Here is a 261,772-nt window from a genome sequence, read left to right as displayed (position 1 = left end):
ATAAAAAATTAAGTATTTTAAATGCTTTTTGAGTTTTGTTACAAATCAATCAACTGTGTGAGAAACAGCACGTTATATAAAGGAGGTGAAACAGAACATGTAAATGATGCCCCAGAGTTAAAAGGAATGAGACACACAACACTGAAGTGATAAGGTGATAGTGAAAAGGTGATACAGTGATGGAGTAATAAATACAGTAAAGAACCAGACAGACTTTAGGGTGGACCTAGGCCAAAATAACAGAAACACTCTGGGATTAGAGATAAGTGACCTCCACAAAAACAAAAACAAAGAGACAATTACCTTCTCTAAACACCCCCCCCCTCTACACACACAGTGAGACACACACACACACTCACACAACCCCACCCCCACCTCCCAGTCAAGGCATTCAAAGACCGAAACCAAAATATCAGAAGCAAAACATGAAAGAGTGTATCCCAAAAACATAATCACAAACACACCATGTGAGCATTGCTGTTGCTGGTACTGGCTTCTATATACACATGACAGAATATATGACACAACCCGTATCTTACAGGTTGTAACAGTTTGCATATCAGATGGAATTTTCTTTTAATATCACAGGGCCAGTTGTTCAAAGGTAAGCTGATCGGATTTTGGTTATCGGTTTGGATCAAATCTTGAAAATGGGTTGTTCAAAAGGGAAAGAAGGAATCTGAAATCCGATTAGATTACAAAATCCAATACTAGTTTTAATCTGGATCAAACCTTCAGTTTGTGTTGTTCAAAACTTGTCAGTAGGATTTGGATAACTTTGATCCAAAAAAACAGGATTATCCTGATCCCAACAGGGGGTAGGATTTCAAGGTGGATTCCAGGAGGAAAATGTAGTAAAACTTTAAAATGGGTCAAATAATACATTTGTATAATTTAGTGTAGTGTATAAGACGTTTTCAATATATCCACAATGTATTTGTTAATGTATATTTATTTTTTATGACTCAGATGAGGGGTCATAAAAGAAATTATGAATGGAAGTGGATGTTTTTTATTTTTGGGTTTCAAAATAAAAAACTTTTACAGTGACCCCATGTTGGCTCTTCTACCTGTTCTTTACATAGCTGGTAGCCCATTTTGTGATATGTTGTCCCATTTATAGCACAGGTAATCCGGATTTGGTAATCTTGAAAATGGTGTATGTGGATAAGGGTGATCCAATCCAATGTTGCTTTGAAAAACCGGAGTAAAAGTAAGACGGATTACCTGATCCTGCACTGTAAACCCTAATAAGTTCACAGAACTCAAAAATTATTTTGTAACAGATTACACAAAAATATTTTAGTGATGTTTTTAAATGTTTGAAGTTTAGATAAAACAAAAATTACATGTTCAGTTGGCTTAAATTATCTCAATGTTCTCTTATAAATATTAATATTCCTCAATTTATAATTAGGAGGTAATTCACTCAAAATTTTAAATATTCCTCAACTCATATAATGTGGGAAATTCACTCAAAATTTTAAATATTCTTCAACTCAATGTGGGACATGCACTCAAAATTAATTCTAAACTGAAATACTGATGTCGGCCCACTACACAGTTATAATCATCTAGTAATGTTAGAAAACACTAAAGTGACAATTTAACAATTTTTTATTAAACACAATGTGCTTTTTAATCAAGAATCAAAATGGATTATTCAAAACAAAGTGCTTGAGAGAAATTAAAACAAATGTATTAAATCTGAGCTAGAACAGGCAAACAGTCACATTTTACTGTAAATCTGAGCTAGAACAGGTAAACAGTGTCACATTTTACTGTACTGTAAATCTGAGCTAGAACAGGTAAACAGTGTCACATTTTACTGTAAATCTGAACTAGAACAGGCAAACAGTGTCAAATTGTATAGGAAAAAATGGGATTTCCAAATATGGATTATTTTGATCCAGATTAAATTTTTTGAACAACTGGCCCACAGTGATTTAAAAAAGAAAATTCTTTACAAAAGAAGACTTTTTTGTATTTTGCTGGTTTTCAGTTTCTCAGCAACAAACAAAAAGGCATGTTTTTTGTCCCATTAACTAAAGGCTTAGGAGATAAAACTGGATAGATCCTAGTGAGAGAAAGACTGCATATAGCTCCTTTATAGCTTCGTAGCTTATGTTAGAAAAGTTGTACTTTTGCGCAGGAAACCTGGACATCTACAGCTTCAGTCTTACAATTTCAATGATGGATAATGAATTTCTGTAATTCACTGTATAACCAGGAACAGTACATCTTGTAATGAACTTTGCCACATGTTTACATTTTAAGGCTAACCAATTTGTTTTGAAATGTTAATGTTGAACACATCTTGTGGTCAAAAAAAAGAGCACCAAAGTGACAAAGCAGTATCTTAAACTGAAGGACAATTCCTTTAATGACTAACCACCAGCTAAGCTTCTGTAGACTTTTACTCAGGTCCAGTTATTTCTTATGCTTCTTATGCTACTGTAAAATTCAGCAGACCAGCTGTCCACCTGGAGAGTTATCACTCTGTAATACACATCTTTATTTTAATTCCTTTACCTCGTTGGCATTTTGGAAGCTAAGCTTACATTTGGGAATCTTTTCCTGAATGATCTTTTTTAAACAATGTCAGGCAAGCAAATTATAGCATTTCTAGCTGGATTAGGGGGATTGGGTGCGACCATCAGCGCCACTGTGTCTAACGAATGGAAAAGCACAAGCAGGGCTTCATCTGTCATTACAGCCACCTGGGTGTTTCAGGGACTTTGGATGAACTGTGCTGGGAATGCAATTGGAGCTGTGCACTGCAGGCAGCACCACACCATCTTCAAACTAGAGGGTAATTCAATTTTCCCTTGAATATCTTTGAAAATTAATAATATTTAAGAAAACAGATTATAACAGAATGTGTGGGGGTTGTCATACAGTATGACCGTATTATATAAAATTATAAACAATAACATTTTTAGCCGAACTTTCTATTCCCAGTGATGAATTAAAGTCAAGACTGGACTTTTGGAAGTGCAGATTTACTTATATAAACATTGTAGGTGTCAATTGAACCTTGAGGGTTTTGATGTGTATCCTGACCAATGACTGTATATATGAGTGGACAACATGGTGCAACTGACTCCCATTGTGTGGCCTTTTTTGTTGGTTGTACTGTAATGTCATTTGATAAATGATAAAGCAAGCCTTGGTGCCAGAGCATGCACAAAACTGCTAGTCAGAGATTCTGCATGTCATTATTCCATATTGGCAATAGACCAATGAATGGATACAGTATATGGGTGGATGACAGGAAAGTGACAGACCGCTGGCCCTGATCAAAAACATGTGAGGAGGACTGCACATCCAAAAACCCCCAAAAATGTTAGGGTACAGGTGCTGGGCAACAAATAATAAACGAATAAACAATAGAAGCCCACACACTGATAAACTGCTCCAATAAATTTAATGGTGCAACGTTTCGACCATCAGGTCTTCGTCAGGCACAATATAAAAATGTGATCACCTCACCTCCATAAATAGGAAACAGGTGTATGCCTTAATTACACTCGCTTTCAAAATAAGGCACACTATACACAAAGCATTTATCAACTCACATGTTAAAAAGATCTCAAATATACACAGAAAACTAAAAAATAAAATATAAAAAATATACAGTTCATATCAACAATACAAAGATAACCATTTAAAGATCTATAAAAATGGCTTAATGTCAAACTCATCATTGAGCCCTAGTGGTGCCAAAGTATTCAAAGTATAAATCCAATAACTCTCTTTGCAATAATTTTCCCTCATATTCGCCTCCTCTTGAGGGATTTTTTACCTTCTCAATACCAATATATTGTAAAGCACTGATATTGTGACCAGCTTGTTTGAAATGAAGCGCTATCGGACTATGTGTATCCCCCGTTCTGATGTGCTCCGGTGCTCACAGATACGGGTACGCAAGGATCTAGACGTTTTGCCGACATATGCCAAACCACAGGGACAACAAATAAGATAAACAACATGAGTCAAAATGCACGTAATAGTACCACGTATTGGAATACTCTGGCCTGTTCTCTGGTGATTGAAAGACATACATTTATATGTAAAAGAACACGAGTACAACTGCCACATTTATAATTACCTGCGCGAAGAGAAGGCATCCCCTGCTTTTTTTGTGATGGCAACTCTGATTTCACAAGCAAGTAACGAAGATTGTTTTGACGTTTAAAAACCACTACCGGGCATCTTGTAAAGACTGGAGATAACTTAGGATCACTGGAAACGATATGCCAAAGTCTATTTAAAATGTTACAAAACTCACTACCAAGTGCTGAATAATGCAACGTGGAGCATCAAACTGGTGCTTTTGCTTATTCACATTAGCACGTAAACACTGTATTTGCGATACGTTATCAAATTTCTCTTTGGCACTTTTAATCCACTCTCATAAAATCTGCACCACAATAAAGCATTGAGACTTTTTGGCTTCATCTGTTAAAATGAACTTATATACTGTACACAATTATAGATCATGACATGCTATATTAATATAGATCAGTAAAATAGACAATAACATGGACAAATCTTCCCACCCATCCATATTGCTATCGAGCTACAGTATATGCAGCACATGATGGTGGAGAATAGAGTTCAATTCAATTCAAGTTTATTTGTATAGCGCTTTTTACAATAGACATCTCAAAGCAGCTTTACAGAACATAAACATAGAGCAGAAGGTAAACATAAGGAATAATAAAAGAAATAAGGAATAATAAAGAAAAATAATTAACAGAATAAAAATTTGAGATTATTATTAGATATATAGAGTTCACAATCTGTATGTATTTATCCCCCTATGAGCAAGTCTGAGGTGACTCAGGCAGCAGTGGCAAGGAAAAACTCCCTTAAATTGGCAAAGGAAGAAACCTTGAGAGGAACCGGACTCAAGGGGGACCTCATCCTCATATGGGTGACACTGGGCGTGTGATTGTAATATACAGTCAAACAAATGTTGTATTGGTGTAAGGATCATGGACTTCAGATCTCCTTAGTATCACAGAGTCTAACTGGAGATGTCTCAGGATTCTTAGAGTCGGCCTCGGCTCAGTGGACGTCCAAAGGCTTCGTCCCACAGAGGACGTTGGGAGCTGGTACAGTGTCTGGATGCCTCGGGATGGGTATAAAGAGAGAAGCAGTGGAGAGGGATTAACATATCTGCTGTTCATAAAAATGTGCAGGTCTGATGTACTGGTGCATGATATTATAGGATGTATTATGTGTATGCCTGACTAAAGAGATGAGTTTTTAATCTACATTTAAACTGGGAAAGTGTGTCTGAGCCCCGAACACTATCAGGAAGACTATTCCAAAGTTTGGGAGCTAAATAAGAAAACGCTCTACCACCTTTAGTAGACTTAGATATTCTGGGAACTACTAGAAGTCCTGAGTTTTGTGATCTCAGAGAGCGTGAAGGATTGTAACGTGTTAGAAGACTAGTTAGATACATGGGAGCTAAACCATTAAGAGTCTTGTACGTAAGTAGCAGCAGTTTGTAATCAATTCTAAACTTAACAGGTAGCCAGTGTAGGGATGATAAAATGGGGGTTTCTCAGCTTGGCAATATTTCTAAGGTGGAAGAAGGCTGTTTTGGTAGTATGGGCGATATGATTTTCAAAAGACAATTTGCTGTCTTACATAACACCCAGGTCTTTCACTGTCGAGCTACTAGTAACAGTACATCCCTCTAAATGGAAGTTAACTTGTGAGAGTTTCTGTGCACTGGTTTTTGGACCTATAAGTAGTATTTCTGCCTTATCAGAGTTTAACAACTGAAAATTGCAGTTCATCCAGTCTTTTATTTTTCTAAGGCATTGAGTTAATCTGGACACTGTGGCTATTTCATCTGGTTTTGTTGAGATACTGTATATAACTGTGTGTCGTCAGCATAACAATGGAAACTAATCCCATGTCTTCTAATAATGTTCCCTAATGGAAGCATGTATATTGAGAAAAGCAGAGGTCCTAGAACTGATCCTTGAGGGACCCCATAATTAACTGGCAATAAACTGGAGGATTCACCATTTAATTCTACAAAACGGTATCGGTCTGACAGGTAGGATCTAAACCAACTTAAAGCCTGTCCATGAATACCTGTGTAATTTTGTAAGCCATCTTGAAGAATGTTGTGGTCTATAGTGTCGAATGCAGCACTAAGGTCAAGTAGAACTAATAAGGACATACAGTCTTGATCCAAAGCTAAGAACAAGTCGTTTGTAACTTTAACAAGTGCAGTTTCTGTGCTGTGGTGGGGCCTGAAACCTGACTGAAACTCTTCAAGGATGTTGTTCTCCTGTAAGAAGGAGCTCAGTTGAACAGACACAACCTTTTCAAGTATTTAGACATAAACGGAAGGTGTGATATAGGTCTGTAATTTGATAGTTCATTTGGATCTAAATTAGGTTTTTTGATGAGTGGCCTAATAACTGCCAACTCGAAAGACTTCGGGATATAACCTAAAGATAATGAGGAGTTAATGATATTAAGAAGAGGCTCACCAGCTTTATGTAACACTTCTTTCAGTAGTTTAGTTGGGATGGGGTCTAGTGAAGCTGTAGTAATAAGTTTATCTAACTCTTCCTGTCCTGTACTTGTAAAGCTCTGTAAAGCCTTAGGTGAGATTGTGTCACTAGTTGCTCTCATATGTTGAGCGTCACCTATTTTATTCCTGATACTCATAAAAGAATCTCTTAAAATCCTCACTACTGAACTGTGATGGAATAGTGTGTTCAGAGTTTTTAAACTTGGACTCTAGCTCCAATTCTAGTTCTCATGTCAGCATTTTGGTAAATAGTGACATTTAGGTTCTTGAATTTTAAATATTCAAATGTAGCTTGCAAAATTGTTGGAAGATGAGGCTCAACAATGATTTACTGACAATTGCACTGTGTTTGCCTTCAGCAGTGATCAGTAACCAATAACAGAATGATCCAGAAACCTGATACTATATCCACCATACTTCACTGTGTTCGCAGGGTGATGTCCAGAGAGTTAACTTCATTTTGTCTCTTCATACAAGAAAACCTTTTTTCCCCACATGTTTGCTGAGGCACCAATAATGCCTTTTGGATAACTCATATGTAGAGCTGCAACATCTAATCAACAAAACCATCAAAAATGTAATTGTAAAAATATTTTGCAATGAATTTCATTATCAGTTAGCATTTCAGCATCATGTTCAAGGATTGTACATACCTTGTTAATTCCAAAGGTTACTCAACTGAGTTATGCAATATTTTGCCACAATATTTTGAATTGAAAATCATTGATTTGTGGGAATGTGAGAAACAATGTATGTGTGATGTCTTTTGTCCAACCTTGTCTGCATTTCTGTATGACACTAATTTGTTTAAATTTTTTTTATTTATTTGTTTGTTTGTTTGTTTGTTTTCCCCTCTCTTAAAATAAAGAAGATATTACAACCCAAATTCCAAAAAAGTTGGAATGTTTTTTAGATTTGAAAAAAAAGAAAACTAAAAGGCTTTCAAATCACATGAGCCAATATTTTATTTACAAATGAACATAGATAACATAAAAAATGTTTAAACAAAGAAATTTTGCACTCTCATCTGCTAAATGAGCAAATTTTATGCCATTTTATGCCTGCTACAGGTCTCAAAAAAGTTGGAATGGGGCAATAAATGGCTGAAAAAGCAAGACATCTTGAAAAGATTCAGATGAGAGAACATCTAGCAACTAATTAAATAAACTGATATCAGGTCTGTAACACGATTAGCTATAAAAGGGATGTCTTAGAGAGTCTTTCAGAAGTGTAGATGGACAGAGGCTCTCCAATCTGTGAAAAAGTGTGTTAAAAGGTTGTGAAATATTTAAAACAATGTTCCTCAATGTCAAATTGCAAAGGATTTGCAAATCTCATCATCTACAGTGCATAACTTCATCAAAAGATTCTGGAGAGAGAAACTGCAGATGCCAACTAAAGCTTTTTATGGTGCGACTCACAGCTTGCATGCTGACAGGGAATGCACAAACAAAAAGTTTAAAGTTCATTTTTTTCATGTAAGCCAAAATTCACAATAAAGGTTTTAACACAAATACGTCTTAACACAATAAAATAGTAAAAGCATGCAGGGATGTTCAATTAAACTTGAGCCTGTACAGTACACTATCACATTCAGCAAAATTACTATATTTAAAAATTCAATCACTGTCAGTTCCAACATGGAATATCATTATGTGATCAAAATATGAGTATATGTGTTTTTAATTTATTTTTAATTTATTTATTTTGAAAGCATTTTTAAAGTATTACATCAAGCTGTCGGACGTAGACTGATGTATTTGCAATGTGCAGACTTTTGTCTGGGGATTCAGTAAGTTATCATTCACCCAATGAATCGCTTTTTCCAATATTAAAGGAGCTAATCTATAAAAAGAGTAAGCACAACTACAAGCTAGTTATGCTTTGAATACTTTTCTTAAGTATATATTGATGAAAAGTTTAAGCCAAATATACACAAGTATAATTTTGTGTATATAATAATCACTGATAACTATATTAAAAGTAGACAGTAGACTCTAGTAAACTAAGTACTCTTAGTTTAAAACAAGTTTACCAGGACACTTTAATAAAGCTAAAACTTTTTTGTGCTTTATATTTTGCAAAAGAATGATTAGTCTAAAACACTAAAAATGCACCTCATGAAGCGTATTATGCATTACAACATTATTATGTTGAACAGTAGCGAAACATTTTTAAACTGCTAGCTGATATTTATTTTGCCTTTATTTGTCTAAGGGCTTAGCATAAGAAAACAAAAACAAAAACAAATGTGCAGATCCAGTAGAAATTATACAGAAAATACAGTATCACTTTTTGTTAGTTTGGTAACAGCTGATCTAATACCTGATAAAACTTTCGGGTTCTGAAAGATTATCTGATTAATGTCATGATGTATTGCGCGTAGTGGATTTCTCCAGCAGCCTTGAGTTCCTCTTGATTGATTCTTTGTCTAACGCTTTCTTTATTCAGATACTGACTTTTATAAGCTACTGACGTTCTATACATCTTCAGGTAGACTGATGTTTTTTAAACTTGCTACTTACATAATAGTCTTTGCAGGTAGATGCTGAGGCAACCTTAGGAAACAATGCATGTGCTTAATACAATGCTATTTATTATGAAAACCCTGTTTGACAATAGCATAACTCAATTCTCATTACTGAAACTGTAGTCTTACGTATAAATAGGGTTGTAAGGATAAGTGTAAATACTTTATCATTAATAAATCAAATTTAGAAACCAATCTGTTTTTAAAATGATCATAAGGTTGTGTATTGAGTCAGATGGGTCAAAAACTCAACTGGTATCAATTTTGAAGTCTGAAACAATATTTAATTCATTATTTAACACAAATGTGGACAATAATGAGATATGAATTATTATTATTATTATTATTATTATTATTATTATTATTATTATTATTATTATTATTATTATTATTATTACACATTCATATTCATGTGACAATCGTAAAGAAGTAGGGCATTCAATTAGATTTATAAATGTGTTATTTTAGACCATAAAAATGACAGCATAATACTTTTCTTAAGTATATATTGATGAAAAGTTTAAGCCAAATATACACAAGTATAATTTTGTGTATATAATAATCACTGATAACTATATTAAAAGTAGACAGTAGACTCTAGTAAACTAAGTACTCTTAGTTTAAAACAAGTTTACCAGGACACTTTAATAAAGCTAAAACTTTTTTTGTGCTTTATATTTTGCAAAAGAATGATTGGAAAAAGAAAATTGGATTTTAATGCAAATTATTTGACATTATTTTCCATTGTTTTTGAAAAAATTATTTTTAATTATTTTTTTTCGGAACTGTGTATCTTTTGTTTTCAATATGTTTTTGAATTGAAGTTTAGTTTAATCAGTGTTTAAATCCACAATACTATCCTGAGCTCAGGTCTATGTTGGATCTGATTTGTTTTAGTCTTCTTCAGGAAGATAAATAAGCTTATTTTTTTAGGTCAGCCTCAGAAACATGTCTCTGGGTGGTTGCTTCACAATACTGTATCTTGGAAACTTTTTTATCCTTTATTTTAACAGGAAATAAAGCTCATTGAGATTAAAAATGTTTTTGCAAGAGCATTCTCACCAACCATTCTGGGGCTATCTGTACACTTGGGTGGCACAACAAATTAGATGGTGAGCAAACCCAAGCATCTCACTGTAATTAAGAGCTGTGCAAGTATCTGAAGCCAGTTAGTACAACCAACAGAACCAACAGAATATCTTCTACACAACCTTAAGCTATGCAAATCTTTGGTTTTGGATCAGGAAGAACTGGAGTATAACACAACTCACCATAATAATAGTCTATTATTGCATCTTCCAGTTATACCCATGACTATTATTTCTATACCACCATCTCAAGTTCAGTGTCCCTTTTCTCTTTTTTCCCCCCTCAGTCTGTTTCCACCAAGTTCATTATGCATTCATTTGTACAACTGTTAATGTTATCCAGGTGGGGATGGCAATGATGCGTACATCTTCTGTTTGTATGCATGTTCACTTATGTGCAGTATATTCTATTAAATAAATAATTATGGAAATTGATTTTAATTGGTTATATGCACAAGGTCTACATTTTTTGATTTTTATTTCCACAGTTATTAATGAACCACACAATAGCCTAGAAAAAAGCTCTGGTGTTTCAGTTTCCTGTATACAATTTATTCACTACTGTTCCTAAAATGGAAAAAATCCCAAAAATATTCCTTACCAATCACATTTGTTTTTGCATGGTAAAATCTGTGTATCTTAAGTGTGACATGCTATAAGCAAAAAAAAACCTTGAGTTGTACAATCTACATACTATGATCACATAATGCCGTAAGGGGGCAGAAGGAGCCATTTACTGGAAGAGAGGTGAGGCCAAAACCCTCCCTAAAGTGTAGCAAATGTATGACTCATGTACACTTACAAATTTAACCTGGACTAACTTTGCAAGGACCCTCTGAAGCACTCCTGCATCAAACAGACTTTTGACTCAACAAGCATCATAAAGAAACAATGGGTACAATGGCAATAGAAATAGCAGCATTTCTTGTAGCTATTGTAGGCTGGGTGCTGGTGTCTTCTACTTTACCAACTGATTACTGGAAAGTTTCTTCAAATGATGGCACAGTAATTACTACAGCCACCTTCTGGTGCAACCTTTGGAAGATCTGTGTGACCGATTCTACTGGAGTCTCCAACTGCAAAGACTTTCCCTCCATGCTCGCCTTAGACGGTCAGCCTGCTCCTTTTGCCCTGAAATACTGCCTTGTATGAGTGTGTGTATGTGTGTTAATGAAAGTATATTGATAATATTTGCTAAATGCCTATAAAATGCCAATCATATCAAAAAATCATATCAGTGCATAAAAATAGCAAAATTAAGATAAAAAATGATGCAGATGTATGGTTGCAGTTAAGAAGAGGATACATGTATCAGCTATTTTGTCACAGCTCTACAATGCACTGATTGTCAAAAGTCCATTAATGAAGAGTCAAGACCTCATGGAAAATTTTTATTAAATTTCCTACTCCTGACAAATGACTCTATTTATTATTACCATCCTGAGTTTGGAAGAACTTTCCCTTAAGCAGGCCTCTAAATTATACCAATTCATCAGTAGCCAAACACATAAATGTTCGAAGAGGTAATCATTCAGGGGTAGGAAAAACAAAGAGTGTAAAACCCAGTGGCCCAAAACAAATGTGGCTTTGTTTGTGATTAACTTTCAAGATTTAATTGCTCAGAAAGTAGCTGTCAATTTTTAAGAAATAGCTAAGAACCACATATAATGATACATGCAATCTTAACATTATTCACTACTGTATAATGTGTGTATTTTATCTATTGTGTCTTTACAGTATAATACAGACTGCTAGATGTCAGATACAAATGTAAGAACTTTGGCTTATTATGCCCTGTATCTAAATCCATTGTCACATGTCAGTAAAGTGTCATTGAAAATCTGGTGCTCACTGCATGCCCCATACTTACTTTTTTTTAACCTAAAATGATGTTCAAGGATTTAGTAAGTTTATGTTTAACAAGTGGCGCATGATAAGTAAAGGGGTTCTCTAAAAAGTCACTGAGAAGTCGTACATACCACATACATACCATGACATACATACCACATTAAATTCATTAAATGTTTCTCTATCAAAATTCTAGGACTAAAATATAAAAAAGAGATAATTGGCTGTCTCTCTTTTTTCTCCATTATTGTTGGTTAACATTTACCTTTATATAGCAACCTTTATGACCTGGAGGAAACCCATGTGGTCACTAATGGCTGATTAATGGTTGAAATGCTAAAAAAAAAAGTTTTGTAGATCAGTTAGTTATGTTAGCCTAGCTCGGTAGTGGTTAAGGCTTTAAGGACTGCTGTTTGGAATGCCATGAGTTCAAATCACAGGTCCACCAAGGTGCCACTGCTGGGCCCCTGAGCAAGGCTCTTAACCCTCAATTGATCAGTTGTATAAATTGAAATAAAAAAATTTAAGCCATTCTATATAAAGGTGTCTGCTAAATTCTGTAAATGTAGATCAATGTAACATTTAGTGCAGAAATGTTTTTGGGTTATTATTTCATCCGTGCATCTGCAAGTAGAGATTTTTCCAATCTGTCTGCCCATCTGTCCAAGATTTTTATTAGTATGATATCAACATAACATATGGCTGGATGATTGTAGGACTATATGGAATTACTAATTATTTATTTATTTTATTTCATTTTTATAGCAATTTTAAGAGTTCACATTGTCTCAAAGCAGCTTTATATAAGTAGTGAAACAGACATTACATTTTTGCAAAACAAGCTGCTAGTTTACACTGGATGACTGTTACAGAAAAAAACACTATTCTCTCAACTTAATAAAATATATGGTCCAGAGCTGCTGCTTCCTTGGCAACCAGTTTCAAATGATGTATTACATGTATATGTATGATTATGAATGACAGAGTATTTTAAGTGGATTTCATGTTGAAGAGGAAAAAATGCGCCAAAGACGCGCTGGACCCCAGAGGGTGAATTGTGAATTAAAGTCAGTGATAATGTCACTGATGCAATTGATACATAACACAAAACATATTATTAGAAATACCAGCCATTTGTGTGTCAGGAGCCACTTGTAGGAATTCTACCAAAAGAGATTTTGCTGTTTAATTGGATTTTAAACAAATAAAGACAAAAAAAAAGAATGAATCTCTATCTAAATCTAACCTTAAAGCATTCTAAACCTATACCAAAGGAATGCAATGGCAGACAGTCAAGTTTATATTAAGACTGGAACTATGGACATTAGGGTAGGACATCACAAGGTTACCATCCAGCTAGCATATAAGGCAACATGACTAATGCAGGTGTATTGTACAGTCTGAGGAAACCAAAGGAAACCCATGCAAACAGAATAAGAACAAAGACTGAGTACTACTCACCGTTCCACCATTATCATTCTTTGCTTTGAGTAATATATATATATATATATATATATATATATATATATATATATATATATATATATATATATATATATATATATTGCTTACATTAACTATAAATAAGAGTTCTATTTAAATATTTTGTGATAGGTTACATCCAGGTGTGCAGAGGCCTGATGATCTCAGCTGTGTGTCTTGGTTTCTTTGCGACTGCCTGTGCTCTGGTGGGGATGAAGTGCACCAAAATTGGAGGAAGTGATCAACTAAAAGCACGAATTGCAGGCTTTTCTGGACTTCAGTATTTTATTGCTGGTGTGTAAGTTTTTCTTTTCAGTTTCCTGTACCTGTACTGTATGTTGATGAGTTCAAACTCCTCTCAGGTAACCCTCTGTAATTGCAGGTCTCTGTTCTTTGACTGCCTGCTCGCTGTATGCCCACAGGATTATGTCTGAATTTTTTGACCCCATGTTTGTGGACCAAAAGTATGTTCCTGATCTTTTGGCATGTAGTGATATGAGATCATTTAAGGTAAAACACAAGTCATGAGAATAAACAATTGGTTTCTTCTCAGGTATGAACTGGGGGCAGCCCTGTTCATTGGTTGGTCAGGATCTGCTCTGTGCATTCTGGGAGGGATTGTGTTCTTGATGTCTCTGTTTGATGGCTTCAACAAAAGGTAATATATAGAGGAAACAAGCAAATGTCACCTCAGTAAACATGCACTAAACATCTAGATTCAATAAACAATGCACCTCTGGTGGCAGACCACCTAATTTTTAGTTGAGAAATGTATAGGAAAATTTCATCTTAAAGTAGATAACAGTTAATATTTGGTTGAATATCCTTTTCTTGTGATAACTGCCTAAAGTTGGTGACCCACTGACATCAGCAATTCTTAATGTATTCTTCTTTTGTGAATTTTTACCACAGCTTCTTTTAGTTTTTCATCATTAAAGATTAGTGATTCTGTTTTGGAAGCAGCCATGCAACCCAAGCCATGACACAACATGTGTGTTTTGGATAATAAGCAGATCCTTTCTTTCTCCACACTTTGATCTTTCCATCACTTTTGTAGAGGGTTGTCATGGTTCTTCGTGGATAATCTATATATTTCTTCTATATTGTACATTGTGATTATAGTCTCTATATTTCTGTTCTTGAAGTCTTCTGAGAATGGTGGATTGTGATATATGTGATGCCCTGTGGAGATTGTTGTTAATGTCACTGACTGTTGATTTGGGTTTTTCTTCACATCTCTGGCCAAGATTCTGTCCTCGGATGTTGTTTTCCATGGCTGACCTGTTCCATATATGATTGTTAGTACTACAGTGGTTTCTGTCTTTCTCTGAATATTCCAATTTTTTTTTACTGTCTATGCCTAATACTACTGCAATATCTTAATTGATCTCTTCTCTTCTCTCAGCTTTATAATGGCTTGATCTTTTCTCATAGACAGCTCTATGTTTGCATTATGTTTTATTCTTCGTAAGAGAACAAGAAAAAAAATTCATCTTGATTAATTAAATAGTTTATAAATCCAATATTTTAAATTTCTTGAAAATGAGAGGGTTCAAACAAAAGATGCTATGTTCTAAGGTGTTTAGCACATCTAGATGTAAATATCATGAAATGAAAGTAAAAATTCTGATCAATCATCTCTTATTCATAATATTCATAATTTTTTGGTTTATTCATAGTTACATTTGTTATTATTTTAAACCAATCAAGAGATTTACTTTAAGTGTTGCTTTCCTTCACAGCTCAACTAATATGGACAGGAGACGATATGTCTATAGCGCATCCACTTATGTTTCTAGTCCCGAGAAGACACAAAATCATTCAACCAACATCAGAAGACCCCTGACAGAATACAGTACCACCTCGAAAAACTTTGATAAAAATGCCTATGTATGAAATACACAAAAGATGGAAAGAAGCAGCGGGTTATAGTACATTACCTGCAATACCAACCTGTTTAAGTTTTTTCTATCTGACCTGAAACATTCTCTAATGTCAGTGTCCTGGACAGCATCACAATTGCATACAGCAATGGAATTTATACCACATAATAAGTTAAATAAAATTGCCTAGATAGCTTAGAAATGTTCAAATAGAAAATTAAATATTAAAGATTTCTCCCCACATTTTCGAACTCTAATAATTTACTTCTGATAATAAGTATTATTTTTTGCAAAGCATAGATTAAATTCACAGAATAAACTCTACAGTATGTACAGTATTTATAGAGTTGCCTATACTTGTTCATTGTCCATGAACCTACACATTTATCTGAAAAAACTAGCTTCAGTTTAAAGATCTTGAAGTTAGCCTATAATTCCTCATCTGAGGAGCTTTTATAGAACACATTGACTATAATATTTCCTTCATTGCTGTACTTTCAGGTTTATCATTTGTCAAATATCCTGCCAGAAATGACTGATATGTAAAATTCTTTTGGTAAGCCTTTGTGTAGGAAGCCTGAGAGTAGTGATTTTGCATATATTTGATATACATTAGCATGATAAGTTCCATTTGCCAGACTACTAACACTACAAATCTGTTTATGGGTTATTAGTGTTTAATTTTCCATTTTCAAATTGTACCCTACAATTTTGCTGATTCTGTTTTTATTACTTTATTAATGTCATGATCCATTTAAATTAAACATAGCAGTAGCACTTTGTGTGAAAGGCTCTGCTTCAATTAAGCTATTATTATGCTGTTAATGAGTAAACATTCACGAATAATTTATATATTTAGTCAACGATTCATCACACTTTATTGTTACTTAGTAGATTAAACATTTCCTCATAGGTTACTGAGTACCTGAAATTTAAGTATGGCAAAACTTTTCATTGTATTGAAATAGTCTTTTCTGAATTAGATCTTTTTTTATGAGTTACATTTTTTTTAATGAGTTACAATACTTTTGGCATAAGTATTTATTTTTAAAAGAAATGTATGTGTGAATATTTGATTCACTATTATGTCCATTAATATAATCCGACAGAACTCAATGACTGAAGTGGATTCAATATTAATCATTTATGATGTTTTTAAAATGATCATATGATTAGTCATACATAGCAATATTGATATACAGCTCTATACACGTCTTAGCCTTAGAAGAATTATCTTATAAATGATTACTAATATCATTGTAATTAGTAAGCCTGGAAGTCTTATGGAGTGATAGAAATTCTTAAGTGTATCAATGTGTCCAACAACACAGCAGTGATGCAGATAAATCCATGATCTCTACAGAAATGAAACTTGTGAAGCATGTGTAAAAGCTGTTCTTCATTGTGTTGAGAATTTTGGCCTACAACTACAGTTTTGCCTTTTATTATTATTGGATGATTAATGAATTCTGTTTTTTTTTCTAATGATACTACACTGTATATTTGTAATAAAAACAAAAGATCCAACAAAGCAGTCAACGTATGTTTGAGGGGAACCATATAAAACACTAGACCACTGTCAGTATGCATAACAATTCAAAAACCCTCTGTCTCGTCTGTGAATGATTTGTGAACTGCTTCCGACATGTCATAAAAAAACCCACCTAAAAAAAATAGAACTTAAAACTTATTTTAAACTGATTTTATATATTCAGTTCATTTCTTTTCCATGTGTTGTTTATTTACTTTTCTTATTATTCTTATTATGCATTTTATAATGTCAAATTGGCATACACTATGAAAATAAATGAAAGTTTCAAGTTATTCCCCAAAAACACATTTACTGATACTGTAGTATAAATTATGCTTATATTATAATAACATATTACATATTAGAATTATATGATTTATACCGACATATAATGTCTCAGACAAATAACATCACTTATGTAATCTGATGCCAGTTTTTTAGAAATTATTATCTATAATTAAACATTTAAAAGGTTATGGAATTTCAATGTAGCACTATATGTTTGAATTTCGCTCTCAAGGTCAATTGAAGGAAATGATCTGGTGTCAAGTAGCTTGCAAGAGAAAACATTTGCCAACTTTAAACTCTGACAACATGCTCACTCGAGTTAATGATCAGCAAAAGAGAAGATATTTGTTCCATTACTTGGAAAAAGCTGCCCATTAGGTAACACTTCATCTTAAAATAGAATTTGCTGACATTTAAAGGGCTATATAGAGCTACAGTGTAGCAGTAGCAATTATTTTTATCCTTGTTTTTAATGAAAAAAAAAAGCGTATAGTAAGTGTATGTTTGAAGCATTCTTATATAGAGGTGAGTGCGATCAGTAATCTGATGTGCATCTGTAAAAGGTGCAGGCTATTTGTAGTACCTCAAGTAGTAAAGGCTACAGCGGTACAGACCCTAAAGTTATAGAACAACCTTCCAATTAGTTTTTGAGACTCCGACACAGTTTTAGAGTTTAAGTCCAGACTAAAACACGTTTCGATGTATAATTATTCTTAGATAAAGGAGCATATCTGGACAGTTCATGGGCATAGAGCAGGGCTATTGAATTGGCTTGTCATGTGGGTCAGTTAATGAAAAGCATCTCAAATGATGGGCTGAAGACATATGGCTTGCAATATGAGCGATGAAACAACAGCAATATAGAAGCCCCTATGTTGTATTTTTGCAAAAGACTACCAAGTAGGCTTTTTTCCTACATTTAAACATGCGCATGTTGTATTTTGAAACTGCATTACAACAACATCAGTGTATTGTAAGATGCCATGTAGACTTTTTCTACATTCAAATGGGTGAATCAGAGAGCCATATCACACTCATTTAGTTCCCAATATGGAGAATATTATTGTTTTATGGTATTTTTTGTCAAAATAAATATTAATATGCCTATTAAAACTACAACAGCCATCTCAGTAATTGGTTAACATTTAGACTGTCTTCTAGTGAGAGAAATATGAAGTGGTTGGATTCTTTATGTCCCAGGAAGCCCTCATGTCTGTGTCACCTTCTGACTTCCCCTTTAATAATGCTGTCATAGCTGGTCTTGCCGGAAACACTACATGCACTTTGCACACGATGTACATTGTCTTTATATATAAACATTAGATTATTGTAAACATGTGTAACACATCTCTCTCTCTCTCTCTCTCTCTCTCTCTCTCTCTCTCTCTCTCTCTCTCTCTCTATATATATATATATATATATATATATATATATATATATATATATATATAAATGCCACTTGCGAGCTCCTAGTGTTCTGTCTTCCCAGTGTGACTGCTCCTTCTTTCCGGACCCGCCTGATCCATCTTGATGCCCTATTAAAAGATTATATATGTATATATATATATATATATATATATATATATATATATATATATACATATATATATATATAGAGAGAGAGAGAGAGAGAGAGATTCTATATGTTTGTTATTAAACAGCTGCTTTTGTCAGGATTCTGTTTGGACATTTTTTGTCGGAACATTAGCACCGTGTTGTGTCACGTGCTTGTTGTCTGTACTCACCTGTTCCTGACTGACTGTTAATTACCATGCCTATTTATTTTCTCCATGTTGCATGTGGCTTCATGGAGTCCTTGTCTTTTTGTCATCTGTGTTGTGTTATGTAACCTGTCACATGGTTGTTATTTCTGTGCTTGTTTTTGCTGTTATGTTCCATGTTACTGTGATTTTTTCCCTGTTTATGTTTTTGTTAATAAATCGTGTTTGTTTTGTTATCCATGCACACTGGTTTTAATCCTCACTGTGACCTGTCCCATTCCAGACACCATTAGTCCTTTATATGAGAAGAAAGTAGCAAGGTTGTAGAAAGATGTATAAAACAACTAGTCACTGAACAGTTCACAGGTAATTTCAGTGCAAACACAGAGCATTAAGGGAATTAAGAACATTCCCTATTGGTCCTTTAACATCCAGGGAACCAAAAATATTCGGTCTAGAATGGGCTACAACAGGGGGACCTGAGAATTCATGAATATGAACATTGGGTCATATACACTATAAATTGCGTATGTTGACTATATCACTCATATATGGTTTCAACAAACTGTTGGCACAAAGTTGGAAACACAGTTGTTTGAGTGTCTAGATTAAAATTTCCCTTTACTGCAATTGGAACAAAAAGAAGACAATGCCTGAATTCATCATGATGTCCTATTTCTGGTTGAAGCCTCTCTCCAACTGGTGCACACTAATGCTGGGGATGTCTCCATGTGGATATCCCGTGACCCACGGGTCTGCTGTGGATAGAACCGCTTGGAGACTATTTGGATGTCTCTGAACTACTGCTTTGTACTTAAGTCTTCATCAGTGACAATTTGAAGACTTTGACAGGAAGGAATTAGTGTTAAGTCTATATAATGAACTATAAGTTGCTCAGGAGCTCTTGGTTGCAATTCCACTGGACTATAAATAGTTGTAGAAAGGATAGTATTTACTTTTACATTATTTACAGTACTGTCTGGTGTTTTTCATTAGGATACATTTCTAAATATAATGCTCACGCTGGAAGGGGCATCCCTTCCAGGGTGTATTCCTGTATAAAATTTTCAACAAATAATACATCTTTTTATTTTTAAATTGTCTTACAGTATTGGCTTCATCATATTTCAGAGAAAAGGGACAATTGTAAGGCTAGCCTCATTTTATTTTGGGCGCATGCTCCTTTGAATTTACAGTAAACATACCTTGTGATTCTCATGATAATAAACCACATATTGCGCTCACACATTTTCTTTCCTTACACGAGTTTAGTAAACACACACACAATCAAGCCCGAATATTCTCAGGTTTAAACCTGTTACTCTACACAGTACTAGACATACTTTTTAAAAAAGGATCAGAACCTTGAAGAAGACAACAATGAATAGGATGGTTATAGAAGTGCTTGGCTTCGTGATATCTACTCTTGGTTGGGCTTTTGTTTCCTGCACAGTGGGAATGGATTATTGGAGAGTTAGCTACATAGGTGGTCAAGGAGGCTCATGGATCATTAAAGCTGCATGGTACTGGTCGACGCTTTGGAGAGACTGCTATATAGACTCCAGCGATGTGGCCAACTGCAGGAACTTGGACATCATGTGGGTTGTGAGGCCTGGAAATACTTCAGAACAGGGTAAGTTGACCTACAATCCACAGCTATGTGAAACAAACTGTGTTTGATAAAAGGCACTGATAATGTGAGATCTCTTATATAGTCCCGAGTGTGTCCTTTTGCACATACACCATAATGTGAAAGTTGATCTTAATATGAAACCTTAATATGAAAGTCATGATTCTTAAATAATCCTTACATCTGGTGAAACTGCAGTATTTTTTATCCTTCAGATTTACAAGAATACCCAGGAAAAATCATTTTGTTGGCTATAAACAATAAGAAATAGTAATAGAATAATTCAATCATTCTTATAATTCCCCTTATATAACACTCACCAACAGGAAGCAGGTAAATGAAACCCATTTATTATCCTTCATTGTTTCATGACACTTAATAGCATTATATTATTTAATTACTATTAAATACAGTTTAAATACAGTATAATGTTTCATTGTTTTGGTTTTCCTCTTAATGTTGCACATTAAAATAGCTCATTGAATGTAACTTTGGCTTGTAGCAGTACAGCATATCTTATTAAAAAACTCAGTGTCATTAACTTGAAGCGTACTGTATGATGAGATGAAACACAAAAGTGACTCATGAAGACTGATTAGCAACACACAAAAAAGATTATATTTGCATTCCCCAGCTTTATTTAAAAGCTTTTTCATTTTCATTTTGCTCTTTAATATGTGTAACCTTCGACAGGCCCTTCCATAATTCAGCCATTATAGATAATGTGACATATGTATAATAATACAGATTTATCATTATAGAAGAGACATCTGTCTTTGTCTAAGTAAAAAGGATCATGATTCACACTCTTAATCTAGTTGGCACCAGTGTCACCCCCCTTCTTCTGAACAGGAGCAATACGAGCTGTACGGGCATTGTTGCTTATTGGCATGTTTCTGGGATTATTCGCTGCCATATTCTGCTTCTTTGGGATGGACTGTACATATATCGGTGGACGGGAGAAAACCAAGCGCAAAATATTACTACTAGGAACTGTTCTACATTTTACTGGAGGTATGAAAGTTAATATAAAAAAAAATGCTTTTTGTGTGTGCATTTTGTGTTGTGACTCTGTATTTTTCTCCCTGAAGGTGTGTCTTGCCTTGCTGCTTATTGCTTATTCACAGGTAGACTGGGCACTACAACCTTTTCACGCATGCCTGATGCACGCCTCCTAAGGTAGTCACCTCTGTTTATATTTTTCCACGTTTTTAAATTTTATTTAATTATTACTCCTTTTCCATTACAAGTGTAAGCTTAAAGCAGCCATTATATACTAACTGGATATTAATGAGGTTAATAAAGACTGATAAGAGAAAATACATTTACCAATTCTTTTTTTGTTCTTTTATAGGTATTATATAGGTGTGCCAGTATTCTTTGGATTGGTAGGCAGTGCTGGCATACTTCTGGGCTCTGTTCTGTATGCTGTGACTCTCTATAGTGTCCTCACACCAAATAGGTAAAACATACATACATATTTGATGAAGGTTTTTATTAATAAAATAATTAAACCAACAGGCACAGGAAAACACTAGTCATCAAAAAAAGCAACAAAAATACTCAACACGGTCCAGGGAAACAGAAAACAAACAAACAAAATTACACAAAGACCATAACCGTAACAAGAAGAAAGGACACACACAAAAAACACACACAAGACAGCATGAATAAATAGGGTATGAAATTATTGGAACATAAGTAACAGGTGTGCAGAGGCAGGAATGGGATATGGATTGTGTGGGGAAAACATGTGAGAACACAAGACATAAACAGTACATAAACAAACCAGTTGGCATTCCGGCAGGGTTGTTTTATGTCCAAGCCATCCATGCCCACTACATTGTTTAACAGTACTCTGTTAGCTAACACTAATATAGGTGCTCCCCTGCCTTATAGCACAAGTCCCCTGGGATTCTCTTCATTCACATGGTACCACATTTATGCTTACATTTAGATATAACATTTCACATACAACTGAATTAGGAAATAAATGATATTTGAGAGAATGATTATTCCTACCTGGAACTCTTGCCTAAGCTCTAAGATTTCTGCTGATACTTGTTATCTTAATAAATGTAACCCAACTATTGCACACATTCATGCATGCAACACATTTTTGAATTTCATTTGATGAATCTATAATGAGAAATCTAATTGTATTAGTGTTAGATAATCAATTAAAAACATATTTGTTGAGATACGGTGATGCTCACTCAAGTTTGTTTTTGTATCTTTGTATTGTAGAGAAATGGACATTTCTGCTTCAAGAAAATACACTGTTCCTAAGACATACAAGAGCCAGAAGAATGGTCAAACATTATACATCATAGATGATGCAGCATCAACTCAATCTGGGTTCTCCAGCGAACTGAGTAACCAAGCATCAAGAAGTTCTATCATTCTGGCTGACAGAGATTCATTTGTTTGAATTTGAAGTGTCCATGACTCCAACATTCTAAATAATATACTGTATGTTAACATTGGAAGCAGAAAATTAAAAGCAATGTGTTCTGTTTATACCTAAATCAATCTTGTATAAAAGTCTACACACCCCTGGTAACATAATATGACATCTGATGATAAAGAACAAAATGTTCTTGCCTGCACGATATTGACCCAAAGACAAGAAATACCTTGATCAGTTTTGGAATAGACCATTCAGTGTCCAGCAAGCTTACTGCAGATCTATGAAAAGACTGGGAACAGAAAAGACTGTGATAGATCTGGGGTGTTATAAAGAAGGAAGATTAGAATAAAATTAAAAAAAAATTAAAATAATATTTAGAATGAATGTGCAGACATCTGGTAATATGTAGTTTTCTAGACTCTTGGCTAAAATAGCCGAGTACGGTGATGCAAGAAAAAGGTACTTATATAAAGTATTAATTAAAAGGTGAAAGATTTTATTTCTGTTAAAAATCATCTGCTAAATTTTCTTGCTTTCACACAGTCTTGCATACTGGTGTGTGTTACATTTCAATTTCATTTTTAATGTATACAAGCTATGTAAAGGAATAAAAACTACACAAGGTTACTTTGGTTACCCTTTGGGATATTTAAAAGGGAAAGAGATGCTGCCTCATGGCTGATGTTGAAATATTATTATATTATATATCATTTATATATTATAAATATAATTGAAATAATCCTGTACCCATGCACCCTGGAATGTAAATTGCTCTCTGTGAGAGATATCTGGTCTCTGCCTAGGGCAAGACCTGGAGCACCAACTTGAAAAGAGGGCAAGAACACATAACCCCTTATGGTTAATGTAGGGGACCAACAAACGTAGAACTTGAGGTTCAAGAGGAAGGGTTTCAGCACTAGAAACACCCATCTATAGCTTGGAATGCAGTCTAGTGAGTGAAGAAGAAGCTGAAGTAATGTAATGTAGATGCACTGACACGGTCTTGCTGGCATGCTCCACTTCATTGCATTATGTCCTTAGCCAGAAGAGTGGCATGATTTCAAATTCAATTTATTTGTATAGTGCTTTTAAGAAATCCCATTGTCTCAAAGCAGTTTTACAGAAGTATAGAAACAGAAGAGGAAAAAAAATATATATATATATATTTCTTATTTAAGCAATATTTCTGAGATGAGATGATTGATATTATCTTCAAATAAATCAATCTTCTTTAATAAATCTTCATTAATCACAACAATATTACTACTGAATATGATAAAACAGAACAACCATCCAGAGGTACATTATATATAATAAGAAAGCTTCCGTCTGACTGCACAGGGTTCTACTACAAGAAGAAAGTGAAATTAGGAAGAACACAAAGAAGTCTCTCGAAGGGGAGTAAAACTATCTAAGTGCTGATCACAAATAGTAATATTCTGGGAGACTATTTCTAAATCTTTCTATCAGAGAGAGGAGCAGACACAAAGTTATCTTTAACACTGTGATGTGGCAAAGTACATATATCGTCTCTAAGATGCATTTCAAATGAAACAAGAAATGGTCTGAGATAGCTTCCGACTGTGGAAGTGTGATTGTATATATTAAATCCGAATGTTAGAATGAGATCAAAAATGTCCAACAATTAATGCTTGGGTTAAAGAAACAATTAGGTTTGAAATGAAATCTGTTTAAAACATGGAAGAATTCAGAATATGGCCCTAGCTTTCTTTTGTGGCTATATACAGTTGTGCTCAAAGATTTGCACACCCTAAAAGAAATTGTTAAACAGACCTGCGTAATATGGTAGTTAAACTTTATAAAGCAGGAAAAGGATATAAAAAGATATCTCACCACTTGAAAATACCAGCCAGTACTGTTCAAACTCCGATAAAGAGATGGAAAATAAGAGGGTCTGTTGATACTAAGTCACAAATAGGTAGACCAAGAAAGCTTTCACCCACTAAAGAAGAAGAATTGTTCAGGACTCAAAGAAAAGCCCACAAACAACTTCGAGATCAATACAGGCTGCTCTGGAAAAAAGTGATGGTGTTGTTTTAAGGAGTACCATAAGGATGGAATTGGACAAAAATGACCTGCATGGTCTAGTTGCCGAAAGAAAGCCATTACTGCACCCAAGCCATAAAAAACCCACCATCACTATGCCAGACAGCACCTAGACAAGCCTTAAAGCTTCTAGAGCAGAGTCATTTGGAGTAATGAGACCAAAATTTTAAATTATTTTTAGAACCATAAAAGCTATGTCAACATAGCCTCTGGTGAAAAGTACACCATCCCCACCGTAAAGCATGGTGGTAGATGTCTTAATTTTTTGGGTCTGTTTAAGCTACAGGGGCACAGTAAAGTTAGTAAAAATTGATGGAAAGATGAATGCAGCATGTTATCAGAAAATACTGGCAGACAATTTGCATTCTACAGCACAAAAGCAGAACATAGGACATTCTTGGATGTTCCTACATGACAATGATACAAAGCCATTTGACTTGGCCATTTCAGAATTCTCAGTTTTTTGCTTTTCAGCAAGTCCTTGGAGAATTTACTGGTATGTTTTTGTCATGTTACAAGGTTGACAGCTCATCTCACATTTGCCTCAATCAACTTTTGTTACCAAGAGGAATTTATAGTGGATAATGATGATCTGCCCAGGTTCTGCTGCAGCGAAGCATTCAAAACCCCATAACATTCCACCTCCATGTTTCACAGTTGGTATAAGAATCTTTTGTTGAAATGCTGTAATTGGGTTATGCCAAACATGCCCTCTGTTCTCCAAACAATTACATAAATTTATATACACTGCTAAAATAATTATATATACACTGCTAAATACACTACTTTTAAGATTCTTCTAAAAGATTTTTTCATCTAAGGACCTGATACAGCATAATAGCATTGCCAGTATATGGGCAGTGCTAGTAATGGTACACTCAAGTAATGCAGGTGTTTTATAAAAAAAAAAGTGTGTCCATTATAAACAATCTTTATTGTCATTCTGCCCTTGAAATCCTAGATGACAGAAACCAAAACACTTCCTCCCTTCTTAACGTGAAGACAAGGTATGACAAGTGTACACAATCACCTCACCTGAAGGGAGTCTTTCAGCTGACGTGGTACAGTATATGATCTCTCTTCTAGTGGAAGAAAAGGCCGAGAAATTGTGACTACCACCTCCTAGCTTGGTATTCAGCACATTAAAAATATGAATAAAAGGACATTTGTAATGTATCTGGAAATTGGTTCCTTTGTATCATCTGTGGTTGGATGGATATTGGTTTGTTCCACCATGCCGATGGAATACTGGACATTTTCAGAGGTTGTATCTTCAGTCATTACTACCAATTACTTCCATTCCAACCTGTGGAAAGACTGTACCACTGATTCAACTGGGATGGTTGACTGTAAGGCGTTTCCAACATTGCTTGCTTTGAAATGTAAGTCTGCTTATTCAGCTATTATGTATTTATTATCTTAACATACTAAGGTGGAGTATGTGGTAGCTCAGTGGAACCTCCACTCTGTGTACTTGGAGATTGCATGTTGCCTATATTGCATATTTCCAGTAGATGTTGACATGTTGTTGTGGTACTTTGTACATTCATTGAAAACTTAGGTCAGACCTGGCACATAACTGGCATTTCTGTACAGTGGCATTGTTATTCTGGGGGGCGAATCAATGCTACAGCATAGCAAACTCCATATAATTTATGAGACTTGGCAATAGTTACGGAAGGGCATATGGTTATGGCTGTGATGGTCAGGTGGTTGTGTAATTTATATTAAGAAAATATGATTTCCAGTCTTTCTTTATTTTTTTGTTTTTCAATTTTTTTTGTTGTGTGTCCTGGGCTGTTTTTTGTTTTATTTGGGGTGAGAGCAACTTAACTATACAACTAAACATAACCAGCAAACATATGACAACATAGTGTAAATACAGGACTGCACACCACACAATACCTGCCCATATTTAGCAATGAAAGTGGTGTAAATGGAGCGCTCATGCCATTCTAAAAGACAAACACAGATTAAGTACTTGTGACAACAGTACTGGTTTCTCCTTCAATATAAGTTAACCATAAGTTAAGTTAATAGTTCTCCATGCAAAGAAGATAAACAACAACAAATGTGTCCCTGCCTACCTGACACGGTGTGGGGTTAAATTTATTTAATTAATTATCAATGAGGACATCAATCTGACAATCAGGGACAGAAAGAGGCAGATCCTTTTGCATGGCAATTCTTCACAATTGGGCAAGGAGATGGTTTTATGGCCAAATGATAATGATGCATATTTACCAGACTATACAAAAAAGCGTTGCTTATGGCTCCACTTATAGATGGAAAAGAGGGAATAGTTAGATGTTGTTTTGTACCACATTTGAATCAGGAATTGGTACTAATCAGCTGGCTCAAATTTTCTTTCTTTCTTTCTTTCTTTCTTTCTTTCTTTCTTTCTTTCTTTCTTTCTTTCTTTCTTTCTTTCTTTTAACAAAAAAAATCCACATGAACTCTATTATATGAGCTTGCAGTTTCATCAATTATTTAATTTTTGTATGCTCTACTGTCAATTTATTGTATACTTCTTTTTTTTTACTGCTAAACAGCTTATATCCATGCGTGTCGAGCTTTAATTATCATCTCTATTCTACTGGGATTATTTGGAGCCATTCTAGCCCTGGTAGGGATGAAGTGCACCAAACTCGGGGGGTCAGAAATCATAAATGCAAAGGTTACCTTTGCTGCAGGGCTTAATTATATGACATCAGGTAAATTTCATCATAGTTTCAATAAAATCTGGAATGAAATGTGGATGGTTATTTCTCTGTGATTATATCAGGATCAATTCTCTCTTCTCTTTAGGTTTTTGTTCTGCTTTAGCTTACAGCTGGTATGGATATAGGGTTGTTTCAGAGTTTCTTGATCCCAACTACCAGGGACAAAAGTAAGTACCATTCTTAAAAATATTTCCATCATTTTAATAGAATTTCAGCTGGACCAAAAGGCAACACTGCAATAAAACTTCCTTAATATAGTCACAATGATGTAGAATTTCCTGTAAAAAAAAAAAAAAAAAAGACTACAGTAAAACAAAAATGATAACAAAACTTTTTCAGAATGTTTTTTTATACATTTTTTTTTACTTATTTCCAGATGAGTTCAGATATAAAAACAGCTTAAAAAATTATAATTATCAATAATTACCAACAGAACAAGACTGAAATTAGTAACAATGTTGAGAAATTAGATTAATAATCTTAATATTTAAACAAGAAATATTAGGTAATAATCAATTACATATAAACCTGATTCTGATTCTAATATCAATTAAATCAATTAGTTATCAAGTAAATATTATATTTATACATAAAAGTTCTTCAGGAATAATGTTCTAGATGTTTAAAATACTTATGTGACACAAACATGCACTCTCAGGTAATAAATTGCAATAAGACTATTAAATACATTGTCATCTTTATTTACTTCTACAGGTTTACGGTTAAGTTGCATACAGAAGGGTTATTAAGATTTTTATTCTCATTTGTTTGTACAGGTGTATGTTAAAAATTTAATAATGTTTTAGATGTTTAAAAGTCTTAGGTGATAAATGACCATAACACTATATGTTAATTACTTCCCCATATACATGCAGACACAGGTGTGTAAAAAAAAAAGTTTCCCAGGAAATAAATTCCAACAAATCTATATGTTGCATATTCCTCCACATACACACAGACACATTAAGAAAAGTGTTCTCTTTATTTGTTTGTACTGATTTTGATTAAGTTGCATATGTTTTGGTCATAAAAAAGTAATGGTCTCATTTATTTATACAGGTGTATGATAAAAGTTAAAGAATGTTCTAGTCTTAGGTGACACAAACACACACATTCTTAGGAAATAAATGGGAAAAAAAACATATGTTAATTACTCCCACAGACACACACAGAAACTCAATTTTCGAACTAATGATAATATTCACAAATCGATGACTGCAGAGAGAGGAAAACACGAATAAGCAAATTTGTGTATGTTAATATGAAACAATTCCTTATTTATCAATTTTAAAGAAAGAATCATTTCACCTTGTTTATGTCCGTTTCCTTTGTTAAATCACTTAATAAAAGATACCTATTTTGGAAAATACTATTTTGGAAAAAAAGAAAAAAGGTGAATTTAATTTTCATTTTTATCTTTACTCTTTTAGTTTTATTGATTACCTTTAGCCAGGACAAATGCAGAGGAGCCCACAGATAGGGAATGCCCTTGGTTAACTACATTAGTAAACGCTTTACTGTACTTTAGTAGCAGGTATAAAGGTAGGACTGTTTTCTGGATGACTGTGGCTTTTTGAATCCTTGTCACCACAGTACTTAATCAATATTTCAGATGCATAGGAAAAACACAACTCCTGAATTAGATCAACATATTATAAAATGAATAAATGATTGTAGTAATAGTTTTATAATAGTGACATAGATATAGAACAGAATCATATCATAAGAATTATATATCGCATGTACCATAAGAGTATCATTCTGATTTTGAGATAAATTAAATTGAGCTAAATGTGATAGCCGAGATACACCTCCAGAACCCAGTGTTTATAAGAGGAACTGAATAATGTTCAGGATAATTAGGATTTTTACTCACCATACATCACTGACATGTATACAAAACCGTATATTTGCAAGTTTATTGTGATTATAAAAGCCAGGCAGGGAAAATAGGGGGAGTGCTATTAATCTGTTTAAAATAAACAAAAAATAAGTCTATGTTTTATTTCATCCAGTTGGGTTGTAGTAATATTTTATTGGGTAAACAAGGGTGAATTAAAATGACAGTTACTACTGAGATGATCAAATAAGACCTTCAGTTCCTTTCCTCAGTTACAAAGAGTTTACCAGTTACCAGTTTACCTGTAGAAAAGGCAATTAATGTCTTTACTAACATGTAGACCAATTTGATACACAAAACAGTATACAGTTATAAATATTTTGTAAATGTATTTAGTTAATTTATACGGAGAGTGTAGTAAAGGGTATGTCCTGTACCAATAACCTGTTTGAATGCAGATGAAATGAAATTTAATAATTTATTTTCAATCTGTATAGGTTTGAGCTTGGACCAGCAATCTATATTGGATGGGGTGGGTCTATTCTTCTCACAGCTGGTGGAGTGATTTTCACCATTTTTGGAGGAAAGGAAGGCTGTCATTCAAGGTATAACTATTTTTTCTTATTCAAATATTATAATCATAGAGTATTTTTGCGCCCATATACATACAATAAATTATGAATTATTATCTTTTGGATTTTTGTAGACATTTACCGTAATTCACATTCACATACATCTTTTGGCAAGGACAAGATACAAGGACAGGATACAAGAAGAACATCCATTAGATACAAGGGTGTAGCTTTTGGGGTGGGGATATAACCCTCTAATAATCAGAACCGGCATTTACATTCCCCAGCTGCAACACCCAGTAACACACCAATAGTTATTAATTATTGCCTCACAGCACAATGCTTGAGACTACTGTATGAGTGGAAGAGCAGAGCACAGGTAGCTGTGGAGATGAAGAGAAGCACTGCTTCTTCATCACTGGTCAAAGAGGAAGAGTTAAAAAATCAAAGCATATATTCAGAAGGAGGTAAGATAATATGTTGTAATACAGATAGCAATCAAGCTATACAACATTGTTGTATTGTTGCTAGAAAATTTATTGCAATTTACCCATAACTATCAAAATAACAAGTATAACGACAAATATCACCAACACAGTACCGCACCACAGCCCCCCAGTGTTCAAACCATATCAGAGCCAATGATAAAATCACACCTAAAACATCTATTCACTTGTACAATTGTACAATTATATAAGGTTCATATAGTACCTAGAGCTAATAATATTTGATCGGTTTACTTTAGTAATTCATTATTAATAAAAATTACTTTCATTTTCTTTTTTCTTAGCTTCTTTTTAACAATTTTATTATATTTTTTACTACATCTAATATCAAACCTAAAGAATTGAATGAAAAATAACATTATATAATATCCTGCTCATAACCAAATGGGTTTTTATATTTAATATACAGCCTGTTAAGATAAACATGTTATTATGTAAGTATGAAATTCATCCAAATATTTTTGTTATTGCAGAACAGTGACTAAAAAGAAAAGCTTGACATATTCAACATATGGCCCTGAAGTAACAGAGCCAAGCAAACCAGCAAGGAAATATTCACCTTTACGTCAACCTCACATTCAAAGCAAGAGGACTGGGCACATTACAAGAACTAAAGAGTCTAAGAAGGAATACGTTTAGCTTTTTGCTTTGTTATTAACAAACTTGGGGCACTGCAGCAAATGTTGCATTGGAGATCAAAAGCATGTACTTTACTACATTTACTTTACTTGATCATATCTTGATATTTTGGAATCCAACTGCTCTGAAAGCAAATAACCTTGCATTTGCTAATAGATATAATTTAGTTTATGTTGTTAGGCCAGAAGTGTCATTTCTGAATTTCTGTGCAGTTCATGTGTAACCATCTTCTCCATAGGTACACATGTTCACATTGAACTACTTAATGTGTGTTTTTTTTTATATTAAGTGTTACTTTTTTACATTAAGGGTAAATATTACTGATTTGGAGTCAGATTGCTTGGGTTTATTTGTGTGTTATCAAGGGAACACATCTTGAATAAAGGAAATGTTTTATAAAATGTCATCTTTTTCTTCGTTACTATTATACAGTAAAACAAATATAATACCAATACACATCTTTCTATAAATATTTAGCTTTTCCTAACAGTAAACTGGTGGTCCATTCCATTTCGAATCAGTATAAATAAATGAGTAAGTGATCTTAATCAGCACAACTTTTGGGTTTCTGTGTGTAGAGTATCATAACATCAAGCCATTGATCTAACTCTCTTTACCACCACTAGATGTCTCCACATCCCTTTAGGTCACCCACGTACCATGTGGGTTTTCTAAAACTAAAGGGCTGATATTACACCAGATCATGGCAACCTACGTCTTAGCAGTCTTCCTTATTTCTTCCATTTTAATGTAATGTTCAACACTTTTACTTCTCCTCCTTTTAAGCAATCCAGATTGTTACAAACTACCTATGTAATGCAGTACTTTGTTCCTCTTTTTTATGATAGTAATATGTATCCTATGTTCCAGGTCAGAGGAATTAAGATCCTATGATAAGATATTTGTTTTTCATTGACCTCATTTCAGTATTAATTTTTAAATCACATTGTCAATCATTATGAAATGGATAATATGCATTAGAATTGTATATTAAAATAAAACATGTATTTCTGAAATTACTCTGTTTCCAAGCATTCACCATACAGCCACTATAGACAGGGCTGCAACACACACAAACACACACACAAAAGACTCCTTGTGGCAAATTGAGGACAGGGAGTCTTTTGAAAAAAAAACTTTATTTCACAAGAAGTCCAATTAAGTCCAGGCATTAACAGTAGTCCTTTAAACAGTTACACTTACATAATATAACAATTTACAAAAGATAAAATGTACTGAGAACAAATGCATAATTAATGATACAGATGAAAATTGTACGTTTTCATGCTCTGCTTAGTAAAAAACAAATGGTAAGAAACAAAGTAAGAAATTTTAACATTAACAATAGCCATAACTAAGTTTAAGCAAACTGTACATGTCAACAGTCAAAATCAAGCAAAGTCAAGAGGATATATGTTGATATATATATGTTGACATATATTTGATGCAGTACAGTAAAACAGGGCTGTCAAGTATCACGCATTGAGAGTGACAGTTACGCATTTGGGTCTTTTGTCACACTCTCCCGCCACACATTGTATTTCTCACGCAGAAAAACTTTGACTATTTATCATATATTTAATAAGCCGCAGCACCCAAAATGTATCTGTCCTGACCACACAATCAAGCGCGTCTCCCTGGAGTTCTTAGTCGAGCCTGACACTTATCAGCCAATCAAAAAAAAAAAGAGCCTACACAATAGCCAATCAGAAAATAGCACTATCTGGGTCAGATTTAACGCAACAACCAAAAGAAAAAAAAACATTCATCATAGAGGGTATTTTTGATGGTCGGTTTGAACAAAACCTCAAAACGAAACAGCTTGTCTCTGGATGGGACATTGTCCTCAATCATGACACTAAAATTGGCCGGGCTTGAGCCGAACTGTTTTATATGGGAGCCAACATTACAAATGATAAAGGAGTCAAGGAAAAAAGGTAACAAACACTTACAATAAATACCACACACACACACACACACCCACACACACACACACAAATTAATAAATGGAAGTTAAACAAATACTTAGTATTTGGTTAAATTGCGGTCAGAAACACAACTTGCCCATTTTTATTTTATTTTATTTTTTTTTGGGAGATTGCCTGTCTTCAAAACTTGGGAGCCCTGGTAAAATGAAACTATGTTCCTCCAGGACCCTTGTGCTACATAAAAACCGAGCTACATAAAACAACACAGAACTATGGGATAAGAGTAAAAAATTAACCTATTGATACAGTATAAAGTACATGTGCAAACTTGTGCAAACGCATGACACAGAGTAAACAGACAACACAAGTACTTCAAGTAAAAAAAAAAATACACAAAGATAAAACTGGCCAGTATACTGTACAGTCTGGTGGTGTGCAAAACAAGTAATTAAAAAATGTAAAAAAAAAAAAAAAAAAAGTTTATCAGACATCCCAACCTGCAAAAAGTCATTTCCGGGAGGTATTCTACCGAAATATGATCTACCGAAATAATGCTACACACACACAGACACACACACACTCACACTCACACACACACACACACACACACACACACACACACACACACACACATGTTGTGTTTTCATATTCCAATCATATTTGTTTCCTCTCTCTTATTTATGAATTTAGTTGCATCAGTCAGCTTTGACCTGGGGATATTTATAATATTTCAAAATTTCTGCTTATTTTACTCAAAAACATGGCATAATTTCATAAGGTTTATTGTTTATAAATGAAATATAATAAAAAGCATAAGATGTGTAAAGGAAGTTTTATTCACAAGAAACTATGCCATGATTTTGAGGGGTGTGTGTGTGTGTGTGTGTGTGTGTGTGTGTGTGTGTGTGTGTGTGTGTGTGTGTGTGTGTGTGTGTGTGTGTGTGTGTGTGTGTGTGTGTGTGTGTGTGTGTGTGAGAGAGAGAGAGAGAGAGAGAGAGAGAGAGTGAGAGAGAGATGTGGTAGCTCAGATGTTCGACTACTGATCGGAAGGTCATTGGTTTGAATCCCAGGTCTACCAAGTTGCCACGCAGGCCCATGAGCAAGGCCCTTAACCCTCAATTGCTCAGGTGTATATACTGAAATAAAAAAAATGTAAGTCACTTTGGATAAATGTGTTTGCTAAATGCTGTAAGTGTGTGTAGCCTGTTTTTGGGTGATCAGATGGCATCTGGTAGGCAAAATAGACATTACAAGAGTAAAATGTTCACAAATGTAAACGTGGTTAATGTAAAGTGGTTTTTGAAATTAAGGATAAAAGAAAAATATAGATAAAAGAAAAATTCTGCTAAGGGGCCCTCCAACTTGACCCGTGAGCTATGTACTGTAAACCATTTGCCACACATTCACACTTGATACCCCACTGCTCCCACTACAAACCTCCTTTCTTTTAAAAAAGTTTGCTCCTAGTGAATAGCAGATATCAGAAATTATGTTTTTACTAGTGTAAAATGTAATTCCTGATGTCAAAAATATGGTTACTACCAGAGTTGGGAAGTAACGGAGGAAAAATACTTCATTACTGTACTTAAGTAAATTCTTCTGATACTTTACTCCACTATTTATTTTTCGGACAACTTTTTACTTTTACTCGTTACATTCATTTAGCGCTGTTTCCAGCCTATCATCCTATCATTGTGCGGCTTTTTCACCATGTGACTGGTGTACTGTATTATTTACTGGCTATCAGACATAGACTAAGGATAGCAGAGCTAACAATGAGCAGCACGCCTACAAAAGGAATGGGTAATGTTAATTCAGAGGGAGTCACCGATATTAAAATAACTAACAACGAGGACATTCCTGAACACCCATGGCCATATACAGTACAGACCAAAAGTTTGGACGCACCTTCCCATTCAAAGAGTTTTCTTTATTTTCATGACTATGAAAATTGTAGATTCACACTGAAGGCATCAAAACTATGAATTAACACATGTACAATTATATACATAACAAAAAGTGTGAAAAAAATTACCCCAAACACACCTCCAGGCTGTGTAAGGGCTATTTGACCATGAAGGAGAGTGATGGGGTGCTGTGCCAGATGACCTGGCCTCCACAGTCACCGGACCTGAACCCAATCGAGATGGTTTGGGGTGAGCTGGACCGCAGAAAGAAGTCAAAAGGGCCAACAAGTGCTAAGCATCTCTGGGAACTCCTTCAAGACTGTTGGAAGACCATTTCAGGTGACTACCTCTTGAAGCTCATCAACATAATGCCAAGAGTGTGCAAAGCAGTAATCAAAGCAAAATGTGGCTACTTTGAAGAACCTAGAATATGACATATTTTCAGTTGTTTTGTTTCACACTTTTTTGTTATGAACTAAATGTTCTCTCTGAATGAGAAGGTGTGTCCGAACTTTTGGTCTGTACTGTATATATATATATATATATATATATATATATATATATATATATATATATATATATATATATATATATACAGTACAGACCAAAAGTGCAGGGTCTTGTGATTTGAGACGATGCAGTTCCCAAACCAGGCAGTGATGCAGCTGCTCAAGATGCATTCAATGTCTCTTTGAATGAGAAGGTGTGTCCAAACTTTTGGACTGTACTATATATATATATATATATATATATATATATATATATATATATATATATATATATATATATATATATATATATATAGTACATTAAAGTATTGTGTATTAAAGTCACTACTTCAACTTTTACTGGAGTCTCTTAAAAAATTAGTATCTGTACTTCTACTTGAGTAAAGGATGTGTGTACTTTTGCCAACTCTGGTTACTACTTGAAATCGCACTCTTAATATTTACATTTTAAGTATTGAAAACTGAATTCTTGATATCAAAAATCCCTATCATGTGAATGTATAAAAGCTAAAATGGCTTGCCATACACTATCACTGTGGTCTATAGTTTGCATGAGAGCAATACTTGATCCCTGATTATTATTTACTGAGGGATGTGCATTCTTATTGACCTGGCATTATGTCCACTCCAATGTAAATCTATTGGTTTCCGTATTGCATTAACATTATTGTAAACTTGATTGAGTGACTATAAACATTGTCATTTAGGAGTGCTATTACGCTACTTTATGTACTGGTCCCTACACAGATGTTCGTGCACGATTGCACACGCATATGAATTCGAATATGAATTCGAATATGAATTCGTGCACGATTGCACGCACATGCAGTGATTGAGCTGCCGTTTATAAACACCCTTGGGCGTTTATTCACGCGAATATTCACGCAATAAATTGTTGTGTGACAGACAGGCCAAGAGTTGCACTGGCAGCAGTGCACAGATAATTTAGCTAGTCAGATAGAGACTAGAGACAGAATCACATCAACTTGCATGTTAGTCAAGTCACCAAGTGTTGATGACTATAGCTTGTCATCAACACTTGGGGAAGAAACTAATACACAGTCTGTTTGTGAGGGCCTGAATGCTTTGGTACCATTTTCCAGATGGCAGGAGTGTGAAGAGTGTGTGTGAAGGGAGCATGGGTTCATCCACAATGCTGTTACTTTGCAGATACAGTTCTTGTTGCAAATGTTAATAAGTTGAGCAAAAAAACACAAATTTTCTCAGCTGTCTTCGCTATGCGTATGCGTAAATAAATTAGTCTTTTTTTGCTCAACTTATTAACATTTGCACCAAGGGCTTTTTACAGTAGTCTGAGATGGAGCAATTACCCAAACCAGGCAGTGATGCAGCTGCTCAGGATGGACCCTCTGTAGAATGTTAGGGTAGGGGGACGGAAGATTGGCTTTGCTCAACCTGTAGAAAATAGCGATGCTGCTTACCTGGTCCCTGAACAAGCCTTCTTGGTGATGGAGCTGCTGTTCAGGGACCAGGTGAGGTTCTTTGCCAGATGAACACCAAGGAATTTGGTGCACTTGATGACCTCCATGGAGTATTTGTTGATGTTTAATGGAGAATGGTTGCTCCATTCCCTCATGAAGTCAACAAGCATCTATTTTTTTTTCACATTAAAGAGAGGTTCTTTGCTTTACACCAGGCTGTTAGCTGTTGCACCTCCTCTCTTTATGGTGACTCATTGTTCTTGCTGAGGGGATCCACCACGTTAATGTTATCGATGAACTTGATGATGTGGTTCTAGCTGTGCATTGCTGCACAGTCATGAGTCAGCAAAGTGAACATCAGAGATCTGAGCACACAGCACTACGGGCTACTGGGGCTCCACTGCTCAGTGTGGTGGTGTTTCAAATGTTGTTCCTGGTTCAGACTGACTGAGGTCTGACAGTCAGGAGGTCCAGGATCTATTTGGAGAGGGAAGTGTTCAGGCCCAGTTTTCAGGTATGATTGAGGGATGATTGGTTAGCCAACATTTTTTTTGAATGAGCCAACATTACTAAAGGTTTATAGAAAAACTGTGAAGTACAGTAAGAACAACAAAGAAATCTTAAATAAGGAACTGAATGTAAAGCATAATGTTTGCTAAGGTTTAAGAGTTATTGCAATAATACAATGAAGTAACAAAACATTAAGCTATTATAATTTAAGAAATGGGAAATGGGGAAAAAATATGTAAATTGGGGGAAATAAGTTTTATATTACAAAGTACATAAATAAGTACAATGTTATGTAAAGTAAACCAGCAGCTGGCGCTGTGACTGTACAGATGGATAAATATACTGTAAGCCTTATTTTGGACCTGTAGATGGAGCAATGATTTAAAATATATGTAAAATATTTACATATGATATTATAGCCAACGTTTTTTTATCATAATGTATTGCATTGTATTACCAGCATATAGCTGTTTTATTTTATATTTTATATCTTCTGTATAAATGTGTTAGCAGTTTTTGGGGTTGTTATATCCTTTACATTACTATGATACTTCTCTTAAATTCCTGTGTATTGGTTAAAATTTTGAATTGAATATATACATGTACAGTATACATGTCAGTAAGCAATAAAACACATTTATTAATGTTTGGTTATTGGATTATTGATGTTAATTGTTTGACTCAGTTATCTTCATTGAAGAAAAGTCAAGAAGCTTTTATTATTATTTCAAGCATATATAGATGACGCATCAAATGGTGAAATGAAACAACAATTCTTCAGGACCATCGTACTAAGAACACCAAAGAGCTATATAAAAAAAAAACAGAGAGCTACATAAGACAACACAGAGCTATGGCTAAGGTAGCCTAGCCATATAAAGTACATAGTGTGCAACCTACAGTAAACTGAGCAAGACAAAGACAGTGCAGACAGACAATACAATACAATACAGCACAGATACATAAAATAGCCGACTGAATAAACCATTGCATAAAAAAGGTGATCTTACATACCACATTATACAGTAGTTACAAATGATAGCAGCAGTGTAAACATATCTGTTTGTAACACTTCAGTTATTAACATCATTAAAGTGAGATCTGCAAAAGATATCATATGATCTGTTTTTATATTGGTTGTACTGAATAGGAGTGTATGTTTGATGGCTTGGGGTAAGAAACTGTTACAGTTATGTTTAGAGTCTGTGATTGAGGGAAGAGAGATTCAGGTAATCTTCTCAGTTGTTCTGATTATCCACTGCAGGGTCTTGTGATCTGAGACGATGCAGTTCCCAAACCAGGCAGTGATGCAGCTGCTCAGGATGCTTTCAATGTTCCTTCTGTTAAACATGATCAGGATGGGTGTTGGGATATGGGCTTTTCTTCGGCAGTAGAGATTCTGCTGGGTTTTCTTGCCAATGTAGCTTCAGCATGTTGTCACCAGATGAAGATCCTTGTGAACACCAAGGACTTTAGTGGTCTTGATGATCTTGAACTTCAATGTGCAGCAGAGAATGGTCACTTTTGTACTCTCCTGAAGTCAAAAAACACTGTTTTTTCAATGTTCAGAGATAGGTAGTTGGCTCTACACCAGGCTGTTAGATTTAGCATCTCTGCTCTGTACGCTGACTCATTGTTCTTGCTGATGAGACCCACCACGGTTGTGTCATTGACAAAGTGCTTTGTGCTGCGAGTGTGTAAGTGATTTTCCTTGTAGATTGAATGTTTCTGTAGATTTTTCATCATGACTTACATCATTAATAAAATTTGTCAATCTGTTAAAAAAAATCAGCCATGCAAGTTCAAACCATGACACTACCACCACTGTGCTGACCAGATGTATGTTTTGGATCATCAGCATATCCTTTCTTTCACCACACTTTGTCCTTTCCATCACTTTGGATGTCCTGTCTATGTCAGGTTGTTGGTACACTAGTAATTTCTTTTTTCAGGACCTTCCCAATTGTCCTATGGGCTATATTCCATGCTTGTGCCATGGCTTTGATCGTTTCCCCTTTTTTCATAAGCTTTTTTACATATACTGCACAGCACTTTAATGTTGGACATTCAGTGCTATTAGTGATTTAAACATTCAATCAAATATGGCACAAATAAGCAACAAGAAACACCAATCTGTTCCATTACCCCAATGGTATGAAGATTTAGAAGGGCCACAGCAAAAGTTGTTGAAAAAATGAAAAGCCCAACCACAGAAAGAGTGATAAATGGAAACCCTTTTCTGACAAATCATTTTGCACCACAGGAGGGTTGGAAAAGGCCATGCAGAATCTCTGCTGAGCAAGTGTGGTGGTTTGTTTAACACTACTGGGGATATTGTTAACCCAGTGACGTGTTACCTTAAGAAAACAGAGTCGAAAATCTCTGGTTTCCTCTATCAGGCAGGTCTGATTGGACGAAAGACACTGGGCACACCCAGGACCAGATGGAAAGGTTACATGTTACAGTTGGATTGGTAATATCTGGGGATCCCCTAGGATGAGCTCTGGTTAGTGATAGAGAAGTCTAGGCTTGTCATTTTCAGCCTGTAGCAACAGCAGATTATAGATATAGATTTAACAGTCAGCTTTGATAGCAGAGAACATCACTATCATGCAATGAAGACAGAACATCAATTTGCTTTTTGTATCCCCATAGCAATTTCTTTGTGATTTAATTATGCTAAATCAGGGTAGTCCTAAATTTGTCATTTTAAATGACTCTATCTTTACTGATAAATGAATAAATTTGATAATATTACATTGACTACATCGCTACATTTATTAAAATAATTGACCTTTTGTTAGACACCAGAGTAAAAACGTTATTTCACACATACAGTATAGGTAGACCTAAATGGTAGAAGTTCATTAAGCACTGTATAGCCAAAAGATTGTGTGCACCTGGCAAACACACACATGTTGTGTCATTGTGTTTAGCTTACCTTATTATCTGTTTCATCTGGAGTTTCTGGATCTGTGTTAATAGTATGACAATTGTTTGAACAAATGAGGGAAGAAACAATTCCTGAGCAAACAAAATAATAAATAAATAATTATCATCATCATGGGAAAAATTGTTTTTAGAAGAAATTAAGGAATGGTTTTGGCTGTGACATAACTCTCCTCTCTGAGGATATCTGTTTCTCATTTGTAAGTCTTCATTGAGTTGTTTTTTTTCTCTTTGCATTTGTTTCCTTCTCTTTCCCTCCAGAAAGTGGGAGGAGCAGAATTATATGGCAAGTTTACAAGTTTTATGGGAATGTGTCCTGTCTAAGGGTTGGAGTCTGCACCACTTCTTTTTTAGAGAATAGAACTGGTTGTACTGATGAGCAACTTTGTGTCATACTCTGGTTTCTCTCAGTAACACCACAGGACCCAGCCTAATTATCACTGCTTTGGAGTTAATAATTCATCACACTCACTGATGGGACATAGGAAGAAGATATATTAGAAGTGACGCAGAAATTTTATATCTTCTGCAGAATACACCATTTTCACTCAGGGTAAGTGAAAATGACAGCATGTGGCAAATAAGGCATGGTTCGCTGGGCACGATTGTATACTTACAGTATGTGTAAGTGCATTGTTTTGTGCTTATTTGTAATTAAACCATTGTTGTATTGCTTAATATTTCAAGTCTTAAAAGTGAGATAATAAAGTGAGCATGAAAGTGTAAAAGATAGTATATTTGTGTGTGCAGCAAGAATCAGAGCAGAGTAGGATGCTTAAGAGAACTTTTTGGCCAAGACTGAAGCTATTTGCTGGCAACAGTCAGTGCAACATTTGTGTGAAATAAATAAAAATGGCTTTATGTTTGTGCCTGGATGATTATTTAAATTCGCAAGACAAGGTCAGTGTTAAACAGCCACAGCTAGTGTAATTTAGGTGTTAGATAGTAAAGATAATTGTTTTCTTTCTGATGCACTGCATAATGTGTAGCACTATGTATGCTGGTTAAATAATCCTCTGGGCTGTAAAGACAGTGCCATGAGATATTTTTTTCCATTGCCTCAGCCAGATGGTCAAGGAAACCTCGGCAAGCTAAGAGGGAAGCAAAAAAAGCCAAAGTAAATAGAAACAGATGTTTGTTATCTTTCCTCCACATATATGTACTTGTATAAAGGAATATTGAAATTCCTGACCATATTTTACTTAAACAAGACTTATGTACTAAGTCCTTCCTTTACTACTGCTAATCATTTACATGTTTCAGAAATATGAATATATAATTGAACCATATGGACTTTTTGCTAACAGCAACAGGGAAGCTTAAAGTTTAGTGTTCGATATTTCTCCTTCATTGGACAGACTATTTTTAAAATATTAAATTAAATCTATATTTTATTCAATTATATTTTTAGAACCTAGAGAATGATTAGAATTTTTTAGGCTACAAAATATTCTAGTTAATAATAATAATAATAATAATAATAATAATAATAATAATAATAATAATAATAATAATAATAAATGCTTGCTTACTTGCAATTTTAAAAAGTTAAAAGTACTCTTTACTCAATCACCGACTTTTGGTCAGTGTTCAGTATAAAAATGGGTTATTTTTTTAATAAACCTTATTTTTTTTATAGCCACTTGGTCTACATCTATTTACCTGTGGGTTCTTCCTGAAACCAGTATTTCTGTGGAGTTCACATCATGCACCCTTACACACATTGTTTGTGATTGTGTGAGTGTCAAATTGAACCAAACATGTAAAATGAGAAAATTATGTAAATACTTATACATTATGAATTGACAGATATTAATTCCTATTAACTCCCAAATGACCAAGTCCCAAATTTCCTAACCAGCTGGAGGTGCTATGAGTCACACCAATGGTATAGCTAATATAATTTGATGAATGCTGTTTAATTTATTAGAATTTAACAAAAATAAACATTTTATTGATTTATTTATTACTAATTGAACACATTAATTGAATTATTATAAATATGTGTAGAACCCTATGCCTAAATTTTAATTACTTTAAATGTAATCAAATGCAAGTGCAAAAAAAAAATAAAAAGAAGTATTGTTTATTTGAACCATTTTCTACTTTTCTACTAATGGGAAACGTGATTACTTAATTTGTGTTTCCAGAAAATTATTTTTTTGGTATGGATGAGTTTCAAATTTTCTTTTCAATATTGAATGTTTTGTACAATGAACATTTGTTTTTGTCTTCAATGTCTAATGCTATCTAGGGAAGATGGAGCTGAAAACAAGACAGAATCCATTTTCAGAGTATATTGAAAAAAATATAGCAATAAATACAAAATGAATACAAATAAATACAAATAAAAGAAACATGCAAAATCCAATGAACCAGAGAAACCATACAATGAGGCAAACAAACCAAAAATACTATAACGTAGAAAAAAGAGAATACTTTGCATAATGGTGCATGAGAAACCAGTTTAAATATACAATAAATGGGAATAAATCTTCACCCGGACGTGGTCAATATTCCGGTGCTGGCTCTCTCTGGTGGTTTGGAGGTGAAGTGTACAGGTAGTATAATTACAGAATCCCCTCCTTCAAAGAACACCTCCTACCCCCTCCTAGAAATACCTCCTGTTCTTCTAGGTTGTCCCCTGTGTCTTGGAGCTGGAAGTTTTGGGTGGGAAATGTGGAATTCTGGTGTAAGGAAGAGTTTACCTTTGGTCTGTGTTGTACCACTTCCAATCTAACAAAATCTCCCATACTTCTCAGTGGAACCACTTGTCCACTGCAGTCTGGATGTTGGAGGTTAAACCGGGTTTAGGTTTTATCCATGTCTGTGGGGAGCTCCTTGAGTGTCTCTAACCTCCAGACCTTGATAAAATTATCCACTATGACCGATAAAGCAGTCTAGCTCTTGGAGTTCAGGAGGACAGTGATACAATCAACCACTAGATGGGACAAGGGCTGTTGTGCATCCGCATTGCTATATATTGTACCTGGTCTATACATGACTTAAAATGAAATCTGTTGAAGAACAGCGCCTACTGGACCTTCCTCAGGTTTAGGCATTAAGCACTTTTAATATGTTTGAGATCTTTGCGGTTTATTATCACTTGGAATGTGTACTTGGCTCCCTTTATCCAGTGTCATCATACTTTCAATGCTGCCTTGATAGCTAACACTTCTTTGTTTCCTAAATCATAGTTAGCTTCAGCACAGGTTAGCTTCTGCAAAAAGAAAGCACATGGGGAAAATGTGCTTGGGTTGCCATGTGTCTGTAAAAGTAAAACTCCTATTCCATAGCTTCCTTAACAGGATCTAGGTGATGCAGGATGGGAGGAGTGATAAAACACGTTGAAGGTGGCTTGTGCAGGTCCAGTCGAGTTTCTTAGGTCTACCCCAAAGGAGAGTGGTAAGAGGGGTGGCCACAGTGCTGTAATTTCAAATTTAAAATGCTGGTAGAACTTGGCAAAGGAAAAGGAATTTTTGCAGGTCCTTGATGTTATTCAAAATAGGACATTCAGTGATGTCCATCTCCCTGTCCCTCTGATGCCTAATGATGTATCCCAGGAAAGATTTGGTAATACGAGAAAATTAACAGTTCCAACCTTGACCTAGAGCTGATGTTATTGCAGCCTTGTCAGCATGGTACACACTTGGGTAATGTAAGTCTCAGGTTTCTTGGAGTACACCAGGATGCCAATATGCATTTTTATTTATGACATTTGGCCAGAGCAAGATATTTTTCAGTTTTAGTTACAAGCTTTATCAGTAAATACATCAATACACCATCACCCCTAAGTACCATCAGCCCTTAACTCTGTTAGGAGGAAATATTGCATTTTTTTAAAAATTACATACAGTACAACAAAGAGGGGAACCAAGAGCTAGTTTAAGTGTTTGAAGAAAAGATAGGTCTTTACTTATCATTTGAAGACTGTTCAGCTGTTCTGTTCTGTAAGGAAAGTTCATCCCACCAAATTGGTGCCAGAAGAGGAAGAGTGTTAATGTATACATGCATAAGAGGTAGTGGGACCAGTCATACAGAGCAAGTAGATCAGAGGAAGTGAGTAGTGGAAGAAATGACACTAGCTTTGAGGGTGCTGGTTCATTTTTGACTATGTAGGAAAGCATCAGTGTTTTGAATCAAGTGCATACAGCTATTGAATGACAGAGGAGAGAAAACAGCAGTGGGTTGTTGTGTGAGAACCTAAGCATGTTGAAAGCAAAACTGGCCACTGCATTTTGTATCATTTTCAGAGCAAAAATTGTGTTCTGAGGTAGACATAGCAGCAGAGTTGTCTCATCTTGAAATGACAAGAGTCTTAACAAACACATGAGCAGCCTGCATGAATTAAAATGGATGAATACTTTTGATGTTGTACAGAAGAAACCAACATGAGTGTGTCACATTAGCAACAATAGAGCCATGGTTACCCCAAGGTTGTGAGCAGAAGCAGAAGGGGAGATCAGAGAGTTGTGTATGGATATCACAATATCCCAGCCTGGGGATGGATCACTTCGGATGATGAGCAGTTCAGTTTTGCTGGGATTGAGTTTCAGCTGATGAGCCATTATATATGATAGTATGCCAGCCAGACATATTGAGATCTTAGCAGAAGCTTTGGTAACTGAGTGAGAAAGGAAGAAGATAAGTTGAGTATCATCAGCATAGCAGTAGTAAGATAACTCAGGTGAGGATATAACATTGCCAAGAGAGTGAGCATATGGGGAGAAAAGGAGAGGACCAAGTACTGAACCTTGTGGGAAACCAGTGGAGGGTCTTCATGGAGTAGATGTTGATCCCTTCCATGCTATCTGATATGAGTGGCCATTCAGGCAGGAAGCAAACCATTCCCATGATGCTCCACAATTTTCCAAGACTCCTGAGTGTGCACAAGTTTCTTGTGGTTGACTGTGACAAAGGCTGGAAGGTTGAGGAGGAAGGGGACAAATGACAGCTTGGCTTATCTAGCAGCATGTAGTTTCTCAGTGACAGCCAATAAGACAGGCTCTATGGAATGTGCTGCTTTGAAGATAGACTCATTGGGATCATGCTGGTTAAAAATTAGGTGTCCAAGAATTTTAGTAAGAAAAGAGAGAATTGAAACCTACAGTTGGTGATGTTTGCCGGATTTAAAGCAGGGTTCTGCAGGATGATAATAAATCTTGCTCTCTTGAAGGTAGTTCAATAGCAATGAACAAATTCTATGGTCTGGATAGTGCTTCCAAATTTTCTTGGGTTGGAACCAGTGGGCAGATGAAAGGTTTGCAAGACTAGTTGCCATGAAGAATCTCTTTTAGAGAAAGAGAGAATACATAGAAGCCTTTATTATCACCACATATATAATACAGTGGAATACTTTTCTTCACATAACCCAACTGAGGAGGTTGGGGTCAGAGTGCAGGGGCAGCTATGATACAGGACCCCTGGAGCAGGGAGGGTTGACGGCCTTGCTCAGGGGCCCAGCAATATCCTTGAACCCTGATCCTCCGATCAACAACGCAGAGCTTCAACCAGTTGAGCCACCACTTTTGCTGCTACAGTTGAGTGGACAGAGAACAGAAGAGGTTCACGGTTGTGTAAAAAGAGGAGAAGAAAGCATCTGAGTCCAAGGGTAGGGAGAAAAAGGAGTCAGGGTCATGAAGAGATGAAAAGATGCAGTAAGCTACAGAGGAAGGGAAGATAGAGTGAAGGTTTTGACAAGAAATTGAGAAATGCTGAAATTTGGTTTTAGGATGACAGGGAGAATGATTGTGAAGGATACCAGGAGATGATTTGGGATATAAAGTGGGATAGCAGTCTTGTCAATAGCTGAAGTAAGATGGGTGAAAACCAGATCCAGGACATTCAATTACACACAAGGGAGGTGACACCGCATACTTCATGAGTCTGTACTAGTTCCATACAAGTTCCTCAATGTTTAAGAGTCCCTTTGAGCATCAGTGGGACTGTCTGATGGGTGATATAACCATCCCTGATGGGCTGGTTGTTGACAGCTGTACATCTTAAGGGGGCAGCAAAGGTACAGTAGGAAGGTGTAGCTCTTCCACAAGGTGGTTCTGGATAAAATGAATGGCAGGAACCCAAGTCCACTAGGTGTTCACAGGACCTCGAAGGCCTGTCAATTCAGCACTGTGGTAAAGAAGTCTCGGCAGTGTCTTTTCAACTTCGGATGCTTAAGGGACTTTAAACTCTCCTCTAAGGTGCTAAGGACCTTCTACACTTGCACCATTAAGAGCATCCTGACGGGAAGCATCACAGCCTGTTTTGGGAACAGTGCCAAGTAGTACAGACAAGCTCTCCAGAGGGTGGTTCACTCACCCTAATTTACCATCCACACAGAGCTTCCTGACCTGGAGTCTACAGTATCTACAGCAAGTGGTGCTGGACCAAAGCCAGGAAGATTGTGAATGACCTCAGCCAGCCCAACAATGGACTCTTTTCTCTGTTGAAGTTGGGAAAGCGTTTCTATTCCCTGAAGGCAAACACAGAGAGAATGAGAAGGAGCTTCTTTCTACAGGCCATGTGAGCCTTCAACCAACAGAACACCTAGAACCAGGTCTCTATAGACTCACTACTCACACACTACCACAGATGGACCTTTTTACTCACTACACATTGCACGTTCCACTGTAAGGAACAGTTATAAAACTCATTTCACTACATGTACTGTACTACTTTGTATGTTTATGTATGTGACAAGTAAATTTGAATTTGAATTTGAGTCCTTTAAGGCAAATACGTGAAGGACCTTGTTTGCCATGCAGAACCGGGCAGGCTATTACAAACTGTAAGGACATTCGTAAAGGTTTACCTGTGAGGCACTGGAGAGAGAATTGACATTCTTCCTCTGACCCATGTGTCTGGCCAAGATGCTTTGAGGAGTAGTGTCAGAGCCATGACATAAACATGATGTAACCCAGTGGGATACACAAACTCATCCCTGAAAGGATAGACATACTGTATGTAAATGAACCTCATAACCTGCACCTCACTATTTCAAACTGCTGAAGCCCAATCCAGAGCCCTCCCAGCATCACCAAGAGAGCACATTTAATCACCTTGTTCCGGTAAATTTATGGTTGGTATGCAAAGATTATTTCACACTGATGGAGCAACCTGCAAAAACAAATGATGGACCATCAAATTTCACCAGAAGCGCCATCTTGACAGGCTCTGCACTTCTTGCAGTGGCAGGTGGAATTATTACAGGCTATTTTTTTGGTTTTTTGTCTTTCTTCTAGTAAGGTGTGCTGTTTGTGTGTGTGTGTGTGTGTGTGTGTGTGTGTGTGTGTGTGTGTGTGTGTGTGTGTGTGTGTGTGTGTGCACGCATGCTTGTACATTTGTATACAGTATATGTGCAAGTTAGTTAATTAATTATCTTGGGTTTTGCCAGTGCAGCCAGGTATGCCTATACAAAAATATGTGACCATGCCATGCTTTGAAAAAGTTTAATTACAATTAAATAAGTAAAACCAGAATGAATAGTAAATGGCTTATTTTTATTACTTGTGTTGAAGTTGGATTTGGAATTAGTATCTTTGCTAATGAACAAGTTTAGAAGTGCAGTCTGTAAAAACCCTAAAAAATGTTTAATGAATCAACATAACGAGTTAAGTAAATATATTTTACGCAATATTTACATTAACCAACTCCACAGATCTGTATATAATGCTAGTCAACTCCTGTGTAGCTATAACACAAAATATAAGGTTCCACTTATGAGAGCTTTTTAGAGATAGATAGATAGATAGATAGATAGATAGATAGATAGATAGATAGATAGATAGATAGATAGATAGATAAATAAATAAATAAATATTGTCCCTGGTTGCTTTGAACTGGATGAAGAATTAACAGTATATACTCTGAATTATCCATCTTAGTCTGTTGTCCATCCCATGGTGAAGTACAATGGCTAAGTTCTTGCTTAATTTTTCATCTTTTCAGCATGGCTACTAAGCAGAAGATTTGCAGAACACTTTAAATCTAAGTTATAGTCTTCCTTTTTTCAGGTGTGTTTTTGGCGTTTGTGTGGAGAATGGGGACAAATTGGCTGCTGCTATGCAGCCTTATGGGAGTCCTTTTTTTTGGCAGCCTCCCAAAACTTAATGCTCAGGATGGTAAGTCTATCCACATCTACTTTTTTCAAATAAGGGTTTGTAGAAATTTGGTTCATGGACTTGTGGTGAAATGTGGTAGGGCACAAAGGATGGTGGTGACAGTATAGATTTGGGATCCTCGAAAGGTCTGATATTTTACTTATAAGTAAATAAATAAGAGGTGCAAAAAAAGAGAAAATGGTGACATTTCCTGCTAAATTTTAACAGTGTTATATTCTTTGACAGCAAACCAGTAAGCAAGTTTTAATAATGCCTTTTGGAAATACATGCAAGTAGCCTTTTCTCTGCACTGTTAACATCTTTTATCATTTTTTTCACTCAAGATGACAATCTCACATTTTTTGCATGACAATTAATAACTAATGATCTAGAATTCCTATTTATTGAAGCTTTATTTTAATGGTATTTTAACTGTAACATTTTATTGCCAATATTTTCTATGGCCATAAAAAACATTTTCTATTGCCATAAAAAAATTAAAAAAGCCAGGTAGCTTCTCAACCATTTACCTAGTCTTAATTTGTTCACTGTCTCTGTTTCTTTTCTAATCTTTCCCTGTCCATCTAACCATTCACTTTCTACCACAGCAAAACACATTATAAGACTCCATATAGAACTCCATATTCACATGAATCCAATTTAACCTTACAAACAGGATACTGGAAATGGCTAACTACCCACCACAGCTTTTGTCTTCTAAGCTCAATGTCTTATTCTGTATGTGTGTATGGTAAAAGCATATATGTTGTAATTGTAATAAAATGTCTTCTACAGCTGAATACAGTGATGAACCTTCTTTCATCTTTCCAAAAGTATCAGTTATAAAAGTTAAACATTTGTTTTGTTTGTTAATTTAATTAAAAAAAAGGAAAATTAAAAATATTTTATTGAAAAAAATATGCATTTTCCCTGTAAATAACATACAGTAACGGATTGGGCTATTGGAATTTTAAGCAGCATATGTACAGTATGATGTAATGTCTATATACTGTGCAGTATAATTAGCACTTGAAGCTGCAGTTACAGTTAAAGGAATCCTGAAACTCATGAATGCTGCAGTGCAAATTGGCACAAAAAATGTCTTGTCTGTGTTGATGAAGGTACAAAGTGTAGTACTGCATGCTACAATCAAACATTATGTTTGACAAAACTTCCCAAAAAAAAAAGGATGCAGGTGTGGTTATTAAAAAGATCACATTGCAATCAGTGCATCCTTAGATATTGCATCCATACTTCATTTGCCATGGCATCACTTGGTTTGTAAAGATGAAAGAAATCGTCATGACTGGTAAATATATGACTGAATTCTGTAACATGAGTCTGCATGATGGGACTGAATACAAAATGAAGATGGTCAAATTATCAAAGTAAGTTCTTGCTCATAGTTACCTAGACTGCATACTGTAATTTAATTTAACATGAAATCATGCTAATACAGAGATCAGAACAAATAAACAACAGCAAAAACAACCTCAACAACATTAACATTATTATTATTATTATTATTATTATTATTATTATTATTATTATTATTATTATTATTATTATTATAAAACATGCACATGAATGAGATCAGCAGCTGCATACATAAATCATGTTGTACCTCTCTCCATCTCCTGATGCCTATTTCAGAATTTTAAATACTGTGTGTTTGTTTTTAAATGTTATATATATATACTCTCATCCAACAACCTCAACCTCTTTTTATATATCACAAAATTGTCTATAATCTTAAGTTTAGTAATGGTAAATGTTTTAATTGAAATTCCTGGTTAATTCCTAAATTAAAATAAAATTTGTGTATATATGTATACAGTATATATACGTATATATATATATATATATATATATATATATATATATATATATATATATATATATATATATACGTATATATATATATATATATATATATATATATATATATATATATATATACGTATATATATATATATATCTACGTATATATATATATATATATACGTATATATATATATATATATATATATATATATATAGTGTACATTCATCTAAACAAGATATTTTGTTATAATTGGCTGTTGTCAAATAATTTTGATTATAATCATTCGTTATTGTCTTCATTGATTCAGTCCACATGCAGCATGATGTGTTTTTGTAAAGCTTTGTAATGTAAAATCCATGACTATTTAGTCATGTGCTTGCAATTGATCTTTTCTTCCTCACTTCCATTTTAACACTCACATTTTGCATTATTCTTAGTTTGTTTCTTTCTGTTATTGTCTTCTTTCAAAGCCCAAGATTCAGCTGACATTGTACTCTTAATTGATGGATCAGAGAACATGGGAGCTGCCAACTTCGCTATCATCCGTGATTTGGCTTTCACAGTGATCGAAAGGCTTGAAGTGGGCAGGGACATGATCCGCATAGCCCTGGTGGTGTATGGTGCTGAACCCGTGATAGAGTTTGATCTCAGTAACAATTACAACAAAGAGTCAATGCAGAATATTGTGCAAAATCTTAAATTCAGTGGTGGATATGAGTCTAATCTGGGGGCAGCCTTGGAGTTGGTGAATGAGAGCCTGTTGGGCCCAGAGTCAGGAGGCAGGGCAGAGGAGGGAGTGCCACAGGCCTTGGTAGTTATCAGTGCTGGGCAGTCCACTGATGATGTCAGTGAGGGTGAGAGAGCACTAAAGCAGGCCAGAGTATTAATCTTTGGTGTTGCATTGGGTGATTCAGCTAGTGCCCAGCTGCAGGCTATCGCAAGCGATGGAAGCTTTGTTCTTTCTGCCCCTGATGTCAGATCACTGGCAGATATGGGTGATCAGCTACTTCCATATATTAATGGGGTGGTCCGACGCGCCATTGTGATACACACTGAGATCACAGGTATGTCATTATTCTAAGGGGGATTTCAAATAATGGCAATAAATAATCATTTATATTTTGGGAATTTTTTTGCAACAAAATACATTTAACAGAAACAATAATGTTTTTATTATTTTAACACAGCCATTCCTGTTTAAAAAGCAGTCACATTTTGTGATGCAGAATTAAATTTGCATTCATTAAAAATTTAAAATAAAAACAAATTTCACATTATATAATTTTACAATTGAGTACAGTCTTTTCATATCAGTCACTTTCAGTATTTTCCTATTTCATACATATACTCTGAAACCCCTAAATTATTTGAATGTTATTTGTGTCATAAGAGATAAAATGCTGTGAAATCAGTGTTTTGGAAGACAAACAGATTTATGCAAACCTTAATTTGTCCACTTATAGATCATTTAAAAGGGAACTGAAATTGTAACTTTGGCAATAATATGAATAGTGAGTATTTCTTTGTATATAATAACTACACTTGTGGGGAAAAAATAACATTCTTGCATTTTTTCATTTCAGAATTACCTGTTTCGGAAAGAGACATAATATTTCTCATTGACAGCAGTGTGGGCCCCACAATAGTCAATGCAATTCGTGAATTCATCAAAAATTTTATTGACACAGTGCCAATTGGGCCTGATCAGGTTCAAATTGGAGTGACTATGTTTTCAAACACACCAAGACTTGAAATTGACTTGAATTCACACAGCTCAAAGGAATCCCTAATCTCTGCCCTTTCCCGAATTAAACCTAAACAATCAGCTGAGGTCAACATTGGTGCCGCTCTCGACTTTGTAAGAATCAACATGCTTATACCGGAAAAAGGAAGCCGCATTCAGAAAGGTGTGCCCCAGCTTCTGTTGCTGATCTCAAGCAAAAAGTCCAAAGACAGTGTCCAGCAACCAGCTGAAGCCTTGAAACAAATGGGTGTCTTGACTATAGCTGCTGGCTCTCGGGCTGCCGAAGAAGCCGAACTTCAGCAGATAGCTATTGATAAAAACCTTGTCTTCATGTTTAAGGACTTCCGTCTGTTACAACGCAATCCCAAACGGGTTGCGTCTGCACTATCAACACTTTCAGGTTTTGTTTTGCCAACTGAGAACACAGGTAATTTTTTATATATACATATAAATATTTTACATATACATATACATATACATTTTATATATCTAACTAACATGTGTAACATTTATATATCTAACTAACATGTGTAACATGATATGTACATGTGATATTTTTTGTTTTTCATACATTTCTAGAATTGTGAGTGTAATTTTCTAGACAAATGAGTGTAGATTAAAGAGAGAAATATATATATATATATATATATATATATATATATATATATATATATATATATATATATATATCTTTTGAAATATCACATCTAATTCTAATTAGAATTTATTTTCACACAGAAACAAACGTAACCACCATAGAGGTCCCACGTATAATTAGGGACATTGTATTCATGGTTGATGGATCTAACTATGTTGGAAATGCAAATCTGCCTGCTGTACGAGACTTCATCCTCAGAATTGTTAACCAGCTGGATGTTCGACCTGAAAGAGTGCGCATTGGCCTGATCCAGTTTGCTGAGGGACAAAGGACAGAGTTCTATCTAAATTCTCATAACAACAAACAAGACGTGCTTGATAACATTGCTAAGTTAAGATTAATTGGAGGAAATGCAGTGAATACGGGGGCAGCCCTTCGTTATGCTCTAGAAAACCATTTTCAAGAATCAGCTGGCTCTCGAAGGAGAGAAGGAGTCCAGCAGGTCTTGGTAATTATCACTGGTGGTCCATCTCAAGATGAGGTCAGCAGCATTGCAGACCGAGTAGCACTGTCTGGAGTTTTGTCCTTTGCTGTTGGAGTTAGCCAAGTGGATGAGAGTGAACTGAAGAAAATTGCTTTTGTTGAAACCCTTGCATACTATGAAAACAACTTTGCAGATTTGCCAACGGTTGCTGAAAAAATAATGACACCACTCATCACTGTAATTGGAGAGCCTGGTAAGTTACAGCTTTGGTTGAGAAATATTTTATGAGACCTGAAAATATGCTGCAAATTTTGTTTTTTGATTCTTTTTTCTATTTAACAGTTACGGCTACTCGAAGTATTGATCAAGATGAAAGGGATGTTGCATTTTTGATTGATGGTTCTGATGCTGTTAGAGGAGATTTTGCATACATTCGTAACTTCCTAATCAAAGTGATTGAGCCCCTTGATGTTTCTGTTGATAAAGTAAGAATTGCTGTTGTCCAACACAGTGAGAAACCAACTACTAATTTCTATCTAAACACCTATAAAACAAAAGATGAAGTCTTGAGAGCTCTAAGTCAGCTTAGCCCAGCTGGTGGCAGAAGTCTGAATACTGGAGCTGCATTAACATACATGAAAGACAAAATTTTATCGCCAAATTCTGGGGGCAGGGCAGCCCAAAATGTTCCCCAGTTTCTAATTTTTTTGACTGGTGGAAAATCAAGGGATAGCGTAAAGGAACCTGCCGGTGCCTTAAAGACTGAAGGAGTGGTACCATTTGGTATTGGGGTGAGAAATGCAGATTCCAAACAGATTGCAGCTATTTCTCACAATCCATCATTTGCCTTCAATGTGAAAGAATTCAGCCAGCTTAACACTGTCGAGCAAAGACTGAATAGCTATGTTAGTCTACCAAAGACACAACTAGACGTTATTCTTGAGCAAGGTAAGGAAAATGTATTTTTCTGTTTTCTGTTCAACTGTCTTTTAGTTTAATCCAGTAAAACTGCACATCATAATAGAAAATGTCACCAGAAAAAAAATATTCTTATCAATTATTTCTATGCAGTTTGAACGTTTGGAAAAGAAAACTGTTTTGTTGTTTAATACAGTAGCAATACAGTAGCTACCTTTCATGGGTTACTTATTTATAATTTCAATGCATATTCAAGAAAAAATATTTTGTAAATTCTATGAGTTCTGTAACACAAGGATGGGGATGAGCAAACATTAATGCCGCACTGCATCTGATGTGGATTTCCTTTTTTGGAAGTAAACCGTGTCAGAGTGTTCTTCAGTTATTTTATTAAATCATGAAGGTGATGAAATAACAAGCCCTGCAATCTTTGAGCATCAATGACAATGTTGCTATCATATTATGGCTGGTTTCATCTGCAAACTCCTAATCTTACACAGTTTTCACAACTGCAGCCCAACATAGCCAAATTTAACTCATTGTTCAGTATGCTGTCTTTATATCTTGTATGTTTGTGTTGATAGTTAGTCCTGTCTGTCCTGATTAGGGAAAAAGGAAAACATATAAAAGATTAGGAATGATGGCAAGCAGGCATTAATGCAATTTCCTGCATCTGTGACCCTGCTACATTAGTTGGGGTGACTTGCACTTCATCTGCATTGATTGTTGGTAGAGGAACGTACACATGTGGATCTTGAGGGATCTGGCTGTGTTGATGAAACTTCCTGTCTGTAAGCTCTGAGGTGATTACACATGCTGTTGCTAAGCTTAGATTAGATTGGCCTGATGAAAAGGTTTGTGTTGTCTGCTCCAAGCTTGGCTGCTACATAACCTTCCACCTTCATGCAGATATCTCCTATTTTGCCCAGATCTCCACACTAAAATGAAGAATGGAATAATCCTGCTAAACAAATCTGTCACTGCTATTGTGGGCTTCGATAAACATGGGTGTGCGGCGATGCCTAGGGATGGAGATGCTTATGAGCTATCTCTCCTCTTCATTGGCTGCATGGAGAAAGTCTGCACTCCCATTGCAGCCCTGTTGGGCCATGTTTGCTGTTATAGGAAAATTTTACATGGCCGCAGGTCAAGCCAGTGCTCATCAATGAGATCTAAACTCGGACAAGCTATAGATAGACAGCACTATGTCCAAAGACAGTTGCTGGACACTGTCTTTGGACTTTTTGCTCCATGCCCCAAAGTAGACAGCACATGCCATCAGCCATTCTATGGCTGCATTGATTGCCACACAGTTGCTTTCAATGCTTTCTTTTTGCCCTCTCCAAGGGCTTGTTCTTCCCCCATCACAGCATGGAGCTAGGGCTATCAACCAGTAGTCACCGGCTCCAGAAAGTCCTTTAGGGTCATCTCCATGGCTGCTTACCTTGCTGTTTCAGGGCACCAGGTGGGTTGAGAAGAGCAAGTGGCTAACACATCTGCTAGACCAACTGGCACCCTGGAAGCTTCTGCCAGGTTTGTCATAGTGGGTTCTGGATACTGTGGGAAAAGGCTAGAAAATCCATTTTGCCTCCTATCCTGTATTCAGGTTGTGCTGCCCACTGTTTTGGCACAGACCAAACTTTATTCCTCCAGGAGGAACTTCTTTTGCATCTGAGAAAGGGGCTATAGAGCATATTCCCCTCACAGATGAAACATTATTCTGTAACATACAATTTTTGAGATGTTAACCCTCAAGTTCATTGCATCACAAATCAGGTCTATGGACTGAAGGATGCCTATGTATACATAGGTGTCTTGCCAGAGCACAGGAAACTCTCCAGGATTGCTTTCGGGCGTGAAGCATACCGGTGATGGCTTCTCCTTTTTGGCCTAGTCTTATTGCTCACTCTTACAAAGTTCTCGGAGGCTGCTCTCACATAAGTGCACCCCAGGATATCCATGTACTCAATTATCCAGACAATTGACTCATCTTGGCTCAGTCAAGGGACATTGAGCATTAAGATACATTGAGGTGCTTGACCACATAAGGCCTCAGGCTTAACCCAAGGAAGTGTGTGCTTTCTTCCTCAAGAACTACATTCTTGGGGTTAGTGTGGTATTCATCCATGATGCTATCATGTCTATCTTCTGCTTGGGGACGGATTCCACCGCTTGGCTCATGGAGGGAGTAGCCGAAGCTAATACTTTTAGTATGCTACATCTCTGGCTCAGCAAGCAGAGGCTTTTACCCCTGCAGACCTTCTTTTCAGGTTCACAAGGGTTACACTTCAGGAGCTATGTACCCTTTTTATGTAGACCTACCCGGTATCTCACCTTGGGTCTACTCTTGGGGCGTGCCATACTCACAAGACTCTTTCAACAAATGCCTCCGTCTTGAGTTGAGGATTGAGATTTTTTCAGAGATGTTAGTGTTTTACTAAATACTGTAGTAGCACAATACATATATACATATTTATATATACATATATTTATGGCATTTCACTTGTTGGAGATGTTTTCTCTAATAGGATTTGTCACATAAATAATACCAACATGATCAAATCTGTATCATCTTTTTAACTCACTATCATTATTAAATAATTTAGCCAATACATTTCTTCTTCCTCTTCATCTGTTGGCCATTTCATCCTCTATCAAAGAAATTCTTAAGCCTCATAAATTGCTTCTTTCTTCTCCTAATAATTTTGATCTTAAGAGCTCTTTTAAGGGTTAAGATGCGTTACGAATAACTTCTATCTTTACTCTTAAATTTTAAAAGGAAACTCCCAAATTTGTAAGAATGCCTCGTTCTAAGAATTTTCATCAATATGGGCCCAGATTTCTTTCTCTGAGATTTTTACAATTACACCTCACCGACTCAACATAGGGAGCCCTCACCCGAGTATTGACCTTCCCTGTACAGTTCTACAGTTGATATTTATATGCAACATCTAAGCTACGTTGTTCACGAAGTATCATCAGCCCACTGTGTTACTGAGCAATGTATTTCTGCTTTCCATTCTGTTTATTAACATTTGTTTCTGTTTCCTGTTTCCCATTTTTTGTCTTTTCCCTTTTTGGATTTGGTTGTTAACACTGAAGGCCTTTTTAGATTGTGACCTGTGCCTGCATTTCTGTCCTTGATTCTGCTTAAATGTTTGGATTTTCTTTTCCCATTTATTTACTATTTAACAAGAGTTGGTCTGCAAATGGATCCTGTCTTTCAATCGTTACAGCGATTTACACTCCAGACAGCATGATCGAGAAGCTGGCTTCCAGCTAAGGCAGGGCAGAGGCCTGAGGAATGGCATCTCCAGGTGGGGATATGCATATGGAAATTTTTGGCCAGGTGGAAGTGGCTTTGTTCACCTCTGAGGAGTTAATCCACTGTCTCCTGTGGCTTTCTCTTTTCACTGGTCCATCTGGGGCTAGATGTTATAATGCAAATGTAGCCAAAGTTCAGTCTGTATGCTTTCTGATGATAGCTCTGCTCACAGGGGTCCTAACTAGGGTAATCCAAATGGTTCACCTGTGTCTGGCTTGCAGACCAAATTTCCCTTCTGGACTGTGCTCCTTGGCAGATTCCCTTCAGTAGGTACATCCTCTATCAGGCACAGAGGGTGATTCTTCACTCCCACCTCAATATTTGGAGCCCTTTGGTCTGAGCAGACCAGCTCCTATACTCCATTCTCGCAACTGAGGTTGCGGAGAATATGTTGAACATTTGCCTTTAGTGTGCCTTGGCCTCTATGGATTTAGGCTTACTCCACTAGGTGTATCTCCTTGTACAGCACTCTGGCTAGGGGTGTGCCCCTCCTGGATAGTTGTGCTGTGTCGAGTTAGTCCTCTCTGCACAACCATATCAGGTTCTATAACCTGGAGCTGGACCTCACTTTTGGGCTAGTGGCTCCCAGCTCACTCATTCACTTTCATGACCTCTGTGACAGACATCTTCCTGTCTGTGGTGGTGTTGGTATGTGGAGCATGATCATGTGGAGCATGATTTCTTTGTGTTTTTTTGTTTGTGGTGGACTCCCCTCTACTTCTAAATCTTGGATGTTTGCTCTACAGACTAAATTGTAAGTCAGTGGATTCCTAAACATTGTTTCTTTTTCATCAACAGAGGCACTCAAACTCTGCTTTCCTCAATAGCCTTGAGTTGCACTGCATATTTATAAACTCCAGGGTCTCCAAGTTTTTGGTGTCATCTATAAGGAGTTTTACCTACACATCATTTATGTTGGTTCCAAGTTCTCCTTCAACTGTCCAAAATCCATATAGGGGAATTGTGGATGAAATCTACCTTGCACCTGGGATTATTATGATTGGCTTGAAATGGCTTACTATGATTGGGTAGAGCAGATACTGAATATAAATGAATGATTTTTTTTATATATAAATAAATTTGAATAATGAATAAATTAATCTTTTGCATAAGTCTAAACACACAGAAATTGATTTAATATGTGTATCAGTTTGTGAAGAGAGGTTAAAAACAAGTGTAGGACAACATAGCAAGCTGTGACTGTGGTTCAGTACAGCAAATAAGTAAAGGCTCATTTCTAGGGCCAGTTGTACACACTCATCAAAGCAAGTCCCCAAAAAACAAAAACTGGAGCAGATTTTTTCTCAGATTTTTATTCTGGTAACTGGTTAGAGATCTCCGAATTATGTTAGTGGTCTATCAGCAGCAGCAGCACAAAATTATTGAATACTGTGAGTTAAATATCGTGTCTCTCAGCACTGGAAAGCATAACATTACATTACTTAATTCAACATTACATTACATTATTCAATGACAATCTTACCCACATGCAGTCTACATGTGCTACTAGCACATCACACTTCATTTTAACTTCCAAATAGACAGCCTTGTCAATGAAACAGGAAAGAGAACAATACTGAAATTAGAGTGCAGCTCAAGAAAGACATGACAAGACAATTGTGCAATATATAAACTGTCCTTTTTTCCTGTTCATTCATTAGCATCACTGCCAAACAATTTTCTATGAAATTACAGGTTTCACAACCATATAAGTTAACCAACAGTTAACAATGAATAGAAAGCATGATTGTTTTCTTTCAACTGATGGAAATGTTGTGGATTAAATTGTTTGATAAAATGGAACTGTAAAATGCTGCATATAATGCTTCAGAAACATGTCTAGTGTGAATTGACTTACTTTTTTTTTCTTTTACAGAATTTTTCTTTTATGCTGGAAAAAAGGATGTTGTTTTTTTAATTGATGGTTCTGACAGCACTAAGGAAAGTTTCTCAAGTATACAAAAGTTTATCTTGCTTTTGGCAGAAAGGTTAAACTTGGGGCAGAACAGAGATCAAATTTCTGTGGTCCAGTACAGTGAAAATGCAACTGTTGATTTCTTTTTAAACACACATTTCTCAAGGCAAGATAAAATTATTGACAGTATCAAACACCTGCACCACAAAGGTGGAGAGCTACCTTACACTGGGGCAGCTTTACAATATGTAAAGGATCATGTCTTTTCAGTCCGCTCAGGGAGCAGATATTTAGATGGTGTACCACAGATTTTGATTCTGCTAAGTGCAGGAAGGTCTAGAGATGATGTTAGAGGCCCAGTTAAAGATCTGAAGGAACTTGGAGTCTTTCCATTAAGTATCGGTACACCAAATGCAGACACTCTTGAACTACAAACAATATCTTATCAACCAAATTATTTTTTTACTGTCCCCTTTGATAACCTTTTCAAAATCAAGGAGGATGTTTTGTTGTTAATAAAAGAAATCTCAAACAAAAAAGTGACAAACAGCATTCCTTCAGTTTTTGGTAAGATGGTGTATAAATATTTATTTCATTTAAATATTTCTACATTACTTTGCAATTGCTTATAATGTGAGACCAAATATTTTGCCACTCCTTACCCTAGAATCTATAAAAAGGGATGTTGTATTTCTTGTGGATGGATCTGATGACGCTAAAAATGGCTTTGAGGCAATCCGTGCCTTTGTCCAAAAGATTATTGAAAATCTCAATGTAGGTGAAACTGGTGACAGGGTTGCCCTAGTCCAGTACAGTCGAGATGCCACAGCCAATTTTTATCTCAACTCATATTTAACCAGGAATGAAGTGCAGAATTCAATACGATTTGTTAAACACAAAGCAGGAAGGCCACTGAATAGTGGTGCCGCACTCCAGTTTATTAAAGATTATATATTCACGCCATCTTCTGGAGGCAGACCCTTTGAAGGAACACGTCAAATACTGAATATATTTTCTGGTGGACGATCAAATGATGATATCAGAGGTGCTTCTCAAGTATTAAGAGACAATAAAATAACAGTCTTTACCTTTGGAACAAAAAATGCTGATGCTTTGGAGTTACAGACAATGTCCACTTTACCAGCATATGCCTTTTCAATCCAAGACTTTAACTTAATTGACAGCATTTATGAAGAAGTTGCCTCTATTATTGGTGTTGAAGAAAGTTCAGCGAAGTTTACAACATATGAGGGTAAGAACTATATATGTTCTATATTTGTGTTTTTAGGCATCTGCTTATTTCGCATCTGCCCTGAAGTGCTCCATCTTAGTTCCTTATTTGGGAGTAAAAAAAAAAAGTGTGAGTTTAAGTGACTCTCCCTATAAACCTCCAGTGCACTAAAGATTGGTGTGGTATTGATTTACAACATTACCCATTCACTCACATATACAGTACACATATACACATATGTTGTCGCTAATTTTTATAATTTAGAATAGCCAACAAAATCTGAAAAGAAACTTACATAAGTCTGAGATGTAAAAATCTGTGTATATGTATGTGTGCATGGTAGCCTGTAATGGTGTATTTTAGTCTCACGCCCTCACTCTGACAATGAATGAAATGAAAGAGAGTGAACGAGTGAGTGAGTATGTGAGTGGGTGAGTGAATGAGTGAGTAAGTGAGTGTATATGTACATTGTAATGTAACTTTTTTTTTCTTACATTTTTTCTTCTTTTGTTTTCAATTCCTCAGAAAATCAATTTCAAAGTAAACATCTGAAAAGAGATATTGCTTTTCTTGTGGATGGCTCAGACAATACTAGAGGAAGATTTGAAGCATTACGAGTTTTTTTGTACAATATTATTGCAAATCTCTCAATTGGAGAAAATGAGAACAGAGTTGCAGTAATTCAGTATAGCAATGTGGCAGTTGCAAATTTTCACCTCAATTCATTTCTGAGAAAGAAAGATGTATTAAATGCTGTTAAGGGTCTTACACATAAAGGGGGAAGGCCCCTTAAAACAGGCTCTGCTCTTTGGTATGTTAATAATAATATATTTGCGGCAAATTCTGGAAGTAGAAAGCATGAAGGGGTCCCTCAAATACTAATACTCGTGTCTGGGGGAAAATCAAAAGACAACATTAATGATCCAATTACTGCACTCAACCAAGGAGGAGTCTCAATAATTGGAATAAGCACACAAAACTCAGATGCTAAGGAGTTACAAAAAATTTCAGCTGAAATAAAATCGTTCTTTGTGGATGACTATCATCAACTAACAAATATTGAAGAAAAAGTGTTAGAAGCAGTTAAAAAAGATTTTACAAAAGGCACAACAAAAAATGAATCTCTCATAGGTGAGTCATTTCTTTGAAAAAAAAATATTAAATTATTTAAATTATGTAGCATAAAGCAAAAGTTACAAAAACATAAGACAGTTGAACTGTTGTTAATTTTTTTTAATTGTTTAGGCAAAACACATGAAAGGCGTGATATAACAATTCTACTGGACGGTTCAGATGGCACTAGGAATTCTTTCCCAGCAATGCGTAATTTCGTTCAAAGCATTGTGGAGAGATTAAGTGTGTCAGAAGAGAGAGACCATATATCTGTAGTCCAATTTAGCAGAGATACAGAGGTGCATTTCTATCTCAACACATACAAAACAAAGGAGAGCATTCTAAACACCGTTAGAGATCTGAGGCACAAAGGAGGAACACCCCTGAACACAGGAATGGCTCTCCAGTATGTAAAAGACAATGTTTTCACTGCCTCTTCTGGAAGCAGACGATTGCAGGGTGTTCCTCAGGTATTAATTTTGTTAAGTGGAGGGCAGTCGTTCGATAATGTTGACGCGCCAGCCTCTTCCTTGAAAGAGCTTGGAGTCTCGATCTTTTCTGTGGGAGCAGGAGGCTCAGATAGCAATGAATTGCGGAAGATCTCAAATGATCCTGGTTCCAACCTCTATGTGGCAGACTTCACTTACCTGCCCAATGTACAAGAGCAGCTTGTCTCCATGATTAACACTGCACCTATGGGAACAACAAGTATCTCTCCAAGAAAAATAGGTAAGATGATCATTCTCATACAGCATCGTTCTTGCCGCAAATTTAGTCTAACTGTTACTAGAGATGTACACTTGTCAGTAAAATGTGCCTAGCAAATGTCAGGCTGTTCCTTAGCACAAGAGGTCTTTTATGACCTTCTTTACAATCTTCTGTATTTTTCATCCTTCATTATCCCTAGCTGAGGCTCATGTACAAAGGAGAGATGTTGTTTTCTTGCTGGATGGGTCAGACGGCAATAGAAATGGGTTCCCGGCAATGATAGACTTTGTTCAACGAGTGGTAGAGAGGTTGAATGTCGCAAAGAACAAAGACCATGTTTCTGTAGTCCAGTTCAGCAGAGACGCTGATGTCCATTTCTATCTTAAGACATACACAACAAAGGAGGACGTTCTTGGCACAGTCAGAGCTTTGAAGTACAAAGGAGGAAGAGCCCGAAACATAGGGGCAGCACTACAGTATGTCAGAAACAACATATTTACTGCCTCCTCGGGTAGCAGACAACTGGAGGGTGTACCACAGATGCTGATCCTATTGAGTGCCGGAAGGTCGTTGGACAATGTTGATGTCCCAGCATCGGCACTGAAGGATATGGGAGTCTTGATTTTTGGAATAGGATCAAGGGATTCTGATAGCAACGAACTTCAAAGAATTTCATTTGATCCCAGTTTTGCTCTGACTGTGTCAGATTTCACCGAACTACCAAACGTGGAAGAGCAACTTCTGACTTCTGTAGATGCTGTGACAGTTCCAGTGACGAAACCCTCACCACCATCTCTTGGTATGACCGTCTGAAAGTGATAGATTCATTTGATTAACAAGAATGTGCCTTTCATTAAATTGTGTGTCTTCGTCACAAACAGAACTGACATTAGAAATATTGATGATTTATTCGCTATGATTTGGCCAATTATTATAAAAATATTTCAATGGGGTTTTTTTTTCAAACCACTGAATTTTACCAAAACGTCTTGGTGTTAATGGATTTGTTTCTTTCTTAGTTGATTATGAGCTTCCCAGAAAAGATGTTGTCTTTCTGCTGGAGGGTTCAGATGGGTCTAGGACTGGATTCCCTGCCATGCTTGACTTTGTGCAAAGTCTAGTGGAAAATTTTAATTTTGAGGACAGCATGGACCATGTTTCAGTGGTGCAGTACAGTACTAATACTGAGGTGCATTTCTATCTGAATACCTATTCAGCAAAAGATGAAATCCTCAATGCCATCAGCACTGTAAAGCACAAAGGCGGGAGACATGTCAACACAGGGTCAGCTCTCCAATATGTGAGAGAAAATGTCTTCACTGCCTCTGCTGGCAGTAGACATCAACAGGGTGTGCAAAATATTCTCATTCTACTAAGGGGATCAAGGTCAACAGATAATGTTGATCAACCGGCCTCTGCCCTGAAAGAGAGTGGAGTCTTAATTTTCGCTGTTGGCCCTAGGAATTTGAGCAGTGAAATTCAGAGAATTGCAAATGGGCCGTCCTATGCTCAGACTGTTTCTGAGCTCTCTGACCTAGCCAGTGTCCAGCAGCAATTTTACACCACATTCAGCAGTGTACTTCTAGATGTAACACCAGTGAAACCTGCTGTGATAGGTAAGGTATATTTTTAAAGAACAGTGATCAAATTGAGAGAACAAACTGTTTTGGAATTCCATTATACCGATTGATTGATTGATTGATTGATTGATTGATTGATTGATTGATTGATTGATTGATTGATTGATTGATTGATTGATTGATTGATTGATTGATCATGCATATACAGTACTCATTTTACAGATAATATTCCATGGTTTTAAATCATTTTAGGCCATTTTCTGATTATTGCTGTTACTTTTTACAAAGTTTCTGTCAGTCATGGCCTAGATGACAGAGGCCATCTGTACAATTCTAGCAAAAATTTACTTGTGTAGTTACGAGTGTTGTCACGTCTTAGTTACTTTGCAGGGTCACCACTGTGCTACTGCCAAATTGGGTAAAAAAAAAAAAAAAAAAGACAAAACAAATAATGCAAGTAGTGTACAATAGAGACAATGAATGGGAGAGAGGTTACTTCATAAATTGTCAGTGGAAGGTTATATGACATTATTTTTATATGCCTATAATTTACATTCTGTAGTTGATCAAGGATTTGAACGGAGAGATGTCGTATTCCTCCTGGACGGTTCAGATGGCACTAGGAATTCTTTCCCAGCAATGCGTGATTTCGTTCAAAACATTGTGGAGAGAATAAAAGTGTCAGAGGACAGAGACCATGTTTCTGTAGTCCAATTCAGCAGAGCTCCAGAAGTATATTTCTATCTAAACTCATACACAACAAAGGAGAGCATTCTAAACACCGTTAGAGATCTGAGGCACAAAGGAGGAACAGCCCTGAACACAGGAATGGCTCTCCAGTATGTAAAAGACAATGTTTTCACTGCCTCTTCTGGAAGCAGACGATTGCAGGGTGTTCCTCAGGTATTAATTTTGTTAAGTGGAGGGCAGTCGTTCGATAATGTTGACGCGCCAGCCTCTTCCTTGAAAGAGCTTGGAGTCTCGATCTTTTCTGTGGGAGCAGGAGGCTCAGATAGCAATGAATTGCGGAAGATCTCAAATGATCCTGGTTCCAACCTCTATGTGGCAGACTTCACTTACCTGCCCAATGTACAAGAGCAGCTTGTCTCCATGATTAACACTGCACCTATGGGAACAACAAGTATCTCTCCAAGAAAAATAGGTAAGATGATCATTCTCATACAGCATCGTTCTTGCCGCAAATTTAGTCTAACTGTTACTAGAGATGTACACTTGTCAGTAAAATGTGCCTAGCAAATGTCAGGCTGTTCCTTAGCACAAGAGGTCTTTTATGACCTTCTTTACAATCTTCTGTATTTTTCATCCTTCATTATCCCTAGCTGAGGCTCATGTACAAAGGAGAGATGTTGTTTTCTTGCTGGATGGGTCAGACGGCAATAGAAATGGGTTCCCGGCAATGATAGACTTTGTTCAACGAGTGGTAGAGAGGTTGAATGTCGCAAAGAACAAAGACCATGTTTCTGTAGTCCAGTTCAGCAGAGACGCTGATGTCCATTTCTATCTTAAGACATACACAACAAAGGAGGACGTTCTTGGCACAGTCAGAGCTTTGAAGTACAAAGGAGGAAGAGCCCGAAACATAGGGGCAGCACTACAGTATGTCAGAAACAACATATTTACTGCCTCCTCGGGTAGCAGACAACTGGAGGGTGTACCACAGATGCTGATCCTATTGAGTGCCGGAAGGTCGTTGGACAATGTTGATGTCCCAGCATCGGCACTGAAGGATATGGGAGTCTTGATTTTTGGAATAGGATCAAGGGATTCTGATAGCAACGAACTTCAAAGAATTTCATTTGATCCCAGTTTTGCTCTGACTGTGTCAGATTTCACCGAACTACCAAACGTGGAAGAGCAACTTCTGACTTCTGTAGATGCTGTGACAGTTCCAGTGACGAAACCCTCACCACCATCTCTTGGTATGACCGTCTGAAAGTGATAGATTCATTTGATTAACAAGAATGTGCCTTTCATTAAATTGTGTGTCTTCGTCACAAACAGAACTGACATTAGAAATATTGATGATTTATTCGCTATGATTTGGCCAATTATTATAAAAATATTTCAATGGGGTTTTTTTTTCAAACCACTGAATTTTACCAAAACGTCTTGGTGTTAATGGATTTGTTTCTTTCTTAGTTGATTATGAGCTTCCCAGAAAAGATGTTGTCTTTCTGCTGGAGGGTTCAGATGGGTCTAGGACTGGATTCCCTGCCATGCTTGACTTTGTGCAAAGTCTAGTGGAAAATTTTAATTTTGAGGACAGCATGGACCATGTTTCAGTGGTGCAGTACAGTACTAATACTGAGGTGCATTTCTATCTGAATACCTATTCAGCAAAAGATGAAATCCTCAATGCCATCAGCACTGTAAAGCACAAAGGCGGGAGACATGTCAACACAGGGTCAGCTCTCCAATATGTGAGAGAAAATGTCTTCACTGCCTCTGCTGGCAGTAGACATCAACAGGGTGTGCAAAATATTCTCATTCTACTAAGGGGATCAAGGTCAACAGATAATGTTGATCAACCGGCCTCTGCCCTGAAAGAGAGTGGAGTCTTAATTTTCGCTGTTGGCCCTAGGAATTTGAGCAGTGAAATTCAGAGAATTGCAAATGGGCCGTCCTATGCTCAGACTGTTTCTGAGCTCTCTGACCTAGCCAGTGTCCAGCAGCAATTTTACACCACATTCAGCAGTGTACTTCTAGATGTAACACCAGTGAAACCTGCTGTGATAGGTAAGGTATATTTTTAAAGAACAGTGATCAAATTGAGAGAACAAACTGTTTTGGAATTCCATTATACCGATTGATTGATTGATTGATTGATTGATTGATTGATTGATTGATTGATTGATCATGCATATACAGTACTCATTTTACAGATAATATTCCATGGTTTTAAATCATTTTAGGCCATTTTCTGATTATTGCTGTTACTTTTTACAAAGTTTCTGTCAGTCATGGCCTAGATGACAGAGGCCATCTGTACAATTCTAGCAAAAATTTACTTGTGTAGTTACGAGTGTTGTCACGTCTTAGTTACTTTGCACGGTCACCACTGTGCTACTGCCAAATTGGGTAAAAAAAAAAAAAAAAAAAAGACAAAACAAATAATGCAAGTAGTGTACAATAGAGACAATGAATGGGAGAGAGGTTACTTCATAAATTGTCAGTGGAAGGTTATATGACATTATTTTTATATGCCTATAATTTACATTCTGTAGTTGATCAAGGATTTGAACGGAGAGATGTCGTATTCCTCCTGGACGGTTCAGATGGCACTAGGAATTCTTTCCCAGCAATGCGTGATTTCGTTCAAAACATTGTGGAGAGATTAAAAGTGTCAGAGGACAGAGATCATGTTTCTGTAGTCCAATTCAGCAGAGCTCCAGAAGTATATTTCTATCTAAACTCATACACAACAAAGGAGAGCATTCTAAACACCGTTAGAGATCTGAGGCACAAAGGAGGAACAGCCCTGAACACAGGAATGGCTCTCCAGTATGTAAAAGACAATGTTTTCACTGCCTCTTCTGGAAGCAGACGATTGCAGGGTGTTCCTCAGGTATTAATTTTGTTAAGTGGAGGGCAGTCGTTCGATAATGTTGACGCGCCAGCCTCTTCCTTGAAAGAGCTTGGAGTCTCGATCTTTTCTGTGGGAGCAGGAGGCTCAGATAGCAATGAATTGCGGAAGATCTCAAATGATCCTGGTTCCAACCTCTATGTGGCAGACTTCACTTACCTGCCCAATGTACAAGAGCAGCTTGTCTCCATGATTAACACTGCACCTATGGGAACAACAAGTATCTCTCCAAGAAAAATAGGTAAGATGATCATTCTCATACAGCATCGTTCTTGCCGCAAATTTAGTCTAACTGTTACTAGAGATGTACACTTGTCAGTAAAATGTGCCTAGCAAATGTCAGGCTGTTCCTTAGCACAAGAGGTCTTTTATGACCTTCTTTACAATCTTCTGTATTTTTCATCCTTCATTATCCCTAGCTGAGGCTCATGTACAAAGGAGAGATGTTGTTTTCTTGCTGGATGGGTCAGACGGCAATAGAAATGGGTTCCCGGCAATGATAGACTTTGTTCAACGAGTGGTAGAGAGGTTGAATGTCGCAAAGAACAAAGACCATGTTTCTGTAGTCCAGTTCAGCAGAGACGCTGATGTCCATTTCTATCTTAAGACATACACAACAAAGGAGGACGTTCTTGGCACAGTCAGAGCTTTGAAGTACAAAGGAGGAAGAGCCCGAAACATAGGGGCAGCACTACAGTATGTCAGAAACAACATATTTACTGCCTCCTCGGGTAGCAGACAACTGGAGGGTGTACCACAGATGCTGATCCTATTGAGTGCCGGAAGGTCGTTGGACAATGTTGATGTCCCAGCATCGGCACTGAAGGATATGGGAGTCTTGATTTTTGGAATAGGATCAAGGGATTCTGATAGCAACGAACTTCAAAGAATTTCATTTGATCCCAGTTTTGCTCTGACTGTGTCAGATTTCACCGAACTACCAAACGTGGAAGAGCAACTTCTGACTTCTGTAGATGCTGTGACAGTTCCAGTGACGAAACCCTCACCACCATCTCTTGGTATGACCGTCTGAAAGTGATAGATTCATTTGATTAACAAGAATGTGCCTTTCATTAAGTTGTGTGTCTTCGTCACAAACAGAACTGACATTAGAAATATTGATGATTTATTCGCTATGATTTGGCCAATTATTATAAAAATATTTCAATGGGGTTTTTTTTTCAAACCACTGAATTTTACCAAAACGTCTTGGTGTTAATGGATTTGTTTCTTTCTTAGTTGATTATGAGCTTCCCAGAAAAGATGTTGTCTTTCTGCTGGAGGGTTCAGATGGGTCTAGGACTGGATTCCCTGCCATGCTTGACTTTGTGCAAAGTCTAGTGGAAAATTTTAATTTTGAGGACAGCATGGACCATGTTTCAGTGGTGCAGTACAGTACTAATACTGAGGTGCATTTCTATCTGAATACCTATTCAGCAAAAGATGAAATCCTCAATGCCATCAGCACTGTAAAGCACAAAGGCGGGAGACATGTCAACACAGGGTCAGCTCTCCAATATGTGAGAGAAAATGTCTTCACTGCCTCTGCTGGCAGTAGACATCAACAGGGTGTGCAAAATATTCTCATTCTACTAAGGGGATCAAGGTCAACAGATAATGTTGATCAACCGGCCTCTGCCCTGAAAGAGAGTGGAGTCTTAATTTTCGCTGTTGGCCCTAGGAATTTGAGCAGTGAAATTCAGAGAATTGCAAATGGGCCGTCCTATGCTCAGACTGTTTCTGAGCTCTCTGACCTAGCCAGTGTCCAGCAGCAATTTTACACCACATTCAGCAGTGTACTTCTAGATGTAACACCAGTGAAACCTGCTGTGATAGGTAAGGTATATTTTTAAAGAACAGTGATCAAATTGAGAGAACAAACTGTTTTGGAATTCCATTATACCGATTGATTGATTGATTGATTGATTGATTGATTGATTGATTGATTGATTGATTGATTGATTGATTGATTGATTGATTGATTGATCATGCATATACAGTACTCATTTTACAGATAATATTCCATGGTTTTAAATCATTTTAGGCCATTTTCTGATTATTGCTGTTACTTTTTACAAAGTTTCTGTCAGTCATGGCCTAGATGACAGAGGCCATCTGTACAATTCTAGCAAAAATTTACTTGTGTAGTTACGAGTGTTGTCACGTCTTAGTTACTTTGCACGGTCACCACTGTGCTACTGCCAAATTGGGTAAAAAAAAAAAAAAAAAAAGACAAAACAAATAATGCAAGTAGTGTACAATAGAGACAATGAATGGGAGAGAGGTTACTTCATAAATTGTCAGTGGAAGGTTATATGACATTATTTTTATATGCCTATAATTTACATTCTGTAGTTGATCAAGGATTTGAACGGAGAGATGTCGTATTCCTCCTGGACGGTTCAGATGGCACTAGGAATTCTTTCCCAGCAATGCGTGATTTCGTTCAAAACATTGTGGAGAGATTAAAAGTGTCAGAGGACAGAGACCATGTTTCTGTAGTCCAATTCAGCAGAGCTCCAGAAGTATATTTCTATCTAAACTCATACACAACAAAGGAGAGCATTCTAAACACCGTTAGAGATCTGAGGCACAAAGGAGGAACAGCCCTGAACACAGGAATGGCTCTCCAGTATGTAAAAGACAATGTTTTCACTGCCTCTTCTGGAAGCAGACGATTGCAGGGTGTTCCTCAGGTATTAATTTTGTTAAGTGGAGGGCAGTCGTTCGATAATGTTGACGCGCCAGCCTCTTCCTTGAAAGAGCTTGGAGTCTCGATCTTTTCTGTGGGAGCAGGAGGCTCAGATAGCAATGAATTGCGGAAGATCTCAAATGATCCTGGTTCCAACCTCTATGTGGCAGACTTCACTTACCTGCCCAATGTACAAGAGCAGCTTGTCTCCATGATTAACACTGCACCTATGGGAACAACAAGTATCTCTCCAAGAAAAATAGGTAAGATGATCATTCTCATACAGCATCGTTCTTGCCGCAAATTTAGTCTAACTGTTACTAGAGATGTACACTTGTCAGTAAAATGTGCCTAGCAAATGTCAGGCTGTTCCTTAGCACAAGAGGTCTTTTATGACCTTCTTTACAATCTTCTGTATTTTTCATCCTTCATTATCCCTAGCTGAGGCTCATGTACAAAGGAGAGATGTTGTTTTCTTGCTGGATGGGTCAGACGGCAATAGAAATGGGTTCCCGGCAATGATAGACTTTGTTCAACGAGTGGTAGAGAGGTTGAATGTCGCAAAGAACAAAGACCATGTTTCTGTAGTCCAGTTCAGCAGAGACGCTGATGTCCATTTCTATCTTAAGACATACACAACAAAGGAGGACGTTCTTGGCACAGTCAGAGCTTTGAAGTACAAAGGAGGAAGAGCCCGAAACATAGGGGCAGCACTACAGTATGTCAGAAACAACATATTTACTGCCTCCTCGGGTAGCAGACAACTGGAGGGTGTACCACAGATGCTGATCCTATTGAGTGCCGGAACGTCGTTGGACAATGTTGATGTCCCAGCATCGGCACTGAAGGATATGGGAGTCTTGATTTTTGGAATAGGATCAAGGGATTCTGATAGCAACGAACTTCAAAGAATTTCATTTGATCCCAGTTTTGCTCTGACTGTGTCAGATTTCACCGAACTACCAAACGTGGAAGAGCAACTTCTGACTTCTGTAGATGCTGTGACAGTTCCAGTGACGAAACCCTCACCACCATCTCTTGGTATGACCGTCTGAAAGTGATAGATTCATTTGATTAACAAGAATGTGCCTTTCATTAAATTGTGTGTCTTCGTCACAAACAGAACTGACATTAGAAATATTGATGATTTATTCGCTATGATTTGGCCAATTATTATAAAAATATTTCAATGGGGTTTTTTTTTTCAAACCACTGAATTTTACCAAAACGTCTTGGTGTTAATGGATTTGTTTCTTTCTTAGTTGATTATGAGCTTCCCAGAAAAGATGTTGTCTTTCTGCTGGAGGGTTCAGATGGGTCTAGGACTGGATTCCCTGGCATGCTTGACTTTGTGCAAAGTCTAGTGGAAAATTTTAATTTTGAGGACAGCATGGACCATGTTTCAGTGGTGCAGTACAGTACTAATACTGAGGTGCATTTCTATCTGAATACCTATTCAGCAAAAGATGAAATCCTCAATGCCATCAGCACTGTAAAGCACAAAGGCGGGAGACATGTCAACACAGGGTCAGCTCTCCAATATGTGAGAGAAAATGTCTTCACTGCCTCTGCTGGCAGTAGACATCAACAGGGTGTGCAAAATATTCTCATTCTACTAAGGGGATCAAGGTCAACAGATAATGTTGATCAACCGGCCTCTGCCCTGAAAGAGAGTGGAGTCTTAATTTTCGCTGTTGGCCCTAGGAATTTGAGCAGTGAAATTCAGAGAATTGCAAATGGGCCGTCCTATGCTCAGACTGTTTCTGAGCTCTCTGACCTAGCCAGTGTCCAGCAGCAATTTTACACCACATTCAGCAGTGTACTTCTAGATGTAACACCAGTGAAACCTGCTGTGATAGGTAAGGTATATTTTTAAAGAACAGTGATCAAATTGAGAGAACAAACTGTTTTGGAGATCCATTATACCGATTGATTGATTGATTGATTGATTGATTGATTGATTGATTGATTGATTGATCATGCATATACAGTACTCATTTTACAGATAATATTCCATGGTTTTAAATCATTTTAGGCCATTTTCTGATTATTGCTGTTACTTTTTACAAAGTTTCTGTCAGTCATGGCCTAGATGACAGAGGCCATCTGTACAATTCTAGCAAAAATTTACTTGTGTAGTTACGAGTGTTGTCACGTCTTAGTTACTTTGCACGGTCACCACTGTGCTACTGCCAAATTGGGTAAAAAAAAAAAAAAAAAAAAGACAAAACAAATAATGCAAGTAGTGTACAATAGAGACAATGAATGGGAGAGAGGTTACTTCATAAATTGTCAGTGGAAGGTTATATGACATTATTTTTATATGCCTATAATTTACATTCTGTAGTTGATCAAGGATTTGAACGGAGAGATGTCGTATTCCTCCTGGACGGTTCAGATGGCACTAGGAATTCTTTCCCAGCAATGCGTGATTTCGTTCAAAACATTGTGGAGAGATTAAAAGTGTCAGAGGACAGAGACCATGTTTCTGTAGTCCAATTCAGCAGAGCTCCAGAAGTATATTTCTATCTAAACTCATACACAACAAAGGAGAGCATTCTAAACACCGTTAGAGATCTGAGGCACAAAGGAGGAACAGCCCTGAACACAGGAATGGCTCTCCAGTATGTAAAAGACAATGTTTTCACTGCCTCTTCTGGAAGCAGACGATTGCAGGGTGTTCCTCAGGTATTAATTTTGTTAAGTGGAGGGCAGTCGTTCGATAATGTTGACGCGCCAGCCTCTTCCTTGAAAGAGCTTGGAGTCTCGATCTTTTCTGTGGGAGCAGGAGGCTCAGATAGCAATGAATTGCGGAAGATCTCAAATGATCCTGGTTCCAACCTCTATGTGGCAGACTTCACTTACCTGCCCAATGTACAAGAGCAGCTTGTCTCCATGATTAACACTGCACCTATGGGAACAACAAGTATCTCTCCAAGAAAAATAGGTAAGATGATCATTCTCATACAGCATCGTTCTTGCCGCAAATTTAGTCTAACTGTTACTAGAGATGTACACTTGTCAGTAAAATGTGCCTAGCAAATGTCAGGCTGTTCCTTAGCACAAGAGGTCTTTTATGACCTTCTTTACAATCTTCTGTATTTTTCATCCTTCATTATCCCTAGCTGAGGCTCATGTACAAAGGAGAGATGTTGTTTTCTTGCTGGATGGGTCAGACGGCAATAGAAATGGGTTCCCGGCAATGATAGACTTTGTTCAACGAGTGGTAGAGAGGTTGAATGTCGCAAAGAACAAAGACCATGTTTCTGTAGTCCAGTTCAGCAGAGACGCTGATGTCCATTTCTATCTTAAGACATACACAACAAAGGAGGACGTTCTTGGCACAGTCAGAGCTTTGAAGTACAAAGGAGGAAGAGCCCGAAACATAGGGGCAGCACTACAGTATGTCAGAAACAACATATTTACTGCCTCCTCGGGTAGCAGACAACTGGAGGGTGTACCACAGATGCTGATCCTATTGAGTGCCGGAAGGTCGTTGGACAATGTTGATGTCCCAGCATCGGCACTGAAGGATATGGGAGTCTTGATTTTTGGAATAGGATCAAGGGATTCTGATAGCAACGAACTTCAAAGAATTTCATTTGATCCCAGTTTTGCTCTGACTGTGTCAGATTTCACCGAACTACCAAACGTGGAAGAGCAACTTCTGACTTCTGTAGATGCTGTGACAGTTCCAGTGACGAAACCCTCACCACCATCTCTTGGTATGACCGTCTGAAAGTGATAGATTCATTTGATTAACAAGAATGTGCCTTTCATTAAATTGTGTGTCTTCGTCACAAACAGAACTGACATTAGAAATATTGATGATTTATTCGCTATGATTTGGCCAATTATTATAAAAATATTTCAATGGGGGTTTTTTTCAAACCACTGAATTTTACCAAAACGTCTTGGTGTTAATGGATTTGTTTCTTTCTTAGTTGATTATGAGCTTCCCAGAAAAGATGTTGTCTTTCTGCTGGAGGGTTCAGATGGGTCTAGGACTGGATTCCCTGCCATGCTTGACTTTGTGCAAAGTCTAGTGGAAAATTTTAATTTTGAGGACAGCATGGACCATGTTTCAGTGGTGCAGTACAGTACTAATACTGAGGTGCATTTCTATCTGAATACCTATTCAGCAAAAGATGAAATCCTCAATGCCATCAGCACTGTAAAGCACAAAGGCGGGAGACATGTCAACACAGGGTCAGCTCTCCAATATGTGAGAGAAAATGTCTTCACTGCCTCTGCTGGCAGTAGACATCAACAGGGTGTGCAAAATATTCTCATTCTACTAAGGGGATCAAGGTCAACAGATAATGTTGATCAACCGGCCTCTGCCCTGAAAGAGAGTGGAGTCTTAATTTTCGCTGTTGGCCCTAGGAATTTGAGCAGTGAAATTCAGAGAATTGCAAATGGGCCGTCCTATGCTCAGACTGTTTCTGAGCTCTCTGACCTAGCCAGTGTCCAGCAGCAATTTTACACCACATTCAGCAGTGTACTTCTAGATGTAACACCAGTGAAACCTGCTGTGATAGGTAAGGTATATTTTTAAAGAACAGTGATCAAATTGAGAGAACAAACTGTTTTGGAGATCCATTATACCGATTGATTGATTGATTGATTGATTGATTGATTGATTGATTGATCATGCATATACAGTACTCATTTTACAGATAATATTCCATGGTTTTAAATCATTTTAGGCCATTTTCTGATTATTGCTGTTACTTTTTACAAAGTTTCTGTCAGTCATGGCCTAGATGACAGAGGCCATCTGTACAATTCTAGCAAAAATTTACTTGTGTAGTTACGAGTGTTGTCACGTCTTAGTTACTTTGCACGGTCACCACTGTGCTACTGCCAAATTGGGTAAAAAAAAAAAAAAAAAAAAAGACAAAACAAATAATGCAAGTAGTGTACAATAGAGACAATGAATGGGAGAGAGGTTACTTCATAAATTGTCAGTGGAAGGTTATATGACATTATTTTTATATGCCTATAATTTACATTCTGTAGTTGATCAAGGATTTGAACGGAGAGATGTCGTATTCCTCCTGGACGGTTCAGATGGCACTAGGAATTCTTTCCCAGCAATGCGTGATTTCGTTCAAAACATTGTGGAGAGATTAAAAGTGTCAGAGGACAGAGACCATGTTTCTGTAGTCCAATTCAGCAGAGCTCCAGAAGTATATTTCTATCTAAACTCATACACAACAAAGGAGAGCATTCTAAACACCGTTAGAGATCTGAGGCACAAAGGAGGAACAGCCCTGAACACAGGAATGGCTCTCCAGTATGTAAAAGACAATGTTTTCACTGCCTCTTCTGGAAGCAGACGATTGCAGGGTGTTCCTCAGGTATTAATTTTGTTAAGTGGAGGGCAGTCGTTCGATAATGTTGACGCGCCAGCCTCTTCCTTGAAAGAGCTTGGAGTCTCGATCTTTTCTGTGGGAGCAGGAGGCTCAGATAGCAATGAATTGCGGAAGATCTCAAATGATCCTGGTTCCAACCTCTATGTGGCAGACTTCACTTACCTGCCCAATGTACAAGAGCAGCTTGTCTCCATGATTAACACTGCACCTATGGGAACAACAAGTATCTCTCCAAGAAAAATAGGTAAGATGATCATTCTCATACAGCATCGTTCTTGCCGCAAATTTAGTCTAACTGTTACTAGAGATGTACACTTGTCAGTAAAATGTGCCTAGCAAATGTCAGGCTGTTCCTTAGCACAAGAGGTCTTTTATGACCTTCTTTACAATCTTCTGTATTTTTCATCCTTCATTATCCCTAGCTGAGGCTCATGTACAAAGGAGAGATGTTGTTTTCTTGCTGGATGGGTCAGACGGCAATAGAAATGGGTTCCCGGCAATGATAGACTTTGTTCAACGAGTGGTAGAGAGGTTGAATGTCGCAAAGAACAAAGACCATGTTTCTGTAGTCCAGTTCAGCAGAGACGCTGATGTCCATTTTTATCTTAAGACATACACAACAAAGGAGGACGTTCTTGGCACAGTCAGAGCTTTGAAGTACAAAGGAGGAAGAGCCCGAAACATAGGGGCAGCACTACAGTATGTCAGAAACAACATATTTACTGCCTCCTCGGGTAGCAGACAACTGGAGGGTGTACCACAGATGCTGATCCTATTGAGTGCCGGAAGGTCGTTGGACAATGTTGATGTCCCAGCATCGGCACTGAAGGATATGGGAGTCTTGATTTTTGGAATAGGATCAAGGGATTCTGATAGCAACGAACTTCAAAGAATTTCATTTGATCCCAGTTTTGCTCTGACTGTGTCAGATTTCACCGAACTACCAAACGTGGAAGAGCAACTTCTGACTTCTGTAGATGCTGTGACAGTTCCAGTGACGAAACCCTCACCACCATCTCTTGGTATGACCGTCTGAAAGTGATAGATTCATTTGATTAACAAGAATGTGCCTTTCATTAAATTGTGTGTCTTCGTCACAAACAGAACTGACATTAGAAATATTGATGATTTATTCGCTATGATTTGGCCAATTATTATAAAAATATTTCAATGGGGGTTTTTTTCAAACCACTGAATTTTACCAAAACGTCTTGGTGTTAATGGATTTGTTTCTTTCTTAGTTGATTATGAGCTTCCCAGAAAAGATGTTGTCTTTCTGCTGGAGGGTTCAGATGGGTCTAGGACTGGATTCCCTGGCATGCTTGACTTTGTGCAAAGTCTAGTGGAAAATTTTAATTTTGAGGACAGCATGGACCATGTTTCAGTGGTGCAGTACAGTACTAATACTGAGGTGCATTTCTATCTGAATACCTATTCAGCAAAAGATGAAATCCTCAATGCCATCAGCACTGTAAAGCACAAAGGCGGGAGACATGTCAACACAGGGTCAGCTCTCCAATATGTGAGAGAAAATGTCTTCACTGCCTCTGCTGGCAGTAGACATCAACAGGGTGTGCAAAATATTCTCATTCTACTAAGGGGATCAAGGTCAACAGATAATGTTGATCAACCGGCCTCTGCCCTGAAAGAGAGTGGAGTCTTAATTTTCGCTGTTGGCCCTAGGAATTTGAGCAGTGAAATTCAGAGAATTGCAAATGGGCCGTCCTATGCTCAGACTGTTTCTGAGCTCTCTGACCTAGCCAGTGTCCAGCAGCAATTTTACACCACATTCAGCAGTGTACTTCTAGATGTAACACCAGTGAAACCTGCTGTGATAGGTAAGGTATATTTTTAAAGAACAGTGATCAAATTGAGAGAACAAACTGTTTTGGAGATTCATTATACCGATTGATTGATTGATTGATTGATTGATTGATTGATTGATTGATTGATTGATTGATTGATCATGCATATACAGTACTCATTTTACAGATAATATTCCATGGTTTTAAATCATTTTAGGCCATTTTCTGATTATTGCTGTTACTTTTTACAAAGTTTCTGTCAGTCATGGCCTAGATGACAGAGGCCATCTGTACAATTCTAGCAAAAATTTACTTGTGTAGTTACGAGTGTTGTCACGTCTTAGTTACTTTGCAGGGTCACCACTGTGCTACTGCCAAATTGGGTAAAAAAAAAAAAAAAAAAAGACAAAACAAATAATGCAAGTAGTGTACAATAGAGACAATGAATGGGAGAGAGGTTACTTCATAAATTGTCAGTGGAAGGTTATATGACATTATTTTTATATGCCTATAATTTACATTCTGTAGTTGATCAAGGATTTGAACGGAGAGATGTCGTATTCCTCCTGGACGGTTCAGATGGCACTAGGAATTCTTTCCCAGCAATGCGTGATTTCGTTCAAAACATTGTGGAGAGATTAAAAGTGTCAGAGGACAGAGACCATGTTTCTGTAGTCCAATTCAGCAGAGCTCCAGAAGTATATTTCTATCTAAACTCATACACAACAAAGGAGAGCATTCTAAACACCGTTAGAGATCTGAGGCACAAAGGAGGAACAGCCCTGAACACAGGAATGGCTCTCCAGTATGTAAAAGACAATGTTTTCACTGCCTCTTCTGGAAGCAGACGATTGCAGGGTGTTCCTCAGGTATTAATTTTGTTAAGTGGAGGGCAGTCGTTCGATAATGTTGACGCGCCAGCCTCTTCCTTGAAAGAGCTTGGAGTCTCGATCTTTTCTGTGGGAGCAGGAGGCTCAGATAGCAATGAATTGCGGAAGATCTCAAATGATCCTGGTTCCAACCTCTATGTGGCAGACTTCACTTACCTGCCCAATGTACAAGAGCAGCTTGTCTCCATGATTAACACTGCACCTATGGGAACAACAAGTATCTCTCCAAGAAAAATAGGTAAGATGATCATTCTCATACAGCATCGTTCTTGCCGCAAATTTAGTCTAACTGTTACTAGAGATGTACACTTGTCAGTAAAATGTGCCTAGCAAATGTCAGGTTGTTCCTTAGCACAAGAGGTCTTTTATGACCTTCTTTACAATCTTCTGTATTTTTCATCCTTCATTATCCCTAGCTGAGGCTCATGTACAAAGGAGAGATGTGGTTTTCTTGCTGGATGGGTCAGACGGCAATAGAAATGGGTTCCCGGCAATGATAGACTTTGTTCAACGAGTGGTAGAGAGGTTGAATGTCGCAAAGAACAAAGACCATGTTTCTGTAGTCCAGTTCAGCAGAGACGCTGATGTCCATTTCTATCTTAAGACATACACAACAAAGGAGGACGTTCTTGGCACAGTCAGAGCTTTGAAGTACAAAGGAGGAAGAGCCCGAAACATAGGGGCAGCACTACAGTATGTCAGAAACAACATATTTACTGCCTCCTCGGGTAGCAGACAACTGGAGGGTGTACCACAGATGCTGATCCTATTGAGTGCCGGAAGGTCGTTGGACAATGTTGATGTCCCAGCATCGGCACTGAAGGATATGGGAGTCTTGATTTTTGGAATAGGATCAAGGGATTCTGATAGCAACGAACTTCAAAGAATTTCATTTGATCCCAGTTTTGCTCTGACTGTGTCAGATTTCACCGAACTACCAAACGTGGAAGAGCAACTTCTGACTTCTGTAGATGCTGTGACAGTTCCAGTGACGAAACCCTCACCACCATCTCTTGGTATGACCGTCTGAAAGTGATAGATTCATTTGATTAACAAGAATGTGCCTTTCATTAAATTGTGTGTCTTCGTCACAAACAGAACTGACATTAGAAATATTGATGATTTATTCGCTATGATTTGGCCAATTATTATAAAAATATTTCAATGGGGTTTTTTTTTCAAACCACTGAATTTTACCAAAACGTCTTGGTGTTAATGGATTTGTTTCTTTCTTAGTTGATTATGAGCTTCCCAGAAAAGATGTTGTCTTTCTGCTGGAGGGTTCAGATGGGTCTAGGACTGGATTCCCTGCCATGCTTGACTTTGTGCAAAGTCTAGTGGAAAATTTTAATTTTGAGGACAGCATGGACCATGTTTCAGTGGTGCAGTACAGTACTAATACTGAGGTGCATTTCTATCTGAATACCTATTCAGCAAAAGATGAAATCCTCAATGCCATCAGCACTGTAAAGCACAAAGGCGGGAGACATGTCAACACAGGGTCAGCTCTCCAATATGTGAGAGAAAATGTCTTCACTGCCTCTGCTGGCAGTAGACATCAACAGGGTGTGCAAAATATTCTCATTCTACTAAGGGGATCAAGGTCAACAGATAATGTTGATCAACCGGCCTCTGCCCTGAAAGAGAGTGGAGTCTTAATTTTCGCTGTTGGCCCTAGGAATTTGAGCAGTGAAATTCGGAGAATTGCAAATGGGCCATCCTATGCTCAGACTGTTTCTGAGCTCTCTGACCTAGCCAGTGTCCAGCAGCAATTTTACACCACATTCAGCAGTGTACTTCTAGATGTAACACCAGTGAAGCCTGCTGTGATAGGTAAGGTATATTTTTAAAGAACAGTGATCAAATTGAGAGAACAAACTGTTTTGGAATTCCATTATACCGATTGATTGATTGATTGATTGATTGATTGATTGATTGATTGATTGATTGATTGATCATGCATATACAGTACTCATTTTACAGATAATATTCCATGGTTTTAAATCATTTTAGGCCATTTTCTGATTATTGTTGTTACTTTTTACAAAGTTTCTGTCAGTCATGGCCTAGATGACAGAGGCCATCTGTACAATTCTAGCAAAAATTTAATTGTGTAGTTACGAGTGTTGTCACGTCTTAGTTACTTTGCAGGGTCACCACTGTGCTACTGCCAAATTGGGTAAAAAAAAAAAAAAAGACAAAACAAATAATGCAAGTAGTGTACAATAGAGACAATGAATGGGAGAGAGGTTACTTCATAAATTGTCAGTGGAAGGTTATATGACATTATTTTTATATGCCTATAATTTACATTCTGTAGTTGATCAAGGATTTGAACGGAGAGATGTCGTATTCCTCCTGGACGGTTCAGATGGCACTAGGAATTCTTTCCCAGCAATGCGTGATTTCGTTCAAAACATTGTGGAGAGATTAAAAGTGTCAGAGGACAGAGACCATGTTTCTGTAGTCCAATTCAGCAGAGCTCCAGAAGTATATTTCTATCTAAACTCATACACAACAAAGGAGAGCATTCTAAACACCGTTAGAGATCTGAGGCACAAAGGAGGAACAGCCCTGAACACAGGAATGGCTCTCCAGTATGTAAAAGACAATGTTTTCACTGCCTCTTCTGGAAGCAGACGATTGCAGGGTGTTCCTCAGGTATTAATTTTGTTAAGTGGAGGGCAGTCGTTCGATAATGTTGACGCGCCAGCCTCTTCCTTGAAAGAGCTTGGAGTCTCGATCTTTTCTGTGGGAGCAGGAGGCTCAGATAGCAATGAATTGCGGAAGATCTCAAATGATCCTGGTTCCAACCTCTATGTGGCAGACTTCACTTACCTGCCCAATGTACAAGAGCAGCTTGTCTCCATGATTAACACTGCACCTATGGGAACAACAAGTATCTCTCCAAGAAAAATAGGTAAGATGATCATTCTCATACAGCATCGTTCTTGCCGCAAATTTAGTCTAACTGTTACTAGAGATGTACACTTGTCAGTAAAATGTGCCTAGCAAATGTCAGGCTGTTCCTTAGCACAAGAGGTCTTTTATGACCTTCTTTACAATCTTCTGTATTTTTCATCCTTCATTATCCCTAGCTGAGGCTCATGTACAAAGGAGAGATGTTGTTTTCTTGCTGGATGGGTCAGACGGCAATAGAAATGGGTTCCCGGCAATGATAGACTTTGTTCAACGAGTGGTAGAGAGGTTGAATGTCGCAAAGAACAAAGACCATGTTTCTGTAGTCCAGTTCAGCAGAGACGCTGATGTCCATTTCTATCTTAAGACATACACAACAAAGGAGGACGTTCTTGGCACAGTCAGAGCTTTGAAGTACAAAGGAGGAAGAGCCCGAAACATAGGGGCAGCACTACAGTATGTCAGAAACAACATATTTACTGCCTCCTCGGGTAGCAGACAACTGGAGGGTGTACCACAGATGCTGATCCTATTGAGTGCCGGAAGGTCGTTGGACAATGTTGATGTCCCAGCATCGGCACTGAAGGATATGGGAGTCTTGATTTTTGGAATAGGATCAAGGGATTCTGATAGCAACGAACTTCAAAGAATTTCATTTGATCCCAGTTTTGCTCTGACTGTGTCAGATTTCACCGAACTACCAAACGTGGAAGAGCAACTTCTGACTTCTGTAGATGCTGTGACAGTTCCAGTGACGAAACCCTCACCACCATCTCTTGGTATGACCGTCTGAAAGTGATAGATTCATTTGATTAACAAGAATGTGCCTTTCATTAAATTGTGTGTCTTCGTCACAAACAGAACTGACATTAGAAATATTGATGATTTATTCGCTATGATTTGGCCAATTATTATAAAAATATTTCAATGGGGTTTTTTTTTCAAACCACTGAATTTTACCAAAACGTCTTGGTGTTAATGGATTTGTTTCTTTCTTAGTTGATTATGAGCTTCCCAGAAAAGATGTTGTCTTTCTGCTGGAGGGTTCAGATGGGTCTAGGACTGGATTCCCTGCCATGCTTGACTTTGTGCAAAGTCTAGTGGAAAATTTTAATTTTGAGGACAGCATGGACCATGTTTCAGTGGTGCAGTACAGTACTAATACTGAGGTGCATTTCTATCTGAATACCTATTCAGCAAAAGATGAAATCCTCAATGCCATCAGCACTGTAAAGCACAAAGGCGGGAGACATGTCAACACAGGGTCAGCTCTCCAATATGTGAGAGAAAATGTCTTCACTGCCTCTGCTGGCAGTAGACATCAACAGGGTGTGCAAAATATTCTCATTCTACTAAGGGGATCAAGGTCAACAGATAATGTTGATCAACCGGCCTCTGCCCTGAAAGAGAGTGGAGTCTTAATTTTCGCTGTTGGCCCTAGGAATTTGAGCAGTGAAATTCGGAGAATTGCAAATGGGCCATCCTATGCTCAGACTGTTTCTGAGCTCTCTGACCTAGCCAGTGTCCAGCAGCAATTTTACACCACATTCAGCAGTGTACTTCTAAATGTAACACCAGTGAAACCTGCTGTGATAGGTAAGGTATATTTTTAAAGAACAGTGATCAAATTGAGAGAACAAACTGTTTTGGAATTCCATTATACCGATTGATTGATTGATTGATTGATTGATTGATTGATTGATTGATTGATTGATTGATTGATTGATTGATTGATTGATTGATCATGCATATACAGTACTCATTTTACAGATAATATTCCATGGTTTTAAATCATTTTAGGCCATTTTCTGATTATTGCTGTTACTTTTTACAAAGTTTCTGTCAGTCATGGCCTAGATGACAGAGGCCATCTGTACAATTCTAGCAAAAATTTAATTGTGTAGTTACGAGTGTTGTCACGTCTTAGTTACTTTGCAGGGTCACCACTGTGCTACTGCCAAATTGGGTAAAAAAAAAAAAAAAAAGACAAAACAAATAATGCAAGTAGTGTACAATAGAGACAATGAATGGGAGAGAGGTTACTTCATAAATTGTCAGTGGAAGGTTATATGACATTATTTTTATATGCCTATAATTTACATTCTGTAGTTGATCAAGGATTTGAACGGAGAGATGTCGTATTCCTCCTGGACGGTTCAGATGGCACTAGGAATTCTTTCCCAGCAATGCGTGATTTCGTTCAAAACATTGTGGAGAGATTAAAAGTGTCAGAGGACAGAGACCATGTTTCTGTAGTCCAATTCAGCAGAGCTCCAGAAGTATATTTCTATCTAAACTCATACACAACAAAGGAGAGCATTCTAAACACCGTTAGAGATCTGAGGCACAAAGGAGGAACAGCCCTGAACACAGGAATGGCTCTCCAGTATGTAAAAGACAATGTTTTCACTGCCTCTTCTGGAAGCAGACGATTGCAGGGTGTTCCTCAGGTATTAATTTTGTTAAGTGGAGGGCAGTCGTTCGATAATGTTGACGCGCCAGCCTCTTCCTTGAAAGAGCTTGGAGTCTCGATCTTTTCTGTGGGAGCAGGAGGCTCAGATAGCAATGAATTGCGGAAGATCTCAAATGATCCTGGTTCCAACCTCTATGTGGCAGACTTCACTTACCTGCCCAATGTACAAGAGCAGCTTGTCTCCATGATTAACACTGCACCTATGGGAACAACAAGTATCTCTCCAAGAAAAATAGGTAAGATGATCATTCTCATACAGCATCGTTCTTGCCGCAAATTTAGTCTAACTGTTACTAGAGATGTACACTTGTCAGTAAAATGTGCCTAGCAAATGTCAGGTTGTTCCTTAGCACAAGAGGTCTTTTATGACCTTCTTTACAATCTTCTGTATTTTTCATCCTTCATTATCCCTAGCTGAGGCTCATGTACAAAGGAGAGATGTGGTTTTCTTGCTGGATGGGTCAGACGGCAATAGAAATGGGTTCCCGGCAATGATAGACTTTGTTCAACGAGTGGTAGAGAAGTTGAATGTCGCAAAGAACAAAGACCATGTTTCTGTAGTCCAGTTCAGCAGAGACGCTGATGTCCATTTCTATCTTAAGACATACACAACAAAGGAGGACGTTCTTGGCACAGTCAGAGCTTTGAAGTACAAAGGAGGAAGAGCCCGAAACATAGGGGCAGCACTACAGTATGTCAGAAACAACATATTTACTGCCTCCTCGGGTAGCAGACAACTGGAGGGTGTACCACAGATGCTGATCCTATTGAGTGCCGGAAGGTCGTTGGACAATGTTGATGTCCCAGCATCGGCACTGAAGGATATGGGAGTCTTGATTTTTGGAATAGGATCAAGGGATTCTGATAGCAACGAACTTCAAAGAATTTCATTTGATCCCAGTTTTGCTCTGACTGTGTCAGATTTCACCGAACTACCAAACGTGGAAGAGCAACTTCTGACTTCTGTAGATGCTGTGACAGTTCCAGTGACGAAACCCTCACCACCTTCTCTTGGTATGACCGTCTGAAAGTGATAGATTCATTTGATTAACAAGAATGTGCCTTTCATTAAATTGTGTGTCTTCGTCACAAACAGAACTGACATTAGAAATATTGATGATTTATTCGCTATGATTTGGCCAATTATTATAAAAATATTTCAATGGGGTTTTTTTTTTCAAACCACTGAATTTTACCAAAACGTCTTGGTGTTAATGGATTTGTTTCTTTCTTAGTTGATTATGAGCTTCCCAGAAAAGATGTTGTCTTTCTGCTGGAGGGTTCAGATGGGTCTAGGACTGGATTCCCTGCCATGCTTGACTTTGTGCAAAGACTAGTGGAAAATTTTAATTTTGAGGACAGCATGGACCATGTTTCAGTGGTGCAGTACAGTACTAATACTGAGGTGCATTTCTATCTGAATACCTATTCAGCAAAAGATGAAATCCTCAATGCCATCGGCACTGTAAAGCACAAAGGCGGGAGACATGTCAACACAGGGTCAGCTCTCCAATATGTGAGAGAAAATGTCTTCACTGCCTCTGCTGGCAGTAGACATCAACAGGGTGTGCCAAATATTCTCATTCTACTAAGGGGATCAAGGTCAACAGATAATGTTGATCAACCGGCCTCTGCTCTGAAAGAGAGTGGAGTCTTAATTTTTGGCGTTGGCCCTAGGAATTTGAGCAGTGAAATTCAGAGAATTGCAAATGGCCCATCCTATGCTCAGACTGTTTCTGAGCTCTCTGACCTAGCCAGTGTCCAGCAGCAATTTTACACCACACTCAGCAGTGCACTTCTAGATGTGACACCAGTGAAACCTGCTGTGATAGGTAAGGTATATTTTTAAAGAACAGTGATCAATTTGACAGAACAAACTGTTTTGGAATTCCACCATATCCAGTTCTGTTTTATATATTTATTCATATATTTATTCATATATTTATTTATTTGTTTGTTTGTTTTATTTTTTATTTATTGATCATGTATACACTAATTTTACAGATAATATTCACAGTTTTAGAGTCCATTTTTTAGATTATTGTAGTTACTTTTTACAAAGTATCTGTGATTCATGGCAAAAATGTAATTGTGTTGTTCCATTCCACAAAAAAGCCAAATTGGGTAACAAAAAGAAAGACAGATAAATAATGCAAATAGTGTACAATACCGACAATTAATGGGACAGATGTTACTTTTACAGTTACAAATTACAAACTGGAAGTTCTATGACATTTATATAAATTTCACCTTCTGTCATTGATGAAGGATTTAAAACGAAAGATGTCGTATTCCTTCTGTACATTTCAGTTGGCGCTGAAATTAATCCCTTATTATTATTAATCCCTGTCAGAGATTATATGTTGATTTTAGCAGCCTTAATCAAATTACAGTACAATTATCAGCTTTAAACTAGTTGAATTTTACTTAGTTTTTTTTCCTTCTTCTTCTTTTATATAATTTCATTTAACTTGTGTTCACCAATTAGTCAGCCATCATATTGCATTGGCAAGAATATTATCTATTTTTTTTATATTTATCTCTAGATAATTGATTTATAACTTGGCTAGTTTACTAAATGTATATTTACCTTTAATATTCTATCGCAAATAACACAGAATAATTCAATCAACAAAAAAAAAATAGCAAGTGCATTTGAGCTGGTTTGGGGTGTTTTTTGAGGCTTTGATATTGCCACCCTACCATGAGGGAAAGGACAAGTATGTGCCAGATATTCCTGCAGCTTCTTAATTGTTGTATTAAGTTGCCAATCTCCTTGTCCTTTCATCAATTTTGGAGCAACATTTTCTCCTTGGTAATGTGGTGCCCTAATCCTTCTCCACTTCATGATGATGGCCTTCATGGTGTTCCATGCTACATTTTATGTTTCAGAATTGTTTTTTAATATTTATCTTTATCAGTGCTTTTCATCAATGAGATCCTTTACATTCTTTGGAAGCTACCTGCAGATTATGGCTTTAGCAATGAGATTAAACCAATCTTGTTGAAAAACAGACATGTCACACAGACATGATATTTACGTCATTTTGGCAGAATTGTCAGTTACATGACCATGCCGCAAATTCCCATTCTACCATATATCAAATGTGCTCTTTTGGATTCAGCATGTGCATACTGCAGCCTCAGCCTTCTGTTGTTTGCTGAGGCTGTTGTAGTTCAACCACCTCAAGGTGTGATGTGCTATCTATTCTGAGATCCCATTCTGCTTACTGCATTTCTACAGAGTGGTTACTGTAGCCTTCAGCTCTTATCAACAAGGCATATCTGTTCACCAAACGTCCACTCACTGATTAGTTTATGTTTATAGCTGACATCGGAAATAAAATTATAGAAACTGCTGTTCATGAAAATCCCAGGAGATCAGTAATTACAAATTACATAAATACTCACACCATCCCATGCTGCACCAACAATATTTTATATATTATATATATAATATATATATCATGAAACACCCATGCAAGGTTCTTCACCAAACAGTCAAACTGCATTATACTGTATGTATATATATATAAAATGTGTGTGTGTGTGTGTGTGTGTGTGTGTGTGTGTGTGTGTGTGTGTGTGTGTGTGTGTGTGTGTGCATATATTATAACTTGATCAAAAATTGGCTAGAACCTGTAAAAATATGAGATCGTTCATATTTTCCTGTATGTCACCCTGTTTTTTGTGTTTTTTTCCAGCAGAGCGTCAGGGACCAAAGAAGGATATTATTTTTTTGATTGATGGATCTGATGGAATTGGGAGAGATTTTCCCATTATCCAAGAATTTATTCGTGAAGTTGTACAGAACATGAATGTAGGTGAAAACAATATTCGTGTAAGTGTAGTGCAGTATGGAGACACTCCTCATGTCGACATGTTTCTCAATTCCCACAAGACCAAAGAGGGAGTCTTAAATGCAATCAATGAACTCAGACAACATGGTGGTAGAAAGCGTAACCTGGGTAGGGCCATAGATCTTATCCGTCGTAATGTCCTGGATTCAGTTCGTGGGAGCAGGAAGCAGGAGGGTGTCCCACAGTTTCTGATAGTAATCTCAGGAGGAAAAGCATCAGATAATTTTATAACATCAGTAAATGAACTGAAAGAGTTAGGAATAGTGCCCTTCAGTATAGGGACCAGAGACACTGGACTTCAAGAGCTGCATGCTGTCTCCTATGTGCCCAAATTTTCTTACTTAGTGGAAGATTTGCCTGGCCTTCACACTGTCAAAGATGAATTCATCACTACCATGACAGAGTTGTCCGATGAAGCACTGAGGACACTGAAACCTGTTTATACTCCTATAGGTAATTATGGCATTAATGTTCCACATACAAAAGGTTATCATTTACATTGCTTTTATTAGTCCTGTTACAATACTATACACAGTTCATGGAATTTTTGAGACGATTTTGTGTGCATAGTGTAACACATAATTGTTACAAAATAATTTACCTGTCTGTAAATGTGCTATTTTAGTAACCTATATCAGATGTAATGATTTTGCTTTCAAGTCTTTTTTCCTTTGTCTGTCACATAAAATAGAACCAACAGTATCAACTACAGAAAAGAAAGATGTTGTCTTCCTCATTGATGGAACAACTATGATGCAGAGAGATTTTCCTGCTATACAAAACATGATTCTGAACATTGTGGAGAAGCTAGATGTTGGCTTGAACAAGGTTAGGGTTTCAGTAGTACAGTACAGCGAAGACCCCAAAATGGAGTTCCTCCTTAATGAGCACTCAACCAAGGAAGAAGTTCGCCAATCAGTGAGAAATATGAGAAGTAAAGGTGGTAGAATGCTTAATACTGGCCAAGCACTTAGCTGGATCTCAAGGAACATCTACAAGAGATCAGCTGGCAGCCGAATTGAAGAGGGTGTGCCCCAGTTTCTCATCTTGGTGACTGGAGGAAAATCCAACGATGATGTATCTGGTCCTGCTAATCAGCTGAAGTTGAGTTATGTGGCTCCTATGGCAATTGGGTCAGATAATGCTGATTCTGAGGAACTGAAACTGATTTCTTTAAGGCCAGAACAGGCACACATCATTAGAGACTTCCAACTAAAACCAGACGTGGAACAGCAACTTTTGACTACAATTAACACCATGACTACAAAAGAAATTGAAGAAGTTGTAAAAACTACGGATATAGGTACATCAGTATTTTAACATTAACCATTTAATATATTTAGTAGTTATTTAATAACTCAAAAACAGAATTCTTCTGTGACATTTGCCATACTAGTTCCAAATAAGTAACCCATTTTGCTATTAATTGCTAAATGTAAGTTCTATAAAGTTTGATTATATTAAGTGTTTGTATTTTAGGACTGCAGATTGGAAGAAAGGACATTGTTTTCCTTATTGATGGTTCTGATAATGTTGGACAAATTGGAATTGCTCACATCCGTGACTTTATCTTGAAGATTGTCCAACAACTCAATGTGCACCCTGACCAAGTACGTGTGGCTGTGGTACAATATGCAGAGAGACCTAAGACTGAGTTTTCACTTATATCCCATGACAACAAAAAGGCAGTCATTTCATCCATTAAGAGACTGCGTCAGATAGGTGGTCGTGGTGGAAATTTAGCTGATGCTATTCAGTATGTGATTGATAAGGAACTAAAGGAATCTGCAGGAGCTCGTCTGGACAAGGCCTCTCAGCATTTGGTGGTACTCACTGGTGGAAAGTCTACCTCTGATGTTTCTCTTTATGGACCAGTTCTGAAAAAATCTCAGGTGAAGTGTATAGGAATTGGTGCTGGGGCAGCAGATTCAAGGCAACTCAGAGAGATTGCAACCACACCAGATGATGTCTTCCAAGTGTCAACCTTTCCAGCACTACCAGATATAGAGAACCAATTTATTGCAAGACTCAGTGGAACAGTTGTATTTGCCACCACTTTGCCACCCACACGTAAGTATAACTAATTAGTTTCTAGTAAGTTTCTACTTATGTTGAGTTCAGATATTTTATACTTATAACCCTTCCTTTTACGTCTTTCCATAGCTTCTGGTATAGAGCCTAAGACTGCTGATATTGTTTTTTTGGTTGATGGTTCAATAAACCTTGGGAAGAGCAATTTCAACGTGACTATGGAGTTTATCAGAGAACTTATTAATGACTTTGTCACAGACAGTGACAACCTTCAGTTCAGTCTGGCACACTATGCGACAGATATCACAGATGAATTCTACTTTAATACATATAAAAACAAGGAGGATATTTTGAAAGCTATCAGCAGAACTGAATACAAGGGTGGTTGGAAAATGAATACAGGCAATGCCATTAGGCATGTTCAGCAAACACACTTTGTGAAAGAGAGAGGTAGTCGGAAGGAGGAGGGAGTCCCGCAGATCCTAATGTTGGTGACAGGTGGACGTTCACAAGATGATGGTAAATCGGCAGCACTGGCACTTAAAAATACAGGTGTACGAATCTATGCCATTGGTGTGGGAAACAATGAGGAAGAACTCAATTACTTGGGCAGTGAGTCCACCACCGTGGCCCGGGCCAGTACATTCCAAGAACTTTCTGAGCTGAAGGAGCGGATTTTAGACACACTTTTAGATGATGTCACGGGAAAACTCTGTACAGTAAGCAAAGATGTAACAAAGGGTAAGACATACATTTTTTTATATTTATATAACATTTTCCACACCCTCTATTTACAGTTATTTGAAATTTTAACAAGCATTTGTTCATAAATGAATACAATATATTAGTACTATTAATAATATAAATATGCTATAATTTTTTTTCCAACAATGTTAGCTTGCAACATGGATGTTCTTGTTGGCTTCGATGTGTCTGCTCAGAACATCTTTGTAACTCAGAGATCATTGGAGTCCAAGATGGCTGCCATTCTGCAGCGAATAACTCAAATGCAGCCTATTAGTTGCTCTTCTGGTCAGGTTCCATCAATTCAGGTGGGAATATCAGCATTGGACAGTGCACTAGAGCCTGTTCATTTGGACTTTACCGATAGCCACACCCAGCTTATTGAGTCCTTCAGGTCTCTGCAAAGCCGTGGACCCTTCTTATTGAATGGCAAGACCATTGAAGTATATGGTGCACGGTTCAAGAACCGTCCTTCAGACAGAGTTAAGGTACACATGCTCTGAATATACCTTTGAATGTAATCACTGTATACTCTCAATTTGTTTTTAAAGCAAATATTATTAAAGTAAATACACTGCAACACGGGCTTGGGAAAGCATAATGATAATTGATGTAAATTTGCTTTTCTTTCACCTTATGTACATTAAGGTTGTAATTCACCTCACTGATGGTTTGGATGCCCAATATAATGTAATGAAAGAGAGAGTTGAGCAGATGCGGTCTACAGGTAAGAACAGCTAAAATTTTAGCGTATGAAAACAAACTAAAGCCTCTATCATGATTTGTTTAATCCCATAAAATAGAATAACATTTCTCAAACTCCACTGAGAAATTAGGGCATAACTTAAAGTAAATTTCAGGACATCATAGACTACATAGCCTACTAAAAATAGTGTATTACTCTCCCATCACCCAGGAAATTGGTGTTTTTATTAGATCACCAATCAATGTAAAATGTTTTACATCAATGTAAAATGTACATCAATTACAATTTGTAAACAGTTTTTAATAAAACAGGTGACATGGTCACAAACCATTTTTCTAAAATTTAGATGTAGATTTATATCCTTAATGAACGAGAATGAAGTTCAATAAATATGTTTATTTACTTATTTAAATCCAGAGATTATTACTAGTTAATATTATAATACAATTGTTAGTAGTAGTTAAAGTAATAGTAGTAGAGTACATTAACAGTTTGTGTGTGTGTAAATAGTGTATTACAGACAGTGTATTCTTTGTGTGTGTGTGTGTGTGTGTGTGTGTGTGTGTGTGTGTGTGTGTGTGTGCGTGTGTGTGTGTGTGTGTGTGTGTGTGTGGTAAATAGCATATTCTTCATCAGCTATGTACAATTTTTATATACTCTAGGAGTCAATGCTTTCATCCTGGTTGCACTGGAGAGGGTACCACAATTTGAGAATGCAGTGTTACTGGAATTTGGGCGGGGTTTTAGATCCAAACCTCTGCGTGTGAATCTGATGGACTTGGACTATGAACTGCTAGAGGAACTGGTATGTCTAATTAAAAATGTTGTCTATTAATCAAAGTAAAAATGAGTCTTAATTGCATTTTGGAGATAGTCTAATTTCTTCATCTGTCAAACCATTTTCTAGTCCTATAGAGACCACATCTAAATATACATTTCCTATTTTGTGCAGGACAATATTGCTGAAATGGAGTGTTGTTCAGTCCCATGCAAGTGCACTGGCCAGAGAGGTTACAGAGGATCCGTTGGTCTTATTGGACAAAAGGTTATTTTGTTAGAATGACAGTTCATATCTGAAATGGTTTAAACGCTCTTATTTGTTAACAAATTTATTTATTTCAGTTATGTTTGTGTGTTTTTGTTATATAAGGGACCACCTGGAAACCAGGGCTACAGAGGACATCCTGGTGATGAAGGTGGACCGGTGTGTATAAATAATGTTGATGCTTCAACCATTTTTATAACCATTTAAATGTTTGCATGATTATTTATTAGTATATTTTGTCAAAACATCATCATCCAGGGAGAAAGAGGCCCCCCGGGTGTTAATGGAACTCAAGGTTTTCAAGGATGTCCAGGTCCAAGAGGTGCAAAGGTGTGCTAATTGTGATTTTTTTTTTCACAACTGCCTAGTTGGTATTACAATAGAGTGAAAAACATATAAAAACATGTGACCCATATGTAAGACCTAGCATGTTAAGTAGTTTTGTTTTTTTTGTCTTTCAGGGTGCACATGGATATAATGGTGAAAAGGTAAGGAAGTTATTTGAAGAAGAGATAAATATAATTATGTCCTATTGTGTATAGATGATATGAACATTATTCAATGTCTAATTATCCCAGGGAGAAATTGGAGAGATTGGTTTAGATGGCATCAATGGAGAAGAGGTATGTTGTTCTGTTATATGAAAGATATAAGATTATAACATTGTTAATAAGGTTATCTATTGCATTGGTATTAATGTTTGCTTGCATTTATTAAATTATATAAACTTTTAGGGCACAAGTGGAGCTGTTGGACCACCAGGTGACAGAGGCAACCCTGGACAAAGGGTATTTTAATTTAATTTGTTTGGTTATTTAATTCGTTTTGTCATAATGACTTATTAATCTGTAACTTATAAAGAGTATAAAACTGGTCTTCTATTTCACAACCATTGTGTATCTAGGGCCCTAAAGGTGTCAAAGGGCAGGCCGGTCATTTTGGTCAGACTGGCATCCGTGGAGATCCAGTAAGTAGGATGTAATATTTTTATTCCCAGTCTATAAGTCTATAAAGCACCAATCTAATATATAACAACGTAAAGTACTCAGTACAAATGGTACTTTAATGTTTAATGTTTTTTCTCAGTCCCCCAAAAATAACATAAATTTCAGTATACAGATTTAATTTGAATGGTGTTTTATACCCAAATATTTTAAACATTCAGTTTAAAAAGGTATAGAATCAAATAAATTCAAACTACTTATACATATATAAATAGAATAGTTAGAATTTATGTGTGTGTGTGTGTGTGTGTGTGTGTGTGTGTGTGTGTGTGTGTGTGTGTGTGTGTGTGTGTGTGTGTGTGTGTGTGTGTTAATTAGGGCATTGCAGGAAAGGACAATAGCCAAAGAGGACCCAAAGGAGATCCAGGCGATACTGGGCCCCCGGTAAAATCTCTTATTGCTTACATGCAAATGAACTGGTAATCTGTACACAAAGACATACCCATACACCATCCATACTTGCACTTAATTACTTATTATGTATTGCTTGCAAATCTATTACAAAAATTACAAAACTACAAATCAAATTTAAACTCTGGGGAATATTCAGTGCTTTGTCATTATGGAGAGATTTAAGTTATATTTTACACTTATGTTAGAGTTATGTTTATCTGTTTACAGTACTGTATGTGTATCTGCACAAGAGAACGTTTGAAGTGCAAAATAACTTTACAGTTTTAATTGCTTAAATACTGATCACCATTTTGTTTGTGATAGGGTGAGCCTGGAGAAGATGGTAAGCAAGGAGGTGCAGGAGGAGCAGGGAGAAAGGTATGTTTCTCGATTTGATTCTAAAGTTTGCATTGTTTTGTTATTTCTTCTTCTTCTTTTTCTTCTTCATATTCTCTGTATTCTTTATTGTTTTTTTATATTATTAGGGCCAAAAGCATTTTGACCAAATTTGTGAGATGTACTGCCAATGCTGTAGTGTCACCATCAGCTCAAATTTGGGCCTAATTTATAAGAATGTTTGTGGTCATAATTTGTAAGCCTTGTGTTCAATATCTAAGTAGATTTTCTGCCATTTTGGATTTTGTCAAAAGCAATTTTTCACAACTGCTATAAATCTGGTCCAATCATCACCAAATCTGGCACACGTTAAGTACAGATTTGCAGATCTTCACGAAATTTGGCTAACATCATCTCAAGACTTGTCTGAACCAAACACATTTGATATTGTTAACCATTTTCCTGTCTGATTGGCATATTTAAAACAGTATATGAGGATGAATACTTCAATCAATACTTCAGATGTATCTTCAGAATCACACTCTTAATGTATCCAAGATGTTTCAAGACTTCAAGACTTTCAACTTTCACTTTTTTCTTTTGGTATTGTTTGAAGAATGAGTGCTAAATTTATGTTTTGTTCTCTATAATTCTCTAGCGTATACTGAAGTGAACCCACACCAGCATATAAAATACTGTATTTCCTGTTAACTAAATAAAAAGGAGTAAATTTTGTTACTCCGCCTGCAAATCATTTTCAGTCAGCACAGAATTTGGCATACATCATTTTCAGATCTACATAGACAAAACCTATCAAAATATTGAGTGCTCTAAATGGTTTTCTTGTAATGGGCTAACAAATCTGACAGCATAACCATCAGGATGCAAGGCTGTATCTCAGCACTGACACAAAACTTGGTAGGTATCTTCAGGACCATGCCATGGGGCTGTACAAAGATTTTCTTTATAGTAGAACCACCTGTTGGTCATTTATATTTAAAATTTTCTTTTAAAGTCTCTCAGTGAATAATATCAATAATCAACAATCAAGAATACCACTAGTCTAAAATTCAGTTTGAAGGAAAATAGCAAAAGCACATACAGGTACAAATAGTGCTAATTTAAGTGTTTCACGAAGAGGTAGGGCTTTACATATTGTTTTATGACAGGCAGTGACTCAGCTGTTCAGGCATCTAGGCGATGATTTCCTTGAAGACATGCAGTGATAGAATATCTGAGGGAGCATCATGCTATAAAGGGTGTGATAAGTGTTTTCAGGTAAGATGGTGCTGGTTAATTTTTTAAATGCTGGCAGTTACCAGAAGCCAGGACATGGGAATGGGTTGCGGTGGGAGAACTTAGGTAGGTTGAAAAACAAATATTATTAAAATATTCTTTAAATACATATAATACTCATTATTGGTACTTCTCCTCCAAGTGTTGTCTAGTATTCAACAGATTTGTCTCAATGTCAAAGTTCCAAGAGACAACATTGTATGTGAGAGCAGTGTCTGCAGAATTCTTCCACTGTCTGTGTTCAAAACATGGATACCATTGCTTGAAACTACAAATCTCTCTTGAATCACTTTGCCTAAAGTTATGATAATGTTTTTTTCATGTGATTACTTATCACAGCAACAATATCACAGTATCACTTCACACTATCATAGTATCCTTGATTTTTCTTTCTTTGCTCATATTTTGCATACTCTGGGTCTTTGCTGGTACGAGATGTATACATTATTAGTTATTAGTTAATTATATTTGTTGACTCAAATTTAAAAACCAGAGAGATAAAAAAAGTGAGAAAGAGAGCGAGTTAGTTTTCATTCACCTGTCTCCTTTTTACTGCCCTTCTTTCTTCTGTGAACTGAAACTAATTGCATAGATTATTGTGTATTATTTTTTGTATTATTCCTTTCCATTTCATTTTCTCATGGACAGTTCTTAAATTGTAGGAAAGGAATTAAATATGTTCTAAATTAATTAATTAAATTAATTAGTAATTAAATTAATCAAAAGACAATTAATGTTAGCACTGTACTGCACTGTAGCATTGTACTTTCTTTTTTCAGGGTACTGGTGGTAGAAGAGGTCCACCTGGACAAGCTGTGAGTAAATTAAAGCATATGTTGTTGTGGTTGTTGTTTTTTCTTTTATCTTTTATTATGGTGAAAAGCTTCTACAATTTTACAATGACACATTTCCTTCCTTTAGGGTCCTGTTGGAAAACCTGGGGCAGATGGTGTTGCAGGAGAGCAGGGAATTGGAGGGCCGAGAGTAAGTTTCTGTTTGCCACTTCAGCTGTGCTGCAGGTTCTTCCAGCGCCCACTTGGGTTTCCTTCTGGTTCTCTGGTTTTCTCTGACTTCAGATATTTATTATCTCATTTTCAGTGAAAAATGCTTTTTACAGTGTTTGAGATGAATTAAGATGTAAGAATGAGAATGTATTGTTCCCTTTCAAGGAACCTGAGGCTGTGTTATGGCCAGAGGTGGGAAGTAACGGAATAAAAATACTTTGTTACTGTACTTAAGTAAATTTTTCTGGTATCAGTATTTTACTCCACTATTTATTTTTTGGACAACTTTTTACTTTTACTCATTACATTTTTACACAAATATCTGTACTTTTTACTTCTTACATTTTCAAAATGGACTCGTTACTTTTAGTATTATTTCTTCGCATTGAGCGCTGTTTCCAGCCTATCATCCTATCATTGTGTGGCTTTTTTACCATGTGACTGGTGTAATACTCTCTCATTTTCTACTGCTTATCCGAACTACCTCGGGTCATGGGGAGCCTGTGCCTATCTCAGGCGTCATCGGGCATCAAGGGAGGATACACCCTGGACGGAGTGCCAACCCATCGCAGGGAACACACACTCTCTTTCACTGGTGTATTAGTTACTGGCTATCAGACATAGACTAAGGATAGCAGAGCTAACAATGAGCAGCACGCCTACAATAGGAATGACATCCATCCATTTTCTACCGCTTATCCGGGGCCGGGTCGCGGGGGCAGCAGTCTAAGCAGGGACACCCAGACTTCCCTCTCCCCAGACACTTCCTCCAGCTCTTCTGGGGGAAAACCGAGGCGTTCCCAGGCTAGCCGAGAGACAATGTCCCTCCAGAGTGTCCTAGGTCTTCCCCGGGGCCTCCTCCCAGTTGGACATGCCCGGAACACCTCCCCAGGGAGGCGTCCAGGAGGCATCCGAAACAGATGCCTGAGTCACCTCAGCTGACCCTTCTCGATGTGGAGGAGCAGCAGCCCGAGTGACTGAGCTCGTCACCCTATCTCTAAGGGAGCGCCCAGCCACCCTTTGGAGGAAACTCATTTCAGCCGCCTGTATCCAGGATCTTGTCCTTTCGGTCATGACCCAAAGCTCATGACCATAGGTGAGGGTAGGAACGTAGATCGACTGGTAAATAAAGAGCTTCGCCTTACGGCTCAGCTCTTTCTTCACGCAAACAGATCGGTATATCGATCGCATCACTGCAGAAGATACACCGATCCGCCTGTCGATCTCCCGCTCCATCCTTCCCTTACTCGTGAACAGGACCCCAAAATACTTAAACTCCTCGACTTGAGGCAGGAACGCTCCACCAACCTGAAGGGAGCAAGCCACCCTTTTCCGGCTGAGAACCATGGCCTCGGACTTGGAGGTGCTAATTCTCATCTCCACCGCTTCACACTTGGCTGCAAACCTTCCCAGTGCACGCTGAAGGTCCTGATTTTAAGAAGCCAATAGGACAACATCATCTGCAAAAAGCAGAGACGAAATCCTGTGGGCCCCAAACCGGACTCCCTCTGGCCCCCGACTGCGCCTAGAAATCCTGTCCATATAAATAATGAACAGCAACGGTGACAAAGGGCAGCCCTGTCGGACTCTAACATGTACTGGGAACAAGTCTGACTTACTGCCAGCAATGCGATAGAAAAAACTCCTGCTCCGGTCATATAGGTACCGGACAGCCCTTAGCAGAGGGACCCGGACCCCATACTCCCAGAGCACCCCCCACAGGTCACCACGAGGGACACAGTCGAATGCCTTCTCCAGATCCACAAAGCACATGTGGACTGGTTGGGCAAACTCCCATGAACCCTCCAGCAACCTGGTGAGGGTATAGAGATGGTCCAGTGTTCCACGACCAGGACGAAACCCGCATTGTTCCTCCTGAATCCGATGTTCAACTATTGGCCGAATTCTCCTCTCCAGCACCCTGGCGTAGACTTTTCCGGTGAGGCTGAGTAATGTGATCCCCCTGTAGTTGGAACACACCCTCCCCTTCTTAAACAGAGCGACCACCACCCCAGTCTGCCAGTACGGAAAACAACCACATATAGCAGGAAAGGTCAGATGACCCAATACTTTTGGAAATATAATGTATACCAAGTGTATCACCAAGGCCATAACCCAAACTGTAGGGAGATTCCAGCTCTGTCCTTGAAAGCAACTCAAAATTATTGTGATGTTTTACAAATGACAAAATTAATGTTAATTAAATTAAGCACTCCGTGTTTTTTGGGTTGACACATTTCGCAACGCATTCGCCAGGAATCCTTTTTGACGCCGATTATTTCAAACATCTCCCTCATATATGGCCATGGGTGTTCAGGAATGTCCTCGTTGTTAGTTATTTTAACATCGGTGACTCCCTCTGAATTAACATTAGCCATTCATTTTGTGTTCTGTTATTGGACTTCTTTGCTAGTCACAGTTTGTCCATAACAAACACCATGTTCAAGCATAAGGGTGTCCATCAGTACACATGGTACCAGGACACCCTAGGTCGGAAGTCAATGATCGACTTTGTGGTTGTTTCATCAGACCTCCGGCCGTATGTCTTGGACACTCGGGTAAAGAGTGGGGCGGAGCTGTCAACTGATCACCACCTGGTGGTGAGTTGGGTCCAATGGCAGGGGAGGAAGTTGGACAGACTTGGCAGACCCAAACGTACTGTGAGGGTCCGCTGGATCGTTTGGCAGAGTCTCCTGTCAGAGAGATCTTCAACTCCCACCTCTGGCAGAGCTTCAACCAGATCCCAAGAGAGGTTGGAGACATTGAGTCCGAGTGGACCATGTTCTCCACCTCCATTGTCTCCAGCCGCACGGAGCTGAGGCTGTAAGGTCTCCGTGCCTGTCGTGACGGCAATCCCCGAACCCGGTGGTGGACACCAGAAGTAAGGGATGCTGTCAAGCTGAAGAAGGAGTCCTATCGAGCCTGGTTGGCTTGAGGGACTCCGGAGGCAGCTGATAGCGACCGGAGCGCTTCAGCCTGGGTGGTTGCAGAGGCAAAAACTCAGGTCTGGGAGGAGTTCGGTGAGGCCATGGAGAAGGACTATCGGTTGGCCTCGAAGAAATCGACAAAACGTCCGACGTCTCAGGAGGGGGAAGCAGTGCCTTGCGCACACTGTTTACAGTGGGAGTGGGAATCTGCTGACTTCGACTAGTGACATCCTCGGACGGTGGAAGGAGTACTTTGAGGATCTCCTCAACTCCACCAACATGTCTTCCACTGAGGAAGCAGAGGTGGAGGGCTCGGTGATGTGACAATAAAGGTGACTTGACTTGACTTGACTTGATATATATAAAAAACATGACGTTCAGTTACCAGCATGACACTAAACAGGTAGTAGTAACTTCGACTTTTTACTTAAGTACATGTCAGAGCCCATACTTCTTTACTTTAACTTGAGTAAAAGAGTGTAGTCACTTCTTCAACTTTTACTAGAGTCTTTTAAAAAATGAGTATCTGTATTTATACTTGAGTAAAGGATGTGTGTACTTTTGCCACCTCTGGTTATGGCTGACATGATGGGAACTCTTCTTTGCAGAAGTCAGTAGCTTGTGCTGCAATTTCTCCTGACCTGAAAAAGGATATACTGTTGTCTGCATCAGGCTCTGAGGAGCTTGGTATTGGAAATGGGGAGCAGATATCAGTCAAACTTCAAACACAATTGACAAACACAATTGATTGTCATTTGAAAGCTTTTGGAGGTGGCTGAGGCCCAATCTAGCTTGCTGAGGCAGAATGGTTAGTGTAGCGGCCTGAACCCTAAATCTATGGTGGTTGGTCAGCATGCTAATTGGCAAGCCCACCAGGTGAGAGAGGAAATGAGATCAGTTATCTCCACGGGGTGGACAAGAAGGAAGCCTGACGCTTGACTTCCTGTTGAGAAAGAAGCTGAGGCTCGAGAAATGGCAACTCAACCCTAAGGTGGTTGAACGAATATGGCAAACCTTTTGCCAAGTGAAAGCAGATGTGTTCACTCAGAGGAGACGCCCTTTGGTTTTCCCTCTCTCACCAGTCCCTTTGTGGCTGGATGCCCTGGGTACAGACATGGCCAAGGCTCCATCTGTTTCCTCTGATAGTTTGCTCCCAATAGTCCTAGCCAGCACCTTGTGCACTTGGTAGTGGAAGATATCGCCCAGGCCTATAAAGCATGCAATGTGGATTCGCTTATGGGTGTTATGCCTCACTCCACTAGGAGTATAGGCTTTATAACCTGGCCCGGGGCCCCACTCCTGGGTCTGCTCATGCCCTTTTATGACTCCTGGGACAGACATCGTGTGGTGGGGTTGGTGTTGACACTCCCATAGCATGAGCCATAATGCAGCATAAGTTCCATTGAATTTAAAGACACCAAGTTGCATTTAAACTGGTTCCCTGAAAAGTGAAACAGACATGCTTTATGGTCTTGCCGGCATGCTCTGTTTCATCATGTGACCTACCTGAGCCAATAAATCAGCATGATTTTGCTGTAAATAAATCACCTGATAATCTCTAATTCTCAAATAATGTAATATATAGTGTCAGTAGTCTGTCCTAGCAGTATTGAGGGAACAGATGTAATGGTCTCTACACATTCTCCTGCTAGGACAGAGAGATTAAATTTGGTACTCATTATCCCACAAATAAAAACAGAGAACCCATGAGGAGACTGGCTGATTGTTTTGTTAGACACAGAATAAAGTACCATCTGTCAGGGACGTGGGGTAAAAACAGAACCAACTGCAGGATAGCGTAAAATAAAACAGGATTTATTAACTAAAAACATGAAACAGGGACACAGACAATACCAGACCAGACACGAGACGACATAAGACGACAACAGAAGACAAGGATTCCGCTCTGCCATAGGCAACGCGGTACAATTAAATAGAAAGGACAATGAACACATGAGGAACAGGTGTGCAGAGATGGGGATTTCTCCTTTCTAGTGGCAAGAATCTTCAATAGTGATGTACAAAACATCTTAGAAGTTTACAGTAATGACCAGAATAAGACATATATGTGTGTTTTTATCTTTATGGCAGGGTTCCAGTGGACCAGTTGGAACGCCAGGACTCAGGGGAGAGGATGGTAATCCAGGTCCAAGAGTAAGTGACTGACATACGTACGGCAGATTTTATATATCCATTTTTTGCCATCAAATATAAGTGTAGTACACAACAATGCAATGAATGTCAATATAATTTAATTATGCTAACAAAGGTCAGCATACTAGAAATGTGTAGTTTAACTTAATATTACTGAGTATAGTCTTTTTTTAACAATAAACTTTGTCACAAGTAGCTTTAAAGAGCCAAATAATACCTGAGCAAGGTGAGATACCCTGAAATAATGTTAACGAAACCTTGTGAGGACTTAATAACAAATTCTCTTTTGGGTAATACCAGATAGGAATGTTTTTGTGCTTTTACAAATGTTTCTCAAACTCAACAACAACAACAACAATAAAAATAAATAAATAAATAAATAAATAATAATAATAATAATAATAATAATAATAATAATAATAATAATAATAATAATAGAAGAACTGGGATATGGAACTGTGGTGGGCCTGGACCATGGAGCAGTGGGTCATGACAGAATGGGGGACCTGGGCAGTGGAGCAGAAGGTCCTGGTGCAATTAGTCTATCTAGTCTGTGGAGCACTGAACAGGCTTTGCATTAGCGCCTTGTTCCTTATCTGCAACACCCACAGTGAAAGTAAATCCACTTAACCTCAAAGCAAAGTCTATGTAGTGTTCTAGAGTCTAGTGTGGGGTACATAATGGTATTAACTGTGAAATTTCACTCGATAAACCATATCGGAAAATGTCCTTGAGAGCAGAGGTAATAAATTTTACCTTACAACAGTGTTCACAGAATTCCTCCAACAAATCCTCGCTTGGCTCCCCTGATGAAGGTGTAAAATCCTCACAGTATGAAAACAGTTTTTACACCTGTTCATCCATTCATTCATTGTCAAATGTCTGTAGGGTCCTGGAGGAGCCCCCGGACCACCTGGTGAAAAGGGCAGACGAGGTGCTGTTGGTCGGAAGGTATGTCATATAGCTGAAAACATGAAATGCAGTGATGATCATTAAATTCCTGAGTGATCATATATGATACTATCTAAACTAATAAAATGTTTGTTATAGAAATCTGTCTAAAAATGATACTTTAATTCTTGATTGAGCAAATCTGCTCTGTAACTCATTTTAGGGTGAACCTGGAGACCCAGGACCTATGGGCTCTACAGGACCGCCTGGCCCCCGAGGAGAACCTGTAAGTCTAACATGCCTCAAGTTTCTTTTTAAAAAGAAATGGTATGCACTGTGGAATGGTATGTGCTAATTGTACACTAATTGTGAAAGATTTGTATGATGTTGAGCACAGTGTCTAAAGTTAAATGTCTTAACAGGGAGATGATGGGCGAGATGGCGTTGGAATACCTGGTCCTAAGGGAAGAAAGGTGCGTTTTGTCTGTGTATCTGGTTTTCTGCAACACAAAGCTGTGTCTTGAGCTGACTGTGTGATATTTATCTGAGAAATGTTTTTGTGTTTGTAAGTGTATACTTGTATGAAATACTGTAAATCATATAATGAAAATTAAAATTAATGATTAATTATAAAATGTTAACAATTCTTTTTGCAGGGTGATGAAGGTTTCCCTGGATATCCAGGTCTAAAGGTAAGAGTGGCTCATTGCAATAAAGTTATAAATATGTTTGCATTGCTCCTAATGCTGACAAAAATAATTACAAAGATTATAAACAGATGATTTTTCCTTTTATTTTCATAGGGAGCTGCTGGTGATCCTGGAGCCAAGGGGGGACCTGGTCCCAAAGGAAACAGCGGCCAGAGAGTGAGCGCTATGTCTAGTGCTTATTTTATATATTTTTATATTCAGTTCAATTCAATTAATTTGTATAGCACTTGTAGTAATTCACATTGTCTCAAAACAGTGTTTCATATGTATAGAAACATAATAAAACAAATATTATTTAATGTTTAAAGTTTAAAATTAAGTTACTAGCTACTTCTATATAAATCCATGCTGTATATGTAAATGATTGTGAATTTATTTTCTAGGGTGTTGCAGGTGGTGCTGGCGAGGATGGACAGAATGGAGAGATCGGCTATCCTGGCCCTTATGTAAGTACATGACATAATTCCAAATCAAGTGAAATATATACATCAACGAAATGTTTTATCAGTAAGCATGTTCATACTGTATGTCCTAATCTAAAGTAGTTTAGGACATAAGACAGTAGTTAAATTCATGCTGAGATTGTGTCGGAGAAAAAAATACAAACAAAAATAATGTGCAATGAAAGACAATAAAAATATTTTGACCTTTGACCAGTGCCAGATGGCATTTAAACAGTCCCAATACAGATGATGAGTTTCTTCAGATATGAGTAACTTGTTATTGTTTTTTGTTCACACAGGGACCAAAGGGATCCAGAGGACCAAGAGTATCAGTAAGGGCATGTTATTGTGGCAAATCATTGTTTATTTTGGTGAAAATATGAGAAAAAATATGGGGAAAAATGGGAAAATTACATTGGGAATTCTGTGCTTACTGTACCTACGTTATCCTGTTTTTACAGACTTGTGCCCTGGTCAAGAAAATCAGAGACAACTGCCGTATGTATTAGTTTGCAGTATGACATTCAATAGGTGTTTTGTTGTTGTAATAGAATAATAACTGTACTGAATGCAATTATCTGGTTGTACCTTACTGATGGTTTTTGTTATTTTCTCTTTTAGCATGCTGTTATGGTAAGTGCAATTTTATTTTATTTAAATATAAACAGCAACTTATTTATTTATTTTGTAAGTTGAAAATGCTTAAACAATGTAACTATCTGTTCTTCAGGTGCCCAGGAATGTCCTCTGTATCCTACCGAGCTGGCCTTTGCCCTGGATGTATCGACAGGTGTATCAAAGGATAACTTTGACAGTATGAAGAACATTATACTCCATCTGGTGAATAACATTACCATCACTGAGAGCAACTGTCCACGAGGAGCTCGAGTGGCCCTGACACTCTACAACACTGAGATAACCACTGACATACGCTTTTCTGATGCATTGAAAAAACATGCATTGTCTGAACGAGTGCAGGGCTTGCAAACTCTGAGGACCAATAAAAAGCGCAATTTGGAAACAGCCATGAACTTTTTGGCCCGAAACACCTTTAAGAGGGTGCGCAGTGGCTTCCTGGTACGCAAAGCGGCTGTATTCCTTGTGAATGACCCTGTGGATGTCACAACGGAGTTCACCAATGCTGCTTTGCGACTCTATGATGCTGGAATCACCGCTGTCTTCCTCATGCCCCGTCCGCCAAGGAAGGTCCTGCAGGTGGGGGCAGTAGAATAAGACTAATTTTAATAAATCTGTTTAAAACAAATTACAGTGAATAGCTAGAAAAGATAGCATTATGCTTACTTGCAGAATACTTGAAGACTGCCTAAGCTTTAATTTCACCCTCACTCTTTCAGGTAAATAACACTATATTAGCCCATTTCAAGGACCTGCCCTCTCCAGGAAGTGCAAATTTCAACACTGTTATCAAGGAAATACTTGACTGTCACATCTGCCTAGGTAAAACCATGTCATATACATACACCATTATATACATGATTTATATATACAGTAGCTCAAAAGCAGGGAAATATGATGGAAAACTCTGATTTTTGTTTTTTTGTTTTGTTGGGGTTTTTTTTTTCAGATGTCTGCACTCCTAATCTGCTGTGTGATTATAAGCCTTCCCTGAGCACTAGAGAAAAAAGGTCCTCCACCACAGACTTAGATGTTGATATGGCTTTCATCATTGATAGCTCTGAAAGCACATGGCCGACTGTGTTTACAGAAATGAAGCGGTATATTGCTCACATGATTAATCAGTTGGAGATTACAATGGAACCAGCGACAAGCTCCCATCATGCTAGAGTTGCATTGGTTCAGCATTGCCCATATAAGTATTTGCACAACGATAGCAGTATTCCTATTAGCATGGCATTTGGCCTGACAGACCACAATTCAGTTCATAATATCCAGAGCTTTTTACTGGACAAGGTGCAGCAATTAGAAGGGGGCCGTGCTCTGGCAGCAGCTCTGGAGGGTACAGTGGAGCATGTGTTTGAGAAAGCACCACATCCACGCCAACTGAAGGTGCTCATTCTCTTTGTGACTGGGTCAGTGGAAGAGAATAAGGAGAAGCTGCTAAAGGCTGCCATTGATGTCAAATGCAAAGGATATTTCATTGTGGTGATAGGAGTGGGTAAGCAGCTCAATGCTGAAGATGCTCGTATCCTGGCCCAGGTGGCTAGTGAGCCTTCAGATGTATTCTACAAGAGTGTAGATGGACCTGAAGGCTTCTATGATGACCACCTTCAGAGGTTTGCCCAACTATTGCCAGAGTACCTTAGTTGTAAGTATAACAACTCTTTAACACAAGTATATGAATTAATCAGTAGTCATATGATATTTCATTATTATTTTCTTTATATTTTTATATCACACATCAGTGAAGGATGCCTACATATCTGCTGAAGTCTCAAAGCACTGCCAGGGGTACCAAGGTGACGAACCAGACAGGTCACAAAATACTTACATGTAAGCCTGCTGACATTACTCTTTAAGTGCATAGTTCCTCCTGCCAATAATTTTCAGGATTATAGGTTATTAATCCATATTTTTTACTTTTATACCATGTTTTATTTTAGGTCCAACAATACATACAATGAGCAGGAACTGAAGAAGGATAAGGAACAAATGCTTAAAGGTTTGGCCATTTTTAAATGAATGTTTAGTTACTGCTGGCCATATAATGGATATATAATATTAAGTTAACTTAATAATAAATAGCCTATATGTCATTACTAACAAGGCCTGCATCTAAGGAAAGATAAACTACTGATTAACAAAAAAACTGTTTTGTGTAAGTTTTCCTAGAAAGCTGAAAAACTGATGAACTGAAACATTTTTTTTTATACAGGAATATGCAAAGAAAATTACAGAGAAAATACCTCCTCATCCTTATGCATTCACACTTTTCATTAGCCACAGTTATCTTTGGTTTATTTAGGTTATTATAAAAAAACAAACAAAAAAAAAACATACTTATAATAACGTGCTTTATCATTATGCCCAGTAGCCACTTTGGTCTCAGCTAAGAAAATGCTTACTTTCTCCCCAAGAAAGGTTTTTATTTATTTAATTTTTAAATCGTGATAGTTGTTAAAAGGACTATATAAATAAAATAAAATTTAATTGAATTTGTGTGGCCAATCTTCAGTTTTTAGTACTGTCCCCAGAAATACACTAGAGTGTCACATCCATAGCAGTAGCTGTAAGAGTTTCATTATAGTTGCCTAAAGGTTTTGTAGGTTCTTGAATGTTTGCTTAATATTAAATTCTGCCAGAAACAAACCAAACAAATCTTAAGAAGCAATTCATAGCAATACATTAGCATGGTTAGTGTAGAATTTACATTATACTATAATACCTCATTTCAAAAGTTTGAACACAGGACTTTTCAGGACTTCCACCAGCTGTGCTAGGGGCATTATGCATACCAGAGCAGTAAGATCATTGTCCATGTGGATTAATGGCACATTAGCCTATCACCACTCTTTATTTTGTTTTTAATTTAACTTTGGACAATAGAAAAGCTGAGAGTTTTACAGCTTTAAACCACTAACATGTTACCAATAACCAAGAAAAATCTTTACATTTTAGGCTGCATGCTTTATATCCTCTCAGAACCCACTCGAAAACAAAAAAGTCTAATTAGTTTCAGATGGTGGGTTTGCTGCATGATGTCCACAGCTTGAGTTAGTCGATAGATTTTGTTTTGTATTTTTGAGATATTGAGATAAGCTGAAAATCAACACTCATGCAGCATTCTGTATATGCTGAAGACATTACATTCAGGTATGATATATATATATATATATATATATATATATATATATATATATATATATATATATATATATATATATATATATATTACTGTATGTATATGAGATGATAGATCAAAATTTCTAATTTTTTGTCCTGATATCCCATCAGGATGTTTTAAACAACTTGAAAATATGACACCTTTGAAGGCAGACAACATAAATTTAGGTGAGCAATAGTATAAGAACAGATAGTTGAATTAATTAAACTTTATTTTTGGTTACATATCCCTTTTTTGCAATAACAGTGTGAAGTTAGTGAACCCCTGAACATCAAACTGTTAGATTTTTCTTTTGTGATGCTTTACTAGACGTCTTTTTGTTGTTGTTTGTTTTTCGTTGAGGTGACTCTTAGTAGGTGTTCAGTTTGATCAATTCTGGTGATTGACATGGACAGTCTTTGACTCAGTTGTCTTCCTGCATGTTGAAGTTGCTTCCAATCAGATTGGATGCATTTCTCTTTAGACTTCTGATTTAGTTTTGTACTGCACTGGATTATTACTTTTTCAGGATATTTCAAATTGTTGTATTGGCTATACCCACTGCTTATGTAATGGCTCTGATAGATTTTTCCTCTTCTCTCCTTATTGTTTCCCTTTTTATCAGGCCTCTTTAACTGAGATATAATTTTTTTTTTAAAACTGTATAACACACCTTGGCAACAAGAAACAACATTCAGTTACATGTTTTAATATTTTTGGTCACATGAAAAATGGGTGAATTTAAACAAAAGGTGTCATTTTTTAAGTTGCTTAACAAATCTACATATATGAGGAAATGAATGATGAAATTTTTTCTTTCTAATTGAATCTTTCTAATAGAACCATTTCTGATGTCAATCCTATATATAAGATGGACAAACCCAGTGTATTACAGAAAGTCTGAATTATAATAATATGTTAATCTAATCTATATTACAAACCTGTTGAAGTATGTGACAGTATGTCACTCCATTACTGAACACACACCAGGTGTTCAAAGCAATAGCAAGTTACATCAAGATATCACATAGCAGGCATTTCAGCTAATCTATGTAAAACTCATTTTACCTATTCTAATATTTACTCTTAAATGTTCTTCATTTGCAAAACTCTGCTGCCATTACTAACACACTCTTTTTCATAATATAACACCTCATTTTTTGCATGTTCTAGTTAATGAGTTTGCCGACCCATGCTCACTTGACTTTGACACTGGACTACCATGCAAAGACTATGAGGCTAAGTGGTACTTTGACAAAAAGAATGGATTCTGTGCCCGGTTCTGGTATGGAGGTTGTGGAGGAAATGAAAATAGGTTTGAGACTGAGGCGCAATGCCTTAAACACTGCATCAATACAGGTATGTGTTTTTGCCCGACTGAACCAAGTGATTGAGAGGCAACCTACTGTAGGAAACCTAGATCTTGGAGCATATACAGTTAAAAGTGGAATGTGCTGTGATCATTGAATTTGGTGTCAAAGCAGCATAAGATAAGCATAAGTTTTATTAGAATGTATTATTACCTTTTTTTACTAAGCACAACAATTACCAAATAACACTGAACAACTCAAATGGGCCAGTGCAAATGCAAATATAAAAGGTTACCGAAAGATAAGAAGAAGAAAAAAGATTTTCTGGTGTTTCCCAAAGCTTTTTTGATTAAGTGAAACTTAAAATATTTAAATATGTGTTTTTTCTTGACTCCCACAGTAGAGCAGCAGCCACAACTGAGTGTCAACAAGATCCAATCAGAGGACCCCCCTGCTCCAGGTTAGTCTACCTCTGCTGAGGACATCATAAAGACTGACAGGGGCTTTTTTTTTATCTCTTTTAAAAAAACAAAAAACGTATTCATCATTTTGGCTGAGAGCAATCCTGTCCCTTTGCTTTGAAGCTCACTGCATATTTAAACAGTAATTGGATGATCATTACTCCATACATACACATGCTCATATAAGGTGGCTAAACCTACCTCAGCTCAAAAATATTTATATGAAACCTAACTTAACAATAAGCTCTCTGTGATCTCATTTATGCTTCTGGAAAAAATAATGCTTGTTCACCAAAAAGTGACATTTTTAGGGTATGGGATGTATTGTCATCAAATGTTTTAATTATTTTATTAAATGTTCTTTGTTAATAAAATCGTTGTTTACCTTGAAACAGTTAATACTTTACAGTTCCACAAAGCCAACATTGTTTACCAAGCCATCCTAATATAATTTTCAGAATCCCTATTTATTCAGCAGTAATACATGCCTGAATGTCTTATTAGTTATTCATATATATTAGTATTTTTCACTCATCTGCTGCTATCTTCAAACAGCTCCACAACTTTCAGTGGTGGACATCTGTAAAATTCCCAAAGATGAAGGCACCTGTGCTAAGTTTGTACTAAAATGGCATTTTGACTCCATTGAGAAGAGCTGTAAACGATTCTGGTATGGAGGCTGCGGTGGCAACCAAAATCGTTTTGACACGCAAAAGGAGTGTGAAATAGCATGTGGAAAAGCAGGTGAGACATACAACTGTAGACTGAGTCAAGAGGTTTTTAATTGTCATTTCAACCATATATAGCTGACAAAGTACATAGTGAAATGAAACAGCAGAGGTAAGGACTGAAAGTAAGTTGTCCTAGCCACATAATGTGAAACCTAGTGCAAGCTGTGTAAAATAGTCCCTCATAAAGCTTACAACATGACCAATAAAAGACAAGGGTGTATAAATGTATTGATTTGTATAGCACTTTTGACAATATATATTTTCACAAATAATTTATTCAGAATAAAATCTAGAAAATGCAGCCATACAAGCTATCCATGTGGTCCATTCTCAGAAAAAGTAAGTGGCCTCTAATTTATAAAACTCCAACCAGAAGTAGGGCATAGAATGGATCAGGCACATGTAGGCTGAGAACAGAACAGAAACAATCAGGTACACTTGGATTTGCATGTGCAGCTTGACAGAGAGAGTAAGAGAGAAAGAGAGACAGACAGGCTGACAGACAGACAGAGAAAGAAAGAAACATAGAATATTATGTACGTATGTGATCACCTAATGGTTAAGCATAATGTAGGTTGTGTGCAAAGTGCAGGCAGGGACTCTAAAGACTAGCTATGACAGAAAGACTAGCTATTACTAAATTAAGAGCCAGAAGGTGGCACAGACATAAGAGGTTCCTGGGACATAAGGTATCCATTGTACTGTCATCAGCAGAACAGTGGAAGCTAACACCATGTTTACAACAAATACCCAGAGGCAGCATATATAATGGTTATACACTGGGTCTAAAACAGAAACTTTCAGGATACCTGAAACACTTTACTTTGGTAAAGTTTACATTGTGTTACATATAAATCCTGAGCCAGGAGAGGTCTGTACTCTTAATTCAATTGCCTATACACCAGCAAGGAGACAACCATGATCAGAGGCCAATAATAGGTCATTTATCACTTTAACCAGTGCTTTCTCTGTTCTATGATGACACCTAAATCCTAACTGATACATTTCATGAATCTTATTCCTATGTAGGTATTATCATAACTGCATAACTATTTCTAGGCTCTGGGAGATAATGGGGAGGTGTGATGTTGACCTATAGACAGCTGACAGGGGTCAAGCTCAGGTTTGATATCTGCTTGGTTAATAGATTTAGGTACATAGCAAATGCTAAGAAAATAATTGACTATTTTTTTATAAAAGGTTCAATTGCTACTGGTATTAGAATATGTAGGTTAGGGATATAGTGTTGATGACTTTGAAGAAGAGCAGTGAGGCATTCTGAAACTGCTGATCTGATACAGTAATGCAATCTACAGGATTAGCTGGTTTAAAATTAATAGTCTGAATTCTATTACCTGATTATTATTTATTTTTTTTGCCACTGAAATAATGAATAAAGTCATTGCTGATGCATCTGATGGCTTGCTCCAATATCAAATAATAATCAAGGATCTTTGTTTAGGGTTGAGAGATATGCTTATCTAGCAGCACTAAGAATTCTATGTACAGTTCTTCCATCCCTGCTACTTGAAATACCAGCAGTTTGCTTTGACATCATATACATTATAATTTTCTGGTTGTCTGTTTTAGGGTGCATGTGTGATTGTTATACCTGGGTGCTTGTTTTTCTCAATAATTATTCTGGAGCTACATTTAGAATCTTTAAATTCTTGTAATTAAAAATAATGCAATTTATTAAAAGTCTTGTGGTAATTGTACTTTTCTTAGACTAAGGCTGTGTAACTAAAGCAGTAGTAAAACAAATAGTTCCCTACTTCTGTATAATATAGATTCAAGATTTTTATTGTCATGTAAAGTAGTGAGTGTATAGCTTGTATAACAGTGTACATTTGCTGTCCCTTCTGTGCTGAAAACACAGCCATTAATGTGAGTACACCCCTAAGTGTAAATGTCCAAATTGGGCCCAAAGTGTCAATATTTTTTTTAGCAAGGCAGAGGTCATCTTGGAGGTGTGTTTGGAGTCGTTATCATGTTGGAATACTGCCCGGTGGCCCAGTCTCTGAAGCAAGGGGATAATGCTCTGTTTCAGTATGTCACAGTACATGTTGGCATTCATGGTCCCCTTAATGTAAAGCATGGTGGTGGGAGTGTCGTGGTCTGGGGCTGCATGAGTGCTGCCGGCTCTGGGGAGCTACAGCTCCGGCAGAGAGCCGGCAGCACTCATGCAGCCACAGATCACAACACTCCCACCACCATGCTTTACTGTAGACAAGACACACTTGTCTTTGTACTCCTCACCTGGTTGCTGCCACACACGCTTAAGAAACTTATTTGGTTCATCTTGGTCTCATCCAGTAATCCATGTCATTAGTCTGCTTGTCTTCAGCAAACTGTTTACCTGCTTTCTTGTGCGTCATCTTTAGAAGAGGCTTCCTTCTGGGACGACAGCCATGCAGACCAATTTGATGCAGTGTGCGTCATATGGTCTGAGCACTGACAGGCTGATCCCCCACTCCTTCAACCTCTGCACCAATGCTGGCAGCATTTATACATCGATTTCCTAAACACAACCTCTGGATATGACGCTGACCAACAATGTTTATGTAGAGCAACAATTCTTTTTTCAGATCCTCAGAAAGTTCTTAGCCATGAAGTGCCATGTTGAACTTCCAGTGACCAGTATGAGAGCGTGAGAGTGATAACACCAAATTAAACACACCTGCTCCCCATTCACACCAGAGACCTTGTAACTAACGAGTCACATGACACCGCAGAGAGAAAATGGCTAATTGGGCCCAATTTGGACATTTACACTTAGGGGTGTACTCACTTTTGTGGCCAGCAGTTTAGACATTAATGGCTGTGTTGAGATATTTTGAGGGGACAGCAAATGTACACTGTTATACAAGCTGTACACTCACTACTTTACATTGTAGCACAGTGTCATTTCTTCAGTGTCACGAAAAGATTTTGAAAATATTTACAAAAGTGAGAGGCGTGAGATATATATACCACTCAGGAGTTAGAAGTTTCAGTTGTCATTATTCATCATTATTTCAGTTTTAAAGCTGTCTGTACCTACCAAAATTTTATTTAGTATATTTGTAGAAAAGATGCTACATGAGCAAGGGGGGCACATTGGCTTAGTGGTTAGCATGTTCGCCTCACACCTCCAGGGTTGGGGGTTCGATTCCCGCCTCCGCCTTGTGTGTGTGGAGTTTGCATGTTCTCCCCGTGCCTCGGGGGTTTCCTCCCCCGGTCCAAAGACATGCATGGTAGGTTGATTGGCATCTCTGGAAAATTGTCTGTAGTGTGTGAGTGAATGAGAGTGTGCGTGTGCCCTGTGATGGGTTGGCACTCCGTCCAGGGTGTATCCTGTCTCGATGCCCGATGACGCCTGAGATAGGCACAGGCTCCCCGTGACCCGAGAAGTTTGGATAAGCGGTAGAAAATGAATGAATGAATGCTACATGAGCAAGCAAATGACTTTTTTTTCCTTCAACAGCTGCTGTTAAGCAGGCACCTGTGATTGCTGCAGTGAGTACGTAAATGAACACTGAGGATTCAAGGGTCCCTCTGAGGAGAAATAATGAAAATCAAATTGCCTGCACTGGATTCTGCCAGAGGAAGCCTTCAACATAGTCTTTTTTTGTTTGTTTGTTTCTTTTCTTTTCTTTTTTTTTTTGCATTTGGGGGTTGGGGGGTTAGGGGGCAAGCCAAACAGGTCATTGCATGATATTTTTGTAGTGGTGCTAAATTTTTTGTTTGTTTCTTTGTTTGTTTGTCCATTTTCTCAGAATGCGATAAAATGTCTAAATAGCTGAATTCCAGGAAAAAAAATATTTTGTAATTATTTTTTTTCTTAACATGTATTAAATGCTTGATGAAACGTATTATGTCTTTTGAAGTCTATAGACATCACTTCCTTTTTTGTCTAGTTTTTAACTCACAAAGGTACTTTCAAGTGCCCTCATTATGCTTTCACTGCTTGTTTGCATTCTCTGATTCCCTGTGGAATAACACTTGTTCATAAAAGATCAAAATGTTCTCATTGAAATAATCCACTCCAGTGATTTATGATTATTGCATAAAATTTGGCAGTGTAAATCATAGATAATCATATCCATTTCTAAGGCTAATACAATTCAGATGTCACATGCTAAAACCTTTACTGTTTTTAAATACTGGAATAATTGTGCAAAACAGAAGTAAAAATGATTGTGAGCTAATCAAGCAAGACTTATTTTTGGTGTGTGTGTTTGTGTGTGTGAAAAAGAAAAAGGTAAAAAAATAAATAACTTTTGTGTTTCTCAAAAAACATAGAAGACATTCATACAGACAATACATAATAATAGGTATTTATACATTGACATAGCTTTATATATTTACCAGTGTTGAAAGCAAGGGCCAAGGAATCTATGACACAGCTTACCTCAGACAAGATGAGAGTGCTTTTTGCCATTACTGTGTATTTGCAGGTCTGTTTAAGAACTGTGGAACAAATCTGTTCCACAGCTTGTGTTGAGCTGGACTGTTCAAGCAGTGACTCATTTTAGGTGGAATATCCTTTTATGGTGCACACTTCATGGCTCTGTATTTTTTTATGACTGGATGACTTTTAGGTTTGGGGAGATTTGCTATACTAACTCAAACTGACATTTTCCAAGTCTTACTTGGAAGATTTTAGTATGCATGGACTTTTGGCCAAATAAGAAATAAATAAACTAAATTTGGCAATGATGTACTTTGTGAGGAGCAATTCACTGAGCCAAACCAAGCCCATAATATCTCAGCTTAAGTCTTACTTTTGCTTAGTATAGCAAATTGTTATTTTCTTCATCCCCTACCTACAGAATCTTGTTTGTTCATATCCAAAATTGTACTAGCATGACACAATAGTGTGCAAGACAAAAAAAAACTGTCTGTTTATAAATCTAAAGCTAATTTACTCTTAAACTTCTTACAAAATACACTTCTCATCTGAGCTGCTCAGTTTTCCCACTCTTTTTGATGTTCCCATGCCAACTGTGAAATATGATCTCTCCAACAGGTCTTGAGTCTGCACTGGGGTCTCCTTCCAGTGGGGCATGCCAGATTCAGCTCTAGCAGAAATAAACAATGGCTCTCTATGGCTGCCCTTGAATTAGAGGAGCAACATGCATACACACTTATACCTAGGGGCAAACTAGCAGTGGGGATAAAAAAGACAATGTAATCAGTGCAGTAATACAAGAACTGTGAGGCTTCAGCCCTATCAGATGCACGACCGTGCCACCCCCTTATAAAATAAACAAAAGTGGAACAAATTTAGAAAAGTGGAACAGAATATTTAGATCCTAGTTTAAATAGCTATACTTGAAGAAATGTTCACTTTCAAATTAAAGGGAATGCACAAATCTGTTGGTATTATTTTCAATTACATGTTTACTGAATCTCATTTAAAATGTGATGAAAGTCAAAAGATTTTTTGTTTTTTCGATTTGAGCTTGAAAAAGGCTCATGGGTACTTTAGAAACTGTGCCACTTGGTTTATGTGCTTTAAATTTCAAGTTACACAAATATTTGAGTTCTGATCATATACAGTATGCATGCTTTCCATCAGAAAAAGATATAATTATCCTGAGCTCATAAGAGCTACATGCAGCAATACAGAAAAAGAGAGGTACAAATGAATTTTTCTGACATGCAAAAAAATAATAATAGTCAAAAGGCAAATGAAGTTCAAATCATGTTTGCACTGAAATGGTCTTCTTTCTGCAGAACATCTGTTCACCCCACTTCCTCCAGGCCTCAGAATCATGACTCATTGCAAAGGCATTTTGGCTTTTCACAAATCCCATAAAGTCTTAAGTACTTTATTTATTTACGGTCTCCCGAGAGAGGAGAAATCTAATTTTGATTACTGACATTTTACACTGCTTTAGACTTTAGAAGGAATAAATCGACGGAAGGAATAAATGTGATCTCTCTTATGCATTCTACACTTATTTATAACATTTCTTACTCTACACTGTAGTCAGCTATTTAGGTTTATAACTTTTAAATTTGTTGTAACTTTTACAAACTTCTTAATTTAATCTAGACCATTTTTATGATAAAAATATGATTACTCATATATTTGTGCCTCAAAATTAAGAGCTTATATGACAGGTTGCTCTTTTGCCAGAATTAAAAAATAAATAAGATCAGAAATAGAATATAATCTACTTAATACATTTTAGTTTAACATTTTAAAGGAAATGGTGCTTGTTTTGTAGCCAAGATGCAGAAAAAAGTAGCAATAAATTATATCATAGTTACACAGATGTGCAGCTTGTGTAAAAAAAAAAAATAATAAACTAGACAAAACACACTACTCAATAGAATGCAGGATCCAACTTTTTGAGTGAATGCACTCTTGATTAAGTTTAAAAATGACATCTGTAACAGAATCCTTTTGTAGTCTGCTGTGGCCAAGTTTGCATGTAAAAAACAAGTTAAATCAATCTGATGTTTTGAAGCTGTGCTGAAGATGTGCATTTACAATTGGGAATTGGTCAGTCACATGCTGCATTATGGGAAAGTTTGCTGTTTTGGTAGGGTTCATTCTTTGTTAATTCAGTGCAAAAAAAAAAAAAACACATTTACACATAATGTTAGAACCTTAAAGATTCTGTGGTTTTGTTTTGTTTTTATCCACATGCTAGGTCCACATTTCCAGAAATCTGTTCTTAACTGGTGTGTGGCTTACTCAAGGTTCGGTGCGCATCTTCTTTCAAACAAACAAAAATTGGAAGCCTTTGTACAGAACATGTTTATACTGTATAGATAAATAGAACATATTTTGCATTAAATAATGAAAACATTGATATACCTGCAGAAACAGAAGCAAGAGAGCAAGTTCTTCAAACACACTACGTATACCGTGTACACATACTGTACACACACTATGTGATGTATTAGGCAAGTAAATCAGTTTTGACAAGTTGATGTGTTTGAATCAGGAAAAATGGTCAAGAAGAAGGATCTGAAGAAACTCTGAGATAAAACTGTGATGCTAAAAAGTTGGGTCAGAGTTTCTCCAGAACAACAGGTCTTCTGGAGTGTTCCCTGCATGCATTGGTTAGTAACTAGCATAAGTGGCTTAACAACAGGTAAATGGGCATAAAAAGCTCATTGATGTTCATGTAGCGCAAAGGCTGACTGGTCCAAATCCTACAGAAAGGCTACTGTATTACAAATTGCTGAAATGGTTTATGAACACAAAGAGCATTACTGCATATGGGGCTCATAGCTGCAGCGCAGTCAAAACTGACATCCAACACAGAAAGGGATTACCATGGCCAAATTAGCATCAGAACTGAACCATGGAGCAATGGATGAAGGTGGTCTGGTTGGATGAATTCTGTTTTATTTTGCATCATGTGGATGGCCAGGTCCTTTACTTGGAGAAGAGATGGCACCAGGATATGGGAAGAACGCAATTAAGCAGAGGCAGTGAGATGTCAACATGTGGGCAATGTTCTGTAGGGAAACCATGAGACTTAGCATGTATGTGAATGTTACTTTGATATGTGCCACCTACCCAAGCATTGTTGCAGACAAAGTACACCCCTGCAGGGCAATGGTACTCTCTAATGGTATTGGACTCTTTAAACAGGATAAAGTTCCCTGCCACAATGCAAAAATTGTTTATGTATAGTTTGAAGACAAAGAGTTTAATATGTTGACTTGGCTGCCGAATTCCCCATATCTCAATCTGATTGAGCATCTGTGGCATGTACTGGACAAAGACGGAAGCCCCACTTCAAACCTTACAGGACATAAAGGATCTGTCCATACCTGAAAAGGTAAAACGTGTTTGTTTGCACAAGGTAGAACTGCATAATTCTACACATGTGGTTTTAATGTTATTAACAGAATAATTAACAGCCAGGTGTTACTTAGGAAATGGTGTTCTTTAGTACATTGTCTCTAATATTATATATACATGTCAGGTATTAAGTATATATGTATATATACATGTAAGGTATAGCTAGCTCTTTAATAAAGACAGGATTGTGGGCTGGATCAGAACTAGATACTAAAATTTTCGCTCTGAATGTTTGTACTCATTTCGGTTAAAGTGTTTTCTTTTGGATCTGCTAAGGAAAAAAGCCACAAGAAAAAACTTAAGCCTCAAAGATATTTTTAATTTTTTAATTAATATAACTTCCTTTTTTTGTTATAATGTATAAAATATTATTTAGCATTATTTAAGAATAAGATATAAACAAATAATAAATAAAAAGAATGGTTTTAGCATGTTGATTATGCTCATTATGAAATATTAAAGGTTAATATCAAGTCAAGAAGCTTTTATAGTCATTTCAACCACATATATTACATATAGTTGCAGTACACAGTGAAATGAGACAGTTTCTCCAGGACTGTGGTGCTACATAGAACAAAGACAGAGCTATGGATTTAAGTAAGTTTGTCCCAGCCACATAAAGTGCATCTGTGCAACCTGGTGCAAACAGAGCAAGACAAGACAAAAGAAGGTTCAAAAATTGCAAGACATTACACAAAAGACGATATAAAAAAGACAATAAACAAAAACAGCACCGACCAGTGTAGATACTGTATGTTCAGTCAGGATAGTGTGTGCAGAAATACTGGAATGAATACAGTATTATACTGTAGCAGCAGTTGCATGAGGTAATGTAAAGTTTTGTGCAGAACAGCAATCAACTGAAATGTGAAAGCTTGTGCAAAGAGCAAAAAACAGTGTGATGATAATATAACTCTCCAAATAAGGCTGACGTCTGCACTACTGTTTATCTGACTGCTTCTTTTATTTACTTTTAGAAAGACACGACACAAATCATTTAGTTGCTGTAGCAAACATTTCCAATGCATGGACCAAATGCAGAGAGTAGTTTACACACTAAATAAAATCAGTTGACACAGCTGGAGTCAACCGGAGGTGATTCCACATGTGTAAAGTCAAACACCTCTATGAGTACAGAGATTTATACTAATGTAATGTATAAAGTACTAGACTTAAAGAAACTAAATTAAAGAATCAAGCAAGCATGACTGTTAGGGCAGGAAAAAATTATTAACTCTCTCCATAACCAAACTCATTCAATCTCTGTTTATCCTCATTACCCTGTTCCAAATGTTGCCTGTGACTCATCTTTCCACATGGAAACATGTTCCCTTCTGATGTGGTACGGGAAACATTCATTCATTCATTCATTCATTCATTCATTCATTCAGAAAGTGATTCTTAATGATTCTCTGTATACTCAAGTAACATGCAGCATCAGCACAATGACTGTAGATTTTTTGTATGATGTGAATAACATTAGAAAACTGTTAAAAGTGTTACTGTTAAAACTTGTCTTGCAAATCAAAAAGAATTACAATTAATATACAGTATCTCACAGACATAAGTACACCACTCTCATTTTTGTAAATATTTTATTATATCTTTTTATGTGACAACACTGAAGAAATGACACTTTGCTACAATGTAAAGTAGTGAGTGTACAGCTTGTATAACAGTGTAAATTTTTGTCCGCCTCAAAATAACAACACAGACATTAATGTCTAAACTGCTGGATACAAAGTGATGATGTCTAAGTGAAAATGTCCAAATTGGTACCAAAGTGTCAATATTTTGTGTGGCCACCATTATCATCCGTTTGAGGATGCCTCACAAATGCTCAATAGGAGACAAGGAGACATGCTTGGCCAGTCCATCACCTTTACCCTCAGCTTCTTTGGCAAGGCAGAGGTCGTCTTAGAGGTGTGTTTGGAGTCGTTATCATGTTGGAATACTGCCCCACGTCCCAGTCTCTGAAGTGAGAGGATCATGTTGGCATTCATGGTTCCCTCAATAAATCGTAGCTCCCCATTGCTGGCAGCACTCATACAGCCCCAGACAACAACACTCCCACGACCATACTTTACTGTAGGCAAACTTGTCTTTGTACTCCTCACCTGGTTGCTGCCACACACGCTTGACACTATCTTGTCTTCAGCAAACTGTTTACCTGCTTTCTTGTGCATTATCTTTAGAAGAGGCTTCATTCTAGGACGACAGCCATGCAGACCAATTTAATGCAGTGTACAGCGTATGGTCTGAGCACTGACAGGCTGATCCCCCACTCCTTCAATCTCTGCAGCAATGCTGGCAGCATTTATAAATCTATTTCACAAACACAACCTCTGGATATGACGCTGACCATGTGCACTCAACTTCTTTTGTTGACCATGGCGAGGCCTGTTATGAGTGGAATCTGTTAAACCTCTGTATGGCCACCGTGTTGCAGCTCAGTTTCAGGGTCTTGGCGATCTTCTTATAGCCTACGCCATCTTTATGTAGAGCAACAATTCTTTTTTTCAGGTCCTCAGAAAGTTCTTAGCCATGAGGTGCCATGTTGAACTTAAAGTGACCAGTATGAGAGAGTGAGAGTGATAACACCAAATTAAACACACCTGCTCCCCATTCACACCTGAGACCTTGTAACTAACGAGTCACATGACACCGCAGAGAGAAAATGGCTAATGGGCGCAATTTGGACATTTACACTTAGGGGTGTACTCACTACTGTGGCCAGTGGATTAGACATTAATGTCTGTGTTGAGATATTTTGAGGGGACAGCAAATGTACACTGTTATATAAGCTGTACACTCACTTTACATTGTAGCACAGTGTCATTTCTTCAGTGTCAATATGATATAAATATAATATAATATAATAAAATATTTACAAATATGTGAGGGGTGTACTTACTTCTGTGAGATACTGTAAATGTCCCTTTTTTATAAAATGCTGGGCCCAATACTACTGCTTTGCTGGATCCAGAAAAAAAAGTAATATGGAAATGAAATGTAAGTGAAATGTCATTTTAACAACATTCACAGCTAATGTAAAAGAATGTAATAAAATTAAGACAATGTAAAATGTATAGATTTTTTATAATATAAAATTTCCATTTTTTAAATGTTATTTTACATTGTCTTAATTAATACTATTACATAGTGTTGATTGTTCTTTAGTTGTTAAAATGCTCATAATGCTTATCCTCCCCCTGTCCCTTTGTTACAAAAGAGCATCTTGCAATATGCTTTAGTCTTCAATAAACAATGCCATACTGGACAAATTTAACAAACACCACTTTTCCATAACACCCTGCAGACTTTGGCATAGCATCCTTTGCCTACACATGTGTACCAGATGCTTCAGCTGTCTATGACCCCTGACATCTTTGGAGTTCAAAGTTTTTGTCAGCTGCTCTCTTCTTTGATCAGTGTAAGATTTGCAGGACATTTCATTGGCACTGACTCAACAGTTAAAGACACTAATGCAGCAAGATCTTTTTTTACTGACATGCTGAAGTTATGTTATAGCTTAAACTCTTGCTGTTAAAAGTGTTTCTAAGGTTACAAACACTGGAGTCTTTGAGTTTATATTAGCAGTGTACAGATATGTGTGGATAACAATAGACATGCTCCAGGTGTATAGGAGAAAACAGAGGAGAACTCAGCTGTGAGTTCTTAATGTGAATTTTATATCAGGAACAGATACAGATAACTAGATATGAGTGAAATTAATTAATTTATTATTTGCTTTAGTTGAAACTGCAAATAATACACTTCAACAATATAAATGCATTTGCTATCACATGAAAACAGATCTAGATTTTGCGTGGTAATAGCCTATGCCTGCCAAAGCCAGATGTCCAAGCCACCTCCAGCCCCCTTCAGAAAAGAGCAATACAATCCAACAGCCTGATGTAGTACAATTTTCATTCTACAGTAAGTATACATCAACGGTTCATTTTATCTTCATGTTTATGTGCTTTTTCCCACTGGGAAAAAAAACTATCAACAGAGATAAACAAGAAACATGACAATCGCATACATGTAACATAAAAAAAAAAGTATTCTGAAGTGTTCTATGAATTCTGGCCAAACATTAAACCTTATTTCAATACAGCACTGAACAGCTTTAGCTTCAGTGTTAATATTCTAAGGTTGCATGTATGACATATTTCACCCGCATGGTTTGGCTTTTCCAACTGTTCACTCTCATCATCCTTTATAATGAACTTTCAGTATTAAGTAAAAACATGTAGAGTTTTTGCTCCCTGTGTACATAATAGAATGAGAGAACTCTTCATTGTGCAACTGCAAAAGCAAATCCATCTTCAACAAACACATGCATAGTGAAAGATTAGCATCTGGGAGAGTCCTGTAAGTCACTCTCAGTCAAAAACAGGAAGAACATACTTAAGACCTTTGAAATCACACGGTTTAGCTGAGAAGATGGAAAAGGGGGTGGTTAAGGGTAGGGGGATCAGTTCTCAAGGAAAGCCACGTAGTCAGTGAGTCTGGCCAGCTGCTGCTCGTTTGGAACCAGAGAGACAGGGGGAGGATCTGGAAAGAAAGAACAGCAAAGAAGGGAGTATGAGTCTGACACGAGAATATAAATCTCATAAAACATCCCCATTCTCTACACAAGTACTGCAAAGAATCCTGTAAGGAGAATGTGACTAAACTCATTGAGCTGCACAATGTGTAAAAAAAAAAAAAGTGTTAAAATGTGCATAACACAGCAGCACATGTATAAAATTAAACAAGCTGGCAGGGAAAAAGTGGGTGAAATGTGTGAGCAGTACTTCATGTGGTCACCATGGAGAACAGTGTGTTTTTCTAAATAAGAGGGGAGAATAACTGACGCATAACAGACAGATGATTCAGACCTACACAAGAAGCAAAATGGAAAACAAAATTTTTTAAACAAGAAAGAAAGAGTGCCCCCACCTGGTTTCTGTGGTAATATCATCCGGGCGTTGGGATCTGCCTGCCATCCGTGACTGATTACACCTTATGAAAGAGAACAAAGTCTGAATTGGTTTCTTATGTGAAAAATCTCACCTTTTCTGTTATGGCATGCTGTGACACCATAACATAAACTGACAAGAAAACAAGAAAAAGGGGGAGTTGATGAGTTTAATATAATATATTTAATATAAAAGCTTATGAAGTTTCATAAGATTAGTTTATGGATATGATGGTATATTAATGATGAGGTAAAATGCTTTGCACATTTGTCACACTTGAATGTTTCAGATTATCAAACAAATTTAAATATTAGTCAAAATTTATTTAAAGTTAAATATTAGTCAAAGTTAACATAAGCCACGCTTACCCCAAACACTTTTTGACACAGGGCCATGTGGGATAGGATTTTGTTTTCCCTTAAGAATAAAAACCTTCATTTATAAACTGCATGTTGTGTTTACTTGTGTTATACTTGACTAGTATTTAAATTTGTTTGATGATCTGAAGCATTAAAGTGTGACAAACAAGAAAAAAAAATAAAAATCAGGAAGGGAGCAAACACTTTTTCACACCTTTTGTCTATGTTTGTCTATGTCCATATATAAGAATATGTGCATGAATATCTTGCATGACATGACCAGTGCCATGAAAGAACCAAAACACATGGCTCTTAATTATTGTTGCTTGTACAGCCATGGCCAAAAGATTTGAGAACGACACAAATGTTAATTTCCATAAAGTCCATTGCTTCAGTGTTTTAGATCTTTTTGTCAGATGTTACTATGGCACAGTGATAAGTGTCAAAGGCTTTTATTGACAATTACATTAAGTTTATTCAAAGAGTTAGTATTTGCAGTGTTGACCATAATTATTCAAGCCTTCACAGCAATTCACCCTGGCATGCTGTCAATCAACACCACCACATTCTGACTGATGGCAGCCCATTCATGCATAATCAATGCATTTTTGTTGTCTTGTTTGTCAGAATTTGTGGGTTTATGTTTGTCCAACCAGCCATTCAAGTTCCCAATGGTATTAAGGTCTGGGAATTCTCCTGTTCATGGACCCAAAACTCTGATTTTTTGTTCCCCGAGGGACTTAGTAATCACTTTTGCCTTATGGCAAGGTGCTCCATCATGCAGGAAAAGGTGCATAGTTAGAGGTGCTCCATCATGCAGGAAAAGGTGCATAGTCTTGGATAGTTAGAAGTTGTTTATGCGTGAAACATGGCTGGTGGTAGTGCTCACCTTTTCTAATCCGGAAAGGGGTTTAATTAGAGAAATTGACTTTACCCCAGTCTTTAGCAGTCCTTTTGTACCTTTTGCAAAATATCAGTCTATCCCTGATGTTTTCCTAAAGATAAGTTATTTCTTTACTGCCCTTTTAACACCAGGCCTTTCTCCAAAAGTCTTTGTCTTACTGTGAAGCGGGGATCACACTGCGATTTTTCATAATCTTACTGAAAGTTGCTTGAACTGTACAAACATGATCCCCATGTCACACTGTGGAATCTCAGTTGTCATCATGTCAAACTGTTTAAGTCAAGACACGTCAAAATTGGATGCACACAAGAAGACTTGCCTGTGGTTTTACATCATTAATCTGTGACATGTTCAGACTGTATGCTGTACTGTCCACCTCGCTTGTTTCAACATCTTCCCTGTGGTGGTGTGAAGTTGTCTCACTATCATCCAGTTCGCCGCTCCTATTGGTTCATGGTTTGAAGCTCGTTGTAGGAGAGGTCACATTGCCAGTAAGTGTCTAAAACCTTCTGACACAGCCAGAATTTAATCGGGAAAAAAAAAACTGAGCGCAACATCTATTAATCGGCTATCAGTGACCAAACCAGCGATCTGACTACAGATTTTACTCTAGGATTCTAGAAATCTATTAGGATTTTAGGATCATCTTTAGGACACAGTCCTGGCATTTGCTGGACTTTCTTGGCCACCCACAACAATTGATCCTCTCTCCTTGAAGTTCTTGATGATATGATAAATGGTTGATTTAGGTGCAATCTTTTTAGCAGCAATATCCTTGCCTGTGAGTCCCTTTTTGTGCAAAATGATGACTACACATTTCCTTGCAATTAACCATGGTTAACTGAGGAAGAACAATGATTTCAAGCACCACCCTTTTAAAGCTTCTAGTCTGTTATTCTAAATTAATCAGCATGACAGGGTGATCATCTTATCCTCATCAACACTCTCACCGGTGTTAATGAGAGAATCACTGACATGATGTCAGCTGGTCCATTCTAGGGAAAGCTGAAATGCAGTGGAAATCTATTTTGGGATTAAGTTCTTTGACATGATTGAATCATAAAAACTGAGAGACTTTATGAAAATTAATATTTGTGTCATTCTCAAAACTTTTGGTCACGGCTGTATATAATGTCCCACATGCAAGAACACATAGTATTTTCTACTATTAATAAATTAAATCTGACTGTTTTAAGGAAAAGTTTGGGTTGGGGCTCAAGGAAACATAAATCCAAAAATATTGATCAAGACATGTTCGGCAAGTAGCTAAATAAACACTTATGCTTTTTGATTTTAAATAGAATCTTACCCTTTACTGCTTCGTCCACAGAATATCCCACAAAAGAAGCAAAGTCCTCTGCACTGATTGAGGTGTATGCCTGGGCTACAAGGCCATATGCCCTCCTGCGGGTCGACTCTGATAAAATATAAAACCAGTGACTTTGGTGATCAAACTTTACAAAGTACAAATGGTGAATCTGTTTGTATATAATCTGATCCACACTTGTCAACCAACATTGAAAAAACATCTTCCCAGAGAATTTCTTCCCAAATACTTGCATTTTCTATACCCAAGAATGAAACGGCACTTTTACTCAGACAAAAAATAAAGTCACTACATGGGTCAAATGGGTCACTAAAGCAAATGAGATGGTGGGAGAAACCATTTTGATCATGATTCATAAACTTCACAAAGTGTTAGCAAAACATGACTCAAAAGAAATTGGCTGCTTAATATCCTTCACTAACTTGCAGAATGAGTTGCAGAAAAATCAGAGGTCAGAAATAGGAGATCGGTTCATCTGTCCTACATTGACATACTATTCCAAAGCCAACTAAAAATAGGCCAGGCTGTCTTTCATAAGCAAACATAGCTCAAACATGCAATTTGAAGACAGAAAAGAACAATGCTAACTTGTTTTCTTCATGTATACACTTCTAACACAAATAAAAATGTCTCTAGATCTCAATTTAATTCTTTTATTTTACATGCAGCAGAATAACCACAGTAATCACAAAAACTTACTTCTACAATGCAAAATAAGTTTGTATATGATCTGTTCATTTTACCTCCAAGTCAAGTCAAGTAGCTTTTATTGTCATTTCTATATATAGCTGATGCGGTACATAGTGAAATGAGACAACGTTTCTCCAGGACAGTGTAATGTTTTCCGTTCATTTCAGAATACACAGTGTACTCTCACATAGACACAAATATATAAACTATCATTACGAAAGTATCAAAATTGCAGTATTTTATTAGAAAGTAGCTTTGTAGTTTTCAGTATTGTTTAGCTGCACACCCTGTAAAAGCACTTAAAATCTGTTAAAAATACATTATTTCGCAATATGGTTTACATTGTCCTTCACATACACCAACTCTTCACACACCATGTGTCTAGTTCACTCCTCTTCCTCTTCCTCTGCATCTTCATACTCTTCATTATCGACTGCTCCAAAGTCCATCTTGGACAATAACGCCTCAATATGGGCTGTGAAAAGAATAAAATGGTCCATTCTCTCAAAACCAGGTTCGGGTCTTTCCTCAGCCAGGGAACTCTTGGCTGCATCCTTTGTCTGTGCAATGAGACCCTTGGAGGACTGCAGAAAGTCTGCAGCATTGCTTTGTTCAAGGGCCTGAACTGCTGTATCAGTGAGCTCTGTGCAAGCTTGTAGCCGGTCTCCGTAACGTCTAGCTAGCTTTCTTAAAACTGACACCTTTTCGTCCTGCTCTTTGCTTATACGCTCCAAGAGGGCATTCTTTCGTTCCTCTAAAGCCACATATAGAGCATCAAATCGCTCCCCAAGCTTTTGCTTAGCATGTTGGGCATTGTCCTGAACAGCTTTGCAAACTTCCTCCATCTGGTTTAGCAAGGCCTGCAGCCGTCCATTACCTGCAACCAGAGCATCAATGGCGTTGCTCATCTCTCCTTTTTGGGCCTGGTAAACACTAGCAAGAGGGGAAACTTCACAATCCTTATGCTGTCCAAACACTTTACACAGTGAGCAAGTGGGAACCTGGTGGGTCATACAGTAGATGTTGATCTTTTCATCCTTGTGCTCCACACACAGTGGTTCAGTGGAGACTTTAGGTTTTACAGGTACTGCAGTTGTTCCACAACCTTCTTGCTGCTGTTTGTAAAGATCAATAATGTTCTCTACTAGAATATTCCTTTGAAGTCCATGTACACCATGACGATCAAGAACCACTTCAAAACGGCATGTTGGACACCTGAACACCCCCCCTGAAAACCGGTAAGGGTTTCGAGAGTCGTAAAGGTCACTAGCACATCCACGGCACAGGTTATGTTGACAGGGGAGGATCACTACCGGCTTGGTGAACATATCAAGACAGATTGGACAACTAAGCTGCTTCTCCAGACTCTCCATAGAGCTAGGAGACCCCGTCAGTGAGCCAGTCCTCTGGATTTCCATTCTAGCTGGTGTCTAATGCTTGCTGGAGTATCTGCAGTAATTATAGTAACACTGCACAAACATGTCCCACCAGCTGTCAGTCCTGCAGCACAGCCGCAAAGGCTTTATACCAACCTCTTTCTGCCCGTGACACTCAATCAGACCAACCAATCAAGAGCACGGCTTGTTTTTAAGTCTCTTTTTGGAGAAACAAGACCCCAACTCCCATCAGCCTCCATATGTCACATGACTTTAAGTGTCGAGGACACAACTCTTCACCCTTTCCAGTAACAAATTCCTTCCCCGATTAAATACTTCAGCAGTAATAAACAAGGCCAATCTGCTGGGCCATGTACACAGTCATATGGCTATTTTATTAGCTATTACAAATTCCTTTTATCTGTCTATTTATCGGAATACTAATTTTGTAGAACTGTAGCCTTGGCCTTTCAAAGAAAAGGCAGCTCTAGTTAAAATGTAAAACATTACAGAATGCAGAACAAAAACTCTTTTGTTATATGCCATCTTTATTATGTTAAACTGCACAGCCTGGCCTATGTTTCTACCAGATAGTTAATATATTATCTACATCTATACTATAAAAAAAGATCATATTTCACTGAACAGTAAACAATCATTTTAGTATATACTGTAAAACAGTGCTACTTTAGCATAACCTTATCCTCACATTATGTCAGACTGACCAACATCCAATGTGTTGTTGAACAGAAAAACATTTTAATGTCTAGATATACACAGGGAACACATTGCTACATGAGCAAATGGCTATTTATAACTTCTTGCCCTGGTCTGGGTGAATCATGTGCACGCAGATGAGGATCAAATGGATAGTGTGTGTAAGTGATTCCTTCACTTGGATCAGAAGTGAATTTCAGAGAATTGTTTTGCTCTTCTACTAAAATGTGCACCATTTTTCATATTCATACATGTATGTCTATCTGTCTGTCATGTAAGTCTGAAATGAGACAACCTCACACACTTCATAACTCTAAATATTCTGCTTGTGAAATAACTGTAAAGTGCAGAAGAGCTGAATAACATAAAGAGCAGAAAGACTGAACAGCTTTAAATGGTTCCAGGAATTCAGAACATGCTTGTCCTAACTGACGGAAAACAGATATCCATATAAAAATCCCAAAGTTCAACATAAGCACAACAAACTAAAACAAATCCCAAATAAAGTAACTGATAAGCACATGGCCAAAGCCTTGAACTGAGATTACAACACAGTACAAGACTGATTGGGTTACATGACTCAGCCATACTCCCCAAAACTTCTACACAAGCTTTGTACTTTACACTAGACTTATCTTTAGTAAGCATCTAAGATTGTTTTGAGACTTTGTGATTGTTGAAGAATGCACTGAAAATCACCCAGAGGAAGCAGGAAACTGTATGTAAGGAATACATGAAGAGTTGCTTTTAACTTGATTAGCTTTGGTAAAACCACAAAACAGTGCTGACTGTAATAGCAGTTGATGACATAGTGCAGACTATATTTGCCTTAAAAATTAAGTCATAACACTAAGACATAATCATTTACACTAAAGGTTCACTTCATTAGGAACACATATATGTGTTAGACACCTATACACTCATGCACTTATCTAATAAGGCAATCATGTGGCAGCAGCACAGTGAATAAAATCATTCACATAAAGTTAATGTTCACACCAAACATCAGAATGAAGAAAAAGACTGATTTCTGTGACTTTGATTGTGCCATGGTTGTTGGCATCAGATGTCTCAGAATGTGCAGTTCTTTCAGCCTATTCAGTTGTTCTGTATACAAAAATAGCTTATGCTGTGTGGCTGTAAACCAACAAAATGTCTTTCTCTGATGCATGATCATTTCCTCCGCCAAACAGATAAAGCATTTCGAAATTTAAATATAGATATTTATAAAACTGAAATTTGTATTTATACACACGCAAACTGAAGAAGTGGTTTCAAACAGACATAAATCTCTCAGTAGGTTAGATATATCTGATATCTGATATATCTGATCTATATTCTGATGATGTGACCGTGCTTCAGCAGTATTGTTCTCCTGATCTTGAGTGTTGTTATACTGAAAACCCTATCTATTAAATGCTTAACCAGAAAGTAGAACATTTTGGATCACTGTTACACTACAAAATCAGCGCCTATCAAGCCATTCCACAAGATGTATTGGGGAACATCATGGTCCAACTGATTCCTACATGCAGGCAGAAATTAAAACTCTCTAAACCTGTTATGAAAAAAATCAAATCAGTAGACAAGGAAAACTGGAAGATCTTCAGTCACGCCTGGATTGTACTAACTGGGATGTATTAAGGACTGCTACCTGAGTACAGCTAAATAAATGTGTTTGTTAAATGTGAGACAAAATCATCACAATTAAAAGAACCAAAGACTTAAACTACAGTCTGAGTGAACTGAATTTATATAATACACTAGTTTCACTATTTGAGTTGAATTACTGAAATAAATGAACTTTTCCCATGACATTCTCATTTATTGAGATGCACCTATACATTTTGCAAAATTATATTTGCAATTGCATTTCCTACTTGTCGTTGTAAAAACCGTGACGTATTTCAAATGCAAACGCAACCCATTTGCATTTCCGTTTACACGAAATTTCAAATGGAAAAGCAAAGTCCATCTGCAATTGAATTTCCTGTCTTTCGAGTTATGACTCTGCCATATTTTATTCAAATTAGGAATTCCCCATTTACTATTTCACTTCCTCTGGCGTCACGTAGGTCACGGAGCCTGCCAAAACTCAGACGTAATCATAATTCCCTTTGCATTTGTGTTTCAAATGCCTGCACGTAAACCTGTCAATCATTATTGGGGGGTGGGATTACATTATGGGGCATGTTTGTATCTGGACATGATGTCATTCACAGTCAACCATCGGCCCAAACAGAACATGTGCAATTACGTTGGTTTTTATTTACCCTTTAACACAGTGTACTGGCAACCTTTTCTGAATTTCTGTCTAAATAAAGTTTTCCAGTTTCCCCTAAAGACTATCCGGTGGTAATGGTTGCTATTCCCTCTGGTCTAAAGATGCTTGTTAAAAATACCAGTCCTCAGCCTCCTGCATACTCCTTGATGCTGACATTGGTTGTTCTATTCGGGCTCTGTTCCAAAGGGATATTGTCTGCAGCCCTACTATTATTTTATTTTGGAATTAATGGTTTTACTGATGACCTCTTGTGGAGTAAAATGTGGAAACCTCCCCATAAATACTTAATCAATAACAAAATCAAAGAAATTTCCTTTAAGCCATCATTTTATTGTTCGTTTTTTTTGGAATGGTGTTTTGTTGTTGTTTTTCTTCCCTTCTCTTTTGCCCTCACTTTTGTTTTAACAGGTCAGGGTGTGTCTGCCAATCACCGTGATGCATGGTGATGACAATGTGCAGCTCCACCAATGGGGGCGCCCTATGTGGGATTTAAAAGGCACACCTGTGCAGGAGGCGGGAGTTCTCTGGCACGCGGCGTCTTTTGTTTGTCTGGTGGTTGACTCGTGTGGTTTTTGTTTTGTCCTGTACCATCCTTGTGTTAATTTGTTGGTTAAGTCTGTGTTCTGTGCTGTATCAGTGTTCCATGCCTCATTCTGGTCCTGTCTCTCTAATGTTTCCTAACGACTGTTATCTGGCTGATTAAATATCAAATCACACCATAAATGGGGAAAGAGATAGAACAGGTAAGACATCACGTGATGTACATATGCAACACTGAGCCACAGCTATTTGTTTAGAACACTAGGTTAGTGACACGTGCCACCCCTTGTATTTTTGTTTCTAGTAAGTGTAGTGTAGTTAGGGCGTCTTGCCCGCTGAAGATGTTTCTTTTCGTTTAACGTATGGTTTATCGTGACTGAGTTAGATTAGAAGTTTTGTTTCCGGTTTAGTAAGATTGTTTTGTTTCTTTCCCTGAGTTGGCACGGTCTTGTTCTTTTCTCTTGTCCCTGTTTTGATGTGAATTATTTTGGGTTTGTTTCTCGACTGTACATAGTTTTGTAAACATTATAATGTATATAGTTTGTATATAATGCTTGGACTGGTTGGTGATGGTATGGTTCACTAGAATAAAAGACACTATTGTGGACTTGGTGGTTTCCAGTTAGTACTTATTTCCAGTACACGTTCAGTGTTTTAATGTTGCACCCTTGACCCCTAGGCACATACAAAAAGGGTTTGTAACAGAGTTGCTTTCACTCAGTCTGATTTCTGCTCTTTCATTAAGGCTCACATCACATCTTGTCCAACATCCGGCTGTGCTTTAAAATTGTTTTATTCAGCTTTTTCTCCTTTGACAAATGTTATCAGAAATATTTCCTAATTAACTTGCAACTTCTTTTGGCTAAATTTAGTATTCATATATGTAAATTGGTGGTGAAAGCCCTTGCCTTCACATTTTTGCTTGACTTTAGCTATTTATGTAAGATTTTGCCCTTTTTAAAAATGTATATATTCTTGTTTCTGTATTTCACTTTTGTTTATTCAGTATAGCTCTGACTGATGATTTTATCCTTAAAAAGTAATAATAATAAAAAAAAAAACAGTGTAATGGCAAAGTCAATCTCCCAGCTCTGAAACAGACGTCTCAAAATACAGACATCCAGCCTTTCATTCACTTTACTGAGGTTCGCAAAAACAACCTTATTAATTTTGCTATTTGTTAAGCCCATAAACTTACTTAACTTGTCTAAAATTATATGGCTTTTCAGTAAGAGGTCATCAGTAGAGAAGGAACTGTCTTCAGCCTGTTGTGAGTCGAATTCATGTGTTCTGTTCTGTTCGCTGACCACAAGGCGCTCAACACGGCAGTCGACTGTAAATAACGTCACTTCTAAATACAAACACACCCCATAATAAAATCCCACCCCACAACAATGATTGACAGGTTTACGTGCCGGCAGGCTCCATATGCGACCCCAGAGGAAGTGAAATAGTAAATTGGGAATCCCTATTGAGATTAAAATATGGACCTCACTCTGTCTCTCCTTTCACCATGAAGTCTCCTGCCTCCTGTACGTACAGACACCTTACCTTTAATTTAGTGACGTAACATACGGCTAAGTACGTTGACCCATACTCAGAATTCGTTCTCTGCGTTTAACCCATCCATGCCTTGCTCAAAGGCACCTCAGTTGTGGCCGGCCCGAGACTTGAGCCCACAACCTTCGGGTTACGAGTCAGACTCTCTAACCATTAGGCCACGACTGCCCCAAAATATCAGAAATTATGCAGTCGAGATTCCCGCATTTGGGGAATTCGCAAAGGTCAGCACAGCCCAAGTGCAATGGCCGAGCCTCGCTTTGGGCAAACCACCTCCTTGATCATAGTATTGCCCCTGCCAGGTAAGTATCACCTAACTAGATAACTAATCTAGTTATCACCTAACTAGATAAGTAACACCTAACTAGAGGAATTTCATATGATGGACTTCCAACGATCATCCCAATCCCCCCCAAAAAAAAAACAGGATTGCAGGACTTAATGACTACAGACCATTGCTCTGGCATCTAAGGTAATGAAGTCCTTTGAGCACCTCATGCTTCCCAACCTCAAATCCACCAAGACCCTCTCCCATACACCCTGCAGTTTGCCTGTAGAGCCTATGGGTCTGTAGATGATGCAGTTAACATGGCCATACACTTCATCCTCCATCCTTGACCATCTGGTGACCTGGTGCAGTCAGAACAACCTGGAGCTTAATGTTGTGAAAACAGTGGAGATGGTCGTAGACTTTAGGAAGAACCCAGAACTACCTACACCTATGTGACTCCCCAGTCAATGGTGTGAACACCTTCCATTTCCTGGTAAACATCATATCACCCATCATGTCATATAATTGCTGCGGCAGCTAAAGAAGTTCAACCAACTGAAGACAACGATGATGCAATGCTACACCTCCATTAACGAGTCTATACTCACCTCCTCCATCACCACTTGGTACACTGCTGCTATGACCGGGGACTGCAGAATGTCATTCACTCTGCTGAGGTGATTGCTGCAATTTGTCACTTCTTCAGGACCTGTAAATGTCCAGGGCCCTGAATTGGGCAGTAAAGATAGTGGCTGACACCTCTCACCCTGGACACAATCTTATCAAGGCACTTCCCTCCTGCAGAAGACTGCGTTCCAAAACAAAACCTCATGCCACAAAAACAGTTTCTTTCCATCAGCAACTGGCCTCATTAACAATATCAACCAGGACCTGCCCTGGTCTCTTATCCAACTTCTTAGACATTAAGGCACAAACCCCCTTTGTTGTGTTCATACGTGATGCATTAACGCACACAACTCAGTCAGCCGTACTGCACCTGCACCTTTACTGTACATCTTACCTTCCTAGTCCAAACTGTGAGCAATTTAAACAAAAATACTGAAAAAATGTTAGTGGTGGTTCACATGCATGTTTTATACTGATCAACATGGCATCTAACATGTGGACGCAGAATTAACAAATGTCAGTATGTTTCACTGTCAAACTGTTATGTTACTAAGTACATTTTCTTATATTTACAGTCCTCTATATACTGCTGGCATTTTGAGTTATATAAACAAGCCACTACATACATCTATACCTGTTTATTTGCATTGCTTAGTAGTTTTGGGTGTATAGGTCTGAGTTCCAACATTCTCACATTCAACATACTCCAAATGCACATTGTCACATGGACCGAGCTTAAGTACCTCTTAGAGACTCCATTACAGGAAGAATTTGTTCTGACCACTGATGGGCAGCAATCGCACTGTAGATGCCCGGGAACTCTCGCTGCCAGATACACTGTCCTACTGTCCATATAGCTGCCAGTTCTGGGTTTGCCTGTGCAAATACAGAACAGTCGAATTTAAATGTCTAATTAGAACATTTGAATAAAAATATCTTGTTATTTAAATATCAGTGTGTATACATCATTTTTATTATTCTGTTCACCGCAGACTTTAATACTTTAGAATTTATTTAACCATTTCAGATTTATGACTGTATTGCCCAAGCTTCTGAAATACAAATTAAAATTTTTTCAAATTCATTATTGTTTTTTAATTTTCATTCCATATGTGGAATAAAGTACACAGGTACTTATTAGCACTTCCAAAACACAAGAATTGCCTAATATTTCAGAATGTCATTTTTGTTTTGTTTCTACATGCCAACACATTAGATTTTGTATTTAAAAAAAAACAACTACAGCCATGGCCAAAATTGTAGGCACCCCTGAAATTTTTGAAAAGTATTTCTCACAGAAAATTATTGCAATTACACATTTCGCTATACACATGTTTATTTCCTTTGTGTGTATTGAAACACACACACACAAAAAAAAAAGGAAAAAACAAATTTGACAAAACTCCAAAAATGGGCTGGACACAATTATTGGCACCCTTTCAAAATTGTGGATAAATAAGTTTGTTTCAAGCATGTAATGCTCCTTTAAAATCACCGGGGGCAAGTAAGAGGTGTGGGCAATATAAAAATTACACCTGAAAGCAGATATAAAGGAGAGATGTTGACTCTTTGCATTGTGTATCTGTGTGCCACACTAAGCATGGAGAACAGAAAGAGAAGAGACCTGTCTGAGGACTTGAGAACCAAAATTGTGGAAAAATATAAAAAATCTCAAGGTTACATTCCATCTCCTGAGATCTAGATGTTCCTTTGTCCACAGTGCACAACATGATCAAGAGGTTTGCAACCCATGGCACTGTATCTAGTCTCCCTGGACATGGACGGAAGAGAAAAACTGATGAAATGTTGCAACGCAGGATAGGCCGGATATTGGATAAGCAGCCCCAAACAAGTTCCAAAGAAATTTAAGCTGTCCTGCAGGCTCAGGGTGCATCAGTGTCAGCACAAACTACCCGTCTACATTTGAATGAAATGAAACGCTATGGCAGGAGACCAAGGAGAACCCCACTGCTGATGAAGAGACATAAAAAAAGCAAGACTTCATTTTGCCAAAATGTTGGTGAGTAAGCCAAAATCCTACAGTCAAATATGGTGGAGGTTCAAAAATGTTTTGGGGTTGTTTTGGTGCCTCTGGCACAGGGTGCCTTGACTGTGTGCAAGGCATCATGAAATCTGAGGATTAGCAAAAGCTTTTGGGTCGCAATGTAGGGCCGTGACAGAAAGCTGGGTTTGCATCTGAGACAATGGGACTTCCAGCAGGACAGTGACCTCAAACATACTTCAAAAAGCACCCAAAAATGGATGGCAACAAAGCGCTGGAGAGTTCTGAAGTGGCCAGCAATGAGTCCAGATCTAAATCCCATTGGAAACGCATGCAGGGATCTTAAAATTGCTGTTGGGAAAAAGCACCCTTCCAATATGAGAGACCTTGAGAAGTTTGCAAAGAAAGAGTGGTCCAAAATTTCCGGGTAAGAGGGGTCAGAAGCTTATTGATGGTTATAGGAAGCGATTAATTTCAGTTTTCCAAAGGGTGTGCAAACAAATATTAAGTTAAGGGTGCTAATAACTTTGTCAGGCCCATTTTTGGAGTTTTGTGTGAAATTATGTAAAATTAGCTTTGTCCTGTTTTTTTTTGTTTTTGTTTGTGTGTTGTTTCAATACACACAAGGGAAATAAACATGTTTATAGCAAAACGTGTAATTGCAATACTTTCCTGGAAAGATTTCAGGGGTGCCAACAATTTTGGCCCTGACTGTATGATGTGTTCTGTGACACTAAACATGGTAAAATAAAACATATGGTCCTGTAAAGGTCACCACGGCTTTAAAGAGCAATGCAAAACATTGTTGACATGACAGGACATTGTGTAAAAAAATTATGATCACATGCATACACCAAGCAGAGGGCTTTTCACTTTAATTCACACTTGTCACACAATGCCTTCATTTTTACCCCAGTTTGACTCTCTCCCAATATTTTTCATTAGGATAGAAATTAAAGTAAATATACAGGGGGTGGACAATAAAACTGAATGTTTAGCATTAACACCTATGTGTGTAGCTTGGTGGGCAATCTTCACTGATTTCACATTCCATAAAAGCAAAGTGTGATGAATTAGCCGAGCAATAACACAGTTGTACATAAAATATGTATTTTAATGCGTATCAGAGTTCAAAAGCAGACAACATGTTTGTGCACATTTCGCTGGTGCATCTGTGACCAGGGCAACTACGGTATCAGGGGTGGTGTACTAACCTGGCTTGTAACTAAAAAAGATTAAATCACAGCTGTGCAAATTACAGGAAAATTAAACACACATCTCGATTCAGTTTGGGCTGCAATCTAATGATCTCAGTAGGACAATTGTTTATTACCGTTTTAATTGCTTGTGGAATCCGCTTCCAGAGATACCTTGCATTGTTCCTGCAGAAATGTATTATTATTATTATTATTATTATTATTATTATTATTATTATTATTATTAATCAACAACAACAAAAATAATAGCACTCACATATCATTGTGCAGCAGGTAGAGGGCCAGTAACTGGGAATAGACTTGAGGAGTTGCGATGCCACCTGGAGCCTGTAACAGTTAGTTGCAGTTTATCACATTTTCCGGACAGAAATTTGGGAACAACTAAACCTATATTTTATATATTGTTTAGACCAGGGGTATTTAGTATTTACCTCTTTTACTTTACCTACGGTCTAGTGTGGGTAGGTTTTCATACCAATCAAGCAGAAGTCACACCAGGTTCCACCTGTTTAATCAGTTTATTTTGGCTTTCAGTAGACTCAGGTTTCTGCTTGATTGGAATGAAACATGCTGGCCCTTTCCAGATAAGATTGGACACCCCTGGTTTAGACAATTTAATGAGTACCATGCTGTATTATCTTTCAATCTACTGTAATATCAGTGTCAATGCAAAACAATCAAACAACAATTGATAATCCTGATGCTTTTTTATTTTAAAATTTATGAGTGTTTACTTCTTTAAGTGGGTCAATAATTCAATCGCACCAAGCTCCAATGCAATGACATGAAATTCACAGATAGATAGGCAATGAGTAGCTAACAAAATCCTGTTGGCACAACCCACAGTGTTAAATAGTGTGCTGGTCACATAATTGCATCCTTTTTCATGGAGAGCCTTAGAGCGCATCTGCACTTATGAAGTGACTAATAGCTCAAGAGACTAAAGAGCTCTTCAACTCCATCCATATGCTTCTATGAGCCTTGAGAAATGACTGCTGTTGAACTTAATATGTTTCAGTCCATCATTTTCCCAGGTAAGAGACTTTATTTATTTTAACAGATAGGGAGCAGTTATAAACCTATTTATTAATAAGATATGTGAACCTCTAGGACATTATATTAAACCTCTATTGTTAGCAATGTTTGTACTTTGTTTCATACATTGTTTTTTGCATTCTTTCTGATTCAGAAATGGCTTTAAAGGATTCTCTATACACATTTTTTCACATTCTGAGAACCAAACTGAATCAAATCATGAAGCCAATATTGTGAATCAAATCAAACTGTGTGATTTTATCATAATGCAATAACAATTAAATGATTACAGGATTTACAGAAAGTAAACAACAATTAAATTTATTTCAAAACCAAGAGATTTATTACTTCTACACAGACATAAAGCTAGAAAATTTGGGGCATTAAATAACATTCAATAAACTTTATCTTTGGTGTTTAATATAACAAGTATTTCTAATTTCTACTGCAATTAAACTTTTCTCCCTTCACTTCCAGGACACAAATATTTATGTTTAATAGACAAAGCTATATTTCATTATGAACACATTTAAGCTAGTAGAATATTAGACTGTTGAATATTTCATTATGTTTCACTACTCAACCCACCGCACTGTCTGTTTACCTCAGGAACATAATATTTACCAAATTTTCATACAACATTTTTACATTTTCATTTCTGGCATTTAGCAGATGCTGTTATCCATAGTGAATAGTGACTTACATTTATTTAAATTTATACAACTGAATTAAGGGCCTTGCTCAAAGGCCCAGCAGTGGCAGCTTGGCTGGTGGACCTGGGATTCAAACCCATGACCTTCAGGTCAGTAGTACAACAGTTTAACCACTAAGTTACAACATCCACATACACGTTAGATTTTGTAGTTACAGTACAGTTTAGTAACACAATAGTTTGTGTATGTTACTGTTAATTGTATTTATAAGGTAAGTTGTCTGTATTTAATGCTGTGCTACTGATCCTCTGACCTGTCTGTAATAAAGGTGTATTTTCTTCTCTATATTAGCAGGTTTATGGCGAGTAGCTCAAGCATCACAGTCAGCACGACACAATAGGTTTATTTATTAATAACATAAAGGGTTAATATTACACCCTGTAGCTGATGTTTACTGGTTAATTACAGCCCTGAACTCAAAGCTAATGTATTTCACTAGAAAGCGGACAGCAGTCAGCAAACACAGCGCTGTTTTACCTCCAGCTCCTGAGTTTCACATTGTTCCAGAAGCTTCTCGTAATGTTCTCCCAACATGACCGCCACTGGCATCTTCACCAAACCTCACACAAAACACAACGGCAATGTTTCTGCTAACCGGGAAGGATAAGCGAAATGCTAAAGGATGGTGTTTTTTTTTTTACTTCTTCTTCTTTGTTTTGCATACACAATCATGTCCGCGAACATCGCCACCTATTGAACCGAATCATTTAGACAGTAATTTGTACAGACTTCTTACACTTCTGATTTTTTTGCCCACTTATTGTTGGCGCATTACTGCCCTCAGCTGGACTGGAGTGTGGAGGCGTTGAGAGAATGTGTGCTGTATGTTCAAGGCGACCAAAGTGTGCAATTCATGCAAATATAATATATTACAGAATCAGAATCAGCATCAGCTTTATTGCCAGGCATGTTTTCACATGCGAGAAATTTGTTTTAGTGACATAATCTCCACAGTGTAACAGAATGACATATGTAGTATAGATGAAATTGTATGTACACATTTACAGGTGTGAAATGTGCAGTTTAAATAAGCATGAAATATACATATGCAAATAGTATACAATATATACAATTTGTATGTACACATGTGCAAATTGTGAAATGTGCAGTTGAAGTAAACAAACATTCAGAAAATATGTATGCATGTATGTACAGAGTGCAAGTTTGAAATGTGCAATTGAGGTATACATAGTGCAAATATTATGTGTTGTGTGTTCCATGGTGTTAATTGTTCATCAGGTTGATTGCTTGAGGGAAGAAACCGTTCCTATATCTGGTCCTTCTGGAGCTCAGGGCTCTGTAGCGCCGACCAGATGGCAACAGTTCAAAGAGTGAGTGTGCTGGATGTGAGGGGTCCAGGGTGATTTTCTTTGCTCTTTTGCTCACTCTGGAGGAGTACAGGTCTTGAAGAGTGGGGAGAGTTGTGCCGATGATTCGCTCAGCAGTCCGGACTACCCTCTGTAGTCTTCTGAGCTCGAATTTGGTGGCTGAGCTGAACCAAACAGTTACCGAGGTGCAGAGGATGGATTCGATGATGGCAGTGTAAAACTGTTTCAGCAAATCCTGTGGCAGGTTGAACTTCTTCAGCTGACGAAGGAAGTACAACCTCTGCTGAGCCTTTTTCACAATGGAGTCAATGTGAATGTCCCACTTCAGGTCCTGGGAGATTGTGGTTCCCAGGAATCTGAATGACTCCACTGCTGTGACAATGCTGTCCATGATGGTTAGTGAGGGAAGAGCAGGGGGTTTCTCCTGAAGTCCACTATCAACTCCACTGTCTTGAGCGTGTTCAGCTCCAGGTTGTTAAGGCTGCACCAGACAGCCAGCCGCTCAACCTCCAGTCTGTAAGCAGACTCGTCACCGTCCTGGAAGAGGCCGATCAGTGTGGTGTTGTCTGCAAACTTCAGGAGCTTGACAGATGGGTCATTAGAGGTGCAGTCATTCGTGTACAGGGAGAAGAGTAGTGGGGAGAGAACACAGCCCTGGGGGGCACCAGTGCTGACGGTGCGGGTGCTAGATTTGAGTTTTCCCTGTCGCACTAGCTGCTGCCTGTCTGTCAGAAAGCTGGTGATCCACTGGCAGACAGAGGAGGGCACGGAGAGCTGGGTAAATTTGGGCTGTAGGAGTGATGGGATGATGGTGTTGAAAGCAGAGCTGAAGTCCACAAACAGGATCCCCACATGAGTCCCTGGTCTGTCCAGATGTTGCAGAACATAATGCAGTCCCATATTGACTGCATCATTCACAGACCTGTTTGCTCTGTAGGCAAACTTCATGCAACAACTTAAAATGGTGGTGAAGACAGAAGACTACTCCTTTATCTCATGTGATACGATTCAGATACACACAGGTGGATTTTATACACAAATGCCATATTTCCTTCCAGAATGTTTCATTTTAGTTAGAAGAAGTAAATTTTGTTGCTCTATATGCTGATGAACATTATTACTATGGCACCCAGTAACAGGAGGAACACCTTATAACTACAGTTCTAGTTAGTTAGATTTGTTTGTTTATCACAAATAACCTATTAATGGGTTATTACTGGGTACAAGGCAGGACAAGTTGTTATTAATTATGCAATAAGTTGATTGTTGATGATTAGATGTAAAGATGAAAAGCAGTAAGAAAAAGAATGGTAAACGTTTATTTTAATATTCATATTTTTCTCTATTTATATTCGTGGAATGATGCTTTAAGACAATGTCCATTATTTAAACTGTAAATTATAACTGAATATTAGAGTATAGCATTTTATATAAATCTGTAAACAAAATGTTCATTAAATAAAGCATTCAGCGTCAGTTCAGACAGGCCACATAGTTAAGCTCGGCTATTAGCTGATGTCAATTTTTTAACCCCGCCCATCAGCTGATCTGATTCCTAAGCGCGCTATTGGTCCCTTTCAAACAGGGCGCCATATTTAAATGCTTTTTTCAGTCTGTCTGCTTGGCTGTTTCCTCTGCAATGCTGCAACCCACCTCCTCCCCTAGCTCCTCCTTGGAACTGTGTGTTTAACTTAATCGGTGTCATTCTGTTGTCACTGATGCAGTGTCTGTTCTAAAGTCCCCGTCGTTTTATTTTTACTTTACTGTATGACATTTAGTGTGGACAGCAAAGTAAGAATTTCATTATGCAGGGAAACATGCTTTCTGTCTGTGCATATGACAATAAACACTTTGTATTTGAATTTATGATGTGTATACCCATGGCCTTTGTCTGAATTATATAAAAACAAGTAAATGATTTAGAGCAAACTTGGTTACATAAATCAAATCCATAAATATATTCAGAAATCATATTCAAGATTTTCACTCTATTTTTTACCTAGTCATCCACACACCCTTATAGTGGCTCTAACAATGGCAGGAGCTAATGGCATGTTATAGGAGGAGTTGTTCCTCCCCTAGCCTTATAACACACTGACAAGAGAGCCGACTGCTGAGAATCACAACTGGCTGAGGGATAGACTCGGAGGCAGGTTCTCAGAAATGTTTTGGCTTCTCTTACCTAAACAAGAAGAGGAACCATACAACATGGCAACACTTTCTGTCTAAAATTGTGGAGTCAGTGGGGATTCATGGACCTGAAGCAATCCTAGCCATCATTGCCTTGTCGATCATGCAATGGAGGGCCTTAAGTTAGCAACAACTATAAGCAGACATTGGAGGCTGAGGGAAAGCAACTTTGGAGCTGTTCTTAAGTCAAATCTTATAACTGCTTTTTTGCCAGTGTGCTGGTGGGACAGTAGCAAGCAGTAAATGGTATTTTGAACAAGAGTGGGGGCATTAAGGCATTCACCACTGCAATACAGCTGCCAGACCATGAGACAGGCTTGTGTCTCTCTCCATTAGGATTGTTGGGAGCATCTCATGAGTTTGGAGGGGTATTTAGTAAACTCTAAATGGTGGATTTCCTACCTCCAAAAGCTATGTAGCTCCTTTTGCCTCTCCAGTGGACCAGTTTCATTCAGTTAATATTTTCAGGTACATCCCAGCCTTAAGCACTCTTTTTACTTTTTGATCTTACTTTCCAATTTAGACTATAAAATTACTTAACCTATAACCTTAGCGGTGAATAACACACGCACTAGTTTATATATTTATATAATGCAATTGATACGAGTCTTATATGATGTTATATTTCACCTACCCAGAGCAATGAATGTCTAATCATGTGACACTTGGTACATAGTGCACATCAAAATCAAAGTCTCCTGGTGTTAACATTTTTATTCTATGCGGTAGCCAGCTAGGTTGTTCAACTGCTTGAAAAAAGTGATACCACTAAAAACGTGATATTCTGCTCATACCAATTTATGAGAATTGTTGTCCTGTCCTGTTGTCCTATCATGTCCTGTTGTTTATTGTAATGCTCTCTTATGAGCTTTTAAGCTGACTAGCACTGTGTTAGCATCATGGCCCAGAATTTGACCATGTGAAAAGCAACTTATTAAGCAGAATTGAAGATTATATGCACCTTATATACGTTGCATTTATAATCAACACACTGTAGCACTTCTGTAGTCTAAACCAGACCAAGGATATTTTAAGACATCTGTTTAGCTGACCCTCAACTTGTTCTATTCTTAGCTGAAAGTCTAGAGAGTGAAAATATCCCTTCACAATGTTAGTCCAGTTTTATTAGTGCAATGTCAGTTGCAGTTGTATCAATTAACAACATTAATCAATTATCAGTTAATGTTTAGGCATTAACAGTACATTAAAGTATAGCTGTAAAATAATGTCATCGAGAATAAAGGTGGATTACCTGCTGAACTCAGAAATTGTACAGACATTGAAAGGTGCCCAGGACAAGAAGGACTTCAAATGTGTGGAATGCCTCCTCAAAGATCTGACCAAAGAAAACCCAGATGCTGTTATTGAGTTGTCAAATGACGACTGGCTGAAAGACCCCAGTGTTCAGCTTCCACCAGCTGTATTGGTGGGTGAGTCCTATAATACCTCCGACACACAATTTTGAAATATTATTTAAAGCAAAAAAAGTAAATGTTCAATATATTGAATATTTAATACTGATTATGATGCATTATTTTTAGATCCTTGTTTAAATAAAAGCAAGTTTGTAATATTATCGCTGTTAACATTGTCATTGTTTATTATCTATTCCATAGCTCATGTTAAGTTGATACTCCAAAGGATTTGATGGAACCATCAGGTTTCACAAAATATTATAATCCATGCCAGCTCAAATACATTGTAAATAAATATATTATCAGTTTTAGCTTGATAATAACATTGTCTATTATAGAAAGCGAGGGAAAAACCAGCTAAATTTCTTGTAAAATTATTTGAGGTTACTGCAGATAATATAATTAAATTATTATTAGAATTTTTTTTATTACATTCAGCCTCTAGTTATACAGAAACCAGACAGTTCTCTACATTTTCTGAAAGTTCTCTGACAGAATAAATAAATAAATAAATAAATAAATAAATAATGAGAAAATGTAAAATTATTAAACAATGACTGTGAGCACTTAGCCAGTGGAATATGATTTCAAATGAAGGACATAGAATAAAATGAACATTGTGAAAAAAAACATTGTACAGTCACACACATACACACACATATAAGCTATTACAGTACTCCTGAGAGAGAGAGAGAGAGAGAGAGAGAGAGAGAGAGAGAGAGAGAGAGAGAGAGAGAGAGAGAGAGAGAGAGAGAGAGAGAAAATGACTTGTACCTTTTCATCATAAAAGGCATTTTAGAGCATTGCAAAAACAAAAGTCATCTCAGGTCCTGTGGCTTGAGGACAATAAGTGCTTTATAGTTCAGTATTAGTACTTTAAAATCAAGATGTGAGATTTGACTGGGAGCCAGTATAGCATGGACCAGATGGGAGTGATGTGTTTGTACAGTATCTTTTGGAACTAGAACATCCATGCAATATATTTCTTGGGAGGAAGTTCAGAAGCATCTACTGTAGTATCTAATTTCATTTCAAATTCCTCAACTTTATTAAGCTGGTGCTTATCTGCATCTGATATCTCATCAATAAATAAGTAGTAAAAGCAGTAAAAGGCTTAAAACGTTAGTGATAGAACCTCCGAAGAGGATTAACGGATCAGTCATATAAGAAATGAGCAAGGAGAGGGCTGTTCCCTTAACTCCAATAACAAGGTCAATCAGCACCATCAAGAAAACACAACCCTTATCAGAGGCCAGTAGTATGTAATTTGCCACTTTAAAAAGTGCTGTCTCTGTGCTTAGAGAAGGGAAGGTTTTGATATTGACCAGTTGGACAGCTGACAGTGTTCAAGGTCAGTTTTTTTAGTCTGGCGTTTGATTATTTTTACATGAGGTCTGTTTTCTTCTTGTGTAATCTGTTTTAAAAACAGTTTCTGCAGATGCTTTATTTCCTGTTGCTTTTACTATAGCATTGATTAAAAATCTCTGATTATTTTTTATTATTAGACACTAAATATTGAGTATCTTCTTCCTACTTAATTCTAACAGGACAAGAAGTACAATATATGACCAAACAAATTGGACACATAACCATAAATTCCCAAAACTTTTATCCCTGAAAACAAAGCAAGGTCACAGAATCCATAGAATCGTGCCAACAAACACCACTGAGCACATGGAACGCTGACAGCATACCTGGCCTGTTTGCCTGACATGAGTTTCTGACCTCACTAATGCTCTTGAAGATAAATGGGCAAATCGCCACAGTCACTCTTCAACATGTAATGGAATATATCTGGCATGGGATGTTATAAATCACAAATGTGCCCTTATAGTATATTTTAATATACTGTAATTTGCCATATAATGTCATATTTCTATATACCATTAATAGGCAGTTTGAATTCTTGTCACTCCTACTATACAAAATGCTGCAATTGGTAAGAAAGGTCTCAAATGTTCACGTGGAAAAAAAAATTGCAGGACAAAAATAAAACATGACCGAATTTATATTTATAACCCTGTCCACTAACAGTTTGAGTAATGAATTCAACATGCAACTTCTGCCTAAAACACAACATTTGTTAGTTCATTTGTACATATTTTAAGTCCACTTAAGTCAAATATTTGATTTCACTTTTCACTGGAATGTGATTTTGACTATTTTGAGGGTTGTTAAATCAGGGGTCAGAATGTTGCATGTGTGCCAGGATCACTGTCCAGATTCTTCAATAGCTGTTTGACCAATCTGATTGGTGGACATTTCTGTCCCACTGGTATTTTTTTACTTGTCTGTTACTATTTCTAGAGGAATGCAGTGGTGATATCAGCACCAATGCACTCAACTCAACCTTAGATGTATAAAGCCCTGCCATTTTTATATTGTCTCCAATATAAAGCACTGAGGGATAAATTTGATCGCCCATGTCTGTCACTGGAATTGTTTGACCTTCCTACAATCACGTCATGTGAACTAAAAATACATGATGTAGGACAACAGTGGGAATATAAATAGCCATGTTGAAAAGCAGGTAACAATCACACAGACTGAAAAGCTTTCTCTTTAGTAATTATGATTTCACAGGATGAAGAGACGTATATTAGTCATGTAGCTGCATCTGCATGCATCAAAGACACAAAATGGTGTGCTTTAAAGCCTATAAAGACTAAAAGTAACAAAGAGAAGAGAAGCAGAAAGCAGCCAGGGATGGACTTTTTGTGTCCCCCTGTGCTGGTTGACATGCTCAGTCACCACTGGAGGGACCTACAGGATGGCTTCTCTGACCCTGCTGAGCTCAATAAGATTCTAGTGTTTCAAAGTGATGAGCTCAGGTGGACTGCACAGAAATGTGGTGAGTTTGAGCTGGAAAAGGTTGTTTATAATAATAATAATAATAATAATAATAATAATAACAATAATTAGTATTATTGTTATTATTATTGTTGTGTTTGCTTATGTTATTATAGCATTTTTTCTTTTAAGTAGAAAAAATTAATAGAACAATAATATTAGAAAAGAAAATGTATTAAAAAGGTATGAATGTTTATATGAACATGAGCAAGTATGAGTATGTCTGACAGTACACAGTGAGTCGGTGGAAAGGCAAGATTGAACAGATTAGTTTAGAAGTTGTTTTAAAATGGGAAAGGGACGCAGGTTTGGATAAAGTGTTTTAAATAGTTTTGGGGAAGGGACATTTTTTCTCTGGTGCAAGAAATAGTTCATGCTGAACAGCAATTATTTGGTACTGTAGCAAATCCCCAGTGAAGAAAATGCATTTGTGATATGCTTTAGTGATGGCACAAACCCATGCCCCATGAGATCTATTTCTTTGTCATGATTATGTTTTTATTTTTGTACATACTGTAATGCAGGGCTAAATGTTTCAGCACTGCTGCTGCGTGATTAAGCTCAGTCTAGCACAGTCCTTCATGCATCCAGATTGTTGTGCAGTGCCTGTGGAACTAAATACACTAGCATTTGGTTATCCCAAGAAAAGAAAGAACAAAAAGAAAGATAAAAGAATGAATACATCAATGAATCCATAAATAAAATAACAAAAGAATAACGTGAAAATAAACTAAAACTAAAAAAAAAAACTAAAAATGCAGGAGTCTCTTGTGACATCAATACAGTGCCTTGCAAAAGTATTCATACCCACTGAACTTTTCCATGTTTTGACACGTTACAACCAAAAAAAAGGCATTTTATTGGGATTTTATGAAATAGACCAAAAAGTGGAATGAAAATTATAAATGGTGTCCAATTTTTTTTATTTTACAAATAAATATCTGAAAAGTGTGGTGTGCATTTGTATTCAGCCCCTTTTACTCTGATACCCCTAACTAAAATCCAGTGAAACCAACTGCCTTCAGAAGTCACCTAATTAGTACATAGAGTGCACCTGTGTGTAATTTAATCTCAGTATAAATACAGCTGTTCTGTGAAGCCCTCAGAAGGGTGTTAGAGAACATTAGTGAACAAACAGCATCATGAAGACCAAAGAACACACCGGACAGGTCAGGGATAACGTTGTGGAGAATTTTAAAGCAGGGTTAGGTTATAATTTAATATCCCAAGCCTTGAACATCTCATGGAGCACTGTACAATCCATCATCCGGAAATGGAAAGAGTATGGCACAACTGCAAGCCTGGCAAGACATGGCCATCCACCTAAACTAACAGGCTGTAGAGCCTTTAGAGCATTAATTAAAAGTAGAGCATTAATCAGAGAAGTAGCCAAGAGGTATGGTAACCATGATAGCCATGGTTACTCTGGAGGATCTGCAGAGATCCACAGTTCAGGTGGAAGAATCTGTCCACAGGACAACTATTAGTCGTGCACTCCACAAATCCGGTCTTTATGGAAGAGTGGCAAGAAGAAAACCATTGTTGAAATAAAGCCATAGGAAATCCCGTTTGCATTTTGCTAACATCATGTGGAAGGTGCTCTGGTCAGATGAGATCAAAATTTAACTTTTTGGCCAAAATTCAAAAGGTTATGTGTACAGTACCTAACACTGCACATCACCCTGAACACATCATCCACTGTGAAACATGGTGGTGGCAGCAATATGTTGTGGGGATGCTTTTCTTCAGCAGGGACAGGGAAGCTGGTCAGAGTTGATGGGAAGATGGATGGAGCCAAATACAGGGCAATCTTAGATGAAAACCTGTTAGAGTCTGCAAAAGACTTGAGACTGGGGCAGAGGTTCACCTTCCAGAAAGACAATAACCCTAAACATACAGCCAGAGCTACAATGGAGTGGTTTAGATCAAAGCATATTCATGTGTTAGAACGGCCCATTCAAAGTCCAGACCTAAATCCAATTGAGAATCTGTGGTGAGACTTGAAAAACGCTGTTCACAGACGCTTGCCATCCAATCTGACTGAGCTTGAGCTATTTTGCAAAGAAGAATGGGCAAAAATTTGACTCTCTAGATGTGAAAAGCCGGTACAGACATACCCCAAAAGATGTAACTGCAGCGAAAGGTGGTTCTACAAAGTATTGACACAGTGGGGTTAAATACAAATGCACACCACACTTTTCAGATATTCATTTGTAAAAATAATTTGGACACCATTTATCATTTTCCTTCCACTTCACAATTATGTGCCAATTTGTGTTGGTCTATCACATAAAATCCTAATAAAAAAAAATTTTTGTTTGTGGTTGTAACGTGTCAAAATATGAAAATGTTCAGTGGGTATGAATGTAAAAAGAATGAATACTTTTGCAAGGTACTGTACACTAGATGGCAGTGTACACATAAAATGTGGGATAGATAGATAGTCATTAATAGATAATAGTAGATAATAGTCATTCACTCCTTTGTCTTTTCAGTAACGCATCTACTTGTAGAATGTATCTTTGTTACATCCCCAGCTAGTCTAGGGTTGGGGGAACGAGTAACAGAATAAAAATGGTGTGATGTGTGGAGGCAGCAAGGTTCAATTCCCAACCCCAGGGCTTTAAAAAAAAAAGGCCAAAACTCAATATCAAAAACAAGTTTTTTTAATGTCCAAATGTGGGTGGATTTCAAGGCTTCAAGAGGGGGCAAGGCCAAAATAAAATATAAACCCTCTAACTATTAGCAAGAAACTAACAAGATTACAAATGAAAACAAAACAAAATTTACAATAATAAATGACTAACTAGCTTAAACAAGAGAAAATGGCACCTTACCTCTCTACAAATCCCTTTCCAAAGAATTAACAATATAACTTAATAAGTAAAGAAATAAAAGTATATACAAAAGAGGTAACTTACAAAGAAAATGTGTTTTCTTATAATAGGCAACCTGTGCAACAAAATGGTGAACACAATAACACTTTGGGAGAAATTCAATCAACAATCAACCCTCGAAAATGTACATATCTAGTTACTTCATAATAGCCTCAAATATCATTACATGATTTTTGAGTGAAATTCTGAGTCTTGAGGTTAAAATTACAGTGTGAGATCTTACATCATGTGCAAGTTTGAAATCTTACATAATTCAGACATACTTTTTTTTACTCAAAATCAATCTTGGCAGGCATGACAAGCTTACCTACATCAAGTGTGTGTAATGTTCCAAAATACATAATTACCTAATTTGAGATAATGCATTTCGATGCCATCCTTTTTAATGCAATAACATCACATAACCTATTATAGGCCTCTGGTCTTTGGAATACAAGCAGGAGCTGACAAGTCCACTGTGCATTGCTGCAGCACAGGGTTTTAGTGATTGCTTACTGTACCTGCTTGAGCATGGAGCACATCCGAATCTCAGTGCAGGAGGAAAGGTGGCGCTTCATGAGGCATGCAGCAACAGCAACACTGAATGTGCAGAGCTGCTTTTAGAGCATGGAGCCGATCCCAATCAGCTGACAGAGGATGGTCAGGCACCTTTACATTTATGCAAGACACCCCAATCACTCCGGTATGAGTTTATTCATTTCTAAGCATTCAAAAATAAAAAAATAAATTACTAGTTACATGTTTTTACTAGTTACACAAATAACATACATACTTTTTTTATATACTTAGGTCACTCACCTAACAAACTGAAAGGACAAACAAAACAAAAATAATTTGGCAAATGCAGCCATGTTCCAGGTCATTGTGGCATAATATTGTACAGTGTTCTGATGCAGAGCTTCTTTATACTTCTTTATAATAAAAAGTATAAGCAAGTATTATACACCGATTAGGCATTCTGTAACATTATGATCACTGACAAGTGAAGTGAATAATAATGATTATCTCTTCATCACAGCACCTGTTATTAGGTGGAATATACAGTATTAGGCAGCATGTGAACATTTTGTCCTCAAATTTGATGCACTAAAAGCAGGAAAAATTAGGCAAGCATAAGGATTTGATTGAGTTTGGAAAGGCCAAAATTGTGATATCTAGACGACTGGGTGAGAGCTGCAAAACTGCAGCTCTTTCGGTTTATGCAGTTAAAGCTGCATAGACACAGACCAGTCAGGGTGCCACTGCCAAAAGTGCCAACAATGGGCATGTGAGCATCAGAAATGGACTATGGAACAATGGAAGATGGTGGCTTGGTCTGATGAATCACTTGTGCTCCACTCACCTAGAGAACACTTGGCGCCAGGATGCACTATGAAGAACGCAAGCCGGCAAAAGCACTATGATGCTTTGAGCAATGATCTGATGGGAACACGGGTCCTGCCATCTTTGTGGATGTTACTTTGAGACTTACCAATTACCTAAGCATTGTTGAAGACCATGTAGGGGATAGGTATATAGTATTTTAAATTTTAAATTAATATTTTAAAAAATCATTTTAAACCTTAATTATATGTATTCATTTATTTCAGGTTTAAATTTATTTTTTTAATTATTTTTTAAAATTATTTTATACCTTAATTATATGTATTCATTTATTTCTTTTTATCATATATATATATATATATATATATATATATATATATATATATATATATATATATATATATATATATATATATATACTCTCTTCTGTTTCTATAGTTCTGTAAAGCTGTTTTGAGGCAATGGGAATTGTTAAAAGCACTATACAAATAAACTTAATATATATTAGAATTTGAAATGTGCACCCATTCATGGAATATTTCCTGATGGTTGTGGCTGTTGCCAGCAGGATTATGTGCCCTGCCACTAAAGCAAAAATGGTTCAGGAATGGTTTAAGAAGCACAACAAGATTGAGGTGTTGAATTGGCCTCCAAATTCCCCAGATCTCAATCTAATCGAGCATCTGTGGGATGTGCTGAACAAACAAGTCCGATCCATGGTGGCCCCAACTCGTAACTTATAGGACTTAAAGGATCTGATGCTAACATCTTGGTAACATCAGATAGCAGAGCACAAATCTTCAGTGTTCTAGTAGAGTCCATGCCTTAACTGGTCAGGCCTGTTTTGGCAACAAAAGGGGACCAAAAACATATTAGGAAGGTGGTCATAATGTTATGCCTGTTCGGTGTAAATCTTTATTTAAGCAGCCTTAGATATTATTCTATCCATAGCACAAAGTAATAGACAAAGAAAGAAGCGTGCATCTTTTAGTTCCTAAAAATGTCTGTATTTTTTTAAAAATACATGACTGCAATATTTTTTAGCCTAGAAGAAGTTTTTGTGACTGTTACACAGTAACAGGTCAAGATCAAACAGATACAGATAGTAATCACCTGTTCAAAACAGCTGTGCCAAGGCCCTGGTGCGTCATGGTGCCAATGTTGACCTTCCTACTGAGGAAGAAGAGGACACTCCATTACTTATTGCTGCAAGGCATGGCCTGTCACGCCATGCCCAGCTGTTCCTGCGATATGGAGCAAACGTCAACCACACCAGCAGCTCAGGAGAAACGCCATTAGGTGCTGCATGTTTGGAAGCTCAGCAAAAGCTGGGAGAAGATCAGAATGAGGGACACCTTCAGGTCAGCAGTATTCTATTGAGTTATAGAGCTAACGTGAATCAAGCTGACAATGAAAAACGCACCCCTCTTCATAAGGCAGCCCGCAATGTCCAGATTAGCTTGGTGCAGCTTCTTCTGGATCATGGGGCAGATATCAATGCTATTGATTATAATGGTTGTTCACCGCTGTCGAACGTGCTACAAAACGCTATATTACGTCAGGAATGGCAGCCAGATATTGTGGTTCAGACCCTATTAAACCACGGATCCATTAAAGTCTGGCCACAGGCATTGCTCAAGGTTAGTAACCTGTAATTAAGAAGGTCATCTTTGTGAACAAAGATTCTGTTCCGTTGTCAATCTTTAAAAATAAATAGTTTGTACAATGATAGTTAAGATAAAATATAACTTAGATATGTTTTATTTCTGTTTCTGTTATCTTGATTTTGAAGGTATTGGCAGCCTGTGCAGCTGCTCCAAAAACTGTGGAGATTCTGTTCAACTCCTACACTCTTGTTCCTGTAACATATAAGTGGGTTGAAGCTATACCTGAAGACATTTTTAAGGTAGGTACTACAGGGAACTGAAAAACCCTACAGTATGCATTACAGAGCTGATTGTGTCACTACGTAAAACACTTTTATGAATTTCTCTAGCTTCACAGGTCATTTTATGACTCTCTTTTTGCTCTGGAATATAAACCACGCTCCCTGCAGCACATGTGCAGATCTGCACTAAGAAAAGTCTTCGGGAAATACTGTTACTTATTTATCCCCCAACTTCCTGTCCCAAAGATTTTACAAGACTATCTCCTTCTGAAACCTGAAGGCTACATTAACTAGAAGAGTAAAGGTTAACAGTTTACACACACTAAAAAAAATCTTTTGTATGTCGCTCTGGTTAAGGGCGTCTGCCAAATGCTAATGTTAACTTTAATCCACCAAATAAGAATCTATGATTGGTATGATTATTTCTCTTTTTTGACTATGTTTACATAATAGGTGTATGTATAATTACATGTATGGTGTTAATGTTTAAGCTGTGCTGGAGTGTCTTTTCAGAGCCATATATTGTTCACCAGTAAACAGTTTTGCTGAGATTTTGGGGGATTTTCCTGTAACACTGCATGTCATTTGTTAACAGTATTATGCAAAAAAAAAAAAAAAACGGCATCTCTGTTTTTTGCTTTTGTATTGTGTGTGTGTGTGTGTGTGTGTGTGTGTGTGTGTGTGTGTGTGTCCTTCTGTTTGTCTGTGTGTAGATCATTGCACTTTGTTCACATTTATATAGATATTATAGTCAGAAATTGTACACTTACAAAAAACCTAGATTTGCTGATAAAAGAAACAACAGTCTATTTGTGTTCTCATTAAAACTGAAATAAAGCAATTTTCCACTAGTTTTTGCCCTTTATTTCTATTCTCTCCATGTCTTAGGAATGATTATCACAAATGTTGTCATGTTTATAACACTTATAACTGCCCTAATGGTGATGTTACAACCCAGTCAATGGATGGGCTGCATAGTTATAGCTCGGGATTCCGTGATTTGATACCAGTGATTATAAATTGGAAAATGAAAAGACACAAAAAATGAATTTCTAGATAAGTTTATTGGTATATTTTCATAGATAAACAGTATATACAACCAATAGTACTATGTACATCTCTTCGGGGTGGGCCCTGGCCAAAATAATAAACAAAAAAGTCTAATAGTTAGGTAACTATTCTTACATGAAAGCAAAGAAAAGAAAAATACAGTGGGACTTCCCAGACTCCCTACCGAAACACAAAGGAGAAAAAGGAACCCATTCCCAAAGAAAAAAGGGCAGCCAAACCCCTACTGCCAGTGACACAGTGAACAATATTACAGTGATATATATGTATATATACAAAGTGCAACCACAGCAACAATTACAAGGGTAAATCAAGATCAGAGTCAGAAACAGGCAGAAGTCAAAACCGGAACAAGTACTATCACAACACCACAATAATCAGTCTCTCAAAACACTACAAAGAAGCACCACTACTGTACTAACACCCTTCACTTTCTTCTTCTGCTTCCTCTTTATATAGCAGATCAGTGATGAGGTCATCGATATGGGGGTTTGATCAGGGCAGGATCAGGGCAGGCTGGAAACTCTGGCCTGGAATCAACTTGCAAACAGACATGTACAGAACATAATACAATCACAATTTCACAGGTTGTAACAGTGACAATGTAAACCCTTTGTCTATAGCCATCGACATTTTTAATATAGCATTTAAACATTTCTATATGTGTCTTCTCTTTCATCACCAGAAATAAACCACTCTTCCGTGGTCAATGAATGCATTTGTGGTGCTATGTGCACACATATAGGACTATAAGATTCATAATGTGGTCAATCTTTTTAACAGGAAAAACTGCTCACCTCATTAATAGGTCATGCTGGTAAAATCTACACACGTACAAATCACACATAGAAAGAAAAATTTTGACACCTTCGTTTAAATATTGAGATTTTAAATCGTTGTTGTTAAAGGAACGGCACTTTTCTGGATCAGATCTTATCTGACTGATCTGTATCAGTTTTTAAATGTTAATGGTAGCTTCTTTATGCATACAAAAGTTTGGTATTCCACAGCCACCCCACTCCCCACCCCTACCCCAAATCACCCCAACTTCTCCAACATTGAATATTTAATCAGAGAAACATTATTAGGTTCCACTTTCAAGACAATGACACATTTCAGCAAAAGCTGATGACAAACAGCAGTTTACAAAGGTTGAGGAATGTGTAGACACCAAATCAAGTCAAAAGACTTTTATGGTGATTTAGACTATACTGTATATAGCTTGTGCAAAACACAGTAATATGAAACAATGTTCCTACATGATCCTGGTGCTACGTGAAGACACAGAGCTACATAAGACAACACAGAAATAAGGGCTGAAGAGTAAATAGAAAAGAAAATAATGAGTGTTTTCTTCCCACTTACTTCCAGCAATGCAGATGTACCTCTACTAGGACCGCAGGCAATAAAAATAAGCTTTCTGATTATGTAGTAACTCTGTATGGCTTTTCAGTTGCATCATGTGTAGCTTTAAAAGATCTCGGTGTCACATGTAAAAGTCACAACATTAAAAAATTAAAAACAATTTAGCAAACATTAAACAAAAATGAACGTTATACCAGAATGAAAACAAAACAGTTATTCAGTTTCAGTGTTATTCAGTGTTTCAGTGTTTCAGTGTTATACTATCCAGCACAGTATTCACAATAAAGACATGTTCCTTATAAAATAAAATAAAATGCCATGGTTACGACTTTGATCTGCAAAGAAAATAGCACCATATTTTCAATGCATGGTTAAAATTTGTGGCACATATGCAAATGTAATAAAATGTCAATAAATGTTATGAATTTCATTTATTGGCATGCATAAATCATAAATCAAGTTTTAATAAAACCAAATATGCACATTTTATATGTACCTCTAATATGCATTTAGGAATCAGGGTTGAGTGCACGGGATATCCTAATTTCAGACTTAATGAATTTACATTTTTTTCCAACAGCAGGAATGAACTTCAATGGTTCAGTTCAGAAAACAAATAAAAGAAAAAAGATGAACAAATGTATAAACTAAACTAAAACATATAATCTAATCAATAATGTTCCTTTATAACCACTTCCAGCAGAAGAAGCTATTAATCTACTTTTTCTATTTGCATCATTCAGTACTTTTTCTAAGTTGGTTAAATGACTTCATTAGTACTTTCCCCCTCGGTCCAATACATTTTTGTTTTACATTGCATTTAGAGTGAAAATATTAAAAACTTTTTTAAGTGGAAAAAATATGGGCCTATGTAATGAATTGTGAACATTCAGAAGTGCCAAAGAATTTCTCCAAAAATGAGTAGGGGTCAGAGTTCTGATTTCATCCAGAATATAAACCTAGTGTCACACACATTCACAGTGTATGACAGTGACCTTTTTGTAGACCTTTGCATTATATGATAAGAGCATTGTTAGAAAATCTTTAAAATGGCTAATTGGGCCCAATTAGCCATTTTCTCTCTGCGGTGTCATGTGACTCGTTAGTTACAAGGTCTCAGGTGTGAATGGGGAGCAGGTGTGTTAAATTTGGTGTTATCACTCTCACTCTCTCATACTGGTCACTTTAAGTTCAACATGGCACCTCATGGCTAAGAACTTTCTGAGGACCTGAAAAAAAGAATTGTTGCTATACATAAAGATGGTGTAGGCTATAAGAAGATTGCCAAGAGCCTGAAACTGACCAATGAAGTTGAGTGCACATGGTCAGTGTCATATCCAGAGGTTGTGTTTGGGAAATAGACGTATGAATGCTGCCAGCATTGCTGCAGAGTTTGAAGGGGTTGTGGATCAGCCTGTCCGATTCAAATTGGTCTGCATTGCTGTCGTCCCAGAATGAAGACTCTTCTAAAGATGACGCACAAGAAAGCCACAGTTTGCTGAAGACAAGCAGACTAAGGACATGGATTACTGGAACCATGTCCTGTGGTCTGATGAGACCAAGATGAACTTATTTGGTTGAGATAGTGTCAAGCGTGTGTGGCAGCAACCAGGTGAGGAGTACAAAGACAAGTGTGTCTTGCCTACAGTAAAGCATGGTGGTGGGAGTGTCATGGTCTGGGGCTGCATGAGTGCTGCCGGCTCTGGGGAGCTACAGTTCAAAAGGTGATGGACTGGTCAACCATGTCTCCAGACCTAAACCCTTTTGAGCATCTGTGGTCCAGAGGGTGGAGGAGCTCATGCACAATGATCTAAATAGAAAAAAATATATAATACTTATGGCGAGTGCTATAAAGCATTGTACACTTGATAGCAAGACTACTACTAACTAGCAAAGAAGAAACAAAAGACAAATGTAAAATGGAATGAAGGAAATCCGGATCATGTTTAACCTCCGGGTGGCGGCATCGGGGCGCGATCACGCCCTGTGTGTGTGTGTGTGTGTGTGAGAGAGAGAGAGAGAGAGAGAGAGAGAGAGACCCCGACCGACCATCAGCGGGCTTCATCAGTCGCAGGGTTATATATGTGTCCACACGTCAGACGCAGAGAAGGTGACGTCCATCTGAACCTGAACGTTTCGCTTATATAGGACACAAATCGCGTTATACAAGTGTAACGTTACCTGTTTCACGTGGGGAAAGCTGCGGGAAAGATTTTTTTTTTTAAGTTTTCATTTTTATACGGGATTCAGACTTGTGAGGGAAACAACTCAAGAGAATCGTGTGCATAAAGGAGATAAATGTCATTTTCATCTGAGATAAAGAGAAACTCGAGCGAACGTGAACGCGCAAAACCTTCAGAAACTGTTGGGTAAGAGTTCAGCTGCCTGGAGATCAGTGCACACAACAGATAAAGTCTGTTCATCATCAGAATTGCCATCCTTCAGAAATCTGGTGCCTCTGATCATATCACAGTGTGTGGGACATGAACCAGTGACATGGCACCAAATTACTGAAGGATGGCAGTTCTGTTTCCCTCTTGAACAGACTTTTGATCTGTTGTGTGCAGTTTGAGGTTTTGATGATAACTTGTGATGAAATGCTTTAGTGATGAAAAACGCTTGTGTTTTTCATGTTTTTTTGCTTCTCTTTATCGCTCTGTCTGTCTGACTCCAGGCAAGACTACAATCCAGAGTCACCTACAAGTAGTAAGTGAATTTCTCTCTCTCTCTCTCTCTCTCTCTCTCTCTCTCTCTCTCTCTCTCTCTCTCTCTCTCTCTCTCTCTCTCTCTTTCTCTTGGGTGTTGTACCTTTGTTAACATAACCTTCCCCTAATAATCTTATGTTTCCCAGTGGATTATATCCAATATTAGCCCTTTAATCTTTAAGTACCAGGTTGCTTATAAAGTCACACACACTCTTAGGGGAACATAAGAACAAATGTACTTTTAATTTTCTCGTATATAAAAAGTTCTGATTGAGAGAACAGAAGAAAGCAAATAATGTCATAGGAAAATTAAATTCTGTGTTTTATTTATCAGGGACTAAAACCTCAAACAACAACAACAACAATAACACAAACAACAACAACAAATAAAACACAATGAATTTTAAATGTAATTAATTAAAAAAAACAATGTATTTAATTTATTAACTAATTAATTATTAAAATTTATCAGAAACCAGGTGAGGAAAAATGAAAAAATAAAACCCTCTGTAATTCAGTAACATGATGAATCACGTTTAGCAACAATGACTGGAAGTTTATGTAGAACATTTTATGTTGGAGTTAACCAACCTCTCACAACATTTTGGAGAAATATTGCCCCACTCTTCTCTTTAAGTTCGTTGATGTTTGAGGGCATATGTAATCATAAACATTTACTTACAGAATGCCTATAGTTCACACAATGTAGCTCTTTTGGGGTTTTTCTTTATATCTCTGAGCATTAAACAGTCTGACCTTGGACAGAGTTTGCTTGGGCAATAACTCTGAGCTGTTTTAAAAGCTCTCATTTGTAAACAATCCTTCTCAGGGTAGAATGATGAATTTCACAATGTTTGGAGATGTTGAATATATTTGGCCTTATAACACTTCCCAAATTACTGAGCATGACTTGGCTGAGGTCCTTTCTCCCTGTTATTGTGTAGACATTGGAAAAAGTTTTTGATGATTGATTTTCTCTTGTGAATTTCAATAGTAACACCTGACAGTTAATTAGTCTGTGATTGATTGTGATTGTGTAAGTTTGATGGCTGCAATTATTTTCTCCCACATTTTTCTGTATGTTATTATTTTTTGGGGAGAAAATGACTACATACATATCACGATCAAGAAGCTTTTATTGTCATTTCAACCATATATATCTGTTGCAGTACACAGTGAAATGAGAACGTTTTAGACTTAAGATTTTCTCTTAACAATTTCCCATTGTCTCAATGCAGCTTTACAGAAGTATGGAAACAGAAGAGAGAGAAAAGTAAATACATATATGATAATAATGAGAAGAAGAAAAAGATAAGAAAAAATAAATAAGTGAATATATTGTATACGAGTGAATTTATAAAATGAATTTTAAAAAGATTAACTTAAAATTTAAATCTATCCCTAATGAGCCGGAGGCGACGGCAACAAGGAAAAAGTCCCTAAGATGATATGTGGAAGAAACCTTGAGAGGAACCAGGCTCAGAAGGGAACCCATCCTCATTTGGGTGACACTCTACAGTAAATAATGTAAATGTAAATAATGTCCTTCCAACAACGGTTTAGAGTCGGTGTCCTTCCTACAATGGATTAGCACAGGTCTTAAGTAAGTTACTCCTAGCCACATAAATGCATCTGTGCAACCTGGTGCAAGACAAAAGACAAAAAGACAGTGCAGGAAAAAAGACAGTGCAAACAAAAAATACAAGACATTACACAAAAGACATTTCTCAAAAGACACTACACAAAAACAGCACAGACCAGTGTAGATACTGTATGTTCAATCAATATTGCCTGTGCAGTAATACAGGAAAACAAAAAATTTGTGCAAAACAAGTAAACAGTTTTATATGGTGGTGCTGTAGACATGGATGTACATTCGAAGTCACTGCAGTCCATACAGTTTATTGTGTGTGTTGTGCTCGGTATAGTTCAGTACAATTATTGAGGAGTCTGAAGTGTGTGCAGGAGGGTGAAGTGTGTGTGTGAGGGGTGTGTGGGGTCATCCACAATGCTCTTGACTTTGTGGATGCAGCGTATTGTGTAAATGTACATGATAGAGGAAAGAGAGACTCCAATGATCTTCTCAGCTGTCCTCACTATCTGCTGCAGGGACTTGCAATCCGAGATGGTGCAGTTCCCAAACCAGACAGTGCTCAGGATGCTCTCAGTGGTCATTCTGTAGAATGTATTCAGGATGGGGGGAAGGAGATGGACTTTTCTCAGCCTTCATAAGAAGTAGAGATGCTGCTGGGCTTTCTTGGTGATGGAGCTGGTATTGAGTGACCAGGAGAAGTTCTCCGCTAGATGAGCACACTGCTGTCGTGAGTCAGCAAGGTGAACAGCGGTGTACTGAGCATACAGCCCTGAGGGGCTCCAGTACTCAGTGTGGTGATGCTGGAGATGGTATTCCAGATCTGGACTGACCGAGGTCTCCCAGTCAGGAAGTCCAGAATCCAGTTGCAGAGGGAGGTGTTCAATCCCAGCAGGCTCAGCTTCCCAATCAGGTGCTGAGGGATGATTGTGTTGAATGCTGAACTAAATTCTATGAACAGCATTCGTACGTAAGTGTCTTTATTGTCCAGGTGGGTGAGGGCTAAATGAAGGGCTGTGGCAAGGGCATCGTCCATGGAGTGATTCGGACAATACGCAAACTGTAGGTGGGCCAGTGAGAGTGGTAACTCTTGATGTGTCTCCTGACAAGCTTCTCGTTGCACTTCATTCAAATGTGTATGAGTGTGATGGGACGATAATCATTGAGGCAGGACACTGTAGACTTCTTTGGGACGGGAATAATGGTGGTTGTCTTGAGGCACGTAGGAAGAACAGCGCTGCTCAGGGAAATTTTGAAAATGTCAGTGAAAACATCCTCTAGCTGTTCTGTGTATTTCCTGAGCAACCTGTCAGGAATGTTGCCTTCAGTGGGTTAACTCTGCATAGAGTTCTCCTCAGCTCGGCTGTGGATAGACAGAATACCTGATTGTTGGAGCGAGTGTGTGTTTTTGTTGTCACTTGGGCTTATTTTTTTCCTTTTAAATTGCTGAGGGCAGCCCACACAATTGGTATTTAGGCTCTGATAAATGAAAAGATTCTATAGAATTGAAGGTGTGTGGACTCTCTTATGAAAGTAAGACATAAGAGAAGTACTGAAAATAATTTAAATGTCTCTGCAGTGAACAGTTTATTAGTTTCCAGCTTCATGTAAATGATGGTTTCTCCCTTGTAATTCATTTTCTCATCAATTGATTAGACCAACATACAAGATATAACTAGCATTTCACAAAAATAGAATGTGAAGCATTTTTCAAGTTGTTGTAAAGATGTATTTGTGGAATTCACAAAACCAGGCAGTGCAATGCAAAACAATCCGACAGATAAAAGTGTGATTTCGGTGACTTTGATTGTGGATAGGCTGGTTTCTAACTATGAAAAAAAAAGATTATTTCAAATTTATATAGAGTAATATATAAAAATTAATTGGGATAGAATAGTTCTTTAACACACAAAGCCAGTGTTTCTCAAAACTAGTAAATGTTTTTAAGGAGTTATTCTTCTAAGCCTTGGAAATATTGAATCAACTAAAAGAAAACTTCATACAAAAACATCATAAAACTTTGTTACCTTTTACTGTCATGAAGTATTGTTTATTTAAATAGTCTGCTCTGGGTTTCTGTTTACCTTCAGACTACAAAATAAAAGAAGTGGAAGTGGAAGGACCGATGCATTAGGAAGTGGAAAGTTTCATTGTGAATGTCTCTGAACTTTGTCCCATCAGACTCACATCAACCCATTTAACCTGATTTTGTCAGGAAGCCAGCTAACTATATTTTGTACTTCTTTTTCCATCCTGTAGCAAAAAGGATGCAGAGGGGGGCTGAGAAAAAGCAGAGCAACATATATTCAGTAATAATACTGAATAATTCAGTGTGATATATTCAGTAATAATTCAGTATTTGTTTAGTACTTGTTCAGCAACTATTCGGTTAATAGTTCAGATTATACTTTAAACATGTATTTTATACTTTAAATACAGATCACAAAGTAACACTGTCTGGATGTAATTTCACAATTCTAATCCCTGTTTCTGACTGGCCAGAGATTGAAAGCTTCAAATGTTTGAAGACAAAAGTAAATGTGAATACATATGTACAATATTATAGTGACTTTTATGCTTTCCTCTGAATTTCTCTTCTCTATTCACCTCTCCATGTTAAACTGGTGCAGAGGTAATTCTCTGAAAGTGTTAAATTATTTAACAATTTATAGGTAAGGTACTGTAATACAGTTGTGTCATTAACAGAGTTGAGGTCTGAGTTTGTGTATTGGGTGGGGGGTTCTGTTTGTGTGTGTAAGTTTGTAAGAGCACAGCGTTCCCTCGCCCCATCATGACCTCAACCTTAAACAACAAACAAAGTAGGACAAGTCCCCTGAGTGAGGAGGGAGCGACAGCAGAATGAGGGAGAGAAAAAGGGAATGAGGTAAAGGTCCCATGTCCCATGTACTGTATTCACTAGTGCACAAGAAATAATTTTAAGCATCTTTTCCTAATTTATATTGAAATATTGCATTATTGGGTGTTTTTTCTTTGTATTAATGCAAATAGCAAGAAACGTGACATATAGAAAAATACATTTACTTAATCAGTCACTCCTTTTTTGTTTTCATTTTATTAAAAAAGGAAAAAAGGAAGAATATTAATGCAAGTAAAGGTGGGAAAAGATAAACAGCTCTTTTCACTGCAGAAATATTTGAGTCTTTCTTTACTATTTTAAATGATTTATTACCCTTTGTGAAAACTGTTTTGGCAAGCCTGTACACTGAGATGTCTTGTGTTGTGTTCCGAGATTGTGTTCTGCTCACCATAGTTGTAAACATAGATCAAGCATCGCGTTAGTTCTGGCAGGCCACGTCGTCAAACGTGCATCAGCTGTTAATCAGCTGTCCACGAAGCGCACCAATCCGGTTATGACCTCCGTATTACCCGACCATTTAAATTCCCATTCATAGAGCCGTTCAGTGCTTCGCTGCTGCCGCGATCTAAACTCCCTCCTCCAACCCCGACTCCACCATGCCGGAACCCGTGTTCGCTGTACCAGTTTACGTCTTAAATCTCCACATACCTTTCTCTCTCTCTCTCTCTCTCTCTAATTATTTGATTATCTATCTATCCATTCATTTATTACTTTCCAAAAACGTGTAAGTGAGCTTATCAATACTATGCATGCTAGTGGTTCTGTAAGGGGGGACTATTCTATTTTCTAGTCGCTGATCTCCCCGCTCTGTCCATGCATGCGCATGGACGGGCACGTGGATTTTTGCCCAGAACAGAACCATACCGCCAACACTAATTGTATGCATATCATCAAATTCCCTTGTGACAAAGTGGTCCTGACAGAACTAGACAGCTTTCAGCAGACATTATTCCTGTCTGCTGAAAGCATTCTGTAAATTCTCTGTTGCCCTCTCTTCAACATGACATTTCTGCCCTTTAGAATTCCTGCTCTTTCTCCTTTAGAATTCCTGCTCACTGAAGGTTTTTGCACTGTACTGTGTAAACTCTATTTTTTTTTAATTAAATTCAATTCAATTTATTTGTATAGCACTTTTAACAAGTTCCCATTGTCTCAAAGCAGCTTTACAGAAGTATAGAAACAGAAGAGAGAGAATAGGAAATACATATAATAATAATAATAATAATAATAATAATAATAATAATAATGCCAAGAAGAAAAAAAAAAGAGAAATATAGAGAATAAAAATAAAGAGAATATATAAACTCTAGAATCTGATCACTCAGATTAGATTTTTCCTTATTCTGATGATTGATGTGAACATTTATTCTTATATAAAACACTCTTATACAAACTCGTCACCTGTAAACCTGATCATTTATGCATTATCTAATCAGCCACTCATGTGATAGCATCGCAATGCATAAAATAATGCAGATACAGGTCTATAGATTTTGCACCACTCTATTTAAGCTCCAGAAACTGTTGTGTGTGAAATTCTCAGGATGTCAGCAATTTCTGAAATACTTAAAAATATCATTCACACAAATGTGATCTCTGTGAATTTAACACTGAGCTGTTTGTTGCTTCCAGATGGTTGGATCAGATACCAACACAGAGATGAAATATTTCTTTCATGATTGATGTGAACATTAACAGAAGCTACTGACTTGTATCTGTATGATGTTATCCACTGTGGTGGTGCCACATAATTGGCTAATTAAATAGTTCCATAAATGAGAATGTAAAAGATTGCAGAAGGGCCTCTTGTAAAACCTCCAAATATAAAGGAAACACATGACAAAATTAAGCCATGAAACAGCTTACATTCTAATGAAGTATATCATTTTTTCATTAGCAGAATTTATGACAAAGTTTACTTCTCTAGTCCCTCATGGGATTATAACAGAGACTAGATCTTGATTTTTATTTCTGAAATCAGTTATATTGTACACAAGTTTCTACAAGGATTTTAATTCAGTGCACAAATTCTTAATTCATTTGTTAAGCCAAATCAGTACATTTCTCAGGGTGGTACTATCCTACAGGCCTTATGTTTGACAACCAAACCTAAATGAACATAGGGTTATCCCTGAAAGCATTGTTTTAATATTTGTTTTTCTAAAATTTGTTTTCAGTTATATGTTCATTGATTCCCTCACAGTCCAACTCTTTTTCATTGTCCATTTCCATGGGATTTGTCTATGGGAGACCTCCTGCAAGACCCCTTCCTCGTTTCTGTTCACATCATAACAAATCCAGGTCAGGCGAAAACACTACAATGTGCAGCTGACCGACTCCTCTCCCTCCTCCATCCACAACTGACCCTCTTCAGAGTGTCAGAGCGAGCAGAAGGGCCCCAGTGCCCCACAGACCTCCAGCTATCCCTTCGTCCATGCCTATCTGTCATTCTCTTCCTGCAAAAAGATTATGGAGGGGAAGAGAGCCATGAGCAGCAGCTGAGGCGACCTCCATGGCGTTACCACCACACAGAGGAAGTAAAAGGCTTAGCATTTTCCCCAGCAAAGCAAGATTTTTTCATGCTAGCCCCTGGCACACCACTTTGGGCTCTGCGGAAAGTACATTATGGAAAGGAGATTGTACGATTCACAATATATTGTCGATATGAGACCTACAGTGATCAGGTGCGGCTCTACAGACTGCTACTTCGTCGCCCTTTAGAACAGAGGAACCGGCTTTATAGCTTCTGTGTGGTATACTCCAACAACTATATGGAGATTCAGCTATCGGTTAAGCAATTACCAAGAGGTCAGGATCCTACCCCCACAGAATGCACTCTTATGGAGATACGTGTGAGAAATATGGGAGGGCTCATACCACTTCTGCCCCATCCCTGTAGACCAATCAGTGACATACGTTGGCAAACCAAGGATTACGATGGGAATAAGATATTGCTGCAGGTGAGAGTCTGTAAATTGTGTGCTCATAACACACCTTGAAAATTTAATTGCATAGAAAATATGAAACATTTAAATTGGTCTGTGTTCCATATGACAGCAGGACAAGTAGGGATATTAGACAAGTGAAGACATTAGGAAATGAGGGTGTAGACAGTGGCATGGTCTGTTATTAAGTGGTCTGGTTTAATTTGGCTGGAAATCTTAAATGAACATTATGTATGGTGGCTCAGATATCCTACATCATTGCACCTGAAAGAAGTATTGCCAAAGACCTGCCCAACATTTCTGTAATTACTTAACAGACCAGCAAGAAAGATGCATTTATCCTTTACGTTTTCTTTGTATATATCTCCCAAAGTCTTTAAAACCTGATTTCCAAAACCAGTTCATTGTTAATGTTTAATGTTACCTCTGTTATTACTAACTTTTCTATGAGAGAACAGAAGAGGAGGAGATTAAAAGAAGTTTAACCATAAAGGAAAGCGCAAATATGAGGTCCAATTATAATAATACATAACTGGTGATCATGAATAATACAGAGATCGAGGTACTGATGGAGAGGATGACAGTTTGATGTGAAAGCAATAGAGAAAAAACTGAGATAGAGAGATAGGTTAAAGTAGAGGTGTGTGGGGGAGTGGGGGGATGAAGGGGGGGCCTACAGAAAAAGGACAGCAAATTCCCAGCTCTCAGTGCAGCGAGGTGTGGAGTAGGAAAACAGTGGACTTTTGTCACATTCTAACTTCCCTCCCTCGCTAACTCTATCCCAACCAAACAACACAGACACAGACCCCCCCCCCATGACCTCCACATTCCATTATGACCACACCATTCGGCTTAGATTTGACCCTAACATTAATGAAGCATTATAAAATGTGTATCCTATTATTATCATTATTACTATATCGCAGTGTTTCAGGAAGTTTGTTTTGCCATAAAGTCGCAGAGGGAAACAATGGGACATTTTTAAGGGTCAGTTGAAAACACAGGTAATGGAGTTTCGTGTCCCCCAGTGTAAGTGTAAATGTTCTGTGGCTCAGGTGTAGATCATTATCGGCTCACTAGACACTACCCAAACAAACAAATTGAATTAAGCACCATGAAGCTGAGAGCCTTGTTAGACAGGCATGTTATTCAAAGACTGGTTTCTTTGAGGTTAATACAGAACTTTTTCTAACACATTTTTTTTATATATATACATTAAAAAAAAGATATATTATTCAAACAAATTTCTGTCATTCTGCCATCTCTTCATATTTCATCCTCATCCTTTTCACCAAAAATATCTTTTAAGTAGACAAATCAATACTTGTGGCCTAAAAGAAGCCTGCTTAATCGGCAGATGTTGCAAAATAAAACTGTTATTGGGCAACTTTCCTTTTAACTTTGGTGTTAGTAACCCCAGGTAAGTAACGCCACATTATCATGTTTTGTTGTTTTTGCTATTGCTTCAGTGCATATAAACCAGCGGCAGAGTTGGCAAAAGTACACACATACTTTACTCAGGTAGAAGTACAGATTCATTTTTTAAGAGACTCCAGTAAAAGTTGAAGTAGTGACTACACTCTTTTACTCAAGTTAAAGTAAAGAAGTATGGGCTCTGACATGTACTTAAGTAAAAAGTCGCCGATACTACTACCTGTCTAGTGTCATGCTGCTAACTTGACGTTGACGATGTTTTATTTATATATATATATAATGTGTGTGTGTGTGTGTGTATGTATATATAGTTTTGGAGTGTGCTGATGGATATTTGTGTTGATCAGCCACAAGAGTGTTACGAAAGGCAGGCACTGATGTAGGTGATGTAGGGTGGAGTCAGCGTTCACATTCATCCCAAAGGTGTTCAGTAGGGATGAGATCAGAAAACAACCACATATAGCAGATAAGGTCAGGTGACCCAATACTTTTGGAAATATAATGTATACCAGTGTAGCACCAAGGCCATATCCCAAACTGTAGGGAGATTCCAGCTCTGTCCTTGAAAACAACTCAAAATTATTGTGATGTTTTACAAATGACAAAATTAATGTTAATTAAATTAAGCACTTCGTGTTTTTTGGGTTGACACCAGGGGCGGTTCTATATGGCCATGTGTGTTCAGGAATGTCCTCGTTGTTAGTTATTTTAACATTGGTGACTCCGTCTGAATTAACATTAGCCATTCCTTTTGTAGGCGTGCTGCTCATCGTTAGCTCCGCTATCCTTAGTCTATGTCTGATAGCCAGTAAATAATACAGTACACCAGTCACATGGGGAAAAAGCCGCACAATGATAGGATGATAGGCTGGAAACAGCGCTCAATGAGAGTCCGTTTTGAAAATGTGAGGAAGTAAAAAGTACAGATATTTGTGTAAAAAATGTAATGAGTAAAAGTAAAAAGTTGTCCGAAAAATAAATAGTGAAGTAAAGTACTGATACCAGAAAACTTTATTTAAGTACAGTAACGAAGTATTTTTACTCCGTTACTTCCCACCTCTGGCCAGCGCACCGTTATTTGTTCCACAGTGATTCATATGTTCGAGTAAGCCAGATATGCACAGATGCTGTGCAATTAGGCTGTATTTAATATATCATCATGACTCAAGTATTTTGTTTACATTTAGTTTACAGGAACTGACCCAAGAAATGAATGAGTGAACACAATTTATGAAAAGTAACCTGACAAATTTGCTAGTGATTCGACAGCATTACCCTGCTACCATACACAGTGGAGATTGACATTGGAGAACAATCTTTATATTTTTTTCTGAAATGTTGTTAATCTCCATCACTCAAAATTTTGGTTACACAAAAAAGAGCAGGAATGTAAAGGACCTTTGTCATTCAGAAAAAGGGCCTTTACATTCCTCCTCTTTTTTGAGACCTGTATTGGTCAAATAAATGAGTTGTATGTAGCCTTTTTTGTCCTACAGTGGTTGTTGTTCTCTAATTCTAAATGAAGTGCCTTAGTTATTTGTAAAACATGCTTGTAGAGCACTAGTATACCTACAGCTAAATATTCTTTGGTTTTTTTGAAGGACAAAGATTTTTTTAATTGCTCCCAGATTTTGATCTCAACTGGATAGACTGAGATGGACATCTTAAAGGCTATTGTTACAGTATATACAGTGAGGGAAATAAGTATTGGCCCCATGCTGATTTTGTAAGTTTACCCCTTCATAAAGAAATTAACGGTATGGAATTTTTAAGAGAAAAATATCAACAAAAATTCAGGGAAAAAAAAAACTAAAAACATGTTATAAATTAATTTTGTATTTGATCGAGTGTAATACGTATTTGTAAGTCACCACAGCTTTTTACATAGTGGGAATTTTCTGTGTACTTTTTCCTTCAGGTACAGAGTTCAAAGGAAACCACGCTATCCTCTTCATCCTCAGAGACTCCCTCTGTTGCACCATCAAATGGTTATGGCCCTGAAGTCTGTCAGAAGTGTTGCTGCAGAAGTCCATCACACTCTCATACTCAGAATGCACTCATGCAGTCTTCTCAGATTCCCCTAGCAATGCAGTATAAACAGGAAGACATAAAATGTATTCAGTGTAGCCAGGAAATTGTGTGTGCTGGATGGACAGATGTCCACACTCACTCCCTAATCTCAATGGCAACAGAAGCATTTCATTCCGTAAGCACCTATCCTTCCACCTCCCATCCATGCAGGTCCTTCTCTCTCACAATGCCAAGGTTCCGAATAAATGTAGACACATTAGTGGGAGCCGAAGAGACGGATGTAGACACTGGTCAAGCAGTAATTAGCAGATCTATAGATCTTTCAGTGGTCTCAGCTTATATGCTCCCACAGAGACAAATTCTTTCAAAAGCTAGAGTCTCACAGCCTCTATCAGAGCCTCCAAAATTGTACAGCATCACATCATCTCTAAACCCCTCAAATAAAATGACATCACTTAAAAACAGTGTGCGCACCCTTCAGGCCAATTTAAAATGGAATAGAGGGGAGAATTGGATGAATGGCTCAGAAAGAAATAAAGACATGAAATTGGAGGACAAACAAGAGTTCTTCATCTGATGTACAACCACTAGATCACTTAATGCTTTATCATATTCGGAGTTATAGATCCACAGACTAATTCACTGGAGTCATAAATCATTTAATTACATTATAGTTAAGTAAAATCCAACCTAATGCAAATGAACATGTGCTAATTAAAAAAAAACTTTTGCAAGTTGCCAAAGAAAAAAAGTCAGATTTTTACTTTTTGCTGAAATTATATATACTAAAATAAACAGGATACCAGGTGACCACTGGCTGAAAGTAAAATTCCTGATGACAATTGATTCTTTTATACAATCCTAATCCAACAAATGTGGTATTGTTATTTCTAATCATCTGGAGTCATGATTTTTTTTATAAATATGTATTTGCTACATATATACAGAATATTGCATAAATAGGTATAAAAGTTATTTAACACTAATGTAGTAGCCGTCACTGGCCATGAAAAGTATTGAATATTTTTTTGTCTGTAGTCAGGAAATGAAAAATCATTGTCAGAAACATTTGTTGAAATGTTATAAAATTTGCTAACATATTTGTATTTATAACCAGAGGGTTTATGATGATTTTCATGTGGTGGTGATGTATAACAAATAAACTATTATTTGGCTAAAAGAAGAAAAAACAACAACTCTGGGCTGCCATTTTCTTTTTTGGACGTAGAAATAAACAAGAAACATTTGTGTCCCAGAAGGTATTTCATTAGAAATCATCTATCAAAACTTCAGAATAAACAAATAATGCACTATTATTTTGTCATACTAGTATAATTGAATGATAAAACAAACTAATACACAAACTAATAAATAAATTCTAAACACATACCACAAATTGAACAAGTTTCAATATCAGTGCCAGACCTCACTAATGCACTTCTAAAGGAATGGTCAAAAATTCCCCTAAACAAACTCTCCAAAGCCTTGTGGAAAGCCTTCCCATAAGAGTTATAGCTGTTATAGCTGCAAATGGTGGGCCAACTCAATATTAAAATCTACAGATTAAGAATGGGATGTCATTAAATTTCATTTTATGCAGTGCACTGCTGCCACACAACTGGCTGATTAGATGATTGGATGGATGACTACATGTAGCGGTGTTAAGGAAGTTTATTTATTTTGCAATGCAAAACCAACCACACACACTCCCAGTAACCCCAGTGAAGCAGTGTGCCCCAAACAAGAACGAACATGTCTTATTTCCTTATTTTAATAAATAATAATAAAAAAAAACCCCACTAAGACACAAACTCAGTGTTCAATCTTTAATATTGGCAAAAAGCAGAAAATGTAGAATTCACAGAAATCTATACAGAGTAAAAACACACAAAATGTTTAAGATTATCCAAAATGTTTAAGATTATCCAGATTTGTTGCTGTTTAATATACCTATGTAAATGAATCAAACCAGCAAAGCTAGCTTTTTAACATGCAACAAAATGAATCCCCTGCAGTTTGCTTGAAAAAAAACATGTGGTTAGGCTTTTAAGTCTATGTCTTTAGCATTGTCTGTATAAGAGCTTATGTAAGCAAATGTCTCGGTCACCTTAGAAACACATCATTCCCATCAGTCACTGGTTATTCTCTGTATAGGTGCCTGACCACCCTTCTCATACCTTTAGGAAGGGCTATTTTGTCATTCACTGCTGAAAGAATTTATTGGGGAGAGGGGGAAAAAAAATCAGACAACTATAGGCTTAGACTTCTGAGCTTTGATTGTGCCTCGATCACATTTATAATAAGGAGAAATTTATGACTCCAACATAAAAAAAACAAGATGAACATGAAAAACTTTCACACATGTACTTAAAGTATGAAGAATCGATCTACAGCTCTCCACATTCTTCAACTGTTATCCTTTTGCTTGGTTCACCTTTCCTGGAGCCCAGCTTTCCCATTTGCTCCACCACATCCATGCCGTCTTTGACGATGCCAAAAGCGACATGTTTGAAGTCTAAATGCTCCGCTTTTTTTAGCGTGATGAAAAACTGAGAGTTGTTTGAGTTCCTGCCACGATTGGCCATGGACACAATACCTGGTCCTGTGTGACGCACTTCAAAGTTTTCATCCTCAAACTTGTCCCCGTAGATACTCTTTCCACCTGTACCATCATGTTTAGTAATATCACCACCCTATCCAAACAAAACATGGATAAAAAGATCGTATGGATTATTCAGTTTACTCAAAAATATATAATACGAGTAAAAAATGCATACAACTCATCAGAATAGAAATATTTCCATTTTAAATAAGTTCAATAAAACAAATGTGTTACAGACTAAATTCAAAACAATTTACAAGAGATAGTATTTGTTTGTACTGGGGAAAATTAACTCCGTAATACAAATGCAGCTACTGACAGCATATGTTATGATTTTGCAATTCTGAATAAGCAAGCTAAAAATCTACAGTGAGTTTCACATGAATAGGGCATGAATACTTATGCATTAAAACATATTTCCCCCTCTTTTCTCTCCAATTTAATCCTGGCCAATTCCTAACAACCACTTCTCCCATGTCAGATGACCAGCACGGAAAAGAAGACCATCATGTGCTTCCATTGAGACGACAAAAGGGCTATCTGCTCTGCTGTGATAATAAACGGAGTTCAAAAATACTGTCAGCTTTTTGACTCCTGAAATGGCATTGCTGGAATTCAAATTCACAATTTCTGGAAAATAATGTGACTGCTTTACTGTTGTGCCACTTTAGGAGCCCTTAATTTATTTTTTTATTTCAGGTGAATGTTGGTAAATTACTACATTTAATAATCAAGCATAGTTGTTCATGTTTAACTGATCTACCAATCTGATATTTCTGTTCCTGGTCTATGTGACACTAGACTTGTGTAATGTATCCCTGAAATGATTGACCGCTCTGACCTAGACAAGTAATAAAATATAAATGAAAAGTTACCTGACACATGAAATCAGGGACGATTCTGTGAAATATGGAATTCCTGTAGCCAAATCCTTTCTCTCCAGTGCACAAAACTCTGAAGTTTTCTGCAGTTTTGGGGACAATGTTGGCAAAAAGCTCTATTGTGATCTTGCCGATTAGCTCATTGTCAGCAGCTACAGTGAGAAATACTGTTGGGTTGCTTGGTCTAGACTGGGCTGTGTCCACTTGAGATATGCACTGCTGACAATCAGTGAAGGTTTTTCTGAAGGATTCTGTGACTTCAGTCGTCTTAAATTTGGCAGCAAACTGCTCCAACTTGCAATCACCCTCTGATTTAAATAAATAAATAACAAACAAATAAAAACAAATAAATAAATGAATAACATTTTTTACAAACATTTAGTTGAATATATTCAAGTGTTCTAACCTGTATAGTCCAAAGCCGTCCAAACCAGTGCGTTATTAGAAGTGTTCAGGGGTTTCAGCTCGAGGTCCTTGGTGATGGTGTGGTTAGCACAGACCTTTAAAACCTGTTCACGCCTCATCAAGACACGGTAGTTCTTTTTCACTGGGTGGAAGAGGATCTTCAGATCACCAACTCCACGCTCTTTCCACTGTTTCAAATCACGATCCCATCTGTACAGTTTTGCTCTCTGCTTGAAAAGAATCTTCTCATCTTCTTCACCAGACTTCACCTCGACCTGAAGAAAGATCTAAATATTTAGTATTCCTTTAAATATTTAGTGATTGCTAAATTCAATCTTCTCAAACTTTCCACATTTCGAATGGGTTTGGTGTTTTTATTAGACTTAAGCAAAACAATTTTGATTTACTATTATGTTAAAAGACCTTCCAGATTCTTCCTGAATCTAAGCATGTTGACCTTGTTGAACATTTCTGGAAAAAACACATCCAAATGCATTCGCTCCTACTAAAAACTGCATATAAACATACAGGACTTGTGCTAATTACGCCATTGTCTGAGCTTAAAAACACTTAAGGAAATATATTCATGCAGCTTATCTGTTTGTTACATTTTAGCTGATCCAGAATACACATAATTTTGAGGTTTAATCCATGAAACTACATAAATATTAACATACCTCAGGTAAGGAAACAATGGGCTCAAAGTGAATGTCATTGTTAGACACATCTTCATCGCTTCCATCCTCATCCTCATTTCGAGAAGCAGCTGCAGTGGTGGTAAAGACTGCTGCCCCAGCATTGGCCCAGGAGAAGTTTGAGTCTTAAAAGTAAATAAGAGTTTCTGAGTTAAAGATTTGCTTAATTTTATTCCGCTGAGTGGAAATTTGAATTTATTCAAATGTTACAATTACCCAGGACCAGAAGATCAATTGAGATTTTAGAGGCATTAAAACAGCCAAAATTAATCAAATTCAAGACTTGGAATATAACTATATTCAATTTCTTTCTGAATATCATTTGGGAGATGATTTATGCCGTCAACAAGCAGCTTATTTCAAACATGCTTTAATACAAATTAATAAATGATTAAGATTTATGCTCTCATTTTTTTCTTTAATTTTGTGAAAATTTCTCAAAATTTCTAATAATCAAAAAGGTAAGGAAATTAGTCAAAGCCAACCTTTTTTTGCAAAGAGAAATTCCCCAGAATTCTTTGCCAAGTCTGCAAATGTAGATGTACTTTGAGAACCAAAAATAAAAGATAAAGGGGGATCTGTGGGTAGAGGAAGAGAGACACTAGTTTAAATAAAGATGCACAGCAATACTGGTGAAATTTCCACACACCTTCAATCCTAAATCTGTATCTCCCTAAAATCTCAGTGACTGGAACAGGATTCCTGAGTAAAACTAATGCCATACCAAAACAAGCATGGACACAAGAACTACTGATTGGATAAAAATCATTCAAGCAAACATTTAGAAGTCCTATGTTGGACTCTTGATTCCTTTTCATAAGGTCAATAAAAGAAGCCAATAATAACTAGTAGAATTGCTATGTGTGAAGAACGCAAGACCTCTAATCTTCCAGAATGTTTTAACGGTCATATGTATGTGCGAGACATTTCATAGCTTAATTAGATGGGATGATGCAAACATTATGACATCACAGTACATACTGTTAAGGTGTTATTTAAAAAAAATATATATATAATAAAATTATGGTCAATACTTAGATTCCTAATAAAAGTTTACCTTGAGTGGTACTTGAATCAGGTGGTGTTTCATTTTCCTGGGTCTTTGTAGAGAGGTCAATAGGACGACCAGTATCAACTGTAGTAGGCTGTTCAGAGCAGAGCTCACTGGTTTTTTCTTGCCTGATTATTTCACACTGAAACAAAAGATTTTTATAATGCCTGCTGAGAAACACTGAGTGAAGAGCTTTTTAGAATTGATGCAGGATAAAGACTTTTTTATTAAATAAGAATAAGGTGAAAATTACAAGATTATTTTTTTTCTATATTTTAACATTATACTTTACAGTACAGTATATGGCCAAAGGTTTGTGGACACACACGTGGTTTTTCCCCAACAGTTAACACAAACATTTTATTTACAATTATGTGTTTGTGTGCTGTAGGAATTGCTATTTTCCATTCGAAATGAACTGAAAATATTTTTTACACTTCTCTAATAACATAAGATATTTGTTTTGCACCTTTGGTTGGCAAAGCATCTCTCACTCAAAGTGAGTCAGACCCTCTCCTATTCTCAAGTTATAGTAATTAACTTTGTCAGCTTTATTTTGCAAACCGTATCTACTTTTCCAAACAAGTTTAGAAGTTTCTCAAAGAGCAAGAAAATGAATGTGTTTATGATTAAATTACAACTAGAATACAAAATAGTTTACAAGAGCACAACATTACAGTACAGAACAGTAAAGGGGAAATAAATACAGCTCATATGAATGAAGATCAAAACATGCTTTTGGCAATACAGTTTAGTTATAAACCTTCAAACTTGTTTTTTGTTTATAATCGATTAAATAGTAATACATAAAAAAAAACATTTAAAACTATAAACAGGCATTTAAATAGTTACATTAGGCACAGTTTATAAAAGATGATGATTACTATTATTGTTATTAAAAAAAGAGAAACACAAGATCTGTTTTACAGTTGTGTTTAACACTTGCATGACATTTACCTGAGCTTGCTGGACCTTTCGTAGTTCCGTTCCAAAGTCATCTGCCCGGTCAGGCTCGGAGTCTGCATCACTACTAGTACCACAGAAGAATGTAAGAGGCAGCTGGAGGCTCTTGGCCTTTCTCTCCTCCTCCAGTGTTGGTTTCTTCTCCCAGACAAGCACACACTCTGGTTCCTCTGCAGCTCTACTGGCTTGAGCTATCCAAGACATCCAAGACTCATTAAACACTCAACCCAGTACTGTATATAAATCCTACTTTGCTCTGTAACAATACACTTCATTGTTGAATCTCTGCCTTCAGTGGGTGCAGAAAGCATAGAGACCTTTTTGCTTACACTTTATAGTAGTATAGAGTTATATATAAAAAACTGTTAGTGACTTTGGCCATTAATAAAAAAAGTTATGTATAAATAATTTAGATACATATTCACTCCTAAACTGAGCTCAGACGCATCAAGTTTGCTTTGATTTTCTGGAACTTGTTTAGAGTCCAAAAGTGGGAAATTCACTAGAAAGAAAGGCACCTGCCTGTGCATTTAAGGCCCTGCATTTTACACTGCTAGTCATGACTGACCATGCCATTCAGTCAGGGGAACTCTCTGTAGACCATACTGTGAAGCATGCTGGCAGGATTTAATCATTCTGGCACCAAATTGAAGTAAACACGTTAGACTGCTGCGAAAGTGTTAAAATAAGTATAATTATAATATATATATATATATATATATATATATATATATATATATATATATATATATATATATATATATATATATATATGTAGAGTCAGAATAGGGGAAGGTGGACAAAAGCAAACCTTCCACCTGACAATATTTTACAATTTTAGAAAGTATATCTGAGCTCATTCAAACGAATAGTAACAAGAGATTGCATTCTCATATACAAATTTTATATAAAATAAAATAGCTGAGTAAAAGGTGAAGAAACACAGCAAAAATAAAAAAATAAATAAATCTTTCACCTGAAACTTAAAGGTTACATCCCTTTGAGTTCATTCAAACAAAGCCTAAAAACTCAATATCTCTATTTTAAAACATCCGACCATTAACTTTCATTTTTGATTTATCTATTGTGCATCAGAGGTATTATAGAGAGGTTTCTGTAGAGAAGTGCCATGTGGGCACACATCTGTATCGGAGTTCTCTCAGCTACCAAACTACAAAACTTAATTTAATTAAAAATTGTGTCACTATAGGTTTTCATTCCATCCAAATATAACTATTTAGGGTTTGTTTTGGAATCTCTTCAGCACTATATACATTAATTACAGTTATCTGAACTATAAAGTGTGCTCCAATTGTAAAATGGCACTCCCGCAAATAAAAACAGTGGTAACTTTGGGAAAAAATAAAACATTTAAATCCCATTGTTTATCGACAAACCTATAGAAAGGTTTAAACTAATAGAATTGAATGGAAAGCCTTAAATTCACGTCACTCGAAACAAAATCCAATAGTAAGGCAGAAAATGTAGTGTGAGGGCTGAGGGCCATTCAAATTAATTTATTTATTTATGTTTGTTTATTTAGCGCAAAGTGCTGATCCTTATACTGTTGTAATTTGTAGAATCTCAGCTTCTGATTAAATTCTGTGAACCGTGTATTGGCCAATTTCTTGGGTCAGTTTTGTGCATAAGCATTGTTTATGTATTTATTCTTCCGGTTCATTTAGCTGCTTTTTGTTGGAATTATGTTTTATTTAAGTGGAATTGGCCTATGTAGTCATATAGTGGACACAGATTGGATGAAGTAGTTTCCTCCTGTTTTTCTAGTATGCTGCATGTGTAGATAAATTCAGGTTTTATTTATTTTTGAAGATGATGTATATTTTTGGCCCTGCCACCAGTATTAGAGGTGGAAGAAATCAAGTTAATTAAACACCACATGCCTGGGATCATGATGTTTTACTGTTTTTTTCTGCTTTGGTGTTATTGGCCTACTTATTGCGTCACTGTGTGGTATGGTGCAGTGCGACCCAAGAAACCCAGAAAGACCAGAACTGTACAGAATAATTTGCAGTGAATTTAACTTTTAACCTACATGTTAAATGAATTTATTTCATCAGTTGATAAATATAACTTACCAGGTTCATGTGTGGCAGAATCAGGATATAGCTTTCCCTTTAGATTTCTTACAGCCATCTCATAATCTTCATCTGCATGACATATATATGTAGCAGTCCTTAAAATGTAGTTATAACTGATGCAATAATAAACACTGAATTATAAGGCAGATCTTTGACTTCAGTAGCTTTTACATACGCAGTGTCTTTAAAGGTAAATCATGACTTCCAAAAATACTGCAACAGATTGGTTTCTGCTGCAAATTTAAGCAGTCTAAAGATAACAGGAACCATCAGAATGTAGTAATGAGTCAATGGAAAAAATTGGCCCCATGCCAATTTGGTACCTAAAACTTAAAAGCTTATTGATGTGCCCACTGTGAAGGTTTGAGCATTTTATCCAGGTAGCAAAATAGCAATAGGCTAAAAGGCAGTCTAAAAGTAATGCACGTTACTGTATTTCATCTTGATACTATAATTTTTTAAATGAATTGTTAGTCCATACCATGAACAACCTTGTTGTTTTTCCACTTAAGTGATAGTTTTCGATAGATTTCGATAGAACACAAATAAGAAAAAAGACAAATAAATAAATAAGCTCTTACCATCTGTATCATCACTCACATATCCAGTATTATTTTTGTAAATAAAAAATGTTGGCGGCAGCATTAGCTTTCGGGCGAGTTCTGCCTGCTCCTTAGTGGGCTGTTGTTCAAACACAATTTCAATATCATCGTCACAACTATTGGCAGCACTCCTTAGATCACCATGTGTCTCAGAGGAAACTAAAATGGGACACAAAAAAGAATTAAACCTTATACACTCTATGATAAAGACAAATAAATGCATTAAAGCAGCTTATAGCCAAAGAACATAACATAAAACAAAATGTTAAATTGTACATTTTCAGCCATGCAAAATAGAATGTTTTTTTCCATAAGAATCAGCTTCTTCATGAATTACTTAAACTAGCACATGGGAGGGTTTGCTGTATGTGTGAATTCACCAAAAAAAAAAAAAACCCAAAAAGGAACAGTGTTTTAGGCACATGGTATCTTATGTCTGTAACCTAGCAAAACAGAGTTAATGCATTCAATTATAGAGAATTAAAAGCACTTTTGTACATTGCACTGCATAAGGGCATCTGCCAAATGCTGTATATGTAATAAAAATATTTAGGTACTATACAAAAAAAAGTTCCTGCACACTAAGTTGATTGATTTTGTGATGTTCCAAGAGTACCTACATGTTCTATAATGTACACACAGTGAGACACACGCCCACACCCCCGCACAGAGATACCACCCACCCACACACAAAGACACCCCCCACACACACACCACCAGAGAGACTTCCAGATTTAAATGGGTGTTATTTAAATGGGTACCCATTGATTAAATACATGCAGGAAAATCATTTAAAAATCAGTCAAAACAAAAAATCATTTAGCTACTTAGGCCTCTTTACATTACATTGTTTGTGTATATATATATTATGTTTATATATATATATATATATATATATATATATATATATATATATATATATATATATATATATATATATATAAGTAAACTATGCTAGGAGCTTTTGTTAATGTGTTTTAATGCATTTTATAGGTGTCTTGTTTTAACAAATATGAAACTCACTAAATCTGAATGCTGCAAACACTAAGAGAAGTTAAAACATGAAACCAGCAGCATAATTAGTATGTTTGTCAAATCAGTCAGACATCAAACACATGCAGGCTATTTTAAACACGCTTTCTGGTTATTATTATTATTCATCCAGGGTTCAGTAGGTCAAGACAGACTCTGTGACAGCACTGTCCCATGTATCAAAGAACACAACGTGCGATGACAAAATACCTTGAGGTTCAAACTGGGTAGCTGATGTGCACGCCCAAAAAGCCATAGGGTTATCTTTATAAAGCCTAAAATCCAATCCTAAAAGAGTGGGTAGTAGGTAAGATGCTTTAAGTAAGTAAACAAGATATCTGGGACACACAGATTTTGGTAGCTCAACCACCATTTTTTGTCAATAACCATGGGGTTGACTACACAGTTGAAGAAACTTTTTAACGTAACAGTAAATGACCAAAAATGTCATATTCTCAAAATGTAAAGAGAATATATACATGGGAACTTCTCTCAGGTCACCAATAACTCACGTGAAGCTATTTCACTTAGGTCATCATGGACAAATAAGCACCTCACACAGAGAAACTGCACTGGTTTTAATCAAAGTGAATAAATACACGCGGTGTCCAGGGAAAATGAATGGTCTGCATCGCACTAGAAAGTACGACCAGTCCTCCTTTCACACAGCAACATTTGTAACTAAATGCTTAAATTATGGATATATTTAATAGCCTTCTTTTTTTTCGTTTTTCTTATATAATATTCATTTAGTTAAGGCCATTAATATTAAAACTGTCATTGGATTGTTTTTAAACTTGATTGTGTAATTGTAGTGCAGTGACCCAACATGGTGTGACTTAAATGATTAAAGTTTGCATTAATAAGTCTTCTTGTATATAAATTTACACATGTGTTAATTAAAATTATAGGATTTTCATAAAGTCCTATTTTTTGTGAAAATGTTCCTAGAAACATCCAGCTTGATAAATTTCTTTCACTGGGTTTCAATTATGTTTAAACTCTTTACATCTACAATTAGTGGATTAGATCTTTTTGTTTCCTTTTGTTTCTCGTTGTATATGCACATGCTATTTGATCTTGCATTATTTGTTGCATTCCCTCTAATTTTCAACTGACTGGTATGATTTAAAATGTTCAATTAATACCCCAGTTTTACACAGGTGTGTTCTGAAATAGTAAGGTCTTAGATAGTAAGAGAAAAATTCAGAGAACAGACAGAACTTTGTGTAGAATTAATAAGCGACATTGAAGTCATTTGCAAATACTTACCAATGTGTGTATACTTAGCCAGAACTTTTAAAAACTTTATTTATATATATATGAAACTCACTTACATACACATCACTTACATTACATATATATATATAATCAATCAATCAATCTCAGTGAGTCAATCACAATTAATCAGTTAAAAAGTCTAATAAACATCATGAGGTTTAACAATGGTAAAAAAGCTCACCTCTTTCTGGCACTTTGAATGGAGTTACTGTTTCCCTTTCAGCGGTTTTGGAGCTTAAATCACTGCCTGATGACTGATCTTCAGGACTCGAAGCTGGTCCAGGAACAATTTGTTTAGAGGATACTGGGCTTCCAAATATTTTCTGCACAGAATCTGTCCCAAAGACAAACTTGGGGGGAGAGACCACAGTTTTAGAGGTGTTGTGTGGACTGAGAGGCACTGTAGGTGCATGACTGCTTTCAGAAGGTTGTTCAGCAGTCTTTTCTTCAGTTGTTTCCTCAAGCACTGCAATTGCAGCTTTACCACACAGGGTTCCAGGGGAGGTCAAGGTTTCTCTTGGAGAAGAAGCAGAGACAAGAAGGGTTTGCTTTTCCTGGGCATCCTTAGCTTTCTCAAAAAATTCTTTAAAAGAATTTGCAGTCTCCAGCAATTTAAAGCGTACAGCCAACTGTTCAACTTTTCCTTCTCCTTCAGCAAAGTCAAAAGCACTCCAGATCCAAGCTTTTTCTGTTCCTTTCATAAGCTCAAGTTTCATATCTGAGGATATCCAGTGGTTGGCACACAATTTGAGAACCTGGTCACGTCTCATAACAAGCCTAGTGCGCTTTGTATCAAAGTTTTGCAAAATTTTGATGTCTCCTATACCCCTTTCTTTCCACTGGCTGAGATCTTTATCATAGCGATACAACTTTGCTCTGTGACTGAACACTACCTGCTCATTCTCTTCTCCGTTTAAAAGCTCAACCACATCAGGCATTGGTACAACTGGTTCAAAATACTGTCCATCTCTTTCCTCTTCTTGACTTATTTCTTGTTCCTCATCTGTTCCTACAGATGCCCTACTTTGATTCAGCTTAGCTGGGGATTTTGATGGACTAAGAATGGGCTGGAAGCTGAAACTAAACCCAGTAGATGATTCTCCAAAACGGAACAATTTTTTTTGCAACGGACTGCTTGCTAGTGGAGAAGCATACACAGATGTGTCAGCACTTTCATCATGAACATCATCTTGCAAATCATAATGATCCCATTCCAAAGTCTGTCCAGTGCTCTCATTGTGGGATTTGATGAGTGCTGAGATATTTTTTGCTGTTTTAACACTGCTTTCCTCCTTCTTGCCTTTCACTCCGTCATAAGTCAAGAATGATTTAAGGTCCTTAAGACCAGATTTCATTTCCTCAGCTTTCTGTATGAGATTTGCTGTTCGGTCTGAATTAGCCAGCTTATGAGGAGTCTGTAGAGGAATGTCCAAGAGGAGTCGTTGACACTCCTCAAATTTTTGCTTAAAATCTTCTGCAAGTTCTGGAGTTTTAAACTTGGCAGCCAACTGTTCCAACTTGGGATCTCCATCTGAAAAGTCATTTGCTAACCACACCCAGGCACAATCTGAACCAGAAAGGGGCTTCAAGTTCATCGTAGTAGTGATCCAGTGATTAGCACACACCTTCAGCACTTGCTCCCGCCTCATTAGAACTCTAAGCCTTCCATTTTGATTATTTTTAAGAAATTTTAGGTTTCCAACCCCTCGTTCTTTCCACTGATGAGTTTCATGATCAAACCTGAAAAGCTTAACACGTGTTGTATACAGACATTCCTCATCCTCTTCCCCTGTAACAATGTCAACTTTCTCAGGCATCTTAACCACAGGTTCAAACTGAATATCATCATTTTCTTCGGTTTTATACACATCTTCCTCTTCTTGATCAGAGGTATCTGCCTTTTGGCTTTGCAGAAATGAGGTAAAAAGTTGCTCCCCAGCCCCTGCAAAGCCTTTAAAACTGGGATCATTCTGGCCAAATTGAAAGTTTCCTTGTGAAGTCTTTGCCAAGTCTGCAAAACTGAATGCATTCTCCTTTCCTGTAAACAGTGGACATTCATCACTAGGATTACTCAATGACATGACAGACGATGATGCATCTTTTTCTTTTTCTCTGTGTTGTTCGGCAATGTTTTTCAGAAACACTGCAGCAGATCCACTGTCAGCTGGTTTTGATTCAGATCCCTTAAGACCAAATTTGAATCCACTAGTTAACCCTGGCACTGAAAAAGAGAACTTTGAACTGCTTGAAGATGTTTCAACTTCAGTTGTTGTTGTCTCTTTCTTACCCTGACCAAACTGACAAGTACTAGCTTCAAAGCTTTCTGTAAATTCAGTACTTCCAGGATGGTTAGCCTGACTGTCAGTACTAAAGCTAAAAGATGAAAGTGCATTTGGTTTAGGTTTCTGGCAGGAAACACAATGACTAGATGTGCCTTCATTTCTGACTAGACAGGTATCACAGTCCCACTGTGCTTCATTATTTCTGTTGTTATTTGGAGCATTACAAGAAACACAGCTTTTTGCAGCCGCCTCATTCCTGACCAAACAGGTATCACAATCCCATTGACCCACTTTTTTGACAAACTTATCAAGTCCAGAGCCTAAGGAGCAGAGAGAGTTAACAGACTGTTTGGCAGATTCTGTTACAACAGTGGATTTGTTCTGGTTTTCAACACAAGTGCTTGGAGTAGGCTCATTCCTTTCTGCACATGAGGAATGATCTGAAGGTTCGGTCTTCTTAAACTGGGAGCCAAATCCAGACCCAAATGAAAAACTCTGAAGACTTGAGCTGTTGATTTTTTGGTTAGAGGAATTTGAAATTTGCTGAGATTTTGATTCAGACTCACTAGACGGCTGTGTTCCAAATTTAAAGGAAAAGGGAATTTGGGATCCAAATGCCTTGAAGCTGGCCTCACTACTGGCATCCTTAGAACCTCCAACAAGTCCAAAGGTAAATGCTCCTGTTGCAGAAACTGAAGCACTTTTCAATCCCTCAGCTGGTTTCAATCCAGGTTTTGAATCAACACAAGGATTGGGACTGCTACATGCGACACATTCTTTAGATGAGGAGTCATTTCTTACACAGCAGACGTTACAATCCCATTCACCTTCCTTCTTTGCAAAAAGGGTTTTCAGATCAACATTTTTGCTGGAATCCACAGAGGTGCTACAAGACTTGGAGTCGTTTTCCTTTAATTCGTTTGGAATTTGAAGTGGCATAGACTGTGTGGTAGATTCTGTAGCAGCAGTGTTTTTGGATGAAGAATTCAAGGTTTGGCATGAAACACAAATACTTGTAGAAGCCTCATTCCTCACTTCACATGTAGAACAATCCCACTGTCCTGGTTTCTTAACAAACTGTGCACCAAATCCAGACCCAAATGAAAAATTTGTAACACCTGAAGAGCTACTAAATTTTTGGACAGAGGAATCTGAACTTTGCACAGATATAGGATGATCTGCAGAAGCTTCTAACTGACCAGACTTTGCATCACCCTGACTGGATTGAGAGACAGTTGATTGTGTACCAAATTTAAAAGAGAAGGGACTCTGGGATCCAAATGCCTTGAAGCTGGCACTACCACTGGTGTCCTTAGAGCTTCCACGAAGTCCAAAAGTAAAGGCTCCTGACTTAGTCTCAGACTTTGAATCAACAGAAGGATTAGGACTGCTACAAGCGACACAACTTTTAGATGAAGAGTCATTTCTCACACAGCATACACTGCAATCCCATTCACCTTCTTTCTTTGCGAAAAGGGTTTTCAGATCAACATTTTTTCTAGAGCCCTCAAGTACAGAAGGCTTGGAATCATTTTCCTTTTGTTGACCTTGAATTTTTGGATGTTTAATTATAGCTCTCTGAGCTTCCTCAAATTTCTGTTTGAATAATGCTGCTTCATCTGCAGTCTTAAAGCGAATGGCCAGCTGTTCAGTCTTTGGCATTTCATCAGCATAGTCCATAGCATACCATACCCATGATTTATCAGACCCAGCATTTGCTTTCAGAACCATGTCTGCGGTTATGTAGTGATTTGCACATATTTTCAGAACTTGCTCTCGCCTCATCAACAATCGATATTTACCTGATGTTTTGTGTTTTAGGATTTTGATAGAACCAATGCCTCTTTCTTTCCACTCTTTTGTTTCTGTCTCAAAACGGAACAATTTTGCTCTGTTACAGAAGATTTCTTCTTCTTCTTCCTCCCCAGTTTTTACATCAATTTTATTAGGAAGAGGGACAATGGGCTCAAAATGTGGCCCATCCTCATCCTCTTCAATGTGGGTGCTGTCATCACTTTCAACACATTTCTCCTCACTTTCCCCCCGAATCACTGGTTTGCTCACATCATATGCTTGGTCAGATTTTCCAAAGAGAGTTGTTTTACCCTGCGCCCCATCAACAAATGAAAACCCTAAAGAATTTTTACTCCCAAAAGTAAAGACCCCTGTTTGACTTGCCGTTGGGTCTTGCAACTGAGATAGTAAGGCTGAATGGCCTTCGGTTCTGGGAGGAATATCTGAAGTTAGAAGTCCCAATAGGCTTTCACTATTTTTCACCTCTGCAGATGAGAAAGTAAAGTCACCATCATTGGATTTGAAATTTGAATTGAACTTGAAAGCAGCTACGGTGGGAGTCATTTGCGAGGCAGCTCCAGGCCCAACCTTAGTAGATTCAACTGGAATTTGTGGACCAAAGCTCACCTTTAAGTCCAGTGACTTGCCTTCACTGCTCTTACAGGACTGAGCAGGTATTACAGGTGGCTTAGTGAAGTACCCGGGCTCTGGCAATGATGGATTGGTAGATGGTTGAGTAACATGACTGCAGAATTCTTCATTGTATGGTGACAGCAAGCTTGTTGCTGGTGGCTCAAACCTGATAGAGGTACCAAAAACCTGATCTTGAGGGTACATGCATGCTGATGTTTGAAGAGGTGGTGTTTGTGTTGGCTGCTGGTAGGCATACATATGTGGCTGGGGGAGACGATTCATCCCATAGACAGGGGCCTATTGGAAAGATATGTTACAAATGTCGTAGGCAAGTTAAAAACCTGGAGAAGTTATTTAACATAACAGATAATAAATAAAAGTGTGACCTCCATCATTAACTATGATAAAAATCTATGAACAATTGCTAAAATCCTTCATAATTTAAAATGCCTGCCATACATTCAAACAGTCCTTCTACCTAGAAAGCCATTCGAATAAGAGGAAAATGAGAGTCTAACCAAAGTTGTTAGTTTTACCTAATTTTCCAAAAACTAATTCGGGTAATTCAGGTTCAAAATCCACTAAGATATGTATAACTAAAATTTAAATTTACTGTCTTTACTACAACCCATTTTACATAAGGCAGTTGTTGGGTCAGTGAACAAACTTTTAAGAGATCTATTATAAAGGACTGTTTTTTTAGATAAGTTTTTTAGGGAAACGTATCTAAATTATTGTTGATGGTAAACCATTTTAAAAAACTGTTGAAACTCTGATCACAGTTACAGTCCCAGTCATGTGTTTGCCTACCTTGGATGGTGTAACATTAGCAGCAGTGCGAAGAAGGTACTGTGAATTATATGCTGGGGACTGGTTGTAGTATACTGAAGGACCTGTAGTAGCAACTGAAAAAATGTGGTAAATATGAAATTAACACAGTGTCAAATGTTAAACAAAAAACAACCAAAAAAAATAAAAATAAAAATCCATTCATCCACAAGTAATCTCGCTGGACTGACCAGTAAGTGGCACCCCATGAAATGATTGTGCTGCTGAAAAGGGCTCCTGAAATGTCTCTGCTGTGTAATTCCCTCCATACACTCTATGAAATGGGGACTCTGTTGATCCAGGTGAATTGTGCCTCAGATCATGAACCTCATTCTGCAAAGCAAACATTCAGAGATATGTTGTGTGTGACCTACTGTTCTTGGTTCTAAGTTACCAGTTAATTGCTTCCCAGTACTACATTATATCATTTTCTATTTTTCATGTTTACGAGACCTTAAAGGTTTGCTTTTTAGTATTGTTTACTGGACTGAATTTATTGATTGCAAACTGACCTTCAAGGCTTCGACTTGTTGACAGAGAATCTGTAAAAGTGACTTCTGATCCTCCACCCAGTGAGGGGGTGTTTTGGGAGAAAACTATTCCCAATAACAAAAAGGAACGACTTAATAATGTAAACAATAACATATGCACTTTCTGAAAATGAAAACACAAAAACATTAACATACCACTGATCTCTTGGAGGGAGAGAGCACACTTTTGGCTGGAGAGGACACTGAGAATTTAGTAGTAGCCACAGCAGGTTCTATGAGTGATCGTGGGCTTGAAGTCATTGGATGTCTTTCAAGAATTCCATCCACAGCGTCTCCACCCTCTCCAAGCTGCTGATTGACATCGTTAAGCAAGTCCATAATTTCCTCAAGTGACACCGGGAGCTGTAATGAAATGTGATGCAATCATAAATTAATCTTGTGTAATGCCTGATTACAAGAACACAGGAATGCTGACTGGAATTAGATCCTGTACCCTCTCCATGTCATCTGCACTTGCATGGTAAACCTTTGATAAGTACTTCTTAAACTGCTGTAGAAAGTTGATGCACATGTCCTGTGTTTCCTCAACTCCATTTCCTGCCTCTTCAGAAAGTCTCTGATAGATCTGTGATAAAACAAATTAAAATTACAAATGCATGGATAAACATGAATTACCTAGTTAAACATTACCAAGTACACTAAACAAAACGTATGAATATCTCCTTAATGGAAATATGAAAATCGTTCTTAGCTTCCTACATTATGTGAAGTAGCAAATAATTAACTAGATTACACGAGCAAGATGCCAGTAGGAAGAGATGCAGTTGAGCTTCTCAAGCTTCAAGATAGCCTGATCAGTTTTGCCTTCAATGTCAAGAAGTGTAGCGAATGTTATCATTGCCTCCTCTTCATAGTTTTTAATTTCAGAAACCTAACAGAAAAAGAAGGGAATATTGCATTTGTTCAACCAGTTCAAGTTAAAGCTAAATCATAAATGCATGGAAAAAATATGTATTCACTTTACCTGTATGTCCTTACTAGCGAAATGCATGAATAAAGGATCAAGAGGTTCAGGAATTCTGCGTCTCTTCTCAATTTTCTCAAGCAAGGGGAGCACGACATTCCAGTAGTGCACGCTACGGCCTATGTATTCTTTCTGGTCATAATAGGAGTTTACACCATCACCCTGCAGGGAATTTAGTGACATTATTACTGAAAGTGACTTTAACGGTCGTAATCCTAGCCAACAAATAACAGTTGTGATCAAAAGGCATTTAGCTTGGATTTTTTTTTTTGCCTCACAATTAAAGGAAATATCTAAACCCAAGATACAGCTGTGGTTATAATTTTAAATGTGCCTGCAATATGTTGTTCTAAAAAATAAAGTATTAAATTTATTTTTAATAAAAAAAAAGTTGACAGTCATATAAAGAAAATAATTGAATGAACATTTTTGCTGATAGGCACAAGGAACACACCCCTTACTGTACTTATAACTGTACATTTAAAACAAAACATGACAATGTAATAAAATATAAAAGTTAAATGGTTACCATTGTACTGAGATGTTTGGCCCAGTGGATGAGCAGTGCAGGCTGAAGACCATGTTTCTCTCTTGCTCGCAGTGTGTTCAGGCCATGTTGGACAACCATTCTCAGTTTTGCAGATGTATTAGGTCTACATATTGACAAAAAATTTTTTTAATAAAATTAAGACCTAAATGAGACCAAACACATACACTGTAACAAAGTGAGTAGTTTGTTAGTAGTTTTTATTAATAATTTTATTTACATTTCTTAATGAGCTTAACTACTAACTTAGGCTTACATTGAGCTAACTTGAAACTCAAGATGCATTTCAATTTTAAGCCTCACAGTATTGACATAACTTGGCCAAAGAAGCAAAATGCATGTTGTGTTCATGTCCCCCCGGTATTTTTGCAATAATGATTTTAATAAAATTGTCAAAACAAAATGTGCCAAGCTGTGCAGACTCCTACTCAAAAAGAGTGTTCAGGCATGTTTGGTTTTTTTATTATAGCCCTCAAAGTATTAATTACATAGCAATTAACACTTAGGTATCTGTTTAAAGTTTTGCTTTTTTTTCCCTCTAAAATGTATTTTTGTTTTTTATTTGAATTCTCTTGGTTTCTGTATAATGGGAAGTGATCCAACATCATATATCTTGATGAATTTCAAATAAAACCCTGCCACTTGAACAGGGGTGTAAAGGTTTTGAATTAATTTATCCACTGTAACTGGCTTTTGCTGACTCACACTGCTTTTTTGTGAATGAGGCTGTAGACTGCATCCCACCACTCTCTCTGTCTCTCTGATGACAAAAGTTTCATAAGCTGCAATGGTGAACATCTTGGCTCATGCAACTGTGCAGTAGCAGAAATCTTTGCCATTTCTTGAAGTTGAGTGTGACACGTGAATACTACACCACACAGAAACACCTGAAATGATTAAAAGTAAAGAGATAAATTTACTGTTTGGACTGTTATACAATTAAATGAATAATAAAAAGCATACTTTCTGACCAATCGGATTCAAGCATATAACTGCACTTGGGAATAAAGCTGCAAATCACTTTGCAACAAGTCCTGTTTATCACTAAAATAAACCAGTTAGCACCGCTCTCTTCTTTGCACTGCCATGAAAATCCTAAATGCCAATTACTTGGAAGCACACTTTTTAACCAATAAATACATGAACGAATAAATTAAATTGGACTTAACCTCAAGGTCAAGCAGACAGATTGACTCTGGAGTGTTGGTGTCCAGCTTAAAGGTCTCCAGAGTGAGACGAGGAAACAGCTGCTTAAGCCAGTCTTTCACTGCAGGTCTTTGGCCCATCATTGACCATTGCAATCCAAGCCATGTCAGGTGCTGTAAATCTCCACAGTGCAATATGGAACCTAAAAACACAAATATGTGCATTGGCAACTGCATCTATAATGACTGAACAATGAAAATTGATCAAACCATGTACACAAACTGTAACGGTCAAAAAAAATCATCATTCACTTTAATCACTAGGAAGGAAAATTCATATCTTTTTCATTGCTGTAACACATTAAAAAAAACATACATACATACATAAATAATGCAATTCATCATAAAGCTATGCATGAAATATTTACCAAAGTGTCTATATTATTCATCAGGCTTGAAGAAATTCAGTATTCCTTGCAATTAGATAGCTCCCTGAAATAATATTAGTTTCTTTCACCAAGCTTAGATTGCTAGGAGAATAGCCCAGCCAGAAGGAAAATGTCCTCTGAAACTTTTTCTGTGGGATCCTATGCTAAACTCAAATAAAGATGTGAAATAAAATGTTTTCTATTGGGATGAAATATAAATGCTCATTAGGCATTAATTATAACATTTAGGCTCCTCAGACCCATTTAAAGACCCATTTAAGACCCCGCAGTGACCACTATTTTGTCATAGGTACAGAACAATAGGTTCTTTATTCCAGTCTGGGATTATGATGTTGCTAGTGTTTATAAGTCTTTACTCATCCCATCCCCGCTCACTCTGCCACTGTACATATATATTCATAATTTTAAACTTACAATAGTTGTTGTGCTGTAAATAATGTTGGCTTGTACTTCCTGTATTGTTCTCATTGTACAAATTATTGTTCTATCTATTGTTGTGTAGAGTCACTTTTTATGTCCACTACATATTGTCAAGTGTTTCACATTCAGAAATATTGCAGCAAGATCTCTGAAATAGCTATTTCATAATACTGTATTGCTTGTATATGGCACATCAAATGTAAAATGACATCACATGCTGTTTGGTAATGAAAAAGACCTACATATAAACTGGTGTTTTTTAGTCTAGTCAATGTATGATTTATTAACTTCAGTACATTTATTACTGTGTTTAATGTTTGCTTGATTGTAGCATACCACAGTCCCAATTAGACAGCTCTTGTATGTCCGGGGACTTTGTGCTGATGTTGGAGATGGTGTCATTTCCAATGTACGAGAGATCCACAGGGTCTTGCGTACTGAAGAGTGTCTCAAACAGGGTGGTTTGCCCGCTTCTGTTCCCAAACACCTCAACCACCTCCTTCAAAAATGGCTCTACATCTTGGTTTAGATTTAGCAGCATGTGACCTGCTTGGCTTTGACGATAGCAAGCTAATGCTTCTAGAGGTTTCAGTGATGTGCGTTCACCTTTCTCAGGCTTTATCTTAGGTCTTGGAACCTAAAGGGGGGAGGCAGAACAATTAAGACTCAACAATGAGCAACGAACAGCTTTGATTGTTGTGTCTAAAAAGGTAAAGTCATTTAGCTAATGAATAATTAACAAATTATCTCCCCTTACTGGAGAATTACTGCATGCACCTCCTTAACACAACAACCTAATACTAGTTGTGCTCATTTTACCTGATAAGCCAGCAGGTAACAGAGAGCTGCTAAATCAACAACAGCTCTCCACTGCTGTTCTTTATCCACAGCCATTTTCAGCAGTAGGGTCCCAGCATAAAGATACAGATGAGCTCTCATTTCTGTGAATACTTCAAGGAGCTCGTCCATAGCTTTTGTTGCAGTATTCTTTAAAGACTGCATTGTGTGGTCAAAACTATTATCACAAAAGATAATTTACATAATTTTAGAGGTGTGTATAGATTTGTACCTTTCCTTTTATATAACTTTAAATCACATAATAATTGAAGAACTGCAGCCGCCTTTTTTTTTTTTTTACACCAACAAGCAGGCAACAAAAAGAAACAACTTACATCTGAAGTGCAGTCACACTTTCCTTGCAATCTTTTTTAGAAAGTGTAAGCCTGAGCAGATTACTGTGAGCCAGTAAGAGCTCCTTTTGGACCTCACGATAGGTCTTCTCGTTAGACAATACACTGGGTTGAGCCACATATTCCTGTGGAGCATTTATATTTAGAAATACATACGTGGAATTAGAGTGCTATCAGATGTGGTGTTAAATGGGTCTTAAAAAGATTACTTAGCTTTTAAGAAAAATGACCAGAGTAGGAAGCAAATTCACCAACCTGAAGAGTGTGGACAACGGTGGTGTTCCAGTCTAGGCTGTGTCTTAAGACCCCAGCTCTTTCCACAGCCAGGCAGTGCTTTGCTGCTTCTTCCAAACGTCCATCTAGGCAGTAGAGCTGCACCAGCCTCCCATTAACATGGGCATCAGAAGGGCGCAGCTGAAGCTCGGACTGCAGCAGATCGTAAAGCTGATTCCAGCCTTTCTGTCCTTGTGCACTCAGCAATTTCTCCTAAACACACAAAATGACATTAAACATCTATAATAAGCATAAAACAGAAATTCATTGTCACATAATTTTACTTCTCTGAGGTGTATCAGAATCGTTTCTATTACAGGGGGGTGTTAGCTCTGTGGGTAAGATGAGCAAGTCCCTTAACCCTGTTGTTTGTATTGGTGTAATGGCTGTTCAGAACCGTTTTCCTTCTTGGCTGTCAACTCTAACTGATGCCACTTTCAAATACAGACCCAGACAATAGTACAGTTCCACAACAAACATTGATTGACAGGTTTCAGAAATTCTTAGTCAGAAATGCTAATGTAACCATGAATGTACCTGTAAAATGCAAACAGTAATACACAATTTGCATTTTCATTTGAATTATGCATTCCTAAATATAAAACGTGCAAATATTTATACAATTTGTATAATTTGAAAATAGTACAGAAAATGTTTGCATATTTTTAGACTGAAATCAATAGTCATTATGTATTATGCTGATCAAACAGTAGATCGTCCAGTAATCAGGTTTCCTGTAATTACACTTTTTTGCCACTAGGCATTTCTTAAAAAACATGTTTAGCAGCAGTTCTAATGATGCATATGACTCAAGGTCCCAATTTTCATTTCCAAAAATCAAAACCAGGAAAAGAAATATGGCCTGCATTGGGTAGTCTTTTAAAAAATGCATTTACAGAGTGACATCAGATCATCAAGGACAATCACAGCATCAAAAAAAGGAGAACTTCATACCTTTAAATGAGTGAACCTTACATGCAAAATAGCACTTACAAGGTCAAAGGCAAATGGGGGAAGGGGGAGGAAAAATAAATCTGGGTTTACTTCATAAAAAGCTCATTGTAATGCCCAAAAAAGGCCTAGAGGAGACCTAGAGGAAACCTTCAAAGTTCATTAATTAAAACATACCTCAAAGATTTTGGACTATTGGCATAGTGGACATAAAGGAGGATCTTCCCCAGTTAACAAAAACTCAGGTACAGAAGAGCAGAAACAATGATTTAATTCTGACCAACAAGTGGATTGATTTCATAAAGTTTCTCTCAGCTACACTGCCTTATTTTGGAACAAGTGGAGTAATAATTAAATAATTGTGAATGTAATAAAGCTGATCAGTTGCATGGGCAGTAAAGTCTTTTTGTGGCCCTGACCAATTACACTAGAGCTAATGTACAAACCTTTAGGTCAAAGACCGCTGGGTGACCTGGCAAAAGCTTTGCAGCCTTCTCCACCCAGAATTCTGCCCTGCTGTCAAGCTCCGGCTTACTGCACAGCAGCTCAGCCACTTTCAGAATCAGGTCACGCTGAGCTGGGTTCAGATCCACCGAGCGCTAAAGATAGGACAGGAATCAGAAAAAAGATCCATTAATTGGGACAAACTACATTTTTTGTTAACCACTCTGACCTGACATGGAATATAGAGCACACATCTCACACCAGGCTACACACTTAAATTCATACTAAATATGACAATAAAAAAATGTACCACAACATACACAATACACACACCTTGTAACAACCAACAGCTTTTTCAATTTCATCTTCTAGTTCATAAAGTTGACCAAGGAATCGATGAGCTTTGGGATCTCTGACCTGAACTGTTAGATATGCAGATACATGCCTACAGGCAGGACATAAAAAATGAGATAGAATACAGGTGATATTTAAAAAAAAGAAAAATTATCAAAAACACTTCACACAAAAAAAATCAATTCCTTTTTATATTCATTTTACCTTTTAGCAAGTTCATACTCCTTGGCCTCAAAATATAACTTTGCAAATAAAAATCCCTTCGTTGGTTTCTGCAAAGAAAGGAAAATTACATTTAGCACAAATTATATATATATATATATTTATATATATATTAGTTATTATTCTGCCGGCTGGTCGTCTTGTTCGTTACATTAACAGTGAAAATACTGGGACAATAATGTGACATGAAAATAGATCAACATGTGCCTTATTTACTGCATTAATATAGTTATAATCGGTGGTCAGGAAGTGGAGAAACTAAACAGCTTTCACACACACACACTTCCATTCATGTGTAATGTTTACTAACATCTGTGAGACATTCACTCAGTGCACTGGAAATAAGCAGTGATTTTTTTTTTAACATCTCTGTGCACAAGCATTTATTTTACAGCTGAAGTTTACATCAAAAAACAACAGCCAGCAGATTTACAGACACAAAGCCATACAAGAGTATGAGCAGCATATTCTGACAGAACAGATATCAAATTACATATCACACCTTCAGTGCTGGACAGTGAATGATTTAATGGGTTTAATATTGAAAAAATAATATTTCTGTGTGCACGCAAGTATAAAGTGTGCAGGAAAAATTAAATAAATAATAAAATAAAGAACAATAGGAAAGCACTGTTTTCTGTGGAATATATAAAAGGACAAAGTACAAAAACACAAGGTGACAGAAAAAGTATTTGCCTTACAAACATTATGCTAAAATGTGAGTCATGCTGCAGTTTTCCCTACAATGACACAAACAGAAGTGAAGGATCACACTCCATGCACATGTAGGTAGGATGTAGAACAACAAAACAGGCCGAAGCCCTCATATTTTCAACAAAAATAAAGCAATGATTTTGGAGCCAGCAATCAAATAGGCGAAAACATTCTGAAGATGAAAAGGACATTGGTGATATTTAACGTTGTGTTAAAATGTAATTCTAGGGGCTCTGGAGCTTTCTGTCAGTGTGTATGTAGTTGATCCCTGGGGCCCAACACAGATCACATACTGAGAACATTATGAAGATTTTTTTGTAAATCTGCCCAAAAAAAAATCCAAAATTCTGACCACAGATATTGAGAAAAAACTTTGGAAACAATTAATAAAAGAGTGAATAAAAGCCCAAGAAATATACAACTCTAAACCTTTGCAGTGCATATATATTTTCCTGATATTTCAGGTTTATTTGCTGGTCAAAATGTCCACTCATTAAGTGGTTTTGGTTCAGTAAAGATGTAAATTTGGGTTTCACATTAACTAATAACTGCAGAACGGACAGGTTAATTAGGGACAAGTGGATGTTAGTTACCCTCTGCTCCTGTCAATCATTCCCTACTTCCGCTCTCTACATTTAGCCACCTAGCTGATTAATAAGACCTCAATTCGTAAAACGTTTTTTAATCCAACAACATGACGAGGTGATGAAACGCATTGGGGTTTACAGACCGACATGTGCACCAAAACACAAGCTAACACACACGCGCGCGCGCGCGCACACACACACACACACACAGTTACCGCGTTTTTCACGAGTACGTGTCAACAGGCGAACTCACAGTTACAGTATTAAACTGCTGATTAACTTTACTGTATGTTTGTTTATGTATCATCAGTTTACTTTGTTCAGCTGCTGGTCACATTCACGGCCTACTGAGGCTAAACACTCCGCCTGCTAGCTAGCATGTTATAGCCGGTACTGCGTACCTCTTTCTGTGAAGGAGAGACGCTCTCTACTGAGGAAATGTAGCGTTCAACGTCCGCCTTACTTCGCCTCATGGCTGCAAAACAACCGCCACCGTGTAATACACTTCTGCTGATATTAATTTCACGATTATTCCAGAAATGAACATCAACTTCCACATTTGCTACAAGCTCATAACGCGAGGAGCGACACAGAGCGCCAGTTATCGCGAGATGTGGAGTCGCATTAAACCTCTGTGATTGGCCGAATCGTAAATCCTGTCACAACAGTGTAGGTGTGTTCAAGTTCAGCTGGGCCTCTGACTCTCCTGCGCACATGAGCTGTGGCGGAAAGATAACGAGCACGAACTGAACAATTACGTCAGTGTATTTATTTATATTAATGTATAAAGAAATGTTAAACGTATTGTGACACACGCAAAAGACAAAGGATTGGGTTTTTTGTATGCAGAATATTTTATTTTATATTTATATTCTTTCATTTCTGGAATTTTTTAATTATCCAGTTCTGTGTGATTTGCGTCACAGTGTTCTGGCTTTTAGCCACAGGACAGAAGTGTAGTGTTTAGTCCTTAAACAACACAAATGCACACAAACTAACGCTGGTAGGAAACAACACAACATTTATGGTATTTAGCAGACGCCTTTAGCAAGAGTCACATAATGCAAACACGCTTGTTAGTAAGTAACGACATAAAAATAGTAATACAGTAAATACAGTAATACGTCGTGCGTTCGCGTTTCAGAACTGCAGAATTCACCGAATTTACATTGAACTAACTCATGTTACCCCTACAGTATATTATTGTTACCCCCTACAGTATAATAATGTTACCCCCTACAGTATATTATTGTTACCCCCTACAGTATAATAATGTTACCCCCTACAGTATATTATTGTTACCCCCTACAGTATAATAATGTTACCCCTACAGTATATTATTGTTACCCCCCACAGTATAATAATGTTACACCCTACAGTATATTATTGTTACACTTACAGCATAATTATGTTACCCCTACAGTATATTATTGTTACCCCTACAGTATAATAATGTTACCCCTCCAGTATACTTCTGTTACCCCTACAGTATATTATTGTTACCCGTACAGTATAATAATGTTACCCCTACAGTATACCAATGTTACCCCCTACAGTATACTAATTTTACCCCTAGAGTATACTGTATTAATGTTACCCACAACAGTATATTAATGTTACACCAACAGTATACTAATGTTACCCCTAGAGTATACAAATGTTACCCCCCCACAGTATACTAATGTTACCCAATACAGTATAATAATGCTACCCCTACAGTATACTGATGTTACCTATACAGTATATTAATGTTACACCAACAATATACTAATGTTACCCCTAGAGTATACAAATGTTACCCCCTCCCCACAGTATACTAATGTTACCCAATACAGTATAATAATGTTACCCCCCCACACAGTATACTAATGTTACCCAATACAGTATAATAATGTTACCCCTACAGTATACTGATGTTACCGCTACAGTATACTGATGTTACCTATACAGTATATTAATGTTACCCCTACAGTATAATAATGTTACCCCTACAGTATACTAATGTTACTTCTACAGTATTAATGTTACCCCTACAGTATATTAATGTTGCACCTACAGTATAATAATGTTACCCCTACAGTATATTAATGTTACCCACTACAGTATAATAATGTTACCCCTACAGTATACTGATGTTACCACTATAGTATACTGATGTTACCTCTACAGTATATTAATGTCACCCCTACAGTATATTAATGTCACCCCTACAGTATAATAATGTTACCCCTACAGTATATTAATGTTACCCCATACAGCAGTGGTCCCCAACCCCCGGGCCGCAGACAGGTACCGGGCCGCCCAAGGAACATTAAATTATTTCCATTTTATTTACTGTGGTGTATTTCTCTCGGTTTTGTGCGACTTCCCATGGACGGGAGGTTAACCGGGAGCTGAGAGACGTCACCTAAAGCCGCACCAATACCGCGCATGCGCAAAATATCAAGATATCGGGCCGGGTTTAGGTGACGTCTGGAGCTGAGCGGCGTTGTAGCTTTGGTGGAGAGAAGGTGTGTATCGCTCTTCTCTCTGTTCACCGGTACTTTCTCATGTTTAACAGTGCTTGGTGTACGTGTATATTGTGTTTTCTCAAATTTAACCCACAAATTAGCAAAAATGAGTATGAAACAGACGTCGTTAGTAAATTAGAAACTCTGCCGGAATGCCACCATAGCACTTAAATCCCTATCGCCATTTCCGACATGCTATCTGTGTGAAGCGGGGTTTTGCAGTGACGGCAACTAAACAAAACAACGGAATAAACTGGACTATTACCCCAGATGGAACCGTCTCGTTGCAAAGAAACAAGCTCAGGGTTCTCATTGATTTAGCGTTGTAGTGAGTTAAAAAGGCATGATTAAATACAATTAAATTAAAGTTATTCACTTTAATTTAATTGTATAGCCGCCACCCCTAAAATGATCAAACATTGACCGGTTCGCGGCGAAAAACAGGTTGCCCTACAGTATACTAATGTTACCTCTACAGTACATTAATGTCACCCCCTACAGTATACTGATGTTACCTCTACAGTATACTAATGTTACCTCTACAGTACATTGTCACCCCCTACAGTATACTGATGTTACCTCTACAGTATACTAATGTTACCTCTACAGTACATTAATGTCACCCCCTACAGCATACTGATGTTACCTCTACAGTATAATGATGTTACCCCTACAGTATACTAATGTTACCTCTACAGTATATTAATGTTACCCCTACAGTATATTAGTCATCCCTACAGTATAATAATGTTACCCCCTACAGTATACTAATATTACCCCTACAGTATATTAGTTACACCTACAGTACACTAATGTTACCTCTACAGTACATTAATGTCACCCCTACAGTATAATAATGTTACCCCTACAGTATATTAATATTACACCCTACAGTATACTAATATTACCCCATAGTATATTAATGTTACCCCTACAGTATATTAATGTTACCCCCTACAATATACTAATGTTACCCCCAACAATATACTAATGTTACACCCTACAGTGTACTAATGTTACCCCCTACAGTATACTAATGTTACCCCTACAGTATACTAATGTTACCACCCTAGGGGGTAACATTAGTATACTGTAATGTTTGAGGTATTAGACTCACACATACACAAATTAGTGCTCTCTAATGTTGTTCTGTCAGCTGCGCCTGTAAGGGTTCACCACTGCAGATCACTGGGCTACATATTTGCTTTGGCACACATTTGTTTTGTGATTTTTAAACACTGCGTTATGAATGGAGTAACTTGTGCCACCAGTAACTGTGTTGATTCGTTGCTAGACCACTGTGTATCTTTTATCTAGATAGGTGTCTTTCATACCTCTGCAGTTTCTCACTGTATCTTTGTAAATTATTATTTTTATTTTATGTTATTTTTTTCAGTACCTATTATTTTCCAGATCAAAGTGATATTTTATTAAAATAAAAAGTGTTTTAATATTTTGTGGACCAAAATATGCTTCACATAATAATTTTGAAAAAACAAGGAGAAAAGAAAAAGAGAATCTCTGAAGAAAATAAAACATTTAATGCTTCATGGATGAATGCATTGCCTTTACTGCAGACAATTCTGTATGCTTGCTATATGGTGAGAGCCATTTCCAGAACAAACCCAGCATTTGATGAAAACAGGACATACAATGACTTAAAAACTGCCTGGATCATTATGGTGTTTATAGCAAACCACTAAATAAACACTTATTAATGCACCTGAACTTTTCATATACATTTCAATAAGAACAAGTACACAAATTACACCAAGTGAGGTACAGTATGAAGGTCTTGAGATTGCATAAATATTCAGACTTGGATCCATATGAGGATTGCACTGTGCCTAAAAAAAGAAAGGATTTCTGTTGGCATGCTAATGAAAAATCACTCACTTTTTAAAATGAATATAAATCTTGAAAACAGTATAAATTATGTTGTGAAAGAAAAAGAAACTAACCAGTTAAACGGAGAACTTCACAGACAGATACCAATCTTCTTTTTTCTGTTCTTGGAGTCATGTTCACGTTTAGCTAGACGGTACTTCAGTTGAGTCGGCATCCTCTCATAGCATTGTTTGCATACTGGCTTCAAATCAAGCTCCACAAACTTGTCCCTATGTGATTACAAATGCCACAAAAAAGCCAACGTAAGATCAGAATCATTGAAACGACTGATTCAGCGTTTCCAAAGGTGTATGTCACAATCCCTTTAGCCATAAAACTCATCCCTCTAGCCATAAGGAATCTCATCCACAATCATAGTTTTTAGTTGTTGTTGATGATGATGATGATGATGACATTAGTTTGTCATGAGAGATGCATGCAATGTTTAAAAAAGTGTCAAAGTGTGAAATGGTATCGATATTAAAACTGTATTTTTATGTCTGAAAAAAATCTAAACTTACTTCAGTGTCAGCTTTGAACTGCAGGTGGAACAAGCAAAGCAGTCGATGCACCAGGCTTTATTCAGCGCTGAAATGACTTAAATAATAAACAAAGAGTTAAACAGACCCTGTGTGTCAGCAGGTTTGTGTTGAATTTGGTTCATGAAATATAAATATAAATTTTTACTTTGGACTCATCCAGATTTCATCTGAGTATTTGTTACCCTAGACTTGCATGGAATAACCGCTGATATTACATAAAACGTGTGGTGCATGGAGCCTAAAACGACACAATTTTAGTGTTTATCATGTTTTACCTTCTCCCTCAATGACATGATTGCAGTGGTGACAGACATCTCCAAAAAGCTTTAAAAAAAAAAATTAATTCATCTATAATGATTTAATTTTGAAAATAAATCTGTTATATGGAGGCATCAGCCTTTGTTCATACCATATTGAAGTGAGTCTCACAATAAGCCAGGCCTTTACGTTCATAATGCTGATGGCCCAGGAACGGTTTCTCACACTTGGTACACACAAAATGCTACAAAACATATACACACAAAGAGAGAGACAGAATAATGCATATGAAGAGCAATTCAATATACGGTCCCAAGAGAGTTACATTTCAGTAAGAAAAAAACTCTGTTCTTATATAAACTCTGGTCTTATATAACTCTTCTTATATAATGCTTAATTTTTTTTTTTTTTTAGCTAAATCAGTTTTTAGGGTTTTAGGATTCAGAGATATTTCTGATTTTTAAAATGATTTTAAATGGTTGATTTAGCTGTAGATTTTAAAAAAATCTGTGATGGGCACATGACTCAAACTCCTACAGCGAAGACATATTTAATGACACCACACGGCTTTTCCCAAATTTGCAGGAAATCTGTGGTCATTTTGAAAAATGACCACTACATTTCAGAGAGTTTGCTAAACTTTGTGTTAATTGCAGGAATCGCAGGGTCACAAAATGCTGGAGGGCTGCTAAATATAAAGTAGTGCTGAATTTCAAAGTGTGCATTGTTAAATTGAATTTCAATTTAATTTTGTTGATTATTAAAATATTTCATAAACCAAAAATAAAAAACCCCTCCTTGTTCTGAATAATGATATGTTGTAAATGGTGACACTCTGTGATTACCTCAACGTGCCATTGCTTGCCCACTGCATTCACCACTCTGCCCTCTATTGGCCTTCTGCATGCTCCACAGATTGGTACGCCCATCTTGTCATGGCATGGCAAGCAATACAACTCATTTTTTAGCTCCCTGGCATCAGCAGTGAGTTCCTTCCTTAAAACACACAGATCATTTCTCAAAGTCATCCTCAGATTTGATCCTTATGACTAAGTAAAACAACAGTGTTTACATGTTCAATGCGCAGCTTCTTCCTTTCTGCCAAACCATACCAATATTTATATCAATTTAAATGTAGCTATCAAAACTGCATATATAAAACTGCAATATTTTAAAAGTATATGTGCACCATAGCGTTGTTCTCAGTTGAGTTAACTGAGTTAACTCAGTGCGTCAGTATGGGCATCCAGCGTAAAACCTGTGGCAAATCTAATATGTGGACCACATGATCTGCTGTGGGGACTTATTATTATTAGTAGTACTGTAGCTGTCTGCTCACTGTTCTGGTCACCAAAGCAGATGATAATAATAATAATAATAATAATTATTATTATTATTATTATTATTATTATTATTATTATTATTATTATTATTATTATAAAAATATTACTATAAAAATTATATAATTATAAAACATTTAAATGATCTCAGGGGTCTGAAACAAGTATTTTCTAGTTTGCAGTTACTGTAAAAGCTCTGCTGTTTTTAGTCTCTCTTTAGTTACAGCAGGACACAAGGGAAGAACGATTCGTTTTGTGTTGACTGAAGAATCATGCAGTCTAACCATAGACTGGCCCTAACATACAGATTTTCACTGGTTTAGGTGAAATGAGCTATAATTTAAGCTATATTGCTTGGTAAAACCCACAGGCTGATACAAGTTCTTACTCAAATGTGAAAAATGGGAGGATATTATCCACCACAAAAAAGCAAAATGCTGCAACTCACCCACAGTTGCTGCAGTTAAAGTGATCAGGGTGGTACGGATCATTCTTGAAGATGAGCGGCTGTTCATCAATGATGGTGTGACACTTCTGGCAAATATACTTGCCAAAGCCACAAGCTCTCTCACGGATGTGGCATTGACGACACAGGTGTCTGTAAAAAGTTGAACACAAATTTCTCAACCTTCAATTTAGTTAATAAATGCAAAATATCTAAATATTTTTTCTGGTTATATTAGGAGAAATGATTACACCCACTTGGCAAGTGGCCATTCTGTCATTTTGTTTACCTGCCTGCATTCTTTGCAAATCCAATATCAGCCAGCACATTGTGGCAGATATCACAGCAAAAACACTCTGGGTGCCAACTATTGTTCATGGCCTTAATGACACGGCCAATGATGAACTCTCCTACACACATTAAAAAAAAAAAAAAACATACTTCCTTACACCACTTGTTCCCAAACGTTTTTTTATTTATCGGAAATGGCCATTAATAATATTCTGCTATTTTTAAGACTAATTTATGTCAGACCCAAATTCACAATTTTAGACTACTAGAACATCTATACATTTTATTATGTTATTAACATGTGTACTATAAGTGACAATAAACCAAAGAAATCTTCCTTGCACTGACTACCCAGTGTTGAACTGTAAAACTTTTGTTAACTGTAAAAAAATAGTTAAATCAAGCAGACATGCTCTGACACATTCCTCCACGTCTCTGACCTTACATTCAAAATTATTTTGAAATATTTGAAGACTGGTATACAAGACCTTTCAATTGCTTCTTGGAATTTTTAACTGTTAAATGTTTTTAAAATTCAAAGACTAACTGATATAGAAAAAACCATTAAAGCTCAGTAACAGTGTAGAATAGTACTTTGGTATGTGACGCTGAGACAAACAGGGAAAAATATTTCTTTTGGAGTGTTGGATGTGAAATTAGTAAGAATACAATCTGTTGTTAAATGTATATAATTACTCACCACACTGATAACAACAAGGAGCAAAAAGCATATGGAAATCATGCTCACAATATTTTCGGTCATCAAACTGCAAAAAGAAAACGACAACCTTCAGTTTTCTTTGGGTTATAAGGCATTAAATTCTTTCTGCTTGGACCAACTGTTAATAAAAGACATAGATCCCTCTCAATTAAAACCACAAAGAACAAGTAACAAATGAAATAATAATATCTTATCTGATATTTAATTATTGTCTGAATGTGACAACGGTTTAACTCACACTGATGCTCAGCTTATTTGCTAGAACTAAACACATAACAGTTATATAAAAGTGTATAAAGGTTATGTTTAGTAAGATGATGACAGGTGAGAAGGTCTGGTGTTCAGTCAGTTTTCCAGTTGATTGTGAAGACACTCAGGTTCTTCCACTCCAAACTTAACAATCCATGTCTTTATACAGCTCAGGGGCTTTGTGCACATTGTCATGCTGGAACATTATTTGGGCCTCTTAGTTTCAGTGAAGGGAAAATTGTAATGCTAAGGCACACAGACACTCTATACAACTCTGCGCTGTATCCACAAACTTTTGGAATAATGAATAAACCCAAAACAGTAATGTCAGCACCATCAGCATGGAATGAATTCTTGCAATGTCAGTCATCAGTACATGAACGTTCATGCCTCATTGCACTGTTGGTTCTATTTGCCAAGATGTTAACAAACTAGCAGCCTAAATTAAAACACTGTCACGAGAGGCAGTTACTAAGGATGATCACACATTTAGGTTGATGAACATTGAAATGAAAACCTTGTGGGAGTGCAACTTTGATTTCATTTATATGTCTTGTCTGAAACATCAGTATTTTAAAAAATATAGTTCAATAAATGTATTCTGATTCAGTTACATTCATACATACATATTGTAATTCAGCAAGAAAAGAAAAAGTACAAACATACCTCATAATATAACCCTTCTGAAAATTGCTGGAAACACTGTGCACACACGAAGCACTGCTCATGATACAACTCCCCATTACTGTTTACAATTTTTTCAGCAGGAGTGAAGCCGTCTTTGCAAAGTTCACATATAGCATTAGCAAGGGCATTTGCCATATTACTGTGAAAACAAAAAACACAATGGAACAATACAGTTTTGGAACTGGCTTGTATTCTCTTGCAAAATGTAACACAATATGTAACATGAAGGATCAAAGGCATGTTTTTTAAATAATTAAAAACACAAATTGTATGAAATATTGATGATGGAACACATCCATTCCATTTAATTGAAGTCAAGTTAAGTTAATTTTGACCTTGCATCTTTGCTTTTGCTTTAATAGGGCACTCTTGTGAAAACTGTAAAAATAAATAAATAAATAAATAAATAAATAAATAAATAAATAAATAGATAGATAGATAAGTAAATAAATAAATAGATAGATAGATAGATAGATAAATAAATAAAAAGTCTCTTTTATCTGCAACAAATCAAGGCTGTTCTTAGAAGTAAAAATTTGAGACCATCTAGACCACCAAATTCTGGGAAATGTGTGAAATGAAAAGTTGGAGGATAAGACCCACATGGCATGAAAGGCATTAAGAAATATTGGTCATTTAATGAAGGATGACATCTATCAGCAAAGTATAGCTTTAATGATTGTTTACACATGTACACCTGTTTTGTATTAGCTCCTACATAGTTTGTCTGTTTATAGCTTATGTCAGTGTTATCACACATTGTTTCACAGTTTTGGTTGTTAGCTGCGCAAAAGGGTGTTCCCTTTATCCTTTTCCCTTTTCCACAGGATAATTAATGAAAAGCAATTTTATAATTATAAATCTTTCAATTTAGTTTTGGTAAGGTGAAGCAGTGCTTTTTACATATTGAAATGTCCATTTACCAGGATACTGAAACTTGTCCAGTGACAAAAAAAAAAAAAAAAAAAAAACCCTCACTTTATAAACCTTTTTTAATGTTGTGAAAGAAAATGTTCTGACTTTTATTGAATAGTAGCTTAACTAATTTGCCAGTACTGCAGGCAATTCATACCTCTATACTCTGCTATATGTAAAAGTAATGTCAGCCTCTGAGAATTGCTACGAGTAAAAAAATCTGTAAAGAAAAAAGAAAACACAATCTATCCATGAAAATAATCATTAATCAGTACAGCAATGAACTGTGAGACTTACAATCGAGCATAGAAGTCACAAAACTCCTTATACACTTTCACATCACTGCGTCTTCGCTGAGATTTGGAGAGAGGTAATTCGGCTTCCCCACCATTCTGCCTGACCTGGACTCCATTTATCTGCACCTCTATGAGTTCTTCATTCTCAGGAATTGAAGGTGGAATTCCTTGTTTCTGTGTCTCCATGTTGGTTACAATACAAAAGTCAGTCAGGATGTTTGAAGTAATCTAGAAGGATTGGCCTCATCTGTGGGACTGTAAGAAAACAGAATAGTCTTGTTAAAGTCTCAAAACAGGCAGATCACTTCCCCCTGTGCTTCACTACAAATAGACTGATGCCATCATCACCAAAATAGGTACTAGCAGCTGCTAAGGGTTTTCATAGAGGCGAATGACGGTGTGTGGGTGAGGGATTTCATTCCTCCACCAGTTAGCCATGCCACATTCTTATCATACTGTAAGCATGAGAAACTCTTTAATGGGCCTCCTATGTAAAATACGTTTTTACCTATTCTTTTTTTGGTAATAGGAAGAAATATTTATTATCACCACACACATTTTCTTTTCATATCACAACTGAGGAGATTGTGATCAGTAAAAAGTTTAAGGGCCTTGTTCAATTGCCCAACTTTGGCAGCTTGGCAGTGCTGAGCTTGAACCCTGAGCTTCTGAGTAACAAACGAGACCCTTAAGCACTTGAAAAAACATATTTGGGCAAAGAATTTTGGAAAATATTAGTGATTTATATAGTTCATTTAGTGCTTCATGCTAATAATGCACTGCTGGGATCATGTTGCCTTTTCTGTAAATAACAAACAAGGCAATCAGAAAAGCCATAACACTAAATGTACAGTTCTGTCATCCGTAATATCACAATGTGTGCTCAATTTTCAGTTTCTCCTCCAAATGCATTTTGGAGAAAAAGGGATGATACAACAAAAAGCTCAAATGTGTTCATCATACACATGACAGGCTGAAAAATATTAGCCCAACACACACAAAATCTAATTCCCTGATTAAAACTGTATCTAATTGGCACCATTAATCTACTGCAGTGAACACATAGACTTGAGTGTTGCCTCATGTCATTGTGTATGCGTTCTACACCTGGTGGTGCTGTTGAGCTTGGCTCCACAAAAATCTGATATCATCAGTTTTATTAGTCAACCTCAGGTCCTTATCTGATGTACAAATCACTATTACAATTTCTTCCTATTAAACAAAGTTTTGAATGTGCTATAAGTTATTTCATCTTTTTCTGAAAGTAAAGTGGGTTTCCTCTGGGCTCCTTAATTTAGCCATGGTCAATAAGTCCCTATTTCTCCATTATTCATTTGCATGCTTGCTTCCATGGCATATCCCGTTGTCACCTTTTCTTTCTTCTGAACTTTTCTGTATTCATGATCGCAAAGACAGAATATTGATGGAATATTATGCAAAATGTGAAATAAACTTTGCACAATTGAGGAAGCTCTATATTTAATCTCTACCTTTATGTGAAGAGTGACAACAGATTAAACACATATTCTTCTAGGATAACCATTCAATATAAAATGAATTTCCTTTGTCAGAGCAGTATTGTAATTTCTCACTGGTAGGTGGCATCAATATAATTTGAAAGGTAGAATACAGTGCAGTTATGTGATTAAAATATAAAACAACATATAAACATATAAAATGTAATTAAAATACAAAACAACAAGGAGTTTCAGTCCTATGCCAGTATACTGTGGAATTAAACCATGTCGCAAATGTTCAAGGCGAAACATAAACAGAGCCGATCACCCCTATACGCTCACTACGCAAGTTGCGTAGGGCCCCGCAAATTACGAAAGGCCCTGCCTCATTTTACAGCTCATGTTACTGTTTACTGACAATATGAAGCGGAGCTATCCATCTGGCCATGAAAAGAGAAAAAAGAAACAAAATGAGAGTGAAATGCAAGAACAGCAATCAGGTAAACTTGTGTTCTCTTCAAGTTTGTTGTCAGCAAGAGCAAATAACAGTAAAGTTAAGTTGATGTGATTCTGTCTCTAGTCTCTATCTGACTGGCTAAATTAGCTGTGCAGTGCTGCCAGTGCATCTCTTGGCCTGTCTGTCTGTCACACAACAATTTATTGCATGAACAATAAATAAATAAATAAATAAAATTTATTCTGTGTGAATAAATGCCCAAGTGCAACGGTGTTTAAAAACGGCAGTTCGATCGCCGCACGTGCACATGCGTTCATATGCACGTGCAATCGTGCACGAAATGATACACGTGCTTTCCAGCAGCAACATCCGTGTGGGGACCAGTACAAAAAGTAGCGTGATAGCACTCCTAAATGACGATGTTTATAGTCACTCAATCATATTTTTGATATCAGGAATTACATTTTACACTAGTAAAAACATAATTTCTGATATCTGCTATTGCATATTGACTAGGAGCAAAAAATTTTTTATAAAGGAGGGAGGTTTGTAGTGGGAGCAGTGGAGTGTCAAGTGTGAATGTGTGGCAAATGGTTTACATGGCTCACGGGTCAGCTAGGAGGGCCCCTTAGCAGAATTTTGCTTAGGGCCCCAGGAAGGTCAGGATCGGCTCTGAACATAAATTGTGCAACACAACACTACACCACAAACTACTTTCAAGGCCATACAATAAATTCAGCACAATAAAGATGAAGCCAATATAGATTGTAAATAATGCAGTAGCAACAGCTTGGCAAAGCACAGATTAATATAACAGCATAATGATATACTCCTTGTAAAAATGCTATGCTTGGTATTTTCTTGGTATTTTAAAATTGATGAGGTGTTTAGGGTTCAATGTAAATGTGGAGTTCCTTCATGTAACCTCAGGGGAATCCCAGCTTGTACAGGTGACATCAAATCAGTCCGATACCTACGGTGGCCGAGAAGTGCAAAACACATTAACAAATCCGAAAACACATGAACAAATCTGAAAACACATGAACAAATCCGAAAACACATGAACAAATCTGAAAACAAAAGAACGAATCTGAAAACAAATGAACAAATCCGAAAACACAACGACAAGACAACCCGGAAATGGTAGGTATCGTTTTTGAATAGAATCTTACCGATCATTGGACAAGACACCTGTCACTCAAGATATATGTGTAATGTCTAAAGTTCTCCGTTTAAATATAAGAAAAACAGAATTAATCCACTGCAATCCATTCCATCCATCCATCCATTCCAACTTTTCCCTGCGGCAGGCTGTTGAACTTCATGTATACATTGAGTGACAGGTGTCTCATTTCGAATGATCGCTAAGTGTTCCAATCACAAACTATACCAACCTCTTTCGGGTTGTATGAATTGTCGTGTTTTCTTATTTGTTAATGTGCTTTGCGCTTCTCGGCCACAACGACAAGTGAGACAACCCGGAAAAGGTGGGTATAGTTTGTCAATGGAAACTTACCGAACATTGGACAAGACACCTGGCATTCAAGATATACAGGCGAATGAAAGGTGTCTCGTCCGGTGATCGGCAAGTTTCCATTCACAAATTATACTTACCTCTTCCGGGTTGTCTGACTTGTCGTTGTGGCCTAGAAGTGCAAAACACATTAACAAATCCGAAAATAAATTAACAAATACGGATTTGTTAATGAGTTTTGCACTTCTCGGCCACCGTAATGATTTTGCCATGTAGTGAATATCAATCGTTTTTTTTTTTTTGTACATTTTTATCCCATGTAGGATCTCTTTGTATATGGCCACATGTCTGACCCCGATGGCCTTCCATACAGTATGTGCCTCTCCACCCAAAGCTTGCGCATTGATTGACGAAAGCGGAAATAAAGCTGCTCTGCTGGCTTTATGGCGTTAGGTAAAGCTTAGTGTTTAACACAATTCAGTTGTGTTTAGTTTAACGCGCTTACTGTCGACATGGAGGTGAGTAAGAATATTTCTTTATGTGAATGTTCCTCACTATTATTAAAATACATCCTTTCTACGACTGTACAAAAGTACATATGTTAAATTGTTCTGAACAAATGGTTATTAAAGTGTAATAAAGTGAATAAATGTTCTGATTGTTTATGGAAGCGAAGCACTTAGGTAAGTAAAGGACGTAAAGAGTTTTGGGTTCAGTGAATGTGTAATTGTCTTGTTGACTGTTTACAGAAGGACCCGGATGCAGAGTGTGGCAGCTCCTCTTCCTGTGTGGCCAATGGGAAGTCTAAGGTAATTTATATACCATGTCATTTAAATGTGTAAAAAGCTACTGAGACAAATGTGGCTACAGTATCATGACATGTCATCTTTTTTTCCTGACGTGTCTGTGAAGCTTGACACATTGTCCAAAGATGATCTCATTAAATTTGCAAAAAAGCAGATGGCTGCAATGCAGAAGTTAAAGTCAAAGTGTACAGGTAAATGCTCACAAGTTATTATCTCCCCATTATTTTTGATTTTGCTTTTTCTGTCCATTCTCATATACATGTGAGGGTGAATAGCTGTTTTTTTTGTTTGTTTTTAAAGATTTAGAAGAGAAAGTTGAATCAATGAAGGCTATTAAAGGTGATACTTCCAATGATTCTGTAATACAGGTAAGCAGCCAGTATATAGTGAAAATTGAATAGTGTACAATCTGTATTGAACGTACAAACTAACATGTTAATGGTCAACAAGACACAGGTGCAGCTACAGAAGAACAGCATTTATATGTTCAAATAAAGATATTATCTTTTAAAACAGGAGCTGACTGAGAGAATGGATGCTGTATTGCTTGAGAAAGCAGAGACTCAACAGATGCTTGTGTTAATGCGCAAAGAAAATGAAAAGCTGAGAAACCAAAGTGAAGTAAGTTGGAGTTTTAGCTGTCTATGACTACTCTGTCTATTGAGTGTATTTCACAGCCACATAGCATAAATAGTGAACACATGTGCACAGATCCAGACACTCTTACCTGCTTATTCTCTCCTGCTTCACAAATTGAATTTGTGTACACTCCTTAAACTCTGCGGCGTTCCCTATTGCCAACTCCCATTGTTGACAGAAACTCTGTGTCCATTGTCTGTGAATACCTTGGTTTTATGGAGGGTTTTGGGAACTCCTTTAATATGACTAACAATGATTTGAGCCACTTCTCATAGTTTCTAGCATCAGTGTGCAACTTACAATTTTTTTAATCTTACCCTTTGAGTTTGAATAATTCACTGGGGCAGAAGATCTATGTGCACATAGTAATTCAGTCTGGTAAAATTGATTTAATTTACATTTGTGACATGAGGCAACATGTGTGGGTCACTGTGAGTGTCCTTCCAAGAGAACTAGGCAGTAAGATGGATCAGTATTTTGCCCTGCCATTGTATACTGAGGATATGCTTGGAAATGCATTGAGGCACTCACTACCACATATCCTTAATGACTGAAATAATGATTAGAATAGGGCAGCTCCTTTCTGTACCTGCTGAAAACTCTTCACTTGGCGAAAGCCATAGCTCAGAGTCTTGGCATGTAACTAACCCAAGGGGAATCCCCACAGGGAGGTAGGAGCTTACCTACCCCTCTCTCTGGCTTGGAGCATCCATTGATGGCCCACTGGAGGCAGCACGGAAAAGCATTTTATTTATTTGTTAAGCATAATTTTTTTTTAGGATTGAAATTTCAGAATGACTCAAGTAAGAGTATGTAAGTTGCAGTTTTTCAGTTAAGGCTACATTTTGCCATTCACCATGTTTGGTCTTGAAAATTTTTAAATAATAAAAGTTACTTAATTTAAATAATTTTACTATTAACATTTATCAACAGGTGTCAATAGCGACATTGGCTGCTCTCCAGAAGAAAATAGATCATTCTGAAAAAGACAACACTGAAAAGATAAAGCTTATGGAAGAACAGATTGAAAACACAGAAGCAAAGTACAGAGATGAATTGGAGTTTTTAAAAAAAATGGCAAATGAAAATGAAGAAATCCAGAGATGTAAACTTCAGGAAGACTTCAATTCTCAAATTGAAGCAATTCGTCGAGAATATGGGAGCAAAATATCTGATTTGGAGCAGAGTTTGGAATTGTCTGAAAAAGAATGGATAACAGAGAAGGAAGCTCTTAAAGAAACTCACCAGAAAACTCTCCTAAAAACCCAAGAAGATATTGACAGTTTTAAGGAGATGATTTCAAGGCTGAACAAACAGCATGAAGATGAGGTCAAATATCTGGAGGAACAGCTTGAAATCAATGCTGCAGATTTTGATATGGAGAGGGAGAGGCTGTTGCTGGTCCAGGAAGAGCTATCAGAGCAAATAGCACTTAAAGAAAGCTATCTCCAGGATGTTCAAGAGGAAGAAGAAGACCTCCACAGAAGGACCCAAAAGCCATCAGAATTGCTTAAGACATTGGATTCCTCAAGTTTAGAAAGCCCAGAGAATGAAATGGACAAATTGAGATTAAATCTACTGGATTTACAGTCAGAAAACACAATGATTAAAGAGGAACTCACATTCCTCACCAATGTAAAGACTGAGCTTGAGGGTGATCTGAAACATTTAAAGGAGGAGTTCAGCATGGAAAGGGAAGAACTGGAGTTCAAAATTAATGAATTGCAAATGACTAAAGAAGAAGGTGAGATTTGCCCTGAAAAAGAGGTTAATTGCCTAAGTGCAGCAAAAACTATATGTTTTGAAGAACATGATCGGATTCTTCATGAAATAAATGTGTTGCACAAAGCTGAAATGGAAAAACTAGAGGCTTGTCTCATTTCCAATAATGAACGTGAAAAAGAAGTGATGGTTCAAGCAGCACAAGATCTGCAAAACACATGCAAGAAGCTTTCTGAGGAGAACAAGGCTATTACCACTGAATATGAACACACAAAAGAAATTCTGAGAAACTTTGAGATGGACCTTGGAGATAGAACATCTGACTTTGTGAAGAAATATAATGCCATGAAGGAACAGGCAGCAGTTTCAGTTCAGGAGCTAGAGGAAAAGCTCAGGGAGAAGGATAGTATAATAGAGAAATTAGAGCAAAAGTGCTTGGAGCAAACTAAGGATAAATCCTGCAGTACTTCAGCCAAGGTCTTTCCTGTGTCAATGGAGGAAATGGCTCAAATGCAAAAAGATCACCAGTCTGCATTTCAAGAATGTGATGCTCCCAAAACAAATCTGGAGACTAATGAAGAAAAACTTTTCGAGGCAAGGAAGCAAGTCTGTTATATACTTGCACAGTACTACTCTGTGAAAATAGATGAAGATGAAGACATCTCCAGATTGCTGAACCATCTTCTATGCAGAGTTGAAGAAGATAAATCAGTTTATATTTTGTTAAATGAGGAAAGGGCTAAACTACAAGAAGACCTGCAAGCTGTGTCTGATGAGAGGAATGATCTAAAAACATTTATTGAATCTAAGGAAAGAAAACAGTTTGATACACAAAAGCAAGTTTGTGAAATACTGGAGCAGCACTACTCTGTGAAAATAGCTGGGGAGGAAGACCTATCTGTATTGCTGAACCATCTTCTGTCTATCTTTCAGGAAGAAAAAAGGAGTTGCAATGTGTTAAAGGAGGAAAAAAATAAACACCAAAATGATCTGGTAACCGTGGTTCAAGAAAGGGATGATCTGAAGAGACGTATTGAAACCCATGAAAGTAAACTTTCTGATGCACAGAAGAATATCTGTGAAATGTTGGAGCAAAACTTCTCTGTCAACATAGATAAAGAAGAGGACATATCTGTACTACTGAAGCATCTCCTGTCAAGAGTTCAAGAAGAAAAACTGATATTAACAGAGCAGTTGGGGGAAAAAGAAATGCAGCTTTTACAGCAAAAGCAGCAGGCTGAACTCAATGATGACAGGTACCTACAGACATCCAGTCCAAATAGAGCTCTAGCAGATACAGAGAATTTGCAAGGGGTCCAAAATCAGCAAGGCGAAATAACAATGAACGTGGTGAGCCAAGAGCATGAAGAACCTGCAGGTGAAAACGGTGCTCAAGAAACAGATGACATGAAAGGGCTCCAACAGAAGCTAAGTGAAAAAGAGAGCATAATAGCCCATCTCAAGGAAGAAATCTCCCATTTACTGGTTTGTAGTTTTGTATCATTTATTTGTTTAATGCTAATTCTCACATTTTCTTTTTTTGTTGTTGTGCTTTACTATGCATATCAAGAGATATGAGTAAGATTGAGCCATTAGTCATTTGTATGACAGAGAATTAACACTTCTGATATTAATAGCAGAGTGCTAAGTATTTCATGAAGTTCTGATGCATGATTACAATCTCATATAAAACTATATAGCATGATTACAATCTCATATAAAACTATATATTTCTATACTAGAAAACTATATAGCATCAGTACGTGTCTAGTGTCATCACAAACCTACACGTACATGAAGTGGTGTCATGCTTATCTAGACAGACTCAAATAATTGACCGTTTACTTTTAGGAATCCAAGCTATCTACACTGAATGAAAAGATGAAGCAAATAGGTAGGTCTTTATTTTTCTATTTAATTTAACAATTTTATAGATTACATGTAATTAAAGTGCTCTCTCTCAAGTCTTGCTTACAAATTAAATGATAATTTAGTCTTGTTGCTTTCACATTAGATGAGAGAAATTCAGTGCTTACTTAATTCATTTTTCCTTTTCTCTCTTGAGTGCTGTGAAAAACTATTTGCAAAAACAGTGTGCTTGAGTGCTGTGAAAAACCTTATTTTTTCTTTCGGATTCAGTTTTGATTCGGTTCATCAAGCAAATGTTAATATTACACAAAGATAATCTGAATAAATACAAAATGTGGCTTTTAAATGATTATTTCATTCATTAAGGGTAAAAAAATGGTCAAACCTATTTGGCCCTATGTAAAAAAAAAAAAAAAGTAATTGCCCCATAATCTAATAACTGATTGTGCCACCCTTGGCGGCAACAACTGCAATTTAAGGTGGCTTGTACAATATTTGAAAGCCAATGTTGCCATTTGAAATCATCAAAACAAACACGCCCGTAACCCAAATGGGTCCCACCCCTGTATTGATAGCTCCGCACACACATACATACGTAACCCAGGCAACTACTGGAAAGAAATGTGTCTTTATCATTGCTGAAGGGAAAAACAATAAGATTGCAGATAAACAAACAAGCAAACATGTCACACAATTACTCACCTATCGAGAAGGAAAAAGCAACCTCAGCGTCCCATCGCAGGCCTTCTTGCTCCTTCAGTTCTCTCCAGAGCTGGAAAGCTGATCCTATATTAACACAGGTCCTGCTTCTTGCCTTATCATAAGCCTTTTTTCGCTTTCGTTTTTATCCACCATGTCAATGTTTCAATCGCCTTCTGCTAATGTCAGACATGCGCACTGAACTCTCAGGGCTCTCTCCGCGGCATATTGACAAGACACGCCCCTTTCTGCTCATTGGCTACAAATTTGTTTTGTTTGTCGGCCCGACTCAGTTTTCTGAAGCATTTCTCAATCATCATACACCCCACCTGTTTGCGATAACTGGCAGTGTGTCTTTTACATCCCTGTGGAGATATTTTGGCCCACCCTTCTTTGCAGAATTGTTTAGTTAATTGTTTTAGTTAGCTACCTGGCCCTATGTAGAATAGGGTCAGGTAGGTTTGGGCAGATTTTTTTCCCCATATAAAGGAAATCTGGATTTTGAATTAACTTTTCTTTGTGTGATATTAAAATTTATTTGATGATCTCTATCATAAGTGGGATAAATCAGGAAGGGGCAAATACTTCTTCACAGTACACATTGTTTTACATAATAGACGGTTTTTCTTTTCTTGGTATCACAATATTGGCTCAACTGTGTCATAACTAGCCTCATTCCTTTCCTATTCTGTAGATTGTTTAGAAAAAGAAAGCAAAGAAAAAGAAGAACGTTTGAATAAATTTAAAGCTGTAGCTGTGAAAGCAAGGAAGGAACTGGACAAAAGCAAAATAGAGGTTTGTAATGTTTTTGCTTATTTTTATGCGCTTGTCTTGGGTGCACTTTGTCCTCTCATAACATTTGAGACGTTGCTATTGCTTTCTGTAAAACTAGTATTTTTACATGGTACGTATTTTGCGCTCTTGGAAGCTGGGAAAAGTGGATATCAGTATCGGACCTTCTGTTGTGTTGTCAAAAATTAAATGTAACCTACCATAAAGTAACATATCCTGCCCATTTTTATAAAGACATCCAGACTAACAGAAGAATTGGAGGCTTTGAGAGCTGAAAGAGATAAAATGTCGGACTCCATGAAGGCCATCATCCATGGTGCAGAGGCCTATAAGGTACAGTATAAGGCAGTCATGGAATAGGCATTTACATATATTTCCCTGTCCTTAAAGATACACTTAAGTGCATACTTATTTTACATTTAATCAGTAGGCAGTAACAATAATAATGATTGTGCAAATTTCCTTTGGGATTAATAAAGAGATCTATATATCTGTCTATTTAGAGATCTAATAATATTATTACAACTAATAAAATAATACTACTAATAATAATAATATGTTGAGGTCAAAATATTGTTCTAATTAAAATAAACTAATAACCAATTTAATTGTAGTAACAAATCTATAGTTACTACAAATGTATGTATCTATAGCTGGAAATAATAAGGCTGTTTAGTGGCGAGAAATTTTTTTTTTTTTGGGACTAAACCTGATTTCATGGTTAAGATGTGGACTTCTGCATGTGGAACTAGCTGAGGCTTTATTTTTCAAATTATAAATAATGTTTTTGTGAAATCTTAGACAGGTGTCATTTATTTTGTACATAATGATTGTATATGTTTATAACATAAATATATATAATTTTTTTTTACTCCTCTATACTAGGGCTGGGTGATATGGCTGAAAACTGTATCACGATGTGTTTCATATCGGTCGATATCGATAATTATTGATATTTTTTATGACCCCTTTAAAACAAGGACCAGGGGGAAAATATATTACATTTAGACATTTTTATTTTAAACTTAATCTTCCTCTGATCATAATCCCCTCAGTTATTAAGACAGAAATGTCAACAACCAGGAAAACTCAAATAATTAATAAATAAGTCATTCATTAATAAATGAACACTTAACAATCATCTCTTAACATTTAAGGTGCAAAATGTAAGAAATGCTTAATAAAGTGTAATAAAATAGTGCAAAGTGTTAAATATAAACATAGAGAAACCTGAGAGTTTAGTGCTAGGAAGTTCACTAGCTGTTCACCTTCTGGTGAATAAAGTGTTTTAAAATATGTGCAGTGTTTTGTAAACATAAATAAAACTGAGGTAGAATGAGATTTGGGCTGTAGCTATCGAATATTTTAGTAATCGAGTATTCTACCGAAAATTTCATCGATTAATCGAGTAATCGGATAAAATGTATTTTTGCTTAATTAAAGAGCAATATTAACTAGATTTGTAAAGGTCGTCACGAAAAACTTTGATGTTGGCTTTGATGGTACAAGTATTCGCAAAGGCCGGTGCATTTTGGAGGCGAGTGGACAGAAAGATTGTGAAAGCTACTGGACCGCTAGGGTGACAATACTTTTGGAGGCGAGCAGACCTGAGCATGTGACGTGATCCGAATACCCTTGAGGTAGTTCCCCTCATTGTGCTGAGTGTTTTGATATGTCACATGTCCATGTTGTGCAAATTTTTGATTTTGCTTGTTTTGGGGGCGGGGCTACACGTGACCTCACGTCGTGTCGAGTGACGTCACCAGAATATCCGGTGGGGTGCCAGTACTTTTGGCAAAAAGTGGCTACTGAGGTTTTGGACATTTCATGTCAATACTGCAGTCATTATGGGATTCTACTTATTATTATTATTATTATTATTATTATTATTATTTTTTTTTTTTTTTTTTTATTATTATTATTATAGTGCATAGAACAGTACATGCAATTCTTAATGTTGGATGTATTGTGTGTGTGTGAGAGCTTAGAGGACTTTTTGGAATTCCCCATTCAAGTCTATGGGATGTTCGACTACGGGAAAACCAAAAATTCCGTCGGAAATAAAAACTTTGTCCAGAGTAAGGTCCTAAAGAACCTGTCCGAGTTCCGTGTAAATCGCTCGAAAACTTGCCAAGTTATAAACCTCAAAAGTTTATAATGGAAGTCTATGGGGAAAAAAGGCCACTTTGAGCTTCCGTACCGGGAATTCCGATCGCTTAGAAAAATGGAAGCAACAAACTTCAGACCAGGGTCTACGACATATCCGAATTTGGTGCATGTGGCTTGAAAGCCCTAGGCTGCATTTTTTTAAAATAAATTTTTGTCTAATAATAATAATAATAATAAGCTTATAATAGAAATCAGAATGTTGGCTTCTACAAAGCCAACATAAATATACAAGAGAAAATAAGACAGGTCTCTTAAAATGAACCACTAATTGGTTTCCTTTTTTAGAAAAATTTACTTTTATTTTTTAAATGCATAGTATGTAGTGCATACAACAATATTTTCTGTCACAAATAAACATTTAGATATTATCCATTGTTTCCCTGTCTGTATTGTGAACAATGACAAAGTTGACTGAGAAGAATTAAGTACATTTAAGTGCCAAACATTCTGGATTTTAAATGAACCCTTTTCTGAGATGCAAAAAAAAAAATTTTTTGCTTTTTTAAAGTATCAAAACTAAGGCATACATTAAAATAAATAAATAAATAATAATAAAAATACTGCCTTTAAGTCATGCAAATTCAGAATTAAAAGATTCCAAATCTACAGCTCAGGCATAACATAAGCCTTTAATGTCTTCTTGGAATGATTTGTGGTATTTAAGAGGCAAAAACATGGACAGGAACTTGGACTTGATGGTTTCACACCGAGTGCTTTAAGCATATGTAAGCATGGACAACGTGCTGTTGTGGTATGCTAGCTCGATCTTGCAATAGACACACGCCACAGCGTTTTCTTTACTTTTCGATTTGAAATGATCCCAAATCTTGGACATTTTCTGTCGCTTTGGCCTGTTTGTTTCTTCTCTTTGCTCATTGACATTGTTATCGCGCCCTTCCATTTAGCAGCCCGCTCTAGCACGCGCCCTGAAATCAAAGGACCACTAACTCCTCGCGTCTCCTTCCGCTTTGACGTAAGTGCGTTGTCACATGCTTACACACACACAATAATTGCACAAGAACGTGAAGTGAGCTTTAAAATGAATTAAAAGAGGCTTCGAGGCAGATGAATTTGCCTCGATAAATTTTTGTAATCGAGTTACTTGAGGAATCGTTTCCGCCCTAACTGAGATACATCTGTAATATAAAAAACAAACCTGATAAAGTACAGTAACATTGTTTGAAATATAAAACCTGCAGAAATATGAAAAAGTAGCTGACTTTTCCTCTTTTATTTACAATTTCCATTTTCCGCTTATCAGTTGCCAGTTACTGAAGAGGAATCTAGCAGACCAGCACGAGACAACAATATGGCACAACCAAACTTGATACTGTTACATGATTGGCTGTTCACTTGTCGCTCCCTATGTTGCTAGGTTACCAGAGAGTGATTGCCTTTGTTAATGCAACCAAACTTGCTTCGCAACCTCTGTTTTCTTCTGACAAAGGATAAAAAATATCGAAAGTTTTATTGAGCACATTTTTTATCGCTATCGTTCTCGTGTCTATCGCGATACATATCGTTATCGTTTTTTCACCCAGCCCTAATCTATACTGAACTCCCCTCCATTACATTAGTTATCAGACCCTTCTTATAGTTTTATTTCCCTTTTTATTAGTTATATTTTGTTTAAAATTTGTACATTTTATTTCTTATTACTAAACTTAATTTACAGAATCTTATGATTGAGTATGACAAGCAAAATGAGCTGTTGGATAAAGAAAAAGAGAAACTGGTGGCATCAGAAAAACTAGTTGGTGACTTGACCAAACGTCTGCATGAAGTTGGTGAACAGGTATTTGTATTTTTGAAATACATTGGTGATTGTTTAGAAATACTGTTGTTTTTTTATAAGTTAGTGGAACTGGAGGAACATACTTGAATCTGAATATGTGAATCCCTGTTAGTAATAAACTCCAAAAGCTTTAGACTATCTACAAAGTTAAGAGAGAAATATTTCCACATATTTATTCAGATTTTACATTTAAAATCACATTACATTTAAGTTACATTTAGGTCTTTTCCTGCAAAAACAAAACACTGACATTAATGTCATTTATTTTCCTTTCAGCATAAGCAACTTTCTTCTGAGAGAGATGACATGATGGCCCATACTGAGACTCTCCAAAGTAACGTTAGACAGTTGGAGTCACAGGCGCTTGAGATGCACAAACTCAAATCTTTAATGGAGAGAGACTTGGATGCAGAAAGGCTTTTGAAAGAGCAAAAAACAAAGGTAGCTTTCCATGTACCGCGTCGCATAAAAGTTTGTAAACCCTTAGAAGATTCTATATTTCTGCATACATTTTTTTCACACAAGTAATAAAAGTAAACAGTGAATATAATCAAACAAATGAGTCAACAATATTTATACTACTTTATTTAATTATTTAATTATATTTGTTGTGAACCCATTGTGCATTGTTCCTGGTAACTTTTGATCAGTCCTGCACAACAGCTTGGAAGAACTCTTTTTCTGAAGTCCTCAGAAATCTCTCTTGTTTGATTTTGTGTGAAAAATCTGATGTTATGTTTTTTTAAATCATATTTATATAGAAATATAGAAGTTTCTAAAGGGTTCTCAAACTTTCAAGTGACCCTATATCTATAGAGCAGTCTACACTGTCAGTTATTAAACTGCTTCATATATTCAGACATATATTCATTCAATTTTATAATGTTGCACATTTACAGTAGATTATGTAAGATGTAGGAAATGGTGGAAATAGCCTATATGTGTGTTCACAGAGATGTCTTATACACTAATACTGATTATAGTTTCTAATGAAGTAGTATGAGCAGCAGTAGCACACAATTAAGTTACTGTTACGTTTGTGTATTTGTTTAGTTCTGACACATATATGGTTTTGTTTGTGTTTTTAGGAGCATGCTTATGCTGTGAAGGAAGTTGAGGAGCTCCATATTTTGCTACAGAAACAGAAACAACAGTTGCAGCAGTCTGAGCAAGAGCTGGAGCAGCTTAGGAAGGTATGTTCACAAATGCACCCTATTAGCTTGATTTCTTGTCTAGTTAAGTTATACAACACAACGACCAGCAGTCCTCAGAACTTGCTGATCATTAATGATATATTTTTGTCATTTTTTTCCCTCTTATCATTGGTTAAAAGATTTTACACCTAAAATCAGTCACCACCACTGTGTAGTTGTCTCTTGCTTCCATGGACTGCCATGCAATAGAGTTATAGGCTATTAAATAGTAACCAGTCTTCTTTATTAACCATTGTGGTATATACACTCCTATACAAATTAGGAGCGCTGAGTCAACTTGTATGGGGTCAGAATTGTTTCGTTATTCTGAATAAATACACTATGATCCACAAATAAATATAAAGAGTCTCACAAATATTTTTACAAATTTCACAAAAAGAAATGAAATTCACAAATAAATAAAATGGGATTTGCAAATAAAAAAAATATTTATAAATTGTATTTATTTGCGAATTGCTTCCTGCTCATTTGTGAATCGCGTTCTGTGCATTTGTGAATCACGGCACGCATTTGTGGATTGCGTTCTGTGCATTTGTGGATTTGAAACATTTCTAACGTCAAGACATGCACAAGAATCCACAAATAGGTGGACTCCGCCCACCGTCTACTCCAGCCAATCACGTTCTGATTTACTCGCTCTTCACACTACCCCTGGACCCATTGATGATGCTGAAATCGTTTCCAAAGAAAGCAGAATTGAACTAACCCTTAGTGCTGGCTACAATCCATACAGGGTTACCAGATTGGGCTCGAATCTGCGACAAATGTTTTTTATTTGTTTTTTTTTTTTGTCATCACTGTGATAGTGCGAGTAAATCAGAACGCGATTGGTTTGAGGTAGACCGTGCCACGATTGGTCAGCGCCCTGAGACCGTTGTCCGATTGGCTGGAGTAGTGGATTCTTGTTTATTTATTTATTTGTGAATTTCATTTCTTTTTGTGAAATTTGTAAAAATATTTGTGAAACTCTTTATATTTATTTGTGGATCATAGTGTATTTATTCAGAATAACGAAACAATTCTGACCCCATAACTTGACCTTGTCTGATTTGACTGCTTATAAAAAATTAACTATATATGACAGCCTTTTTTTTTTTACCTTTTTAGTCTAACTTGTTTCCAACATATTAACATATATTTTGCTATATAAATATCTATATTTGGTATAATAAACCTTATTTATATACAAAAATGCCTCATTTTCTAGTTAAAAAAAACAGAAATTTTGAATTATTTTCACTATAGAGGCACAAAAGTGTATATCAAAAGTGAGAAATATTTACAAATGTGTAGCTTTTTTTCTAGAGGCCTAATGAAATGCAATACCCAATGTGTGTGTGCATGTGTGTGTGTGCGCGCGCATGTGTGTGTGTGAAGCTTGTTGGTAGATCAGATTTTGCCCCAGCTGGACAAATGCATCTAACAAGTGTGAAATATTTACAAATGAGTAGCTTTTGTTTTTTCTGGAGGCCTAATGAATTGCTATGCCTAGTGTGTGTGTGTGTGTGTGTGTGTGTGTGTGTGTGTGTGTGTGTGTGTGTGTGTGTGTGTGAGAAATGTTTACAAATGTGTAGCTTTTGTTTTGTCTGGAGGCCAACTGATTGCAATGCCCAGTGCTTTGAACAGTGTTTGGCTGTGTGTGTGCGCGTGTGTGTGTAGCATCATTTCGGTAGATAATATTTTGCCCACTGCTAGGCGAAGGCATATCAAAAGTGTGAAATATTTATAAATGTTTGGCTTTTTTTTCTTTTCTGGAGGCCTAATGAAATGCATTGCTCAATTTGTGTGTGCATGTGTGTGAGTGAGTGTTTTGGGTGCGTGTGTTAGTGGACATTTTATATGTGCATTTTTGTGTCTGTATGTCTGTTCATTGCGCTCAAAAGGGCAAAAGTGTGATCTACTATATAGCCCCACTAAATGTGGCTGGGTCAAAATGACCCAAGAGGATCACGAACGCATAGTATATACTGTTCTGAACACATAGTTCAACGAAAATAGATTTCGTAGAAAAATTAATTTTGCTTGCAAAGTTCATAATTTGGAACAATCCTGGTAAATTTCAGGCAAATATGTGGAAGAAAACCAAAGTTATGACACATTAAATTCTTCCAGCGGGGTCAAAAAGACCCAGGGACAGGTTAAGAAGGCCATGACAAAAGTCTTTAAGTGAATCACGGTAGTGCAATAGATAAAAGATTAAAAAAAAAAAATTATAGACCATTGCAAAAATAAAGAGCACACACATGAGGCAGTTTGCCCCAGTATATTTGGCCAGGACTTATCATTGCACATCTTTCGAATGCATATAATACTGTATATGCAGTGCTGCTTGTGTAGATGATAAATTTATTTTTGATTTGTTATTTTGCTTCTTATATATATTTTATTATATATAACCTTTTTTTATTATATAATATTTAAGCCTGGGTTTTTTCTCTTTTATTTAGGGTGCCCAGCAGAGCACTTTGTTGGACATGGAGATGGCAGATTATGAGCGGCTGGTCAAAAATCTCAACCTGCAGCTTTCTGACAAGGACAGACTGCTAATAGAGCAGGAAAGACTAACTCAGGCTCAGAGAGAGAGGGAGGAGAATCTAAACCAGGAAATAGGCAAGTGTTTTCATATTTGTTTTGACAAAACACCACGTGCAACCTATATTGCAAACACAAACATGGACAACCTGATTTCAACAGATTTAGTAGGAATGTGATCGATGATACTGTTGCAGATTTGATCAATCAAATCATGACTTTCAGTCATGCACCAAATGAAAGTAAATGAAAATAGCACATAGACCTATACAACCTCACAATAACTAGGGAGCTGATAACAATTTTTTCAATGACCTGTGTCTATTAAGCCCATGCCCCCATGTTCACTAACCATTAACCTGTTCCTCCCATTATTACACATGACCAAAGATTAGAACAGCAAGTTTCACCATTGCAAATTCAGTTACCAAATTCAAGGTTAAAAAAATAGTGATTGGGATTTGTCATATTGTGTATTTTAAAAATATCTAATAATCTTTTAATTCTTTTATATGCTGATCATATTATGCTATTTCATTTTTGAACAAGGTTAGAATTGGACCCTCATAAATGAATCATGATGTATAGTTCCAGTTTATATAATTAATTGAACACTTAAATCCCATATTAAATCTGGGTGAATTAAATATTCAAGTTAAATTTTTTTGAAAGAAGAGGAATTCATTCAGTAGGAACAACACAGAGTAAATGCACGTAAATAAGAGTGAAATGGTGCGGTTAAAAAGTAGAGCTGAGGAAGGTAGAGGAGTTTAAATACTTGCAGTCATCTGTCCAACATAAGTGCATGTGCTCTGTCTTGTTCCTACTGAATGAATTCCTCTTCTTTCTAGTGCATACCTCCACCTCTCCAGACTCATCTCAACTTCTTTTACTCTTACTACACATCACAATGTCGTCCGTGAACATCATAGTCTATACTCCTGTCTGATCTAACTCACACCCACAACTTGTGTGGCATTTATGACATTTTGTCCATTACCCCTTAAATTTCCAGCTTCATAATCATCATGTCAGACACTCTCTTCACTTCTGCAACACTCCTAATATACTGTTCTTTCAGGAATAGCTCTACACCGAATCTTTTCCTATCTACACCATGGTAGAACAGTTTGAACCCACCTCCAATACTCCTAGCCTTACTCCCCTTCCAACTGGTCTCTTGTACACCTTTCTCTGATTCCCCTCCACTCTCCTACACTTCCTCCTCTCTCACTGCCTCTGGATATGTCTTCCCCTTCTTTGCTATCATCCAACAGTAGCACTGTTTCCACAAGAACCCTACTGGCCATCAGTACCTGTGGCAGTCGTTGGTAACCTGGGCCTTGACTGATCCAATACGGTTTATGGAATTCTGGCTTATGATCCACATAATTGATTTGGCATAGGTTTTACACAGCATGCTATTCCTGACACAACCCTCTCCATCTATCCGGGCTTGGGACCGGCAATAAAGTCACACTGGCTTATGCAACCCCAGTGACTGGGTTGTCTATAGGGATAAAATTAAATGTACAAAGTGCCGATGTTTTCTAGAACTGTTGGTAATGCACTGGTTATGTTCAGTTGGAGAAACTAAACATTTTTTTACTCTAGAATCATTAAAGTCACTTGTGGACATCGGAGAGGAAAAGACTGCAAAAGTTAAACAGCTGCTGGTGAAAACTAAGAAGGATTTGGCAGAAGCCAAAAAGGCAGTGAGTACCATGTGCTTAACCACATTAGGTCTGTGAGGTTTACTGCATGATTTGTTTTCCATCTTCACCTGATCACATTTATTGTTTAGGTCAGTATTCACCTCACTCAGTATAATTAACTGAAATTGGTCTGTACAGGGTATAAGTTTTTATTGAGAAATGCATAAGATAGGCCTATTTCCGCTGGACTACTTTGCCATCACAGCGTTTGTCTGACAGGGTGTTAGCATAGCAAAGTCTTTGCTCTTTTTCACTGAGGAAAATGGCTCAGGCTAAGGCTTGTATATAATCATGTTGTTGATTTTAACACTAAACACAACAATATAGATTTCCGTTTAAATCTACATATTGTATCAGTCATCCGTTAGTCCCTAAAATTGTCTCCTGAAAAACCTCAGATTATTTTTTTCCAACTGTTTGATTTTCAGGAAGCATCTCAGATGATCCTGCAGTCTTCTCTGAAAGCGGAATTAGAGGAAATTCAACAGCAGCTGGAAATTTACAAGGTAAAAATATATATTTCGTTTTCTAGCATAATTTAGATAAATACGGAAAAATGTGGCACTCTAGTGGCACATACTGTATGTAATTAGCATTAATTAACATTTTTCTGCATAATTGTGTGCCATAATTCTCTGTTTTAGTTCCCATGTTGCTGTGTCTTTGATTCCAGCCATTCAACATGTAATTGTGACATTTAAATGATACTATCTAGAAATGAAACATACAATGATACAAAAAAACAATCATTTTTTAAGGAAAGTAGAATGAATGACCAATCCTTCTGTTTTTGTTAGTTTTCATTTGCTCTCCCTTTAACGTGTATGGGGAATGGACGTTTGTGGGTCAAACAGTCGACATACACCAAAAGACATTCTAACTCAATTATTTGACAAAATCCTTTTACAATTTCATTTCCTAGGTTAAATCGGTTAATTTTTTTTGCATCACAAAAACCCGCAGCTTTAACAGGGGTATTCAAATGTGTTCTTTTCACTTTCTTGTAAGTGACTGAGTGTGAATGTTTTATGTCATAGATTCAGTGTAGTGAACTGACTGCAGACCGGCACAGGCTTCAGGAGCAGCTAAAGTCAGTGAGCGATCAATATCAGAAGTCGGTCACTTCCTATCAGTACCAAGTAACCGCTTTACAGAATGATTTGAGCTCCACAAAGGTATCTAAACCCTTCATACATTTTACCTGCAATACTGAGCTATTCTAATACACAGTGATTTGAACAAAGGTCTCTGGAACAATTTGGAATGCCTTTATAAATATCACATTTCTGTACAAGATTGAATTGACTATACATTTGGACAAATTTGTTAGTACCCTTCCTTTAAAGAATGGAAAAACTCACAATGGTCACGGAAAAATTTGAAACTAACAAAAGTTATAATAAAAGAAAATATTACTGAAAATAAATTTACCGGAAATTGTCTAATGAAAATCAGACATTGCTTTTGAATTGTGGTTCAAAGAAGTGTTTAAATAACAAACTAATGAAGCTGGCCTGGACAAAAATGATTGTTCCCCTAGAAAAGATTGAAAATAATTTGACCATAGGGACATGGTCATGGACAGTAAAGTGTGCCCTGTAATTAGCATTGCAGCTGTCTTCAAACATGTAATCGGTCAGTCTGCCTATTTAAAGGGTGAAAAGTCGTCAATGTGCTGTTTGGTATCATGGTGTGCACCACACTGAACATGGACCACAAAAAGCTAAGGGGAGTTGTCTCCGGAGATTAGAAGGAGGGTTAGGAGCATGCTAAAGGTAAAGGCTATAAGACCATCTCCATGCAGCTTGCTATTCCTGCGAGTACAGTTGCACGTGTTATTCAAATTCCACTTAACTACAAACCGTTGAAAGGAAATTATTTACATTTACATTATTTACTGTCCAGTATCATCTAAATGAGGATTTCGAGAATTTCCTTGACTCCGTTGCCTCCGGCTTGCTCATTTGGGATAGATGTTAGGGATACAGTATCTCACAGAAGTAAGTACACCCCTCACATTTTTGTAAATATTTTATTACAATTTTTTCATGTAACAACACTGAAGAAATGACACTGTGCTACAATGTAAAGTGTACAGTACAGCTTGGAGCTGGTCGAGTAGGATTAGTTAGTCCGATCATTAATAACCACTAGCCACAGTATCAAGCCCTGTTTACAGTTATAAGTTTATAATTTGTTAACTTTACTATTCTTTATATTTATTAAAATGTAATGATTTTATAGTATTTATTGGTAATATTAATTGTAAACAGTAGTTATGCTGTATGCTATTGGTACTTATAAATAGTGCAGATACTGTTTGCACCTCAGGACTGTTGTACATTAAACATTATGCAATGATAACAGAGTATAAATTATTAAATAGATAAATGAAGAAAATGTACAGAGACCTTAAAGAATACAACCAATCAAATAAAACAAAGCCTTTTTATTTCATGGCATTTAAACTTTTTTTATATCATTACACTTAGGTTTATGCACTGTACAGTATTCTAGTACATTCCCGTGTGTCCACCCTGATTCTTAATCACAGCAGGGAGAACTTTATACAACATACGATAATTATATATTTGTTGCAAGCAGATTGTGTAATTTCCTCAAACCAGAATGTATGTATGGCAGCAACTAAGTCAGATTGTGTGGTTGGTTTTGCTTCTTTTTGGATATAGTTTTTCAGAGCATGGCACACCATCTCAATGGTATTCATGTCTGGGGATTCTGGTAAAATCTTCACCAAGTTAATACCCTCTGCAGCAACGAGCTTGCTCAAGGTCCAGGTGCTGGGTTCCTAATCAGAAGGTCGGGGGTTCAAGCCCACAATCTACTGCGACATCTTCATCGGGTCCTTGAGCAAGGCCCTTAACCTGCTCCAGGGGTGCCGCACAATGGCTGACCCTGCGCTCTGACCCCAGGCTCATAATATGCAAAAATCCTGGGGGGAAGTCGTGGCCTAATGGTTAGAGAGTTTGACTCCTCACCCTAATGTTGTGGGTTCGAGTCTCGGGCCAGCCACAACTGAGGTGCCCTTGAGCAAGGCAACGAACCCCCTAAGTGCTCCCCGGGCACCGCAGCATAAATGGCTGCCCACTGCTCCGGGCGTGTGTTCATGGTGTGTGTGTGTGTTCACTGCTGTGTGTGTGTGTGTGGACTTTGGATGGGTTAAATACAGAGAATGAATTCTGAGTATGGGTCACCATATTTAGCCGTATGTTATGCCACTTCATGTCACGTCAGTGTGCTTCGGATCATTGTCTTTGAAAAAACTCTGACTCTGAAGATTTCAGTAATGTATGGGGCTGCGGTTTCTTTTATTATAGCATCTTCAAAAAAGATTGGCCCATAATCACCTTAAAGATTGCAATAGTACCCAGTCCCAGTCTGAATATTGCTCACCAAAGATGAACTTTCAGAGGATGTTTCGGCTTTGGTTTTGAACATGCGTCTTCCTTTCTTATGAAATGACATGGGTGCAAAACGACCCAAAGCCACTGTTGTTTCACAGTGAAAATTACATTGTGTAACAACTCCTTCACGACGATCCATTTTAGGGCTTGTTGGAGATGTTTCTCTTTATTTTTGTCTCCATTCATGGGACAGTGTTGAGTTTTTCTATGCCTCCTCCTAAGTTTTTCCTGATCCTACAGTACATATAGATCCACTCACTAATGTCCACTCCATTGTTATGCCATAGCTGCTTTTTTGCTGACCTTGAGGAAATTTCATCATTTTGCCTAATAATATTCTCTATTGCCATGAAAAGTGCAAAACATGAAATAAATATTTGACAATTTAGGCATAACAAATATAATACATTGTAACATGTGTGGTAGCATCTTGTAGGGAATAACGTACTCATTCATTTTGTGAGGTTTATGTTTGTAATGTCTTCTTATGGTGCTCTATTGTGTGTACATCAATGGAATTCAGAAATACCGGTGTATTTCACGAGTGGACTTTCCAGCATATCTCATCTTTCTGTTGTCTTGGGAATGAAGTTTGTTGAAATTAGTCATTTGGTGCAACATGTGGATGGACTGTATTTATCCAGTCAAGGAGTCTAAGGGGGCATAGAAATATGTGAGAATGGGTTGTAGATAATCTAGTTATGCGATGATCCATTAACGAGTAACGTATGGTAAACGTAACGTAAAAATCTCATACTCAAATGTGTTAAGTTATGATCAGAATTCACAAAACATTATTAAGAAGATTATTCTACTCATCTGCCACATTCTTTCTAAATTAAAATGTAAGGAAAAAATGAGCAATAAACTGTTCCTGTTTGCTGAAAACTGCTGTGACCTTGTAAACATTTCAGTTTCTGTTTGATGTGTTTGAGTCCATCTCTGCTCATCTCATTCACAGAGGTGTGAAGTGGAAGATTCACTCTGTGCGGCTTTAGGTGTAGTTTGTCTCGCCATGTATCTAACTCTCAAACTTGAGTGATGTATCTAAATCTTTCTGACTTTCTGAAATTATTTAAAAATTATGCTATGTGATTTTATTTAGAGGATAATTAATGCTTTCTATTGTAGAATTCCTAGCCCCTATTCAGTCTATTATAAGACTTTACAAAACGTAACAATATCAATTATATTAAAAAAAAAAAAAAAAAAGGAAGTCAAGCATGAAACTGCTGAGCAAACAGTGGCCCCAGTGGCATGAGATGATGAGCGTGTACTATTGACCCAGGTTTATTTTACTATTTATTAACTATTTTATTGTACTATTTATTAACTTCTGCCAAAATAGCTTTTTTACACTTTTCCATCACATATCAGATCATGAAGGCATTTGTTTTCAATAAAATTAATTTAAAACTTAAAATTAAGTTTTATTTATAAGTTTGTGTTTAGGGTTATGTTATAGGGTAGGTGTAGGGCTTTATGTCAATAATAATGATCATCCTTTTTTATAAATATAATGATTTACACTCTGTTATAATTGCATAAGGTTTAATGCACAATGATACTGAGGTTCAAACAGTATCTGCCACTATTTATAAGTACCAATATCATAGAACTACTATTTACACTTAACATTACCAATAAATGCTATAAAATCATTAAACTTTAATAAATATAAGGAATAATAAAGTTAACAAATGGTAAACTTGTATACAGGGCTTCATACTGTGGCTAGTGGTTTTCCAAAATGATAAGACTAACTAATCTTACTCAACCAGCTCCGAGCAGGCCTCAAACCAACATGACCATTGCAGGTCCGATACAGGAGACAAGCGCATTAATGATGACGCTAAGCGTCTGTTGTTAGAAAACATCTTGCAGTCAGGTTTACGCACTCTCTCCTCTGGCCTTCCTTACACTAGCCACCCAGCATTTCAACAGTTTTTGTTTCAACAGTTTTTGTATGACTAAGAGCTTCAAATTTTATTATTTAATAAGAGAAAATTATAGCTGGCAACGGCCATAAATAAGATATCAAACGAGTAAAATGTACACAGACTATTTAAACTCCATTTGTGAAATTTTCAAGTACATAAATATTGTAACAGCTACTACCGTTATGTAATGTATGTAATGGAACACTGAGGAGGACTCCGCTGTTGAAAGCAAATCATAAAGTGACACTAGAGTTTGCCAAAATGCATAATGACAAGCCACAAAGCTTCTTGGAGAATGTCCTTTGGCTAGATAATACAAAACTGGAGCTTTTGATCACAGATGCAAAAATGAGGTTTAAAAGGAAAGAACACTCTGTCTACTGTAATATGGAGGAGGCTTAGTTATGTTCTGGGGCTACTTTGAATCTGCCACAGGGTGTTTGATTCTCTATAGGATACAACGAAATCCCAAGATTGCCAAGGCATTTTGGTGCGAAATGTGCCACACAGCGAAAAACACCCAAGAATGGCTAAGAACAAAACATTGGACCATTCTGAATATGTGTCCTGATCTAAATGCTATTGATCTGTTGAAAGAGCTGCAGCATGCAGTCTGGAGAGGCACATTTCAAGCTTGAGACAGCTGGAGCAGTTTGCTCATAAGGAGTGGGACAAAATACAAGTGGATGGGTGCAGAAGTCTCATTGAGTGTTAGAGAAATCACTTGACTGCAGTGATTGCCTCAAAAGGTTGTGCAACAAAATATTTAGTTAAGGGTACCATCATTTTTGTCCATGCCAGTTTCTTTTTTTTTTATTTTTTTTTTATTCATTTGTTTGTTTGTTTGTTTCAAATGCTTTGTTGAATCACAATAAAAAAAAGCACTGTTTCCTACTAGCTTGGTTCCGAGCTCAGTTCTGAGCTTAAGGTTTTTTCCTATCATGTCAGGAAGTTTTTCTTGCCACGGTCACCTCTGGTTTGCTAATTATGGATAAGATATAGTAACTTAATTTTAAACTTTTTTTAATTCAATTTCTATACTTCTGTAAAGCTACTTTGAGACAATGTGAATTGATAAATGCACTATTACAAATAAATTTAATTGTGTGTGTGTGTGTGTGTGGATGTGTGTGTGTGGATGTGTGTGTGTGTAATGCAATATACTTTGAAAAGAATCAGTTTAACAAAAAATCTGGTTTATCTCTCTTATCACACTTTTACTTCTGTTAATTTGATCTTCTCTCCTGTAAAGAAGACAAACTAACAGTGTAAAGGATATGCTGAGTGAGCATATTTCTTTATTAAATACTGTGCATGCTTAACTCTGAATATGGCCCAAATTATGCAGTGAACAATAACCTTTATTGCATTATTACTCCAAGTATTATATCTGACTATAAAGGTCTTTTAAGACGTAACTGACTTCCAGACATTTAACAAATTCCAGACACTTCTTAACAAATCAATAAATTGTGGATTTCAGAGAATCAACTTGGAAAGCTAAGATGATTTAGGCTTCCATGTCAGTATAGTTCATGCTTTTACATTGTTCATTTCTAATAAATTTTAGCCCTGATTATGTAGTTTGTGATGCATATAAGACATGTGTAATGTGTAAATGTGTGTTTTAATTTAGAAAAAAAAAAGTTTATATACTTGTGTGTAAATTTGCAGGCTGAATTGGAGTCCACAACGGCAGAGTTTGAGAGTTACAAGGTGCGAGTTCATAATGTGCTTAAGCAGCAGAAAAGTAAGAGCACTACTCAAGACGATAATGATTGTTCCAAACAGGACAGGTGAGATTTTCTTCTGTTACTTACTGAATCAGCATTTGTTTTTGTTATTTTGTTGTTGTTGTTGTTGTTGTTTTAAAATAAATGATATAGTATTGTTCCACTTAATCCAATAATCCAGTGAACAAAATAATAAATGGAAATAAAGCTGAAATTAGCAGTTAAGGGGGGGCAAAAACTTTTTAGTGATAGTGATTTTTTTTCCGAACAGGTAAGGGCCTTTTTACACCGATTTTGTTAAAACTGTTCAATTTACATTAGGCCACATAAATGCGTCTTGGCGAATCGGATATCAATCCGATCTTTCTACTCCCGCCCAAAATGCTAATATATTTTACCTAATTTCCGGGGTAATTGAAATGGAACACACTTTGGTGTATGCGGTTGCTACAAAAAACAGCATTTACTGTTTGCTGCATTTCGCTGGCGGCAGCAGTGCATTTTAAGACCAAACGAGACACCTGGGTGAAAGATCGGAGCCAGCGCTGGTGGGAAAACATGTTTGTTTCTGGCGCGATGCACGACTCGCGGGTCACCTGCGAGTGACGTACTTCTGTTTGTGAGGAGCATAGTGCTGACGTATGCTTGAACAACCACATGCATTTACACCTGTCCAGTTTCATCTGAAATGCGTCCCAGACCACCTCCTGAAGTGGTTTGAGCGATCGGATTTATATCCGTCTCGATACCGTTTTGGAGGGCTTTTTACGATTGGATAGCTATCGGATCACAGAAAACGCATGAAGTGACCAGGTGTAAAAAGCCCCTTAAGCGTTCCTATACTTGTATTACCTATTTGTTTATGGGATCTCATGAAATAAATAGAATAAAAAATATTCTCATGAAATAATGAAGAAATAAGCCACATCTGGCCTTTAAACTGCTTACCAGTCAATTGGGCTAACTATGTGCATGAGATAATGGAAGGACTCTGTAATAAATGGCTGTAATTAAGGTTGAATTATTTCATTAAATCTGAATGTGTACATTTATATCACATCTTGATTGATGAATTTCAAATCCATTATAGTGCTGTACAGAGGCAGAATTCTTAAAATTGTATCACTTTTTAAATAATTATGAACTGGACATTATGGGTACTTTTGTAATCTTGTGCCTTCAATTTAAGTGAAGCTGTTAAAAATCATCTAATTTACTAACAGATTTAAATAATTGATTCTTGTTTATTGAAAGCAGTTGTGATGATTCATAACACTTTAAGCACCAGTTGATATTCTGTGTGTTGCAGGGAGACAATGGAGGCCATAGTGGACCAGTTAAGGTCCAAACTGCAAGAAAGTCAACTAAATGCAAAGAGCTGCAATGCCGAGCTGCAGCAGCTTCAGACGGAATATGACACTCTTTTGGAGCGTCACAACAAAATGTTGCAGCAGACTATCACTAAAGAGGCTGAACTGAGAGAGAGGTAAACAGGAGCTGGTTTTATTGACTCAATTAAGATGCATATTGCATGATTATTAATTAATAGACATTTTAAAAAGATATATTTATTTGGTTAAACTGAAAGCAGTAGATCTAATCAAAGCATAGCAGATAATCACAATTATTATCCTAAAGGTTCTGCCTTGTTTGTAAAAACACTTCACATGTATCCAGACTGTCTAGAATGTGAAATTCAAGGATATTTCCATCTATAATGGGTGAAGCACTGCATTTGATTTGCTACCCAAATGGGTAATTAAAGTATGTTGGTTTTAATAACCAAGGAATGAATGAATGAAAAGTTTCACTGTTGTGTTAAGAGCACTGATCAGTAAAGCTGCCCCTATATACAGTATAATTGCTGCTATGATAACAAACGGGTACTTAGATAAACCACTATGTAAAACCAGCACCTTCCACTTTCTTTTTTTAATACCCCAATCTCAGGTTACTGTCACTGCATTCAGAGAATGTAGCGCTAAAGTCAGAGCACAGCCAATCAGTAGCTCAGCTAACGGCACAAGCAGAAACATTACGCAGTAGCTTCCGTGAGCAGCTGCACCACTTTCAGGATGAACATCGCAGCACAGTAGAGACCCTGCAGCACCAGATTAACAGCCTGGAGACCCAGCTGTTCCAGCTGCAAAAAGAGACTGCAACCTCAGGTAAGAACACTTTCAGTTTTTATTCCGTGTTTCTGTTTGGCATTGGTCAAATCTGTCAAAAATCTTTGTGTATATCAATAGTTTTTGGCTTATAGTGAACAATGGATATGTTGCTCCATTTATTTATTTGTTTGTTTGTTTGGATTTTATGTTTTTGCAAGCTTAAAATTGATAAAACAAAGGTGTTTCATATATAATAATCAAAATCAATAATAAATAGAAATAAATTGTAAAGCTACAATTAGCAATTAAGGGGGCAAACACTTTTTTATCCACCCTTTAATGCGGTAGAACATCAGAGAACATTGGGACCATCAACACTTGATCCCAAGGAATACTAAATATGAAATCAAGCTATTTGCTGAGATATTGCTTTATTTCCTGTTTTCAGCATATGTGACAAGGTTCATGATACAGCACACCAAATGGCATACATGTAATGCCTGGTCTTCCAAAAAACTCTTTTGTCGCTTTAGTTTCTCAGCAGCAGAGCAAGAAGCTACAGTCAGACAAGAAGCTTACAGATCTTCCTTTGTTTGAGATAAACATGGCACGAGAGGACGGTGAGGGAATGGAGACAACAGAAACAGAGTCTATCTCCACAGCAGGGACTCCTCCACCCAGTCTGGAGCAGCTCCTCACTTCACCTGACCCCAAACATGGTAATGTATATTCCACTGATATTCCTTAGATGTAGTCCAGTATCATTTAACTCTTTCCACAGTATATGCTTTTACATTGCAAGTTTGAACAGATTTTATTACAGCTGTCTAAATAAATTATTTAAAATTCAAATCGCTCCTTTTTTTTTACAGTACTTGTGTGTGTTGTGAGTTTTGCTACATAATATTGCAGGTATCGTAACTTAAGGTATAAAATTGCTAGTATTAAAATTATTATTATTAGTAGTAGTTTTTTGTTTAGAAATAATTTACATCTAAATGTAGAATCACTAGAATTTATCTGGAAAGTACACAATACTGAAGTTTTAGCTACGGTGTGGGGTTCATGTCAAAATGAATTTATTTATCCCTTTCTAGGTGGTTGCCTTTCTAAACGTGTTTTACAGCAACGTGAGTTTAGGATGCAGATCGGTTTAATAGTGCTTTATTTCCATGAATGTTACAAAGTGCTTTGCTGCCAGAGCAATTAACATAAAATGAGAAAAATCACTAACAATATTGTGACATAAATAAATGGACCCATTGGTATTTAGTTATTCAGAAGTTAATGTTTATTATTTTTCCCATGAATTTTATAATTTTATTAGTTATGCCTACTCTGACAAAGTTATATGGGCAAACAGAAATAATGTGCTAAATAAAAACATACAGAAGTAAATAATCAAAATAAAGCTCCGTGTTTAAAGTGTTTAGCATGTCTATCTTCAGCATATTTTTAATGCTTGCTAATGTTCTAAATATTTTATTAATTTAATATGATCTTCCTTTAATTTGATTATGCTCAAAAACTGCATAGTTTTTGAGCATAATCATTTTACAGGAATATCATATTAAATTAATAAAATATGTTTCAATATTGGATAAATGGCTTATGTAAATATTTCTTGATCATTATGTTGATTTTGATGTGTACGTGTCCATGTGCATCTGTTTGTGTGTCTGTCTGCGTGTGTCCCTGTACATCGGTGTGTCCCTGTCTATTCGGGTGTCTGTGTGTCGCTGTCCATCCGGGTGTCCGTGTCCCTGTTTGTGCGTGTTTCCATGTCTGTTTCCATGTCTGTGTGCAGAACCGTTTGTGTGGCAGGTAGAGCCCACAAAGGAGGAGCTAACTAACCAGCTGAATACAGCTACACGCAGCATGGAGCATATGAACAGCCTGCTACATGAGAGTGAAGCCACCAACGCCATCCTCATGGAGCAGATCAATGTAAGCAAAATGTTGCTACTCTGGCCGTCATAATATTGTCACACCCTTACTGTATGTGTGCAACATTATGGGACAGCACTAGTGTGCTTGCAAACTAAAGGATGTACTGTTTAGAGGATAGCATTCATGTTCTGTCAGTTCTGTTAGAATACTGTCAATGGACATGTTCACATGGACATAATAATCTGATTAAATTTTTTTTGCAGCTCCTGAAGAGTGAGATGCGTCGTCTGGAACGAAATCAGGAGCGAGAGAAATCAGTTGCAAACCTGGAGTATCTGAAAAATGTGTTGCTGCAGTTTATTTTTCTTCATCCTGGCAGTGAGAAGCAGTCGCTGCTGCCTGTCATACACACAATGCTGCAACTCAGCCCAGAAGAGAAGAGTAAACTTTCTGCAATTGCACATGGTAGGAACATTTTGTGGCTGTGTCTAATATCTAATTTTATTTTCTCTGGTTTAATGTTTATTAAAATAGCAAAAAATACATTCATTGGTAATATAGGGCCTTAAGTTAAGAAATTATGATGGCCGTATACACCCCAGTAATTCTGTGTTAACCAGGATCGTCGTCCCAAAAAACCTAAGAGCTAAGCAAATGGATTGTGAAAACTAACTTGTATTCTTCATATGTTGACATGAGTGGGATTTCTCCACTTGAGTCTGTATTTACACAGTCAAATTCTCAGTGATTATTGTAATATATATTAAACCTGTCAAAAATACCTTAACATTCAAAACTACATCACTCATCTCGAACATTAAGCTTGTCCAAAGCCATGAAGCTTATTTTTTTCATCACAAAGTGAAAATATTCATAATACTACTCCATGCTACTATGCAGAAATTACCGTCCATAAAACGTTGCATAACATTTCAAAATAATTCACAATCATTAACTTTTTGATAACTTTCTTAAACTGAAATTCTGCAAGCATTATAGTAAAAAGAATCTATGGTGGAGTTGAGTCTAATAGTTTACATGCACATTTCTTTTGGCATGGTAGTTACACTACTGTACCTACTTTGTTCACATCAGAAGTAAATTTTAAACATTTTTTGATATATTTATTTTAGCTTTAATTCATTATATGAATATTCTGGTGGTCCAGGAAATTCCAGAAATTGATTAATGAATTATAGAAGCTCCTAATTGGCCAATTGGAATGCACCGATGTGTAAAAGGGCCTATCTTTAGAGCCAGTGTAGTTTGATTGCACTGGAAGTCCAAAGCAACTAAGATAAGACAAAAAGGATGTGGACCTTCACAGGTTTGGTCCTTTTAAGGAGCAATTTTCTAAATTTACTGATGGTAACAAAAGAATCTGTATAAACATTGAATGCAAAAAATCTTGTGAACCATGGGGGTGGCAGCAGCATGGTGTTTCCAATAAAAGGCACTGATCATCTTGGTTTGAGGAAAGAAAATGGATAACGTCATGTGGAAGAAGGACTGGCTTGAAATACTGAAGCCAGAAAGCTCAGATTTTATGGCAACAGGGACTTGAAGACAGTGGCTTAATGGCTACAAGTGGCTATGACAAACCCCTGATCAGCATCACCACAGATGTTGACTAAACTGAGCAGGGTGGGCCACAGAACGTCTGTCAGGAAGAATGAGCATAAATTCTTGTATTGTGAGAAGCTTGAAAAAGGCTACACCAAGAGTTTGATTCAAATTCATGTGGCACTAAAGGTTTGTGAAGTGGCACTAAATAAATATAAATATTTGACCAGAAAATCTGATGTGGAAATAGTATCTACTTGTGGAAATAAAGCAGATAATACCTTAATAAGTGACCTACACTGTAATACAATTATGCTATTTTCTTTGCTAAAAAACTGGTTATGAATGCCTTTATCTTATGTGTTTGTAAACCTTTTTGCCTCAACTGTGTATCAGTATTTAGGGTCATGTAAAGTTTATGGTAGAAGATCAAGAATAATAGAATACTTTTTTCTTTCACACCTGCATTTTTAACACAATGTTTAACTCAGGTGAAGAAGAGGCTGCAGCGTCTAGAGGATCCGGTTGGACTTCATATCTCCACAGTTGGTCTGGGATCAGATAAGCACCAAAAGCATCACGTATCCACGGAATCCATGAATGTCTGTATGATTCTATATGAAAAGAATATTCCTCTGTATTTTTTAAAGATTTTTTTTTTTTTGTGAGAAATGCAATGTTTTTTTTCTTGTGACAACTGAGAGTATGCAATTGACTTGTGTAGCAAACTGAAAAGTCACATTTTTTGCACATATCTGTTAATCAGCGTTCCCTGATATATGTGAAGATAACCCAAGTGATTAATATGTAATATCTCTAAAGGCACAAATCAAAAATGTCAAGAGATTAAAGAATTATACTGAAATGTTGAAACTTTATCTTGTCTGTTCTTTTACACGTCAGTCTACTTCATCATCTTGTAACTGTAATCAAAAATAAATTGTGTTGTGTCAAGGGTTTTTTTTTTTAAATATTACCAGAATAATCTAATACAATCCTTGTCTCAGATCCTGAGATCATCTCAGTTACTTTCATGCATTCTGACAGTTTGATATACAGTAATATAAACCTGAAACTTATAAAGACTGAAAGAGTAGTTCTGATTCATTTGTAAGACATCACTGTGGCTTGTTTGCAATGTGGAACTTCTTGATATCACTTTTTATTAACAAGCCTGTAGTGGAAATTGTCTAAGCAGTTCAGTTGTTTGATGTTCCTGTTCAGTTAAACAGGCTCAGAAATGAGGTTCTGGCTCAAAAAAAGAGAAAACTTCACATTTAAGTGTTGCATTCAAGCAATAATGTATAATACATTCTTAATGGGGGGGGGGAGGCTAAGTAAAATACAACTACAAGGGAAAACCAGGGCTTAACCATTATTTTTAACAGTTATTCCATATCTCTCAAAAGTTTGCAGAAAATTAGGCAGGCAACATTAAGCATGATTAGCAAGTGTGATGTGCAGTTTCTACAGTGCTACTGAATTTAACAATTTTTGAGGATATTGTTTTATTTGTTCTAATTAAATCAGTATTCCCAAAATTACCAAAATGGAGAAAATGTGTATGTGATGGTGTATTAATAGCGCTGGTTCTTTCTATGGTCAGTCATAACATGTGTAAAAAGCAAACATGGAAATTGACAAGATAAATAAAGTTTGGCTAATAGACCCCTGCTGAAATAAGTATGTACACATGTTGACAGCTGTAAAAACAAAGAGGTTCAAGAGGCTTAGCATGATTAGCTCTGGTGCACAGACACACTCCAGATGAAAGATTGTGCACTTGACATACTGTAAATTAAGAAGGTTGCACATCCTTTCCCCAAGCTTACCCAAAGGTTTTACCCTCTCTGCTAGGGGCTAAAAATGTAAGTGATTAAAGAAATATGAAATCTTAGTCTCTCAACTTTAAAGTCTCTGGATTTAAAACTGAATTCGAGAATTGCACCAACAGATTAAAACATTACAGTAAAAGGTTCTGCATAAAAGAGTCCACCATATCTTGATGTGTTTCCAAACTTACTAGACATTATTGAGGAGGTATTGCCAGATATTTCTACTGGAAAATGTTTAGTGTTTGAAAATGGGTCAAGCTACTTATTCTTTTGAGATATTAATTTTTGCTATATAGGCAAATGCCCTGTGTTTGTATGTATATGCACAGTAAAGAAACATAAATGCCAAAAATGATTTTAAGCCACCGTGAGAGGCATCTATTAAAACTTCAAACTTTTTTTGTTGTTGTTAAAAAGCTTGTAGGTTAAAAAATGACTTAAATAATTTCCGATTGAGCTAAACTAGAACTGGAGTCCTGCAACAGAAACCTGGTATTTCTTTTTACATTTTCTTTAACAGAAACTGCTATTATATATCTTTAATCTCAGCTTCCCTCTTCTTTCCAAGATGTAAAAGGGTGATTCTCAGAATTGGGTGCCCTTCAAGTCCCCCAAACTTACTTCAAAGATTTTCAATTGAAGGAAATCACAAAATGCATTTTAACGCTGTCAATTAATAGAACCAGGTGCCTTTGCATTATAATGCCACACAATTGCTTTTTTTTTCATTTTAATTTAAAGATAATGGGTTGCCTAAGTAGTAGACAACAAGCATGTTTGCATGTCCTCACTAACCATCATTACATTTTCATTGAATATCAAACAAATAAAAACTGCAATTAATACCAAAATGTTGCTGCTAATATAATCATATGTTGGTCTACTTTAACTAAAATATACACACACATATATAAATGCATTAATTATATATGAAATCGCAATATTTATACACGTCCTCCAGTTTGTTTTCAACCCCGTCACGCCATACTATTTACCCCCTTATAAAAATAATGGATCAATCCCTGTGGCATCACATCCAGGAAGTGACAACACACAAGTCTCTTGAAGAACATGCTGCAAAGAAAGGCAAGTGTCAGTATCTTTTCTTACCTATATTTCATGTTTTTCACTGTCAGATAAAGATTGTCAGGCTCAACATTTCACCCCTGTTGTATGACTAAATGATAGTAAACATCGGTTTAAGAAGAATTAAATAAAAGTTTTGCAAAACATTAAACTTGTATGATGTCGTAAATGCCATGTGATGCTACTGTCTTAGCTAAGTATGGAGTTACAGCTACTGTTAGCCAAAAACTTCAACCCCGTCACATTTTTTATTATAACACGGTTGAATCGTTGTGACAGGGTTGAATGTTTGACACTTCTTAGTAGATTACTCAATTGTAGACTTGTTGTATTGTGATGTGAACTGTTAGAAATAATCAATTATGGTATTTTATGTTCAATATTTTCAGACATCCCAATGGCAAAAACTGCAGCAGAAAGGCAGAGACAGTACAGAGCAAGAAGAGATGCAGACGCAGAGAGAAGGGAAACATATCTCAGGAGTGAGCGTGAAAGGTGGAAAAGAGACACAGAGGCAGGGAAAAAGAAAAAAATAAGCGATCTGGGTGACAGAGCTAAATGACATAAGCGAAAGATGTGGAGGGATGCTAAAAAAAGACAGAAGAAGAGGGAAGCTTTGAGGAATAGCGACACCCCTCCACAAAGTCCGGATAATCAAAATCCAGGGCAACCTAGATCTGGGTCCTCAAGGTCATTTGTAAGGAGTTAATTTAGATTAGATTGTTGAGTGTAAGTTTGTACACTAACAATCTAAGTTTGGAGCAACTTGCTGAGCAGTTCCACACACACCTAAGCAAGTTCAAGAAGCATTCATTCAATATTAGGCAACAGTATGCCTGCTACCGTGAGCTGAGAAAGAGCATGGCTACTGATGAATGTCTAATTTACATAGTACAGTTCTGAAATCCAAGCAGTGCACTTTGAATCATCTCATCAACAGGCGTCACTACATACAGGGATTCTTTTTGTAGGCAATAGTAAAGAATCGACCTGCTTTAGCACAATATCTCCATAAAGCACAAAGGCCCAGCAGCTATTTGGGAGCATCTGAACCCTGTATTGGATTATGTGCAGGCAAAACATCCAGAGGTTTCTGTGATGCACTTCTTTAGTGATGGGCCTTGTACCCAATACAAGCAGAAGGGCAATTAAGGCAGGGACATGGAATTTTTTTGAGGCCTGCCATGGCAAAGGAGCACCAGATGGTGTTGGAGCAGCCTTGAAGACTGCTGACATGCTAATAAGCCATGGCCGGGACAGCCAAGATGCACATGAGCTCTTCGAGGCCCTTTTGGAGACCAACACCAAATGGAAAGATTGATTGATGTTTGTGATTAATTAATGCTTAATGCTTTTGATTTAATGTTAAATACTTACTAAAATGTTTTTGTTTTTGCCAACTTTAATAAAATACAATTTTACTGAATGTGATGTCATTAATTTTACAGGTAAGAAATCCATGCTATATTGAAATAATGATCATCACTTCAACCCTGTTATCATTTTCAACCCCGTTATGCTGAGTTCAACCCTGTTATTTGATAGTTTTTTATTAATATTTTTGTGATAAGAAGACAAATTGTTCAATGTTTGTTTTGCTGTGTGCAGAATTTACAGGACAGTCTGAAAAAATACGAAAGCCTGATTAAATTCTAATGCTAATGCATATTTTGTGATAAGATATGAAGACCAATGTTGGATAAAGTTTTCATGACTTGATTTGGTATTCAAATGGTGAGTATTTAAAAATAAAATTATACATGCAATAAATGATATCCAACAAGGGACATCTCATTAAAAAGTTTCTACAAGAATTTGCTTGAAAATCTTTTTAAATCATATTTAAACAGGGTCCAAGTGGTCTGTGATGGGGTTGAACTCCAAAACAACTTTTAGTGAGAAAAAACACTCAATATCGATTAGAATTTCATGCCTGAGGTGGGAAAATGTATTTTCTTAAAAGGTTGACTAATCCACTATCACATGAAATGACCAGAAATATAAATATTTAAGGTATATTAAAAAAAAGGTATGACCCAAAAGGCACCCATCTCAGAGAATGACTCAAAAAGAGAAAAAAAGTGTTTGCAGATCAGTGTGACGTGTTTGCAGATTTCCTCTGTGCTCACCCTCAAAGTCTTCATGTTCCATCTTCAGGGCATTGCTTTTTGTTTTTAATTGCAAGACTAGCTAGTTTGTTATTTAGTAATCATTTGTGTTTGATGAAACCAATTAAAACCTCTCAGAAAGTGCAGAATTTGTCAACCATTTGACAGCATCAAAATCGCATTCAAAACAAGCCAGGCATCCAGGGGTTCTTTCCTGATGGCTGATTAGCAAAGTGACAGAGACTGGACAAAAGGGCATTGCACATTTATAAACATCTCCTGATTCCTATTGGAGTTGCTAACAAGCTGTGTCAGTCAGATCTGCTCTGCTGGAGCACTGTGTTTTTTTCCTGACTGTCAGGTGGCAAGGTAAACACAGCACTCCTGTCAGTGAAACAGCTCTCTCACACACATTGTTGGGCAATTCAGTAGGCCACACTAATTAACAGAAAAATGCTACCTCAGTAAATGTTTTTCACTGCTCTGAGGCCTGCTCTCTATACATCCTAAGTGCTGAAACATAAAGAGACATAAGGGAACATAGGAGAAGACCAAAACCCTTGAAGTATTCTGTGAATGACCTGATTTCACAAACTCACTTTAATTTTCTTAGTTCAACTAGGGTGTTCTACTCAAATTTTACGTTGTTAAATTTTACGTTGTTTACTGTATTTTAAGCTTGAATCTTTGCATAAGCTTAGCATTTTTTTTTTATATTTTTTATGGATACAACTGCAAAGTGTCTTTATTAAAGTCCACAAAGACATGCTGAAAAGACATGAACCTAAGCACATGGAAGTATATAAATAATATTTAAGGAATTGTTATGTACAACCTTTAATGAAACAACTTACCAGTACACTAATTATCACAGATGGGAGTTAAATGAGCCTACTATATACACTATACTATATATACTATAATTCATTTATGACATTTGCTTGTTAAATAATTACACTGCTAAACATAAGTTGAAAAAGAACCAAGGGAAAGCAGGAACTTATTTAGTAAAACAGCTATAAAGGTCAACTTATAGCAAAACAGCTATAAAGGTCAACTTATAGCAAAACAGCTATAATGGTCAATTAAAATACATCTCAAATTTCAATTCAGTGAGAAAGTAGGTGAGGTTCTGGCAACTGTTGTGAAGAGATCTTTCTTCATTGGTAAATAATTCTGTCATCTGCCACAGTATTTCTATGTGCTTTTTCAGTCTTTTTGTTGTTCCTAAGCTCACCAGTGCACCCAATCTTTGTAAAAACTAAATGTTTCTTGCTATTTCTGTCTGTTCTGCTTCACTAGCCATAACAGCTTTTTTATATTTAGAGTAATAGCAACAGAATTTAGATGCAAATGCCATATATGAAATCCACGCTTGACCATTCATCTGCTTATACAAACTGTTGGATTAGCACACACCTGGCAATGGAACAACTAAGCAGCTAATTATACATGCTTTTGGTTCCTTAAAAAACAGGACTGTTAATCTATGTTATGTTCTGTACATTTATGTGTATGTTTATAGAGTATGAACCATATATAGTGTGAATAAGGTTGGGGTCCTGGTTGATTAAAAGACACGCACAATTTTAATTGTTCTCATAATGTATTCTACACAATGTTGACAAAGCTAGTATTTCATTTAGCCTCAGATGGGGCTGTTAAGGCAAGGAAAAGATGATTTGTAAACCTATACCATCTGCTGCTCCTCCCACTAACAGTATACTCCATCATCACCACAGGGGCATAATTTTTTTCTTGTTTTAAACAGCACTTTTTTATCATTTAAGTGAGTACACTGACTGCTTCCTACAAGTTTAGTGATTCAAGATATATATTGGCAATTACTCACCAAGCCTTGGGTTTCTTGTGTGTGTTGGTGAGAACCAATGAAAATCAATAGCTTGAAAAAACTATAAAGCTCCTTTCTATGGTCTTTGACACACTGTGGTCTTTGCTCACACTATTTCTCTACATAAACTCAGAAAAAGACCTTTATGGAACTGTAACCATGCTTTCTGATATAAAATATTGTGCAAAACAAAACTAGTACAATCTATACATTTTAAAAATGACATTTGTGCTCCTCTGTTTTCGCAGATTGTGTTATAGTCATAGACATAGACTTACAAACTATTGAAAGAAGACCATGAAGCATTTTTTGTCTTTCTACAGAAAAAAATCATGTATAACATATACTGTAGACTTATGTCAGGCTTATTGTACATGTCAGTTGTCAAATAATTTTGTGCAATAAACACAAATTCTTATAGGAAATTCTACCAGTGTAGAAAATATTGCAACAACACCAATTGACAGTAGAACAAAATGGTTTGCTGAAATGATTTTAGTTTTATTTTCCTTCATGCACTTTTTGGCGGAGAATGAAATTCTCATTCATCCTGTTAACAAACCTGCTGCCAATGTGTTTTTTCATTGTGCTCCATTTGTGCTTAACAGGATCATCATTTAAAAAGGAATCATTGGTGTAGCAAGATGTAGAGGTGGACATGATACATGATGGATTGGTTGCCACTGACCGATTATTTAAGTGAATTATTTTTCCAAGTTTAACTCAACAATGAATCAAAAAGGGGGTAAAACTTGATTGCTACACAGTAACATTTTGCAAAAAATAAATTAAGCTTGAATAAATTATTTATTTGTAATATTGTTGTTATTAGGTTTGTTACATTCCATAGAGATACAACATTGTTGTTTGTGTTGTAATTGGGATATACACCGTTTAAGAAAAAGCTGGATAGAATGTTGTATGTTACAAAGTTGTTACCTATGGTAACAAGACTGACTGACAACCTTAGAAAATGTAGTAATGTTAGTATCTTCATTTATTCTTACTTTTCTTTTCTTTATTTAACACATGGGGGAGCAAATAAACCAACAATGACTATACTTGACTTTCTTATTAGACATTGAACATGTAAATATATAACCAACAATTTTCAACATCTTCATCATTTTATTTTATTTTTTTTCATTCACTTTCACAAGAGAAGAGTTTCTCTACCTAGAAGGATGGGGTGGACTACCCAAAACCTTGAACCGAGTGTGGAGATTATTCTGCCCCATTGACCACACGGTGCTTCTCTCTAATTACAAACACAGTCCTTTAGATACCCGGGAGGAGTTCTAATCCGGCAAGGGTACCGACTGGTACATGGAGAGGTTGGTTGGGAACCCAACCGAACTTCTGCCGTGCTGGATGAATTTTCAAAGAGCAGAGATGCCTGTATCTCCGCCGAGTCAGGTAGGTCAGAAGTCCTTTTCGGAAGTGTCTTTGACCCACACATGTTCACCCGGACGTAAGAACGTCATGTCACATGCTTTGTGTCTTTGGTTGAAACATTGTTTCTGTTTCAGTCTGTACGTCAGTTCTTTCTGTTTTAGCTTTTCCAAATCTGCAGTCTCTGGAATGAGCTGAGACGGAATCACAGGAACTCGCGTTCGGAGCTTCCTTCCCATTAGGAGCTCGGTAGGACTGTAACCGTTGGTGAAAGGGGCCGATCGGTAAGCCATAACTGCGAGGTACATCAATGTCTCTTTAAAGTTAATTTTTTCCCGAGCACACATGTCACAGTTCTCAATCATTTTTGTAAGATCTTTGCTGAGACCCGGCCACCAAACTGACTGCTTAGCTCTTTCTCTGCACTTAGTTATGCCCAAATGCCCCTCATGCAACTTTGCCAGGATATCAGCTCGGAGTGATTTCGGAATGACAATCCTGAGTCCATTCAATAAGAGCACATCATGCACACAAAGGGACCCTGAGAAAGCCATGTAAGGCTGGATAGTTTGGTCAACAGAGAACTTACTTGGCCAACCTTCCTCACAGTACTTGTTTAGCTGCTGGAGTATATCTGATGAACAATTAACACCATGGAACACACAACTCCTAATATGTGCACTATGTATACCTCAATAGCACATTTCATACTTGCACTCTGTACATACATGCATACATATTGTCTGTACTGTTTACTTCAACTGCACACTTCACAATTGCACATGTGTACATACAAATTGTATATATTGTATACTTATTTGCATATGTATATTTCATATGTTTATTTAAACTGCACATTTTCACACCAGTAAATGTGTACATACAATTTCTTCTATAGTGCATATGACATCCTGTTACACTGTGGAGATTATGTCACTAAAACAAATTCCTCGCATGTGTAAACATGCCTGGCAATAAAGCTGATTCTGATTCTGATTCTGATAAAATCTTTGTCTTGGTGCTCCTGGATCTCTTTGAGCCTCATTTCAGTAGCTGGAATGCTCACCATTACAGAGTCAGCGTACAGGTCAATATCCTTTTCAGAAAGCCCTTCCGCTGTACTATTTATGGGAGCTATAGACAACACGTCTGTCGCGATGTTTTTGCCAGCCATATGTGATATGGTGTATGAGAACCTCAGAAGACGCATGCGAAGATGCTGAATGCGTGGAGGGAGTTCGTCCAACATCTTGGAGCTAAGCAGAGGAACAAGAGGTTTATGATCGGTTTCAATGTGGAAACTCTTCCCAATGAGAAACTCTGCAAACCGCTCACACACTCATGTGGAGGCCAATGCCTCCTTCTCTATTTGTGCATAACATTGCTCTGTCTTACTGAGAGCCTTGGAATCATATGCCACAGGTTTACATACATTGTGTGCTTGCTTCTGGAGGAGAACAGCATCTAGTCCGTATGACAAAGCATCTGCAGAAACATCTGTATCCTTATTTGAATCATACAGCGCCAAACCTGGTGGTGTTGTCAGTTCCTCTTTGTTTTCACATTACTGTACTGTTTAGTTTGTACACTATCCAGCTGCTCGTTTGCCATGTCCCACTTGAAGTTTGACTTGAGCTGTTCCTGTTGTTTTTTTTACTAGTTCACTCGGTTGAACTCGAACGACAGCCTTCTCAAGTGTCAATTCAGGGTCCAGCTGTAGTTGTTCTGACAGCCTTTTATCTGTCAGACCCACGACGAGTCTATCTCTTACCATCTCATTGTGCAGATCGCCATATCCACAGTGCTCGACTAAAGAGTGCAGCGCCGTTATGAAGTGATCCATGGACTCGCCCACTTCTTGTTGCCGCTGATTAAACTTCGCCCTCTCAAAAATCACGTTCCTTTGAGCTACGAAGTGATCGTTTAATTTGTTCTTTACTACTTCATAGTCACTCTCCGCTTGAGGACTTAAATGCAAGGAGGTGAGTATACCCTCGGCTTCCTCCCCCATCGTATAGATCAAGGCATTCACCTTAGGTGAATGTCTTGTCATCCGCCAGTCATCCGCTTTGAACATGGCCAGTCATCCACTTTGAACATGAATTTCTCCGGCAGAGAGACTTGAAATTGAGCTATGATAGCACAGTGCTAACTTGTCTCGTCAATCCTTCATGCTGACGGCACGAACGAACTGAAAGCTACACAGAATTCAAGTTTGCTAACACACACGTGCACAACGCTCGCCCACTATACTTCTGACAACATGTTCTGTCGTTTAATAGGTACAACATAAACCTTTCATAAATGGACCACGCGACAGCCGGCCATGACTTCTTACCAGAACTTTTATTCTTCTTTTCCAACAGTACCGTAACCCCCCAATATAGGTTCATAAGCATACTATATGCCTCATAACATTACCGTTAGTAACATAATACTAGAGAAGGCTGCTGGACCAGACGACAGTTCTGCCAGGGTGCTCAGTGAAAGTACAAAATAGCTATTGGATGTCTTCACTGAGATCTTCAACATTTCCATGAGTAGTGTTGTTGTTCCTACATGCCTCAAGAAAATCACCTTTGTCCCTGTGCCAAAAAAAAGTCTACAGAGCCTTGATGACTATCATCCTGCCTCAATGTCTATTGTCACATCACACTCACACCCATTGCTCCGAGAAGCTCATCATGAGGGACATCAAGACCCAGTTACCACCCTCACTGAACCCACTACAGTTTGCATATTATCCACGGACGATGCCATTGCCATGGCCCTTTATTTTTCCCTCACCCACCTGGACAATAAAGACACTTACTGTATGTATGAAAGCTGTTAATAGACTTTAGTTATGCATTCAACACAATCATCCCTCAGCAGCTGATTGAGAAGCTGAGCCTGCTGGGACTGAACACCTCCCTCTGCAACTGGATCCTGGGCTTCCTAACTGGGAGATCTCAATCAGTCCGGATTGGGAACAGCGTCCCCAACACCACCACACTGAGCACTGGAGCCCCTCAAGGCTGCATGCTCAGCCCACTGCTGTTCACCTTGCTGATTCACGACTGTGTAGCAATGCACTCATTGAACCATATCATCAAGTTCGCCAATGACACAACCGTGATAGGTCTCATCAGCAAGAATGTCAAGTCAGCATACAGAGAAAAGGTGCAACAGCTAACTGCCTGGTGTAGAGCCAACAACCTGTCTGTGAATGCTGATAAAACTAAAGAGATGGTGTTGATTTCAGGAGAGCACAGAACAACCACTTTCCATTGACCATCGAAGGATCTTCTGTAGAGATCACCAAGAGCACCAAATTTCTTGGTGTTGATCTAGCAGAGAACTTCACCTGGTCACTCAACTCCAGCTCCATCACCAAGAAAGCCCTCTACTTCTTACGAAGGCTGAGAAAATCCCATCTGCCATCCGGAAAAAGGTACTGTAGCAAAACAGTCGAGCACTTATGACCAGACTGTGTAACAGTTTCTTTCCACAAGCCATCAGACTACCCAATAACTGAACTGAACTTTACCGAGAAAAACTGTATGAACTGCACCAACCAAATACACACTCTTCCAATATACTGTACATCCACATCTACAGCACCACGCATATCAAACTGTTTACATGCTGTTTTGCACACTGTTTTTGCTTTTTCAGTCAATTGTTGTTTTGTACAACACTTTACAATACCTCATATAACTGCTGCTACTATATTAAGTGTTTATTCCAGTCTGATCTCACTAATGCTCTTTTAGCTGAATGAACACAAATCCACAATTCAACATCTAGTGAAAAGTCAAGTTTATTATAACAATGAAAAGGGAATAAAGCTAGAATGAAATGTTCAACAAGCTCATATAAGTGACAGTGACATACGGCGAATTCGTTCTCTGCATTTAACCCATCCAAAGTGCGCACACACACACACCCAGAGCAGTGGGCAGCCATTTACGCTGCGGCGCCCGGGGAGCAGTTGGGGGGTTCGGCGCCTTGCTCAAGGGCACCTCAGTCATGGCCGGCCCGAGACTCGAACCTACAACCTTAGGATTACGAGTCAGACTCTCTAACCATTAGGCCACGACTTGCCCCAGCACAGTGTCAAGCCATAGGGATGGTGCCCCTGGAGCAGGTGAGGTTAAACACCTTGCTCAAGGACCCAACATTGATGTAGCAGCTTGTTGACTCGAACCCCAACCTTCTGATCAAGATCCCAGCGCTGGACCATCACATCCTCACATATGTGTGATTGGCCAATTGTCCACATACTTTTGGCCATATGAAGTATCTAAATTCTTCTTTTATTATTATTTTGTCACTATTTAATCTACAGCAGTAGCCTTTTATCAACTTTAATCAACTGGGCCACTGCTGTGGATAAAGGCAAATTATTCTAGAACTATTCTGCACATATCTCACTAACATCTAAATATTCAGTAGCTTTCACAATTTATTAGGCTAGGCTGCAAATTAATGGGACGCTATATGCTAACAGTGATTTAAAGGAGAGAGAAAACTCCTCCTAACTTTTCTCTCCTGTCAGGGAACAGGTGCCTACTCTGGAACAAAACAACAGGCAGACTGGGGTTTTATTTAATAAAATAAATGCATGCAAAGGAAAACACTAAAAAGTACATTTAGCAGCAAAAACATCCATCCATCCATCCATCCATCCATCTTCTACCGCTTATCCGGGCCCGGGTCGCGGGGGCAGCAGTCTAAGCAGGGACGCCCAGACTTCCCTCTCCCCAGACACTTCCTCCAGCTCTTCCAGGGGAATACCAAGGCATTCCCAGGCCAGCCGAGAGACATAGTCCCTCCAGCGTGTCCTAGGTCTTCCCCGGGGCCTCCTCCTGGTTGGACATGCCCGGAACACCTCCCCAGGGAGGCGTCCAGGAGGCATCGCCTTGCGGCTCAGCTCTTTCTTCACCACAACAGATCGGTATATCGACCGCATCACTGCAGAAGATACACCAATCCGCCTGTCGATCTCCCGCTCCATCCTTCCCTCACTCGTGAACGAGACCCCAAGATACTTAAACTCGTCCACTTGAGGCAGGAGCTCTCCACCAACCTGAAGGGAGCAAGCCACCCTTTTCCGACTGAGAACCATGGCCTCAGACTTGGAGGTGCTGATTCTCATCCCCGCCGCTTCACACTCGGCTGCAAACCGTCCCAGTGCACACTGAAGGTCCTGATTTGAGGAAGCCAGCAGGACAACATCATCTGCAAAAAGCAGAGACGAAATTGTTGGAAAAAATCTTAGTAGAAATAATTGAAATATTATTCCTTACAATACTATAACCAAAGTAAAGTATTAGGCCTTGCAAAATATTACAATTGCTGTCATAAGACATATGTAGGTGATGTTGTAGGCCAAAGATGTTTATTGCAACCAGATTCGGGGCTGTCAGGCCTAGTCAGTCTGAGCACATTTGTAATAACAACTTGTTATGTAGAAGGGAAAAGACCATTGTTCCCAGACCTTAGCTCATAAATTGTTATGGAAAATGAAGAACACCATGGTTCTCAGACCTTGGTCCATAGCAATAACTTGTTATGTAGAATGAAAAAAACAGTGGTCCACAGACCTAGGCCCTGAGAACTAAAGGGAGGAAAATCCATAAATGGGCATGTGGTGCTCATAAACTTGTTGTGCAGACTGAAGAAGGCCCAGGTGTTTAGTCTGAGGTCATGAAAAATAAGGGGAGGAAAATCCATAAATGGGCATATGGGTGAAAGGTAATGGGAAATAAGGGGAAATTGGGTCAGTGTATTTAGAAAACATAGGAGATGATTCCGGTAAATAAGGTGATATGGCACCTGGGCTCCTAGGAGCGCCAGGGTATATATTGAGAAGATATCTGAGGTTTTTTTCCCATCTGGGGTGCCATTAGATATGTCAGAACTCAGAGTCGGTCTCCAAGTCGACACATCACAGGGTGATCTCCACACTTAGACTTTTTGGTTACTAAAGACTGTTTTAGTTAAACTTAACTGTTAACTCTATAATTACTACAAAATACTGAGAAAACTCCTCAGACCTGGATGAGAATGAGCAAACTTCTTTATTGTGGTCAATCAGCCAACAAATTATAATTTGCCAAATTCAAAGTAACAAATTGCCAAATTCAAAGTATCAAATTGCCAAATTAAAAGTAACAAATTGCCAAATTAAAAGTAACAAATTGCCAAATTCAAAGTAACAAATTGCCAAATTCAAAGTAACAAATGAAAACCCCCAAAAAGAGCATGTCATGCAAAATCAATCAAGAAAAACAAGAACTCTCGCGACGTCCTTGCAAAAATAAAAACCACCCACCTTGACCTGCGGACACGGGCACGCGCCCGCGTGCGCGCGCCCCCACACGCACACACACACCTTCGCCCCCTTGGAACCAAAAAAAACCCTCAGATATCTTCTCAATATATACCCTGGCGACAGTGAAAGCAGTGTCACCAGGGTCACCGAAACATACAGCATAAACATACTAAAGGTATGGTAAACATAATAAACAGACAAAAAACACAAAAACAGTTACAGGGCATAAGAAAACTAGCTGTCCCTACAACCACCACCAATAGTGATTGCGCTGCATGGTTTGAATCCACTGTGGCAGGGGGGATGCGTAGGGATCTCCAAATGTCTTTGTGGCGATAAGCGTGGAAAGCTCGAGTTATGGGAACAACCGCATCCGAATCACCCCCTGTCCATGAGTCCATGAAAGTGGGTGGCCCTTGCATATCCTGTAGACCTTGTTGCACATCTTTGGTGTGAGATGTCCAGAGTTTATATACACAAAAGAATAACATACAGTACTGGTCTGGTGTACGGCGGCCTGCCGTACATGGTGGGAAATAATATACGCATGTGCATGTCCACGTCCATATGTCAAGGTCACACAAGGAACGATGTACCTCATATGTGTGTACCTGCAAAAACAATCACTTGTCCAGAGATTAATCATTCTCGTGGCACGAATGAACCCACAGTCCTTCAGGGAGGACTAAATCTGCATGTGCAAGGATAAGTGACACGGGGCGTGTGTCCTCAAGCAACGTGAACCAGGTGTCAGCCGTCGGCAGGGAAGGGTATGTTAGCCAGGTGCAATGTGGTGATACACCCAGGTCGAAGTCCCCCCAGATGAAGTCAGACAGGTCTACCTCGTTGTCCAGTTGGATGCACGTGTAGCAGTAACCGGGGGCATCGAGGCGACAAGCGACACTCCGTGAGCTCGCCTCTAACCGGGCACAAGTGCGGGGTCACTGGACTTGTCTCTCCATGGGTTCGACATAGCCTGCAACAAAGCCTTACAGACAACAGAGAGACAGGCAATAGACCAGTAGGCACAAGATACCAACACCCATTACGTAAGAATATGTACAGAAAGGTTTGTGTGTAGTCAGTCTGGAGTCAGTCACAATTAAGGCATTGAGGCCATCACCAGTAATATGGTGCCTCGTGTACACAACACTTATGAAAGATATACACACATAGGGGATACAGACAAACAGGGACACACACCAATATGTTACAGTCCTATATATGCGCAACTAGTTCCAGTCCGAATCACTATTGTTCTCGTCCAGCAGCGGGAATGAGTCTGGATCCAATTAAACCAACATACACTGATCCTCTTGACTTAATACATAGTGGAAACTTCTGGTTAGGCCGCATCTGAACAGTCATATCTGTAGGGATTGGCGCGGCTACCGGCTGATACGCACAGGATCTACTTATGTTGCCCATCCATTTCGGCCCATGTGTTCTGGCTACTGAACCCAGCAGGCAAAGTGCAGGACATACATATGTATCATTATATGGAGATTTATCACACTCGTCCACACCTCTAGTAGGCATTACATAGGGTGTTTGATTAGACCGGTCATGGCATATTACACAGATACTGTTTGCAGCATCCTGGTGAGTGGTTTCTGTCAGCCACTATCGATAGAGGTTTCCCTCGATGCCGTCAGCTGTGGTATTGTATTGGTTAATACTGTTCACTTTAACGTAATTCTGAAGTGCCTCGTACTCCCCCCGCACCCTGGAGCGGCGGATTTTTGCATTTACTATTGCCTGAACTGCCACAAAAATCAATGCCTGCCTGATGAAGCTGAAAGCCAGGACTCCAGGCAGTGACGTAGACATAGATTTCATATGTTTCAAGGAATAACGTTTTCTACAATGAGGATGTATAAACTGAGTCCGCGTGGAGACTGTAATACCATAAGGCATGGATTAACTTACAATGTCCGCCGTTGTCACCACTGGCAGGTTGGCCATTAACAACAATGCTGGTTGTTGGATCTTGGGTCGCTTCCCCTGGTCGCTTAATTCGAATCTCTAGGGTCAGGGTGTGATGAGACTGGCTTTTCGCCCACTGTATCAGGTCTGATACTACTGCCGGAAAGGGACCAGTGTAGTCAAAAGAATACATCATAAAGTACAATGTGTCATTCCATGTTTTCCTGTGCTTGCTAGCATGGGCGAATAATCCTAGAGCACACTTTATGTGACTTTCAATAGCTGTCTCGGCTAATGTCCTGTCAACTCCCGCTATTATGGGATAGGAGCTTTTCCCCTGAAAAACTGTGCGTCCTCCTATAGTGGCGGAACCTGTGCCTGTACTACGCCTGAGCCGTGAGCCTGGTTCGGAAATGTTATAGGGCAGCGAGTCATTATGAGTGTCGTTTGATTGTAGGGTATAGGCACGAATTTTAACTGTAAGAATTCCTACTGTGATTGCCAGATTCAGAAGTATGCCTATCACACATGCCATACAAAAGATTTGTACAGTTAGTCTGTCCTTATATTGTTTATGGGTTCCATCGAGTTTATCCAGTAGTTTCTCATCTGTGCTCTCCTTTTGGGGTGCAGCTAGTTGCACCATGTTTCACAAACGTTCTAATACAACTTTATACAATCTCTAATATCTAAATATCTAATCCCTCGCTGAGCTTGTGTAAACTCTTGGGTTATCCTCAACAATGTCATCTACAGGGGCAAGGATTGATGTATCTGATTGACTGGTCTCAAATCGTGGACCAATCTCCATTTATCTGAATTTTGGCTTTCTGATCGGACAAAATCGGAGTGTTGCACTGACTTTTTGTGGGGATTAAAACTCCTGCTTCTAATAACCCTTTAATAGTTGGCCCTATCCCTTCTTCCGCTTCTTTGGATAATTGATACTGTCTCCGATAAAGTAATAGTACATTGGGTCTAACCTGTATTTTTGCTAATCCTGCTGACTTAACTAGTCCTACATCTGTTACATGTTTAGTCCACAGTTACTCTGGGACTTGACTTAGTGCTTCGTCTACTTCTTTCTCTGTTAACTCTTCCTTATCTGCCATCTGTGGCATCTGTATCTCTACTTCTACTCTTACTAGAATTTATGTTTGTTCACTGACTTACTAACATGGTTGTGTATGATTACATGATAACATGATTGTCCCCTAATCTATCCTTAAAATCTCTATCTTCTGACATATGTACTCTATGGTCTTTAGTCATGTTCCACTTCACTACCCTTTCTGCCTCTTTTATCTTAGGCCCTAAATCTTTGGATTCAAAAACCTCGCCCGATCATCAGGGAGATGTGGGAGACTGCATCTCCAACTTGATACCATTCTTGAATCTGCTCAGGGAGTTCAGCATATGTAGCTACTCCTTGCTGTCCAATTATCATGCTGTGCGTGCTGATGTGATATTTTCTTCCTTCTAGTCGTTCTGATCATTATAATGCATATTCTTCATCTTTTCCCTCTTCATCATGTTTCAGGGTACAATGCCATGGTCCTCTAGCCTCACGGCAATCTGGTCGTATGTAGTTTAGCCATGGTTTCCATACCGAGTATTCTTGCCATATTTTTTGATGTATCTTTGTCCTTGACTTCCATCCAATATACTTTGTCCAGTTCTGTCATTTCCTTTTCTTGGCTTACTACTAGGTATTGTCGAGCTAACATTACTGGGAGTGTTATCCACACTCCTGTTGGCCCACAGTGTATTTTGGCTCCTAATTTGCAGAGCACATCTCCCCCAAGTAGATTGGTTGGAGTGTCTGGGAAATATAGTAAATATTCTTTTCCAACGCTTGTAAATATTGCTCCTTTGTCAATCAGGAATGGGGCCTGCACTTCATTTCCAATTCCCACCATAATTGTTGGTTCTTGTGCAGGATGCAATGAGGTGGGACACTGCACCAGCTCCCCCTCTTTCTTCTCTAGGCCTCTTCACATTCCTCCTGGTGCTGGGGCTCGTCCTTGAAATCCTGGGCCCATCCATTGGCCTGCCCAATTCCCAGCTCCTTGTGGTGTTGCTGCAAGTGCATGCTGCATTCCTGACTGCCCTGCTCCTTGTTGAAGCATTGGAGCAGGCATCTGTGTCTGTCCTTGGCTTCCCATGACCCCTCCTAGTGCTCCATACTGTAGGTAGGGACAGTCTTGTCTCAGGTGACTTGGGTGATTGCAATTCCAGCAGGTTCTTCTCCCTTGTCCTCCTGTTCTCCAGGCCGGTCTTTGTGGAGGTTGTCCTCCCTGTCCTCCTCTTCCCCTTCTGGGCTTTCTGGGTATTTTCCTTCTTCTCCTCTGCTGCCGCCCTTGACCATGGGAGGGCAGTCTTCTTGCTCTCCCTTGGGACGTTCTTTTTCTGCTGACGTCTGTCCCTCCTGTAATCTCCAGTTCTATATCTTGTGTTTCACCTCCTTCTCCCAACTGTATTGATGGATCCCATTGTACTCGGATCTGTAATGTTTGTTATAAGATGGGGGTTGGAGCTGCTCCTCACATTCACCTGAGGGTGGGGCTGTAGCCTACTCTTACTCCTGTTCTTTACTCTGTTCTGCTTTTAGCTTCTTTAACCCTGTAAAGCCCACCGTTGCAGAATTACAACACCACCTTGTTTATTTGTCCAGTCACTTGGCCATGAACTCACCCTACCTGCAAAATTTATTTATTTATTTATTTTTCCATGACTGGTTTTGTCAAGATCCGTATAAAATTCCTCAAAAAAATTTTCTGTGTTCATTACAATGTCTAGAACACATACATATTTAGTTATTTTGGAAAACTAGAGCTTATGTCCATGCTGTAACTCTACAACTTCGGGCCAAAGTGGTAGTCAAAATAACCTGTGCATGCACCTTATGCCTTACATAAAGACACTTCTTACATCATCACAAATCGAAATTTAAACTGTAAGATGATTCATTGTAATTCATTTCTAAATGTGCTTTTCTGTTAAATTTATACTTATTTTCAATTAGACCATAATTACAGGGACAGGTGCAAATGGATATGCTGGATAATATGTAGATTTCTCTTTCAGTTAGTCTATTCTTCCAGTTTACTGCAATTGTGGATACACAAACACACTGTGTAGCAAGTGCAATGTTCGCCTGTGCTTTTCAGTAGAAAAGAGCTGTCTTAGGGCCTATCACTGCAACCAATCACAGACCAACCACACCAAAAGTGACAGAACAAAAACAAAAGCAAAACAGAAACAAAAGCTTTCCTAAATATTTTCCTCTCAATACCCATATCAATAAATGCCCATTCATACATCATATTATTATGCACAGTAAGCAATCAACCTGCAAATGAATGCCTAAATGCTCTGTATATCTGATCAGACAAAGTAAGTACAAATACAGAAATTCTGCTCCTAGCAGAGCCCAACATTGCAATATTACATTTTCCTAAAAAAACTTACTAAAATGTAAAAAATTTAAACAAAAAATATTTCTCATGCTTTTTACTTCTCCCAGCATTTTATACTTACTCTCATATTCCTGCATTTTACCTCATCAAACGTGCCTCCTTCAGGCCACTGCAATTCTCCCTTTGTCCGGTCTTGCCATTTTTTCATGTACTGTACTTCTTAATTTCTTTTTCAGCCATCTTGTGCTTTATTATTACAATTGCAGCTGGAGTAATTAAGTTCTTTTACCTTTCTCCATCATGCACCCTTGTCTTGCCCTTGTGGCACTGTCACGTGGTTCTGTAATTATTGCAGTTGAAGTTTATTCTTTTTCTGGTAAACGTGGTTGTGCAGGATTCCTTCTAGTATAATTCTCAAGAAAGACAAGGCAGATATCAAGATCAGAGTATAAGTCCAATAAGTATAACTTCAATTAAAATGAAAATTAAATTAAGATTGATTAAAATCAATACAACTGAACATTCAAATAATTACATACTCAACCGAGTATTGACCTATTCAATTAATTAACTCACTAATAAATCAAATAAAATCAAATAAACAATCAATCAATCAAGTAATCAATAAATCAAATAAACTACCAGTTAAATCACTTAGATAAATAATCAAAACAAATTGTTAAGTTGTAAAAATTAAATCGTTGTTACATTGTCAAAAAGGAAAAAATACAAATAAAAAATAAAAGTGAAAAGAACAAATCAATTAAATTGTTAACTTGTTGGTAATTGTCTCATCTAACGACCCACTTATAACATAATGTAACTCTACACGGTTAGATAATGCTCCAAGTTTTCAGCTTCTGAAACCTCTAACACTCAGAAAAGAGAGAAAGAAAAAACAACAATCTCATTGGAACCAAAACAATCTCTGTGTGTGTGTGTGTTACAAATGTCAAGGTGATTCTAGGCCTTACTGGCACAGAGTTACAGAAGCTAAAATGGAGGGTTTATTTTACTGAAACAAAAACACTACATTAGGTTTTTATATGTCTTAATGTAATTATAAATCATATTGTAGTTATGTCTAGTCCTGTTATGAATTAAAAACAGATTTGTATGTATGAATATGCATATGTGTGGACCCAGGAAAACTAGCTGATTGCATAGACTTTCAGCTAATGGGATCCATATAAACAAACACAAACAACAGAAAATAAAATAAAATAAAACAAAGACAAAAAATAAAATAAAATAAAATAACTTACACCTGGTGTAACACTACTGAAAAAACTTTCCCCAACAAAACAAACAAAACTTATGAAGTCAAAAAGAATGGCCCAAGAATTGTTTAAATTCTTTAACAAAATTAAAATGATTTATTATATGAGTGTTTTCCCACTAAGCATTAGTATCTGCTCACGAAAAGAGAAAAACTCAGAATAGTTCTGTATGTGTGTGTGTGTTCAGCTTTGGAAATTAAGTCATAACAGTCACCTTGTTTTCACAGTGTTCTTCAGTAGCTGGCACACCTGGCCCCTTGCCAGATGGCCCTTATCGCTCCTCGTTAAAATCGTCTCCTTATTGGCTAAAGATATCAGGGTCTCACTACTTGTTACTGGCTGGCCCAACTGCCAAACAAATACCTGTTACCGGGTATTGGCTTCTAGCTTGTCTATCTCTGCTCTACGGGGCACCTATTGGCTCATGTGAGCTGGACTACAAACATGACACCGAATTTGTAGTCCATCAACTAGGAAGTGAGAGTCGGAAAAAGAATGGACGGGAGTAAACTCCGTGCACAGTCTTCGGTCAAAAAAATAACTATTGTAAGGCGAACACAGCAATTTGGATTAAAAGGCTTAGATACTTCTTGGACCCTTGGGGATTTATGAAAAATTATTGAAAACTATGACGCGAAGTGAATCAGATGAAACAGGTGAATCTTATTTTCACTCAGTGTATCTCATACAGTTCTCTGCTATAATTGAATGCTTGTGTAACTTAAATAAATGTTATGTTCTGCTTGTGTGACTTAGCGCTTTTTTCCGTTGCAACTCATTTTATAAGATCTTATAAGTGCCATAAAACACTTCACAATTGCTTGTTTGTACTTTATCACACATCAAACTGAATCGTCATTCAGTTTGACAATACACCAATACACATGTGCACATAAACAATTCATACACATTACACACCGTACACGTATCATTTATTATATACTTATTGGCGTACACTTATTTATGAATACTCATTTGGCTCTGTCCACTTATCAATGTGTACGTTGCCGTATCCACTTATCATTGTGTATCGCCGTATACTTATGATGATAACGTGCACGTATATAAACACTTATAAATACTGGGTACTTTACCGTACCCCAGGTACTTTACCGTACCCCAGGGGGCCCCCCGCCCTACCAAGCAGACCTGTCTCGCTGGACAGCGGTATCTAGGGCCAACGCGTTTTCTCCACCTGCCCGTTCAGTCCCGGCTGTGAGTTATATACACACCGGCGGTACGCCACAGGAATTTTCAATCCTTAATACCAAAAATATGGATAAGTATAAAATAAGTAAAAAAATGTATACACCAGAATTCACTCATGAGTTTTTTTCTGTCACACACACACACACACACCCCTCACTCTGTCTCTCGCTCGCTCTTTCCGTGTGTGTGTCTCTCACGACTGAATGCACCCATGAGATTTTTGTTCTGTCACACACACACACCTCTCCCTCTTTCTACGTGTGCGTGTCTCTCACGACAGAACTCACTCATGAGATTATGCCTGTCACACACACACACACCTCTCTCTCTGTCTAAGTGTGTGTGCCTCTCACAACAGAATCCGCACATGAGATTTTACCCTGCCACTCACACAGTCACAAATCACAACAACTTTATCTATTTCCTATTTCATCCAGTTATTATACTGTATTTCACCCTTAAGAGTTCTTGACTTCAAGGGCAGCTGTCCGCCTCCCAGGGCCACCCCTCCCTTTCCAGGCCACAGATTCACTACGCACAGACTTCGAATATAACAGGCATCTGCTTACCTTAATATTATGGCCTCTGTGACCCTTCAGAGAGAGTGGTCCTGGTCCCGGACACAGGTCAAGCTAGCCCCTTTGAAGTCCCATCTGGGGTGCCATTAGATATGTCGGAACTCAGAGCCGGTCTCCAAGTCGACACATCACAGGGTGATCTCCACACTTAGACTTTTTGGTTACTAAAGACTGTTTTAGTTAAACTTAACTGTTAACTCTATAATTACTACAAAATACTGAGAAAAGTCCTCAGACCTGGATGAGAATGAGCAAACTTCTTTATTGTGGTCAATCAGCCAACAAATTATAATTTGCCAAATTCAAAGTAACAAATTGCCAAATTCAAAGTATCAAATTGCCAAATTAAAAGTAACAAATTGCCAAATTAAAAGTAACAAATTGCCAAATTCAAAGTAACAAATGAAAACCCCCCAAAAAGAGCATGTCATGCAAAATCAATCAAGAAAAACAAGAACTCTCGCGACGTCCTTGCAAAAATAAAAACCACCCACCTTGACCCGTGGACACGGGCACGCGCCCGCATGCGCGCGCACACGCCCCCACACGCACACACACACCTTCGCCCCCTTGGAACCAAAAAAAACCCTCAGATATCTTCTCAATAAAATCCTGTGGTCCCCAAACCGGACTCCCTCCGGCCCAAGACTGTGCCTAGAAATCCTGTCCATATAAGGACCGGTGACAAAGAGCAGCCCTGCCGGAGTCCAACATGCACCGGGAACAAGTCAATGCGAACCAAACTCCAGCTACGGTCATATAGGGACCGGACAGCCCTTAACAGAGGGCCCCGGAACCCTCCAGCAACCTGGCGAGTGTATAGAGATGGTCCAGTGTTCCACGACCGGGACGAAACCCGCATTGTTCCTCCTGAATCCGAGGTCAACTATCGGCCGAATTCTCCTCTCCAGTACCCTGGCATAGACTTTTCCGGGGAGGCTGAGGAGTGTGATCCCCCTGTAGTTGGAACACACCCTCCGGTCCCCCTTCTTAAACAGAGGGACCACCACCTCAGTCTGCCAGTCCAGAGGCACTGTCCCCAACCTCCACGCAATGTTGCAGAGGCGTGTCAACCAAGACAGCCCCACAACATCCAGAGACTTGAGGTACTCAGGGCGGATCTCATCTACCCCCGGTGCCTTGCCACTGAGGAGCTTCTCAACTACCTCAGTGACCTCAGCTTGGGGAATCGACGAGTCCACAACTGAGCCCCCGCCCGGTGGGGTTGAGGAGAACCTCGAAGTTCTCGAACTCCTTCCACCATCCGAGGATGTCCCCAGTCGAAGTCAGCAGATTCCCACTCCCACTGTAAACAGTGTGGGCAGGGCACTGCTTCCCCCTCCTGATGCGCCGGACGGTTTGCCAGAGTTTCTTCGAGGCCAACCGATAGTCCTTCTCCATGGCCTCACCGAACTCCGCCCAGACCCGAGTTTTTGCCTCCGCAACCACCCGGGCTGAAGCTCGCTTGGCCCTTTGGTACCTATCAGCTGCCTCCGGAGTCCCCCGAGCCAACCAGGCTCGATAGGACTCCTTCTTCAGCTTGACGGCATGCACGACAGGCACCGGAGACCGACAATGGAGGTGGAGAACATGGTCCACTCGGACTCAATGTCTCCAACCTCCCTTGGGATCTGGTTGAAACTCTGCCAGAGGTAGGCGTTGAAGATCTCTCTGACCGGAGACTCTGTCAAACGTTCCCAGCAGACCCTCACAGTACGTTTGGGTCTGCCAAGTCTGTCCAACTTCCTCCCCCGCCATCGGATCCAACTCACCACCAGGTGGTGATCAGTTGACAGCTCCGCCCCTCTCTTTACCCGAGTGTCCAAGACATACGGCTGGAGGTCAGATGAAACAACCACAAAGTCGATCATCAACCTCCGACCTAGGGTGTCCTGGTGCCATGTGTACTGATGGACACCCTTATGCTTGAACATGGTGTTCGTTACGGACAAACTGTGACTAGCACATAAGTCCAATAACAGAACACCACTTGGGTTCAGGTCGGGGGGGGGGGGGGGCGTTCCTCACAATAACGCCCCTCCAGGTGTCCCTGTCACTGCTCACGTGAGCGTTGAAGTCCCCCGGTAGAACGACGGAGTCCCCGGTCGGAGCACTTTCCAGCACCCCTTCCAGACACGCCAAGAATGTCGGGTACTCTACACTGCCATTTGGCCCGTAAGCACAAATAACCGTGAGAGACCTATCCCCGGCAACTCCAGAGTAGTAGAGAGTCCAGCCTCTCTCAAGGAGTTGGGTCCCAGAGCCCAAGCTGTGTGTGGAGTTGAGCCCAACTATGTCTAGTCGGGATCTCTCATAGAGAGAGAAAACAAAGGTGTTTTCATGGAAGTATCCAGTGGCAAGATATGACAAAATGCTTAAAACTCATCTTAACTCAGCCGTATACCTCAGCTGTATTAACTCAGCTTGATAAACTGTCTGAATATAATTTTTCATTGTTTCATTTGGACATACAAAAAAATAAATGACTAAAAATATAACATTTAATTTTGCCTAAAATGTGCTTTTAGTTCATTTCAGAGTAGGAAATAAACATTTGACATAAAAATTATATTTTTAAAATATGCCTAATAGTTTTGGTAGATTTGGTAAGTACTTTCTGAAGTGTTCCTGTTGTT

General features: G+C 37.4%; 12 protein-coding genes and 1 non-coding gene across 23 annotated transcripts; 8 read left to right on the top strand and 5 right to left on the bottom strand.

The window, feature by feature from the left end:
- The first annotated feature begins 2,391 nt into the window (after nt 1–2,391).
- Nucleotides 2,392–17,910, top strand: cldn10b (claudin 10b). 2 transcript variants are annotated; one of them, XM_027154021.2, is made up of 5 exons: nt 2,392–2,812; nt 13,649–13,810; nt 13,899–13,980; nt 14,070–14,174; nt 15,259–17,910. In XM_027154021.2, exons 1-5 carry the CDS (start codon nt 2,599–2,601, stop codon nt 15,410–15,412), a joined length of 717 nt encoding a protein of 238 aa, XP_027009822.1. In that variant the 5' UTR covers nt 2,392–2,598; the 3' UTR covers nt 15,413–17,910. The 2 variants fall into 2 exon arrangements, with proteins under 2 accessions (XP_027009822.1, XP_027009821.1); XM_027154020.2 differs by lacking the exon at nt 2,392–2,812 and adding an exon at nt 10,950–11,297.
- Nucleotides 17,911–20,200: 2,290 nt separating this feature from the next.
- LOC113647336 (claudin-10) lies at nt 20,201–23,588 on the top strand. Its single transcript, XM_027154034.2, has 5 exons — nt 20,201–20,572; nt 21,422–21,583; nt 21,661–21,748; nt 21,924–22,031; nt 22,817–23,588. Exons 1-5 carry the CDS (start codon nt 20,320–20,322, stop codon nt 22,998–23,000), a joined length of 795 nt encoding a protein of 264 aa, XP_027009835.1. The 5' UTR covers nt 20,201–20,319; the 3' UTR covers nt 23,001–23,588.
- Nucleotides 23,589–26,087: 2,499 nt separating this feature from the next.
- Nucleotides 26,088–32,219, top strand: LOC113647334 (claudin-10). The gene is made up of 5 exons (XM_027154032.2): nt 26,088–26,428; nt 27,599–27,760; nt 27,855–27,936; nt 30,107–30,214; nt 31,161–32,219. The coding sequence occupies exons 1-5, from the start codon at nt 26,197–26,199 to the stop codon at nt 31,324–31,326; spliced, it is 750 nt and encodes a 249-aa protein (XP_027009833.1). The 5' UTR covers nt 26,088–26,196; the 3' UTR covers nt 31,327–32,219.
- An 8,700-nt stretch (nt 32,220–40,919) lies between these two features.
- On the top strand, nt 40,920–60,126 carry LOC113647317 (collagen alpha-3(VI) chain). Its single transcript, XM_027154008.2, has 7 exons — nt 40,920–41,124; nt 48,584–48,691; nt 50,966–51,559; nt 52,079–52,666; nt 52,978–53,574; nt 53,664–54,269; nt 59,441–60,126. The coding sequence occupies exons 2-7, from the start codon at nt 48,610–48,612 to the stop codon at nt 60,109–60,111; spliced, it is 3,138 nt and encodes a 1,045-aa protein (XP_027009809.2). The 5' UTR covers nt 40,920–41,124; nt 48,584–48,609; the 3' UTR covers nt 60,112–60,126.
- Nucleotides 60,127–62,014: 1,888 nt separating this feature from the next.
- col6a3 (collagen, type VI, alpha 3) lies at nt 62,015–113,914 on the top strand. 5 transcript variants are annotated; one of them, XM_047815260.1, is made up of 64 exons: nt 62,015–62,552; nt 62,731–63,330; nt 63,551–64,147; nt 64,674–65,273; nt 65,452–66,051; nt 66,272–66,868; nt 67,357–67,956; nt 68,135–68,734; nt 68,955–69,551; nt 70,071–70,670; nt 70,849–71,448; nt 71,670–72,266; nt 72,755–73,354; nt 73,533–74,132; nt 74,352–74,948; nt 75,430–76,029; nt 76,208–76,807; nt 77,027–77,623; nt 78,119–78,718; nt 78,897–79,496; nt 79,717–80,313; nt 80,801–81,400; nt 81,579–82,178; nt 82,399–82,995; nt 83,509–84,108; nt 84,287–84,886; nt 85,108–85,704; nt 87,580–88,185; nt 88,424–89,035; nt 89,212–89,802; nt 89,896–90,504; nt 90,661–90,995; nt 91,156–91,234; nt 91,876–92,018; nt 92,166–92,258; nt 92,364–92,417; nt 92,517–92,588; nt 92,720–92,746; nt 92,837–92,881; nt 92,993–93,046; nt 93,163–93,225; nt 93,581–93,646; nt 93,980–94,033; nt 96,067–96,102; nt 96,209–96,271; nt 101,310–101,372; nt 102,261–102,323; nt 102,487–102,549; nt 102,686–102,736; nt 102,920–102,955; nt 103,067–103,129; nt 103,357–103,419; nt 103,716–103,748; nt 103,878–103,914; nt 104,038–104,049; nt 104,147–104,631; nt 104,772–104,874; nt 105,002–105,703; nt 105,801–105,888; nt 105,999–106,057; nt 108,392–108,577; nt 108,929–108,988; nt 109,545–109,733; nt 113,187–113,914. In XM_047815260.1, the coding sequence occupies exons 1-64, from the start codon at nt 62,030–62,032 to the stop codon at nt 113,228–113,230; spliced, it is 22,098 nt and encodes a 7,365-aa protein (XP_047671216.1). In that variant the 5' UTR covers nt 62,015–62,029; the 3' UTR covers nt 113,231–113,914. The 5 variants fall into 5 exon arrangements, with proteins under 5 accessions (XP_047671216.1, XP_047671217.1, XP_047671219.1 ...); XM_047815261.1 differs by having other exon boundaries at nt 87,577–88,185; nt 108,932–108,988; XM_047815263.1 differs by lacking the exon at nt 108,392–108,577 and having other exon boundaries at nt 87,577–88,185; nt 108,932–108,988.
- Nucleotides 113,915–121,255: 7,341 nt separating this feature from the next.
- cops8 (COP9 signalosome subunit 8) lies at nt 121,256–138,803 on the bottom strand. The gene is made up of 7 exons (XM_027154015.2): nt 138,600–138,803; nt 136,631–136,701; nt 136,491–136,539; nt 133,899–134,031; nt 125,073–125,180; nt 122,481–122,543; nt 121,256–122,093 (listed from the first exon to the last, which is right to left on the bottom strand). The coding sequence occupies exons 1-7, from the start codon at nt 138,669–138,671 to the stop codon at nt 122,014–122,016; spliced, it is 576 nt and encodes a 191-aa protein (XP_027009816.1). The 5' UTR covers nt 138,672–138,803; the 3' UTR covers nt 121,256–122,013.
- Nucleotides 125,730–127,754, bottom strand: trim63b (tripartite motif containing 63b). The gene has a single exon (XM_047815274.1). It carries the CDS (start codon nt 127,196–127,198, stop codon nt 126,167–126,169), a length of 1,032 nt encoding a protein of 343 aa, XP_047671230.1. The 5' UTR covers nt 127,199–127,754; the 3' UTR covers nt 125,730–126,166.
- Nucleotides 132,410–132,567, bottom strand: LOC113647357. The gene has a single exon (XR_003441653.1). It is a non-coding gene; the product is annotated as a U1 spliceosomal RNA (small nuclear RNA).
- A 3,987-nt stretch (nt 138,804–142,790) lies between the features above and the next one.
- Nucleotides 142,791–152,856, top strand: asb18 (ankyrin repeat and SOCS box containing 18). Of its 2 annotated transcripts, none has more exons than XM_047815272.1 (5): nt 142,791–143,070; nt 149,217–149,484; nt 151,252–151,765; nt 151,918–152,031; nt 152,122–152,856. In XM_047815272.1, the coding sequence occupies exons 1-5, from the start codon at nt 142,866–142,868 to the stop codon at nt 152,305–152,307; spliced, it is 1,287 nt and encodes a 428-aa protein (XP_047671228.1). In that variant the 5' UTR covers nt 142,791–142,865; the 3' UTR covers nt 152,308–152,856. The 2 variants fall into 2 exon arrangements, with proteins under 2 accessions (XP_047671228.1, XP_027009834.1); XM_027154033.2 differs by lacking the exon at nt 142,791–143,070 and adding an exon at nt 145,590–145,906.
- A 3,622-nt stretch (nt 152,857–156,478) lies between these two features.
- LOC113647339 (protein FAM124A) lies at nt 156,479–169,571 on the top strand. Of its 3 annotated transcripts, none has more exons than XM_027154040.2 (4): nt 156,479–156,815; nt 157,121–157,152; nt 163,871–164,580; nt 167,918–169,571. In XM_027154040.2, the coding sequence occupies exons 1-4, from the start codon at nt 156,745–156,747 to the stop codon at nt 168,605–168,607; spliced, it is 1,503 nt and encodes a 500-aa protein (XP_027009841.1). In that variant the 5' UTR covers nt 156,479–156,744; the 3' UTR covers nt 168,608–169,571. The 3 variants fall into 3 exon arrangements, with proteins under 3 accessions (XP_027009841.1, XP_047671223.1, XP_027009842.1); XM_047815267.1 differs by having other exon boundaries at nt 163,824–164,580; XM_027154041.2 differs by having other exon boundaries at nt 163,798–164,580.
- A 271-nt stretch (nt 169,572–169,842) lies between these two features.
- On the bottom strand, nt 169,843–194,665 carry ranbp2 (RAN binding protein 2). 2 transcript variants are annotated; one of them, XM_047815265.1, is made up of 29 exons: nt 194,391–194,665; nt 192,671–192,738; nt 192,446–192,557; nt 192,115–192,267; nt 190,700–190,930; nt 190,427–190,569; nt 190,074–190,269; nt 189,591–189,891; nt 188,410–188,588; nt 187,946–188,127; nt 187,223–187,346; nt 186,694–186,855; nt 186,463–186,600; nt 186,163–186,294; nt 185,865–186,071; nt 185,691–185,774; nt 185,370–185,511; nt 185,161–185,255; nt 179,823–184,647; nt 178,571–178,648; nt 177,308–177,487; nt 176,724–176,795; nt 174,622–174,818; nt 173,671–173,806; nt 173,099–173,191; nt 172,596–172,738; nt 171,920–172,193; nt 171,508–171,821; nt 169,843–170,723 (listed from the first exon to the last, which is right to left on the bottom strand). In XM_047815265.1, exons 1-29 carry the CDS (start codon nt 194,460–194,462, stop codon nt 170,418–170,420), a joined length of 9,339 nt encoding a protein of 3,112 aa, XP_047671221.1. In that variant the 5' UTR covers nt 194,463–194,665; the 3' UTR covers nt 169,843–170,417. The 2 variants fall into 2 exon arrangements, with proteins under 2 accessions (XP_047671221.1, XP_027009839.2); XM_027154038.2 differs by lacking the exon at nt 178,571–178,648 and having other exon boundaries at nt 194,391–194,663.
- A 3,352-nt stretch (nt 194,666–198,017) lies between these two features.
- On the bottom strand, nt 198,018–204,473 carry lims2 (LIM and senescent cell antigen-like domains 2). The gene is made up of 11 exons (XM_027154011.2): nt 204,132–204,473; nt 202,899–203,058; nt 201,963–202,029; nt 201,261–201,381; nt 200,975–201,124; nt 200,032–200,182; nt 199,338–199,430; nt 199,204–199,252; nt 198,908–198,983; nt 198,461–198,616; nt 198,018–198,346 (listed from the first exon to the last, which is right to left on the bottom strand). The coding sequence occupies exons 1-10, from the start codon at nt 204,314–204,316 to the stop codon at nt 198,478–198,480; spliced, it is 1,191 nt and encodes a 396-aa protein (XP_027009812.1). The 5' UTR covers nt 204,317–204,473; the 3' UTR covers nt 198,018–198,346; nt 198,461–198,477.
- Nucleotides 204,474–207,877: 3,404 nt separating this feature from the next.
- Nucleotides 207,878–236,997, top strand: LOC113647318 (GRIP and coiled-coil domain-containing protein 2). Of its 2 annotated transcripts, none has more exons than XM_027154009.2 (23): nt 207,878–208,036; nt 208,268–208,327; nt 208,431–208,515; nt 208,625–208,692; nt 208,841–208,945; nt 209,897–212,170; nt 212,537–212,579; nt 213,948–214,048; nt 214,280–214,378; nt 217,890–218,009; nt 218,286–218,450; nt 219,098–219,202; nt 221,671–221,833; nt 223,370–223,470; nt 223,899–223,976; nt 224,508–224,645; nt 230,510–230,631; nt 231,878–232,054; nt 232,519–232,736; nt 233,213–233,398; nt 234,487–234,626; nt 234,833–235,034; nt 236,624–236,997. In XM_027154009.2, the coding sequence occupies exons 1-23, from the start codon at nt 208,031–208,033 to the stop codon at nt 236,695–236,697; spliced, it is 4,830 nt and encodes a 1,609-aa protein (XP_027009810.1). In that variant the 5' UTR covers nt 207,878–208,030; the 3' UTR covers nt 236,698–236,997. The 2 variants fall into 2 exon arrangements, with proteins under 2 accessions (XP_027009810.1, XP_047671222.1); XM_047815266.1 differs by having other exon boundaries at nt 207,901–208,036; nt 208,271–208,327.
- Nucleotides 236,998–261,772: the final 24,775 nt, after the last annotated feature.

The sequence above is a fragment of the Tachysurus fulvidraco genome, chromosome 6, assembly GCF_022655615.1.
Source record: "Tachysurus fulvidraco isolate hzauxx_2018 chromosome 6, HZAU_PFXX_2.0, whole genome shotgun sequence".
Lineage (NCBI taxonomy): Eukaryota > Metazoa > Chordata > Actinopteri > Siluriformes > Bagridae > Tachysurus > Tachysurus fulvidraco.
Note: the sequence above shows the minus strand (reverse complement) of the source record. Positions and strands in the feature narration are given on the sequence as shown.

Coding starts and splice junctions, on each gene's coding strand:
- asb18 (XM_027154033.2), top strand. CDS start 145,627: ATGATTTCACAGGATGAAGAGACGTATATTAGTCATGTAGCTGCATCT. Junction 149,485..151,251: donor AAGACACCCCAATCACTCCG/GTATGAGTTTAT, acceptor TGTTCAAAACAG/CTGTGCCAAGGCCCTGGTGC. Junction 151,766..151,917: donor GGCCACAGGCATTGCTCAAG/GTTAGTAACCTG, acceptor TTGATTTTGAAG/GTATTGGCAGCCTGTGCAGC.
- LOC113647318 (XM_027154009.2), top strand. Junction 223,977..224,507: donor AGCAGCTGGAAATTTACAAG/GTAAAAATATAT, acceptor TTTATGTCATAG/ATTCAGTGTAGTGAACTGAC. Junction 232,737..233,212: donor AAAAGAGACTGCAACCTCAG/GTAAGAACACTT, acceptor TTGTCGCTTTAG/TTTCTCAGCAGCAGAGCAAG.
- LOC113647317 (XM_027154008.2), top strand. CDS start 48,610: ATGGGGACAAATTGGCTGCTGCTATGCAGCCTTATGGGAGTCCTTTTT. Junction 48,692..50,965: donor AAAACTTAATGCTCAGGATG/GTAAGTCTATCC, acceptor CTTCTTTCAAAG/CCCAAGATTCAGCTGACATT. Junction 53,575..53,663: donor CACTGTAATTGGAGAGCCTG/GTAAGTTACAGC, acceptor TCTATTTAACAG/TTACGGCTACTCGAAGTATT.
- LOC113647336 (XM_027154034.2), top strand. CDS start 20,320: ATGAATAGGATGGTTATAGAAGTGCTTGGCTTCGTGATATCTACTCTT. Junction 21,584..21,660: donor TGTTCTACATTTTACTGGAG/GTATGAAAGTTA, acceptor TTCTCCCTGAAG/GTGTGTCTTGCCTTGCTGCT. Junction 21,749..21,923: donor CCTGATGCACGCCTCCTAAG/GTAGTCACCTCT, acceptor GTTCTTTTATAG/GTATTATATAGGTGTGCCAG.
- col6a3 (XM_047815260.1), top strand. CDS start 62,030: ATGCGTAATTTCGTTCAAAGCATTGTGGAGAGATTAAGTGTGTCAGAA. Junction 78,719..78,896: donor TATCTCTCCAAGAAAAATAG/GTAAGATGATCA, acceptor CATTATCCCTAG/CTGAGGCTCATGTACAAAGG. Junction 84,109..84,286: donor TATCTCTCCAAGAAAAATAG/GTAAGATGATCA, acceptor CATTATCCCTAG/CTGAGGCTCATGTACAAAGG.
- lims2 (XM_027154011.2), bottom strand. CDS start 204,316: ATGGAGACACAGAAACAAGGAATTCCACCTTCAATTCCTGAGAATGAA. Junction 201,382..201,962: donor TCCTTGTTGTTATCAGTGTG/GTGAGTAATTAT, acceptor TAATGTGTGTAG/GAGAGTTCATCATTGGCCGT. Junction 198,984..199,203: donor TCATGTCATTGAGGGAGAAG/GTAAAACATGAT, acceptor TTATTATTTAAG/TCATTTCAGCGCTGAATAAA.
- LOC113647339 (XM_027154040.2), top strand. CDS start 156,745: ATGTCATTTTCATCTGAGATAAAGAGAAACTCGAGCGAACGTGAACGC. Junction 156,816..157,120: donor AAACCTTCAGAAACTGTTGG/GTAAGAGTTCAG, acceptor GTCTGACTCCAG/GCAAGACTACAATCCAGAGT. Junction 164,581..167,917: donor GGAATAAGATATTGCTGCAG/GTGAGAGTCTGT, acceptor TTTTTCCTTCAG/GTACAGAGTTCAAAGGAAAC.
- trim63b (XM_047815274.1), bottom strand. CDS start 127,198: ATGGAAATCCAGAGGACTGGCTCACTGACGGGGTCTCCTAGCTCTATG.
- LOC113647334 (XM_027154032.2), top strand. CDS start 26,197: ATGAATAAAAGGACATTTGTAATGTATCTGGAAATTGGTTCCTTTGTA. Junction 27,937..30,106: donor CCCAACTACCAGGGACAAAA/GTAAGTACCATT, acceptor CAATCTGTATAG/GTTTGAGCTTGGACCAGCAA. Junction 30,215..31,160: donor AAGGAAGGCTGTCATTCAAG/GTATAACTATTT, acceptor TTGTTATTGCAG/AACAGTGACTAAAAAGAAAA.
- cops8 (XM_027154015.2), bottom strand. CDS start 138,671: ATGCCAGTGGCGGTCATGTTGGGAGAACATTACGAGAAGCTTCTGGAA. Junction 136,702..138,599: donor GTGAAACTCAGGAGCTGGAG/GTAAAACAGCGC, acceptor TAACTGTTACAG/GCTCCAGGTGGCATCGCAAC. Junction 125,181..133,898: donor TGTAATGGAGTCTCTAAGAG/GTACTTAAGCTC, acceptor ATATTTTATCAG/AGTCGACCCGCAGGAGGGCA.
- cldn10b (XM_027154020.2), top strand. CDS start 11,078: ATGGGTACAATGGCAATAGAAATAGCAGCATTTCTTGTAGCTATTGTA. Junction 13,981..14,069: donor CCCATGTTTGTGGACCAAAA/GTATGTTCCTGA, acceptor GTTTCTTCTCAG/GTATGAACTGGGGGCAGCCC. Junction 14,175..15,258: donor TTTGATGGCTTCAACAAAAG/GTAATATATAGA, acceptor TTTCCTTCACAG/CTCAACTAATATGGACAGGA.
- ranbp2 (XM_047815265.1), bottom strand. CDS start 194,462: ATGAGGCGAAGTAAGGCGGACGTTGAACGCTACATTTCCTCAGTAGAG. Junction 185,256..185,369: donor TCATGGGGTGCCACTTACTG/GTCAGTCCAGCG, acceptor ACATTTTTTCAG/TTGCTACTACAGGTCCTTCA. Junction 172,194..172,595: donor CCATTGTTTCCTTACCTGAG/GTATGTTAATAT, acceptor ATCTTTCTTCAG/GTCGAGGTGAAGTCTGGTGA.